Source organism: Accipiter gentilis, chromosome 1 (genome assembly GCF_929443795.1).
Source record: "Accipiter gentilis chromosome 1, bAccGen1.1, whole genome shotgun sequence".
Taxonomy (NCBI): Eukaryota; Metazoa; Chordata; class Aves; order Accipitriformes; family Accipitridae; genus Astur; species Astur gentilis.
In genome coordinates this window covers 52,318,843-52,588,936 of record NC_064880.1, presented here as the reverse complement: position 1 = coordinate 52,588,936, position 270,094 = coordinate 52,318,843, and the positions used below count along the sequence as shown (strand labels likewise).

The window sequence follows — 270,094 nt, the reverse complement described above, 5'->3', positions numbered from 1 at the left end:
CGCCGGGACGGGCGGTGGCTGAGAACGATGCGCCCCGCCGGCTGCCGGCCGTCCTCCGGGGCGGTGAGAGGCAGCGGGGAGGGTCAGCTCCGTGCCGGGTGGCGGGAAGCCCGTGTGGTGACTGTGAGGCGGGAAGGGCGGGCTCCTTCTCTGTGGGGCTGGAGCCCGCCTCGCCGGCCCCGGGTTTCTCTCCAAAGGGCTCGCACCGTTAGCCGTTTTGGGGATTAAAACGTTTTAGCTATAAAGACAGCCGTCAGGAGAACTAGCTTTACTTACTGTTACAAACAAACGCTTCAGAAACAAAACTCAGACCTGCTCGGGTTTTCTTTCTTTCTTTTCCTTTTTTTCCCTTCCTCAAGAGAGATGTCCCGTATTGCTCTCCGCACGGACTGAGCCTCGAAGAGAGGTTAAGTTCTGCGTACCGCAAAATAAGGTGCTTCTGATGTGCAGAAATTTGTCTTGAAGACCTGTCCGTAGGTCTGGAGTTACTGGGGGGCAGCTGTGCGGTGCGTGCTCGTTGAGGCTCTTTGGCCGTAGAAGTGCCTCGCTCCTGTTCGGGTTGGCCCGCTTTTTCAAAGGATGAAACTAAGGTGTCCGACTGGGAGAGAAAAAAAACAAGTTCTCCACATAGAGAAAGCCACAGTCCTCTACAGATCCAGGGCTTCCCACATCGGTTCAGTGTATTGACTTTAGTCAGCAAAGCCCTTCATCAAAGACCTGTAGTACTTCAAATGCTTCGTCGCTTCCATATTATTTTGACACCCTGAGATCAGGCCAGCTGCTTTTTCTCAACTCCACTGTAGAGCTCACAGGAGCTGTCAGGGCAATCTTCCATCTCTGCAGTAAAATGGAACTGTTAGGCAGACAAAACTTCGCGATGTTACCGTTTGGACCACAGTGCCAGCTGTATCTAATATGCCCTTTTTTTGATTAAAAAAAAAAAAAGCTTGACCCAAGAGGTTCAGTCTCTGAATTGCCGTTCATTTTTAGTTACATGCTGCATTTGTTATTTATATGGTTTTGTTTAGCAAATACAACTACTGCTCATGATAAACACATGATTTACAAAACGAAGAATAAAGAACTGTGTCAGCCAGAGAAAGAGATAAGGAAGATGAAATAAGTGCAGTAATACACAAGAGGAAAAAAGAAGCAGCAATAACATTACATTCATGAGCCATGGACTCAAATTAGCTTGGGAAAGAGAGCTGGAAATTATATTAGCTACTCCTGTGAAAGCATCAGGTTAATGTTCAGTAATAGTCATATGAACAAATGAAGCTTTAAAAATTATGAGAAAAAGGAACAGAGAACAGAACTATGATAGACTGCACTTATTTATAATTTCCTTAAAATATTTTTAGTCATCAAGATAGACAATTCTTGACTTGGATTAGAATTAATGCGCAAATATTTAAAACATGTATAGTTTCTAGCTTAGAATGTATAGTTCAGCACCAGTTTAGAAGTGGCTGAACTTCCAATACCCAAAATTGTTTTGATACCTCCAGATTGATTCACAGTTGACTGGTAGCAGCAGACGGTTGCCATTTTCCAAAGACTAATTGCGACGCACTTCTGCCTGAAGTTGTCTTGTTTATCCGCTACATGAATGTGTGCCTAAAATAAATGCTGAACCGAATTCAACCCAACCTGCTGGGACCCACCTTCACATTTTGGCACAGACATTAAAAATTGTACCCACGAGTGAGCTGCCCCTGCAGTTGTTGACAAACAACATATGCGGGTCATGAATTCCCATCTCAGTAAATAAAATGCATTTTCAGCTCACGTTTCATGAATTTTCCGTATAAATACCATTACAGGGATGCTGTTATGGCCCTGCTGTACAGATAACGTGCATTTGAAAAGGTTACATTAGCTGCATAGAACAGGCAGTTCCTCCTGAAGTACTTCCTCAAGTAGTTAAAAGACAAGAAGGACTTTCCTCTTTCTGCTTCCCTTCTAGCAAGAAAGAGGCATTTTACACACTGCCGTCAGATATTTTTGCTTTTTCAGTTAGCACAACTGAACAATAGATAGCAATAACCTTTTCCCTTTGTGTCCATGTTCTGTTCTTTTTCACTGCTTAAACAAAAAAAAAAGAACAAAAAATGCAACATATTTACCCTCGAGGTGGCTCTTAGTCCTAAACTCATCCCATTATTTTATTTCTACAAGCAATGCAATTTTTTTAAAATTATGCCCTGTAGGATTCTGAGGGTTTTTATGTAGTCAAAAAAGCCATTGCACAGAGCCGAATGTGGGTAGAACTAAAGTTTCAACTTACATTAGCTTAGCTTTAAGCCAGAACCACACATCTTTTCAGTACATACTCTGATCTCTTCATCTTGTAAAATATTACAGGTTTTCTAAAGTATTTCAGCTGTAAAAAAAATTATGAGCTCTATTTGACCTATAGGTAACTTACTTTTGATGCAGAAATGAAGGAAACAATGTCTCAAACAAAAGTACTTGTTCAGTAGTTGAATTCTGACTTGCCTTTTTATTTTCTGTGCAAGATAGGGCAATTGAATATGCACACTTGCATACTGGATAGGCCAAAAATACCCAAATTTCTTTTAAACACATATATCAAGAGAAATGTTAGAGCTATATAGGCTTGGGTGCTTTATCACATCCTTGCTTTTGGTTCTGCTTCTCCATAGTGACATTTAACACAAGGAATGCTTGTTCTCACTGTAGCTGCCTACAGCCTGGGACATTTCTGGTGGTCTTTTCGCAAGTTTTTCCTGGTTTGGTTTTTTTTCGTTTTTTTTTTTTTTTTTTTTTTTGCTAATAATATACATCTCTCTGCATTAGTCTTGCATCAAACAGAAGCATCACTTATGGACGGTTATGTCAAGAAATCTCAATGTACATTACTGCAATATGATATGTTATGAGGATGTAATAGTTCTTTGTTTTGTGTGTTGTCACCTTCTAAGTACAAGAAGTAGTAAAAAAAAATGCATGGACAGTATAGAAACAGAGACTCCGGAAGTGGTTAATGGCCTCCGAAAAGGGATGGTGTTGTTCATCAGCCTTGTGGGGTGTTTGAAACCTCAATTAATTGTGCGATGTTAGAAGATAACTAGTATTTTAGGGTGCTAAGGACTTGACTGTAGATACACAAAAATAATCATCAAGATACAAAGTGTATAGAAGAATTGTCTTTGTCTTCTGCAACATGCCAGGTACACACTGCATGAGGGTTAGAAGATGCAATTAGGAAAGTGATGCTAACGAATCTATGCTAACAAGTATTTCCGATGTCACTGATACAGCCATTGTACATTCAGGATTCCTGCCTCGTTAGCAGCAGCAGCAGCAGCCTCATTATAGAGTGTTTTGATCTCATGTTTAAGCAAAGCTTCACTAGAAGGGAGCCTAAAAGTAGCCAGGAGGCTGGCTTAGTAACTTCAGCACAAGGGAAAGTGCCGAGCTTTCCAGGAGATATATGAATGGACTAGGGGAGTCTTTTTAAAGGTTATGAAGTCCTTCTTTCTCCCTATGTCTGAGAACTCCTATTGAAGTGAAAGGAACCTCTGTCCTATTCATTTCAAAGGGGGTTTTGTCAGGAAAAAGAGCTTGATCAAAGTAGCTACTAAGCATGCTTAGTGGCTAATGTTCAGAGTTAAATGTATCAGCTGTTCCAAACCATTTCTATTTCAAATTATTCAAAGGGTTTAGGGGACTGGCAGCCTGCACATTTTCCTCTTTAAGGTCACCAAAACCTGTCAGCCAAAACCTGAAATCTAGTATGGAATAGCTTCTTGGGAGATTTAAAGCTCTGAATGAAAATTATAAAAGTTGAAAATTGAGTTAAAAACTGGAGCCCAACAGCAACAGACACTATACAAAACTAAATAAAAAGGCAGCTATGAAAATAGCCGATTGCCCACATTATAGCAGGAAGGTAGAATGATGAAAAATGCTTGAGCTAGGAAGCAGCAGGAAGCTCCTGATTTAGGAGTTTTATACCAAAAATATCCATGTCAAGAAATACGTTTAAAATGAAAGGAAAGCATGCTTTATGTCTGAAGGTTAACATAGGCATCGGGAGGGGTCATCAGCTCTTTAAGGAACCCAGTGCAGCAGTTTCCTATTGTATAAAATCTTGGATTCTTAGTCAAAAGATAAATCTACTCTTGACTGTGACTGCGCTCTTTTATGACACAATTCAACCAGTAAGTTAACAACAATGCTATTATGAAACCAGATGAATTTGTCTTGGAATTACATTCCACAAACCTGCACATTTATATGACGCGCTACTTCCTTATAGAGCAACTAGTTTGCCCAACAGATACCAATAACTGAGGTTGCAAAAGCTTTCCTTTTAAGAGAGGCCATTCGTAGGCGCTTATAAAGACATTTTTACTTTTGCAGGCTGAAATTTGTTCTTCGCTGATGTAGACATGCATACATGTCTATATTCATCTCTCTCACAGTTAGTATTTAAATTGAGCATATGTAGAACATCAAGTAAAGCCATTAGCCACCTGTACGAGTGCAGCTCAGAAACACAGAAATCTGGGGTTGATTTTTAAAACAGGCAGGATAGAATATAAAGCAAAAATGATGCATTTGAAAACAAAGCAGTGTTCTAAACCAGCAGTACCTTTTCGCCAAAGGGAATTTAGTAATAAGGATATTCATAGCTTAAATATGATACATGAATTCACACTAATCACCGCATCTCAAGTGATGCACCCACTGAAAATCATAAACGTTAAGAAGTCTGCCAAAACCATTTTGAACCTATTTGACATCACTTAATGTTGAAAATGGTCAGCATGGAGGGAATTGGTGGTTCTTTTGGTAGCTGACAGGCAAGACTTGACAGGAGATCCAGTGCAGCATCATCGACATCACACGGTGTCATCTTGCAGACCTTGCAGTGGAAGTGTGAAGTAAGATCACATTAAGGCAGCCAGTTCGTTTACTCACTGGGTGGGTTTGGCAGACTGGCCAGGGGCTTCAAAGCAACAGCTTCTTCTACGTCATTAACTAGATCGTATGCAAGTGGACAGAAGGGGATAATGCCAAATAGTATAAATACCAAACCTTACCTGTACACGAGGAAATCGCAGCATAGATTTTTATTATTTCTCTCAAGACAAACAAATACTCTTTCCTACTGTCTCCCCTTCCCCCTCAACAACAACAAAAAAAAGCCCTTTGCACTAAATAAAACCAGACGATGCTTGGCCTGGCACAGGCTAGTCCCTTCCTGGTCATTCTGAAGAGCGCTGCAGCTTCCACTGCTGCCACATGACTTGTGTAAATGTTGCACGTTCGTTTGTTTTACCACCAGGAAAAAGGTAACTTTACAATGCAGTGACTAGTAAGAAGGAAAAGAATGGTTATGACTAGCACTAGAAAACTAGTCTTAAAATTGGTACATAATAAGGATTGTATTAATACCATTAAGTTTTGGAAAAGAACAGTAGGCCTTAAAAAGAGTGAGATTTACTCAACTGTCATTTAGAAAAATCTAGCAGAGAACATAGTGGAAACCAAGTTTACGAATGTATACAAATTTATCCCAAAGCTTCACACCTCAGGAGGCAAATACAAGATAATTTTTTTTTTAAACAATGTGTTCTGAGGAGCTGAGAGCTCCCCAGCTTGTGTTAAAAAATTAAAAACTAAACGCCATCCTGCCGCTTAACGTAAGAATCATGGAGCATTAAAAACTGTTACAATTTTTATTCAGAGGTCAGAAGCCACAGTGAAGGAATTTCTCTAAAATGGACTCTGTGAAAAACTCTGGCCCAGCAGTAAGAGATGCTCCCTTTCCTCTTCAGAGCTTTATAATTCCAGTGAATTTTAGTGCAAGGTTAGAAGTGGGTCTGCTTTCTAAAAATAAATTTGCAGGGAACTGTAAAAATAAGAAATCAGGAAATACACCAAACAGAACTTTTTATAAATACCCTAACAGCCACAAGCTTACCTAAAAAAAATAATCTTGATAATTGCTGTCTTCTCGATTAGTGGCCCAGATATAACAATTTTTCTTACTGATTAAAAATGGCAGCATTTTCCCTGCCCACCTAGTTCTGGGGCTGATATGATTTGTTTCGGCCTGACCTGGAGTAGCAGTCCTTGCCGGTGCAGGAAGGGCAGATTTAATGGATTAATACAGTGAAAACAGGAACTGTGGTGCAGCTGGCAGCAAAGTGTCTCCCCATGGAAAGATACCTTTGCCGATGCAGCGCGCTTATTTTCCCATCATGGTGGGATGGCTTGAGTGGGAGCCTGACGTTGGGGCTGAACCAAGGGGACCCTGGGTGCTGGGGTGACCGTCTTGTGAATTCAGGTGTGGGCGCAGTTCGAGGCTTCTCGAGGTGTCCGTTTTCCGAGGAGGAAAGATTGTGCTTTTGTTCGACTGTGATGCTAATCAGAGGGAAGTTTCTTATCACTTGTATCGGAGTAGTGTCGTCGTGTGTTCTCTACTTCCCCCATTCTTCTGGAAAAAGGGATTGAAAGCAATCAATCACAGAAAAACAAGTCTGTCAACAACGTTGCTGTGCATCAAGAAACAAAAATATTAGCTTGATTGCAAGAAGAGTCAAAAGGAAAATGAAAGCGTTAAGTCGGCAATGAATAGCGGCGCTACTGTTTGTGGTACACTCTCAGCGCATAAATTCATAATAACGAAAGAAAGTTTTTAGTCTTCTGTTGTAAGTTATGCAATCAACACATAGATTTAAAAATGTATTCAAGATTCAAATTCCTGTACTTCCTTGCCAAAGAGGTTTTTTTTGAGAAAATAGTATAAAAAAAGACACTTTTATTATGCAGACATCAGTCATAGCAAATCTGATACAGTATTTCCTCTTCCAAATTGCTGTTGATCACTATTCATTGAAATATCTTGCTGCGTATACAACCATATCTTGATAAATACACAGACGTTTTAGAAGACCTTCGAGAAAAGGTCTTCGAGAAAAGTCACACATTTATACCAGCTATTGCTTCCTCAGGAACAATGTTGTGAGCTATGCTCAGCTGAGCAATTCATTCTTATTTAAGTGACTAATGGTTCAGCATTGGTCCCTGAGAAGATGGGAGAAATTTGCCTATTAGCACATTCAGCTTCTTCACTCTTGTGCTTTCGGCTCACAGTCAAACTCTTTTTGGAAGGAGGAGCAGGGTGTTTACATTTGGGGCCTCGTACCCAGTGCCTCGTACCCATTGCCAGGTCCTGTCCTGGGAAGTCCCACTTCAGGGATTTGAACTGAAATGATGGGAGAGGTGGGAGCAGACAGGGAGAAGAGAGGAGGAACTAGTTGTATTAAAAAAGGCAAGTGAGCTACCAGTTGTAGATGTTCATGCATATTCAATCAGTCCTTCCCTTGCTGTCACCTCCACATGGTGTATTTAGCCAGTATGAACTGGGAGGACTGGGGTGGGGAGCTGCAGCTGGCCCATGGTTACTACATGCGCCAGTCAGAGTGCTGGGCTGCATTGGCTGCCCAGGGTGCGTGATGGCACAGGGTGGACTGTACGCACCAAGGGCATGGTGCAGGCACGCCGTGTTTTGGGTGCGATGCAGAGCTGAGAAAAGGCCAGTTTGGAGTATGCACCAGCTCGGTGCTGGGAGAAAGCTGGGTAATCGAGAAGAGGGAAGTGCGGTGCCTATACAGCTCCGCGGGCACTCTCACTGTGTGAATAATGCCATTCACGCCTCTGAGAGCTTTTGTTTCACTTTGAATTGATCTTGAGAGGATATTTTCAAATAGCTGAGTCTAACTACATACTCCTCTGAGACTGAACTTGAAGCTGGATGTGTAGAGCCTCCTCCATGTGCCCTGGACTCAGGTTTGGAGTACAGACAGAGCAGTACCTGTTCACAACCTTTCTCTGAACTGCACTAAGAAAAAAAGGAAGAAAAGAGTTATAAGTGGGAACTGAATTGTGGGCGTGGGATAGAGTGGACAGGGTAAGTGGACACTAGTGAAAGTTAGGGAAAGGTAGGTGGTGCCTTCAAGTTTGAGTTTTCACATGTAAGCCTTGGAAGCTTGCAAATGCAAATTATGGGTAACTGAAGGTTGTATTTGTGGAACTACGATGAAGATACGTAGCCAGATAGGAATTGGGAAAGCCAGAGAAAAGATGATTTTGTCATAAATATTTTAAACAAAAATGTCACTCTGTGTAGAGGTGCAGTACAGCTGCCTTCTCCCCAGTGAATCAAATAACCAAGGAGGCTCAGAAATGGCCAGATAGCCACCCAGGGTCTCCTAGGGTGGCTCCTGAGCAGAAGACATCTCAGGGCACTGCGAACACCTAGCTTCCAGCAAGCACAGGGCAGCGGGGAAGAGGCAGGATTTACCGAAGAGCTAGTGCACAGAGGAGCAGAAGCAGCTGAAAACAGCTTGACAGAAGAAAACGGATGAGGTAAACAAACCCCATGGGACAATTTCTAAAGAGCCTGCACAGGCATTTTTAAACTACTAGAAAACCAGTTGCAACTGTTTCACTTTCTATCTAGGTTACCCTGTGGTGAGGCACAGTGAGTCAATGGAAGACAAACTTCTGGCAAGCTTTACTCCTTGCTACTGAGGCTTTGAAAGCTCTAGTAACATTTGTGCAATACGTCCCATGTTTGTTCATAGGAAAATCAGGGAATGTAGCAGGCTTGATGGGAATTTCTAACCCTGAAATCCTGAATAATGCCTATGAGATTAAAAATCAGGACACCAAGTGCTTCTGGCTACTCCAGGTGCCGCAAAAATCTCATATAACACAAAAGAATGACTGGGTTTGGTAATGTTTCTGCAAGTACCTGAATAGTATCACTAGTTAATCATTCTTAGAAACAAAGGAGAAATAAAGGAGTGGAAAATACTGCCATTGTATAAAAAGAAAATTACATAAGAGTTTTAGTATAAATCTTCAATCGAAAAAAATGCCAGTGCAATAGTTATATTTTCAGGGAGCCCAGATTAATTCATTCCCATTTTCCCCCAAGTATTTGGTGGTCGTTTGTTAATGAAGTTCTCTGCACAGTTCTTTCTTGATTGTAAACACACAGATATTTTTGTGACCTTTTCCTGAAGTCACAGGTTAATCCTTTAGAGGAAAATGATCCATAAAGCCAAGGAGTTGTAATCCCAACCTCTCTGGATTATCCAAAATACATTTGTAAGATACCAGGTTTTTTTCCTCTCAGTGAAATTATAATGCAATATGGGCTATGCTTTCTTTGATCAAAAAGAATGACAGATTTAAGTCTTCCTTAAAAGCAAAATATAATGAAGCGAGAGATACCTTCTCCTCTCGCCTTAACTATCAGACAGTAGTCTATTACAGTAACTGCAATAGGAGATATAAAGACAGATTTCTTTGTAGTTTATGTACCTGTTCTTCTGAGATGTCACCCACTCAGGGAACTTGATAAACAGCTCGTACTCAAAATTTAAATATTAATAAATGCACACAAAGTATTGTCTACCACTGACCTATAGCAACCCATAAAGCAAAAGAAAACACTTTCTAATCGATTTCTTGTTATATTCAACACTAAGCCAATAAAACTTTTATATGGTGGTTCTAGCAGGAAAAAGTATCTTACTCTCAAAGCAGAAAAACAAATGCATAGATTTAGGCCAGTAGCAATTTCTTTGTTTAAAGCTTCAGGCTTATTGTGATGTGTAGCCTCCTAAGGTTACGAGAACATTATCAAATTTTTCCTGTGCTGTTTTGCCACTTTCCAGCAAAATATAATACCACATGGCAAAATCAGGAAAAAAAACCACTCGGAAAATGAAACAAAATGGCTGTTCTAAATTGCTGTTAACAAAAGAAGTAGAGAGGGAGCGCTATGTAAGGGGAAGAATAATGCAGAAACAACAGTTTGACACTGAGGATCACCACAGTGCGGGGAGAAGATTTATTCTCAGGTTGTGGTGGTAATTACTGAAATTAATCTATCTGTCAACATATTTGATCTGCACTGCATTGTCCCCATGATCCCAAGAACCAACAGTTGTGGGATGTGTCAGGAAAGTTGTGCTTTACAGGAGTACTTCACAGTAACTCTACAAGCCCTTTCTCCTTGCTCTATGATGGCCTTTCTGGTGGCTCTCTTCTGCTGGAGAAATGAACTGTGGCAGGAAAATTTGTATTTATGAATCTTATAAAAGAGAATATTGAATGGTTGAAGGGGTCAGGTAGCTCAACTCTTCAAGCCATGAGCTATGTCCCAGGAAAAATATTTTAATGTAGAAGCAGGACCAGTGTGTTCCTAGGGATATCTCAGCCCAGCAGCATTAACTTATCACCTGCAAGGCTTAGACATCAACTGCCTATTGTAACTCCCCTTTTCCTATTAGCCAGAAAGCTAAATATTGAATTATAATTAGGTACTCTAAGTCACGACTGACCTCCAGGTGAAAAAGCTGTTGCCAGTGATACTCGTTCAGTGGGGCGGGATGAAATGCAGCTAGTGCCTAGCTTCCAGGAGCTCAAATCGCTGCAATGCTATTTAAGACATAATCCTCTCCTGTGCTGGGTAACCAGGAATAACTGCTGAGCTTCTACATGGACCCACCGATAGCCACGCTAGCTCCTCCATGGTTCCTCTTTTAGAAAAACGAGGCATGGAAAATCCCATTTCTGGTTCAAAATCATCAAGCAGACACCAGGTGGGTCAAAGTGGAGGGTGGTAATAACAAGCTGAAGTTAGTTTGAAAGACTGAGTGTATGTATTTGAGCACAAACTAAGTACAAAAGTGATTCCTCCCCTGTGCTCTGTGCTGTGATACTCTGTCTGGAGAATTTTGACCTACAGGAGCCAAGTCCAAAGGCTTTCCAAGATGGTTGGGAGCTAGAGAACCTAAGGCATGAGGAACATCTGAGAAGACGGGGTTTGCTTTGCGTGGGGAGAGAAGGCTAAGGAGGGATCTGATTGCTGAGCAGAACCAGGCTCTTCTTGGAAGTCCACCGTGAAAGGAAGAGGGAAGAGTTACAAGCGGCAACAAGGGAAAGTGATTAAGCATAAGGGAAAAAAAATCACAGTGAGTTTGGTTAAACACTGATGCAGCGGCACAGAGAAGCTGGGGAATCTTTTCCACTGGACATACTTAAAAACCCACTGAACAAAACTTAGAGCAACTAAAGCTAACTTCCAGCCTGGCCCTGCTTTGAGTAGGGGTCAGAGCCGATGAGCTCCAGAAGTCGCTTCCAATCTCAGTTAGTCTGTGATCCTAAAATGAGTTGCAACACAGAAGGAAAATTAGCTGCTCAGGGTCTCAGAGATTACCTGTGTTTTATGCTGATGAAAGGGAATAGAAAGAATATTTCTATCAAAAAATCCTAACCATGAAACTTGAAAAAATGGGCATATACATCTTGTTTTGAAGACACAATACACATTAGCTTTACACTGAAGGCTGAAGCTTCCTCTCTTTCTCCAGGCCGCTAATCCCTGCAAAATCAAACCCAACCATCTCACAACTGTGATTCTCTAGCAATAAATGACATTCTTTTCAGAAGTAACTAAGGTTGAATTCTCAGTCACACTGATCTCCAGGGACTGGGAACTGAGGCTCCTGATGTGTCAAACAGCTTCTACAATTTTAAAATCTGTTTTAAATGGCTTTGTCTATGATAACTTAGGTGCCTTTTTTGTTCTTCCTTTTCGCATGGGCACAACTAATGTCAAATTGGCAAAAGACGGTCCAGGACCTTAGTGCTGCATTTTTCAGAGGCCCTCAAAGCAGAAATTTATTAACATTAAATCAATCATAAATGTCAGATCAGTTTATAATTTAGACCCTGAGTTTCCTGAATTTCTTGGGGAAAGTGAAAAATGCATTAGAACATGTTTTCACACAGATTTGGTATCAAACTTTGGGATATTTCTGTAAAATCTTAGTTTTACTCCCCAAATATGGATAATATGGATCTCAGCTAAGCTTAAAGAGATTTTTCTTATGATCTGCTTTTAACAAAAGGCTTTCTAGGCCCCATTAGATTTTTAATAGCCAGTATCACATTGGAATAGGTATACATAACAGCATTATCTATTGAAATAGAAATAGAACTATACATAAAAAATCAGACAAGCAAGTAATATTTAATTTTTTTTTTCATTCTTTTAGTTGACAAATTTGAAGCAGGAAGAGAGAAGGATTAATTATTATTTGGTTTTGAAGGATTCTAAAGCTCCGATTTGCCCACCCAGGAGTGCTACATACTAACTGCATGACTGATCAGGAAAACCTACGCTGTCTGTACCTGCAGGTCTGTTTTAGCCGTTCTAAAGAGTAGTGAAAATGGAGCTGAGTTTGACCAAACCCAGGACATTGGTCTTACCCTCTGGTGACACAGTAGTTGCATATAAGTACGATATGTGCAGCACTGCTAAAGCAATGTACCTTCTCCTCAAACAGCCATTAAGGGAGTTTTTACCATTGTTTTAAGGTTTTCCTTTTTTATTTTCTGTCTTTGCTTCAGCAGTATCTATGTTTAATGTACAGTAAGAACCCAGGTTGAAACAGCACTGAAATCAGCAGCAGTACATGCTCAGTTGTCCAGGCTCCTGGCCATCCGGGGGCGGGGGGGGGGTCGTTGTTCGATGAACCCCCTTGTCCCGGAGGAGAATGGGGCTCTCCCAGTCTGGCAGCGAGACTTGTACCAGTTGACTTGTTTACCTTTGAGTTTTTATGTGCTGGTGAGTTTCAGACTCATGAGTTTCACTCTAACTTCAGATATCTGGATGACCAACTGTCCCGGTTTCGGCTGGAATAAAGTTGATTTTCTTCTCAGTAGCTGGTATGGTGCTGTGTTTTGGATTTAGTGTGAGAAGAATGTTGATAACACACTGGTGTTTTCAGTCGCTGAGCAGTACTAAGTCAAGGACTTTTCAGGTTTTCATACTGCCCTGCCAGACAAGAAACCGGGAAGCAACACAGCGATGTCCAAAGGGTTATTCCATACCATACAATGTCATGCCCAGTATATAAAGTGGGGGGAGCTGGCCGGGGAGTACCATGGCTCGGGGATTGGCTGGGTGGTGAGCAATTGTATTGTGCATCACCTGTTTTATATATTCTATTATTAATTATTTTCCCTTACTTTTCTGTCATGTTAAACTGTCTTTATCTCAACCCATGAGTTTTACTTTTTTTCCCCCAATTCTCTCCCCCACCCCACTGGCAGGGGGAGTGAGCCAGCGGCTGCCGGCGCTTAATTGCCGACTGGGGTTAAACCACAACACCAACTCAAAAGATTATTAATAAAACAGTGACCTCATGTCACCTGGGACATATTAAAATATTCTGAATTGGGAAGTTATGGTTCTATATACTCGGCTTTCCTTTCCTGCCGGCACCTCTTTAATAACACCTTTTGTTTTGCTCTGTTACCAGTTGGAAAGGGAACAGATTCTCCATATGACAAGACAACCACAACAAGGAACCATAGGTCTTGCACATCGTTGGGGTTATTAATTTCCTGACGGACAGCTCCTCAGGTCTTCATTCCACTGTGGGCGGAGACTTGGTCATGCTTAACCAGCACTGCGAAAGCTTTTGCATTTCTCCAGCTCAGAATGAGAGTGGAGCCCTCATCTGCTACAGCTTCAGAAGGTTTGATGATATTTTTTCCAATGGATCATGCTGTGGTTTAGCTGTAATCTGCCAGTCTCATTTCTGCATTTATCCTATTCCCATGGACACATCATCATTCAGGATATGCTTTGAATATATTAAATTGAATTTTTTTTCCTCTTTTAACCATACCTTTAATCTGTTAGAAAATACACTCTCAAAGTTCATTTCTACTTTAATGATTCTGCACAAGGCACATAGGAGCTGGAGCCATGGGTGGATGCAACCCAACCCCATTTCCTCTGCTGTGTGATTTATAAATGAACATCACAACCTCAGTTCCTGCCCTTCCTTTCAGTAAAATTTCACAAGTGCTCTGTTCTAAGTATTTTTGGAAATGGTTTCATTTACGTTACTTATTTTGTGTTTAGTTTTTAAATTTTAATTTCAGGTAAATTCCTGTCATCCTCATTCATGGCTGGGCAGAATGGCCCTGTTAATATAAAGAGCCATTTGGTGACAGTTTAAAAGATTCAATGCAAATTTGATGCTGGCATAGGGATAGGAGCAAACAACACAAAAAAATCTTTGAGAAAGGTCAGTTTGCTGTCAGGAGTAACAGAGCAGAGGCTGCGGGGATAACCGAGCGTGCTTCTCTCCCCCAGGTGTGGTTGGTGGCAGGCAGCCAGGCTGGCATCACCGCACCCAGGGTGGGTTTTTGCTCCTTACCTAACACTTCCAAAAGCCAATGTTTAAAGTTAATTTAGAAATAGACTTGATGAAACATGTTTAATTTCAGGTATGTCCAGCAGTCCGTTTAGGTATGCTGCTAACAACACCTGTTTGTATTTTAACCCACAACATTACCTCTGTTTTGCTCCTGAAGTTGGCTTTTGTTGGGTATGGAGGGACTTGCCTGAGAATTGCTCTCTCCTTCCTTTAGCATCGGGCTTTGCAGTCTCACTGCCGCTCTCATGCCTTTGCTCTTGTGCTGCAGCTCAGCGTGACGGCCTGTAGCTTCACTGTGCCGCTAAATAATGTATTTATGTGCAGACTAATGTAACTGGCAAAGAACAGTAAAGAGAAGGATTTGAATTTGCTTAATGCAAAATAGCCTAGAATAGGTCATTTTACTTGCAACTCATGTTTTTCAGCAGTTAGTTGTATTCTAAAAGAAAAGGTCAATGTTCTTATGCCTGACGGTTGTAACTCATTTTATTTCTGTCCAAACGATACAAGCTGAAACGGTGTATTTTGGGGATAAAGACTGGGCCTATATCTTGGACGGAATTTTTTGTTCTCTAGTTTTGCTCTGAGAAATTTTCAATATAAATCTTATATATATATAAAACAGTATAAATCTTACATGCAGACTTTCCAGAATATATTAAAAAAGGATCAGCTTTAAGCAAGTGCTTAATTTAAGCCTGACATGTGATTTGCTAAACAAACTTATGACTAAGGCAACACATAGTTTGTTCAGTAGGACCAAAATTTGTTCCAGTGTGATTCATCAATGAGTAAGAGTGATGCTATCTGTCGTTTTAATCTAAGTGCAGATTTGAATAATGACCTGGATTTTTTGGAAGAGCAGCTAGCTAAGCAAGAAAAGGGGAAAAAAATAAAAATCTGTAAAGAATTCTGTGGTTGATATCACTACCTATTTTCAGCTATATGAGTCAGTGAGCTATCACATGGATTTGCACAGAAATATCAAAGCAAATCCCACTTCAAACCCACACCACTTCCCAATATATACCCTCACTCATCGATTCCAACAAGCCGCGTGAACGTATATTTGTCTGAAATAAAAGCAGAAGAGACCAGAGCTACAGCAATAATTAACTTTCTTAAAACAAAGACTCTAATTTTCTGTGAAACTTCTGCCTAGGCTAATTTACAGCTGAACCGAGAAGAAACATGCAGTCAACAAGTGACATTTGCTGAGCTCAATAAGTGGAGTCTTTACGACATGTGCAGAGATCAAGGGAGGCAAATTGTTTTGCAAAATTGCAAAAAAAATTTTCTAAACTGACAGAGATGGCAACTTGTTCAAATATTCTTTAATAATAATGATTGAAAGAGCTACAGCTGTCATGCAAGGCCTGAAACCCAACATATTTCTTCAATATTATGAGCTTATTGGGATATAAATATGAGATACCTCTGGATACATGAGAGAAACATCATTTGTAGTGGTTCATATTTTGAAACATGAAGCCAATTACTGTGCTAGAAGAAAACATAACTCAATCTGTTACAGAATTTTTCTGCTATATCACATCCTAGTAGAAGATGAAGCTTTGACAGTCTTTCATTTTTTCCAGAATATTCTGCAATGTATTACAAGTTGCTGCCAGATGTAAAGTCCTCTGGAAATTAAAAGAAGAATTTAGGCAATATTTTTAGTGCTATATTCAGAATTGCAACATTTACACACTGGAAGATGAAAAAAAGTATTGTTTTGTATTTTTATTTCTTTTATTGACCAAAAAACCCCCTATGGATTTGTAAGTCCTACCATCTTAGGACATCCTACTTTTCTCCTATAGTTTATGAAACTCTATAACTGAAGATGACTAGGACCTTCCCACTATAAAGAGGATTTAGCTGTGAATTAGCAAGCAAATGAAGAGGAGAAATGGAAGAAGACGCTCAGTCATCTCATTCTTCCTTGCAAGTCTCCGCTTCAAGGAGATGAATTCAGCTTTGGGCTTTTGCTGGGAGCCTCCTCACCAGGGAGCAAGTTTTCTTCAGTGCCAGACTAACCAGAATGGGTGATTAGGAAAACAATCCAACACAATGAGAAACTGCTACTTTAGAGAAAGTGAAGCAGAAAAGCTCCTACTGGTAAAGGGCTGGATGACAGAGCAAGAAGAGGCGGTGATGTGGTAGAGTCAATACCTCCAGTTACATGAGCAATACCAAAAAAAGCAGCTCATTGGCATCTTCTCATTTTCCGATTGTGCTTTTATTTGAACAAGATCACACAACAAAGCAAATGGCCAAGAAAATAAATCGAGTTCGTTTGGCTTTGGTTGAGAAATACCATTGCCAATTACTTTTGGTGTACGGCAGACCTAGTTATCGATCAGGGCTCTGTGCTGTATAAAAGACACCGTTCAGAACAAAAAGACAAAGCCTTCGAAAGATGGGAAATGCGAGTGAGGCAAGTAGATGTGCCATGTTTTTCAGGGGCAAAACTGATGGGACGACGCAGCTTCTTTAAGAACCAGCTGGAGCTGCTGTCTGAAAGACGTGTGCCTACAAATACATTTCCCTCATTACCATGGGCAAATTCACATGCTCAACAAGGGGCACATGCAAGTCAATCACCAGTCCAGCGATTGCCTTAATTAAGGGCATTATGGCACAAACCGTGTGGCACAAGCTCTATATTACGTGCCCTCTTGTGTAGGAATGTTAAATTTTATCTTAAGGGTTTTTTGTATTAATACTTTTCAGTCTGAAATCTAGTGCCGTATACTAATTCTAGTTCTAAAACTAAAGTTGGGCTAATAAAATAAAATCTGGTTAACTGGAAACAACCGACAACCAGCTATATACGTTAGTAGATTCCAATGTGATCACAAGCTCCGAGTATGGCTCAGATGATTTAAAGGTATTTAGGAGAGAAACAGCTACGTACTGACGTTATCCTACAGCACACTGCTGGGGCTGCTTCTCAAATACCAGGTATAACTGATTACCTAATTTGGCAACAAACGGCTGCCAAAATGACCAAGTGATTGGAGAAACTATCATACAGCAAAAGATGCGAGGCGTGCAGCTTGCTCTCTCTAACAGAGTGAAAGCTGAGGAGGGATATGATCGCTGGCTGTAGAGGTATCAGCGATTACATATCCAGAGAGAGAAGCTGAACAACTGCCAGAACAAGAACAAATGGATGAAGATGAGCTTTCAGCAAACATAGGTTGGAAATCAGAAGACGATTGCTGCTGCGGGATGATGTCCCAATCAGAACAATGTGGGGAAAAATACAGTCTGATAGAGCTTAAAAACCGCTAAGGATTATGCAGTGCTCTGCTTGGTAGCACTGGCCTAGGCTTTCCCACAGGCAGAGCCCCTGCACTGCTATTTTGGGGCTAGGGGCTTTGTTTTTAAGCCTAGTTTTTCAGCCTCAAACTAGGTTCTCTGTTTTAGCATTAAACAAATAAATAGACAGTAAGTAATACACACTGTGCTGGGTTGGTAGATTTCTCAGTAAGAAAGTCATGCGTGCAGGTCAAGAAATTATTTTCCTTCAGTGATGCAGAAAACGTGCCAGGTCTCCTCCTGGCACTGGGAACCAGAGCTGCGTGGCAGCTGGGAAAAGCAGGGCAGTGAGACTGAAGGGGGAAATATATTTCCAAATACAGCAGCCTTTGTGGAATGGCGATTCAATTTTCATCGCCCTTTCAAATCCACTAAGCCCTAACACAGCCGTATGAGCAGGTAACTACAGCAAGAGTCCTAGCGAAGGTGGTTGGGAGCAGGAATAAATTCAGCTGAGTTTACCTGGGAGATCAGGCTGAGCTTACAACACACTTCTTAGAAGATGCTCTAGAAAATAATACCGCCCCCCCCCCCCCCCCCCCATTTCTAAATTCTCTGAAAACTTGAAGAGATGCAATTGCTATGGGGCTTAAGTAGGAGTTCATTCAAATTTCAAACAGAAAATGTGCAACTTCAGTTAAAAGCAGCTTTTTCTGAGCATCCCAGACAAGAAAACTTTAGATTCATGGTTATTTACTTGAAAACACTGGGCCCTGATGCCTTTCTGCAGCAGTAACATCAGAGATTTTAAAAGAAACCTTGTTTTCTAACTCACCTTTTTTTCTGAGAAATGTAAACTTCAAGACTTCTTACTTATTCTTTGGTTCCAGAAACAAGCAGAAGAGGATGGAAACTTCTGATGAGGAGACGTGCTTTACCTGGGTTTGGTTTTATTGAAAGACAAAGCTGAAATAAATCTCTTTGATTTAGGAGACCCCTAACTCATGGAAATTCTCAAGAAGAAATCTCATTCCATCTTTTAAGGATCATTAAAAAAACCCCCACAAACAACTCTGTGGGCCTGATAGTTAAAGGCCATATAATTAGTTACAGTTCCGCAACACACGTTATTAGTCACATTTGGGGAAGACGCTGAGTATTACCCATTCAGATTACCTGAACGATCCCCTAACAGCTGGACTCCGGGGGATTCATCCTGACATCTGAAACATGGTGATAAAATCTGGGAACTGGGAACAGCGCAGGGCTGAAGGAAGGGAGCACAGTACCCCGTAGTACTGCAGAGCGACTGAGAGGTAACTTGGCGTTATCGCGTGGATGATTGTGGCTGCTGTTGGACATACACTTTCACTGCCTGTTCTCCTGGAGCCTGCTGTTTTGGGAGCATTGTTTATTATCTTTTCTACGATCCCAGCTTTATAACGAGTACCCCAGCAGAGCTTCATCGCTGCACGCTGTGTAGCCCAAGCCCTCAAGACCCGGCGGTTAAACCCACGCCGTCACACACCCGCATGCCTGCAACAGCCATCAATATTCACATTTCCCCGCGACTGCTCCCACCAAACACACCCCCGAACTGTGAGCGCCTGAATCACAAGGCTCTGTTTACAGCTCCTTTAATTAATATTCATTGATCCCTTTTGGAAAATAAGATCTAAGCATAGGCAGCAGTTCAGGGCAGCAGGATGGCGGGCGACAGCAGAACAGCCTCTGTGCCTGCTCCCTTGCTGGCCTTGCTGCCGCTGTGGGTCAAGAGGTATTTTGGGGAGAAGCACCACTTCCAGCCATCCCCACTGCCCCCTTTTGGTTGTCTCCTTCCTCTTCACCCCCCTTCCCCAGGGTGGGAACGGTCCCTCCTCGGCCTGTCCCAGTTTGTACTTGCACATGCTGCTGAGAAGTCTTCTCCTGGCTTTGAGCGGCTTGCGGAACGGGTACGTTTACTCTTCTAAAAATACTTGGCATCTTCAAGATGTTCATCTCCTAAAAGTTTTAGATCAAAATCGATAAATCTATTACGCTTTCCTTTCATTTGGTAAATAATTGTGTTCATTTTGCTTGCAGGTTCAGCTATCCTTGTGATACACTTCATTCACTCTTGCTGTTTAATCCATTATTTGATTAGATACTTAAGTCACCCTTATCAGACAGTTAATAAGAGGATCACTGTAGATAGTTAATGGCAACATCTTCCTCCGAAAACCAATTAATAGAAATGCAATGTTCATGTCCTTTGGAATTTGGCTCAGTTTAAACCTCTTGCTAACGAAGCACAAGAGATCATGAAAAAATATGCAGAGATGCTTTGAGGTCTGTTAGAAATGGACTTTGCCCATTGTATATTTAGGTATTGCTTAATACAGAATGATCTTTTCAAAAGTGAAAGGCTTTCAGCCTCAGCTCTGGAAGACGAATGCATATTTTTAATCACGCACACTGGTTCACAGCGCTTGACCTTCAACGCGCAGAGATATTTTTACAAGGCTGAGGCCCTGGCCAGGTGACGGGAACGCTCCCATCTCCAGGCGGGATCCCACCTCCAGGTGGGATCTGCTGAACAAAGCCACCCGCGCACCTGAGCTGCTCCACTGGGGGCCTCCCGCCTTTGGGTGGATTCAGGCTAGGTAGAAGGGCGAAATTTTTTATGATGAGGCTGGTGGAACAGGTTCCCCAGAGAGGTTGTGGCTGCCCCATCCCTGGCAGTGTTCCAGGCTAGGTTGGATGGGGCTTTGAGCAACCTGGTCGAGTTGAAGATGTCCCTGCCCATGGCAGGGGGGCTGGAACTAGATGACCTTTAAAGGTCCCTTCCAACCCAAACCATTCTAGGATTCGACGTTTAGGAGGGTGAGCATGCAGGAACAGCAGGGAGAGCTCAGTTTGGGGGATAGCCGTGATAACATCTTGTACGGATTCCGTAATTAATTTTAATTTCCTTAATTAAGTATTTAGTCTTTGGGGAAGGAAGATGAAAAAGTTGCTTCATAAACTGACAATGGGCGATTGTTCTCAGCTTCTTATCCTGGAGGCACGCAGGATAATGAGAGCTATAGAAATACTTGGACAGATTGATTATATGGAGCAGATAGGAGTCCCCCGGCACAGGCTTCTTGTGCATTTGCAGAGTAATGGACCTCCTCGCTCTTCTGCTGTACGTCACCACTCCCCATCTTCGCAAGAAATTAAACTGGCTTTGTCTGAACGCAGCTACTGGGGGACAAAGGTGACAATATCGAAATAAAGAAACACAGAAGAGAGCAGACAAATTGGACTGAATTGCCCGTGTCCTACGTGGGCAAGAGCGATGCAATGCAAAATAAAAATTGGGAGACATTAGCAATTTCTGATTTGAGGGGTGGATTAAACAGATTTCCATCCGGACTGCACTCTCCCCGCGCACGCAGAAGAATTCTTTGTGGAGTGACTCAAAAAGATACCCAGCGTAAGATCACTAAAAGCACCACATCAGGAGGTGGTGCTCTGAAAACGCCAGCCAGTTAAATTTATCTGACTTCTTGGTTCAATATGTGGAAAACTAAAATTTCTCCGCCAAAGGAAATTTTAATTTGAAGACTTACAGCTTGGGTAGCTAATGAAGAGGCTACAGCTTTAACCTCTGCCAGAGGAATCATCCCTTCATCAAACATTAAATCAACAGACAACAGAAGTCGGGGAAATGATGTTATTAAAATTCTAATGTGGAAATTCCCAATACTTTTCCCTAGCATACATAAAAAATAAAACGATATAAATATAAAAGAAATCTAACAGATGTAGCGTCATATGGACTTGCTTAATGGCAACGCTTAGCCTTTCAAAAAAAGATTTACATCTACAGTCACTACTAAAACTTGACATTTGCATTGAATAATTCATAATTTGTTGCCTGCTGTGCTTTGCTGCCTTTCTTATATTCCTAAGTAATATTAGCTCTGCTATTAGTGAAGTAGATCAATTTTAACAAACGCAGATATTTTGTTGTTACTCTGTAAAACATGAATATGTGTTTAGCTAAACCCATGTTAAAATTTTCCCGGCAAGAACTCTTTGCCTATAATAGAAATGCTCTGTACAGATTTAATTCGCACCATTACTGGGCTCTGGCTTAATTCTCCCACAACTATTCCAAGTATTTTAACAAGAATCACATGTAGTTTGGACGTGTGTTTCCATGCCTACATGTGTCTCATTTTAAGACAAACTCATTCCACCTAACTCTTTGTATGGGTGCAAATGAAGTTGCTGTCAGGGCTCTTCCACCAAGCCCTGGAGACCTTCTCCCACCTCCCACCGCTGTCTGACCAGAGGCTAAAAGGAGAGGTATTTTGAAGACACAGCTGGATCCAGCATCTGTACAGAAACTTGTCAAAGTGGGTGCTAAAGCAGGAGTAAATACGCGATTTCTATAAAAGTTATTGCCCCATTGCAGGTTTTAGGGTTGCAAATACCATGCTTGTAGCTTCATAAATCTCCTAAGGTCTTTAAAATCTAATTTTATTTCTAACATTTTCTTTTCTATTTTCATTATTCCGTCACATCCAAGTTATGAACTACAAAGGCTTAGGCAGCATCAGGTTCCTCCAGGCAATTGGGAGACAAGGAAGCGGTAGCTGTGTGGAGCTGCGGGCTCTCCTCCCCTCAGTTGCTTTCCTGCCTTTCTCTCTGGGAGAAGTTTCTTAGTTTATTCATTCAGACTAACGGATCAAATAGCACAACACAGATTCATTTCACTACTATAGCATGTGCTGAAGTGCCTAAAAATTTTATTTTTTCATTAATTTAATCTTTTTCCTCACCAGTGGATAAGCCTGCTTCCCTCACCTGGAGACAGAGCACTGTTCTGCATTGTACCCTGAAGGAGAACCACTTGAAGAACCAATATTCACAGCCTCAAAGCATGGGTATCTAGTAAGCCTTTCAACCTGTTCTGGGTGTTTTGGGGGGACATTTCATTTTTTTTTTAATTTAAACATCTCTTTTCTATTCTACATAGTTTATACTACTTTTAGTTCAACTTCCATTTGAAATATCACATATACGATTAGGCTTTATTATGCAGAAAAAGTTCTTGCAGAGCATGCCAATGCAGCCTTAGGACGGTGAGATGGGAACGTAAAAATCTTACGTTTAGTAACTGGGGTAGGGGAGGATGTCAGTGATGCTCCTTGCTGCTGTATCACTAATTTTGGAGGTTCCTGGCAATCAAGAGAGGATGCCAGTATCTGGCTCATAAGGTACAATAACTTTCCTCATAACTTAAAAACCAAATTAACAGACAGGCTGTGTCCTTGTTTCAGCTGGGATAATTTTCTTTCTAGTAGCTGGTATAGTGTTAAGCTTTGGATTCAGTATGAGAAGAATGTTGATAACACACCGATGTTTCCAGTTGTTGCTGAGCAGTGTTTAGACTAAGTCAAGGATTTTTCAGCTTCTGATGCCCAGCCAGCAAGACGGCTGGAGGGGCACAAGAAGCTGGGAGGGGACACAGCCAGGGCAGCTGACCCCAACCTGCCAATGGAATATTCCATACCATGGGACATTATGCCCAGTATATAAACTGGGGGGAGCTGGCCAGGGGGTGCAGATCACTGCTCAGATTCTAACTGGGCATTGGTCAGCGAGTGGTGAGCAACTGCACTGCGCATCACTTGTTTTGTATATTCCAGTCCTTTTATTATTGTCATTTTATTATTGTTACTATTCTTGTTATTATTTTCTTGCTTTCTGTTCTATCAAGCTGTTCTTATCTCAATCCTCGAGTTTTACTTCATTCTTCCCCCAATTCTCTCCCCCATCCCACTGGGTGGGGGGCAAGTGAGTGAGCGGCTGCGTGGAGCTTAGTTGCTGGCTGGGGTTAAACCGTAACAGGCTGTCATGGCATCATCTGAAATGGCAAAAGCCTCAAATTTCACAACATTAACTTCATTTTTCTGTAAAATAAATTTTTTAATATCTGAAAAATGAAGAGCAGGCTTGAGATGGCTGGCACACAGTTAATTAATTGGGCAATGGAGTAGGCGTGCCACTGGGCTATCTATTTTTGAATACTGCGATGACACCTTTGTGGCCAGAAAATAATTTTGCTGTATTGGGTTGGCTTTTTGAATGTCTTTCTGTACAGACACTGGGAGGAAGAGTTTGTTATTTTGGTTGATAAAACTCTTAAGATGTATGAGACCAAGTTGGGGAACCACAGATTCTCTTTTCGGCCACAATTAAACAAATGAAGGATAGGACAGGATAGAAATAAAAATAGAAATAGAATAGAATAAAATAGAATAAGAAAAAAGTTTTCCCTTATTTTTCAGAGGTAAATCTTCAGTTTTTTCCTCGAAGCAGAGAACAGTTTCCACAATTGAGAACAGATAATGGCAACCTCCAATACCTTTTGTTATTTTTACGACTTTTTCTCTTCCTAGAGAAAAATCAGTGAGAGAAGCAAGAAATTATTTTCCTGGAACTGAAAATGAGTGGTATGTCTACCAGGAGTTAAGAATTGCTTCTCTTTCAAAAAGGCCTAAAATGATTGTGATTTGACGAGATGGAAACTTCTGAAGTAGGATTAAAAGTCTATTCTATAAACCTGTTTTCTGTCTGAAAAGTTGGTGGTTCCTCACACCCCCCCACCTATGTTCACGTGCTATAGGTAAATGCGAAGCAGAAATCAGCTCAATAGAAGTTATGTATATTTTTTGAACCAAAAGCATTTGTTCTTCCGTATTTTTAGGATACTATTCTTTTGGTCTTTTTGCATTGCAATGTTAATGGTTCCTCAGGGCGAGAATGCTTTTTTATCCTTATCTGTCCAGTCTCTCACGCTTGCTGGTTGTAAATAACAGTTAATAGGTATTAACACCATTAGCCAAGCAAAATCATGAACACCCGCAGGAGGACTCACCTGCAGATCTTCTGCACCATCGGACCTGGATGTGGACGTGGCTGTAACAAACTTTATTCTCCCATCCCATGTTGTTTAGCGCTGTTCAAAGCCAGACTCAAACTGGGGCTCAGACCCAGCTTGCTCACTCATTGGTATGGATTCCTGCCTGTGATTCTAAAACGCCGGCTGACATTGCGTGTGCACGGTTGTTCTCTTTGACTCGGGGTACACTACACCCATGCTTGCTTGAGGTTTGTACACAGGAGTATGTGGGGATGCTCTCACTCTGCCTTCTCCACTCCGCCTCATCCATGGTTAGTACATCAAAACCCTTCCCACTTCCCATCTCTTTTCCAAAATAGGAATTTCCAGAAAGAACCATTCTCTCTCTCAAAAATATTTTTTTTCTCTTCTAAATCCTGACCCCTTATCTTCCGTTGGCACGGCACTCAATTACAGACAAATACTTATCTCACAGCAGGTAAAAACCGAGAGATGAAATCTCTCCAGAACCTGCTTTCGCGGGGAATATTTCAAATCAAATCTTGGATATTTTTTTTTTTTTTTTAAAGCAACAACAAAAATGGCTTTTAAGTCTTCACAGCCAATAAATAAATTGTAAAACCTGGCAAAGAGAAACGAACTATGGAGGCCTGACTTCCCGCTGCTTAGCTTTCAAATGCAAAGCAACTATAATGCGTTACCATTGCAGTTTAAATAACAGCAGCTGGCGGGACTTTTTGGGGTACGTATGCTTGGGCAGCATTTATTACAGCAGTATGAAACCAGCCCCTGATGTAACCCCTGTGTCTGTGCAATACTGTAGGAAACACATGAGCGCGGGCTTGCTCTTTGACAGTAAATCGCAGGTCCGGAGACGCCAGCAGCGTGGGCAGAAATGCTTGGCATGGAGGCTGCGGGCTCCCAGGGCTCCGGGGGGTCCCCAGGAAGCCCCCAGGCTCGTGTCCTGGGGGGGTACACAAATTTTTTTTTTTGGTAGGATTGATTTTTTTTTTTTTTCCTTTGGAAGCCTCAAAGTGTTTTTCTAGAGTTGATTCAACACCAGTGTGAACTGTGCTTGCAGTGAATTTGGAACCAAACTATCTGTCGACGCGTTTGGGATTTTGTACATCAGTAACGTGCTTGAACCGCTGGATAAGTGGTATTTTTGGGGGAATCCTGAAACACGAAGGTTGAGTTGCTCAGTTAGAACTGGTAAAAACAGCAGAGAGAGGGAGGAGACCGAGGGCTGTGTTAACGGAGTGGATCTGTTTTGACTTGGATGAGCAGGTCCTGGGTTGTGTGAGCAAAAGCTTCAAGAGCCATCGGCTTCCTCAACTTACCCGTTGGATGTGGCACCCGATGACGTGACCTTCACGGAGGGCACAGCAGGCAAACTAAGGACAGGTAATCGGATTTGCAGTCTTAACTGTGAATTCTCTTGGCTTTTTATGCATTTAAATCAACCTCAATGTTGTTGGTTGCTATTTAATTTGATAGCGGTGCCTGTGGCCCCATTTAGGACCGGGCATCCCATTGTGGCATCTTACAAATACATAGGAAGACAGTCCCTGCCCCGAAGAGAACATCACAGTAACTTTTTTTTCTGGTGATTTAATCATAATATTGACAACTTTATCAAAAATTACAAAACTGATATTAAAAAAATCTCTAATTCTTAGTAAGACTAGAATGGGTTTTTTTAAAAAATAGAAAAGCACTTTTATGCTACGGCTCTTCTGGAATTCTCACATTACAACCCTACATAGCAAAATACAAACTGTAGCTAAGAAAGGTAGCAGTCTTAAGGTAAATCAGTCCACCACGAGCCCTCTAATATCTCTATACCATCAAACTCAGGGACTCCAAAAGGATATCACATTACTTATAAACCTTCTGCAAAGCTGATTTAGGAAATACCTTTAAATTTTAAGTTCTTTTAAACCCCTAAAACCTTAGACTGTGAGGATAATAGACCTGGGACATCAGAGGTGGGTTTTTGGATTTTTTTTTTTTTTTTTTTTTTTTTAAACTAGGTGGATATTACTTTTGCAGCTGATACCAGCCAAACGTTTTCTGTCAGAAGTGAAAATATGAAGAAAATCCATTGAAATAAATGAAAATATTTTTTTATGGTGTTCACAAAATGCACCATAATAGAAAGAGGAATATTTCCTTTAATTTGAATGTCATCTGAATGACTCAACCACATTGTCACCCACTTAGCAAAAGAAAGCATAATAAATAAATAAATAAATAGACAAGAATATGTAACACTTTACATCCTCAAAGAATCACGTAGTTCCCTAATCTACCGAGATACTGATTGATGTCGTGGGCTCGCTTTACTCAGCCAGTTCAGTTTCGTGTGATTGTGCCATATTAATGACAAATAAAGTGTTGTTCCACTTTCCACAATGGAGTATTTTTTTTTTTTTTTCACCTTTTAAATATAGGAATTCTCTCTTAAATTAGAAAGTAGGCAAAAAGTAGTTTTTAAATTTTCATTTTTAAGTCTTCTATTAGAAAAAATATAGATTTATTAAACAAAAAATAATAAGGTAGAAAGAAGGGTTGGGCCTCCATCAAAAAAGTATATTATGCTTTAATGCAAAGAGAAAGAAATGGCTCTATGGGCAAAATTCAAGTATGAGTGACCAGTTTTTTAATCGTAAAGTAGGTGCAACATTTTTTAAAATGTTACAACACTGCATGACCTGTAATGCTCACAATATTTACATTAACTGCTTACATGAAACCATAAAAACTCTAAAAGAGAAAAAAATTGGTATGGACTGAAACAAACTACTCCTAGCACCCACATCAATGCCATTATTAACCAATGAAATCAAGTGCACAAAAATACTTTACATAGTCTACTGATGTAAAGTATACATTGGTGAGAAAGTACAAACCTAATTAGTTAAAATGCCAAAAGAAGGGTCGGTCAATACAAACTCAGTTCTAGGACAGAAAGCAAAGGGAGAAAGAAACTAAATCGAGACAGGCGCTCGCACACGCACACATACACACGCACGCACGGAGTGATGAATTAAAAACCCAGGCGGGTGTGGACAAGACAGCAGGGAAGCGGGCTGGCGTGGAAAATGGACGACATCGACTCTTGAAACGAACACATCGACTCGGAACAGAAAAACGTGAGCTAAGCTACACACCCCACCCCTCCCACTCCCCCCCAAAATTTTTTTTTTTTTTTTTTTTTTTTTTTTTTTTTAAATTAACAAAATCGATCACTTCACACGAGCTTGCATGGAGGACGGTGGCGTTACAGAAAAGACAAATGAACCTACCCCGCGGAAGGAAGGGCTCCTGCCTCCAGGCCCCTGTAGCCAGTGTAGCTATTGCGATCCCTCGGGCTGGGGGGGAAGGAGGGACGAGAGCCGTTTTGCCGGACATGAGAAAGCCCAGGGGCGAGCCCAGAGGTAGTGCTGCGTGCTCTGGCACGCGAGAGCCGAGGCTGGGAAAGCCGCCGGGTCCCGTCGTCCTCGGGGACGGCTGGTCTCGGTCATGTCCTTCGGAGAGAGGAGTTTGGGACTTGGGCAAGGCGGATGGGAAGAGGAGCAAGGACTTGTGATCCTGGCGCCAGGCACCTGGAGAGCGGCGATACCGCCAGCTTCCCAGGATGCTGATCACTGCCAGTCCTTAGCTGGAGAGTGAGATTTGGGAATTCGGGGTGGGGGGCGGAAAAAAGGAGATCTGAGGTAAAGTGGTGGTCCCGGACGAAGAGGGAGGGGTTACGGACTCCAGCCCGGGACCGGGAATGGTGAACGGAGTTATTTCGGGAAGCCTTAAAGACAAAGGACGTCATCGCTTCCATCACCATCACCACCAGCCGTGTTAAAAAGAAAAATGAAATCAAATGGAAATGATGTTGTGCTACACTTCCGTTTGTTAATTTTATAATGGCTCATAGCTTTAGACTTTTAAATCTGTAGTGTATTAATTTTTTCTACATATGTTTCACATTTCTCACTTAATATAACATAAATAATTTGGTTAATAGATTTAACCTGCACATTTCAGCCACATTAATATATATAAGAATCTGTTAATGGTATAAATAATTCTTTTTAAATAAAATAAATCTGATATGTTACATAATACTGATAAAAATTACTGTTGCTAATAGTTTTGAAAGCCACCCTTAATTTTTTTGTTTTAATACTGCGAGATGGATACTGGAATTACTTTTACGAACGCTGCGGAGCATGCCCTTTCATTCTACTGCAAAACCAAACCGTAATCAATACTGATCACATTGTTAAAGCAGGGCCTCTGCCCCCTTTAAAAGTAAACACGATGGTTAATGACGTTAGATAATTTAAGCTAATAAATCTAGGGGTTTTGAGGGGTCGACGTTACGGGGGATATAAACTGTTTAGTTTATCAGGTGGCTATGAATCTTTACCTACAGAAATGGTTGACTAAAATAGTCCATCTACTTTTTTTCCTTTTTAATAAAATCTACAGCATTCTACTTTAAAAGCTAAGTAAATAAAAACGCAACCGATAGTTGCAGCCTTTGAATTATTAATTAGAGCTGTGATCCCACATCCCGTTAGGAATCTGCAAGGTTGCACTCTCCTACAGAGACCTGAAATGGAGTACAGTACTTCCAGGCAAGGTTCATTCCAAACAGACAGTATCAATGAACACTCAGTGGCGTGAAGTGTATGTCATAATTAAGGTATTACATAATCATGCCTTCTCTCTGCTGTTAAATACAAAAACAGCATCTTTTACATTATCATATAAAAGCATTTAGGCTGTATTTTTATTTATCACTTTACACTGGTAGTCTCTTGTATGTGTACTCAATAGAAACCAAAGAATTTTGTACACTATTTTTTGTACAATAAAAGATAAAGTGTGCATTAGGTACGCTTGTACATGACAATATTGTACAATATTTACATTTCAGATATCACCATGAAATTCTGTATTATCTATATACACAATGAAAATTTCTCAGAAACATTTGGACTATTTCTTATAATCACAATTTTAGTATTATAGAAAAAAAATTCAGTAATCATCTGACATTGTTACTGCAACCTTTCAAGATTTCTGATTGGCTTATCCAGCAACCGCTATCCCTCCTAAGCATCAAAAATATTGTACCACTAATCCGCGTAGCACCCTGTGATGGTATCTATCTGTCTTCATATAAATATTGATATAACCACATCTATATCAATACCTACATATAGACTTATGTGCACGTTCATTTTGATAAGTACTGGACCAGTAACAAAGACATTCAATGTTATCTAGAGATCTTCCTCCTCTTGGGTTTTGGAGGCTTCACTTGTCTGTCTCCCTGTGGGATTTGGTGGACCTAAAAATAAGTATATTTACAAGTTAGCAAAGAATATTGGTCAACGCAACCAGCCAGTAATAAATGCGCTACAGGATTGCTTGAGGTGCTGTTACAAAACGCTTCTTATTATTTTGTGTCTACAGGGAAGCCCGAATTAAAGGCGACTTCAAGAACTTCAAGGCAGCAGGGAGAAAAAGGTCGATGCCACGGTCGGTACATCCCGAACCTCTGCTACCGTGGCGAAAGGTACTGGCTACAGTAATTGTGAAACCGCATAATCGGGAACTGCACCCAAAACTGCAGTTACGTCAAATTCTCGGAAACAAACCTTTATAAGTTGTCGTGACAAGAGCAATAAAGTAGGAAGTAGGTGGTGAGAAAATATTGCTAACAGGGAAAAATCAGAGAAGTCAAACGCAGGTCTGCGGTAGCACTATTAAGGAACAAGCTATGTTTAGCAAACTCTGCCTTCATCTAATTATTAAAAGGAAATATTCAATTTCGAGCTAAATGCTAGATTAATTTCGAGCGTGCAACAGCTTTTCATCACCGACTGCTCGGTAAAAAGCACAACATGATGGGAAGAAGGGATGTGGAGGCAGGCGCTGGTGCCTGGCGTGGAATACCACCACCATCTGTCGGTGGAAGCCAGTTGCTGTTCTGGGACGAGCAGTCCGCACCTTCCCAACAGCAGTCAGGCAACGAACCCGCCAGCAGCCTGCTCCGTTACTTCCTTGGGTCCTTCCTGAATTCCTTCAGACCGCTAGCATTTACTACGTATTTATCGGCTCTTACCAGCAGAAAGAATTCTTTGAGCTAATTATCTTGTTTGCACATGCTTTTTGTTTAAAGTGTAACTGAACAGTAGTAGCTGAAAAAAAAATGCAAGTCACTAAAAAGAAAACCGCTGATTCCCTGTAAGTGTTTCTAGGAATCATAATCTTTACAGAAATAAGCCCCGATTACAAATTTTGTGACCAGGTAATTAAAGTATAAATCAAGACTGTGTAATGACATGCAGGCTGGTACCTCAGCTTGTCTGCATTACGAAACAACCAGAACAGCAAATCCAATTACAGCTGTTTCCCCCGAGCCAGTTTGTATCACAGTTAAAATGCATATAGCATACAGTTTTTAGTGTCACTGGATTTATAAATGAAGAAAGGTATCAGCAGAGTGGGCCAGTCCAAACACTGAGTGGCGTAACCAACACGGAAGATGTGTGTGCCAAGCACATACCCCATATTTATTTGTAACAGACCTACAATCACATCCTGCTTTCTTTTTCCTCCCAAAGACAAGAGGAAATCACACGTCGTTTTAAATCAAAACTCAATCTCATTTGATAAAATTCACAAGTTTAAACAAAAGATTCGATTCTGTAATTACTTACGGCAGCCACTAAAAGCTACTGAATAACTAACTTAATATTTCCTGGTGGTTCTGAAATCAGTTCTAAGTCAGCAGTTCTGTATATATTTCCTTTTATAAACTCCAGAAGCTCCCCTGAAGTTTTACTGCTACTTCTAAATACTCATAGGTACAACCATCTGCGGTACGGAGCATTGAATATCAGGAAAAAGACTTATTTTCTGTATTCAAATGTTTTATAATTCTTCATTTGAATATTACCAATGATAAGCTATGGGAGGTTACATGTGCTGTGACAGACTTTTTAAAATTTCTACATGTGCTTCAATGAAATTACAGCCATGTTTTAAATATGAAGATGAGTACATTATATAAACCAAATTTTCTAGTAGAAAGATCCTGGGCTTGCATAATAACAGTGTAATTATTGTAGAAGGAACACTGTTAGATTTGATATTAGGAAGACTCTTTTTCTTTTTTAACGTACCTTTCAAGACAATATCTTTCATTTCATATAAGTAAAACTTTAATCAAAGAGTTTTACGTTCAAAAGAACGATGCTTTTAAATGCAGTTTCAATATCTTGCTACTTCAGCGGGGAAAAAAAAAGAGCCTGATTTTGTGTCACCAGTCAGAGAAAACCCATGGAATATGAGTGGGACTGGAACTGATCCAAATATTATCGGGCTGCATGTGTAAAAGTATGTCCAGGAATCTACCTTTGTGAAAAAAAGAATGCAATTGGCAACACAACTAATATTCTACAACTTTTCCCATTTTTCAGAATGATTAGACATTTGCAAACAGTTTTTAATGCAGGAGAAAAAATGAAAATTCCACATTATTTAAGAAAACAGAAACAAAATTTGTTAGAAAGCAACCCAAAGCAGCACTCCCAGTCTTCAGCTGACACGCATGCAGAAACATAGCAAAAGGAGAAAATTATCGCTAACGTGAAAAGAAACTTACATTCCCAGACATTTTGTCTAGTTCACTCATGGCCTCGTGTATAGCAGCTTCTAAATGGTTATTTAGCTTTCCACTTCTAGGAAGAAAAAACAAATGCCATCAGTAATTCTTAGTAACAGAAAAACAGTTCAAAAAATTAATAATAAACACGTTAACTCGTTGGACATATTCTACTAATTGTAGAGCCTCCCAGGTTGTTATAGCACAGATAGCAAGATCAGACCTATATACAATATTATGCAAACTAAAGGCTTGTGTTGTAATTACCGAAGAAAAATTAAAGCCAGCACTTCAAGGAGCTGTATGGTTAGTTCCAATATCCACAAGACGGATTACATCCATGAATATAAAACAACAGTACTTGACGGTAACGTAGCGTTTTGTGCAATCTGTTTTTTTAAATCGTTAGCAAAGGGCCAGACTCTCAGGAGCACGAGAGGAGTACTCCAGCTACTCTGGACTTTCTTAAAGACTTCAAGCGTTACTAAACCTCTAGAGCCAGCTCGCCTCTGCCTGCTTCCCACTCCGTGTTACATGCTGCACTTACTTTGTAAATGTGGTTACATTTCAGCAGTACTTTTCTGAAGGACTAAATAAGTACACTGCCGTCTTCTGGAAAAATCAGTGTGTGAGCTGCAAAGTCTTCCTCTTACCCAAAGCACAAAGCTCAAAGCTAGATAGCCCTTCTAACTTTCAATAGCCAGAGGAAAATAAGTCATATTAATCCTCTAAAATGTTGCCAGTTTAACCCTGGAATGACAGCACGCCAAGGGCTATGGTAAAGGTAGGGTGAAGACTTTCTTCCTTCAAACCAGAAGTTACCCCAAGTCACTGGGCAGTTCCATACACACTTAATTTTACAGTGACATTTTTGATTTATGTGTATTTCTTCTTTAAAGAAGTTTCCCACTTGAACACCCTGCTCTGCACGACAGGTCATACTTCTGTGGCTCCATGTTCACACTTGAAAAAGAACTTCAAGCTAGCAAGTCGTACGTGAGCACAAGTTACTGTCGTTTGTTGACAGCTTCTTGAGGATCCGTGCTTAAAAGCAGGTACATATACATCTGTTTAGATAGGCTGGTTCGTTCATGACTTCACCTGAATGGGTACATTTCGAAGAGTAATGAACTTGGAGACAAATGGCTGAATATGAGACAAGAGAGAGATCATCCTGGGGATGAGGGACTGTTTTATGAGCATCCATCACAATATCCTCAGGAAGTCAGACAGTTCCGTTATCCCTGCTCTGGAGAGGCAGAAATGAGGGGAGGAGGAAGAGCCGTCTGCATCGTGAGGGAAGATAATGGCAGAGACGGGTAAGAGAACAGCTCATCCCAAGCTGGCACGGACGGTCGGGTCACTAGGACCCTCCCGCACAGAAGGAGACACTTTCTAAAAAAACCCCCTTTCCTTTTAATAGAGCAAGCAAGCTCATCACGTCAGCTGGGACATTCTTCCCCCAGACTTAATGGTTTATGGCAACTAAAAGCATTGGCAAAAGATTGACAAGGAAGGAGCTCAGATGAACGATATGACCGGTGTTGCTCTACAGTAATGCCATCCCCTGGTTCAGCAAAATGATTTTCATACCCATCAGTACAGCTGGGAGACTGAAGACGGGACATCAGAGGGTCTGTTATTCATTACTCAATTAAGATATTCTCTAACACCACTTTGCATCAGTCATCTGAGCTATACCAGGGCACGAATTGCAGAAAAAATTAAAAAAGCTAGAAACCTTACTGACCTGACTGCACAAGAGTGAAGTATAATAGGACTTCATCCACATATGAAGTTGCGCAAGTTTAAGCCTTCGAATGAATTAGTTAAAACAGTGGTAAAGGAGTTTTGTGCAACTAAAATTATGTATCCTGTTGTAGTTTAAATCAACCAAAGAAATGATAAGATAAACTGAAATAAATATTGGCATACAAAGAATGACACGTCCACCTGGGTTTTTGAACGCTTGAGTTAGACTGCTTGCAAAAACAAGTTAAAGTTACGCAACTTGGGCAAGTGAGGGCACCCTTAGATATTATAAACCATGAACAGAATATTGTTCAGTGGCAACGTAACTCTCTATAAAGGTAATATGAATCTATTTGTAAGGCAGATAACTTAATAACTGATAACATTGCTGACTTGCATGTCATCTAGAAGCAGATGTCAGATGTCAAGTTACCTATGTGATGTAAAGTTATTTAATCAACATTGTGCTCTATCAGCAAACCACCCTTATTACAATATCTATGAAATTATTGCTATTAGTCAAAACAGCCACTTGAAAGTATTTAAAATACAAATGATCATTTGAACTGCAGTCTTCAGAGACTGTTATGTTCCTTTTACTATGAAGATGATGATCTGCCCCTGAGCAAATCCAAGTTTCAGAAGTGCCCATCACTGAAATACCTATTTACTGCAGACAAAACACTGCAGCTAAAAACCTGAGAATTTGACATCAGATAAACATATCCATCAGGTCTCTAGTGATGCAAACTAACCCGTAAATATCACAATTTTTGTCAAATTACATTTAAAAGATTCTAGCAACAGTTTGTTCCTCTCATTAAAAAGCAGCACGTCATCTCTTAGAAAACCTCTCATGGCCCCCAGCTTTGGAGAAGGATTTAAATTCCTTCCCTCAGGAAGGGAGGATAACCTTTTCGTCAGAAGCGTTCTTTTAATCCTCCTCCTCCCTACTAGGGCCCATTAAAATTTTACCAAATTGTATCATCAAAATGAAGCCTGAGCATCTTTTGAGTTAAAATTCCCTCCCACAGTGGGCATATTCCCGACTTCACCTGCAACTGCTGCCTCTGGGCAGCTCTTGCAGTGATAACAGGGATGTTCAGGTGCACCCACCGTGCTTGACTCTAATAGTACAGGGCAAGGCTCACACCTAGAGAAGACAGAGACTTCGACCGTGTCAGGACGGAGACTAATCGGAGCTGGAAGTTGGAAAGGTAGTGGAAGAGATGCGTTAGTTCTTCCCTTACTGGAGTCCTGTTCAACTCTGAACGTGGTACACGTTCAACGGGAAGGACAGGACAGACGTAACTCTTCAACTCTAAGAAGCCATTGCTCAAACTTAATTTTGAAATAACTTAGTATGGATGGTAGAGATGGTAATGGTAGGGATGGTAAATGGCACATTCCTGACAAAAGAGAAGCCTGGTGTGGGAAATAACACGCAGAGGAACAGGACACCACAGGAAGAGACACTGGTATTGGGTGATGGCCCTTGGAAGATACTTGGCATGCGGTGGGACCGGAGAACGCTAGTGAACAGAGGAATACAGATCACTACGAAGCTTGGGAAGAACAAAGACTGGATCAGACGAGGGCTCGATAAGGGAAGACTGGGACCTCCAGCAGACAGTCTTCTGGAGACTACAACCAGAGAGGTGCAGAAGCCGTCACGTCATGACCTGCTGGAAGCAATCAGGGACTTGGCTCAAATAAGAACGGAATGGCTGAAATAAGATGGAACGGAGAAAGACCGGGATGGCTCAGCGGTTTGTACTAGAGGGCATCTTCCTACAAGGCCCAGAATAAATATGACAGTTTAGGAGTCACATCGTGCCTCTGAGATATCCTCAAGCAAAACACTTTTCTGGTACAGAAAATGCTTTAGGTCATACTATTAGTTGAAGTTACAAGGCTCGGTGCAACAGAGCTAACACACCTAACTATGCTGATGAAATGTGCTACAATGACAATTTTTTCTGGTGTCTTGTTTAGAAACCTAAGAAACCAAACACACAAAATATTTCCATTTTAAAAACTAATACATATGGTTAGATTATGATTTACAATTCACAAATACTGGATTTAGGGTGCAACTTGAACTGCATCCTAATACATCCCTATTATAATGCAGTTCTTAGCTTTGCAAACATTTTTCATCTTTAATTTAGTTTTAATAATTTTAAGCTATAACATTAATATATATTACTGGAGATTCAGACAAGACTGTGTAGTGAAGGCGACTACAGCTGTAGTCCCATAAGTAACATTTGTTGCCAAAATTGTACAATATACTAGGGCTGAGACACGAACTGTAGGAACATGAATAATAATTTAGGGCGTTAAGGCATCTGAAAGTCATTTTGAGGACCTGGATGCTAACCCTGCTCTGCTAAACACCCTGGACCTATGTGATGCTAGTCGATGCTCTCGCAACATAAATTCATCCTGGGTTTCTTTACCTATGTCTTCTTTAATATAGAAGTCTTCAACTTGATGCCAGTACATGGTATGTGAACTGCTGAGTAGTTACACAGGTAGGAAACAGAAATGGCAGTATTCTACATGTAGCAATTATATCTAATGTTAAATGTTTTAAAAAAATCTGAACCTGTATGTAACAAAATACTACACAGACACACACCAGAAAGAAGACCATAAGGAGATTAGTAACTTTTTTTGGATAAATTTACAACAGCACACAGGAAGAAAAAAGAAGGGTCCATGAAAAAATACCGAACAAAGCTCTGAAATAAGTACGAGTAGAAACACGGAGGAAAAACCTGCAAGGGCTGTAAAGCAACCCTATGAAAGGGGCAACCGGGTGCCCCAGACTGGCTGGGGTGTTTGATGCCTCCTGTCTCCTTTGGGGCAAGCAATGGGGCAGAACCAGAGAGGCGACAAAAAAAGGCCTTTGGATTCAGTGGAATTGCAGACAATCCCTGCAGTCTGCTAAGTATACAAATGCAAATCAGAAGACAGGACTTTTTCTTAAATTGTACTGTTTATTTCAACTTTTAACACCTCTTTAAATTTGCTCCCGGTGTCACCTTACTCGAGTCACGTATTTCGCTTCAGGGACACGAGCAAATAACTGGGGAGTTGCCAAAAGCCCTTCTATGTTCTCACCACACACCCTTAAACTCCAGTAAGATATTTTGAGGATGATCTTGGAAAAAACAACCACCAACATTGTCTCATTGGCATAAAAAATATTTCTCTTAAGTGCCGCGTGACACACAAATAGAAGAGCTTACCCCTTAAAAGGAGTGGAAGACAAATAATTATTTAATTCCTTTAAGCCTACGTTTATTGTACTGCAAGCTGACTTTAAATTCTCACACAGACTCAAAGTAATACATTTTCACTGCAACAGTAAACAAGCAACAGCAACCTAGAACAAATCCAATCGTAGTACAATTTCTACTTTTCCATCCTTTTATAGCTGTCCAGATTTTTTTTTTTCTCCTGAAGTCAACCATTTTCCTCTTTTTGTCTATGCTGATGCTTCATGTCCTAACGCTTACTATTTCACGGTCTTTCTACCCCTGTATATTTGTAAAAAAAAGCTAAAAGGCAAGATGAAACCAAACAGTTCATACATGTCTGACACAGAGCGTAAGGAAAGCTCTGCACTGAGCCCCTTGTCTGGTTAAATACAGCCAGACTTGACAAATTCTGCAATGCTCCTCAGCAATGGGAAATAAACTGAATTTATCTGAATAAACCTGTGCTCTGCCTGCAGCAGCAGCTGCCAGAGGGAGAGGGAAGAGATAAGAAGGGCAGATCTTGTAAAAAGCGTATTTGGTCAGAATAGTTTTGATGTAATAACTTTTTTTGCTGTAAATTAGAAATCCTACACATGAAAGCTCAAACAAGTAGGCTGACATTTTACAAAGGCTACTGTAAATATCAGAAGATGCAATAAAAATGCAGATATCAAAGATCTCGGATGATTATCATAACCAACACAAGGAATTCAGAAAATTAACTCTTCAGTTTGGCCGATCTGCTAAGCTCCCTAAAATGAGAGTCTTAGGAAGCAAAAGAATTTAATTATTCCATTTCACTAGTAAATAAATGAGCATTTACTTACTTTCTGTTCCTTTTTCTGGCTCGGTTGTAAGCTTCTAGACCTTCTGTTAGTGTCTTCAACTTCTCTGGCTCCACCTGAGTGAAGGTATGAACACCAAACCACATTACCCAGACCTGCAATTATTAAACACTGCTTTTACTTTACTGCTAGACATGCATTATTATGGAGCCCAATTTTCACTGCATCCATAAGACACTAACCTTCCCAGCCAACAATAAATTAACGTCTGGCCATATACACCCCCTCATACATATATATATAGAAAATAATTTCTCTAAATGCCCACACCACTAGCAACAGAAATACAGAAAACAAAAACATGACACTCACGAAAACAAAACTAAGAAGGAGAATAATATTTTTAAAACCTTGTTTGTCTTTATATTATTAATACGAACACTGTTGTTGAAGTCTCATAGTCTGTGCTCACATCTTACAAATATATTTTACACCTTTGAGACCACCTAGAATGCATTAAAATACCAAGTTGCCTAGTACACATGATACAATTTTTACAGATGCCATCAACACAGAAGTGTTTCACATCACCTCAAATTTCCGGATAAAGTATTTAAGGCCCCCGTTCAACCATGCTGCTTAATGGCACAGCCAAATAATTCCCATTTCAGAAGAGGAACAGTACGTGCTTAAGTTAAAAGGCTTAAGGCCTTAAAAGGGGGGGTGGGCAGGATGACGAGCTTTATTTATGCATTATGACTCTATGAGTCTTAACGAGAGTTCGCTTTAGCCAGCTGATTTATTGGTCCGGAGAAAGGTCTTTTAAGAATTTTTTTACTTAAGTACATACTTTAGCGATCTGCTGAGTCAGGAATGAATCTGAGCACGTGCTCAACAGGGCTGCTGAGCTGGTTTTTAAAGTGTTTTAACTGGAAATTAAAGTTCTCTTGAAATCAACCAGAATTTTAATTAAGCAATCTGTATATTAACCACTGCACATAATCACTGGCACCACTGCGTAGGTACCAGTTAGTACTAGTGTAAACAATACAAGCAAGAAGAAAATGATTTAAATCATCTATACGATTTTATCATTTGCATTCTCAAAACGTTAGTCCACTTAACTCTGCATATTATTTTGATTTGGCTCAGTCATTTCTGCTTGTAAAAACAAAAATAGGTATTTATAGCACATCCATTTAAAGAAAATGAATGGATTAATACCTTTTTCTTTGTCAGTATGGCTACATTTTGCTTGACTTGTTTTTTAATCTTTGCATAACTTAACAAGAACCTTATATAGCATTTGTTTCATTAAAAAGTACAGCTTGTATTCTGACACAAGGAAAATTAATTCTATAAATACAAATTTATTAAGCACGCCTATATATACAATCCAAAAAAGAAATTTAAATGCAAATTGCCTCTAAACCCAGCCTTTCAATTACGAAATCATTCATATTCACAATGAAACTGATTTTTAGATGTGACAATGTGAAGTTAATGAGTGAGCAAGTTGTCAAAACCTCTAGAAATAAGGCCCAACATAACACACGTTTAGACCAAATTTCACATGCCTTGAACTTACGCATCTGATAATGAAATTGAGGAATTCTGCTGTTTCAGGAACTTACAAGACAAGAGTCATTAATGGTGAAATCTGCACAAGGGGAGGCAAGATTTCTATTTTCATGAAATAGATTCAATTATCCCACAGACTGCAGCACTTCTCCCTTAAAACTGTGTTTACTTTTAATGCAAGACTGCAAATACCTCACATAATTCCTCTCCTAATCAGACTTTGGAAAAATACAAACGCATACATAAGAAATACTATCTATTTAAAACCTGCGGGGCTTTTCTAAGGATAAACATGAGAAGAAAAGGCAAACAACGCTCACGGAATGAACAAACCGGCTTCGAAAGCTTATACTTTACATCTCCTACATTAAACCAGTATTATCGGAGGCATCATTACGCTGTCTGCAATACACCGCAGCTCAAGCCTTCATTTTATAGCGTGTTTGAAAAAGAGCTAAAGAACCACCTTACGTTTTTCAAACTGAACAGAATTAAAAAGCAATAACGTAACCACCTTGATCCCGTACCTTGGACGCTTTACTATGTGACAGAGTTGTCACGAATGCTAAATTGTACATTATCCGTATCCATGATGTATAGGTGTACATAAGGAACAGACTTCGCAAAAGGTTGTATATGCCTGCCGTTAGATTTCTAAGAAAATTCAATGGTAAATATTTTTATGAAGGGCTAACGCCATGTTTGGGTAACACGGGACTTATGTTAAGTAACAAAAAGGAATCAATATGTTCATTATTGGAAGTCTGTGACGGTAGAACAGTAAAAAACGTGCTAGCACTTTTTTGAAGAAGTAGTATCAAACTGCTAACATAACATGGGACTGGAAGCAACTATAACAGATATATTGGAATTAATAATGTCATATGCCTTCATTTACAATAAGCCATTACAACTCTAAGTAATACATACAAATGGGATTTTCAGGACATTGATAAATCACACCTATTATCATCTGTAGGACTATAAAAGCTCAGCTTAAAAACCCTAGTTTAACTGATGGAAAGTCCTATTGAGAACAATACTTGGCCCATAAGAATCGCTATGAAATGTACTAATAACAGGCAACTACTGCACACAGAAACCCTTTGACTTTCATATTGTTGCTCTCAAAGCCTTGTTCTTGTTTAGGTGATTTGACTTGGATAATATTCGAATTAATTACTTAATGAAATACACAGCCTCCGTTTCAGGATGCATGTAGTTTCAGGCTTGCTCCTTTCCTTTTCAGATATTTCTGCTGCTACTGCTGCACTTCCCTTGGGTTCCTCTTTAATTTTCCAACAGCCAAAAAGCCAGTGTTCATTACGAAACGAAGGTGCAATATTCCTCCCTTCTCCTGTTAGGGAAACACCATTCTAGCTGCTCTTCAAACAGAAGCATTATTACATTTAATACCCAAAGTCTTTTAAATGGAAACAAAAATCAAATTATGTATGATATAAAGAACAGAGAATATACAAAGTACCATGAAATCCCAACAGCATAGCAAAACTAATGTTACAATATAGGAGGTTAACATTTGATTATACAAATACTCTAAAAGATGTTTTAAGAAAGCTCCACAGAAAATAGAATTTTCAGAACTGCTGCTAGTCACTCCCACAATGAATCGTAACCTTTCAGGATTTTTTGAAGCGCAGAATTTCTGAAGACCATTTGGTTTTCAAGGCTATTATTGCTTTTTGGTTTTCAAGGTGGTGATTTTTTTTTTTTTCTATTTGGTGTGGTTTCTTTTTTTTTTTTTCCCCCTTTTTCTTCAGACCAGGCTGCCCAACCATCTGAAGAATGTAGCTTTACAACATGTTATAGGAGTGTCTGAACACGTGTACAGATTGCCACTGTGCACGGGAGTTCCCATTTTCAACTAGGAACAGAGCTATTAGACAGCACATGCATATTTTCACTTCTTTCATATTCCCCTGTATCCCACCTTTCAACCTCAACTCCTGACCTTTGCAATGGTCATTCCCTCTGTGCTGCTTCTTGGGGAAAATTAGACATACTTTTTTTTTCTTTACTTTAAAATTATTATTATTAAAGGCCTTCTGATGTGAGAGGTGATCCATTAGATGGGACTTCCTGACGAAGAACTTGAAACAGTCTCTCTTGCTGCCTCCACAAGCGCCTTGACGGTACTGCACGAGCAGCAAGATACACATTTCCACAGATTGCTTCCCTGTTGTTTGGGCTTCAGTATACAATAAAATCTGCGCCACTGAATATAATATTACACAATGCTTATATAATGTACAGAAGAGACGCAAAATTAAAGAAGGCGGGTTTGCACAAAAGCAACTATACATTCTGATGTCCGCAAATTGGGGCGAAAACTTACAAAATTGCTAAGGAATGCAAATGAAAAAAAATTTCACCTCTTTAAAAAAGTTATAAAAAATAAGCTCTTCAAATGTATCAGAACAGTCACATAGATACGGATACACAATTTTAGGAAGTTAATACATAAATGCATACTTGGAACACACGTGCAGTGTAAGAACTGTATTCGTAATTCATATGGGACATTGATATTGTGCACCTCCTAATTTTTCCAGTTTTGTTGAATCTTTTATAGTTTGTGGTCTGTCTCATTTGCCTATACTTTCTAAACTGACTTGTAACTTGGGGATCTAACCTTTATAAGGAATGAGCTCTTAAGCATTCAAATACTGTTACTAAAGCATGTTGATTTCTCTATAAAAGTCTCTTTGAAACCTTTGTGGCTAAGGAGATCAACAGAGAAGCCAGCAGTAAAGGGAGACTACAGTTCTCTTGAGCCAGAGTTGAAACCATTCTGGCCAACCATCACCCCAGTTATTTAGAGCACCAATTCATCACAGACCTGTTGGACTGTAAATGACATTTACACATCAGCCTCAGACAACTCTACCATTAGGAACTGCAGTAAGACCAGCAGTGGTTACACTATGGATACACCAGTTCCAGCTCAAGAAGTACCTAAGCTACAAACCGGTGGGAGTCAGAGGGTGCCGGTGAAGAAGCACTCCCTCCTCACCACGTTCTCGTACTCTCTCCTCTCTTTGGAGAGGGAAAGGAATACTTTCGTCCAACCCACTCTCACCGCTCTTGTGACTGTTGTTGTGCAATGTACTAGGCAGGTATATGGGGGGGGAAAAGACATAAATTTAAGTGGTTTGATTTCTTTGTGTCAGAGGCAAAAACGTTATTTCATTAGATCTTTCTCCTTACATCTCTTTAAAATTTGCATTTTATAGAATGGCACTCAAAATATTTCCCATCTTCCATATATAAATATTTTCATAAGAACTACAAAAATATAAAGTTACAGAAGAGGTGGAGACCAGAATTTGAAATATTTATCATAATAAAATAACCAACAGCTAACCAAATGATTCCTTGATAACTGCATTTTCTGTATATTCCCCAACAAGCATATGGCTTGTTGACAAAAAAAAAAAAAAAAAAAAAAAAAGGATTTTAGTATTGGAGAGCAAATTAGAATGCTTTCCTCACTATTAAAAGATGGTCAAAACCTCTTTTCGAGGTGAAAATGCGCATGCATTTCCTCTTAAAGAGCATACATATAAATCGGCAAGCTTTTACTTATTACAGATTCCTCAATCTGATTAGATCATTCTTCCTTTTTGCAGTTTTCAAGAGTTTTAGATATCTCTATATCAGTTTCTTTGGACGCAGCCAGAAGTTTGACTAAATACACAATGTAAGTTAAACAATTTTTTGTTAACAACATTGTTTTGTGTAGCAAGTGTTTTGTGCACAAATTCGTAAAGCATAATCAGGCCAAAATATAATCTGTTTCATGGCATTTGTAGAAGTTTCTTATTAGGTAACTATGGGAAAACTTCAGTTCTGCAAGCTAAGGTTATGAAAAAAAGCAATTTGTACTACTAAAACAAGAGACAAAGACTAAAATAAAGAATGGACCAAGATATGTTTTGATAAACATTTGTATGGGCATAGGTACATGTGTATATAGATAGATAGATAGATATGTGCATATATATATAAATATACCTTCCCCTCCTCAGCGTTTTGTTGACATGAATTGTGAACTTCTTCTTCTCTTACTAGTTTTCCAGGCCACGAAGTCAGTCCTTTGATTTGGCCCCAGACCAAGTCGCCAACATTAAACGTCCTCGGCCTGTAATGTATCAGCTCGTTTGAAGAAGGGGAATCTGGGTTCCTTAGGTCATCTTCACTACTGATGCTTTTAGCATCTGAAGGGCTAGGCACACACCCGTTAATGCTTTTGGCATTAAAATCTCCATTGTAATGGATATAGTCTTTAACTAACGAACTTTCCAAGCTATTTGAGGAACTTGGAGATTGCTCTTCCAGAATCAGGTCTTGTTTAGAAGTGTTCAGCAACTCCCCAAATCCTCTGTTCTGCTGAGGCCTATTTCCGTTTATGTGTGCACAACGTTCCACAGTGTTCTCCAGTCTTTCCTTAAAACTCATCATAGTTCTTTTGTAATTGTTATACCTGAAATTCTCCTCCAACATTTTATCACTTTGACAGTTTCGCTGTGATAACAGTAACTGATGCTCGCCTTGTAGCAATGGCAGTGTGGAGATGTTATTGGGCCTTTCGTGACAAGGACTACTATGGATATGGGTAGAGTGGTCTAGAAACTCATCACATTTCCATCTATTTATCTCACTGACGGGACTTTGCTCCCCTTCCCACTGTTTTTTGGGTGTGTTACAACTTGCTGATTTGTAATATTCATACCCATCCCCTTCACTCAAATTTTTACCGTGCTCTGAATTCTTCAGTATTCGTGTTCCTCTAGTGTTCCTTATCCTACCTTCATGATCAGAAACGGCAATGTTTCTTCCATGGATTACTGCACTGACAGCACTAGAAAGATTTAATGGGTCACCAATTGAGGCTGTGAAGGCACTCATGGCACTCAAAGCTGGAATGGGACTCATTTGTGTTGTACTGCTAACGGCAGTGGTGATTACTACTTGCATTCCTTTGCTTGCAGCATCTACAACTGCTTTGTAGATAGCGTCCACCGATGTATCACCCTGAGCAGCGACATTGAGGTTATCCTTTGCCTGTTGTCCAAGAGATGGTTCAGTTCTTTGCTGCAAATCACAAGATGTTTCTTGGAAAGGAGGAAGCATAGTGTTGGAGCTCTCAGGACCCGGTGCCATTCCCATTTGAGTGATCATTCTTTTGTTTAGGACAGCAGCATCTTCCTGCATTCTCACCTGGAAGTAGTAGAGAAAAAGATGGGAATTACTATTCTGCCTAAAGTTCCATTTCAACAGACACACTTTGTTGCATTTTAATAAAAAAATCAGGATGGTGGCCAGGGTGACTATTTGTTACAGTACGTGATTTTATTTTGGTTATACATCTGTTATGAAGTTTAATGCTGAACAAGCTAGATGGAAGACAAAAAAGGTATAATTTGGAGGAAAACAACAATGCTGGCTCTTAGACTTTGCCTGGTGGATCAAAGCAGATGCCTTGCGTGAAATGATACAACCGACCACGCACTGCACTTTATCATCTCTTTCAGAGTCTTTTCAGGGATTTCCTCTTCTGATTGAAGTATTGCACCCTCCTTTTTTCTCTCAAGTCCTAAACAACTCCACCAAGGCCAATGTTTCTGTTCTCAACTATTCTCTTTCGTTCCTTCCCAGACCTTAATTTTGCTTCTTTCCTCCCTACCAACTGTTCTTCTGTGCTCCTTGTATGCTTCTCATTCAGTTTCTGGAACGTAGGCCATCACTGTCCTTTTGGAATTGGCTAACGTTTCTGGTTTTTTCCCTTTTGGTTATGCGCTTCTCTTGTGGGATCTCTTTTTACTTCAGTCCCTTGTAAACCATGCCTGCATCCCTTTACACCGCAGCTGTAATGTCAGGCACTGCCACAGTAAACTGTAACCTTCAGATTAAAGTAACTGTGCTTTTTATATTTCTTGTCACATACATAGGCAGCGAAGCTGATGTCAATAATAGTGCTATAACAAAAAAACTGTAAAAAACAGGGGTAAAATATTTCCAAAAGCTCCTTTAGATACTTACAATTACTGTTTATATAACTGAGAATCTGAAGCAAAAAATACTGAGATAAAGCTACCGAAACTCATACAAAACCAAAGAGAGGTAATAGGCAGTTAGAGAACTATGATTTTGCAAAAGCAGTGAAACATCTACACGGAGAAAATGGCACGTCTTCTTCCTTCTTAAAGGGTAAAAGCACTTTCTGGCACTATCTGCATGCTTCCGTCTTCACGCCGTGAATTCTGCAGCAACCGCGGCAATACTGAATAATAATAAATATGTATTTTAACTCTGGTTTTATTACCTATTTTGGTTGCTATGCTTCCTGTCAGTATGTTAGTTTGATAGTTCAACTTGCATTATGAAGAATTGTCTATTTAGGTGGATAGCAGGGAGGTATCATTTTTGCACAGTTTGTCACTGTATATTCATTCTAATACCTGTTTTCTTCAGTCTATACAATTCACATCACAGCCAGCTCTTCCATTCAATTTCAGTGGGAATATAAGAGAACTGGTACCCACGGTCCCCTATAATCATTTATTAAGTTTCTAATTACTGCAAAGTGGTATCAATAGTTATTTCTCACCGCTGAATTGTTAGAGTGGTCTAATCTACGATCGTTTCTGCAGAATGGAAAATAGTTTTGCTCAAAATGAATAGTAATTGTCAGAACATACATAGCATTTTTTTTTCAATATATGCAGCATAACTCTTTCCAAAGAAACTATACCCAATTTCTAAGAAAGAAGGTATAAAATTTCAGTAACAAATGTTACTGATTTGCAAAATCCAAGACCTGCTGAAAGAGGCAAGCAATTGTATATACCATATTGTCTTAATCACTCGGCAAAAAAAACAGACTATGGAGGATGTAATTTTACCTACTGAGAGTTGCACATTTGTTTGAATATTGATTTCATTTTGCTTTCTACCTGGAAATTTTGGAACAGACATGCCATGGGGTTTGGGTTGTTAGCTGGGCCAGGAATTGGGGGCTGGCCTTGAAAGCCCTGCATGTTCTGGTACCCCTGGAGAAGGTGCTGTTGCTGCTGATTTGAAGGAAACATCTGATTGTTGTTTAATAGCGACTGGAGGTGACTCAGCTGATGGTTATTCAAAGCAGTGTTTATAGATGACATGTCACCTGTAATTCAAACACAGGGAAACGTTAAGTCAGTATAGTTTTCAACAGTCAGGAGGAATTTCCTTGACTCCAATTTTAACTGACTGCTAAGCAAATGCCTCTGTAAAACAACACTTTTCCCCGTCAATCTTCTACGGAATGGTCCTCAAGGCATGTGTCTCCTACTCTTTATTCCCGTATTTCTTCAGTATCGCTTCTTTTGCACATCACATCTATCTGGACTCTTTCTAAAGGTTTCTGACATGACTGTCTTTGCCTTTGGAACGGTACACAGCCAAGTATGGCAGAATGAGCTTCTATGATATTTGGTGTCTTGGAATTTTACTCTTAGTTTCCACAGAGTGACTGCTTCAAACAGTACTGGGGGGGGGAGGGGGGGGACGACGGGGAGAGAAAGAAAATAATTTGAAAAAAACAACAAAACTAGTTTTTCATTAACTGACAAAATGACATGAGCTAACTGCAAATGAGCAAAGGCTTTTTGGCTCACAGACATGTCAGCCAACACTAAACATTTTTTTTTTTTTTTTTTTTTTTTTTTTTACGTTCCAGAGAAACAACTGTATTCACATTTTGCATTACATGAAAATCTCACTTTACATGAATGAAAATTATAGTTCTAGTAAAAAACGCTGATGAACCTGACTCTATGAAATAATAAAGCTTAAAAATCCATCCATTTCCTAGGTGGCTTTTTGTTTTTTAATAAAAAGCTCATGTTTTTTCTTAAAATTCGCGTTTGCAGAATCATTGGTTAGTCATACTTTACACGGAAAATGCAAAGCAGAGCTGAGTTCACGATAGCCATTTAGTAGGTAAGTATGAAGTAATAAGTTCAAATACTTATCAGCTCTTTGCCACTACTTAATTCCTCCTCCTATTTATTAGACTATGTAGTCCAAACAACAGAGGAGTACTAACTGTATTACATATTCTTGGTAAAAATCATCAAAAGACCCAGGAGAAAAACCTTATATTTAAGGGCTTTTTAATCACTTGTTTTGGGATGTACATGTTTGTCAAGTGAAATACCCTGGGTTTCTAAACTACAAGCTAAAGTAAAAAAAAAAAACCAACAAACGAGAAATGAGAAAATATAAATACACAATAAAGGGCTCGAAGGGCAACCTTCCTCTTTGAACTTGTGCAAGGACCTACTTCGAGTACTTTACGGATTACTTTACGGGGAGCGTGCTTATGGTTTTGGCACCTTTGATTCATTGGGAAAAATGCACTTGGCCATTTTTCATCTACTGCACAGCTACTCGTACTAACCCTGTGATGCCACATGCACTTGAAATGAAACACCGCATCCCAGAGATGCGCCTGTGCTTTTACTACTTGAAAAATGAAACAAGTCCAATTGCTTACAGAATTTTAAGGTGTATATAGTAGGTCTAGGTGGCATCAGAATTAAGAATGGAGTATAAAATGATTTCCAAAACTAGTATTAAATGTTACTGAATTAAGTTAGATTTGTATTTTAAGTTTCTTACAATAACAGTTATGTTTTCCTCAATAGAAATAAACAAGCTGTAACATACAAAAAGCCTTACAAAAAGAAGTATGATAAAGTGGAGTCTTTAAAAAAAGAAACTAGAATCCGAAACTCCCCCTCCCCAACCCTCTTCCTTTTTTTTTTTTTTTTTTTTTTTTTTCCTTTTATATCTGTGAAGAAATTGAACTTACCAAGCAGACCTGTCCCCAGTAGAGGGTTAAGTAGCTGTGGCACCACAGAGTTATTGTTGAGTTTAGCTGGACCAGATGTATTCCCAGCATTATTAGATATGTTCAGCAATGTTTCTGCCATTGACACCACTGCTGTCCCACCACCCAGGGTTGAGACAGACAGTGCTGCCACTGCTGATGATGTAGTGGTTGTGGTAGTGGTTGCTTGGGAGGAGGTGGCTATGGAAACCTCTGGATGATTAGCGGTGTTGCCCGATGCAGAGTTCAGGACACCTCCCACCAGCTGGGGATTCAAGGCCATTAATGCTGAGGCCCCAGAGACAGCTGGGAGGAGCAGGGGGTTAGAAGTAGTGTCAGTGCCTGAAAAGCTGGGTATGGGGTTGCCCAGGGGGTTGGTTAAAAGGGTCTCCACCCTGTTGCTTTCTGACTGATTGCTTGGCAAATGGTCAGGTGGGGCTGTCATCTGGGTTACTGAGGGTAAAGGGTTATTTTGCTGTTGCAGCAAATCTGAGATGGTCAGATTGAAAGATGGTAGGGGAAGCATGGCAGCTGCTTGGGCTTGGTTCTGAAGGAGGGTTGCTAGAAGCTGAAAATGAACAGGTTGCAATACCTGCCCATCCACGTCACTGGAGAGAAAAGCTAAAGCAGCATTTACATTCGGGTTGAGAAAACCTAAAGGGTTGAGGTTGACCTCAGACTTGCCTTCTCCTGCTGAAGGCTGTAGTATATTTAATAGATTCTGGTTTAGGAGATGTTGCTGATTCACTGGCAAAGAGATAGGTAGAGAATTGAGGAGGTTTTGATTCAAAGAATGTGGAAGATTGTTGTTTGAAGAGCTGTTCGGCGGAAAATGAAGCGAGTGTTCGTGGCCAGCAAAAGGGAAATCGCTCCCAATGGGCAGCTGGCTCGGAAGTGGGTTTCCAGCTGCAGTAGTGACTATAACACCATCTTGAAGCACAGATGTTGTCTTTGTGATGGCCGGTTGGCTGGTGCCAGCTATGGCTATTGATGATGACGGTCCTGAACCCCCTGCAACGCAAAAGAACAAAACTATTAACGGCATACTGCCTGTTGGGAGACTATCATCAAAGTTATAACCTAACTAGATCAATCCGAAACAGTAACGTTTGATACCCGTGCACAGGAAAGAAAATCTTTTGAGCATCCGGTCTTGGAGGTTTTTTTAAATATGAACGTATCTGCCATCAGCTACTTCCGATACTATGTGCTGTGCTACATCTCACTGGAAATTATTTAACCGTACACTTGTATTTCCCTTAAATTTCTTTGAGTGCGGATACTACAGGATTTTTTTTATTACGTATTTTGATCAGCATAAGCCTAAAAGCAACCGTAACTTCATGTAGCTAGTCATGGACCAGTATGAAATTAACTACTAGGAAGAAGGATCAATGGGAGACACGAATGAATTATTTTGGACTCCTGAAGAAAAAATACGATCATGACAATTACATGTCATGATGATGCCTGTGATAAAATCTAATGAGCAAAACATATTATGGTCAATGTAGGTTAGCAGACAAAAAACCCCAACAATGTATAAAGAAAAAAAATGTACATAATTGGGGTGGTCTAGTCATATCCATCACTTGGCTTGAAAAGAAAGACCAACTGGGTAGATTCACTGTGAGGGTGTTACATGGAAAGAGGGAGAGAATAATAAAGTTTATTTGGGTACCTTTATAGCCCTTTACCAAATCTGAAGTATAAAATAAATTATTCATCGTCTTTCACTTAAGGCAGAGTCTTGAACTGACAGTGGTCATACACAAAAAACATATAAGAGGAGACTAGGAGAATTAAAGCAAGCGAAATTGCCGTGAACTATGCCCCTCTACTTTATCCATTGCAATTCACTGGAGAAAATTTGGCTATTAAAATTATCTACTGCATTTATATAAAACTGTATAATTATAAATGTATTTAACTATGGTTTTGATGCAATAAAATAATTTTCCATTCCAACTGCCTGTAAGTATAGCTCACGTGACAGAGATCAGAAGGTATCGATTATGATCCACGTGATTCTACGATTATCAGAAAGTATCACTTATCATTTCTCTAAACAAACACTATCTGAAAAGGGATATGCAACTGCACTGTTAACTGGTAAGAACTCAATCAAATCTTTACATCATTTGTAACTTCAAATACCATTTTTCAAGTACTGTAACGTTATGACAACTCAAAAAGGTACAAAATTAACACAGGACATGAGGCCCTGCATTGAATTCATGAGAAGAAAGATCACACCCTCTCTCCCGGGTGCCATTATCAGTACAGAAATTAAATAATAAATTAACAGAAGATAAAGTAAGAACAAACTGTAATCATAAAGCAGAGGATATCCTATTCTGCTGTGATGAGAAATATGTTAACAAAGCAGTAAAAGCAGTTTCATGACAAGTACATTTCTCTAGGCAGCAGTTTGGAACAAAAAAAACAGATAAGCACTTGAGGAACAAAAAGCTAACCATGCACTGAGAATATATGTCCCACTGGATTTCCACTTATGGTTTTGTGTTTAACATTTCAGATTAGGCAGGAATAGCAAATGCTCTATATCTTGACACCCCCAGGCCTGGAAAATGTCTCATATATACTGAGAAACTGGCACCCACGCCCTCCCCGGCTTTCCAGCTCAGAAATACAGACTTCCAAATTATAGACCCTTCCCAAAAAAGTCAATGAAAAGCTGCTAATCAGACAAGTTGCTCAGAAATTATTCAAAACTAAGATGAAGCTAGTAACAGCAAACCTCTTGGTAGAGATGAATGAAAACCACAGCTTTCTGCCAATGTATCTGTCCTGCTACTCGTTACCTACTTCTGGAGCGAAGCCACCTCTGGCAACGCTTCCAAAATGAAACATAACAGAAAAAAGAAAGATTCTCTCAAGCACATCTTTACACATCCAGGTGTACATGACCTACTGAGATGACATGTTAGAACGATTTTTCATGTGTGTGCACTTTCTTTCCCTTTCAGTATTTTGCTGTTTTTGTAAATAAACCAGTAGTAAAGCATAGTTCATACAAAAGAATGGCATAACATAAAAATCAAATTCAACGTGTATGTTTACTACTTCTTTTTAACACACAACTGTAAACTCTGGCTACTCAAATTCAATTACACAAATCCCAGAGAACCTAAACTAAAATACAACCGCACATCTCCCTTTTTTTACTCATCTCTGAAATATTTTAAACTGCATTTCTAGAAAAGTAACAGAGAAGTCTTTACAACCTTGTGGCTAAAAGCAAATTCTTTTTGTACCACCAGAGAAAAGAAAACACACCCACTTGCAATAGTTTCAAACTCTCATGCCAGGCTTGTAATGGATCAGTATGCTACAGAGGCCACAGTGATACATATTATTAACTATCAGGTACCTGTTCACTCACAAAAAAGGAAATTTATTAACTATCAGGTACCTGTTTGCTCACAAAAAAAGGAAATTTTCAAATTTTTCCATTTTGTTTTGTTTAAATCAGTACCCAGAACTGACATTCCAAGGATTTAAATATTAGGAGAAGTCCCAAAGACCAAACTACAGATGTAAGAAATACCATTACGCCATTCCTATACGGTTTTAACAGAAGAACCAGCTGTACCACTCAAATGACACAAGACGGATGCCTACCGTCCGTAAAAAATACATAGGGCCTCTGAAATAATGTTGGTTGAAAAACTGCTCGCTGAACCAAAACTGTCACTGCACTTTGAGACACACTTAAGGCGAGTGTCTCTAGTTGTAATCTAGTTTAAGGTGGCCAGGTAATACCCAAATATCTTCAGATGGCTATTTCTCCCACTTGTAAATGACCTCCCATATAAAATCTTACTGTCATATAGATCAAACCAGGCTACCGTCAGCTTAGCCTGACCTGCAGGAATAGTCTGATATACTGGACCTTCTAAGGCATGAGTTCGTTTCAGGCAGTATTTTTTTGGAAACTCTTTATTCCCGCAATAGGAGAAAGACAGATATACAAGCTTTTTCCTCGGTAGCTAGGGCAGGCTTCCCTCGCTACTAGAAATCGTATTCAATGTGTTAAGCAGCACTTGGATAGATTTTTTAATTCAGGCATGAGGAAACTATTCTATATATAGAGCTCTCATGAATATAAAACCTAATTTTGGTATTTTCAAGTGGACCTAATCTCCATTTTTAATTTATTTATGATCCTACTTTCCATTCCACACAGGTAAATGACCACATGGAAGAGTATTTGGTGTGAAGCAAATCTCAAACTTGTAAAATTGTTGCTAGGTTTTTGTCAAACACTGCTCTGTTTTCTAACCCCCGTCAAACACTGCTTCTGGAGATCTAACCTGAGAGGTCTAGAGTGCATTCAACACTTGTCCTTTCTCCAGAATAATTAGGCAATTAATTAATTGCTACTAGGGAAAGAAAGGGGAAAAAAAGGGTGGATTCTGAGTAGGAGGAAGGAAATGTGTCCTTATTTCAATCCAGACTTGAGAAGTTTGGGAGTTGAAGAGGCGGTGAGCAGCCAGACTTCAGGGGGAAAAGAAAACACGGGAAAATACACCCCACACCCCCCCACACCCACACCCCCAGCTTCTGTTAAACCTGCCTCACGGAAAGACACGGTAGGAATTGGTGTAGAGAAGTCCTGAATAGGGTAGTAGCCCATACAATATTTACAACTGCATTCTGGGACAAATCCATCTCCAGCAACAGACTGAACTGCCACAATATGATTTCTGGATCTCTTCCAAAATGCCATCTCCAACAAGTCAATATTCCAGATGAAGAAATTCATGCACACCCATTCTCATTAAAATATAGTGCTGCTAAACTTCTTTTGAACGTTTGGCCCCAATCCAAAAGACAAAAAAATCTGAATTATTTTTTTCCCCTTTATAAAACATGGATAATTTCCATAATTGTGATTGATAGCACTGAATAAACAAGGTGCAGAAGGCCATCTTCCTCTGGGAGGACCACGAGAGCCCTCGGAGAGCCCTCTGAACTGTCGTTCCCCAGTTTCAAAACCAAATCTCCAAGAACCAGGACAAACATGAGCAGTCCCGTCTTTTCGACTCACGAGGAGACAAGGTGCAATGAGAAGAAAGCGATGCCTGGCATCGGCAGCGTGAAGCTGTGAAGAGTTCTCTGAACGGCACGGAAAAATGTAACGTGCCTCATCGAAGCAACGCTATCAGCTACGCTGCAAGTACAAGAGAAGAAAAGTCCTAACAAAAGGCGTGTCCTTCCAAATTGGGCAGCAGCACCAAAGCGTAGCAGAGGTGATCTGCAACCGACTCTGGATGTCCTCTGAGGTCTGTCTTTTATTCAGAGTGATATCTAGACCCATACATTGTATTTTCTAGAATTTTCAACGAGGGCAGGATGACTGTGGAAACCAGATGGTGGATGTCAGCTGAAAAAAGAGCCCCACGCAAACAAGTTGTCTTGGCCAGCAGTGCTGTAAGGGAAGCAGGACTGCAATTCCGACCGCTTGGATTTCTTTCAGTCCTGCAGAAGGATGACAGCCAGAAGAAAAGAAGATGCGCCGCAGCACCAAAGAGTTTCGACAGTGTGTTCGCTCACCCAAAACTCCACCACGAAACGGTTCGTTATTACTGTATCCAGGCTCCAAGATGACAGTTAGGAAGCTTTTGATGAGGAACGCGAATGGGAGTTGAAAGCTAAAAGGAAATCACAAGTTTGATTCCAAGTTTCATAAAAACAAGGTACTTTGAATCCTGGAAACCCAAGGTATCGTACGTGTTGGCTCCGTAAACAACAGGCCTTAATAACCAGAAGCTCTTAAGAGTAAAAGGGGAATGAAAAAAAGATGAAGGAGTTAGACTAAAAGCCATAAAAGCCTAAGACAAACACTGGCTTCCAGCTCCTGCAGACAGAAGTGCCTGCCAAAAGTTTCTTTTGCCAGTTGTTGAGAAAAAGGAACCGTCTTTGTAATGCAGCGAGAAGAAGAAATATCCAGAATGCTGAAAAAGTAGATCTATTGTTCTCTTCGAGAGTCAAATAAATGTTTTGGGAGTAAATAAATGGAAATTGAATAGGACATACATTTTTTTAATTACTACTTTGTGGGCCATAGTATTTTATTTATGAGCATTTTTATTTTGTTTTCTTTTGAAAGAAGGTTTATTTTCCTGTGTGGATTTTATCCACGTACCTTTTTTTGAAGTATTGCTTGACAGGTATTCTTGAGCGAATACAATAAAATAATGGGCATTATGAAATCAGTTTGTGTTTGAGAAGCTTCATTCTCCTTGCTCACTTAAAATAAAGAAAATTAGAGCAGAAGATATTTATCATTACTACCTCCGCATTGTGCTACCATGAAAAGACAGGGACACATATGTACGCATATGCTATTGGGATGGCAGGATGTAGTCAGAGGTCTATCTTGTTTTCAGTCCTGGGCTTTAAGCAATATTAAGATTTGAACAATATGAAGACTTGTATGGCAAGCTTCGATGGCTGTCCTCGGAAAGAGAAGTTGGGGTATGAGCTATTGATTTCAAACTAAACAAAAGGAAAGAATCCAAAACTATACATCATTTCTGCAGTGGAAGAAGAATCGTGTCCGCATATAAATACGTAGGAACGGTAATGACTTCACATACTGTGAATAATGCTCAGCTTCCCTAGAAACCAGACAATTCAAACCGAAAGCAAACTATGGTAGCCTTCGTAGATGCTAAAAGTATTTCTATCAAATCAAAGAACATTAACTATATACGCATTTTCCTAAAAAATTGCAGTTAAAGTATACCAAATAGAAAATGATAATGCAAATAAGTTTTACGATGCACTTCTCTGTGAAACTATCCATTATGTACTCTTATATTTCAACAGTCTCAACAGTACATTGCTGCAATTTGTAAAATAAAAATAACTGATAAAACAGGTGTATTAAGTACTTAGGAATCTACAAGTGCAGAACGTGCTCATTAGCCATTAACACCTAAAACATTTTAAGAGTTGAGAACAAATGTTATAGATACCACTTTCTCAATTCTTACTTTTCTGCATATTCAATAAAAATGCAGCTAGCTTTATTTTATATTTGATATTTTCTTTACTGCTTTTTTACTTTAGAACATTTCAAGTTTTTGAAACCCTTGACAGAAACTCACATTTAACTCCTTGGCCACGTAGTGAGCTTCTTGCTAAACCCTCCACCACTTCCAACCTCTCCTAGGGTAAAACTCAGTAGCTCTTGCAGAAGAGAGCTGCACGATCCTTTCAAAAAGGTCCAGCCAGAGTGGAGAGAAGAAAGTTCCACTGCATGCCTTACCCTGAGCTTATGAAGGTGTGAAAGTAGAAAAGATCACTTAGGCATTGTAGTTACTACTCTATCTCAAAAGGTTAGTGCAACTTCTACCGCATAGGGTCACCAATCCGCGCTCGAGGCCTCCAGAAGCTACTGCAATACTAATACAAAATAAGAATTAATATCAACTTAGAGATACGAACACATAGTTTGCATCAGTAGCAATATTGTTAAATTAGTGATTTTAAGAGGCTTAACTTTCACAGAAGTATAATCACTGATGGAAATGATATGACCTCACAATCCTTAAAAATTTGAGACAACACGTTCTTGCTTTAACTACATATTCCATCACTTACCTATAAACTTAGAACCAAGAGCTATACATTTTTATAATTATACTCTCCGTTTTCTTTTTGGAATGGAAAACATTTAAGATATTTATCTGGTATCACATTTATTATAGTGCTTTCAATTCCGAAGAAACCATAATTCAGCAGTTAACCGCAAACTACCGTCAGTTGTTTTCCTTATCGAGATCATGCACTCCCTTGGGACAACAGAGAAATCACGAACAACGGACCAATAAATAAAACATCCTTCTCAGCCCAGCAGAACCAGTTAAAAACATGAACTCCCCTCATATACAATAGTCCGTCCGCACAGAATGTGCTCTTCTGTGAAACAGGTTTAACTGCCTATCCATAATATCACGCTTATCACTGTGGCAGCTGAGCGTATTACTATGACTACCAAAGGCGTAACGCTGCATGATCATATTTTTTTTCTTACTTACAACAAAACAGCTGTAATGTTGGCCCCGTTCTTAACAGTGTTTTTCAAACTCTTGCTTTAACAGATTATTTTGAGGATGAAAATCACTGAGGACCACAGCATGCAGTCTCTGCATCTTCTGAAAAGTGACTTAGTCAAGAATGAGTCTGTCAGAATTCTGGGGGAAGGGCAAAAAGCCCAAAGCAGTTTCTACGACAACAGCAATGCTTAAAATCAGGCTTTTTTTAAAATACCCGACTGAATTTTGGTCTTGGCTCTTCTCTTTGCCCCTGTCTCTTCCGACTTCTGCATTTTACCATCACTGCTGTTTTTAAAATGACTTTTGCAAAACTGTTCTTATGTGCTTAGCTGTTAGTCGAAAGCAGAAGCAGTCTTCTAGTAAAAAACTGTCAAGACAACAGCACACAAATGAAGGAAATCTTTCAGTATTTTCTCAGCGTTGGTACTTGGTCTGACCTCGTCCTGTATCATTCCCCTATTCACAATTGTGGGAGATGCATTGCAGATGAGGTAAAACATTTTATTGCAGATTTGGAAACTAAAAATTCAATAAAAAGCGTTATTTCTTTCAATAGTGCCCACTCCACCCTCTAGCAAGTTTTGGAATTGCCCACTGCTTCTGCTTAAGAATATTTTCAGAAGATGGTGAGAGCTAAATATGTATGGAAAAATCTTCTATATTTAATTGTTTTCCTTCACAATAACATCCTTAATAAAATAAGACTCATCTTTCTGCATTATTTTATTATTATTTTTTTTACAAAGACTCCAACTTTTATTAATAAAAATTCCTAGAAAAACGTATGGCACTTACAACACTAACCAGGTAAGAGTCTGGTTAACTCAAACACTGTGAGTTGCCAGCAAATTCAAATTTTAAGAAACAAAACAACACAAGAAAGAAACAAGTGTGTCTAAGCAAGCGATGTTCTCGGTAAGCGGAGCTCAGCAGAGCTGAACTTTTAAGCTTGGTATCTATGTCGGAGGTAACGCCACTGCGATTCAGGCACTGCGTCCGGCAGCGCCTGAAGGGCCCCAAACAGGTGAGGTCAGAGTATAGCTAATATACATTGATGGTATCAACTTCAAAGACAAGGATGAAGGATGTAGAAGCAACGTTGAGGTCTACCTAACTGCACGCCTTTCCCGAGCGAGCCTCGCACGTGCCCCAGGATGCGGGAGAAGCGGGACGGCATCCCAGCACAACCCTCGACAAGCCAGCGCTCAGTTAATGGTACCATTTCTGGTCTTTGCTCACCAAAACTCAACCAGCATCACATGTCTGATATAGCTATAAATAAATTATTCCTACATTTCCTTTTTTCCACTTCTACTAAAATTAGAAGCTTATTCATTTCAGCTCCCTGAACTAAACAACTGAGTTAATTAAGTAGAGATTCCTAAGTTCTTCCAATTTGCTAGCACTTGCTAACAATAAACATTCGTAAATAGAGGTAATTTGAAAAGACAAATCTATTCCACTTCCCAATTTTTCTTCCACTGTAAACCTCGTGGTAGCAAGTATGTTTACACTGACTGTATAAAAGTCTATCAGGTTAACAAGTTTTACCTAATACGACTGCTGATGCCTACTAAGTCAGTCAGTAATTCCTTTATGTTTGGAGAATGAGAGTGGTTTTGTGCATAAATCATCTATCAAGAGTTAAAAAGAGCAAATAAATGAGAATATTCATTTGAATTGCAGGGTAGGGAGCAGACCTGACCTACCATACCTGTCTCACACCTGGAAACCTTATTCTTCGTGGAGAACATTTTCCCCATTATTCATAGTTCTCATTTGAACAGAAAAATAATCACTTCTTTCTCCCCAAAATAACAAGGGGAAATAGGGTAGAATGTTGAGTTCCAGGTTTAAGTAACAGTGATTCCTTATAATCACAGCCCCCCCCCCCCCCCCCCCCACCGCAAAAAGTCCCTCTGTACATTTATATAAATGCTGAAATCCCAAATCAATAGAACATTTCAATTGGCTTTGTAATTAGAAGAGTAGCTGGTTGGCATCCTGTCTAGGCATTATTTCAGTTTAATAGAAACTTTTCTCAGACACAGCAAGCCCCATGAAGGATGCCAGCCAGATACTCTTCTGAATTTCAAGTCAAGAAGTTCTACTGATTTTATAATTCTATGATGTATAAGAGTAATTTTGGGGAGCAAATCCAGAGACTCACATACTAGAATATGCCACTTTGTACAATGTTTAATATGATATCTTCTAAAATACTCCATCGTCTTTGATGCATAGGAAAGACCGTTTTCAGAGAAGCAAGGGCCTACATTATGTTGATAACTACCACTACATCCAACAGTACATTTAACCTTTTATTCACGTAACACTTTACGCTTTAGGTTCCTCACTTCGTTAAAATACGGACACGACTGCAGCATCATTCCTTTCCATCTAAAGCATTTAGTCACAGCTCTCCCAGCAGTTAAGGGAGAATACTTACCCCAAACTACAAAGAAAAACAGGTTCAGAAATTAAAATCTGAAACAGTACTTTTCATCAGTATTCTTCACCTACATTAAGGACAAATCCTTTAGTTAGACTAAAGGAATCCAATCCTCAGGAGACATAGCTTTGTGCTACAGGCACGGGCAAGAGGAAACTAAACATGACAAATGGCAGAGAACTGGGACCTGTCCCCCTCATGCTGCTGAAGAAGAAAAAAACCCAAAGGCCAGTCTGATTTGAAAATATTTTTTCTCTGAGCTGTAATCTGATTATCAACAAGATAGTTTCTGATTCTGCAGGAAGACAATCCCCGATCGCTCCACTTTTACTAGCTCTAGCCAACTGTCAGTTTGGCAGAAAAAAATCTTTCATGAGTCCTTTAGGTTATATTGGGATGAAATCCTGATAACGAGGCTACATTATAAAGTTTAACACAGATGTATAACTATTCCGAGCAGCGAGCGTGAAAGCAGTGCAGTTCTTCGTGCCACCCGAAGGTCAGTACGGGAGGGCAGCAAGAGGGGAACGGAGCTGAGCCGATGCTAAGGTCAGAGGCGACCACCATCATCATTCAAAATTAGCCTACGCACATGCGGGTTGCGAAAGTTCTTTAAGACTCTTCCTGTTCATATACTCAGCATGTCCTCTGCTAAAGCATTTCAACATTTAGTATTCTCACAAAAAAGAAACCACTCGTTTCTTTGACGCTGAATGTACCAGCTTCCAGCCACTGAAGTTGCTCGCGAATGTCTGCCAACGAGGTAAAAATAATTCAGCCCTCCACCTTTTCAGATAGTGCCCAAGAATAAATACTTGTAGGAGGAGATACTGTTCCCTGGGTACTTCTTTGCAAGAGCAGATTTCAGGGAATTCCCAAGCGCTGGAATACCTTGCATCCAGCTCAACTCCCTGGCATCTGGTCTGCTGACAAGCTGACAGCGCGGGAGGCGAGCCTGACCTCAGGATCTCCTGGAAAACAGCACAGACATCGCCTCTAGGGCTTGCATCCCCAGGTCTGCTCGACAACCACTTTTTGCTGCCCTCCTTTGAAATCGCTGGTATTTCTGTACCGTTCACGAGCAGGGACCACTGCTAGCCAGAACGCCACATCCTAACTCTGGTTTTCTCAACTATACACAGAGTCAGGAACATCCTCAGTTCCACTGCGTATTCCCATTTCTGTGCTTCCAAGGATCCACCAAGCGTCTCTTTTTATGGTTTGTTGGTTTTGGTTTTTTTTTTTTGGTTTTTTTTTTTGGTTTGTTCACCACCCCCACCCCCCCCCCCCCCCATCACTGATCTGACAGTTTGCATTAAGTCTATTAAATCAAAGCCTCCTAAAACCCTTCTTTGAGTCACTGTTTTCCAAGGCAATGTTCCATTCCCAATTATATTACACCGTACTTGGCTACATTAAAGTAAATTCTGTTTGAGTGGGACAGAAGCTCCTCCCTATTTAATTATATTTTACTATTTTCTATTCTGTAAATTTCACCAGTAAAAATTACTGTTCTGCCTCTGTGGAAGGGATATAGCCTTTGTTTGCCAAATCTGCCCTTTACCTGTCACTACTAAACTTATCAACCTAGACTTTCTCGTATTTCTGATGTTCTGATATTTGAGACAACTTATCATCTTGATTTCTATTCATTATGGTTATTATATTAGTTGCCTTGATTTCCCTTATCAGCTGTCTATAGCTTTTACTCCCAAAAGTTTTTCACTTGTTTTCATCAATCCCATCATTTATGCATGTTGCATTCTTAGCAGGATTTGCATGCTGAATGTTCACTCACACACAGATTTTCTATGCTGTGAACTTCTGGACTAATGGCACATGCTAACAGCAATAAAAAAATAAATGAACCAGATTTTACAATAAAATGTATCGCACAGTGATGCAGTCCCATTTTACAAAAAGAACAGACAAATCCAAAGGCTACTTCTGAGAGGCACAGTGGCGTAATGAATAAATCTTAAAGCTTCCAAACTGGATTCTACCTTCAGCTTGTATCAGAAGTCTGAGGGCTTGATTAATGAAGAATACAGCGTCACAGGTTAACAGAAATATTAACACCACTCATCAGAAAAAATGAGTCTAGAACCCCGTCTCCTGGCAGAAAATGGACTCTTTTCAAACAAATAGCCCTAAACAATCTATACAGACCTGCTGCTAGCTCTTCCTGTAAGACAGCTGTTATTAAACAGTGATTGTAACCCAAATACTATATAACTGAGAGACTGAAACTGTTAATAAAGAATTAATTGAACATCAAACTTGTTTTCAAGGGCTCAAACTTGGAAAACCGCAAAAACTTTCTACTGCATATATAGAAATTTTTATTTCTGTATTTATTAATTTTTAATTCCATTACACTCATACTGAAAATTACCTGGAAACTAAAAATATTAGCTGTGGAAGAAGAAACAAAAGCTAGAATAATAAAACTTGGTCCACGTGGTTAAAATATAATTAAAAGCTTAGGCAATAACCTGCTATCTAATTGTGATGATTCTCAGTATTTTTCCTCTCAGGAACTATTTTCTGATTAGTAGCTATTCTGAATGCTGGCACAGAAACAGAAAACAGATTTAGCAATTAAAATACTTCGAAATAAAACAAAAGAAAAAGCCACAAACTCAAATACGAACACAAGAGTTTCCTGAAGACACCTTACTCAGGTAAACCGCTCCTGAAAGCGCGTTCACGCGGCACGTCTGACACTGCTCAGCCCCATCCACCAACACTAACAACTCTCTATACCTCTGTACAGAATAATTCACAATATACCTCTGAGCAGTTTTGTCTACATCACTGAATGCAGACCGGTAACTGACTTTTCTTTTTAAAGGTTATTATTAACGCAAAACACTCAACATTTCACACCTGTTTCGCAGAAAGAACGCCTCCATTCTCCTGCAAATACGACCAAACGTCCCTATCTGGATTTTCACAGGCTATGGATTAGATTTAAATCTTATGCCTGAGCCCCATGCTGCTGCGATGACTCAGGCAGGAGGCTGGATGAAGGTTTATGCACCGTTTTAGGGCCTCGCTCCTGGGAATAATACAAAGATAACAGAATCTGAAATTTCATCTTAAAGAGGAAAACAGGTCTCTAGGCTTCTAGCCATCATGGATATTAATAAAATAATTAAATGCAGGTTGTGTGTATCCTGCAAGCATCAAAATGAAAGAAACAAACCCGTTCAGTAGTGAGGAAGAGAACATATTCAAACCTTTCTAGTCTTTGCCTACACAGAACTACCATTTATCATTTAGATAAGAAAAAAAGTGTCACTTTAAGGCCCCATAATTATATTGCTATAATTCTATCAGCTACCTCCAGGGTATTAGAAATACCATTCTGTAGATATACCACAGCAGAACAGAAGTTTCCAGGTGGGGTTATATACGTATTACTATTCCTATATTGACAAGAACCGAATTGGCTGTTTATGTTGAAACCTTTCTTCATGGGGCTTTGACACACGCACAGATTTTTTTTTTCTTTTCTGTCGCATCTGTCTTCTCGGGCAGAAATTCAGCTTGCCTGAAGACAAGGACTGGGAATAGAAGGAAAGGCCCTGATGAACTAACACATCAACCCGAAGGCAGCCTTCACGGGTGGTCCCAGCTACCACCCCACCAAAGCAGGGCATGGCTATAGCGTAAGACTGGCTCCAAGTGATGGAGCAGGAACACGAAGATCCCGCATGGGGATGAACTTGGATTCTCATTCTTAGAAGCCCACTTTAGTAGTCTTTAAGGAACATTTTATTGATAACTTTTATGTAACGTAAAACTTCTCTTAATCTTGAACCTTTTCAACCCGTACCCCAGACGGGGTGAATTACTACTCAGCTTCTTGACAGTAACTGCTGGCACACGGGCTCTTATCTCACATAACGTTCAGTCTTTTCTGTTCTTGGAGGGCAAGTTAACGTAGTCCGATGCTGCAAAACGTTCACAGCTTTCTTCAGCTGCGTGGACAGTGACAACTCAGAAGAACCCATACATACCAGTGGTCCCTGCTGAACTCAACAGAGGTGGAAACCCAAAGAGTTTCTGCTAAAGGGATTTTGTAGTATGTTTAGTGGGACAGGGAAGCAAGCTTCTAAGGCAAAACCAGACCTTTGCTCTGTTCAGAAGAGAGTACAAAGTCTCAGAAGAGACAGACTGTATCAGGAAATACTCCTTTTTGTCAGCATGACAAGGCAAAACAGCCGCACAAGGATTAATAGCTGCTTGCTTGCAACACCAACCGCTAACATGTCCAAGGAAAAAAAAAAGCCTTTTTTTTCCCCAGGAATGGAAAGAAACCCTTAAAAGTCATCAGACACTGTGACCAGCATGATATCAGAAAATATTTTTATATAAGTCCATTTTTATGTCATTCCATTCTGTGTTTTAAAGAATAAACAGCTCTCTCGGAGGAAGCTCAGGAATACACATCAGGTTCTTTCTTGGGTTAATGAGAGAGACCGCTTGCACGCTTACAGTCACTTCTGTTTGACCTGACATAGTTTAGCTATGTCTGTCTCAAACACACACTTTGAAAGTTAACCAAGCTGAAAGTCTGAAATATCAAACGGAAGGTTTTCTTTCTGCTTAAGAAATTAACACAGTACCATCTTTCAAAACTGCCTACTTTGTTCAACCAGTAGTGGTTAAATGAAATACACATTTTTGAGCTGTCTCCCTTTTATCTTTAAAAAGCATGGAGATAGTAACCGCAGCATACCTGTTTCCTCTCCAAGTCTTCACTGATGCATAAACCAGGAAATCTCTCTGCACTCTTCCAACCGAATATACAGTTTATTCAACCATTTAATTACCAGCTTAGTAAAATTATCATGATAAAGGCAAACACAGACTTGGCATTCCCCCGCGATGTCCCTGAAAAGGGTTATTTTGTACTTTTGTACTCCTAGTAACTGCTCCAATCTCTGATAACACCAACTCTTCAATGCAAGCAGCAAAGAACACATGTATAGCCTGGACATACGCTGCCAGGTTAGCCATAGCATTCTAGGGTTGAAGTAGCAGGGCATGCTGCGAAACACCTCCAATTTATTTGGGCAAGTGACAAAAGCTGAGGTCTGGGTATGTACAGAAGTGCGTGGATTTTATTTATGCAAAGTGTGTGGAAGTTAATAGGAGCAAGAGTTGTCAGGAGGAGGAGGCCAGGATGATTTTGCTCAGGAAAAGGGAGATATATTTTAGTCTACCACTGTTTTTCCTTATTTGTTTTATTTTTGAGTATCTGGGTATCAGCATGAAATAGGCAGACTTTTCATATTGGTAAACTCAAGTTTAAAAAGTAGATACGTAAAAGGAACCCGTTTAAGAATAGTCATCATATATTTCCAAGCAGTCAAACATAGGGGTATCCTTTTAGAAGGAAACGTACCTGCTTCAGGACTTGTTTGATTACAGCTGCTAACAATGCTGTTTGGTATCACTGGAGTGGAGGATGCCTGGATTCTCGACTGAGGTGGGTTCGGATGTAATGAATTTCCTAATGCCATTCCTGACTGACTGAGCATCCCACAGTTCCCGCTAGCCTGCATCTGATTTATTAAACCTGCAAGATGGTTGGTTGTGCCCGGGCTAGTACCGTGGACAAAGTTAGTGTTTGTGTTCTGGCAGTGCACACCTTCCCCTCGCAAGGGTAAACTCTGTGCCAGCGAGTTCTGGAGACTGCCAGAGTTCATACTGGTGTCTGCAAAATGCATCTGGTTACCAGAGCAAGGTAAAGCAGTATTTGAGCTCCCACAACTGGTGGTACTATTGCTGCTCATGTGAGAGCTTTGACAACTCATGGACTGAAGTAGCTGGGACATAGAACTGATGGGAAAAGAGCTTTGACTTTGCTTTCTTATCAAATCAGATCCAGCTTTGGAAACTCCAGAACTGTCCAACTGAGACTGTCTCAGCAAACTCAACACCGTGGTGGTCGGCTGCTTTCTTTTCCTCAGAGGATCTTTTTGCTGAGACATCAATTTATCTCTCAGTGCTGCTCGGCCACTTTGCCCTTCAGTCGTCGGTAGAAGCACATTGGCAGCAGGAGGGAACATGGTATTTAAAGTGCTATGTCCTTCGTTGTTGCCACCGCTGGCAACAGGTCCAGAATTGCTACTGCTGTTATTGTTGTTACCAGCAAGTTTATTTTGATTTGCTAGCTGTGCTTTGGCTGCTGCTGAGAGTAAACTACTTGCTGGAAAAGAGGCAGCATTGTGCTGGTTCAAGATCTGATTTAAAGGCATTCCCAGCAAACCAGGCTGACTCTTCAAGGAACCACTTCCAGCCGATGCAGTAGAAAAAACTGCATTGTTTGGAGGATTTAATACATTACTCATTCCAGCAATTAATGGGTTAGGGATGTCCTTGTATTGATTAAGTCCATCATGCTTGGTGGAAGGGCTAGATGGCATAGATGGTCTCGGTGACCCTATCGTTGACCTTGGGGACCTGGGAGGAACTTTAATACCACTACAGGATGACTGTGGTCCTACTGGAGGCAGCAGGAAGTTTCCATGATCTGACGACGTGGAAGAAGAGCGTGATCTTTGGGGAGAAGCCTCGATCCTTCCGATCCCGGATCCCATCATATGCACCGGGGACGTCACTGGTGAAGGAGAGAGGGAAGTTGAAGCAGAATGCTGAACTCTTTGAACATGACTTCCATGATTCATGTGACCAGGTTTTACAGTTGGCAAAGGAAGATTACTTGGCAAGGGGACGACAGCGGGAGGCATGCTTACATTCATCACGGGTACCTGAGAGTGGACATTTGAATGGAAAGTAGTTGGGTTAATGATAACGGGATTCTGATTCACTGGTTTGCTAGGAATAGGGTCAAGTATGCCAAGTGGATCCTTTTCTGATGTTAATGGCTTTTTCTGAAGAGCACAAGAAGGCGGTGGAGGAGGTGGGGGTGGACCTTGGGGAGGTTTATGGTGAAACATTGCTCGTGGTATTTCCATACCGGTTGAAAAATTACACATGGGTTTTTTCATTACTGGGCTTTTTGTGGTCAAGGTTGGGGAAAGAGGTATATTAGTCCTTCCAGCCATTGCACAGGATGACTGTATGGGAGAACCATGTAGCATTACTGATGGTGGAGATAGAGGTGTCCTGTTCATGTGAATAGGACTAGAGTTGGGTGCTCCATGAAAATTGGGATTGTTCCTTGTGAAAACATCAGGGCTTCCAAGTGGGTCAGTCCTAGGAGAGATTGAGCCATCTCCGTATATCTGTGATCCTGATGAAGCTGGACTGGGCATCCCACCATGACTGCCACGATACGGAGACTTCTGTCCAAGTTCATTACTACCCAATCTCTGCCTAGGATAGACAGAATGAAGTTCTTGTTGCTGGCTTCCAGCCATTTCTTGCACGTAAAGCCTACCCATGGCATTAGATGCCCCTATCATCAACTTGAAAGGAGTCTTACATTCTGGCATCACAGAATTTGTAATTCCTTCATGCGATTTATTCCTCATCGATCTTGGAGTTGCTGCTCGAGTAGGAACTACTGGAGTTGCACCTGGTATTAAAAACACAACAGTTACTGTTTTGAAATCCGGTATCGCACATTTCAGTGCAAAACTACTGTGTGTGAAAATATTCATCAAAGCTAGAAAGCCTTCTGGCTAAACTTTTGCCTCAACAGAATTAATACCGAAATCACCAAGCAGTTGCTAGAATGGTGCGTGCTACCCTACTACACAGTGCAGTTTTATAGACCTTAAATCCGTATCCCATAAAAAGACCGCATAAATATGGACAACATTGAAACTTTTTCCTTCCCTTTGGTCTTTTCCTTCTAACCATCACCTCCAGCGTCCTACTCCTGAATCTCCAGCACCACCGCTTTGGCTACCGCTGGAAGAGCTGGCAGGAGGAGCAGGCTATCACTGTCGCAGGGAAAAGGAGCCTCTGGCACCATCTATTGAGTACCGGAGGAACAAAGCCCAACATGGGCTCAGACTAAATTTCTCCATGCCCTACGGGGAAAAGGGTCCTGCTCCAAATGCTGTCCCTGATCAGGATGAATGGGGAGCTGTGCCATACGACTTTGGCTCAGATTTCTATTCAGCCAAGCACTTAATTGCAGAGACCTAAGAGACCATGGCTGTGCAAGGGAGGGTGCAGCTTCTGTGGCTGCTCTGCATCCCTCGCTGGCACCAAGGGCACCGAGTTCCAGTCCTCTGAGTTCATCTGCTCCTGGGAACTGCTTTGCTGAAAAGGTGAGGACATATCATGTCCTGTATTACTTTACTGGATTAAGGCTTTTCTTACGGCTGCTGCAACAAGCTTTGCTTGGGGTGAAGATGCTAAATTTAAGAACGGGCTTTACCTTATATGTTTGTTTTCAGGATAAAGGCCTTGGGGATATTTGCATATGCAGACATGGGAACCTGTCTACAGTGAAACAATTTCCTGTAAATCCCAGTTTTGAGACTAGACCTTCCTACAAGCACAAGACCACTTTCCTTTTCTTCTCGCTAATATTGGGTTTATTTAAAAAGATTTTTTTTTTTTCAATGTCTTACTTTCAGAATCCCATCACAAGCAGCTCCAATCTGGCGGACTTTCTGCCAGTTTTGCTGCTCTGGGAATTTGTAATTCATCTTGGACCGCCTGGCACGCGGCCTCTGAATATGCAAACTTAAACTCAAATAATGAGCTAAAGATTTCATGTTCAAATGAACTCAGAGGTGCCTTTAAATTCCTCTACTCACAAGAACCCAATTCCCTTCTTTCCTTCAGCCTGGCCATAGGAGACAGATGGCACTGACAATCCTGCCTTCATCCTATTTGCTCAACCAGCTACATCATGACAGAAACAAACATATTACCTTTCCCAAAATACAACCAAAGTCTCATTTAGGGGACAAATCTCAAGACTGAATTGCAAAACGAAGCATGTACGAGAGCCCTCACCTTGAATGCTGGACCTAAGCAAATGGTCAAATGTAAGTGTGCATAAACGAAAAGACATTTCCTTTACAAAAGGAATTTATTGGGAAATTTTCTTCTTTGCTTAGTGCACAAAATTCTTATCAACAGAGAAGGTAAGACCACATAAATGTGACTTGTGTCTTTAATATTTAGCTGGTTTTACCTCCTTCATTTTGCTAAGTTTTTGAAAACAAAAATGTAATTTAAGTACTACTACTACTACAAAAAATTAATAAGGAAAATGCATAGTAATTTGGGAAATTGCACTGTTCAGTTTAAAAAACATAAATTACATTGCAAAAAAATCAATTTAAACAAAGCTTTAAAATCATAAATAGCAATTTGAAAACGGAAGAGCACGTCAGCACTATGAACAGCGCTGGTATCTTAGCACTGCCTACCTATCTGAAATTTATTATTTATTTTTATAGCCTTATAATTTTCCAGTTTGAAGTCGGGTTGCAGAGCGGTTAGCAATCACCCAGCTATTATTACAGCAATGCAGGGATGCAAAAGATCTCTCAGATTATCAAGGGCCATCTCCCAGAAGTTGCACGCATCACAGTAAATAACCATAAACTTACTGAGCTCTGTCTTAACAGTAACTTCACTCCCGTGTCCTAACGATTTGGATTTGTAAGACTGCTTTGAAACCTTTTCTTGTCATTCTTAGATTTTCAGTTTAAGTTTCTATGCAACTTGTGTTTTTGTAGCTGCTTCTTTCAGTCCTAACTCTGTCCTTCAGTAGCTGTATTTTCTGGTGCTGATTCTCCTGATGCCTTTATTGATGGCAATCGTATCTCCTTTCAGCCAGCACTTTGCCAGGTTGAACAAGCTAAAGTCTTCTAGACGACTTTCATAAAACAGGTTTTGCAGTTCACTAAGAGAAAAGCCTCTGCTCTATTTCAGCTTGAGCGCCGCTAGCGAGAACAGGGGCGTGGAAAGGCAGTAAGCATACAACGGCATTTGTACTTCTCTCTCTTTGAGTCACATTGATCTGCACCATGCTGCCATCTGGTACTGCTCACAGGCATCTTTGATCAGCTACTATATCTAGGGCTTCTTTCTCAATAATTTACAGCTAATAGCTTTTTTTCACTAGTCCCCAGGTGAATAACCTTACAATTAACAGAATTTGTTGCTATACCTTTTCTTTCACTCCAGGTCTCAATGATCCCCCAGTTTTTCAACATGTTTTGATCTTCTCTTGTTTCGATAATACCTGTCGACTCCATCCATCAACAAACCACCTCATTTTTTTTTGTTGATATGGATAATTAAAATGCTAATCCAGGTTGGTCCCCCAAAATAATCCTTGAAAAATTACAGTGGAGATCTTCTCTTGCTGTATATTCTGCCTTGCAATACAATTTCCCATTTAGCCAAGTCCTTAGCCACATTCTAATCCCTTTATAATCACTTTATTCTGCTTCCCTAATTTCCCATGTGACAGAATATCAGACATATTACTACAGTTCCAAAAGATGAGAGCTAATGTATTTTCTTTGTCTAGAACAATCTGATATCTTTTCCAAGAAAATCATGCTCTTAGTCTGCGATGACCTGCTTTTTAGACTCATTTTCTATCTACCTACATCTCTCTAATTACTACCTCCATTTCTTCCTTGAATCTGTTTACTATTGCACTCATAGACACATTAGACTTTTGGGGGTGTTTTTGCATAGTAATTATATATATTTAAAATTAGGTAATTAAATGATTCTGCAGGATTTTACTCACTTGTTCCACCACCAGGACTAGTTAGAACTAGTGAAGGATGTGGTGCTTCCATGCTTTTATGAAGTGTAGCCACAGCAATAATTTTCCTTTTATGTATGCATAGTTTGGTGACATCTTCGTCCGCTTTAACATCTTCAGCAGTTCTCTGCTTCACAGCAGCTCCAGGATCAAAATTAAAGACCTAAGAGTAAAAATTCCAACATTTAAAATAAAGATTATAGGCAGCAAACTCACCAAATATACCTAAACCAGAAATTTTACACAGAATTAAATTTGCCTCCGTTCCTCTCAGCTATCTGACTGCTCCTACATTGCCCAAGAGATACCTTTATAGTACATTTCAAAATTATAAATAAAAAGTGAATATATTTATAATAAGCAAACAGAGTCACAGAAGTTGTCATCTAGCAACAGAACTCCAGCACTCCTCAGTATAAAGCATACAGAGAAAAAAAGGAGAAAGGACCACGTATGTTTGAGATTGCCCTGTGATGAAGAAAAGTTTACAATTTGTGCACAGACAATAAAATTGTGAAGCTGATACTGAATCTCTCATGTAAGTCAGTGTCTCGCTCTGATTCTCACATGTTAACACGACGTTGTCGATGGTAGGTTTTCAGTTTAATAGGAGACTGTTCAATCACCATAAAAAACAAGTCAGGTCTTTTCCATGAGGGGAGAAGGCAGAGCTGAGATTGGTTTTGTATTTTATGGTAGATCTTTGGGTGTATACCACTTATGTCATTTTATATATTTGATCTAAACAGAGATTGAGTCACAGCATAGCACATCAGCTGACATACTTAGCTCATGAGGATTATAGCACAGCGATCCAAAATGATGCTTTTCTTTACCTTGGGAAGAACAAGAGGACATTCTAGGCCACACTTGCATGTTCCATCAGTCAGCAAGTAAGTCTTCACCTGCTCCAAGCAGGATAATAAAGACCCACTGGGACTGTAAAGGAACACAAATGATGAATACAAGCTATTTGATAGGTCATGATTTTCTATCTACCATTCTAACAGCTCACATAGAGAGTGTTAAAATAACACAGCTAAGATTTCGTATTTTGTTCCATACTACTTCTTCCTTTTAGTCAAGAACCGAGTTGATACTTACCAAAACCAGCCCCCAAACCCCCATTTTAAAGGAAGATTTTACTATAGAAAAACAAACATAGCAAATGCAGAGAAAAGAAGGAACTGAGATTATTGATATTTACTATTCACATTACAGTCCTGCTTTAAAGTCTTAACTACTGCCCAACTACACTGAGATTATTTTTCTCCCTTCTCTCTCCTATAAAGTGTGACACACAAGCAGAGTGCAGTCCCATGGACCTTCTTCCCATCCACCACATCACTGCAGTTCCATGCAGGCATGACAGTCATCTGTACTTTTTAGACCTGGGACCTAATTTTAAACGAAAACCCTCAAAAGTGTGCTTCAAGAAGTACGAGAAAACCCATACAGAAAAGGGGGAACAGTAACAAAACTGTTGCAGCGGGGTCTCTTAGTTGCATAAACAGTTTGGTTTCATTCAGCTAAAATTTCAACTCTCTCACTGAAAGTGAGAAATATTACACCAAGAAGCCAGTCCAGTGAGTTTCTGATAAACTGCACTCGGGTTTCTCTAACTCCCACCAGAAAAATCATTATCTCCATATCCAAAAATAGGACATTGGAAATTCTGTTACGGCAAAATCACTAATTCATAAAATGAAAAAAGTTCTCATGTCACAAGCTTCTAATTTCCAGGTTGCTCTTTATTACTTAGCCATCTAAACTGTTTATCAGGGAAAGAATACTATAATTTCTGAGGACTGGGTAGAACACTGGTTCTTAATGGCAGCTGTAAACAGGCCTTATTTTAACAAAAAAACCCCAAACAAACTTAAGTGGAATAGTTTGGATCATGAAAACAGTCAAGAGTCAAAATTCCAAACTATGACGAACTTTCGTACTTAAAACCCAATGTATAAAAACTTAATTCTGCACAGGAACTAAGTCACGTATAAAGCAACATCTGCAAGTGACATTTAAAGTTATGCTGACTGTTTAAATAAGTTATTTATCTGCCGGACTTGCCCTGAAATAATTATTTTAGAGAGAACTGCCCATATCGTGCATGTGAAACAGTGACAGCTCTGAGAGTAAGCAAGGTAAAAGAGCAATCTAAAAATAATGGTATGGGTATGAAGTGATAGATAGGTCAGAAAGCCAAACCTTTCCAATCTTAAATTGAAATACCTGGGGAGAATGGGGAAATTACTCTTTATTTTTATTTATTTTAACTTCACCTTTAGACCGGTTAAACCACGGTGCTACCATTATCGCATTTTAACTCAGCGAGTATCATTTGTTCTCTACTTTGGCTCCCCATCTCCAGCGTTGGCTGATCGCTTTGGGCTTTCCCAACCTGTCCTGATCCACAGGAGGGACTGCTCACCCCAGGCGACGACCTGACTTGAAGATGTAACAGCTTCCCACGGGAGAAACTCAGATTGGCATTTGCTCTTCACTATCCCATCTACATGCAAAATCTCTACAGACACTTTCTGTGACTCTTAAAAACTCAGGTTAAATGGCATCCTTGGGAATATGCTCTGGAGTCAGGATGCCATTTTATTTGCACTGGTAAAAAAGGCCCACTGCACAACAAAAGTAAAGCTATACCATCAGAGTTCATTTCCCCCCCCCCCCTATTTCTAGAATAAAGCAATTTCAAATACCCTTCCTTGGCGTGTAGTTTGCCTGGGCACACGTATCCAGTTCAGGCACAAGGAGATACCGGAGCCTGGAAACAACAGACCCCTAAGGCACACATGTACTGCACCGACGATCCGCGGGTGTAAAGGAAGGTCTGGATACTCATGCTTACCAGCAGTGCACAGAGCAGTCCACTGAATCTGTGGCATGTGGGATTCAGCAGCCCTCCTGCACTTATATGCATGGTTATTTGTCCACAAGGAACAACAACATTTAAAAAAGGCCCAATTTTTCAGTTTCTGCCTTACTCTTGGGAAGACTTATGTAACTGCAAAGTATCTTTTCTGTGCACAAATTTCCTCACGCTCCTATACTGCAAAGGATAATCCACAGCTTCCTTTGTACGAAACTACCAGGTTTTTTTTCAGCTCTGAGGTCATCCAGAAGTTTTAGGCCTCCCAAAGAAACAAGAAATAGGAAACTATAAAATATATTAGGATCTGTTACTGACAGTTGTGATGACCATTCACGAACAGTAAGCCGAAGGAGAGATTTAGATCCCGCTTTAAGGCAGCAGTACTGTTTTACTAAGAAAAGCACTGAGACTCAACTCAGTGCTTTTACCAGGTAAAAAACACCTAGTTAATTAACGGATTTAATCCAAAACAACTGCTGACACTTGATGGAATAGCACGCGTGCTTTGTAAGGAAGCACAAATAGAATGAGTCCTATTCAGCTGGGATCATCTATTCTAGTTATATCATGTCAGATCTTAATATATACACTAATTTTCCCTTGGATAGCTTTTGAGTCAATATTGTTTGACCTTTCACTCTCTCAATAAAGGCTGTGCATATTTTCAGGGCAGTTGTTCCCTCAGAAGGGCAGTGCAGCGCTAGAGCAGGTTACCCGGAGAGGTGGTAGAAACTCAGTCCTTGAAGACGCGCAGCTGGTGAAACCAAGGGCTGACCTGACCGAGTGCTGCAGACACTCCACATCAAGCAGGAACTTGGATTATTTGACTTCCATCCTTTCCAACCAACATGCCCTACTCGGTACCTTTCACCAAATAAGAATGTAAGAGCTGTGGACCATACTAAGCGCCTGTCCTTAATCAGAACGGCTTACAGAAGGCAACCAGAAAATTAACCATTGGATTAAAGACGAAAAAAATACATGGGCAAAACTTGGGAAGAGGGAGGAAATAATAAAAGCTTCCCTAAGCTGAAAAAGGCAACTGGTAAACTTGATCAATAGGGTCAAGAAAGTCCCCCTGAACAAAGAGAACATATATATAAAGAAGACAGAAAAGAAAGTAACTGTCAGAATTATACCAACATTTACTAGCTTATAAACATGTAAGACTCATGCTTGAAGAGGCAGCACAAGCTTTGTGGCCTGCTTCTTATAGCTGTGGAAAATGAACTGCAGAAGCAGGTAGGATCATCAGGTATATAAGAATACCAAGGCATTATATGTCCTGATGCCTGGATATAGAGATGATAAGAAAAAAAACCGCAACCCACAACTTTTTCTTTCACATTGATTTTTAACTTAGGCAGAGGCCCAGTAAATTACAGCTGTAATGAGAAAAACAAGGGGAAGGCGATTTATCTTTGACATGCGTATCACTGACATGGATTTTGTTTGATTCTGCTAATTGAGAATATAAACAAGAAATCCTGGAATGCATTTGATCTTTTACGGTAGTTTAGTGTAAAATTGGAGTATGCTTTGACTCATTAAAGGATTTTGTATTGGTAATACATAAAATGTTGTGAAGAAGTGGTTTTTTTAATCACGGAATAGTGGAATAAGATTAAGCAAATAACAGACTGATAATCATTTAGACTTCTATGATGTAAACCTGATGTACCCATATTTTGTTAAAGCTAACTTTGATCTTTTTTCCAATAACATCTAATTTATAGTCTGTTTGTCTGAACACATTCACTTAATAGTAATTTCAATGCATTTCTTTGTGACTGTTACGGGGTGAAGCAAAAAAATCCAATAAGCTAACAAACAAATGAAACACCTAAAACTTTGGATTTAGGCTTGTGTTCCTGTTTTTTCTACGTGAGAAACGTTGGGAATCCATAGAAGTAAATCTTGCCAGAGAACGTCAGTGATACTGAAACACAGACCCTTCCCACGGCATATGAAAACGGATGTTTTCAGCAGCTACTAAGTAGTCACACTGCTTAAATTTCCTTTCAAAAAAGAGTAAGTTAACCACAAAAGTATAATGGAGACCTGGAACGTAAGCCAAGAAAAGACCGAGGGAAGAAGAGCTCCAGAATGTCAGGATAAAGTTGCATGGCACTGCATGAACTGAGCTGAAGGCTTGTTGCTGACGGAAGAAGAAAGTCCCGCTCTACCTTACCTGCCATGAACTGTTTGCGTGCCTGATCGCTACTTTGAATTTTACCAGCAAAGGCTCTTCTAAAAAGCCTGTGCTGGTGCAAGGAAAAGGCAATGCCTATGCATGTGGGAGCAGGCAAAAGACAGCAGAGATTTCTCATCATCTCAGATGTGTCATATAACTAAACCTCTGGTTAGTTTCATTGTAAAAGGTTTGAATAATAAAGATATTAAGGAAGGTTAAATCTGCTACTGCTCAGCCTTAAAATCCATATGACAATAATAAGTAATAAAGAACCATTCATGCCTAAAGCAAAATGTATAGTAAGGATTATCAAATATTCAAGACCAAGCAATATTAGATTTAAGAGTACGTTAAGGGCATGCAAATGGCACAACTGGCATAAGTGGAGTCCACTATTATCAGCAGGAAAAAAATGACCTCATACTTCCATAAGAACAAGCCCTTGAAGTTTTTGAGTACAAAAGCTTAGCTGAGTCACTAATTTACCACACTTTCTGGCAAAACTACAACGACAACAGAACGAGTAACCACCTCAGATAACCTTACCTGATATAGAGCACTCCGCTTTGGTCCACCCGTCGCTGCCAACCAACGGGAACTTGCACTGCTGGTGGCCCTCCATCCGTGTCCCCTCCGTCACACTCCTTTCCACCATTCATTTTTCTGTTTCTGTTTACGAGTCTTCAAAGATATCAACAGTAAGATGATATCCTTTTACTACATGTCATCATGGCCTCCCAAAGAAGGCCATTCAGTACACCTTTCCCCAAACTGTACAAAGTGCATTGGGAGGCTCCAGCTCAGTTTGAAACCAAGTCCTTATAAGTGGCCATTTTTGTTAATGAGTCAGTTTCCCATTATAATCCACATTAAATATGCAATGTTTAACTCCTTATATATTCATAAGGATGAACTATATAGATAAAAATTAGTGCTTCCAACTTGGGAAAATCATAATTCACCAATCCTTTGTTACCTGTCAGAAAGGAGAATGGGGAAAAGGAGAATTTCTAGTTCAACAGCATGGCTCCAAGCTTGATGACTGTCTAAGATAACTTGTATTTTGTGAAAGCTCGTCTCATTTTTATAAATATGAGTCAGATCTAATACCTCCAGGTATTATACCCTTTATATGCCACATTCTTTTTGTTTTCTTTTTATCTTCCATTCATTATCCAAGTTGTCTTCTTGAGTTTCTTTCATGACTCCCTGGCGCCAATAAAACAGCCTGAAAAAAAACAGATACAGAAAACACATGAGCCATTTTCCGAAGTCTTTCAGCCCAGTTCAGTAACTTGGGAACATGTATACAGCTGCATCCATTTAAAGAGCTTAGAATCAAAATTCTAAATGTCAATGGAACCATCAAAATCAGGCTTAGGGTAAATACAATCCTGCTAGCATATTCTATTTATATGCGGATGCAAGAGAGCTGCATCTTAAAAGCTACAAGACTGCGACTGTTATTAAATAGTTAACGTACAGTTTGGGTGAACTAAGGGATGTATCTTTTAACTAAATCGTTTCACATATGCTTCTGTTCAGAATTATCAACAGATGACTAGCTCAATTAATGCCCTTTAAAAATTGTTTATAAAACTGAAAGAATTTAATGGTGAAGGAAGCTGCTTCTAAGGTTGATAATATCCATAAAAATGGAATAACCCTGCATTTAGACTAAATTAAAATAATCACCTTACAAAAAAATTGTGTAACAAAAAGGGAAAAGACAGCATCAATCCACTGATCTCAGAATACCTATGAAACAATTTGAATATCATAAGTAAAAATCCCCCCCCCCCCCCATGATTATACTGTACGAGCAAATCTTCTTGAAAGAAGTTCAGAATGACGTGAACTGTGTTATTCCCTCAAAATCGTCTTTCAAGTTAATGAGGTGAGACTTAGCTCTTGGGACGGTACGTTTTATTAAGGTGAGACAACATGGAATACGTTATTCAAACAGTAAATACATCAGCAAAAACAACAATCCTATAACTCAGATGTAAGACAGCATTGAAGACTATTGTACGAACAATGCTAACAGGTTTTATTTGGAGTTGCGTGTCAATTCTGTCTTATTCCTAATACCAATGTTATGCTAACATTTTAAAACATAGTAAATGTTACTAGAGACCTGACTGATTTTAAAAAGAAAAGGGTTTTTGAGATAGAGATGGAACAAAAAACCATAGGATCCTACAATGTTTCTGCAACAAGAGTACCGACTACACATTACATCTAGATTTAAGAGTAACAACAGCTCCTTCCTTCAAGACCACTAAAGGAAGGCTACAGAGGCATAAGTATAGTCCTCGAAAATATTCCATTAAGTACGCTTACGCAGTACATTCTCTTTAGATGTGCTACTTATAAACGTAAAGTTCAAAATGCTATGTAAAGAAAAAAAATAAGCCGTGGTATTTACAAGAAGGATTTGGACTAGAAAGGAGTTGGCTGGACGTACCACCCCCTTGACTAAGGTGCTGAAATCTAAAGAATAGAGTGCGATTTTCGGAATAAAGAGTATGATTTTCTGCAGGATGAAGCCTTCTAGAATAGCCTGGCACTGTTTCAACCTTCTTATGCTCTGGAGGGCTCCAACAGGACGCAATCCTTGGCCTGCCAAAACCAGGGAAGGGACGGGAGACCATGAAGAGATCCTGGTCGCTGAGAGTGGAGAGGTGACCGAGAACCAGCTAGCGAAGGTTAGAGTGAATGTCACACGAAACACCTTGCCATCTCTCATATAAAACCAATCTATCCTTTAATCTCTAAATCTGGTACACAGAAATAGGATTTGGAGAGCGTTTGGCAACAGTTCAGGACTCTCTCAGGTTTTCAGTTTAGAAGTTTTGGTGTTTGATTGGTTTTATCCTGATTAAGAAGGTAGCAGACGATGTTTCATCAGAACCAAGGCACAATTTACATCCCAGTTTCAGCGTTACTACTGAATGCTGCACTGGCATTTTTATTACAGGTCCCATGTAAAGCTAAAACAGGTAAATAATTCCCCTATTATTTTTAATGAGAATTAACTTTCTGTAACACAGTAAAATCAGAATCAGAAAATACATTTTTAAAATACTGGATGCACACAGTGCCGAGAAGGCTGCTCATCTCTTTGCCCAGTCTTGCTGTGGCTCATGTTGCTATTTAGGGCAATTGCATTGGATCCATTACGAGAAAATAATAGCCATCAATTTCTTTTTTGCACAAGCAGCAAGAGACACTTTGAAGTAACTTTATATTTCTACCGGTTCTGCAATGCTCTGCCTCAGCTAACATCCCTTTCCATCACCACCGTAATACTTATCATCATCTACCCAGATAAACCATTTTTCAGCACTGCACATAGCTTGAAATAGTACTAAAAGAGGCAAAAGAATTCACTTAACTGCTTTGTCTGTGGAAAATATTTAAATATTTTTACTCAGTACAGTGAATTGGAATAAAATGGCTGCTTCAGTCATATAGCTTCAGTCAAAGTTTATTGTTTGTATGACTTTTTCTTGAGAAATACTAGAGACTAAAGAACTGGAAACTAACACAAGGATTTGAGTGACGTAAAAAATAAAAATGAATCCAAGCACAGGTATGATGATCCATTTTCCATTCTTCCCTAGGTACAAAATGACTTCAAAGACCACACTGACCCGAAGCAGAAAACAGTGAATGATACTATTCACATCATCAAAGCTTGACCTTTTGTCTTGTAATTTACTGTACTTATATGCAAGTTGGGGGCTGTGAGGACACACCAACGTGCCTCTGTGCAATGAATTACAGAAAAGAGGGCTAAGGCTCCCTGGAAGCTTCTTAGTACACGGCTAATCAGTGTGTAACTAGCCATGTAGAAGTACACAGCTAATCAGTGTGTAACTAGCCATGTTTTATAGGAAAATGCTCATGGAAGTGAGATTTTTTTTCACTAAACCCCAGCACAGTTTTGTGTGGATTCCCACAAACTGCAGGCAATAAAATACTCAGTACATATTGTAACCGTTGCGCATCTCTATTAGGCACGAATGGCAAAAGTAAGAGGTTGCCATTCACGTTTTGGTACAGAAATCCTTCACTAAACTGCCCATGCAGAGCTGCTATGTGTTATTTTATTTAACTGCGTAACACCATAGAAAAGTTAAGTGTAGAACAGGTCTCTCCAAGAAGAGTTAAACCTCTCAAATCTGGTTCAACAAAGGACACCCTTTGCATTTTCCCAGTAATCGGTTCTCAGCCAAACAAAGAAAACAGAGCTAAGGAAGATAGCAGTCAAAAAGAAGATGACAGTCACTTAAACCAGGCTGGGTCTGGCTCTTTTTCACGCTACTGCTGGTGTAGGCTGGTCTTATAATATGTTTTAAACGATAAGGCAGCCTGGACAAGAAGCTGCAAGTTTAAAGGGACAACTGGTGGGGACAGAGGCACTGATCTATTAGGTTTGGCAAACTGTTTGGTGACTGAAAAAAGACATTTAAATCCCAGTAGGGATCGGCCTGACCGTGAATGCTCTCACACACAGAGCATCCATTTGACTACTCAAACCTCTACATTTATTACCAGTCCAGAATCTTCCAACTCAACTGCAGAAAAATCCCGTCTCTTTTGATGTACCATTTCCCCCTTCTCCATCAAAGTCTTCTATCTGAAGTACTTTGGATTGGGATAGAAAGTATTTGGATTTTGGACCAAATCCAAAGTATTTTGGACACTGGATTCTATCCAAAGGCCTGATTTTCATCAACCCATGTAATAAATACCTCTTCTTTGTAATCTCGTAACAACTCCAGACAACTCATGTTATCTCACCACGAGTAACACAACTTTCCACATCTAAATCAATTACTTCTTTTTTTTGTGCGCCAAGACATGCCGTTTAGATTTGTTTTGCAGTCCAGTTTCATTACAATATGCTTAAAAGTATTTCATTGGGGAACTATGCAAAACGACACTGACTTGTTTCCCCCTTTAGCCCCCTCCAACCCCTCACCCCATGGAAAATGTCTCCTTAATTTTCATGTGCTGAAAGTATGTTTTCAATTTTTAATGCAACTGTCTCACTTTTTGAAATGTTGCATTTTAGGAAGCCTCTGCACACTCAGCTGTTAATGTTTACTTTAAAAATTTTTTAGTCAAGTGGCGAAATGGAAAACTTGGTACAAAGTAAAAAGAAACTTAAATTAGGTACTAATGCCCTGGATTCAGATCTATCACATATGATAGTAATACCAATGTAACATTTATTTTACCAATAAGTGGACATAAAGCCAGTTAAGACAAATTTTGATAGTCTAATATTGCAAGGATACTTTTTCTTACATGAACTTTTAAGTGTGCCTAACAATTCCATGTATCACAAAGGCTACTTCGAGGTCCACAATCAGTGACTGCCTCTCCGATGCACAAACCCAGTGCTTACAAACAGAATGACCAGGTTTGGGGTCTAAAGCTTCACAGACACTTGGAACGTACTCAAAACATTGCTTATAGATACAAATTTCAATCTCATTTCCCAGGCTTTCCTTTCTAGCACAGAAAAACCTACAAAATACATTCAGAAATAGAAATTCCCTCAAATCACTGTCTTGAGGTTTTAGAACTAACAGGAAGTTTTCGCTTCTTAAAAAGTGTTCTTTTCAAACCACGCAGAGTTCAAATGAGTTTTTATTTAGTTATCGCTTGCACATTATTAATCTGTTTAAGTCTATCAAAGCAATTAGTTAGGATACTCCTGCATCATCTAATTAGATACAAATGCCGCATCACTTTTTTGGGAATGCTTTTCCATTTTGCAAAGAAGCATTCTCTTGACTAATTAGATTGGTATTGAATACTTTATGAAGCCCTATTTTTAGGCGAGTGATTCAACAAACAAATGTGCCTGAAGTATAAAGGAAACCTTTCTTCCTTCAATCTTATCTCATTGTATTGGTATCCAGGACTATAATACAGCTGTATACATGATACACTCTGGCCTTTGGTTTGAGAAAGACATCTTCATCTTACTTGTAAACACAGAGTATTAAGAATACATTGCAACAACTAGAAAATTGATCTGCACCGAACGACCTAATTAAAATGATACATTTTAAATTGCCCTAGTGCCGAACGGGTTTATACCAGTCCAACTACCTTTGGTATTGAATTATTCTACACTGTATAAAAGACAGCGTTATAACGTACTATAACAAGGCTTACGCATTCCTAATTTATACTATTTTTGATGCTGTAGAACTTTTTAGGACCAGAAGACTCCAATTTAACCACTCTATAAAAAATGATAGCTGTTTGGATGAATTCACTCATAAAGAGCAAAAAAACTTCAAGGGTCCAGACCGCTGTACCTGTCTCTACACCTGCAGTCAACGACCTTTACCAGTAGCCCACTGGACATGCCCCAGCTCAGCCAGCCCCGCTCGCCTGCACGTGGAGGGACAGAACCCTATAGTATTTGGTTTCCTGCCAGACTAGATGACCAAAGCTGTCAGTTCAGACCTACTGTTTAGGAAAAGATTCTCATACAGAAAGACTGATTTACGTTCCTGGATTCTAGCTGATCATTAAGAGCACAAAATATGAATCTCTTCTCTTGGGGAAATTTGGACCAGCATGCTTCTACTAATCAGAAGTTGTAACCTTGCATCCGATATCCTTCCCACTAATGTTCATAGTGCAGGTAAAAATTGGAGTTCACTGAGGTGCAACATATCCCAAATTTAGGAGATTTAACTGTGTCATTAGAGTCGTCCAAGGCAATGGCTGAACTCAGAAGGAGCACCATTCTTTCAACGTTCTTTACTTAATGTATGTATAGTACCAAACCCCGAAACTTTCTCAAAGTATGACTGCCTTTTAACACATCTATCTGTGTAACTCCCAGAGTTGGAACTGATGTTTTCACTCCCAATGCAAGAATGGAGAAAGTACATGCTTTCAAGAACCTCCTTTGTGTACACATGTGCAAGTATGCATACCCACAGCATCTCTGCAAGGGTTTTGACAAAAAGCAAAACCGAGCTATGCAGCAATCAAAGAAGATGGCAGGAAACAAAAGGATTTTCTTTTTAAGCCTCAGCTCTGTCTACTCAGTAAGAATTTAATAAATACAACGGTCACCCGATAGAGTCCACAGAAGAATACAGAAGAGTCATAATGCTCTTTCAGGCCTTCCACCACATTAATTTTTTTCTTTACAAGGGAAATAGGTCAAAAATGTGTGCATGTGAGACGGGTCTACTTTACTGTCAAAATAATGTAAGCGCTCAGATTTTTTTTTAAATTAAGACTGGTATTTGGTATGCAATTTAAATCAACCAAGTTATTCTGTAGGTAAGAATCATGTCACCCTTATCAAAGCCTTTCTTAGGAAACATTATGAAATAGAATAGCACTAACCTATATGTTAGTAAGAAATGAAGACACATTATTACATCCACTTTGGCACTTTAGGGGAACTCGTATAATGAAACGTGGAACTTGTATAATATATGATGTCCATCTTCAGCAACCCACAAATCTAGGAAAAGCAAACCTGGACTCGATTGTTTTATCTTTATTTTTTTTTAATGGCCAAAAGCCATTCATACATTTACTTTTTAATGGTCTTGTTTCAGTGTGCAGGCATGAAGCTTTAACAATCTTCCACAAACTGGTTATTTTTTTAATTCTCTGAAACAAGACAGCAAGTAAAGTATTCCATAGCACAGGAGAGCTGCAAAGCAAGGTCCCTAGCTGTGGATTTTGAAGGACTAGGTTTCCTACAATATAAAGAGAAATTACACTTGAGGTCTTTTTCTGAACAGCTTTTCTTCAGTTCCTTTTCTTCTTCCTCCATCACGCAGTGGTGATGCGTCACCGGTATGTACCAGTTCTGCAACTGGGAAGGCCACCTTTTCTGGGTCCCCTTTAAGTTTTGTTTGAATAGGAATTTCTGCCTCCTCCAAAACCCATCTTGCCATAAGAAAGTCACAATTCTTAAAGTATTTTGATTTTTTATGTAATACTTTTCCAGAATTTAGTATTTTGGAACAAGTATGAGTAAATCTTAATTCTCTGTGGCTTCAGGTATCCTTCATGGCTATAACACTGAAACTTTTCTACCTCAATTGCCATTCTGCTAGCTCTATAAGAAACATCAAAAGCTCTAGAAGAGTCTATCGGGGAAAGTTACCATGACTCCACATCGAGAAAAAAAGATGACTGCAAAATGTGGAAGAAAAAAGCAATCTGCGCCCACAAGAGTGAGAATTCAGACCTTCCAAACCGACTGCCACAACAGAAGAGGATATTAATAGAGGAAAATCTGCTTTGTCACAGTGGGATCGCTCTTGCTAACATAACACACAGATTCATTAGAAAGTGACCGCTGCAGACATTCACATTTGTCCAAAAAAGTGATAAGGAAGTTATAATTAACATAAACTTAAAACTCTAATAGCAACACACTGATTCTTATGAAATGATTTAGCTCTAAGTATTTTAAAGTTTCAGACCAAAGTTAAAATTACTTCAAAAGGAGATCCAAGCACGCGAATAAACAAATAACAAACTTCTTGTTACAATTCTCATGTTTCAGGCTTCCGAAAATCTGAAATTATTATAGTTTTATCATGGTTTAATAATGAAGATTATATGAATTTCAGGAACTTCTGATACAGAATGTTCTTAAGGTATCTAATAAATAGATGCAGAAAATAAATAGGTAACAACTATTCGTAAGTGTCCAGTTCTACTTGACAGCTTTGCTGTACATTAATGACTTATCGATTGCTAGGGAAATATAAATTTGTGAAAACAAAATATTTTAATGTAACTAATTCAAAACCTGAACATGAAAACTCAATTAGATTTTAGATAAACAGTTAAAAAAGGAAAAAATCAGATTGGTGGAAATACGGTGAAAGGCTCTGAGCTGCTGGCATAACAATTTCCGGATTAGCCCCAGATCTCCATTAACTGTGCCCTGCACTATCAAAAATTAAGCAATAAAAGGTAAAAATGAAAATCATACACCCATATCTTAATGCAGAGGTCTCCATACACTGTATAAACCTCCTTTGTATTAGACACCTGAAGTTCAGGACACAGCAATATTTAAATCATTTGAATAATTCAGACAGAGTTTCTGTGCAAGAGAATGTCAGAAACATAGGAGGATTGCAAATTAAACCTGTAAATTATGCTTTTGTGCCAAAGTAATAAGTCACATGACTATACTATTTTTAGACACACGGTATTTTTTTCTCCAAGTGCTATTTTTTTAAATTGTTTACTAAATTATGTATCCCTACTCAGCAATTTCCCTAATGAAAATACTCTTAAGATATTAAAAAAAAATGATAACATAAAAATCAGCTATTCAGACACCTTAATGCAAACTCTACAGCCTTATCTGCCATAAATATAATAGTGTTTGAGAGCTTAGGCTGCCTCTCTGAAATCTGGTATGCTACAAACCTGTACAACATGATAGATGAATCGCTAGCATTAGTAGATTATTACTTACTGTCTTTCAGTGATACATTAATTGAATTTGTAAGTATTTGGAGAATTTGGCTCCACTGTTTCACTTAAGAAACAGATAGTTCTCTCTGTTTTCTAAAAGAGGACTCAGAAGTTCAAGGATATTTAAAAAAAAAAAAAAGTGGGTGATTTTAATCCTTTTAAATGCTTTCACTCCATGAAAATTATGATAAATATTTCTTTCTTGATATACAAGAGGTCCATTAATTATCATTTTAATCATTTTTAAATGAATCTCTATGAAGATTTGTATACATGACCTTTCCTTCCATAGCTTCTTTTTCTACTTACACTGGTCTGAGTCAGCTGTTTTATGACTATACCGTTCGATTTAAAAATACTTTCTCGCCCTCATATTAAAACATCACATTTGGTTTATTATTTAGAATCTGTGAAATAAGTAATGCAAATATAAAGTACTTTTTAATGTACTAATTAACAGTAAGGCGCAGGACTAAAAAAAAAAACCCCAAACAAAAAAAGCCTGACCTTTTTCCTCATTAAGCATTAGATTGAAGGTGGATATGTTCATCTTGTTCATTCCAAGCTGAAAAATAAAGAATCAGTTGAAACAGAAGGTAAGCAATAGTAAGCAATACAGTCCACTTATGATGTTAAGATCAATATTAAATTATTCTTAATTATTTCTCCATATTTATAAACACTTAATCAGAGAGGTTTTGTAGAATATTATTTTTCCTTTGAAACTCTGAAATAACTGTTTCCACTTCATATTTTGTACACACTTGATTTCCATAAAACATCATGAGCACAGAAAAAAAATCATCTAATATTTAAGAAAATGCTAAAGTACAACTTCTTTTTAAAAAATCTACTCTACTAAAGTTTAATCTGTATTCCGGCAACAAAAATAATAAAGTTCTTGACTGTACATACACGCCACTAGTTTCAAAAAAGATTTTGTGCTTCATGAGCGAAAAGCTTCTTTCCTGTCTGGCTGTCCCATCCCCTTCACTCAGAGATTTACTTTTAAGAAAGCCGAGGTATTTTCGGCCCACTAAAATGAGGAAAGTACCTAAATGTTAGTGTGTGTGTATTTTGGGGTTGACTTTTTATGTAACAATTATCAGACATATTCACACTGACACCTTAATAAGGATAAATTTCATTGTCCAATAAACCGTGAGGACTGCAGTCTGGCTCCTAGAAAACGAAACATTTGTTTTTATGATAATAAAAAGCATTCTATTCTCTACTTCAGTAGAGGGGTTGTGAAACTCTCCTTGGAGGTGTTTTGCCATTCAAACACGACATCGTTGGGTTTAATGTAGAGCAAGATGGTACCTGGTAACGAGGCTCAACTCTGTCCTGCCAGGTATCCATGGCTTTGCTCACTTGATGCACTATAAAACCTGATTTTACTACATGCGCAGTAAAGGTTTGATTCTTTTCAGGAGGAACTAACCAAAAGGGTGAATCACATTCAAGCTTGACAAGTATAAGAGAATTCCACCAGCTCGTCAAAGCAGAGAAAAAAATTAAAACCACGTGTCCCTTTAAGGATGTAGTACATCCAAGAGTTTCAGAACAAAGCTCCAAAAAAGACGAGAACCTAGAAAAAGCACTACTTCATCCCAATCGAAGGACAGTATGTTGTGCCAGGTACTAACTTAAAACTCAAACGGTCCTTTATTCTCTGAAAAGGCTTGAAAAATGTCTCTGGAAATGCAGACAGTAGGGATGTAACACAAACATTTAGCATGTTCTGGCACCATGCTCCAAAAAGTGAGCTATTGGAAAAAATGTAGGCAAAGAACCAATTAGTCAGCTCCTTATCACAACATATTTAAAGCTTGATCAAAAGAAATTCATTTAGTAACACAAATATATTCTGTCACAAAAAACTCCATAAACAAAGCCATTAGTGTCATGAACAAATGCCATAAACTCTTGGCAGAAAAATCTAAGAAATATAAATTCAAGCTACAGACAGGTACGATAGCTTCCCACATTTGTTTTGCACGTATTTATTTCTTATGTTACGCTTCAGCCTACCATCTCAATGGAAATCTGAATTCAAGGAAATCAGTGGCAAACTTCCAAAGGCTGCTGAACCTGAATTTCACTCCATTTTAAATAAGAGCTTTGCAAAGCATTTCAAAGCATTTTATTTAAGAAAAAAGGTCCTTTGGTTCATTTTTTTGTAATGAAAACTGCCACACATAAAGACTTTAAATACCACATACCTCAAACTGTAGTATATTATCAGGAATAGAAAAAGTTTGCAGGGAAACAAAACAAAGCTAATCCCACAATTAAGTTGACGGAATTACAGAAACTGAGGATCTGAAGAAGGATCTCGGGAGAGCAATCTGCTCAGCCCACTGCCAGTGGCGGAAGGTCAAAATTACCAAGATCGTCTTTGAAAGCTGCTTCTTTATGCATTTTTAAAAATTTCCTATCATAGATTTCATGACAGTTATAGGTAAAATATCCCAGTTTTTCATCCATATTTGCAGTCAGGTATGAGGTAAAACAAAAAACCTTGGATTGCTTTCTCTTTACATCTATCATAAATTATCCTTTGTGCAAACTGAACTTGCCTTTTCTTTTTCTTTTAAAAAATCTACAGAGCAACTGCCTCCATTGCTTTTATAAGAACCTCTTATCTTTTTAAAACCTTATGCCCATCCTACAGTGTTCTCTTTCTTCCTAGAATAAACAAACGCAATCCTTTCAGCTGTTCTTTAACAGTCCTGCTTTCTAAATCTGTCACTAGCTTGTTGCTCTGCTTTGCCTTCTTCTGGCTAATATAAATTTTCTTTAAAAGGCAGTGCCCAGTACTGCAAAATATATTGTACCTAAGGTCTCACTGACAGCAAACACATACTGAGTCTTGTGTCACTGGTACTACACACTGTAAAAATTCCCAGTGGTCTAGGAATGAAAATTTGTGTTTTTTTTTTTTTTTTTTTTTTTTTTTTTTGTCCAAGCTCTCCAATTGTCTTCCTCTTACAGAGGGAACATGCAATGGCAACTCGGAAGTTTCTGAAAAAGGTATTATTCTTAATGCACTTTCTCAAGCAAAACACGAGTACAAAAAATAAGAGACATTTTTAAGGACTGAAGAGATCCTTATGGAAGGAGAAGCTCAAGAAGAGAAGGTTTAGGGGAGACCTTTCTGCTGTTATCAGCTAGCTAACATGTGGTTAAAGAGAAGGTGGAGCCAGAGTCTCTTCTGATGCTCATAGTTAAAGACAAGCAGCAGACACATGTGCAACACAGAAAGTTTTGTTAACACATATTAAGAAAATTAAAGCTCTGGGGGGATCTTCTCAATGTGTATGAAGACCTGAAAGAAGGGTGCAACGAAGATGGGGCCAGGCTCTTTTCCAGTGGTGTCCAGTAACAGGACAAGAGGTAACGGGCCCAGATGGAAACACAGGGGGTTCCCTCAGAACATCAAGCAACGCTTTTTTTACTGTGAGGGTGACGGAGCACTGGCACAGGTCACCCAGAATGCTGGTGGAGTCTCCATCCATGGACATATTCAAAAACAGTCTGGACATGATCCTGGGCAACCTGCTGTAGGTGACCTTGCTTGACCAAGGGGGTTGGACAAGATGACCTCCAGAGATCCCTTCCAACCTCGGCCGTTCACTGTGACCTCCAGATATCCCTTCCAACCAGTATCATTCTATGGTTACATGATAATTCTGTCTCATGACATCCCCAGCTACTGGTTTTGTTAACTTCAACAGGAAACATTACACAGTGCTTCATTAGCACAAGTGTACACATCTTTTCATCCGACATAATGGAGAAAAGAATCCCTTCACTTACATGCTCAACAATTCACTTTTCTCACAATCCAGGTTTTCTTACAGACACTTGTCTTAAAACCTGTTCACATCACAGATTCACCAAATTCAACGACAACATGAGAATAACATCCTCCTTGGAATGCCATGAAATCTGAAAGCCTGCTTTCAAGAACTTAGAATATTAAGAATGGAAGCCAGAAAAACAAATATTTCTAAATATAGCCGCAACATTAGGTTCCATAGGTACAATTTACAAATGCAAAGGAAAAAAAAAAAAATCATCAGATCTTCTGAATTTTCATAAAATCCTACTGAAGAAGATTGCTCTTCTGTTAGCCCTCTCTACTGAAAGGGACAGCTCTCTAAAAAACAGAGATTCAAAACGAGTTGTGAACATCAAGTATTCTGTGGGAATACTATACATATCGGTTCAGAGGTGATCAGACAGGATTCTGTATTTTTTCTGGAGAAGAAAGTACTGATAAGAATGAAAATGTACCAATGTGTTTAAAAACCTTACTTTGATGCAACAAATATAGTACAGACACTACGCTGACTCATTAAGTTGTCCAAACAATCTATTGTAGATTAACATAATTTTATTTAAAAATAAAAACATACACATTTCTTCAACTGGGGCACTTCAGATTAGGGATCTCTTTAGTCTTTTCTGGAGGGATTTAAAAAAGCTTTGGAGAAATCTTAAAGCTATGGAATTAGCCTGGTATTTATAGCTCAGTTTCCTAGCGTATTCTTTGAGCTTCCTAGGACGTTCTTTTTCTCCATCTGCTGGTTGTTGACATGGTGTAACCTTATATTTTGATTATGAAAACGTATAAGAATAAGAGCATTTCATTTTACATTTTACTGTAAAGTTCCGGCTTCATCTCAGGGCAAGGCAGCTACACTTTGCTACCACAATATAATCTAGGTCAAGAATGGTGCTGCATATTTTCTGATACAGATAACTGGAGTTCTATTGTTTAATTATGTCAAAATATATTACTACCAATTATGACTAATACTCCATATGAATCACACTGTCACAAAACGGTAATTTTCTTACCATTAAAATACTGTGCTTCATATGCTGTTTCAATACAATCTGTTAAATCTAGGTCAAGAATGCTTTTTTCTTCTTTGTTCTGTTACCAAAAAGGTCCACGTATGGGTGCACTGTCTATCTTGTACAAAGATATGAATTGCTAAATTGTTTACTTTCCTATTCGGCACCATTAAATGTTGAAGGTGTCTGCTGTTCTTCTGTTTAATTTTTTTTAAATATTGGCTCAAATCTTTTGTATTATGCTACTTGAAATACATTTTGTAACAAACTTTACTACCACAGCATAAAGCTAGCAAAATAAAATCAAAAGTTTCTCAGCCTAATAAATGCACTGATTAACTTTTGCATACTTACCTACATTACTCCTCATGGTCTTGCTTCTCGTTACCTTGGGGATCTTTAGGCTTCTTAAAATTCTTGATGCACTTTCAGCTTTGCTTTAGATAGTCTCCTGTTCAGATCTCGAGAAGGGGCTATGTCCATTGAGGCTGGCTCCTTGTCTTACTACACCCCTCATCTGAGGAACTCATGCACCCCACGTTACATCTGTTGAGACAGTCGCATTATTTAAATTAAAGAATGAGCCAAACATTTTTATTTCACTTTTCTTGATTGCTTTGTAAGCCCTTATCCAATTACTTTGTAGTATAAACTGTAATAATATCTGCTTTTAAAGAAGGGTAGGATGGCTCTGACTGGAACTGATGAAAAAAAAGATACCTTTTTACTACGTTACGGTGGTTCACTGTCCAGAAGAGCAAGTAGATTTCTATAAAAATGAGTATATGGATTTTTATGATGGAAGTAGTATGCATACCAAAAAAGGTCACTTCTTCAGTCAACTTGAGTTGTACTGATGCATGCTAAAACCCTTCAACTACAAAGGCAAAAAGTCTAGGCTTTAAAGAGTTACGATACTGCAAACGGCCTCGGTTATGTAAAAGGTTCCACCAGTCGTGTTGATGGGCTCTTAAATTCGTCTTTGCACAGGTACACAGATACTGGTGAACCCCTAGCTAAACCACAACCTGCATTATTCCATAACATCTGCCTGTGAGTGAGCCATTTCCTTCAGAATCACCACCAAAATGTACCTGCAGTCCTCCACCGGCTCAGAGTTAGCGAGGCTTTGATCGTGCCAGTTTCAATTTCTCTGACACTGAAAGGAGTTAACAGTCTTTGCAGGACTTTAAGTCAATTAATTAGTTCTTTTAGAGGTGAAATGGATTGGAGTTCATTAGGTTAAAGGCATATCCAAAAGAGTTAATGTAGGCTTTTAAAACATTATACTTGAAAGCCTGAGGACTCAGTACGGGCACAGTTAGGGATTACAAATACACATTTAACAAATTCAGAATTACTGGGGATTTTGCTTTTTTAAAAAATAAATCTTCAATTAAAATAGATGCAACATAGCCAATCAATGCTTTCTGAATCCTACAGAAAGTCTAATGAATTTGTTCTGATTTACAGATCACGTATCTGGAATCTCTTTTAAAGCCATTTGTCATCATAGTAAAGGTCTCAGTTGTTGTTGTTAAAACCTTCTCCCCTAAGAGAAAACCCAGCGATACAAAATGTGAATGAAAAATTTCAGATAAGCCAAACAAACGGGGTATAAGCACATTAGTTGCATAAAGTACATTGGCTGCAAATACCAAATACAGTATTTACTACAATTATTAAAATATCTTAGTTAAGTTTAGAAGCAAACCCTTTTGCTTTCTTGGTGATGACCTGCTGTTTGGCTTTCATTGACCTTATTAGTACCACTAATTTAACTGAGTTATCAGTTGATCAGAATCTTCCCAATTTATGGGCAAAATTGGGGCACAGCATTTTGTAAAAATGGGCACCAACGAGTCTTGGTTGTTCCAAACGGCATTAACCAAACCACTAGAGCCTTTCAGCAAACAGTTTTTTCATATGCAAGCTACTTAGAAGAAAAATTATTAACTCGCTGAAGTTCTTCCCCAAACAGCATCACTCTGAAAATTACATGCCTATAAAATTATGAATATATGCTTAGATTTTCTTGAAGACTGGGGCACTAGACAGCTTCTGTGTTTAAGCACTATACATTTAATGCTTCTGAACATTACAGGGCTTAGCTGTTCTTAATACTGAATGGTTTTATGTATCTAGAATACTAACAAGGCACATCCAGTCCACAGATATTATTATAATTATTAAAATAAAAAAATAATAAATCATACATAACAACAAAATTAGTATTATTGCTATTAGTAAAGTAAAGCCTCTTCCCCTTAGTTGAAAGAGTTAAACAACTTTGTTGAACAAACAACACTGAGTTTACAAATAGGAGGAGTCGTAAAGCTCTAAATACTGAATATATGTGACTGAAAAAAAATACGGCATTTTAGCAAGTGAAGAATTGGGGTATTCAATGGACAGAGCTGCAGCAGAGGTTACTCACAACAAAATCAGACATACTGTGAAAGGAGAACGACACAAATCTCACAGAGTTTGAGACACTGAACTTTCTCCTGTGAAGCATCCACAAGGTTGGGGTCTGACCAATGGGCCTCAGCCACCAGCTTCAGCTTATCAACAAACTGAATGCCAATGTTTTCTAAATTACTCCAGAAATTCTGAATCTTAAAATCTAACGTATAAATGGCATAACTTAAACATAAGAATTTCTTCTTCAATTGTAGAAATGACAGAATTTTTTCACTTGTTTCTGCTGTATATAAGCTGCATGAAATATTTCAAAGAATGAACATTTTTACATAGGTTATTTATAAAATTATAGATAAATAAGAATCCATGGCTTCACAACATAGCTTATCTTTACAGTAACAAACAAACAGAAAGATGATATAACCTACCATTAAAGAATTTGCATACAAATAAATTTTAGATCATAAGTTCACTATGGATATTACATTCCTCAGATAAAATTATTTATTAATGTTTAAATACATTGAAAGGTATCGATAAGAGACATTTTTGTGAAGAACTTCCCCACAGCATATAATGCTAATCACAGTAAATACTGTAAAACTAATTTACTGGTAACAATTTCAATAGATGGACAGAAGAGCCCCAAACCGAAACGTAAGTCATACTAGGGCTTAAAATAACTAGGTCATGTGGACAGTACTAAGGATTGAAGTAGCATCAGTAAAAGAAGCTTCTAATAAAGGCCTCAAGAAATCTACAGAAACACATTATCAAAATGAATTCAAATAAATAACCTGATTTTTAACATATCTAAATAAAATAGTAACAACAAATGAATGACAAAAATTGTCCATAGTGAGCATACAGAAATGAAAATATATAAGTAAAGATGTAATTACAAGTTTCTGCTGAAAAAATAGACATTGCTTTAATTATGCATATGCCATTTACAAACTCACTAGCATCAAAATATTAGCACCATAGAGACAGATGACCAGCTACAGAACACAGTTTTATGAATACTAAGCATAGCCTACTGGTGATAATCAAAAGGCTCCTATATGGTGAGCCAAGACAGTTTTTGTGGCTAATTCAATAGGCTGTGCATTGCTTTTCCCCTCCTGAAAGTCTTGTTCTCATTCTCCTTTAAACCAGCCCTCCTATCTTTTTTTGCCTATTAGGAGCCACCAGTTTGTGTGATAGAGAATTAAAAATCAGCGCTTGTAAAAAAACTGCAAAGGATTTTATTTTTCAAGTAAAAAAATTGGACACTTAGCATTGAAAAAAGCACTTATACTTCTGAAGTCTGCTATTTCACGTAAGGTGATTGTCACAGACTGTCTTAGCTGTAAGTAAACAGCACTGCATCACACGTGAAAAGAGCAGTTTATCATTCAGAGATAAATACAGGACTTACACAGTGGCTACAATATGTTTATTTTTCAATTGCATATATATCCGTAACAATAAACTTCCCAATGAGCTCTCACCAAGTTGCAGGAATCTAATGGTGAATATATTTCTGGGGAATAGACATCTGTTTTTTTCAGTGCATGTGCTGTCTCATTCTCTTTGTGAGCTTTCTATTTACATAACAAGTCTGTGCTAACAGATTAAAAAAATCCTGTCCCCATCTAATCTCTTAGAGATACATACAATATTCTTACAACTATGGTATTTGATGTATCTAAAATTAAAGATACTCTACTTTTCATAAGAACCAATGAAAAATACCAGAAAACGATCCTCCAGTAACAGAAACAAACTCAGTAACTTTTCAATTGTGTGCTGTCACAAATGAGTAGTGAAAGAGAACGGCAGTCAGCCAGGTCTCTTTCGTCTTCAGGTAGGTCTTAAATATGTTTCTGCTAAACCAATCAACTTGATTATTGGCTGTTCCTCAGGTTATTCTTCCCATTTACCCTGTGGCATAACTGAAAAACACTCCTCCAGAAGAGTCAAATCCAAATCGGAGCCACAGGCTCCATGCTGGAAAACACGGGCAAAGCTTAGAGACCTGTTTACAAGCATCCGGCCTGATTTTGTCCGATTTTATTTTCAACAATTGCTATTTTTATTTTGTTAAGTGGAAAAATCACACAAAATTGTATTTAGTAATTGCATCACCTTCCATAATACTAAACCCACGGTATCATTAATTTCTAGTGGTGGCACTGCTTTACCACCAGAGAAACAACACTGCCTATAACACCAGCCTACTGAAAGCCCACCGTTATTTTCTGACATATCAAATGAACCAGAAGAAACCATTTTAAAATTTGAAATCACTGTGTTTACTATCCATACGTATGTGAGAAGAAGAGAAAGAGTGGCAAAGAGAGAATTCACCTACCTCAAATCAGGAAGACTGGTGGAGGTAATCCACAAGGTTTTGGTGGGTCTCTGAACTTTTGGAAAGAATTAGAGAAGTGCTGTTTGTTCAAGTCTTTATGTTTCTTTGCCTGTTTTGTTGTGATAAAGCCGCTTCTTCCTGCAAGAAAATACACGTTGTATTAAAACAAGATTTGCAGAAAGACAAGTTATCAATACCTGCGTTTCACGTAGACTGCACAGCTTCTCTAACAGACTGCTCCACTACACAAAAACATTCAGAAAAGCAAACATTGAAAAAAACTGGTGAGTTTACCTAGGCACACTCAGTAGTCAGTGAAGAAAGGTAGAGTCCAAAGTGTGATTTAAAATAAATTAATCTGATCCTACATACAGCTGTATTCTGAACTGCCCTCTAGGAGGATCTCTTTCTTCATTGACCACAAACACAAAAATCAGACGAATACCCTAGTGTCCAACAGTTGGGTCCAAATTTGGCTATATCCTCCACTGCTTTACACTCTACAGAACTTAAAGCTACAAAAATAGAGCCCGCACAGCTGGAGAATGGATGAAAGGACTTTTTAATGTGATATTGTTGAGATCTACCATAAAACTTCAGACAAATAAAATTGTAAAAGAAGATGCCCAGTTTTGCTTATTTATATCTAATTTATATACCCCCCCCCATACACACACGCATACACATATATATAAATTAACATAAAAACCCCAATGTAGCTTAGATACCATTGAAAACAGATTTTAGACTTGTAGGCATTTTTTCCCTAAAATGCCTTGTAGATTTTTCACCTAAAACAAACACAGCTACAACTAATTCTGTGACTTGAACGTGTGATGGAGAATCACGAACTCAGCCTAACCAGAGCCTTGTATTTAATTTTATTCATACAACCAGCATAAACAGTGAGCGAAAATATCTTTGCCTGACTACGCTTGGACTAACTACAGGGAATGACAGGATTTTCAGGTTTCCCCAATGCAGACCCAGAACCTTGATCAATCCAGAAGACCTGGCTTAAATCAGGGCTCTGTTAGCTCCTCAGCAGAAAGCCTGAAAACTATGGGGACACCAGGTTTTTTCCGTACTTCTTCATTTTCCTGGGACCCTTCTCGAGGAGGAAAACCCCTACGTGTAGCCCCCCTTACTCAGGTGAGAAGGCACAACTCAACCCTCTGCTAAAAGGCTCCTCCTGCTCCAGGCTGCGGGTCGGCGCCGCTCCCTCTCCTGCGCAGAGGCTAACGCCGGTCCGGTGAATCAGATAAGGGAGCCGATTTGTGTATTTCTGCTGGATTAGTCTTAACCTAGATCGGTTCCCTAATCTCTGTGGCTGGAGGAATGCTCGTGCTGGACTAGACGCTTAGGAAGGAGCGGCACGTGTACAGGAATGAGTAACTCGAAGTGGAAGGAGCAGCAGCAAATTTGGCTCATGCCAGTCCAAAGTGCTTGGGGAAATCCAGTTTTTGTTTGCTCATTTATTTTAGAGTGCCGTAGTATTGAAAATACCTTCTTATCTCCTGTTTTCATCGGAGGGCCACAGTATATTTCATTGTTTAAATAAAAGCAATATTTAGCTGTCTACATATTCAAAATGTACGATCCTAATCCTAAAATTTAACTGTTATGATACCAAGGAGCAGGTAGGCACGTCTAAAAAAATCTGCTTTCAGTACCTGACTAGAGTCATCATAAAGCTGTTGGAAATAATAATCTTGCTTCCTTACTGATTAGAATTCACATCTATTATTCGAATATTTGCCAGACACAGTATCTGGAGAAAATGAAGTTAAAACATAACGGATGACTTAAGAAAACAAGAAGCAAATATCCTACCTTCCAAAACTACCTTTGCATGAACATCTGGCCTTTTCCAAGCATACTGTTCTTTTGTATGACAAGTTGGCCATATTAATAACACTTCAAAAATGCATTTTAACTGCCTAACAACACAATATACCAAGTGAAAAACATTAAAGCTAAACCAAATACAATAACAACAGGCAGGTCTCTCAGAGAAGCTAATTTAAAAATTAGCTATAGCTATAAGGCTAACATACTAACACATTTCTTTTACTAACATGACATATAGCTATAAGGCTAACACACAAACATATTTATTTTATGTATGTGATGTATAGCTATGAGGCTAACATACTAACATTTTTCACAGATTTGGCAACAGTATCATTTGAGTGGATGTAGCTTTGAATGGAGAAAATGTAAGAAGGGATACTATCTATTTTTTTGTCTCCAGTTACAGGGAAAAAAAAAAAAAAAAAAAAGAAATGGAGTTTTAATTTGCAAGAGAAGAAAATCAGAGACATCAATTTAGTCAATAGTCTCAATCCTATAAATACTGCATATCTGATACTTTCATAAAGAAAGTGACAAGTACTAATAATATATCTTACAACCATGAAAAGACTTTTATTTTATAAAAAGCCTCGGTTTTGACAGGAAAGGTGCATGCTACTATTCAGAAACAGCATACATGCAGTCTTCACCCCGCAATTTAAAAACTGAACGAAAACAATCAAATTGACAAATAGATCAGTTTCCGACTTTGAAGAAAATCACTCCCATGTACAACCCTGGGTAATAAAGAGGTAAGCACAGTGCAGGCCCGTGTACCATAGCACTCATCTTACTTAACTGCTGGTTGCTATGGCAAGCATTTGCCTGTATTTTGTACGTTAAACAGTAATATGTTTTCTGCTTCCTTATTCTTGATATTTTGATGAAGTTAATACTCAAGATTTGGACCTGTAAGGTATGCAAACTGAAGGTTCTCTCAAATAATCATGCATTCCAATTTATTTCGGTTTTTGTGAAAACATCTTAGAATTAAAAATTATTCATTAATTTAAAAATTATTTTCATTCATCTGTAACACAGCATTTTAAAAACTTGTGATTTATTTCCATTAGCTAGTTTGCATATCTGTTGCACATGCATTTCTATTTTCTAGCTCACAATGGAAACATAATCTACTTTTCTCCTTCACTGATCTTTAATTTAATATAAAGATAACTGTGAAACTGATGAGAACTGAGATGATAAACAAATAATTTTAGTTCTGTATAATAGCAATTTGTCTTTTCCCCTCCTTTTTTTCCTAAACAAATGTTGTTAGAGGTACAAAAGAACGCATTAGTAAAAAAATTTATTTAGTCATTACTATTGCAAACCAACAAATAACTGAGTTTCTTTCTGTACTTGTCTCTACCTGAAACACAGTGGTATTTCAAAAGGTGCGTAAGAGCCAGCCATCAGTACAAGAGCCATTCGAATGAGGACAAGACAATGTTAATCCATTTTCTTCTTGATTTCTGTGGCCAACATAAAGCCTTAACATACAAAATATAAATACCCCAAAGCGAACACATTTGATAACTCCAACAGCAGAGAGAAACAATTCTCTTGCCACCCCAGGGGTCCCCACCAGACTAACTGCAAGCTCAGCTGTCATCCCCTGAACAAAGATCCATGACAAAACCTGGTAATAGTCACAAACTTAAACAAACAAACAAACAAACCCCCCAAACCCCAAAAAACAAAACAGAAAGGAAAAAAAGTATTTTTCTTTCTATAGGAATGTTGTTTTCCACTATCAGCAAGTGCACAGGCTCTTTTTCTTCCCATACATGAAAATAAAGAATTTGTAGATGGCTTCATTTCTTTGTTCCGTCGTATTTTGACATTGGAAACTAGTGAAGAGAATTTGTCAGCGGGGTCACTAGTCCTGGATTATGACTTTTAACCTCTCCTATACGTCATAATGTATACGACTTGCAGAAACAGAGTCTCAAATGCATATTTACAAATTGCTTAAAAGCCAAAATACACGTTATATGCATTTTATTTACATTAATGTACATTCTTTTTGCACTGCTTGACAGGACACACAAACGTCGCCCTGCAGACAGCTGAACCCACCTTTCCTCCTGCCCCTCCAGCTGCTTGTGTGCTTCCACACTGGGCTGGAACTCGTCTTTCACTGAAAAGGCCTAACTGAACCCACCAGTTATGATTCAGATATAAAAATATTTGTGTTGACAACAAGATTGTAAGCTTTTCTGTTCCTCTAAGAAGACGGTGTGAGCAGCTGAAGCACTGTACAAATACTTGAATAAGTACACCAACAGCATAAGAAGCAGAAGAAACGGATACCTCGACTTCAAGATTAAACTGTTATCCAAAGCCTCAAACTCATTAGGGAAAGAAGAAATTTAATGCGGCAAGCACACCAACAGTTTATACTTTTGCCTCATGATACTTTATCATCACATAATAAAGTGCCTTCTTTTAGACAGGACATTATGCCGTTGTTTAAAATTAAATCCCCCCCGAAAGAAAATAACATCAACTTTTCTAAACTATGTTATTTCTTATTTAAAAATTCTTGGCGCAATTCTCCGTAACTGGCAACACTCATGCAGGCCAAATGCTGCCACGGCGGTTGACGGGAGGAGGACTCAATGACTTGTGTCCAGCACAGACTCTTTGCATCCATTTCCTTCTGGTCCGGACTCAGTCTGCAACCAATGCCGGTGGCAGAGAAATCTGTTTTCTGCTAAATCTGAATATTACCTCATACGTCTGAAGTTCATACGGAAAGGAATCACCCCACCCAGGAACATGAACACTACCACACATAAATGTTTTTTGTGTTGTTATTGCTCAGGTATGAGATAACTGGAAACATTTAAGGAAGCTAAGAGAAAAAAGAAGGAAAAAAAAAAAAAAAAAAAAAGGTTGTTGCTTCACAATCTGCTCATCTCTAAACATGTTAAAGAGGAATTATTTTAAGGAAGGTCAAGGAATAGCTTTCACCACTACTAACTGCAGAGTCAATGGTTTTAACAGGTTGAATTTTACTCTTTGTTTATTTAGCGATGTGACCAACTTCATCACCATTGCACACTGTCTGTATTCTTTGCTTCTATCATCCCTCTACGGCTAGAAGGTGTTAATCTCCTGGTAAAATGATAACCAAAGTCGTCATACGCACAGATTTCATTTCTATTATCTCCACAGCGCCTTACAATGTGTTAAAAATTGTCATGCTACAGAAAGGCCTGGACAGTGTGTACTACAGCAAGTATCCCACCTGAAACTGGAAAGGCTGAGAAAGTTCAAAATAAATCCAGCAGATCTGAGAAGTTGTGGCAGTCCAGGGAAGTTCCCCCTGACTGGAAAAGGGAAAACATGGAGCAGATCCCCTTGGAAACTATGCTAAGGCACACAGAAAAAAAGGAGGTGGTTGGTGACGGCCAACACAGCTTCACTAAGGGGAATTCATCCTGACAAATCTGGTGGCCTTCTACAAGGGGGTTACAGCGCTGGTGGATAAGGGAAGAGCAAATGACATCAACTACCTGGACTTGGGCAAAGCATCTGACACTGTCCTGCACGACATTTTTATCTCTAAATTGGAGAGACATGGATTTGATGGACGGAGCTCTCGGTAAGGAATTGGCTGGATGGTTGCACTCAAAGAGTCGTGGCCAACGGCTTGAAGCCTGAGTGGAGACCAGAGATGAGTGGCGTTCCTTAGGGGTCGGTATTGGGACTGGCGGTTTCACATCTTTGTTGGCGAAATGGACAGTGGGATTGAGGGCACCCTCAGCAAGGTTGACAACGACACCAAGCTGTGTGGTGTGGTCAACACGCTGGAGGGAATGGATGCCATCCAGAGGGACCTCGACAGGCTGGAGAGGTGGGCCCGTGCAAACCTCATGAAGGTCACCAAGGCCAAGTGCAAGGTCCTGCACGTGGGTTGGGGCAATCCCAAGCACAAATACGGGCTGAGCAGAAAATGCATTGAGAGCAGCCCTGGGGAGAAGGACTTGGGGGTATTAGTGGATGAAAAACTGAATGTGACCCAGCAATGTGCACTCATAGCCCAGAAAGCCAACCGTATCCTGGGCTGCATCCAAAGCAGCGTGACCAGCAGGTCGAGGGAGGGGATTCTCCCCCTCTACTCCGCTCTGGTGAGACCCCACCTGCAGTACTGCGTTCAGCTCTGGGGCCCCCAACATAAGAAGGACATGGACCTGCTCGAGCAATTCCAGAGGAGGGCCACGAAGATGATCAGGGGGCTGGAGCACCTCTCCTGTGAGGACAGGCTGAGAGAGTTGGGCTTGTTCAGCCTGGAGAAGAGAAGGCTCTGGGCAGACCTTACAGCAGCCTGCCAGTACCTAAAGGGGGCCTACAGGAAAGCTGGAGAGGGACTTTCTACAAGCACGCGTAGTGACAGGACAAGGGGTAATGGCTTTGAACTGAAAGAGAGTAGATTTAGGTTGGGTGTAAGGAAGAAGTTCTCCGCTGTGAGGGCGGTGAGGCACTGGCACAGGTTGCCCAGAGAGGCTGTGGCTGCCCCATCCCTGGCAGTGTTCAAGGCCAGGCTGGATGGGGCTTTGGGCAACGTGGTCTAGTGGGAGGTGTCCCTGCCCACGGCAGGGGGGTTGCAACTAGAGGATCTTTAAGGTCCTTTTCAACCCAAAGAACTCTATGATCCTATGATAAATTTACTTAGCGAAGGAATTTAATTTTACTACCCAGCACGTACCATGCTGCCGGCTGAAGGCCGCCTCCTTCACCATCGAGGAATATTCATCATTGAGTTTCCTCTAAGTAGTTCTTTCAAACTGACGTTGCTACTAATTAGTACTACTAATTGTCCAATTCATTCATAAAGTATCAGGATGGTACTTTAATAATCCCCTGACACAGGACTCCTAAAGCAGAATTCAGTTTCTGGAATTCTAATTCTATTCTTGCTAAGGTTAATAGATGGTTTCCCACTGAGTTTAATATAATTCACATTGGATCACTACTGAGTCTATATTTATATAAAATGCCCTACTATTTGAATCTGTTTGATCATTTTAAAAATATCCACCTTATTTATTCATAGATAGAGGTCAAAATTCTCTAAAAATTTAACCTAGGATCGAACAATTTTTCGGAAACCTTCGATAGAGGTTATGAAGTCTGTTTTTAAGGTATTTCTAAGTACCATGCTACTAAATCATCAAACATTCCTCTGTTTTTTAGAAATATATAACACCTGCATTAAGGCCAAACAGAGACATGAAATAATATTAAGGTGCCTTAATGACGAACGTACCAAATGTCATTGGGGAAAAAAAAGTACCCATCCTCTTAAAAGGCTAACAAAACTCACTTCTTCATTGCAAGGTTTTCTGAAGCCTTATGAGGTTGTGAAAAGGCCAGAGATGAGAAAAATGCCTCAGACAATAGTTAATATATAAATATATCTAAGACCTCATGATGTCTTACTGGATTTACTCATTTGGAACTTTTACGGTGATCTTGGGCAATTATTGATACATACATCATGTATTGTTCTGGCCACTGCTGCGATTGTAAAAATAATTATCCTCACTGCAGAATTTGACAAAGTGAAATTTTCCCTGAAACCACATTTTGAACACAAATCCATACTGAAATTTAAAAATACTCGTCTCTATATAATATTTTATATAAATACAGAATATGCATAATTATACAATTATGCATATCATATAATTATACAAAATAAAAAAAATCCTAATCCAAGAATCAAATACAAACGTACAGAAAGCTGGCAAGAGGAAACCATAATTTTAATCCGATTACTACTAAAGCAAAATTTTTTTAACTTTTTAACCATAGAAAATTGATTTGACAATAGCCTACAACTACAGCGCACAGCAACATCCTATGGTCAATGAGAAAGCCATTCATAAAAGTGCAAACTCTGGACTGCCCTCCGACAAGCTTCTGCGGAGCAGGTCAGCAGTCAGCACTGCAAGCCTGCCAGAACCCTTTCAGATTCTGGCTCAGAGAATGTCATGCTGGACAGGCCACAAACCCCATGCTCCCGAACATGTAATAAAGGGATGTCTAGAGAACTCATCATGCTTGGTGGGTCCACCTCAGTTCCACTAGTTTGTTTCTGACATAGGAGCAAAGCAAAAATCCTCTTGCATGACTCCCTGCCCACCCCGCTGGCAGAAGCAGCCGTGATGCCTTCAGGGCTTTTGCCGGAAAGCTCGTTCCTGCACTCTCTCACCACCAACTCCTCCCGCTCCTTCACCTTTTCCTCTCCTCACCACGCCTTTCCTCTTGGATCTAATCCCCCACATGTATCAAGCAGACAGCGTGCACTTAGTACAGTCCTGAAAGTCTTCCTCATCTGCTCAAGTCCTCTCCTAACCACGGTAACACACCTCATCCTGACGCCAGCTGAACTCACTTGCTACTCATCCCCTGGATAGGAGTCCCAACTTCTTTAGTATCTCTCTGTGGAGTCTCATCAGGGCAAAACTTGTCTCAGTGTACGTCCTCAGCCCTCACCTAGAGAAGCATAATAAGGAAAACACACACCTTCTTCCAGGGAGGCCGCTGATGACTTTAGAGTTAAGCGGAGAGAGCTGCAGCTGGTGAAGAACATCGCTGATGTGTATGGTCATAGGCTAGTTTAAGCAAGTGACGGATATGGAAGCATTTCTAGTCACATCAGACTTTTTCAGTTAAAAATCTAAAAATAGACAAATACCCAAGCTGGTAGTTTGTGCATGCAAAGCAAGGATGAAGACAGTTCTCCTAATCCACACCTATTCCCTGCTTCTTTCCTGGCACTAAGGAACTGTTCTTCCCAGAAGCAGGCTGGCCCTCAGCAGTCCCACCGCCGTCCCATGGCCAGAAGCACACCCATCTCCCCATCAACATGAAGAACTCCCACCCTAGAGGTAAGATTTCAGCCACGTGAGAGAGTATTTCCAAGCAAACGACCAAGCAATCCACAACAGTCTCACTGGCAGACCTAGCATAGGTCACTGGTCGGATTTCCCGATGTCACAAAAATCAGGATGACCCAACCCAAGCCTGTTTCCTAAAGCAGGATACCATCCGGCTGTATTCAGCAAACTGCGAGGTTGTAAGTACTAATGTAAGAGTTTTAGGGAGGTAGCAGGTAAGGCTGCCTTGGGACTTGGGCGTCCGTGGTGTTTTCTGCCACACCATCCTCACTTTCTGGCAGGCTGTCTCGTTGCAACAGATTGTAATTGGAGAAAAAAATATAAATCAAATTCAGTGGCAATGATTGCAGTATTAGCTACAGCTGACATAGACAAAGCGTTACATTAAACATCTCCTACAGCAAGCTGATCATAAGAATCATCCGATAGCGGTAAGTTAATTAGATTCTGATACTTAGTTCGATACCTAAACAAAGATACTCAAGCACGAACTCAGCATTTGCAATACTGAAAGAGAGTTGGTGTAAAGCTACCAGGAAGGCATTAAGAAGCTTTGCTACACAGTTCTTAATTACTGGGAAAAAAAGAGTAATTCCCAGACCATCACATAAATGGCTACTGATACCTTGGCACTCAAAACCAGCTGTTTGACTGGATTTTAACTTTTTTTCAATTTGCAGATCACTACAAATAAGTTTTCTATCTTCCAATTCCATTTTTTTAATGCAGTACTTTGCAATACAGAATTATGCAGGCTCAAGAATAATGAATGGACAGAGGCATGTAACTGGTTTACTGGTCTGGTTTGCACACTTTATTATGCAAAACAGAAGTGATAATTTTTACTTGATAAAATACCGTGTTGTTTTTACTCTGAGAAATTCACCAACAAGAAGGAACAAGGCAGATTCCCAAGCTAAAAATTAAAGGTGCCAATGTATGACAAAGTGTCATGTCACCTAGTCAAACTGCAAATGAAAAGCCAGAAAAAACATCATGTCGTTAAAAACTTATAATAATTTTTCAGAAAAAAACTTAATACACAGCATCGTAAATTTACTATCCCTTTGGTTTACTGAGATAACCAAATAGCTTCTGGGGGAAGATGATGAAAACAGAACTAGAAAGAATTGCCTCAGCACACACCGCCCCCCCCCAAAACCACACTCCTCCTCCTCCTCAACATTTCCACAAACGTAGATACAATTTTTTATTACCAAGGGCAATAAGAAAAGCTTCCATAGGTATGTTGGTGATAAAAGGAAGATGAGGGAAAACGTGGGCCCTCTCTGGAAGAAAATGGGAGACCTGTTTACCTGGGATACGGAAAAGGCTGAGAAACTCTAATGACTTTTTTGCCTCAGTCTTCACTGGCAAGTGCTCCAGCCACACCATCCAAGATGCAGAAGGTAAAGGAAGGGACTGGGAGAACGAAGAACTGCCCACTTAGGAGAAGATCAGGTTTGACACCATCTAAAGAGCCTGAAGATGCACAAGTCCATTGGACCTGATGAGATGCATCCACAGGTCCTGAGGGAACTGATGGAGGAAGTGGCTAAGTCACCATCCGTATTTGAGAAGTCATGGCAGTCCAGGGAAGGTCCCACTGACTGGAAAAGGGAAAACATAAAACTCATTTTTAAAAAGGGGAAAAAAGAAGAGCCGGGCAACTACAGGCCAGTCAGTCCTACCTCTGTGCCTGGCAAGATCATGGAGCAGATCCTCCTGCAAACTATGCTAAAGCACGTGGAAAATAAGAAGGTGGTTGGTGACAGCCAACACGGCTTCACTAAGGGCAAATTGTGCCTGACAAAATTGGTGGCCTTCTACGATGGGGTTACAGCACCGGTGGACAAGGGAAGAACAAATGACATCATCTACCTGGACTTGTGCAAAGCATTTGACACTGTCCTGCACGACATCCTTGTCTCTAAATTGGAGAGACATGGATTTGATGGATGGAGCACTCGGAGGATAAGGAACTGGCTGGATGGTTGCACTCAAAGAGTTGTGGCCAACGGCTTGATGTCCGAGTGGAGACCAGAGACGAGTGGCGAAGGTGTCCCTGCCCATGGCGGGGGGGGGGTTGGAACTAGATGAGCTATAAGGTCCCTTCTAACCCAAACTATTCTAGGATTCTTTGATCACATGTCTGCTCTACAAGTATTAGACACAAAAAAGAGGACACAGGAAAAAAAAAAAAAAAGCATTTGAAGTTGTCAAAGTGTTCGGCAGTAAATCAACACTAGGAGTAGGTAAGAACCAGATTTTTGAAATTAAATTAAGAAATTTATCTTGAAGTGTTAAAGACAAAAAGCTATTGCAACAACAAGAAACCCTTTAAAAAAAATAATCACAGATTTAAATTTTTTCTCTAAATTTGTTATATTCCAAAATCTACAATGAATTCAAAATATAAATTGCATTAGGTTTCTTGCTTCTAAAATATTTTTTGGGAAGCAATTCAATGAATGGCTGTATTAATATAGAGATCAAGAAAAGTGTTTCATACGTTAGAGCACCTAACAAATGAATTTTGCCAGCTTCATCTTAGCCAACTTTTCACATCAGCGGAGCACACAGGAAAAGGAGCCAAGAACAAGCCTTTCAGTAATAGTGAACAGATAACTCTGTTACACCTAAATTTGTTTTTTTATTACAAGTTTTTATGTGAAATTTTCTCTACCACTAAAAAACCCACCCCTTCAAGCCAAAGAAACTTCTAATATACAGTGCAAAAGACTTAAATTAAGGCCTCCAGTCATTAACAAGATGTTAAACAATTTTAATTGCTTTGCAAGCAATCTTAATTTAATAATTAAAAAAAAAAAGTTTAATAGCAGCAGAGCCTTAGAATTTTGTATGGATCTAAGAACACTGAATTACACAGCGTCAACTGGTCTAATTTAATGACTGGATTTTTTTCCTTCTTCACAGAACCACAAGCTAAGCGTCCCAGTTCCTTCATGCATGTTTTTACACTATCTGGATTTAGGTTTAATGTAAGAGAAAGTTTCTGACCCCTGAAGCTTGTTTCCTCTTCTGTACTTGTAAACGTCTCTAATTCTAAGTTATGACGGCTGGTAGGAAGGGGTTAACGGGAGCTTCCAGATGACAGAATTCACTTCCCAAAGAGAGTACCGAGACAACCGTTCAAGGAGAAAAACTTTAAATTCCTACTGAATTACGCTAGATTGAAATTGATGGGACAATCAGATCCCCTGGCAGCTACTAATCTGGTAGATAAAAAGATTTCTATTCAAACCAAGTGCTGAGATACTAACGGTGAGCTGAAGCCTAAGGATCAAAGCACATCTTCATCTTAATGCAAACTTGCTTTAAATTTGACAGCTGGAAGAGTACACTTCCCAAGTTTTTTGGAAGCAGTGCTCCGTGGCCTTGGTCTGACACGTAATAAGCCAGACATGCCAGGTCCAGCTATTTGGACTGCCTGATCTGCCAACCGCCTGCACCTAAAGTGGGGAGCGGAGTGGCGAGACAGCAGAGCACGGCAGATGGAACTGAAGCCACCTATAGGGACCTATAGGCTGTCTCCCTCATCAGGAAACCAGAAACTACAGGTGTCTGGGCACATACTTCATGTAGAAACTTCTTCCTTACCTTACAACACACGTAAGCCGACGCTCCGTGAGACAGCCTCCCCTGTATTTCACTATTTTTGAGCTCTTAACTACTCCAAACGGATTCAAACCAAGCAGGTGCATGCCTGACAAAGTAACTGAATGGTTGCGCTGCCTTCAAAAAGCACTCATGGCTGAAAGTAATTGCATACACAAAGAATTTGATTAGATTTTAAAAATGTCTTACGTGGGATGGCAGTACGTAGCTATGTCAGTGGAGATATTTTCAGTCAGCTTTTTTGAACTTTTGAATGTGGAAACTCGCGGCAAACACACCTAACCAAAAGTTGGGACCTAAAATAACCATGTAAAATTCTCCTTTCAGCCTCACTTTGGATTAGCACTTGAGGAACTTCACCTGAGGAACTAAAGACCTGCAGTCTTATCTTAGCATAAGAAGATGTCAACAAAACACAGTCATACATGAAGACACAAAAATAAGCTATTATATAAAATGGCTATGTGCACTAGTGCATTAGGAAATACCTATTTTAGCTGCTGCTCAATTTCAGAGAACAGACGGAAATATTTAAAGTTTGGGCAACAAGAATTATTTCTTAATAATATCAAGATAGCCTGAAAAACAGATAAGAATGCCTCTAATTCTCTGTGAACCGAGATCTGTGCCTAATGTGGCTAGTTTAACACCCCAATCATTAGTGATAAGATTTTAAAACAGTCAAAAGAGCTTTCTGCTCTATGGCATCATCCAAAGTTTCTAGTAGCCTCATAATATATTAGCTGGGGAAAATGTCAGTATACTCTTCTTGACATTTTGCACTAGCAGGTACAAGTAACAGTGTTCAAGTCTTTCCTCAACTCCAGTAGCTACAACCTTTTTGAGCGTTATGTTCTTGAATATTTCTAGTAACACGTACCACATCGAAAGTTTTGATGCTAGGGAAAGTGACTCACCTTACACACAAAACAAGAGTTTCAGAAGCAATTTAGAAAGGAAGCCTGATGTACTTTCAAAAAGCCAACACAAGCACTATTAAAATTAACCGCCAAATGTTTTGTTATAAAGTGAAATGCCCAACCAAGCCACAATACAGAATATGAACATTACTAAAAAAGTCGTAATGCTGTAAAAGTTCACGTATGCCATAGTTAGCTGTTACTAAGTGGAATGACTGCACTAGTAATTTTTAAGTAGGGGTCCAAATAGTCAACACAAACCAGATACAGTCTGCTGAATTATTTATTTTTTTAACTATAAACATGTCCTCTGCTAAACTACCAAAATTAAGAATCTACTCATGCAGCTAGATCCTCATCTTGCGTACCAGGCTTCGCTACAAAGCAGCATAAGTTTACTCAGGGTAAGAATTTATCCTAAAACATACACAAAACCGTAGTAAATGGAAACAGTCAAATCATTTGTCTGTAGCTACTGTAGGTCAGCCCAACTAAGCACGCTATGTTAAATACTGTAGCGTAAAATAAGTTTGTGATTCAGCACATAAGTTTGTAATTCAAGTATTTTAGGCAGCAGATAAAAATGAGCAGTTTAAAACAAGGTTTTTCTTTAAATAGACTTTTGGTTTATTCTTCCAAAGAAATATTAAATACCGAACATACGAATTCACCTGCACAGAAATAACACTGTACCCTAGAATTCCTCATATTATCATCAAGAACTATTGTTATACTCACATACCAAAATATTTTATATCAGTATTTCTTCCCACTCGATGTAACCAAGTCATTTTTCGGCAGAGTTAATTTGACAGCACAGAGCCTAACTAAACTTCCTGCTTTTTTAATTTTATTCGTTGTCTTAGTCCATATACAAATCCCACAGCAAGCTCTAAATTCGTTGCAACTGCACACTGAATCGTAGCCTGGGCCCTTGCAACACCAGTCTCAAAGCTGAAAATACAAAATTTATGTACAAGTATTAAAGAGCACAAGTCTGTTGATGCAGTCAGATTTCACCTTGGTCTTCTAAATTCTTCTCAGCTGAACCCCACAGACCTGAACTTTACCAACTACAGACTATTTAGCATCTCTGTTTTAATTTTGCTGATATGTTTGATAGAAATGCATTTTTGCAGCACGCTCTCCAGATGCCACTTATCAGTAGAGAAGACTAACACATAAAACCAATAAAAAGGAATAGAAGCAGATTTTAATGTCTGCTTTCAAAGTTTTGTGCAATCAGCAATAGAAGACAACTTGGAGACTGCCATATGTGCAACTAGGTGTTCTCATACCAAGAAGTACATCTAACTCACCTTCAGAGCAAACATTTTCTCTGCCCAAAATGACTACAGACACAGGCAGGGACTGTCACCCTATAAAGACAGTTTGAGATATGGGAGTTTCGAGAAGCTAAGGTAAACTAAAAAGCTAAAGAGGTAGAATTTTTTCATTTTTTTTTTTTTTTTCCTTTCCCACTGTTAAAGAGTAGCACTTTTAAAAAACCTAGTCCATGAAGCTTTTTGGAACTATAGCAAGATAATTTAACACATTATGCTACTATGTAGTTGAGGTCACACATACTGATATTCACGTTTTGCATTAATTTTGAATATCTTTAGCATTATGTTATTTGACATTCATGGAATCATCTTGGGTTAAGCCAAATGGCAATATATTGCATCGGGTTGTATTTTCGTAACTGCAACACTGAGAGCTTAGCAAGGAATTCAGGACTTCAGGTATTTTGTATTATTGCAACGGCACTATATATTTACATACAATAACTATTATATCAACAGAAAAGTTATTCACTAATTTACAGGCATAACACTTAAGCACAACTATCAACTCTGAAACCCATCAATTAGATTTTTTTCCTTCTTCTTTTTAGCTGGCACTAGCACAAGAAGTTCTGGCATAGACTGTTTTCAGTTTGCACACATTTAAAATCAGTGTTGACTTCCTGGGACAGCTGATTTAAAATTGCCATGTTCCCTTTTACTGAGCAAGATTTACAAGAGAGCCATAAAGACTTCTTGTACTATTAACTGTTTGATTTCCAGCACCCTAGAGCAAGGCTAATTTTCTCTTTCCACTATATACTAAAGTGACTTTCTCAAATCAAGGAAAAATGTAACAGGAGTTCCTAGAAGTGGTGTGCCTCCTCTCCTCTCTAACCCACATACACCATAAGCACAGATACCCCAGGATTTCCCCACGGCAAAGCACAATGTTTCTTTCTGGGGGCTGGCTGGACAGCCGTCTATCTGCTTCCTGAACTAGAAAGTACGCAAGATTTCAAAACTTTTTTCACTTTCCCAAGCACCCCAGTCTGGCAGCTCAGACCACTGCTCAGGTCCGAGCCTTTACAGCCACCAGCACCCTGGGGCGAAGCAGAAGCACTACGAGAGCTCCCCAGCGAAGTGGTGGAGTCACCATCCCTGGAGGGATTGAAAAGATGGATAGATGTGGTACTTTGGGACATGATTTAGTGGTGGACTTGGCAGTGTTAGGTTTATGGTTGGACTCAGTGATCTTAAAAGTCTTTTCCAACCTAAACAATTCTATGATTCTATGAGGTACTGATCAAATTTATGGCTGAGACCAAATGATCTGCACCCTTGCCCAACCAAAAATCTAGCCAAAGAACAGTGATTTAAGAATACTGCTCATAGAACATTATGAGAGAGAGAACGAAAGAGAGGAAAGGAAAGAAAGAAAAAAGGAAGGAAAGAAAGGAAAGAAAGAAAGAGAAGCATGTGAACCTATGAGAAAGAACTGTGAGTACTGTAAAAAGATACGCACATATTTTGGATACGAGAGGGACAAGCTTTTTGTCCTGTTAAACCACAGATGCCTGCTGCACCCAAGATCATCTCTGCAGACAAATCCCGATCTTGAGATTGAACTATAAGCACAGGATACAAAGACTCGCCCCACTCTCCCAGTCCCTAAAAAGACATCTCTCCTTCACGGCTCTCCCTGAGGATGGACAGTATTTCCCAGCAGTTTCATACACCTCAGAGCACACAGAAAGCCAAGGGACTACATTGAGGACAAACTATCTGCTCTTTGCATGCCTGTGCAACTTCAGATACTTGATGCTGTTTAGCAGAGGGGTTTTTTTGTTTTCTAATTATCAACTTATACATTCTCTGAATTTCCTTTTTTTGTTTTATCAAGTAGCTGTTATATTTTCGGATTTAATAAAGTGCCAGGGATATAACACAACTCTGAGCTTAGTTTTTGTTTTTCAGAAGGTACAGAAAGGAACAGGCATCCAATTTATTTTTGGTATCATTTTGTTTAACAGCAATGCTAAACATATTCTTCCATTTTTTGCGTAAAATGTGATACTGCTGTTCAGGTGCATGCTAACAGTTACCAGATAGCTTTCTGGAATGTTAATTTTATTTCAACAGAAACATTTGAAGCGTAAATAGTTTACAAAATGAGAAAGCAGGATGAAATTATGAAAGCAACTAGAACTGACAGCGTATGATGCTAAGGTAAAATATTTTTTAAGTGCCTGAGTAATACATCAGATTTCTCTACCTCCTTAGTAAGTGCTCATTCCATCTCCTCCTGCTCTCCCTGCTGCCAGCCCCATCTCCCTTAGCGCAGGAAACAATTCTTCAAACTGTGGAAGACGAGCTGAAAGTCTATTACTTCTAACTTAGTCATCGGTAATTACCTTGCTTTAGCATCACATATATTATACAAAACTCACCATGTGCTGTTACTACTGGGCAGGTATCACTGAGTCTGGCAGCCCAGGTGTGATGCTTCCTCCTGCCTCTCCGATTGTCCCATGCATGACCTACGGATACCCAACTCTTGAGGTACCCTACCTTTACCAGGGTGAAGTTATTAGCTTATTAAGCTTCTTTTGAAAGCATTCTTTGGAATGCTGTAAATCCTGGTATTTTTTTTAAACACCTAACAAGTGTTTAAAAGTTTTCCCAAGCACAAGTTTTCCCAAACTGATTTAGTCACGTTTTATCTTCTCCTGGATCCACACTGATATATTGCACAATGGAAACACGCAGTTTCTGTCAAAAGCCTCGGCATAATCTGGGACTTGAAGCATCGAGAACTGCTGCCCACACCATATAAGCGTCCATCATAAAAGCACTAGCTGTTGATGTCCTACTATCAGATGCTATATACGCCACCACTCTAGTGAAACATCCAAACAGTACTTCACACAGAATGGAAACCTCCTCCTGGTGAGTCATCAGGATTTTTTTTTTTTTTTTTTTTTTGGCACCAAAACCGATCAGAGTAAGTTAACAGACACGCAGGAAAGCTCTCCTCCTGCATCCCAAATCTCTAAAGCCGTTTTTGGACTCATGCGCATGAACCACTGAAACAACAACAGATGAAAAGACAGCTTGATTCCTGAAAAAGGACTGGCCAAAGGCCTTAAATCTTGTACTTCTGTCAAAATACATCCAAAGATATCATATGTTAAATCTATTGAAAGCTGACTGTTAAAAACTTAAATCAACCTAATTAGGTAGACAGCTAGCCCTACCATTCCTTATTACGGAGTTATGAAATGACAAAGGTAAAAAGCATACAGGCTCTAGAGATCACCAACATTTGCATTTGAAACTACACCAAGATCATGTATCTGAGGGTGAGGTGAGTGAATATTAGATAAAATGCAAGTTCTTCTAGTGTTCAAAGACTGCCTTGAAGGTGTAGCACGTTTTTAGCTATTTTAGCATATTTTCTTTAGAAGCACAGATTATTAGGTTTGGGTTTTTATTGTACTCTTTTGCTTCCAATTCTTGAAAGTATTAAGTCAGCGTTCTCTGCTTTGAGCTTCCAGAAATACTTCTGTATTTTGTTTTACTGTCAAGCCTTGAACTGCAGTGGACAAGGACAAGCTCAGGGTATGCTGCCTCCATAGGGGCGACTGCTCAGGAGGGAGCAGTGCATGAAGCCAGGCAAGTGAAACCTATCTGAAAACGTGCACCTGAAGTACCCAGGGGCAAAGGATTGTCTGTGCAGTCTTTAAAGATCCCACGTCGGCAACTGCATGGTCAGACACCAATTTCTGGAGAGCTCTTCTTCAGCAGACACAGAAGAGGGAACTCTGAGGAGCACACAACGAACACATTCAACATAGACTGGGACAAATCCGGATGTGTCAGAGGTTACCCCGCCATTTATATTTGTTGGCCAAACCCTGAATCTAGGAATTTCTTGAACTTAAATCACCAAATTGCAGAAAAAACTACAAAAAAAAAAAAATTCCATGTTTAATTTCTCTAGAAAAATCTTCACAGGAGAACCTCTTTAGAAACATTTTCAATACTCCTGCGAAATCTTTTATTTTTTTTCCTTTTATTAGAGCAAAAGAATCAAGGAAATGAAGAACAGAGATGGCTTCAGCATTCAGACAGTGTTGCTTAATGTTGTCAATGAACAGTTTTTAGATGGGACAAAATACTAGATCAGTTCAAGGATAGATAAGAAAAAAATTGAACTGATACGAAATCTCTAGCCTAGAGCTCATATTACAAAATGTGCTGCAAAAACACCTAAATGTGTCAAATCCAGAAGAAGGGCCAGGTGTTTCAAATGAGATGCCCATCCAGAATGTAGCAACGAAACACACTCCAATCAATACAGCGCTGCACTTTGTGAACGTACCTGAAATGTTTTTTCAGTTCTGCCATCAATTTCCACAGAGCCAGGACCTAACTCAGACTTCAGTAATTGCATATGAACAATGACTGTATCCTCAAGTCTGCGTGCTTTAAAATTGCCTTTTAATCAATGCTAAATAACCATATTTAGTTCAATGCTAAAACATATAGTTCAATCCTAGACTCATGTTTTATAAACTTCTATTTCCACCTAAACAAGTAATTTACTGTTGTGTCTGTCCAGTAGATACTTTGTACACTATGGTTTGTTCCCCTGCACCCCGCCTTTCCAGTGAAAACATCCCATTATCATAAATATTATATTAACTTGAATCTAAGCTAAAACTTACTCTAAGGAACACAGTGCTGCTATTCCAACACCTAAGGAAGAACCTATAGCCCCTGAAACCTCTCCTTGCCTCCCTTCCCTTCAGCCCACTTGCCAGCAAGTTCAGTTCCCAGGCTGAAGGGCTAAACTGGTTTTAGCTTCTTATATACTTAGTTCTGGATTTAGGAATTGATCATGGAGGAGTAAGTCAGACCCTTCTTTCCTTCCAGTCAAAAATGTAATCCCCCTGACCCAAACCCAGAAGTCACTTACGGCTTTAGCTGCTCCACCAGCAGAGCTCCATAATGTGAAAGGACAGATCGTGCCGGTCACAGAGCACTGAGGGATTCTGCAGAAAGTCAGTACCTGGAGTTTAGGCGCTAAATATACAGCAGTGTAATTTTTCCATATCACAGAATTTTGTGTTTAACTATATATTTGGGGCAGCACTAGCCTTAATAAATGTTTCAGCCTCCAAAAAATCTCTAAATTCTATTTAACATCCACCACATTGTTTTTATCAGCAATTTAGGGGGTAAAGCAATAAGGCATGTCAGTAGTATAGCTGCAAACTTAGTATGCTATGTATCAATTTTATGCTAGAGAGCCATAGCAAAAGTATGCTAGGCTGTGTTTCTTAGCATGCTGTATGGCAGATCATCTTCACATAAATGGCCTTCACAAACTTTTCCCAATTGGCGTAACTTTTTCTTTTTGCAAATAGTGCAAGAAAATGCTAAAGCATGCGTAGAGCCAAGGGAGATGAAGAATATACCACACTATAAGCAACAAAATTATGAAAGATTTAGTACATATAAACAAACAGAAAATATTAAGTCCTTCCAGATGAAAGGTAGAACAGTATTAATTCTATATAAAATGCAATTTCTTACTATTATAGGTAATTAAATATGGAAACAGTTTTCTAGGTGAAATGGTGAGCTCACTATCACTTCCAGGCTTTGAAACAAGATCAGGTAGCTTTCAAATAGGCGAGTTTTAATCCAGGTTCTGTGAAAAGTGATAGCCTGCATGCTGAATGAAGCCAGAAAACAGGCACTGTGGTCTCTTCTGACCTTTGGGTTTTTAAATTGCCTTACTCTCCCTTAGATGCCTAGAAAAAAGAAAAAAAAAAAAGATCCTTCTTGGGCAGGAAAGTAAAACAAGCAGAGTAGATGTATAGGTGGAGGACACAACTAAAGAATCCATGTTCAACTGAAGGCACCACCACTCCCAGCTTTGCTCAAAGATATGCTTTTACAACAAGTATTTCTAGTTTGAAAGCATTTTATCATTGATCAGCTGCACTTCACTCTTTTGCAAAAATACTTAAACATAACTTTGTGCATTAAGCATGTGTTCAGAGTCTGCTTCACCAGGGAAACAGGTGGCAGCTATGCGAAATGCAGCTTGTCCCTCCTCGCCCCGCATCCCAAACAAGCACCATCTGATGCGGTGTGTGGTCTGCAGCTCTGGACCTCGCCGCTTCAGTCTCCTCAGCTTGTTCCCTGCCTCCTCTCCCTGCAGCTGGGCTGGTGCATTTGTAATTATAAACCATCTTTTACTGTCTCAGATGGAATTTTAGCTTTGCATTCCTATAGCCCGAATCAAAAGTATTCATACAGAATGCGTAATTTTAGATGTTTATGTGGGACAATCGTGATAATCTAATCCGAGAGCATCGAACCTCATTCGGAAACATCTGTGTCAAACCAGTGCCTTGTCCTCTCACATGAAAGAGAGGATTTCAGAACATCGTATCTTACAGCTGAATGACAGAGTCCCCCCCAGTTGTTACAGTGGACATTTAACCTCAGTAGAACTGGGAATGACAAGCTTTTTGGGAAACGTACCAGGTGATCATGCTAAAGCAGTGATCCATTTTGCTAACAAGAACCTAGAAAGATCTTTCTTACGTCCTAGGAGGGCAAGAAAGCCACCATTTCTCAAGGTATTTTGTGTTGCCAAAACAAAACGTCAATATTCTGCTCATGCTATGAAGACAAGGCTCTTCTTTTTTTAAGAAAATGGACTAAGTAAAAACAGGCGTGTTTAGGATGGTACTCCCACCATCTGAAACACGTAGGCAAAAAGTGAATTTGTTGTGTCATTTGAAATAGCGTACCTGTTTTTAGAGATTTGAAATGTACTTCAAATTGTAGATCATCAACAAAACCCGATTTAAGAAAAATAATGAAAATCATTGGTTTTATGTATGTACTACTACTTCATAATAATTTCCACTGAAAAGATATTAGAAAGAAGTCTTTTAAGTACAAAGTAAACAGACAAAACCAACTGAACTATAGAAACACATTTGGTAGTAACCACTCAATTTTATACCATCATGCTGAGGAAGGTGCCTGGCTCAGTTTTTACTCTTCTCAATCTTTGACACTGTAAACCAGCTGGTTTTTACAGGATTTCAGATATGCAGATAAGGTATCAGGGCTAGCCACAGTCTTAATATTATTCATGACAGATGGCAAAATCAGCTAAATATTAGTAATGTGGCATTTTTTAAGTAATATCATCTAAATCAGCAAATTGATAACTTGCTACACGGGAAGACACATGTTTTGCAGTTTCAAAATATGAATGAATTTGCAGTGTGCTTGAAAATGCCCCTTTACGGGAACAGCAGTGCTTTTCTCTAGCATCACTGGTTCCAAATAATTGTTTTCCAAAGATCACAACCAATTTTAATAAGTATTAACCTGATCAAGGCATATGCATAGATTTCTCTTGATGTAACAGTTAAAGACAGTTTACTAAGATTTTTACATTTTAAATGGTATTATAAGAGTTAGAATGATATTTGAGTAAAATGATCTACCGATCAATCTTCCATACAGCCAAAATAATATACTAGTATAATCTAAGTTAATGTTGAATTCATCATGTTTTTCAGCTAGCAGCAGTTACCTAATCTTCTGCAAGTCAACGGAAACACTATCATTAAACTTTAATCAGATAAAGTTTTCTAACTTTCTACAGCTGTGAAATTTCATACTACACAGAAGGTACTCAATAACTTTACCAAGATTGCTTGAATATGAATATTTGGGGTTTGTAAGTCCATAGAGAGGCCAAAAGTTGGCATGCAATTAACGACCAAGCGCTCCCTTTTACTTTCCACCCCCCCACCCCCCCAAAAAAAAACCCCAAGACATTTATTCTGTGTTGTTCTTATCTAATTACAGAGATGTTGTATGGGAACATACAGTGGTTTTATCCACTTTGGAAGACATCTCCCATCTACAGAACACAAAAGCCAAGGACTTGGACTAAAGCCTGTTGAATTTCCTTTCAGACTATGTAATACCCTTTCTTCCTTCAAGTGATGAAATTGTGTTAAAAAACCATCTGAAGCATATGTCATGGGTTTATATTTAATTCTATACTATGAGAATACAATATAAATGGAAAGCTACTACATGAGAACTTCATTCAACACAATGAGTATCTTCCAGTCAGAACACCTACATGTCAGACTATTCCAGGCTGCCATTATGCCTACTGTCAACTGTTCATTTGCCTACAGAATCTATCCTATGAAAATGTCACTCGCTGTCACTCAAATACTTAAACTATGCTTGAGATAAAAAGAAAATTAAAGCAAAAAGATATATACCTGAACCAATATAAATGTCTACAGTAGGAAATGTATGAAACTTCCAAGCAAGAATTAGTAGCATAAGCAAAAAAAAAAAAAAAGTGTTAGAATTATCTAGGTGAGGTTAAATTATATACATTGTAATACATGTAATATAAATTACACAGTTTTTGTTCTTCTGCTTTTACTGATGGTGCACCTCTGGCCAGGTTTCCTTCTCCATTTCCCGTTTCCTTTGTCAGAACGGCAATTAAGTGAGAATTCTGTCATGAAGCTACCTTCTCATAAACTATGATCAAATCATACATAAAATTCAACAATGAACATTTCCATTTATGCATCAACAGTATAAAAATAATAACAGCTTGTTTTCTAACATCTAAACAACACGCATTTCAAATATATTACAGTTACTTTGGAAAAGTCACGCTGGGATCTATGTCCTACATAGTTTTGGTTCCTGTATTAAGGACTCAACAGATGGATGAAGCTGATGAAAAAAGATGAGGTATTTTAACTTTTCATGATAGCTTCCAAATGGAAAGTTTAGTTCACCTATCTTTTTCCTAAGTTTAAGTATTTTTGCCCCCCCCCCCCTCTCATATTGGTACCTATAAGCTTTCACACACTACGGATAAAACCCAAAAGAAATTTAATGAATCCTTTGAAGTGATGTAATCGTAGTTTGGGAGACTAAGTTAAAGCCAACTGTGGCAATTACTGAACCATCTTGGTGAAAATCTTGGCTCATTAATATTTTTCAGGAATGTGGTAAAAAATAAAAATAAACATTCTGTTTTCAGCTCTGGAATATCACCACAGGTTTTCAGAGGAAGAGTGGCTTTTTTCTTCAGAAACTTTGTGTGAGCTTGAATTTAAAAGCATCACTGGTTTTAACTCAAAAGTGTTTCACTGAACTGGGATCCTTCTAGGAGAAGAGACCAAGATGTTTGAGATTTACTGAGCTGGATCAGCAGAAACTAACTGGGGTACCGTCTCCCTTCAGTAGAGATATGCCAACAGAGACCAGTTAAGAACCTGAAAAATGATGATGCCTTGTTTAAAGATAAACCAACAAAAGCAAGAATTAGTTTAATTTCAAAGCTCTTATTTCCCACTGTAGGAAAGCTGTTGTGGCTATACTTAGAATATATAAACTGCAGCTCCTGGTGGTACAAGGCCAGATCGGCTGGGGATAAATGCTGATGACCCAAGCTGAACATGCCGACTTCAAACCAGGGCTGTATGCAAAGCCGTGGGAGTGCTAAGAGTTCATCCCTTCCCACCAGTCCCTTTAGAGAACCAAACTCTTGCTTAAGTGGAACCAACTGCAAACAGCTCAACACAGAGCCAAAAGAAAAGCTCCTGCGCCCTCTCCCTGCACATTATAATGAGGACAGAAATGAGGACCCAGGCCAACGTGGCCAGGGTGGGGACACCTGTATCTGGGACCAGCACCCACTGGTCAGAATCGCCAGTGCCAGTTACTCAAACCAACCACTGGCTGATGAAACACAGCACAGACATCTCTCTTTTTTTTGCATTTTCACTTTCCAATAGATTTTCATCATGATAGTGGGCCCCCAAGGATGTGAATTTATAGTAAGGGGAAAATAAAACAAAATTAAATAGCAAAACGGGAAAAAAATCCCCACCTCCACAACCTTTCAGACCACCTTCATGTAAAGAAAAACAATGGTTTCTTAGGTTTTCGTTAACAGCTAGATTTTAAATTTGCTACCCTTGAGCTTCTTTGCAGAGCACTGTTTTTTCAGAAGGAATTATGAAAACAAAAATCAAAGATCTGAATTTGGTTTTGTGTTACAACAGAAAAGAATAAACCAATTTATCTTAGATACTACATTCTTCCTTTCAATATTTTGTGTAATTAAAAAATAATGACACAAACTCTATCATCTGTTATTTTAAATCCATAGCTCTAAGGAAAGACAAAGATGATGTGGTTTTTACTTCACAGAAATTTCTCGATGTATTACAGGAAAACATAAGGACAGATATTTGTAAAACTTTCTAACATCACGGACTGAAATAATAAAAAAACCCAAAACTTTCTGGAGATATCCAGGTTACTGTGGTTGTATGAAGCCAACCCTTAGGCAACTAATTCAGAAGCTGCGTGCGTGGATGTCTAGCTTCGCTAAGGAAAATTATATATTAAAGAGATGAATTTTAACAGTTTTGATGTGATGTTACTAACTTTAAGGAGAGAGATGCACTGCAGTGTCAGAAATTTTTGCATTACTTAAATATTTAACTTTGAAATTACAATTAAACCACTGAGCTTGATTAATTTGGTCACAATAAAAAAGTGTTGGGACTATTTACTTTTGTTCAGGGTGCCTGCTGTTCCAATTTTTCAAAATGGAAAGCCCTTGTATTTTCCAATATCTATTTACAGTATCTGCTTCCAGAAAAGGCTCAAAACAGCAGCCCATATTTTATTTGAAAATTGTTTCAGAAGGACCAGCTAGAAAAGAAATGGGGACCATTGAAAATAAATTTCTTGCTCTGGTGAAATGTGAAAAACATGGTAGAAGAGGTACAAAATTTCCACCTAAGGCAGAGAATGACCTATCAAATCTACCATATCTGAAATATACTCTAAAATTTGGCTCTAAAATGGACCTAAAAGTAGTCATATTGTGGAGCAATATTATAGGAATATCTTTTTTTTTTTTCCAAAATCCTTCAAATACTTCCTGTAAAGTAACTTTCAAATTAAGTAGGTTTCCCTTTATTAAATGTAAGAAGGTAGAATTAGTTTACATCTTGTATTAGTGAAAGTAACTTGGAATTTCACAAACCCCCAACCTTTTCATATTAAAAGATGAGACAGAAAATTGACTGTCCTCAGAAAAACATCAGGGCTTCAGAAAAGACAATTGGGCTCCTTGGTTTAATGACAATTCAGGAAAAATTGTCCATCAATCTGGACTGCAGACTGCTTTAGGGAGAAAAATGATGCAACACGACGCTGCTCCTTCTCTGTCTTAGAATAACTACAATCAAAACATTAGTAACGACACAGTTCTAAGACAAACTATTTAGAGAAGAACTGTGTATGCAGCGCCAAGTCATACGTTATATACTTCAGTATAATTAAACAGCCTTATAAATCCTGAAGTTTGGATAGTGAGAGGCCCAATTTTGTGCTGCGATATATCATGAGTCCCAGAATTAAGCAGTTCAGAAAGTTCTCGGCGACTACATGGCTTGCAGTTGGAGATGGCACAGGGGACTAAACAAGTCTATCATTTTATCACACAATATAAAAATACTATCTAGCTACTAGAATTTTCCATGTACTGTTTAAAAAGACAAAGTACAAGAAACAGATGTAAACCTCACTTATCCTCCTTAAGTCTGCATAACCAGTTTTCTGTTTTATTCATGCAATATTTCTCCGATATATTTTTGCACCCTTCTAAGTGACTAACAAGACAAAATATTATGAGGACTTGTAATGTATTGTTCTGGTTTCTTTCACATGCTGAAATAAATAATACAAATCAAGAAGCGCCATCTCAGTTTACGGATAAGGAAACTCCACAGTGTTCATGCTAAAAGTGCTATATGCGTATTAAAAATAACTGTAAATTCCAAACTGGTTTCCAACACACAATTTAAAGCTTTTTGAAACATACCGTTTTGGAAATGCAAAATTTCCATGTATATACGCACTACAGCAAGGATGCCATTTGGCAGACGGCTGATCTTTGCATTACGGTTGTGTGTAACCTTCTTAGCACAGCAGAGGCAGACTTAGCTCCTCCGTAGCCCTTCACAGACACGCTGAAGTAGCTACGGGGCTGTTGTACTGAAGTTGACTTGCATCAGCTGACTCAGAACATGGGTAGAAAGATGTGCAACCTTCAAGACCCATCTGTGCAGACTCACCCTGAGAAAAACAGGAGCAAATCTGGAGCCAGAAGAGAACAATAATTCTGGAAAGCAAGTGAAATGAGGGAAGACTGGTACCGTGTGAGAATGGATAATGAACTTGAAATAGAAACTGGCTAACATTAGAACTACTTGGATGAGGGAGAATGAAAACAGAGATGCAGGACACGAGACATACAAGGAACTAGGATACAAGTAAGAAAAGCTGAATGGGAAACTAAGAACCAAGAAGAATGAAATCATGACTTCAAAAAAAGATGCCTAGGCCAACAATCCTTTCAATTCCCGTGCTTTTCATGGAGGATCGCTGCTCTTGCTTTTCTGGCTTGAAAGAATCTTCATAGAGGGAGCACTCCAGTTCTGCTACTACTGTAAAAGTATACAAACCCCAGCAGTCCATCAAAAGAGCTGGCAAGGGAAACTCCTGGAACTGAAAATGTTTCTGCAAAATAAGCTGGGCTTCAGAGATTGCATTTTGCCAGAAAGTCTTAGAGAAAACTTGTTGCTAAAAGGTACAGTAAAGCATAAAGGCAAATTCCTAATTCTATCCGCAGAGTGACATTTGAAAATTATATAGTACAGAAGATCTGGAACCACACACCGAACAATTAAAAATACTAGATAGCTCCATACTGATTAAATGCCATCTATTTATTGCAAAGATTTCCTTCTATGGAGAAAAATAGCATGCTATCGTATAATTAAAGACTGCATCATAATGTACAAGGTACAAGTGGGTGAACCAAGGTCACTAAGGTTTGAAGTATTAGACTGCAAGCACAGTAATGCGTATTAAATACAAAAAGCCCCTGCATTTAAAAATAGATCAAATGGAATAGAAACAGTGTCTCCACATACCTATACAGCTGTGAACATTTTATTATCGGCAGACAAAGGAATACAAAATAAAAGCTAAGATGCTGAGAATGAGAGCTAAGTGTTTTTTTGGATTTCGTAGAAGCATTCTGAGGTTTATCCACATGTACGTATGAAAACTTTAAGGAAATAACCAGTAAAACATTAACTTTACAGAAAGAAATATTTTCCCTGTCCCAGTTTTTCATATACAAAAAAATGTTTCTTCTTAACCCAAATGCAAACTTTGATAATTATTCCCCCAAAACGTTTGGTTTTCCTTTACCAAACGTTTCAGGTCCCCATTTTAGAACAAAACCGTACGTAAAGGTCTATCCTTGAAGGAAACAGTAACAACAAAACAAACACAAAAATTTAACCTCAACATGGCAGAGGTAGAAATTACCTCTCTCAGCTGAGTAGTGTTTATCTTTTAAATGAAAAAGGTCTTCCATTCTGGGGGTCAAAAAAAAAAAAAAAAAAAAAAAAGGAAAAAAAAGAAGAAAAAAGATGAGAACTGCCTTCATTTTTTTCTTAATTTGTGCTTTGCTCTAATAAACAGCTACTGGTTGTTTCCTTATTTTAGGTCATGTAAGTCAGTTATGCATGCTGTACTTTTTAACTCTTTCCCACCTGCTGTTCTCTTGCAGCATCACCTGGGAGCTGAGAAAATCTAGAATGATGCAAAACCCAATGGAACCAGGGCTGCGTTAGCCAGCGTCCACTGCATATGGTGATACGCATGAGTAACATAACACTTTAGTGCCCTTGCAGTTAAACTTGGGCTGAAAAAAACCTCAAGAAAGTAAAAAGGGAGTTTCATTCTGACTTACATAAAAAGAAACTGAAGGGGCAGTAAACCAGAAATGCATTGCAAACACTACGTAAATGAGGTACTCCATTTTGGTAACACAGAAGTGAGACAGATCTCCGACCCTGTGTGTCCCAGCCTGGATGCTCCATCAGGCTGGTTCTGGGCTAAGTATGAGGTTCCAAGAATTTTCTATTCACGCTGCTTGAAAAATCAGTTACAAAGATCTGCAAAATGAGCCCTTTCCCAGCACATCAAGGCTGCCCAGACATGCCTAAAGGAAGCAAATTAGTTACAAACAGGGAACAAACTTTGTACTAAGTAGATCAGTTTTCACTGTGTTGCATCACATGGTGTTGCGCTTCAGGTGAAAAGACTGTCAATAGGGCCACGGCATCCTAACACAGCAAGCCTTATTCTTCAAATAAACAGCTAAGGAGAGCTATCCAAAGTTCAGATTTGAGAACTAAGTAGCTTATTCGTGAACGTATCCATCCTCTTATTCAACAGCATTTTACATGCTTCATTTTCACAAGTCTCAGATGAAGTTGCTGTATTCAGAAGTTCAAAAATGAAGCTGTACCCTCATTTTGGACCTATCTACTAAAACAAAGCAAAGCAAATATGAAAGTTTCTAGTGAATTAAAGTGCCCCATTAGGAGTTCAATTATATTCTGAAATTATGTCTTAATTGGTTTGCTCATAGATGAGCTGTACAGCTAACCAAAAATCTACTGCCATATAATCATCACTAAATTTCAGATATTGCCACACATTAAATTAACAGCAGATAATGAGTGGGAAAATTAGCTCTATTTCCATAACAGAAAAAATTCTTCCCATATTACCTAGAGTGTTTTATATACTTAGTTTCAAAACAGAAAAAATAATACACAAACAAAACTCTCCCAAATATCTAACATTTATTTTGATCAAAAGCCCACACATTCAAAATATATAACACAAGCGGAGTGCATATCAGATTTGTGTCTCTAATACTTAATTAAAAAGAAGTCACATTTCTAAACTTCTGTAGAAATCTTCAAGAGACTGACCACTATTTTACTTTGCGTGTTGCTGGCTGTTTATTTCTTTTCCACATAACTTTTGTCTTTTTGGGTAGCAATCCCCATGCCCAACTACTCTTCAGATTTTAACATATAAGGTATTCCTGGTTCTCATCAGTATCACGCACGGATATTGCAAATGATCTGTAGTTCGAAAAACTTGTGAGAAAGGAAGAATAAGGAATAGCATTAATTGCAGAAAAAAAGGACCCAAGGACTCATATTCTTGTAACTAAAAGAAGGAAAAGAAACCAAGCTCCTTCCACATAGCTTATTTTTCACATTAGTAGGATAAATAAACTTACTAAAAAAAGTTAAAACTTCTGGTAGTGTAGTCAGGCTCCTGAACTTCAGCTGCTGTTCAATTTTGGTTATTTTTGAGGTCAAAAACGATCTAACTTATTGCTTATATACAAATGCATAATATAGATTATTTTATTTACCTTTGCTGTCTGAAGGAAACAGATTTCAAAGATCTTGTCTGTAAATGATATATTCTTCAATATTTATGCCTCCAATGACCACCATCGTCAATAAGGATCTGAAGAAAAACACCACAAAGCAGTACGTAAGCCAGGTTAGTTGCAACTAGACTGAGGATTTTTAAAAAAATTATTTATTTACTGAGAAGGCACAAAGTAAAATTGTGCATTTCATACAATACATGAATTTATTAGCTGCTGTTAAAAACAAAGAGAAGCACCAGAGCCATTACATGGGAAGGCATTTATCTACTTGAGGCATATAAATATACTAATGCAGAATAATTGTTACGACTAAATACCTCAAACTTGGGAAATTCACTGTCATCATACCAAAATAACAACAGCAGTAATCATCCCAAGAATTAAAGATTAGAAAAGACAAATAAAATTACAAATTAGTATTGAAATGCGTTATATTCTAAGCACTAATAGATTATGAAAAGTTAAACTACCTCCCTAAACTTTGAAAAGTCAACTTAAAGGTAACTTTAAAACAATGTCCCTAAAAATGCCAGTTATGTTTAAAAAAACCCACATAAATTTCAACAGTACAACTATACAGTATAATTTCTTAGTGCTGTTTTCATATTTCAATAGTGTAATTATGAAAAGATGAATTTTTTAAAAAAATTACTATGCTTATGGTAAGGTCAGCATCAAATGCACTAGTCTATGCATGTACTTTCTTTGGAATCAACTTGTACTAAAACGCCAAATAGCTACAATATTTTTTTTTTCAGGTCTCAACTTCTTTCATTGGAAAACAAACCACTTGTCTACGATAACCACGATAAAATTTCCACAGAGTAGTTGAGGTTGCCTGGGACCTCTGGAGACGATTTGGCCCACCCCACCTGATCAAGCAGGGCCACCCAGAGCTGGTGGCCCAGGACCGTGGCCAGTTGGACTCTAAACATCTCCACGCCTGGAGACTCCACAGCCTCTCTGGGCAGCCCGGTCCAGCGGTCAACCACCCGCGCAGTAAAAAGGTGTCTCCTGATGTCCAGAACGTCCTGATATTCTCTGCTCTGCAGAACATTTCCTTAATGAAGGCACCTCAAAGCATAGCTGTGTAACACAAGACAAAGTTTGATAACGGGCTTAAGTCAGTATAACCAACCCTTATGTACATGCTCGATGGGATATACAAAATTAAGCCCCGCCGGTACCCATATAACCTAACATATGTTGCAATACTTTTTAAATCTTTCAGTCCTCATTTAGCAACAGATGCAATTAACCAGAAGACTAATCAAGTCAAACAGCTTCCGTCTTGTAAACAATTTTCCCCTCGGTTTAGACTTTCTCGGATTACGGAGGAATCCACCTCTGAGCAAAGGAAAACCTTTTGCTGCCTCTTGACAGTGTACAACCACAGCAGCAATCCAACTTGGGTTAATACAAGCAACTAATTTGTCTTGAATGTACATTTTTTTTAGAACATGATTTATCTATTTACTCATTTATTTACTTGCAGGCCTGGGACATCCAATTGCCAGCAGTCAGGACACATGGGAAAGGTGATCAGATCACCAGATTACTTAGCAGGCTTTGTGGACAATTAATTGCTGCTTAAATAATAGTTAAATGCCTGTAATACCAAAAACACTAAAGTTGCTGCAGTTTGCCTATATCAATGCAAAAAGTTATTTCATCTCAGTTTTATGATAAAGCTGAATCGTCTACGTTTCTTTCTTCTGAAATCAATCCAAAGCCCCCCGACGTCCATCATCTGAGAATAAACGCCTTTCAAATCAACTTCTTCCACAAAACAGCAAGTTATTGAATACTTAAATGGATATTCTCTGCTCTTTCTAGTGCTTCCAAAAATTTAGAATCCTTGTAGAGACAGAAGATAACTGTCAGATCAGTCTCGGAAATAAAATTGCATAGGCTATACCATGATTATGCTAACTCTCCTTTTCTAATGAAAAATCTGAAAAAGAAATTGGACGTACACTGTGCCTTGATGCTTGCCAAACAGAGTTGATGGATTGGTATGGGGAAAAAATTCCAGATACAAAATGACCCTATTAAAGTATTAAAAAGCTGCTGTGTACGCACCGAAAGTGACGCTGCCCCAGCGGACTGCCACTGCATTTTCAGATATGGTTCAAGACAGGGTTGAGGGGCAGGAGAGTAATGGAAAAAAGTTTCCAATAATCTAACGAAATACCTTGAAGTGCCCAGAAGCAGTCTGTGAAAGAAACAGGCGAACAACAAGTTCTGCTGATAAGCTGCTCCGAGTCACTAAACAACCCGATCTAAGATACCAAATGTTGCCGCATTAAGGTATGCCGTGCGAACATTAAACCCAAAACAATTACTTTTAATTCAACAGGTCTGCATCTTGTGCAGTCATGACCTAGGCTTCTTTTGTTCGCTATGCTTGGCTTTGGCTGTACTTGACTTGTTTTGTACGCCAAACCAATAAAGTCAGAAGAGCAAACTGGTAACGGAAGCCAAAGCAAAATCCATCAACAGATTTGTTGAATAAGTTCAGCATGGAAGATACTTATCAGTGGTTACAAACCAGAAAGCACACCTGCTGACAGGGAGATCTTCAAATTGAAGATGCACTGAAAACTGGAGGAAAAAATGGGGTTTTTTTAAGGGAGAACACATAATACAGAGCAACTACGGGGAAATGAATGCAACATTTCATTGTGCCATTTTAAACAATTATTCTTCAAAGTGTTTCAGAGTCTGTGACTTGTTTTCCCCAAAGCGACTTTCTGCACGTAATTTGATATTGAGGCTTTCTATCAATTGCCCTTCAAACTTAGCACTCAATTTTCTTAAGAAGTTGAATCATACCCAAAAGTCCCCAGATTTTTTAAGTGCCACTGAAAAAATATTTTTTTTTGCCTGACAAGTAAATCATTCTCACTTTGCCTTTTGTGTTAATAGATGGTATTTTCTTTTTTTGTCGGCACTGAACTGCACAACCGAAATCCAGATATTTAAACTTTGTTCCCATTGCAGATGTTATTGCTGATCAAATTTAATAATCTTTCTCTCACACATAACAACTGCAGTAACTGTGAGGGTATCATTAATTTTGTTCTCAAAATCTTTAAGCCTTCTCGAAGGAGTTTGAGCATCACATCACAGGGAAAAAGTTTTTGTGTTAAACCACGTGTTTCAGGGGAATCTTCTAAACCTCTTGGGACCTGTTTGTTTTGCTGAACGGCACCCAAGCACTTTGTCATTTTTCCTTCGTATGATTTTAAGATCATCATCCTAACAGCCAGAAGGAGTCACTATGATCTCATCTTCAATTAATGTGAATTTATCAACGAAATTAAAACATTTTCTTTCTAATAACACTTTATCTTATTTACAATATCTGATACCGTTATGTCATTTGACACTGACACAAAAGACACAGTTACAGAGCACTAGAAATAAAGGGACAGTCATGAAGGGACTCAAAACAGACATTTTCTGTCTTAAAGAAAATCTATATTCCCCCCCCCCCCCCCCTTTTTTATAAAATTCTCTAGCACCTTGTTTTGAATGTTGTTCCTCTAAATATCCTAGAGTATGAAGAGTTGGTTCTACAAGATTCTGCATCCTAGTCTGGTGCCAACCCACAAAACATATGTCTCTGCTCAAATGTAAGAATCTGTTTTGATTTTTTTTTTTTTTTTTTTATTTCTTCCTGGACTGGGGACAAAACATTTATTTAGATACAACTCAACATTCAGTATCTTCTGAGATACAAAACTTTCTAAATCCCAAATATATTTTTGTTAATTTATTCCTAAACAGCAACTTTGAAGAAGCTAAACTGTCTGAACACATGACAATAATCATTTAAAGTAAATGCTCAAAAATCATTGGGGAAAACCAATAAATTTGGTTTAGACACTATTTTTTATGCACGTGGGTGCTACTAAGACTTAAAACCATCAGATTTATTTTTAACCTAAATATTTTATTGCATAGCTATGCAAAAACATCAATATGTTTTTCTAATGTCATTAGCCTTCCATTTGTTCCCCCTGTAAATAGCTCTTCTACTCTATTTTTGTATTATTTGGGATAAGGTAGATTTTCCACTATTATTGGCACAAAGTATTGTTCAAACATTTTACAAAAATAACTCGAATGCAGAAAATGATACAGCATAGACCACCCTGACCCCATGACCGCATTTCTTTAGATGAGTCTCTGGGCCGGTCCAGAGCTCCGATGGCGAAACCTCGCTTGTCCGCGAGTCGTGGTAACTGTCCACATCCACCCCACACAGGGGGGTTGCTTTTAATTAGAATATCACAAATGCAAACAAAAGGCACTCTAACCTCAGGAATTAAATATTTGCATTAGTTTCAGCAAATAAGGTTCTTGAAAGAGCCAGCTTCTGCACAGGCATAAATCAAAAGTAACTTTGATGAAGTTACATGTGTTACTTCAAATCACATGGGTGAAAAACATGCCCCAGCTTCATATAGATGTTTAGGTATTAGAAGAAATCCATTAGCTTGGACAGGTGCAAAATCTCAGACCACCTTCTTTTAGATAAGGGAATATATGTGAGAGGCACTAGCACAGAAATACTACAAAGCCTTTGCAATCTCCATCAGTCATTTGCCTCTGGGAGGTATGTTTTTCTTAGTTGTGAGAAAAAAACCCTTACAGTCGCATGAAGATTATTTCACACCAAGATAAATGTACCCAGAAAACGTGAGAAATTTTAGTACACATAATAGAATATCTGCATACAGCTACACAAGGGTAACTGTAAGTCTTTTCTAGATGTTTTTTTAGTGACAGATGTAAAGGACTAGTTAATTTGGAAAAGACGAAGAGATCTTTGTTTTCCAGCTTTCTAATTTAACGCCCACAAACACACATGTACGTCACATACTGGTGATCACACCTGATCTGCATATTGGAAGAGGAAGAAAGCAACAGGAATAAGCACTGCACAAAACACACCGCGATCCTTAACAAGGTTACATCCTCCTCCGATTTTAGAATCCACAAGATGATTCAACTCACTTGCAAAGGCTACCACTGGAAAAGAATTAGGAGGAAAAAGCACATGGTTTTTTTTTTGGTTCCACAATAATGCAGAAAAGGCAGCCTGAATATTTTTTAAAATTTATAGTTTTAAGCAAGAAATAAACAAACCAGGTCTGCCTTGTTTTTGTCAGACGAGGAAGCAAGAACTAATGAGATCACATGACAGAGGACTGCTCCAATATTGTTCTAAGAAAAATTTTCATCTTGCTTTTAACTGTTATTTACCATTTTATTGACACCAATATAACGGAATTTTCTAATTAGCATTAGAAAAAAAAGACGACATTTTAGCTAAAAGTATGAAAGCCTCACTAATTTTATCACCAGTAAGCTGGTAAAGGCCAGTCTTTGCAGTTTTCAAGCATTCTCCAGCAGCACTTGGGCCCGCGTCATTAACGAAACTTCCCCGTCATTGCACCGAGCAAAGCGGGACTTGGCAACGCAGCGCACTGCAGTCCTCAGGGCAAAACGCTGTGGTGTGGGACTGCTTCAATTTGGGCATTGTTTCTGTAACAGATACTTGCTTATATATATCTATTTTCTGCAATGTTTAAGTCTAAACCGTATGTGCATACATATAAATATTAAATTTTTAAGCATATACAAAATACAAATATGTATTTTCTCTATATACATAGAGAACTGATACTTTATTTTTTTAATATAGTCAAAATCCCAGTACTATTAAAAGTTCTGACAAACAAACCAATATTTCTGGAACAAAAAGCCATCCCTCAATGAGACACAAACTACATGATAAAGAGATCCCATTTCTCTTCCAGACATGAATATCTACATTTCCTTCCTTTCTAGGTTACTTCTAAATACTTATTTAGCAGCTAATCTCTCTTTAAAGCTGAGCACTGTAACTTCTTCTACAATTAGCAAAAGCAAAATTCTCCATGGAGATTGTCTAACGTGCAACCACCTTCTGTAGCATCATAGGACTTTAGGCTGTACATCTTGGGAAACTAAAACTATACTTGAGCCTACATAATGGGTAGAACAAACCAAAAGAGAAAAAACAAAACAAACACATAAAACCCCCCCCTAAACCTCCCCCCAAATCCCCTATCAACCAAACAACTAGGGAAGCGTGCTGCCCTACTTCAGTCCCCACCGCGCATTATACTCTGCCACATCATTCACTAACACGCGAATCCAGCATCGACCCTTTTCTTTCTTATTCTCACCTCTTTGATACTACCTTAATAGTAGAGCACGCCCTTAAAGCTAGAACGCTTTACGTGAGTACAGAAGTTATGACTCATTCAACTGAGTATGCAGAAGCTTTTGCATCAATTTATTTCACATCTCAGCTGGTCTTTGAGTCAGGCTGCCCGACCAGTATCTATACCATCCGCAGACATAGGAAAATGAAGAACGTTGGGTTTAAACTCTTAGTTTATCAGAGAGAAAACACAAACCAGGAAACTCTGAGTGCTTCCATGGGAACAGGAGGAGGACTGGGAGCAGACCAAAGTGAAGCCAGAGTGGGAACCAAGAGTTACTATGGACACCAACAGGAAGAGCCTTGCCTTGCTATGAGTTAGCCAGAAATTAAGATGAAAGATGGGAAAAATCCCTCATTCATGTAAGTTAAACACGGGAAAAGTGAGGGGAAGTAAGCCCCGTCCTGCCCTAAGAAAATTATTGTCCATAACAAACTAGGTCATAGAAGTGAGTAACATTTACTAAATATATGCTTTCTTTGTAGTTATCCAACCACTGTCAAAGTAATGAGATTTACTCACATTTCACTCAAGTACTCTTTTGAATTTTGACTAATTAAAATAACCACTAAATAACCAGTCACAAATACCTCACCTTTCACTGAAGATGACACATCAGCAAAACTGAAAAATCTCTCCAAAAAAGGATGGTTTTGACCTTTTTTGAATTTCCATATACAAAATAAAATACTTTGCATCTATACTGCCATTCATCCAAACATCTAGTGTACCTAAAAACATACTCTCAAATGTAATTCATTTCCTAAGTCATGTGAAGATGACAAGAGTTCTTACTTTTCTAAAAGAAAACTGTGGCAGAGCGATTTTTAGTGACCTCCTCAAATTCTTGGTATGTTGGTGACACAGTTGGAAACAAAATTTCTGTCGACTGTAATCTTGTGGTTACAACACTGCAAAGATAGTTGAAATTCTTTTGAATATGTGAAAAGGCGTAGATCGGGAAAAATGAATCAAAGGATTAGGAATACTACCTGTTTGCTTATTTTTGGATTGAAAAAATAAAACAGAAAAATATTGCTTTATAACTGTATCACCATGCTTTACAACACGTTGTTCTTCCTCTGCTGTTCAGATGATTCCAAAAATATTCACCTCCGATTTGTGGCACTTGCTATCACCCTAACAGCATTTTAGAGCTCCAGGGCAGTCTGTATCTATAACAAATCTGCAGAGAACTGATGTCATAGTAATAATTTTTCTAAACATAGAACTAAAGAATGAAGGAACTGCATTATAGAACTATAGATATAAAGCTTTAGTTTCTGAATGGCTAATTCCTACCCATACTTGAATTTAAAACCTGCAAAGATGTTATGAGTTGGACTAAAGTTCTATTTTTGGTTGATTTTAAGAAAACTGCTTACTGACATTTACTATTATAACATAATTAGCGTTCTTGTGCTTTCAAACACTGAATACCAGAAATCATGACACTGAATCAAAAACTGAAAAGAGGACATTACACAGCAGATAAAACACTGACATCTCTTCAGAGACTTTCTTTTAAAACAGGAAAAAAAGGCAGCACTGAGCCTCAGTTGTTTGAAGAAATATTCTTCTCCTCCAAAATTAAATTAGAAATATTTAGAAGCACAAAACGCTGTAAATTTAAGAATGTATGAATTTGTGATGATTACACAGCAAAAGAAAAAAACGCACCTCCTCAGATATATCTCTTGTTTTGTTTTCTGATTTCTTTAAAGAACAGAAAAGGCAATCAAATGCAACAGAAAAACTGTATTAATCGGCTGATCTTGTGGCAGTTTCCATTCAATGTTATTTTTCCATTCATTTAGCTACAACAGAATTATTCAGCACAAACTGCATAGTTTTATACCACGTTTCAAATACCAACAGGCAGAATGCTACTGCTTTGTGGAAAACTGGTTCCAAAAGAGGAGGAACACAGGGACATCACTAGAGCCCCTGTTACCTGTTCAGCAGTTATATCTTAATATCGGGTACCAGGTTAGCCAGATGTCCGATAGCACCAATTATTCGTGGCACTCGGTAGGGCAGTAGTCCTTTTTTACCTCTGACCAGACTCTCAAAACAGTTCAATATCCTATTGTGCCAGATGACTTTCCCACCTGACGGGAAAAAAAAAAACCACAACCCAAAACACTAACAAAACCCCACAAACATGAGAAGAGGCGGATGGGGTCACGGGGCTACAAGAAATCGGATGGCAAACGCTGCTGGACCGGAGTGCGGGTGTCTGTGCGTGTACAGAGCTCCTGATGCGTGGCAGGGGATACGGAACAGGGCAGTGCTAAAACCTGAAACATCATTTCAGGTAGAAGAGGTAAAATGAAAACTCCTGTGGAATTGCTGGATCTCCAAGTGTAATAGATGCATTCATAGCAGTATGAAAGGGTGAGGTGTTCTGCCTGGTTATGGGTACTACCGTGGCTGGGGGCTTCCCGCGTGTCTGCGCGACTCTGTGTTCTCCTGCTCATTGTAATTTACCTAACTTCTATTAATGTCTAAGCCATAAATCTTGGTGAAATTGTAAGTAAAATTAAATGGATATTTCCATGAATTCCTAAGTATCTTATTTATGTTTAAGGAAGGGAACCAGAAAGAAGGTCTAGGAATAGTGTTTCTCTGAATTCTTAGAAACATAGTTAGTAGGTTTCAGGGGCCTTTTCTGCATTTTAATTTCAATATTCAACTGCTAATAGCTGTTTATAATTTCCCAGAACAAGAAGTGTTTTTTGTCTGTATTTTAACATCTGCAGTCTTACAAAGGAGTTCTCTTTTGACGGAACTCCTAGAAACAAATTAATTCACAAGTGCCCCCAAATCCCACAAGATTTAACAGAGGAATATTTCTTTAGCACTGCATGTTCACCATCAAACTGAAATCTAGTGTAACTTTTCATATGAGGTTAAAATGTTTTCAATGCATGTATCTGAATACATAAGCCTACCACCCATTTTTTTCAGGCTTTACATTCACATATACCTATTACTCTACCTGCTTTCCCTTCGTCCTGATGTCTGGAAAAGAGCAGGACAGAAGGGCCACCCACCTCCTGAAACAAATACACAACCGGCTGCTGCCAGGGATACCAAAGAGGAGGCACCACAGGTTCTGACAATGGGAAAAAACAAACATGAAAGGTAAGGAAAAGCAGATGAAAGCTGGGGACATGCCCTAAATACCAACATGTCTCATTGTCTGAGTGTTGCTTTGAAAAAGACCCCTAGAACACAGGAAAGATTTTTCTAAAGACAAAGAATAGTTATCAGAAGCATGAATTAAACAGGAAATAACAAAAGACAACAATTCGCTAATTGGCCAGGTAAGCCAGTATATGCTTGTTTAAGCTCAAAGTACGAGTCATATTTACTATTTTTTCTTTTTTCCTCCATTAACGTGATTTGTAGCACTGCCATATTTATAATGCTTTTAAAAGAAGATGGTATACAAGTAAGAAATTCTGATTGATTACTATCAGGAACAATGAGTATAATCTTCCAAAACTTCATTTCTTCCTTTTGCCAAACTTAGATCAGCTGCTATTTAGCTGATGATTTAGGAGCATCCACAAAAGGCATCAGGAGCAATTTCGTTACGCAAGTCTAATTTAATAAAAAATACCTTGCGAGATGATTGTATTACTAACAGAACTGAATTTATCTCCCTTTTTAACTATGTGTGTGCAGCACATACAGATCAGTCCTGTGGAACCTGCAAATCACTCCAAGAAACTTCAGAATACTCCTCAAATGTAATAATGCAATTTTTTTTAAATAGCAAATTTATTTGAAGTTATGCCTGTATTCCTTCCTTGGTTAAATAAAAGATAAAATCCTATTTCCTCCCAGTTCACTGTGCTGCCTTCTTGAAAAGCAGACTTTCTAGGCACATTAAAAAAAAAAAAAAAAAAAAAAAGAAAGAAGAAAAGCCTTAGGAGTTTTTTGTCCTTTTTTATTTTTTTTAAATTTTTTTAAATAAGGAAAATCATAATTCTGGATGGACTTCATAATTTTTTCTACCTCATTTCCCCTCCAATATATTTGCCTGCCAGATTAACAACACTGTTTCTGTGTGACAAATCTACTGTGCCATTTAATCAGCTTAGTTCCATTGTAATTTTGTGCTATTAACAAAGTGGACTTAGGCATCAGAGAGGGAGTACTTGTTTCTGTACGGCTCTGAAATCCTGTATCCAACCTTCAGACGTTCAGTGATACCAAGCTTCTCTAGGCTACCTGTGCTTGCCATGGCTCAGGAAGCCAACCTGACTCATGCTGCCAGGCACCCCTGTTAAGACACATTTCGTTTAAGAGCTGAGCGCTCTTTATTTTTCTGCAGAGAGAAGATCATCTGCTATTAAAGGCCTTGGTGATGTAGGTAACTTCTTCTGAATGGCCTTTCTAGCTCCAAAGATGCATCTAATGCAGCTTGAAAAATTCTGGCTTTAGCCTGCCATTCCTTCTGGTATTTCTGCCTTTATCAGTTTTGTCTCCATCATTACTCTTTCCATCTTATCTTTACTAAAAAGAAAATCTTTCAGGGAAACTGCCTTATTCCTCCCAGGGGTTTGAGAAGCACCTCTCTGCCGTTAGCGGTACCACTATCACATGATGACATCTCCACAACAGGCGCATGGACAATTAAGTCAGAAGCAGATAAAAGCACTATTCCCTTCCTACTTGGTTGAAATGAGGTTTGGAAATTTTTGTTAAGAAAATGACCTTGTTAATTTTTGAAGACATCTCCCAGGAGAACCATAATCATCGCATCCCTGTTTCACAGTCGTCAGGAGGAATTACAAGGATTGTGTTGCTTAACTTCCTTAGTATCCAGACATATCAGGTATGCAGTTTGTCTCTTCGCAGTCTAACAGCAGAAACGGTATTCGTAGTAAATGCTGTTTTATGGAAGTAATTGATAAGACAGGTTGCTCTCTAAGAAAGGGAAAGATGGAGTGTCTGCATTTCAATAAGACCCTCTTGGGGCAGCAAGGAGGCATTTGAGCCCAAGGAAAAGTTGTGTTTTAAATCTTAAGGAGAGATTTAACTATTTTTGTTACATTGGACAAAATATCACATAACACCTCTTCTTTAAATATGGAGCAAATACATAAGAGGTCTGGAGCCAGGCTAGTCTCCAGTTTCACCCAGGCGACACTTCATTACCAGGTTGGAAGTGATGACTGTCAGATTTCAGAATTCAGCTGGAACTCTGCTCAAATTCAGAGAAGAGCAGAAAGTAAAGGAAAAACACCCAAGTTTACTGTTATATTATCGAAAATGAGAATAAGGTGATGTCGATAGCTCTAATAATTTCAAACAATTTTAGAAACAACTTTCATCTTCAGCTACAGCACTTACAAGTTTCTTAGTAGCACTGCATATTTTAACAGATTTCTTAATCAGTTTCTAATGGCTATTTGGGATATGTAGAAGACTGGAAATATATATGTGGGAAAAAGAAAAATCCAAGGGCACTTTTGCCTGTGTGTCTTCTCTAGTACCAAGCCTGTTACAGATTCACTGCTTGGTCCTCAGCTGCGTGTTTCCCACCTGGCTCTTACAGCGCTTCTAACACCCCAATGTGCCAAGACAAATATTTGCAGAGCCACGCTGAAAACCAGAGCACTGAAATTATTGGGGCTTACAGCAAACAACAAACAACTAAAACAAACAAAAAAATCCAGAGAAACAAAAATTGAACCTGTTGGAGGAAATTTTGCAGAATCCAGCTAACCACCTTCCCCCCCCGCCAATAAAAACACACAAAAAATTGTTTTATCTGCACCATTTCATTAGCCCAGATACACCACCACAAGCGCTTCCACTGGTGCAAGTACAAAAGGGGAGAAAACCTTCATGTGGAGAAGGAATAACTGGCCAAGAGGAAGTGGGCAGAAATTTCTCCAACCAGCTTGGCTGCTGGAGAAAACTGCAAAGAATCCTTTCTACGGCAGTGTTGCTAATGCCAGCCTAAGTCACCAGTTTAAAATACCAAAGCAATTCTGATCTGCGAGAACTTTATGACACTGGAGATAATACTAGAAGTTTTTTAAGGAAAGACATTAAAAGCTTTCAAAAGCTTAGCTAACAGAATCCATTTAATGATATTGTTAAAAATTGTCATCTATTTCACCCATTGAAAATTTTAAATTCAGGATTTTGGTTTGTTATTTCTTCATCTCCCGTTGGTGGTTAACAGACCACAAATACATAACCCCTTCTTGCTCTTTTAGAATGATTCTAATCTCAAATTAAATAGTACAAATTACTAGTAGAATTGCCATCTAGGTCCTACTGACAGGAAATAAAGTGGCAGAATTCGTATGCATTTAAAAAAGAAAGCAAAAAACTCCTATAAAATCTTAATAACTTCTTCCTATCTTCTTCCCTTCATCGCTACCCACTTCAGCCCAAACAGTTTTTATTCTCACTTTTTTCAGCTGATCTAAAACTAAATCCTGAACTACCCAGATCTCTCCCTTCCTACAAAGTCCCACTGAAGTTAGTGAAGTGCACAGTCCTACTACCATCGACTCATTTACAAGATCAGAACCTTGTACTGCGAGATCCCAATGGCAAAGACTGCGCCTTCGGCTCTGTAAAGCTGTGCAGCGTTCAGGCATCATCACAGCAGCTCCCAAGGATGCAGAGATTCACATTCATGCCTCAAAAATTTAATACATTCTTTTATATACCCATATGAGATTATTTTACATTGAGTGGTTAAGCTGAAGGAAAGAAACGGGGAAAAAAAGAAAAAGCAAAAAAGGGCCTTTGTCCTGGAACAGTTTTTTCTTTGCTTTCTTTGGAAGAGTCATCTAAAAAACCACTACTGTTGCAGAATGCTCTTTCATGACATTTAGCCTTAATCTTCTCTTTCTTCATTTCACTGCTTTATTTCTAGCTATAAGCCCCTACGCTAGCCTGAATATTTCCTTTTTATCTTTAGTTGTTTACAATTTTAGATATACGTAGGCTGTTAAGTCTTGTCTTGCCTGTTCTCTTCTCTTAGTCTTTCTATAACATTACTTCCTTAAGAGACCAGACAAAGGCACATTCAGGTGTCTTCGATAAATAAGGCAAACCACCATTTTAGCCCAGAAGTAGTAATACTAAATCATCTGGCTGGAATCCCTTGGAGTGAGTGTCCACACAGACATGGCTATAAGTCATGCAACCAGTTACATCCTTTTCAGTGGATTGCACTGAGGCCCTAAAATTTGATATTTGTGTCTAGCTCTCACACGCCATGATGTATGGGCCTTTGGTACTAAAATTCAAAGAAACCAGGTATTTCCTGAAATCCACTGGTTTTGGTAACCTATGCACAGCAAATATACGCAAACATGAAAATATACACAAAATAGTATCATCAAACCAAAAAAAACAAACCAAAACCCTATTCACAGAAATGCTAAACATTTTTGCTGTGCAAAGTAAATACATAATGATACGGTTTCATATGAAATCAACCTAGAAAAATATCTGCCTGTTCATAGATAATCCTGGCCATTTGAACAGTGTTATGGCAATAAACCCAACGTTTTGGATCGAGAAAAAATAATTAGCACAAAGTAAGTGTAACTTTATGATCTATCAGGTGTTGATACCAAATTTCTGCATTTTCACGTTCGACTGCTGAAGGAAGAGATCCTAATTTTTCTGCATTTTATCTGTTTCTGCCCTACACCTCACCCTTCCCCTAGCAGTAGCACAACAGCTAACTGCACCAGGAGCTGACCCTTAAAACTAACATGGTTTCTTGCTGCACTAATTATGATTTGAATTAACTTCTTGATGTAATTCACCATACAAACATTAGTGCTGGCAAAAGGCAGGCCGTGACAACACGGTAACAGCAATGACCTTCTGTGGGTAGTTTATCATAAGCAGGGCACAAGAAGGTAACTATGGAGAGAGAAGGCCAAATGGAGCTCTGCAGAACAGAGGTGGAGGCCCGTAAATAGTGGAGTCATCACGATCACAAGGCAGAGCTGCCCATAGTAAATTTATGTTGACCTTGGGCAGTACACCTGGCCTTTAACCTCATGTTTCACTCATTCCACAGAAAACCTACACTTAACTACAGGTTAGAATCACAGAACACGCCGGTTGGAAAGGACCTCTGGAGGTCTCCAGTCCAACCAAGATGCGGATGCTCAGGCCATTGATAGATCCAAGTTTCACATTACTCTGAAGACATAGATTCTACGACCTCTCCAGTGACCAAGCACGTTCATGGGGATGTAATTTTCCTTACATCTAGCTGGAATCTCCTTTTTTCCAACTGGAGTCCATTGCCCCTCACTGTGCCCCTCCAGGAGAAGCCTGCCTCTACCTTCCCCATACCCTCCAACCAGGCAGAAATGCGCTTTTATAATTCCCACTCCCTGGATGACAACCAACTCTGACTGAGTACCAGTAAACCCACAAGTCTATCTCCTATTCACCTTACAGATAGAAAATGGGCCCCATTTACTGTAGAAATGAAGCATAAACATGCAGAAAGACCGTACATGAGGTGAACAGGGAAAGTTTAATAAATCTCCTTAAATCCAATCAACAGCTCCATTTAGATATTTCAACTGCTCCTTCCACTATTCAGTGCAATTACACCTTAGCATGCAAATAATTTTCAGTTGCTACTGCCAGCTCAGCAGGGGAAGATTTAAATCTGGATTTTCTTGTACCATAACTTTTCATTTCTTGGTTGTCAAGGTCTGAGATATTCTGAATTCTGTGTACTGTAAGAGCAAGAGATACTGCCAACAAATCTCAATACCTCAGCAAGTTTTTCTTTTTTCTTCTGAAACATAAGGAAATATTTTTGAAAGTAAGTTGGGTCCTTTTAGGCAGCTGAGGTTACAATGTCAGTTTGTTGTTGAGTCACTGCTGTTAGCAAAAGGTACAGAAGCTATGGATTCCTTAGGTTTTCTACTACTTACTGTAAATAATGTTATAATTTAATCAGCTTAATAATCTTTGGTTTTCATATGCTTAGAAGGTGAAGTTGCTTCCTTTTTAGGGAGAGGAAAAAAAACAACCCCAAAACCTACAGAAGTGCATGTGTTCCCAAATCTTGGCTGCTTTACAGCAGAGTACAGCAACACAAAACAGTATTTTTTTTTTTTCTCTCCATCTCCACTCACCCTGTAACCACAAAACACCACAAGCACATGATCCTGCCGCCGCCACCTTGACTTCCTCCGTATTATGAGGCTCTTGCAAGGTATTATACTTAGCTGGCCTCTAGTCATCACCATCCAGCTGGACACCGGACCTGGTTTGGGTACCTCTCTCCCTTTTAAAGGGCATCTGGCCTGACAGTCTCATTCAAACACCTTTGGATGGACTGCCATTCAAATCCAGCTTATTTTATGTTGAAGTTTAGGCAATGCTCCCAGAGTCCCTCACTTCATTTGAGGTAAGTCTATGCTACTTCTGAAAAGGGACATTTTGCTCTTCCACAAACCCACTCATTCATTCCCACTACCTCCCCCTGCTAGCACTGGCATTTATGGGGCCATGCAATGAACCACGGCAAGCCAGGCTGAGCACCTGATCTAACCAAATCCTGCTTTGGAGGAGCGAGGACATAGGTAAGAGATGAGCTTCTGCTCATTTTCTGGTTATACAAATGTTAGTACTAATGCAAAAGGAAGCAATAGGGACACAGGCAGCTGGCTCTCATGCCCTATTTGTTCCTCCCCCGTAGTGAAGCCTCCCAACTTTGTTGGTCAGGACTGCCTTTCCAAAGTCATTTACACAAATACTTAAAATCAGCGTTAAGGCTGTCCTTAAATTCCCGTGTTAACTTCATGCTACCTTGACAGTTTCCCTTTCCGCAATACTAACAGTCATTTATTTTTAAAAGCCTTGACGAAGTGGATAATTCTTGTAGTATTTTCTACATTCTACAGTTTAACTATAGTTTCTGATATAAAATTGTATCACTAAGTTTCACTGAAATACTTTACAAGAATGTCACCACTCTTAGCTGAATGGGAAATCCCCATAGAGAATTACATAGTCTAAAATAGCTCCAAGATGTAAATCTCCCATTTGTCTCCCTGGGTGCTCTCATCTGCCTCCTTCTACGCCACCAGCAGGCACTGAACCCGCTCTCGGTTCTCTGAATGCCTCTCCCCAGCTTCTTCACCAACACTTCCCATCAGGTATTTCCTGAATGTCTCAGGGATATTGACTTATTTTCCCAGAACACACGGTCACTCTAGCAGGATCTTATGCAGAGGTGTGCATGACGGCGTGAGGCAAGAGAAGTCAGAGGCAGCCACAAGCACAGAGCTTCCCAGACCGTGCCTCCTCTACGAAGGCATTTCTTACACTCTTGTCTGTATACTAAAAACCTCCTGTGTGAGCTAACGAATATAAAGAGGAAGATGTTCCTATACTCTTAAAAACAATATACGGAGCGATCAGAGCATCCCTAATGCTGCCATAAGAGGTTATGGAGGACAGAAGTATAAATGCCTTCAAAAAGGAAATAGTAGTTATGGACTACAGATCCATTAGTAACTATTAAAAACACACGGTGCGAGTCCAAGCTTCGCTTCTAGATGCCTGATGGTATCTGAGGTTCTGATAATCAATGAAGTATATCTCTATACATCCACTTTTGCTAAGCCCCTGTTGTCACAGACGGGACACAGGCAGGGCTACAGATGGGCCACAGACCTGACCCTGCACAGCTCTCCTGCAGAGAGTAACAGACCTCTTCAGACCACAGGACAACCCCAGGAAAACAAGGAGAAACGTAGGCTGCTGCCTCTTCTCCTCCGCACAAATCCGAGTTCAGACACAAAGGCCGACAATGTGAGACTGAGATTTTTTTGTTTATATTAAAAACTGGAAGCCTTATTAATGTCAATTTTTTCATGACTTTTCTTCCTAGTCTCCTCCCTCTTCTTCAAGCTTTGCTTTTCTGCCACTGCAGCCCCAAATCAACCTCTTATCTCTGACCACAGTTGTTTGGGCTCCTGAAATTTCCTCCTCCACTCATCCCCCAAATTAAATCACATTCATATTCACCTGTGTATTCTCTCTATTAACACGAGTTCTCCTCCTCATCCTTTACTTTCTGATTTTACATCAATAACAATCTCATAAACTAAAAATACGACTACCTCCTCTTAGTCTGGTAACAGTTCCTCACATTAGGAACCGCTTGGCCTAATGCACTTTCAGTTCTCATGTCCAATGTGATTATATCTTCTGACTTTCATCTTCTCTACGCTTAATCAGTTGCGCCACAGGTGGAAAAGCTGAAGTATGCTCCATCACTACTCTTGCATGTCAGTGTAGTACATACATTATTTATTTTCTTCCACAAAATTGTGGGCAAGCTTGCAATCACATAGGCACTGAGTTCTCACAGAAAGTATGAACAAGTAACTGCAAAAGAACAAACAAAAGAACATGACACACTCAGCCCACTGCAGGGATAAAGCCTGAATACGGCCGGTACAGACAGTTCAAGTCAGTACGATTGCCCGTCTGCCTGCAAAACCTTCAGCCAAATTTTCCTTTACATGTTTATTTTAATCTCCTAGGCAAAGTGGTTGGCAAATATTGCTCAGAAGAATAAAACTCTTTCACTGGTAATTTCAACATTGCTTAGTTAAAGGTCCATACAATAGCTGGCAGAAATTCTGCAAAGCTGAGACTGATAAATGATGAAAGAAAGCCTTGACCCCAGCTATAAAAAAAGGACAGAAAATACTCTAAAAAAAAAAAAAAAAAAAAAAAAAAAGTTCCAGAAACAGTCGGGTATTTTTAAAGTTTTAATAGGCAGAAGCTTAACTCACAAATTATCCGCGCTTCCTGATAGAACAAATTTGGAGACAATAAGCCCAAGAATGTCATAGCACTTTGAAGATTCTGCTCCACCTTAAGATTTTACAGCCATAGTTCAATACCAGCCTTCCCCCGTAAAGCTGACTAAATCCCAGAGGAACGAACATGACATAGAATAATAGAACTTTAAATTAAAATTTTACAATTACATATATGTGTAAAGTGTAAAAATATTCAACACAAGTAAAACATTTGCATGTCAGAATCATTCTTGTGTAAAGCACAACAGAGTTACTACTTCATCACTTAAAGCAGGTTTCATTCATCTCAGGGTGGAATCACAAACTTCAACCTCAAACTGAGTAGTCTGACTACCAAATTTTAAAATCTCAACTATTTCCTCAGTTAAACTCTAACAGTTTTTAGGGAAGCAAAAAAAGAACACAGAGAAAAGTAGGCACAAAGTTCAGATCCCACAGGTACTATCTTAAAGTTGGTTAATACTTCCAGGATCCCTCTTTTAGCGATATCTGACAATTTGGTTAAGAAGTGACAAACTACTGCTGCATTTGGGAAAAGAACCTCCATTTTCATGACTGTTTAAAATCAATGTAAATAGTAATTACTAAGGCAAGCTCTGGTGTAAACGTAGAGTCCACAAAATATAAAAAAGCCGAAGAAAGGATTTGTTACAACTTTTAGGGTAATTATGTGGACTAATAATTGCATTAATTAGTATTTTGAGTGATAACACATCTTAGAGTTGTTTAAAATATGTAAATATGCACATTGTAAATTTGTGCTTGAACTTGTAAATAAGAATGCAGATTAATGGAAATAAAGACAAAATATATTTATTAATATTATCAGGTATATCAAAGAATAGGTAAAAAATGTAACTGAAGAGTTGAAAAAATTGTAAAGAGAGTATGCTCAATGTCAAGGCCTTGAACATAAAGTGAGTGTAGCATATTGGGTAAATGAGGGGAAAAAAGTTACAAATAAGCAACATAAAGATTATCTAGTAGCGATACTGAATTGAAAGCGTAGAAGCACAAATGACTAACAAGTCTAGGTAGAGTAACTATTTATTATATTTGTAAAAGCTTCAGAGACTACAGGCAGATGCTATATAGGCATCAGATATCTTAAAAATGGGCTTTTCAATGTGAAGAAGCTGTAGCACCGAAATGAACAAAGCAGTTTCATAAAAGGCTGCAAGAACATGCATGGCAGGAAAGACGACATCAGGAAAAAGGCAAACATTCCCCAAACTAAAATCACAGAGCAGTCATTCATCAACTGCTAAAAAAAGCTGCTGAAACCTTAGAAATGGAATTGTTCTTCAGAAGAGTCTGCTAAGAAAATTTCAAAACATGAGCTCCAGGCACAAACCCCCATGGGAAAAAAAATCACACATGAAGAATCCTAAGTTTCTTTTAGGACAACTTCAAGAGATGACAATGTTCAACTTCCGTTGCATTTCCACTACTGTTGTTTTTCAAAAGGAGTTAAATCCTTGAAGTAACAGTCCATGAAAATTACATCAGAAGAATCTAAAAAATATGCGGCAAACCCTTTTACCATCTGCTGCTGACCCCAGAACGGCACACGGGATGGCAGAACTGCTGTCTGGCGGGCAAGGATTTAGACCGGCAACAATGACCTAACTTGTGCAACTTGGAGATCCTTTCACTTAGAAACCCTCCTGTGACACCAAATGAATACTAGTAACTATAATTCCACCTTGAACTACAGTTTCCACTACTTCGAGATCACACAGACAGATCAGTCACCGCAAACTGTCAAGAGGAGCAGAACATTACTTTCATAGTATTTGAATAAATTATAGCTTCAGCTAGGCTAAGAAGGCTGGAAGGTTCACAACAGCACATCTGAAGCAGTTCTGCATGAAGGGAAAACAGATATATCTGGGCAACAGTGTGTGAACCTATAGCAAGGAGACTGGAGAATTTTCATTCATCAACATTTCCTATTACTCAGTACCGTAATAGTTTTGTGTAAGAGAAAGCAATCTGAGAACTTCTGAACTAAGTAGTCAAAGAGCCCATAGTTGTGTCAAAAAATCTGAAACTTTTCACAAAAAAAACCAAGACTACTAGCAGCTGTAATCAGCAACTACTCCTTATTTGCAGAAGATTTTATAAGAAGGTCTGAAGGATCTCCTATCAGCCAGCAATCTCACGCTCAGCATCATTTACACGTGGAAGGAAGTATATAGAGAGCTCATCACTCTGAGAAGGCAAGTTTATAGAGAATGCAGATGGAGTGACTCCTTGTACTTTATTTAAATGCAATCTCTCACACTTGCAAATGTCAGAATATACTAATTTATATTAGCATATTCATAACCTAATACCCAAAATATCATAATATAGAGAATTATCTTTTTTCCTAAAGCTTATTAATCTAAAAATGCTTTGGTTGTACAAGAATTCTTGACTTTAGTCAATGAAAAATTCAATGAATTAGCAAATATATTTCTTCTAAGTAAATATTTGAAATTTGTTAATCAATTTGTGATTGGCAAAATATTATTTCCATTCTGCAGGAAAACAACTTTGCTTTCAAAAGCTACTTAGAAACTGTACAAGTTTTCACAATGCTAGCCCAGGTACACTCTCTTCTACATTAATACACCTTCAATCCCGTGAACACAATATTCTGTTTAACTCTCAAATGTTCAGTCTTGAATCCAAAAAAAGGCTGTCAAAGGGTTGGTTTGGGGTTTTTGGTTTTGTTCCGTTTAGTTTGTGTTTATTTTTTTAATGTATGAACAAAGTCATCTGACCATATTTAGATACCTCGAATACCTTTTGTTAGATTGCTCCCATATTCTCTAACATTGCTACTTTTCAGATATCATCATATGTGAGAAATTAAGGGCATAGTTATCACAAACACGAAAGAAACACTGATTCATATCTATAAAAATGGAAATGACGTTTACACAGATGCATCATATACCATTTATTTTGATATTAAACCACAATTAAAATCATTCAATTCTGTGAGGCAGAACAGCCTTCACATAAAAATCTGAAGGCTCAAATTTTATTTTATCCAGAAAAGGATGAAGCTCCTAGAGAACTAAAAATATCCCACCATAATACTATGGGTCAAAACTCAATCACTGCCCAAGACTCCCCTCCCCTCAAATTAATGCAGTTTTTTATGAGGCAATGGAAGACACGAGCGGTTCTGCCTTGTATATGGCTGGATGCAGCCCTATGATTTTAATTACAGATTTTTCTTTTATCATTGAATGTTTTAATTACTTTTAACAGAGAGTTAAGCAGGAGAACTGCGGTGATATCTGTAGGCTAAATCTCTCTTGGCCTGCTGAGTGCTGACTGGGCTTTCTGCCCTGAGCTGGGATGGATACTCATTATATAAAGGTATATCTTAACAGGTTTGATTAAATCATCAATGAGTTCTGGAAAATGCCCCATTTTAATTTGTCCAAGCATACTGAGGAGAAGCTGGAAGGAAAATGCAGTCTTCAGACAATGCGGGATAAGAAAAGGCCGTTGGCCGCAAACCTTTTTTGCTGCTGTCTCTGCAGCTGACCACGGGCAACTCAGCTGCCAGAGCTATATAACATCACCTTCCCGAACAATGATCCTGTACTCCACGTTTGGCAAACAGAAGATAAAAACTCAACAACACACATCGCTGCGACTTGTGTTCTGCAACTAACCACCATATCATCATGCGTATTGGTGGTATCTCTACATTTACCGTGGGGAAAATTGACAATGAAAAACAATCTGAATACCAACGGGTTCTGTTTTGTTTCTATCTCCCTTTAACTTTTATTTTATTCTATCCTATTAGCTGGATATTTAATTAATAGAAAGAACTCAAACAACGTTTTCTATTTTGTCCCCTCCAGGCCATGGTTTCAGACTTGAGGAGGACGATTTCAGATACCTGAAACAAGAGATGCCTTTAATTGGTATTCCATGGTACTGGTCTTTCAATTGCTGCCTGAATGAAGACTCTGATTTTTTTTTTTTTTAAGGAATGTTGACTTACACGTGTATCTTTTAATTCAAGAAACAAATATGCTTTCTAAATTCTGAGGGCTGTTCAATTCTGAGGCTACTCAGTCTAAATAGTATGGGAAGTTGAAATAGGATCCTAAGTTCCCAAATCCCTTTTATATCTGCCCAATTAAAACTGCACAGAAAGCTGAATGCTCTCAAAATGGAAGAGAAAAAAGTGCTATTTTTAATGATGCAGTAAGTAAAACTACAAAAATAACTAAATGTTTGGGCTGTACACTCAACTGAGTAAAATCTCCTACGATATATTTGCACCTGTAATAGTTTTGTTTCTTAAACCAGAAAAAAAGTTCCTTTTTCTCAATTCAACTAGACTGAATATAAACTCATAGAAGAGAACTTCAGTATATTCAGACTTTCTTTCTTTTTTTTTTTTTTTTTTTAAACCCACCAGTATTCCGTAATGTTATAATATACTATGATAAGGGAGACATCTTAAGACAAAGTCCTGAGCGCTGCATTCAAGAAACAAGTTTGGGTGCAGGAAAAGCCCAAGTTCGGTATCCCAGCTGTGATAACATTTCCTTCTCATCTTTAAGCATATCACAACTGCTCAGGGTGGGATTCAGCTTAAACGTAAGCATCCAACGCCATCTCCGCTTTGCCTGGCACACAAAGACCAATCTAAGACCGTGCAGAGCGGCAACTGGAGGCCAAGGAGGAGACCGACATCAAAAAGCACTACCTGCTTACAATCAGGCACCCGCGTTCACCTTTCAATTCTGTATCCCATTACCAAAACAAATGTCTTTTTTCTTTGTACTCGACAGTAATTTTGAAAAGAAAAGCTAACATTTCATATGTGGACATTAGAAATTCAAAGTGGTTGGCAAGAGCTAAATCTTCTAAAGTATAGTATTAAAATATGTTTCAATGGACATTTTCCTCTATATTCTCAAACACAAAGATGCCTGGGCAGGTCACTCGCTTTTAGGGCTCAGTCATGTTTTTGATAACGTCACTTTACGTTGGTTTTAGTGGAAACTCGATTCTGCATTTAATCCTTAACTTCTAATAATCTGCTAGATAAGATGTATACAAAACATCTATATAAACCATATGGTCCTGTGAAAACGTGGAACTGAACCGAATGAAATGCAAGCTCTTGCCTTTTCTGAACACATCTGTTGCTGTGGCTTCTGACAGGATAGCACCAAAAGGGCTCCCACATAAGCAGGACATAAGGCAGGAAGCATTTTGCACATGCTGTGCTAGGCTGCAATTAGCAGATTCAGAGGCCACCTGTCACGGGGCCGAGCGGCACACAATTCCGGGGGACAGGCTGGGGGAAGCAAGCCGAGTTTTCGGTAGATGGGAGGCATGCCCCGTTTCCTTTGCTGACAGCAGTGAAATATCGCCTTCCTTCTCTCAGTTCTTCCCAGCGTACCCATTTACAGAGGTCTCTGCTACCAGATTACCGGTCCTCTTAACATACGTGACGGGGCACTGCTGCATGCTAACATTTAGACAATTTATTATTTGCAAAGTTACCCAGAGCCGGAGGACAAATCTGAACTGTTCGTCTCGCAGCAAGGTACTGCACATATGACTGAACCTTGCCTGCCTTTAATCTAAAAAAAAAACCCCAACAAATCATGTTGGGACTTCTCTAATTACATAATCAAACACAAAATTTTTACTGTGACATTTTCGGTATTTGCAATGATGAACTTCTGCAATACACACAGAATATGACAGAAAATCATTATGCAAGTTCAGAAGTTATAAGCTCCTACCCTTTTTGGCACATTTTAGCTTCGATAGCAGTCAATTTTTCCTTCATTATAAATGAGAAAAGTAAAGATATCATGAAAAGGCCACTTAAAAGCAAAACAAAGGAATGCAAATTTATACTGGAGTTACACAACTGCCAAGAATTCTCAGAGCCTGTTAATCTTCTGTTTATTACTTGTATGTTCTCCTCTTTGCCTCACCAGTGCATATGCAACACTGAAAACTTTGAAAAGTGTATTTTAAAAGCTGACTTTGAATACTGTGAGCATGAGTCAGACATAATTTACATGGCTGAAATTTCACTAAATAACTTTGAAATTATACCACCATAAACCTTGTCAGGAATACTTGTTTTCAGCTTCTTCATGTATTCAGTTACTGTAAGCCTGAGCCCTCTACTAACATGAATAAATTTAACATTATCTGAAGAGTGACGCAAGGCTACCATCAGTCACTTTTTAAAGCACAGATGCAGAAGAGTGCGATCAATACAACAGCACATAGGAAGTAAGTGACAGGGCTGAGAATACGGCTCAGCCATTTGCGCCCCGGACCTTTCACCACACAGACCATATGCTCCCCCGGCATCCCAATGTGTCTTTAACTACCAGACAACCTTTTCCCACACTAATTTTGTTTAGCCAGACTGCTCCAAACACACCTCCTTTTTTCAATTAGCCACACAAACATGAGAAAGTGGTCACAGACCCCTGATGTCTGTTAATGACATGCTGAAGAAAAGGGCTGAAAGCTCAAAACCCAGCTCTTCCTTCTGGAAGATCCAGTCAAGCCTGTGGGTTGCAGCAATGCCAGGGGAGGTTTAGATTGGATATCAGGAAAAATTTCTTCACCAAAAGAGTTGTCAAGCATTGGAACAGGCTGCCCCGGCAAGTGGTTGAGTCACCATCCCTGGAGGTATTTAAAAGATGTGTAGATGCGGCACTTAGGGACACGGTTTAGTGGTGGACTTGGCAGAGTTAGGTTTACAGTTGGACTTGATGATCTTAAAGGTCTTTTCCAACCTAAATTACTCTGATTCTGTGATTCTAACATTGAGGAAAATGTTCAGAAGGAATTTGCATCATTATCTCTCACATTAACTCTTCTGAGGCTCCAACATCACGGAACACCGTTCCTCTTGCACGCTGCCCTCTCTCCTTGTGCCCGCTGGCGTGCTCTTGCCCACTGGGACATCAGAAAGGGCCACCAAAAAAAGCTGTTCACAGCCTGAGAAACGCTCCCGTTGCTGCAGATCAAACAGCAGTGGCTTTCAAGAAGAACCAGAGAGAAAGAACTTCTGTCCCTCTCCAAAGGCCAACTGAAGGCTCCACTATTCCTAGGAAAGTCATGGAGATGTGGCAGGTGTGCCTCTAGGTGAGGCACAGACACCATACATCCAGATGATAAATTTGTTTGGTTGGTTTTTTAAAGTTATTCTCATGACAACATAAGCATGTATAATACTTACATGTACAGAAGAGGAAACCCGAATAATAAAAGATATTTGCAAAAGATGAATTGACTCTGAAGACTTGAAGAAAGGGCAGAAAACTTTTTTCTTTTTAAAGAACAGATGTGTTTTATTATCTACCGTAAGGTAACAATTAGTACCGCTCTCGGAGGCAGGCAGACAAACCTGTGGAGATTAAAGTTCTTCATCTGACAACCGTTCACTCTTCTCACAAATTCAAAGTCCATTCAAAAAATTACCAATTGCCTATCCGGTGAAAAAGTAAAAACCCATGCATTTGGGTTGGGGTTTTCTTTTTGACGATCTGCATTGACCAACGTATATTCTGAGACTGTTGATTTCATATTTTCATCTTTTTGGCTAAGTTGTACTTGTTTGTGTACAAGCTTACTTTTACTCAGTAAAGATCAATATTTAAAACATGTTAATATAAAACCCAGCAGTTTGATTCAGTATCCTAAGCACCAAAAAATTAGTATTCATTAAAGCATTAATTTCCAGAGATGTTAAGTAATCTTACTTTGAGAGTAATTTTTTTATTTTTTTTTTTTCCCCAAACCATGTTGATATCTGGTATTATTTAGACAGCACCGTGACAACCATGCAAAATGTATTCTGCTTCGAAATTCTTCTCCTTAGATTTAGAGCCCATTGAATAAAAGAAAAAAAGTCTCCTGAATGGTCCTTCCTTACTCTATTTGTAGCACAAAAATGACCATGAGCAGCAGAAGTTAGCCTTATGTTTTTTTTGTTCTTAATTCCTCTCATTAATACAGTGATGTGCATAATTACAGTATGCATACTTGCCTAACGTCTTCCTTTAAAATGGTGTTGAGTGCAGGTTCACTGTTCTACTTAAAGACTGGCAACAAAAATTCACCCTCACCATTATTAGACCCATTCCTGTTTGTCCTTTTAGCTCTGACAAGGCAGTTTTCACATGCTAAGTTCACCATTTCATCCACGAATGCAACATATGATAAACCCACAAACCAGCATGGTATAATTCTGCTACCTCCTAAATGCATTTCAAAATTCCCACTAAATTAATCTACAAGTTCCCGTTTCTTTCTTCTGCTGATGTCCTCTTCCCAGTACACACAAATCACTAAACAAAAGAGTATGAATCTCTTACATGACTGTGGCATAGATGGAGGCTTGCTACTGCTAATAAAGTTGGAAATGCTTATCTAAGCCACACGCTCATATTCTTGCCACTTTATCTTCTAGTTAGGGTCTATGCAATGTCAACTAACAGCTTACAAAGACAGTAGCCTGGTTATACTCCCTGTCCATATCAGTATTAGAACATCAACAGAAAGTTTTAAGAGAGCTCAGAACATTTGCCCCCTCTCTTCAGTATTTTATTTCTCACTGCATGCAGTCAACATTCATTCCTTCAGTCATGTAACTAATCCCAAAGTGAAAATAGGTATATGACAATCACTTAAATATCTTCTTAAACTGGTATCTTTATAAACAGTTGTTACATACACACACACACACCAAAAAAAGGTTTAATTGCTGAACAGCGAAGGATGATTGTACAGTGGCTAGACATGGGTGATAAATCCTGCTCTTCAAAGATTAAATTAGATACAAACAACGCCAAGAAGACACACTTAACCATAGTACCTCCTAAAATCTCTTTTATTAGACTATAATTCAGGACAGAAATAACAACATAATCTAGTGTTCAGAGACTACAGCAGGAACAGATTTCTAATCCCAACTCCGACACTGACTTGAGCAAGTTATTTAATCTCTCTCAGCTGCCACTTGCCAAGTGACGTATTTTTTTCTTTCACTGTTTAAGTCACTATGAAGATGCAGCAACAGATCGGGCTTTGAAATCGTTAAAACAACCCCAACCAAACTACAAAAGATAAAGAACAAATAAGGTGCTCTGAAGGTATCATAAAATAAAATAATTACAGCAAAGGGTAACAACCTAAGCATATCAGGATGGAACTGGAAGAAAATCCATAAAACCGACTTTAATCACTGTTGCTATCTTGTAATTGTGTTTAAAAATAAAAATACAAAAAAAGAACAAAGTGAGCATGTTTGGCTCTCACAGCTACACTAGGGACAAACCTTTATCTGTATTTTTTCAGGTAACAAAGAGAAACCTATTATAAATGATGAAAAACATGGACGCTGCTTCTCATTTCAGCCAAAGATACAGCAGAGAACACAAAAGATCTAAAGAGTTAAGTGTGAGAAATACTTACAAGCAAGGTATTATGGTCAACACTAGCAACTAATACCTTATCTGTTCCAGTCAAGCACTGGAGCAAGCTCCCCAGGGAAGTGGTCATAGCCCCAAGTCTGTCGGTGTTCAAGAAGTGTTTGGGTAATGCTCTTGGATACATGGTTTAACTTTTGGGTTGCCCTCTGTGGAGTCAGGAGTTGGACTCGATCCTCATGGGTCCCTTCCAACTCAGGATATTCTACAATTCTATCATCTATCTTAAAAGCAGTAGCAAAAATCATGAAATCTAGAAGAGTAAAGGCATTAGTAGCTGAGGAAATGAAGCTGCTATTCCTACTCATAGATAGTCCAAACAATATAAAATTGAGACTTTTGTCTTAATTTTCATGTTGCCTGCAGTACCTTGAAGAAAAAAAAACAAACCCAAAACTGTTACAATTTTTTTTATGCTGCTGCTTTTCCATTCAGTGAGGTTTGAAGCAGAAGCAATGGTTCTATTTGTATTCCTAGAAGCTTTACATTGCATTGGCTCACATTTTAAAGGTTATCTTTAAAGCCAAAATATTTCAAAATTGATCATTTCAAGCCAATAGGTACCCCTTCATGGATGGGGCTTATGCTCACAAGAAGTTCCACTGTCTGAAAACAGGGAATAAGCAAGTACTGATTTTGAGCTTCTGCTCATAGAGCTTCTACTCACTTGCCCCTGCTTTCCTCCCATTTTTTGCTTTTGCATGTAAAAGACAGCCCTGGCATCCCAGAATAAGTTGGCCAGTATGATTTTTGTCATATAAAGTATCATTTACATAATGTTTAATTAAACACGTGACTACTGAAAAGAATTCAGATTTCCCCATTCCAATATTCTACACAATTATTCCTCTACTGGCACATCTAGATAATTTATGAAAACTTACAGTCGATTTATTCCATGTGACACTGGTAAACAAATTAATGTAGAATGTAATTGCCTTTGTCTCTTCAGCATAGAATTGCCTTTTAGTGATATTTATCTGAAATTATGATCTACAAAGAAAATAAATTGTAATTGGGCTTATAAAATTGATCATATTTACAAGTTGACAACTGTCACAATTATTAATCTGTATTTTACTTCTCAGGGAAGAAGAATACTTGATCAAATATTTCTGCAAAGAAGGCTGGTTTTATGCTGTCTCATGTTTCCTGCAGTATTGTATTTGCATACATTTTTCTATATTTATTTATTTATTTATTGCATTTGTATAAACTACTCTTCTTCTTTCTTGCAAAGCATAACAGAAACCCTTTTTTAAGCAACGTTTTTCCTAGTGAAATACAAAATAATCAAATCTTTGTAACACCTGATCCATAGCTAACATTGAAAAACAAACAAAAAAACTGAAGTAAAAAAACCCACCTTAATCATTATTACATAATGCATATTGCCTCAGCAGTATTAGTACAAATCATTAAAAAATCCTAAATACAAATATTAGTGTACAAAACAATAACCCATCTGGCTAGCATTATCTAAAACAAAGTTTGGATTGTGGTAAATTGAAAAATTACGACAACATGAACTATGCATTCCTGAAAGACCTATACATTTTCAGAAGTCCTATCTGTTTAAAACATATCTTACAGCTATACTGAATTCCATAGAAAAAAAAACCCTATACAGGTATAAAACACCTCTGTTCGGACATTTCCTCTGCGAAGCAGATTTAGCGGGGAGGAGGGGTTGGGGGGTGGGGGTGGGGGAAGTATTTCTGTATTTTAAACTGAAGCTACAAATAACGAATGAATGCCCCAAACAAGACAGTTATGTTTTAGGTTATGATTTTTACCCAAAGGTCTTCCCTTCCTATTTGCTTATTTTGAGATTTACAGCAATAGAAATGCATTTGAAACTGGAAGTGAAAGTTTATTTTCTTTAAGGAAAAAAACCCAAACGTGCAGACTGGAGGATGGGAAAGGAAGTAGGCAAAAAAAAAAAAGGATGTCTGGATATTCGCCACTGTGAATATGAATGGACTTCAGTACAACTTATGGTTTTTTGCCTAAAAATGTTTATTTCTTTTTAGGACATAATTACCATAGTCTAGAATTACTGTGGGTTATATACGTGGGCATAAAAAATGCATTCTTAGGCTTGGGATTTGTACCCAGAGTCTTCAGGTAAGTCCATGCAGGGATAGAACAATCCTGGCCATATAAAACAGGACAGCTCAGGCTTTTAGCCAAATTTACCTATGCTAAGATAATGTCATAATTGACATCTCGTAATTAAATATTTTATGGACATACGCACTCATGCTAATTTTCCAGTTTCCTAAACCCAGGAAAGCGCTATTTCTTCTACTTGCTAAACTCAGGAAGAATCACAGCAATAAATTTCTAGTGTTCTCAAAGCAGCAAAAATCCTTTTTCTCTGATCTAATGCTCTGGATTTGCATTTAGTCTCCCTTCTTTGGGGTGGGGTGGGGAAGGAGAAGAGGGAGGACTCGCTGGGTTAGAGGAAATCAAACTTCAGGTATGCCTACACTGCTTAACACAAGGGTGTAACTGCAGACAGACAGACATGACCTAGTTTTAATCTCACCAGCTTGGGTACAAATAGCAATGAAAAAGGCAGCAGCAAAAGCGCCCGTGAGAGTAGCTAGAGCATGTTGAAGCCTGTTCTGCTGCAGGTTTACTGCTTTTTGTACCCAAGCTAGTTCAAGTATGCCTAAATATGCTACAGTCACACCTCCGAGGCCCACAACTGAAAACCTGTTGCCGCCTCTTCTCCCAATAGCCAGATGATCACTAAAGAAATCGAGACCCCACAGAAACATAGCAGAGGTGGACTTCTGGCAAACACACAACAAGGCAAGGTACATTTCCAAGCTGGCCTGCTTCTTAGAAAGTCACTTGAGCGCTCGGCTGAAAACAGGAGATCTGTCTCCTAAAGGCTCGTGTCAGAGCTCTTCTCTTCCTATTTTGAGACTCTCCATGAACTAGCAAGAGCACTGACAAAAGCAGAAACTAACTGGCAGCTTTTTTATTTTCTTCTTCTCTCCCATCCCCAGCAATGATCCCATGCACGAAACGTGTAATTGCTATCTCCTCCTGATGAACTGTTTACTGATTAACATTAAAGAATGCCAAGATGCTTAAGCCCCTTCCTTAAAGTATTAGTACAACGTTGAAGTTTCTGGGCCAGGAAAGTCAAGCAACTAAGAGCAGGAAAGATAACAGGGAAGGAAGAAGCCCTCTTCTCCCTTTAAAGTTGCGTAAGCTTATATAGGGAAAATTAAAATTAATGAAATGCCAACTTCGCTGTTTCTGAAGACCTTATTTGTTGTTTGGGACAAAGCTCTCCCCGTTTCCTTGTTCTGTCACCTTAATACTACCGTGGAAAAAAACCCACAAATGGGCTGATGTGCTGTTACACCAAAGCCTTAAGAATTGTGTCTGTCTGGGGCATCTCTCTCAGGTTACAACGACAGCCAGAAGAAATTTCACATGGGCCAAATCTGAGATAACAGTTGTGTGACAGATTGACAGGAAACTGCCATGTTAACAAGCTGACAATATCCAGACATGGGGAACAAGCCTGTTTTCAAGTAAATGCTTCATAATAAAAACAGCACCTATCCTTGTCCACACAGACTGAAGAAGTACTTGCAGTAGCAGTACACGAGAGCGAGGACGCAGGATTCCAGTAACGACGGCAGTATTCGAGTATTCTAAAAAGACAGCTCTAGTTAAGTAAATGATCCAGAGGAATTTTCATAAGGTATTTAATAAAACCCAGAAGGTGGATCAATGAGGATTACTTCATTAACACATCTGAACTCTTCCTCCAAAAGGAAAATAAACAAACTACCAAACAGTAAAATCCCTCCAACTTTATTCCTTAGAGACAAGAGAAACCTGCTTAGGTATACTTCATCTCAGTGTTAGCTGTATTTACAAAAAGTCTGTATTCAGTCATTCATCCAGTGGCATGTGTTTCCAGCTTAATAAGGGACCACAGCACGATACCAAGTAACTACTTTTTACTTTTTTAATTAGAAGTACGGCTACATTAAGACACCAGGTGATAAAAGCAGCCACCACACCTTTAGTTTCAGTATGGTTCCGGCACAAAACTTCTCTGGGTTTACAAACTCATCTTCCAGATACGTTTGCAATGACTGTTTCCTTTCCACATTGTTGGGTCTTTATGACAAATTCGTGTTTGTGTGTTACAGAGTACTGAACACACGACTGGTAACCAAAAAGTCTTGTCAGGATCTACATGTATCTTGTCAGGCAGTTATATTACTTCATGACTCAAGGTGCTCCCAGGTGAAGTTATTTACCGACCCCAACACTGTGCCATGTTTGCATCTGGGCTTTGCTGGGGAAAGGGAGGGAGGGGGCTCAGGTGGCTGTTATCACAGCCCTGTGACACCTGTACAGGTAAAGGCAAGAAGAAAAGGTAATGCAGACAGGATACCGTGCAGCACCTGTAATGTATCCGTGTTCCTCGTTAAAACCAGAGCACAGCCCACTGGCATGTTTTCTGTAATGTTAGGGTTCACCAAGATGCACGTGAAGAGGTCTTTTCAAACACCTTAGGCAAGCCTGATGGACACGGAAAGCTAAGCCTTCTTTAACTATGAATTTACAGCCATCACAAGTCAGAAGAACCCACTTCATCATCCTCTATCGGGAACATCAAAAACTTCTAAGAGGTAGGTGAACTTCAGACACAATGTCTTGCAGAGTCTCTTAAAGAGAATAACATAAATGTGTGTCCTGGGCAATAAACACTAGTGTAGGCTGGAGAACTTCCATCCTGCTTTCTCAGTAGTTTGCAGTTCAAGTTCTAAAGTCAGGCATTCATTCTCTGCAGTTTCCTAGAACAGGCAACAGCAACTTTCTAACTCTTATAATCTCTACACAACTATTTTGCTGTCTCTGAACAGTACCACCACCAGTAGGAATTTTTTAAACTGTGGGTGGGTACCCAGCCATCATTTTGTACATGCATCCCGATTTAAGACAAACTTTCCCCTCTAGTATTTCTTTTGCAGTAAAAGGGTTGTTTCTAAAAGGAAAAATTCCAAATTGAGACAACCTACTTTAATTCCAGAAAAACTTCTTGCACTGTACAGAAAAAAGGCAGATATGAGTAATCCACTGTCTGTAAATATCCACACATAAAAAAAAAGAAAACGTGATACTATCACTCATCTCCTCCATGACCGGGACAATACAGACACTGTCCGGCTTGATGCCTGAAGCCCAGGAGGTGTTCGGGTGACCTCGTAAGGTCAGTTATCCTGGATACACGCTAACACAGCATGTTCTTCTAGGTCCAGAGGCAGCCTGGGGCATCTTCCTTGCACCCTGCTGAGTGGCAAGACATGCCAAAAGTTTTGGCTGTCTTCTGGAAAAAAAAGGCTGAGGATGTCCAGGAATACAGGGCAGCTACAAGGAGAAGTACCAAGGAGGTACCCGCAGTGCCTGGTTTGAGACACATGGATGACAACACGGAGACTGCTTTTCCTAAGAGCCGACGGATGGAGAAAGGCTGCTTCACAGAGGAGACAGCTCCTAACCTAGCTGCTCATCAACTACTAAACCCAAGTTTATCAAGTGAGGTTTCATTCCAAACTCACTGCTAACAAAGCAGGCTCTAAAGGAGGGCAGTTCAGAAAAAGCACAAATTATTTATGAGTATGGATACTATGACTTTTGCAGAACACAATTATACCATGAAGTATTCCTAAAGGATACCTTGAAATGCTAGACAGAGATAATTCAGCCACATCCACATTCCCTTCTACCCAATGTCCAAAACCAGCTGCAAAATTTCAGAAGTTTTTAGAAGCAGATTTTCTGGGGGAAGGGAGAAGGTACTATCTGTCCAAAATCCTGCTCACCGATGAACCTAAACTTACACAGCAAAGTGGCATATCGATCTCTGCTTTTGTACACTAAGGTTTAATGCAACGTTTTACATCAGTTTTTTGAACAATTTATGAGAAAAAACAAAAAAGGGACATTTATCCTAAACTGATGGATTCATCACTGTATCACTACACTTCTGTATTTACTATACTGCATGTTACATTATGAAGCAGCAAAACAGCCCCAGAAGACAACATGCCAAGAGCAGAGGGCATGCATACCAAACAGTGTCACAGTTTGCTGCAGGAACAACTTTCAAGCATCAGGAGCTTCCTTGCAAGCAATCGCTCACCTTCACAGCAAGAGTCAGCTCAAATTACTGCAACAGCGAGCAGCTAACAGTTACTTCACTTGAGTTACGATACTCAGGTTAGCCCCAGTAAGCATAAACTTAGAGCCAAAACTGGAGCTCAGAGTAGTTTGATTGGCAGCTGACGAATTTTGCTAATTAATGTAAATCGTGCTAACTTGATACATCGCTTGTGGTTGAGTTCCCTTTTAGAATATGCCAATAGTTTTACTCACAGACATGTTTTGCCTAGACTTCATATCATCAATAGGTAAAATAAAATCATGTACAAACATGTGGTTTGGATTAACGATTTTTGCACAACTGTGTGTGTATGTGTGTAATTTGATATGTTGAAGTATTCCTATAATTCCTACAACGGCCAAGACGTTCCAGCTTTCCTATCTGCTCATTATTCCTCTAATTTTCTAATGCTGAAACCTAGCACTGCTTAAATGCGCCTTTTCACCATTTTGCATGATCTGTATGAATCAGCTGAACTCCAGTTGTCTATTGTACAGCCAACCATTGAGAATAACATGTCCGAGAGCTATTAAGAGTAAAGATGAGTCTATGACTTTGGGAGAAACATGAGAAATATGTATTTGTTTACTTAAAACATGAACACAAGTACAGGCTGATCATACTGCTGTACAACACTAGAAATATTTCCAGAGACTGAAGAGCCTCTTCTGTGGGGAAATGACAAGCCTAGATATTCTTCCTTTTCCCATATCTACTACAGGGAGTTTGAAAGGTTCCTCCTTGATTTCTAAATATAGACCTCATGATAAGATTCTGCATGATAGGTTTATGAACAGGAGCAGTATGATTTCAGACTGGAATAGCAAAACAAAACACAGAACAAGTCACAGTACTCCTCTGAGTCCTCTTTAAGGTCACCACCCGTGGGGACACAAACCAAGAATCTGAGTCAGTGAGCCTAGAGAACAATCAGAAGAGAAGCCGCCAGAGCTGCAACTGAGTAAGTGGTAGTTGTAATCTTTATTACGATGGGGTAAAATAGGGGAGGTGACTTCCAGCTTTTAAACTGTAACTTTACAGTTATGAGGGATCATGTAAGTAAAAAGTTAGATGTCCTGAATTGCAAAGGGATTAGTAACACTATTTTCCTGATTGTCTCTGTAGCAACTAAGATGGACTCAAAGCAAGGGCAAATAACAAATACATAACTATCAGTTGATTTAGGAAGTTTGCATTTATTAAAAAACCCTAGAAAACAAAACCCAAAAATACCCAACCCCCAAACTAGATTTACAGGTCTAGCAAGTATTACTGCATATTTCTGTAAACTTCCACGCTCCTTGTAACTCTATCACACTGGTAACTTAATAGTGCTATATAGTTATTAGCATCAGAGGAGCGTCTCAGTCTGAATACGTCCAGCCGCTGACTTAAGCGAAGAAGGACCCTGGAGCCATCTGTGTTTGGTCTCCTCACCCTGGGCAGCCTCCCCGGGCTTGGGGAGCTTCAGCAGGGACAATGACTTCTGCTGGCAAATCTCCAAGTCCTAGTTTGGCATCCTGCTAACCTTAACTTTTGCTCATTTCTGTCAGATTCAGTGAAATTCCTGAGCAGAGTAGTTTACTAACCCTTTGTAATCCCCAATAAACAGTTCAATCATTAACAGCATTAACAACCTGTGTACCACACAACAAATCATTTATGACCCCCCTTTTCATCTTCCCTCACTGGTTGTGGCTTTTCACCTTTTCTGCTTCTGTTAGTGTCTTAGTGCAGTTGAACTCTTTGTTCATTTATTCCTTCTGCTGGGGGTAGGGAAGAATCAGAGTATTTTTCAGTTAGGAGATCAAAAGCATCCTTTTGGTCTCCTCAAGATTGGTATTTTAGAAATTTGGTATGTTCTCCCTTCCGTATTTATTCTGGCTTTATAATCCAAAGTGGTCAGAGGACAAATGTTCTTTCACAAGATGCTCCCAAACCCCTAAGGCAAAAATTTAAGGTATCACTTCCTTAAAAATAGAAGCTAAGGTCTAAATTGGTAGATTATATCATTGATCTGGGCCCTTTATCTGTGCTAGAAGAGCTGTAGAATATATAAATCTAGTGGAAGGCTCAGTGCAGAAGTTGTCACTATTCCGGACTCCTTGTAGCATTTCTTCAAGGGCACCAATCTTACACCCATTTTTGTTTTACTACACTGTTCTAACTATGAACTTATCAGTGGACAAGAAAACGGAATACTTTTCTGGGTACTTTTGGTAAGTTTAATGCTTTTGTTATATTTCAACTGGCTTTTTGGAAAATATAATGTCATTTTAAGTTTTGGAAGAAGAATCAGGGAAGTGCACCCAAACTTCTCATGTCATTATTAAAAGGTCTAAGGGTTTGTAATACCAGCACATAAAAAAATAAACCGAAGGCTATATGAGGGAACAGCACATTCCCCTTATCACCACACTGGATTTTCACCTTATAGATCTTCACGCAAGACAAAGATACTAACAGAAAACAGCCTTCCTTGCTCACCTGGACCTATCCTATCCTCGGACAGTTGCACCCGTTTGAAATGTGCCTGTGTACAGCAGCATCTTCTGTCCACTTCAGATTAAAACAATTACACATACACTTTCTGTGGTGCAGAGCACAGCATGACACAGCAACACAGATCACCCTGGCTTAACAGCATTCAAATGGCGGGTTTTTATCTTCAAGTCTGAAGTGCGCATCATCCTGTAACTGCGAGGTTTGTAATTAAAGCATGGCCATACCAGGAACTCTGTGGTAGTCACTGAAGTGTAAAATGGGCAAGATCTTCTGAAACAACACTGGAACATTCCTCTTAAAAATCACATTGTTCAGAAACATGTGAATAGGCCTACCTTTATTTACCTAAATAAAGCAATGGTAGGTCTTCCCAGCTGTGTGAAGTTGTACACTTTGCCAATGCAATCTTGTTATATTTGTTACTGGAAGAGAGTTAATATGGCTAGGACCTGCGTTACCAGACAGTAATCTTCACAAGTGAAATTTCACAAACAGATATGAACACGATTAACCCAGGGAAGACCATCCTCTCCAAAACCAGCTATCACTCAAGATACATTTGTTCTACTCATCATTTGTCAGTAAAGTGCTCTATAAACTGTATATTCAATGTGACATATTTAATGACCGTCTCCATGACTGCAGAAATGACAAGTTCCCAAAACTTGTCTGATTCTCAAACTACTGCAGCCCGGATAATGTTCACCTGCTTTCAGGCTGTTGTTGTATTTCTCATCTCCCTGGTTAGACAAAGGACAAGCGGCATACTCTCAGAAAAGTTCCACATATTACAGACTTTCTTTCTAAAAGTTCTCCAGCATTCGCATCCATATGATTTCATCTTGTTTCAACTGCCTTGCAACAGAAGCCAGCTACAGAAACTACAGAGCTCTCCAGCCTGCTGTAACAACTCCCCTCTGAGAGGAGTCAGTGCCTCCTACAAGTCAGAAGGGGTTGCTGGAAAGCTGTCTGTAATTCTCTCAAAATCTCTGGTTGTAACCTGCTGAAACAACACTTCAGCCCCAAGCAGGTGCAGCCCATCCCACAGTGGCAGAATCAGGGTTTGGCACTGGCTGGAAAAAGGCCGAAGTGACGAACATAATTGAATAAGCTGTACCTTAGCTTAAAAAAGGTGATGGCAAACACTCGTGCAAAAGGGCTTAAGGAGGACAAACATAATCTTTCACAGTGTAATAACTCACGGGCTTGCTTCTGAAGTTACAACTTCAGAAAGTTAGCAACAATACAGCACAGCTGCAAGATACAGCTATACACGTCTGGGTTACAGACAGCACTGCTTAAGTATTGGGCTCTGCAAGCCGGCTCCATATGTGTTCATACTTGTGTCTTCGCATAGGCATATTCTGTAACATTACTATATGCTGACACCGACCCTCATTATCAGAGAGGGTCAGTATCAGCAAAGGCCCTAGCCAGGCCAATCCCATGCACCTAAAATAACAAACAATTTTCTGTGAGAATGGCATCCGAGTACAGGATTATGCTCACGATACGTGCAAGCCTAACACAAGTTTCAACTGGCAAGGACATGACTGATCTTACAGACTTGATAGCTTCAGCACAGCTTACCTGGCTCCACCTGCTCCGCTCTTCAATATGTACACACCCCACTTTCTCTCGTGTACGTTCCAGAAGCATTACCAATTCACAGGGTTGGGAGGACAGCTAATATTTTTTATTTTTTTTTTTAACGTTGATGTCCTTTTGACAAATTCACTGCTGGAGACAAACTAAAATCCAGCTAAGAAGTCTCAGTGGGGTGCAGAACAGAATACCAGTGCCGCAGGTGGAGTGATACACATGCCTAAATACCCAACTCACCTGCCACAGAGAACTGAGCTGACAGATTATGACAGGAACCCTTTGGCCAAATGACCCCTAACTAATTCTATTAATACTGCCCATGCCCTCAACACAGCAGCCAGTTCCAACTAAAATGTACACGGATGCGGAGAGCAGTATAGGGAGGAAAAACTCCCCCCAAAATCAAACAGGTGTGTGAAGTGTTAAATTGCTCCAATTTATCTGTCGCATTGCTATCATTTCTCCTTAATGATAAATTCATGCAAAAAAAAAAAGCGCCAAAAGCCTATTAAAATGTCTATTTCAAGACACTAGCATTCACTTTTTAATCTGTGTGCTCAAAACTCTCTCTCTCGCACTATAGCTCAAGAACTGCAGAGCAAGAAGACATCTTAAAGCAAAACCAGTTCTGAAACAGGCTAATATCTCAAATTTCCTTCATGCTGGTAGTTCAGTGTTCCCTTCACATCCTGTCCTTCGTTACCTGCTGTTGGCTGAAGATAATCTCTTCCAGGCTTCTCAAATGCTGACACAGGAACCTCTGTGAGCACACTGAACTACTTCCTTTTCTCCTTGAAAAGATTTAATAACCTACAACTTTCTTCTGTGCCCTACTTGTAGTCTATCGTTTTCTTCCTTCTTGCATCAAATCTGCTAAAATAAAATTTTATAGAGTGTCAATTCAACAAAGGAAAAACTATAAAGTTTGTTCTGACAGCTCCCTTTCTCAAAAAATTTAATCAAAAAAGAAAGGAAAAAAATCCTTTGCCCTTGAAAAGATGAATTGAATAGCCTTAGGTATTCTATAGCTGTATTTATGAAAAAGTTTTTGGACACTAAACACACAAGTCTCTACAGAAATGGGGAAAGTGTTTTGCCCAAGTCATAAACTTCTTTTTCCACTGCACAGAGAAAAATATGCTACACTTCACTACCAGACATAAGCTCACCTCTCAGAGAGGTACAAGTCCCATCCGTCTCAAAGGGAAGCAATGCCTATGAGACAGTTCCATCAAATGAAGTAGCCTCAAAAAAAGCCACATACATACACACACAAATGTATGCTATTCAAATTTAGAAGAGCAATTATCTTCTCTACAGAAACAGAGTGTTCTGTCCAGACATTATTTTGAAGTTTTCTTACTAAAAATGTGTTATTAACATTTAATATTATAATGGTAGCACCAAATCACAGTACATAATATTAAAAAGAAAACAAAAATACCCCTAAAATTTCAAGATGATAGAATGCATGACTGTTACTTTTCTGTGTAGAAAAAGCATTTTACTTTAAAATAAAGTAAAAAGCAAAAGTCATGGTAAACATCATGTAAAAGTATTGTAAAGCTCCCTGGTTATAAATGAAAATGTGGCCAGCACTCTTAAACATTTAACATCTCCATATATTTCCCATTTAATACTTCATACTGGAATGTTTCAGACATTTATTATTTTCCTCACTTTTATCCAAAACAATTAAGTTTGATTTTAATTTTTTTTTTTATTTTATAATAGTGAGAAAAACATCTAACAAGAAACATTATCAGTGATCAATCCAGTTGCTGAGCATATATTTATATTTCACGCAGAACACGCATTTTCACTTTGTTAGATTCCCCCCCCAACCTGTCTGAAGTAAAATAGTCAACTGACCTGTGTATTACTATATAAAAATCTAAATAAAAAACTGAATCCTCTCAAGTCTGGTTTTCTAACTTAAAGCAAATATTTATTAACATATTTTTCATCAAATGCTGAATCATGGGGAGAATGCGTAAGTTACTCATTCCTAGTTTGCAGATAATTTTATTGCAGCTGATTGAACAAATACCTTTTTCTTGTTTTTGGCAGAACTGTATCAGAATATGTATTTAAAACGATGTTGTACAGCTGTTGTAGTTTAGAGAAAAATTAACATTTAAGTACTTTGGGACAGGTTTGGGGTTTGGTATTTTTGGGGTTTTTTTTGGTGGTTTGTTTTTTTTTTTTTAAGTCTTGAACAGGAAAAAAGGAATGAAAAAAGTAAATTCGTTTCTTGTAAGTGCAAAGATCTTCTCTTGTAGGCAAGCTAAGAAGCTAACATAGAATGGTATCAGCAATTCGAATTTAAACTGTCCGATAGAAATTAAATTTAGAAATCAAGTTTCTCTCATTACAAGAAGTCTCTTCTACTGTTCATCCTAAATTACCACTTTTCTTTTTTTTATTCTTTATTGAACTATGTAAAATCATCCCCCTGTATTAGGTCCAAAATAATTTTCACGGAAGTCAATGAAAAAAAAATCCCTCATTATAACTATTATTCTATATTACAGTAATACCAGGGCTCCAGTTATGATTGACAAATACACAGAAAAAACACTGTCCAGAAAAGGCACATAAAACAATTTTGTCAGACACTGAATTCAAAGGGATTAGAGAATAATTCTTAAAATGCAGACTGTTTAATGCTTACAAAATCAACACATCTGGTTCCTACTTTTGCTCAGGCTCCTCAAAAAATTTTGTTCCTATTTCTGTTGATACATTTAAGCACTCAAAATACACAGAAACCAATGTTATTCAAGAGATACTCCTCTTCTCACTAAGGTATAACTGAATTTACTTCCTATGGCATAAGCCATACTTCAGACCATTATCGCAAATGAGAAAATGCTAAATCATATTAAAGCTCCTGTTCAATAAAAAAAAACTTTTCTGGCTGTATTCAATGGAAGAATGTTTGTCCCTGTAAGATGTAAGTCTAGAAATATTTATCCGAAAAGGAAGATGCAAGCAATTTAAAAAACAATTTTCATATTTCTATTAATTGTTAAAACATATGCTTCTGGTTTTGTGGAATAAATTGATAGCCTTAAAACTCTGAAGATAAGAGTTAAAACAAAGTTAAATTCTCTACCAGAATGCATTTGCTGAAGTGTAAAGCTAACAAATGCTAAAATTTTTGGCAACACTTCTGCATTTCTGAATCATTAGGTAGTCAAACTATTTTTTGATTTTGCTTGCATGACGTTGGATTAGAATAATCCATATAAATCAGTAGTTTCTCCTCACTAGAAATATTGTGTTTACTTCTGGTCATCTGATGTCAAAAGGATGCATAAAAAAATAGGGAGGTTCAGAAATAAATAACGAAAAAGACTTGCATGTACAGCAGTGGATTAGAATTGTTTACTCTAGAGACGAGTAAGAAAGAATATAGACAAAGTAAACAAAATAATGGCAAGCCAGAGAAGGCATGCTGAGCATTTCAGTCACCCTTTTCAGAATATAACGATGGGATGCTTTTCCTAATGAAAACTTAAACATGTAGGTCTTTGACAAAGAGAGCTGTTTATGCTACGGGAACAGCAGAATTCTCTGATGCTTTTCTCAACCAAGACGTGGAGTTTGCAGCCACAAGACAGAACTGAAGTAGGACAAAGAAGAAAAAGCCGAACTCAAGTCATGTATTTAGTTGCCTAGAGACTTCAACTCATGGAAACCTAAACATCTAGGCCAAAGACCTCAAAGATATTTAAGCATTTCTTTTCTACTGATACCAGTTATCATTTGAAAACAGTGGTGCTTGGTGTCCAAATATGCCTGACGATCTAGACCATAACAACTTTAAGCTCTTCCAAGTCGAGGCAGCAACAGCGACAGTATTACGAAATTATTTATATGCCCGACAGTAGTTGGATGCCTATTTCCCTTTTCAAAATCATCCCGAGACTCTGTTGTATGTAAGGACTGTCATTAAGCAGCACTTTCCAGTTGATACTGCGTGTGAAAACGTAAGCTGTGGGGCTTCATGCTTGTGTCTTCGGTAAGGCTATCAGTGTGGTTTGTTTTTTTTTTTTTTTTTTTTTTTTTTTCTTCCTTAAACAGTCACTATCTCCCCTTCCCATCATGTCCTTTACCAGATCTCCTCCAAATACTTTATGCACAGCCACATAGCCCCTGTTTCCCCAAGTGCCTCCCAATTTTCATTATGGCCCTGACCACCTCTGCACCGCCCCCCCCAGCCCTCTGCTCTTCTCCAAACGCTTCCTTTGCCTCCATCCACTGCCCTCCCCACCGCATCCCCCTTCTCTCCCCGTGACCACCAACCCCTCTCCCCAAAGTCTGCTACTTCCTAACGTCTCACTGCTTGCTTCCTTCCTACTCCCACACCACAAGGCCTCTACAGAAGCTTTCGGTTATAATCCTCCTTTCTCTTACAGGGATAAAAACACTATCTTCCCTTAAAATAAATGTAGTTAAGGTTGAATACCACAGTGAATAGCAGGAAGACTTATCCACAGGCAGCACCTTGCAGCTTCAGGGAACCTGCCTCTCCGGTGAAACAGGCTTCACCATCCTTTGTTTGCACAAAAATAAAAAATATTTCTACCTAGTGATGCATTCTCTGAAGTTTCCAGTTTATTTGTGGCATTCCAAACTCACTGCACTACTGACACTCAGAAAAACGCCACCAAGTCGAGCATCAAACATTACTTATTAGGCCAACTAACAGTCAGTAAGTTCTTAGGTATTTCTGTTAGGGCAAAATAAAGTATGTGAGTAAAGCAAAAATAAACAACAGGAGAGTCTATGCAAATTGAGAACAGAACAATTATGAATGACACCGGACAGGCTTAATGCAGAGATTAAAAAAAGTGGTAATTATTTGCATATTTTTTAGGAACATACAGATTGATATAACTTAATCCTAAAATACTACCTGTCGGTGGAGTCCTCTCGTACACATGCTAACTGACTTTTTTCAGACCCTACAATAGGACATTAAATAGAAGTCTCTATAAAGAGCTTACTTTCAAGACAACAATAACTGGAGATGCTTTAAGATATCTTCATTTTAAGGTTCACCAGTCATCAGCAATAAGTTTACATTTACCACCACTATACTGAACGTTTGCATATATTACATATGAGTTTTGACTACTATCTACCAAAACAGAAACTAAGAAGTATTTCACTTTTTCTGTAACAGAAGCTCAGAAACATTCTAGACATACAGATACCATAAACAAATTCGAGTGCACACAAAGTATTATGATTATTTGCAATAATTAGCAAAAGCTGAACATTAACACTTTTTAAACTGTTTTGCTAAATGCAATAATATAAAAAATGAGAATAATATACTTCCAACAGTTCCATTATGGGATAAGTGTGTCTCAGGCTTTTGTATCAAGCCCATAACTTCAAAAAAACCTGAATAAATTTGGTTTTATTCAGCATAGATCAATATTTGGAGAAAGTCAATCAACTGTTTTCAAATAAAAGAAAAAAACATAAACAACTGGTTCTACAAAGTTTATATATTTTTTTTCTCTGACAAAACAACAGTTACTGCTCTGATAATTATTATTTAAGAAAAACAATGTAGTTCCTACACTGCGGAACACCTTTACTGGCACAAAGTATTCATAAATTGCTTTTACATAGAAAAGACTTAAAAATTATTATCTTTTAATTTTCTGTTTATTCTTTCGTTCTAGGGATATGCTTATTAAATTCTACCTCACCATGCATCTGCAAATTCTTAGTAGAACTCTTACATCAGACAATGACTTGAGTTATAAAAAATGATTAAGACTGATGCATAACTGTGAAGTTTTTAAGAAAAGAAGCATGGGGAAAAGACCAGCAAAAAACCACAAGCACAGGAAGAAAGCTAAATATGTAAGGTGACCCACTAGGACTCCACATACCAGCTGATTAAAAAGCTGCCTAACAACCAGCTTTTGGGATCATTACATGGTTAGAACTGCTCATTCCCCAATACCTCTGTGAAGTTAGAACTCATGAAAAATTCAGGTTTAGGGTTTGATCCCGCACCCAAGGAAGTTAATAAATATTTTAGCACTGACATCAGTGCAAACAGAATAGACCCTTTATTTTTTTTTCCTTAGCGTAAAGATTTTATATATGTATTTTTAATAACAAAATAGCAAGAGTACAAATACTTTATCGATAATTTCAAAAAATTAAAATCACCTTACACAGCAATATTGTAATACACCAACTACATGCCTAATACAAACTGTATTAATCAAAGAAAAATAACTTGGCCAAAGTGTGATACAAAAGCTACAACAAAGACAAGAGTAACGCAACTTTCAGAAAAACATCAACACTATCACAGTGAGCACTGCAACTTTATAGCTAGTACGCTCTGCACAGATGGACAAGTAATTTTTAGAAATGAATCACACTGCAAATGATTTTACTAATTTTAAAACAGAGGTGAGGAACCAATAGCCTACAGGCCAGATACGGTTTGCTGCTTCGGTTCAGATGGCCTACAGACACATACGTGCTTTATTACTTTATAACACCAAGGCAGACTTCAAGAAAAACCATGTGTGTTTTAAAAGGCTCCAACAATTCACATATTTTTAAATACATAATCCTTAAACCCAAACATCAGCCTTAAGTTTAAAGTTTTAAATGAAATCTATGTTATTAGTTTGCCTTTTTTTTTTTTTTTAACACACAAATTCTTGAGTTATTGTCCACTAAACATAGCTTATTCTTGCTACCCTGAGAAGTTGAGGCTTCACAGCCCTCAACATTTACATTATCTCAGTAGAGAAAAGTCAACGGTACTTTGAGTTTGGACAACAGCCTATGCAATGCTTGTGGTAGAAGAATTTTGATACCTGCTTCAATACAGAGGAACATACTCCACAGCCCTTATTTAGGGCAAAACTTCCACTGAAATCAAAGTTTTGCCTCAGAAAGATACAGTCCCAAATATAGATCTCTGTCTTTCATAGACAGCTTCTTTCAAAATGCAAAACATTTTTCAATCTGAAAGTGTACACAGCATTCTAAGTATGAAAAGAGCAAGTGAAAAAAATTTATTGAGAAAGAGAAATCATAGGCCACCACTCTACTTTCATCCTTTCTGCAATTCTTTGCAGCTGCCATGAACATATTGATATTTAGTAAACTGAAGGCTGCAGCTTTAATTGAAGTTTGACTGCTATAAACAGTTAGCTGCCTGGCTCTGGCCCGCACTCTAATACCATCAGCAGAACAGAGATGGGAAGCATAAACAAACCTTTTAACTAGATTACAGTTTCTAAAACGGCCAAGAATCCCTTCGGCAAGAACTCCTGTGTGACAGAATGTTAAAGCAGGAAAAATATTTTGAAAGAGTACTTTAACAAAGCCTAACCTTTCCTAAGATAGTATGAATGGGAGTCTTCTGAGGAAAATGACTTTAAGTTCTCAAAGGGGGCTATCCTTGAGAAACACGGTCTGATCCTTCAAGAAAAAAAATTTAAAACCCAGAAAACTTTAAAACAAATGGTTGCAAACCAGAACGGTATTTTCCAAAGACTTTTTCTCTTCAGACTTCAAAATGCATCAAGAAAAGTTACTGAACTTTGAAATACCAGCAGAGCTTATAATATTGTTTCACATTTCAAGAAGCCATGCTCAAGAACATCATAACAAAACCACGTTGCATCACCAATTTATACCAATATGTCTACCTCTTAAATCTGATCCCTCTCATAATTTGCTTTAGCTGAGCTTCTTCCCCATAAAGATTACGAGGGGACAGTGTATCCCCCCCCCCTTCTGCCCCCAAGCCCATAAAAGACAAAAGGAAGTTCTGTTCTAAAAAATCAGCTTGCTAGAGATTTCTGACTACTTTGTTTCTTTAACCAATGATCTCGTTCGTCCACTTTTGCAGTGTTTTCTTACAAAAATATCAGATAGTCAAAAATTCTTCTCCTCATCTAGGGCTCGGATAAGAAGATCCAGCGAAAACTTTTTTTGTGCTTGTCTTCTACATACGTAGAAAATAAATAAAATTTACTTCCTTAAGTTGACGGTGTGCTTATATAAAAAAATTAAAGATGTATAAATCTTCATTGCATCAGTCTTAAAAGCAAAAAAATAAATACATTTAAAATACATGTAATTTAAAAGTAGATTAGGTGCAAACACAGTCAACATATAAAGCCAGTGCCAGCTGCTTGTTATTGTCAATGCTACAGCTTGAGTCCTACCAAAACACATGACATTTGTACTCATTCTAGTGGGGTTAATCATATATATGCATGTATATACACACGCACACATGTATGTATAAATATGCATGCATGAGTCTATATATTATATAAAAATATACATGAGGTATACAGGTAAAAGCTTAAAGGATGAATATAAAAATGTGAAAAACATTTGTTTTTTGTCAAGGGTTTAGTCTGTCACAACAGATAATCCTAAACAATGTGGTGGCAATGATCTACCAGAGCTTAAAAATAAAGTCTAAACTTGGCAAATTGAAATTTAATTTACGTGTTTTTGAAACATTAGGCAGTACGAATGGAAAAATTAGACTATCTATATTTGTGATACGTAGGCCTAGCTTCTATTTGGCCGACTTTTACTTTTCTCCTAACTTAGACTGCATTTGTTTCCTTTGGCAGCGGGGTACAAGGCAACATTATTGCAAGCCTCTCTTTATCTAAATGTTGAGAATATCACCATTTGATCCAACAGGATTTGTTGTGCAAACAATTGACAACTGTTCTTGTTCCCTCACTTGGGAATTTTTCTTAGCGAGGCCACACTACTGATGCTGCAAACCAAGGGCCCTAATATTTAAGATGCTATTTACATTTCAGATTACTCCTCCTTCAGTAAGTCACCAAAATAATTTTGGATTTAACGGCACTGAAAAGGTAGACTAAGCAAAAAAACTATGAGTATATATATACATATTTTAATCCTGGGCTTCAATTTTACCTCATATAGGAATCATGTAATTCACATCTTGCTTCTACAGGTCTTAGTTACCAGATAATGTGACAAGAATTTTTAAAATACTGCTTTCTTACTTTATTTTAAAATATTTCCTGTAGAAGATATAAATAAATAAAAACAGCACACTGAAGAATTTAACCAGAGTAATAAATGAAATCCTTTATTCTTTCTTTGATAAAAGAAAGTTATCAGAAACCTCAAAAAGAATTTCCAGACATTTTACCATTTCATTTTTAAGTAAATTTAAAGCTACTGAAACGGAGGATTTAAAAAAAAAAAAAAACACAAAAAAACCATCAAAACAAAACACAAAAACAACAGACCCCAAACAAACTACAAAGTGGCAACTGTATCTTGGGCATCTCCAGCCCTCCTTATTGCCCTCTACAATGTTTCTCAGCTCCAACCCAAGGAACCAACACTCAAATCCACTCTCCACGATTTGTCCCTTAGTCATTCCCACGGGAAGGACAGGAGGTAGTGGAGATTTTTGTGATGGGAACACCTGTCAAGCTGCAGATAAACTGAGATGATCAACTCATTTCACAAAGGTCTATGAATAGCCATCTCACGGTAATGACTGATTCCTGCTGCCATGTGCCAGATCAAAACAACAACTTAGAGGTAAAAGGCTCAAAATGCAGATCTTTGGAGCCACGCAGTCACTTTAATTTTAAGTACTGTGTTAAGATAGTATTTTTTACACTTCTTCCATATACTTCTTTGTATATACACATGTGCACTTGTGTATGTAGCTAAACACGTATGCATACATACTCATACACTTCATAACATTGCAGTCTAAGTGGTTTTGACAAATTTTACCCCGATTTAAAAATAGTGCAAAGCCTGAACTCCTTTCTAGACGATTCATCACAAAAATAGGTATCGCTATAATAAAGAACTTGGAATTTGAAGAGAGGAAAGGAGTCAGCACTTCTTAATTTCTTAACTGCTGCTTTTTATTAGCATCCCACTTGGTTTAACTCTAGCTACATAGCTTTCAGGATGCTTTAATTGTTATCTGTCTCCAATGCTTTTCCAAAATTTTATTCCTAATACAGCCTTTGGTTCCTGCGCAGTCCTATTTCAAACCAATCGAGCAGTATTATTCCACCTAATAGTTCCAAAAATAATTACAAAGAATAGCCAGTGAAAGCCTGTGGCCTCAAACATTCAAATAACTCTGAAAAAGAATAAGCAGGTCCTTAATGACATAAGAGCATTCAAAAATGTATCCTGTATCTCTTTACTGTTAAAATCAATGGTAACTCTGACACCCACTTCCACAGGGACAAAACAGAAACCAACACAGGGTCCTTAAAAAAACCACAACCAAACAAACAAAACCAAGCTCCCAAACAACTGAAGAAGCCCAAAAGAAGAAACCGAACTCCCCACTTTCCAAAAGTTTTAACAGTATTTTTGGAAAGGAAGCTCAGCCACTTTCAAAATTTGTGTCCCGAGCCATTAACAGATGAGATTCTCCTCCTGCAAGCTGCTTTGTGCATGTGGTCTCTTAAGCCCATAGAAAGACACACTGACATTAGTGGGGCTCCAGATGGGCACGAGGGGCCACCCACCTGGTCCACTGCTTTCCAGAAGGAACATCCACAATAAGCACTCACTGCTGCTGCTTCAGAAACTAATTTTGTAGTTATGGACTGTATTCAAGTTACTGATCTTCCACACACAAGGAATTGCCACGAATAACAGTGTGTGTGTGGGGGGGGGCTTAAAAAAAATATAAAAATATCTACTGACAAACCAAATTAAATAACCCAGCTGAAAACCAAGGAATTCCATTTTTGAGTGGACTGTTACTTATGCCAAGATCTTCAGTGCTTTTTAACAAGGAGAAAGACTGATTCCTCCAGAGCCAAAGAAGAATGAAAGGACTGCAAGCAAAGAGAAGTTAAATTATTGAAAGTATTGCATCATAAAGATTCTCTTCAAACATCCGCCTACCTAGTCTAAATAGAAACTAACACATTCATCTACAAAGAAAGGTTAGAAAGCAAACTCCAAGGAAAGACTGTTCAAGACAAATATAAGTCTGGCCTGAACAGCAAGCATCTTTATGTCTAGCACAGCCTACATTTTGCCATGGTAGGCTCCTTGCTAATTCAAAACAATCTCTCTGACCTAGAGTCTGGGAAGCCACCAGCCTGGAATACAGGAAAATAATTCCCAATTTTGGCTCAAAAACCCAAACAAAACAAAACCATATTGCCCTTTAGTTGATAACACAGACTTCCTTAACACAGGTTGAGTCAATTCTTTCAGTTCTTAGAAGGCTGTTGCGACAGCAGCCAAAAGCCCCAAACCAGCCTGAAGACCCCTTTGTGCGAGGTGCCGCAGAAATGCAGGAATTGCCTCCGACACAACTCGGAATCCCAGCCCCACTAGCTGCTGGCTCCTCAATAGGGACCTTCCCTACCCAATCCCCCCAAATCAGCGATTGTCTTTCCAGCACAGACTTGGCTGCAGGAGCTGGAGGCCTATGGAAATGAAGGTTTTATTAGTAATTTTATCACTAGGATTTAAAGTAAGAGAAGACCCCGCATTATTCTGCCCAGCTTTAGAATTCTGTGAGGGTATTTTACCGAGCAATCGTATCAAATCACATCATACCTATTTTTAACACTAAAACACAAAGAAATTAAACTGCTAAATCCCCATAATAAATAACACATCCCATTGGCTGTAGGCCGTGAAAGTTGCAGGCAGATCTGCAGCTCTACATACATTGGGAGCATAATCCTGTAGACGCTATAGGTTTCCACGTACAGATGAAAGCAGATCAATGGTATCTCAGGTTGAGAAAGGAAGCATTGTCATGAAAAAAACAAAACAAAACAAAACCAACAACAACAAAAAAAGAAAACTGTGTCCTTTACTCCTGGACAGTCTTTTCCTGTCCAACTCTTGCCTGTAGTAAACTAACTAAAATGAGAGTCACACACTGAAAGAACGGGTTTTTATATGCGTATCTGCCCATTTTGGCTATGCTTATTGCGCATTTTTCACGTGTTTAAAACCAAAGTAATCTTGTTTTCACAAGCTAGCAGAAAACTAGTGGCAAACTATTAGCAAGAACTACAGTTATGGCTGCTACCTTCCATTCTTCTTCACAATATTGTCAAGTATCGGTCCAACTATATTTTTCTCTCATTCTTTCCACCCCATCAAATTACGGCTTTCTCAAACTCTTTCCAGTTTGATCACAAAATTGCTGCTTTGCACAAGACATGTATGTACCAATTAGAAATGGGAGATACCAAAGCATTTCAGGAGAGCCCTTTCTTGTGGGTATCCTTCCAGTGTGAGGCAGAGATGACACACGCTCTCTGCTGACCACCATTTAACCGTGATGCCCCACTGAAATACATACTCATGGCCTACTTCACGGTTCAGCATGCTCCACAGTACTTAATAAACTGAGCACTCAAACCGTCTTTTTAAAATTACGGAGGACATAATTAAGCTCCAGAAATAAGCAGACAACAGCAATTTTAATATAAACATCCTACTTGTGCAGAGGACTCTTATTTCAACTTGGCATTAATGCCCAAACTCTTACTTCTGGATTCTTGCAAGTCTCGAGAAGGCTTCTTCCGATATTTCCTTGAGCTAGGCATTTAGTTTGCCCCCTTACGTTTTAATCCATTTCAGACATTTTGACACAGAACTTTCCTTTTAATCAGTAGACAAAAAACCCACATATGGTCAGATCAGCCTACCAGTGGTACCTGACCTAACAAACCGTAAGCGTGGATGGAGACATTTGGCCTTCCCAGCAGAAGGCCATGGAAAAACAGATCACGACATATATAATTGAACAAACCATTGACCAAATATAGCCAGCCACCAGCGATAACCACGTACTGCTATCAAACGCGCAACACCGATTCCGATCTCGCAAACATTGACGTTCCTCGGGAGTCCAGTTCTTGGACTATCCCTGGAAGTTAAGCTCACGAGTAGGGTCTTTGTACGACCGGGGCCTTAACGACCCCGGGGCTTTAATAACTCAAAGAACGGCCTGAAACCACTGCAGAGAGCCCAACCGGGGGCGGGGGGGGGTCACAAATCCCGAGGGCTCCCCAGCACCCTGCCGTTATTTCGGCCACCGAATTTCCCCGCTGCGGCCAGAAAATAAATAAATTAAAAAAAAAAACAAAACAACAAAAACCCACAACACTTTTGAGACGAGCACCCACCGGAGCCACCCCGAACTTTCCTCACAACACCGTGCCTTCAGCAGAGAGCCCCCCCCCGAAGCCGACATTAACCCCCCAAACCCGGTGCTGGGAGCAGGTGGTGGTGGGGGGGGGGGGTCGGTAAGAAGCAACAACCCCCCCCCCCCCCCCCCCTCCCCAGATCGACGGGGAAAGAAACGCGGCATCACCCGCGCCCCGGCGACAACAAAGCTCCGGCAGGACCGTACCGGGGGGTGTGTGTGGTGAGGGGGTGGGGGATCCCCCCCCCCCCCGTTGCTGTGAGGGGGCAGAAAGTGACAGGCGGGCACCCGGCGCCCCCTCCCCACCGCCCGCGGCCCAGCGCGGCCAAGCACCGGGCCACCCCCCCGCCGTCTTCCCGCTCCCTCCCCTGAGGTAAACAAGCGGGCGGCCCCTCCGCCACCAGCCACCACCGACCGCTCCCCCCCCCCAACCCCCCCCGCCGCCGCCACCACCACCACCACCACCACCGCCGTCGCCGCCGCCCCACACTCACCTCAGCGGTCCCCCCCCCGGTCGCCCGTCCGTCCCCGGAGCGGCGCTAGGCGGAGACGCACACAAAGGGTAATAAAGGGGGAGGAGGGGGAGCGCGGGGGCTGCCCAACTGCCTGCCGCTCCCCCGCCGAGGTGCCTCCCGCCGGGGCCGCCTCTCCCCGACGATCGACGACGAGGAGGAGCCGTGGGGAGCTTGGAAAGGGGGGGGGGGGGGGGACGGGGACGGGAGACACGGAGGAAGAAACTCCCCGGGCTCCTCCGGCCGGGCTGGGGGGGGGGGCAGGGAGGGAGGGAAGGGGGGGTAGGGGAGGGAAGGGGGGGGGGGGGGGGGAAGAAAGTCGGGGCGCCTCTACCGGCCCCCCCCTTACCCCCACGCAGCTACCGAGGGGAAGGAGCGGCCTGTCCCTTTAACGGTATAAATAACGGGCCCCCCCGCGCCCCCCCCCCCGCGCTCCTCCTCATCATCAGCTGCCGCTGCTTTGCTGCTGCTGCTGCTGCTCCGGCTGCTGGGGGCTCCGGCGCTGCCGGGGAGGAAGAGGGGAGGCAGGCCACTGCGCATGCGCCCCGGGGGAGCTCGGGAGGCCGCGGGGTGGAGGGGAGAGGAGGAGGAGGAGGTGGAGGTGGTGGTGGTGGTGGGGGGGGGGGGGTTAGAAGGGAGAGGGAGAGGAGGGAGGGACGTGCCTTCCCACAGGGCCGCGCGCGCACCCGGAAGGAGATCCGGCGGCGGGGCGGAAGGAAGTGGTGGGGAGAGGCCGGGGCGGAAGTGAGGGGGCGTGCTGGGGGGGGGGGGGGGGGGAGCAAGGGAAGGGAAATGAAAGGAAGCGGAGTGGGGGGGGGGGGGGAAGGGAAGGAAGAAGCGAAGCCGGTGGTCACGTGAGGGGGGCGGCGCGGGCGCTGCCGGGAGCGCGGCAGCTGGGCGGCGTGCGCGAGAGCGGCCGTTAGTGCCGCCGCCGCCTCAGGTGAGGTGCAGGGTGGCGGGAAGGAGCGATGCGGCGTCCTCCGCCCAGGGGTTTGGTTTGTGTGAGGGGAAAAATGGTTGCCGTTGGCTTGCTGCTGTATAGGCCGGTGTCTCCGGGCCGTCCGCCCCACCGGGAGGTGGCTGGAGGCCGTTTCTGCGCGTCGCATCGGCGCGGGGGGGGGAGGGGGAGGTGGGAGAGACGCCCCCCCCACACATACCCCGGGGGAGCTCGGGGAGGCCGGGGGCATTTTTCGGTTGGAAGCGGCACTCGATGGCTGAGGTGCTTCGGTATAACTTGGCCAGCCGCGGATAGAAACCGCTCCTCGTCCGGTAGTCTTGTTGCTTTTGTGCTCCCGTTTAATTGATCTAACGGCTTCGGTTCAGCTTCCCTAGCGTTGTGTTCCCGTGCTTCGCACTGCTCTGGGTCTGGGCCCACAGCGACTGCTTCGTTTCTCTCTCTCTCTATGTATATATATATTTTTAGTAGCCGGTCTCGTTCTTTGCAGGCATAGCTACTGTGCCAGGGGACTGAACAATGCGGGCCTTGCAACCGAAGGAGCGAGACTGGGAGAAGAGGGGAACAGCTGTGCTAAAATAAGCGTAAATGGTTGCGGAGCAAATCTGGGAAACTTTCTGTTGACACAAAGAGGGAGAACTGTTTTTTACTCGTGCTGCTTATCTGTGGTTATTGTTATAAGCTGCAGCAGTATAAACACAGACAGCTAACTGTTCCTATAAAAACTCAGTTGTCGTGACTTAACGTGTTACCGTGCTCCTGTAGCTTGTTCCAGCTGTGGAAGCATAAATACATTGTTCCAAACTCTTCAGCGCAATTAAAATGAACAAATTAGGCTTGGTGGTTGGTCAGAGGAGAAGGTGTACAAATCCCACTTGTTAGTACAACTCAGTTGAAGGCTATCGATTCGGTTGTTTGCAATAATGTGTCTGAAGTGTAAGTGTGCTGGCTGTGATGCTCCTGGTTCTGTGCGAGGTCAGCTTGTGTGCAGCTGTGCTGTCTTCATGGAACTTGGAATGTCATTTGCAGACTCGTCAATGTCATCGTTGCCGTTACGAACTTGCTAGAAGAGCTTGGAAGAAAACTTGAAGAAAAACTTTCGTATCAGTTGCATTAGGTACTGTTTGCATTGTGTTGAAAAGCAGCCTAAAGCAAATGCTGTTCAGAAGTTGTATGTAAACGTGGATTTTATCTAATCAGAAATGAACTAAAACTGCTTCAGTTGTCTGGGGTTTTTTTTGTACTAGTAAGGTGAACCAATACATCTTCATCAGTTAAGAAACAATGCTTGTTACAACTTAAGCTCTTATGAATGAGCAACTGCCTTGTGTCTAAATTTAGTTTATTAACATCTTAAGTACAGTTTCTGACTAACAATTATTTGGGAAACAAGGTAATTTAGTATAACACTTGTATTCTCTTTCCTATTTAAAGGTGAAAAGTTCTGCGATGAGTAAACGCAAGACAAAGGAGAGCAGTGGAGCAAATGGAGAATGTATTTCGCAGGTTAGTAGCATCTTTATTAACTTTGTTTTTAAGTTACGGAACTTTCCCATTCTCTGCCATCCATGTCATTCTATAGTTTTTTACTAGACCAGGTAAAAGAGCATGCACAGATACTTGATGTAATTTCTAGGGCTGTAAGTGGTTTTTGTTCTGTTTGTGTTCGGTATTTCTTCCAGCTTATCTCCTGATGATTGCTTGCTTCAAGTGTTATGGCAATGATCTACTTTTTGGAGTCTTAATAAAAATGGTAAAGGGTGGTCTTTTGCTTTTACAGCTGTTTGTGGCACTAGATTTGCATAAATCTCAGATTCTTTATCTTCCAGTTTGTAGGGTGAATCAGAACCTAGGTGACTTTTTTAACAGCCTAGATTAGGCAGGGCAGCAGCTGCCGAATCAGTTTTCAGTTTGTCTGGAGTTTTTTTTAAGCTTTCTTCTTCTGTTTTCTCAAAGTGGCTACTTAAAACCTGTGATGCTTTTTGTAGCCAATTACCTCTGGTTCAGTGATTTCTTATACTTTAATATCTTTCCCTCATTTACCTATAAAATTCCTTTATAGGAGGAAAACCTTTTCCCTTGTGGATGGACAATGCTGACTGTTCATTAAAACAGAATAAATCTAGAAATTAAATCAGTAAGACTTTAGTAGAACAACGAGAGTACTGAAAAATCAGGTATATGAGCACAGCTCAGACCAAAAAAGGATTCCTTTCATAAAGTGGAATTGTTAGGAAAATAGATTTTCTTATTGATTTTCTATCCATTATTTGGATTTGCTGAGGAGTACTACACAAAGGTGTGTCCACATGTATTATTTTTAAACCAAATGCCTAGAGCTGATGGTGATAATTCTGTCATAAATTATAAATTAGCTAAGCGTTAGAAGAAGATGTATGTTTGAGATACTAAAAGCCTGTTAGTAACGTACCTCAGAACAGTGCCCGATCGGCTAAAACGGGTGTGAATGAGTAACTGCTACCTAAGATGAGAGAAACGCAAATCCTTCATGGTACAGTATTGTCTCCATATATGTTTACCTGGGATAGAATGCTGCACTTATTTTCATTTCATTATTTCTTAGGATTCAGCGGAAATGAAAAAGGACTCAGTTAAGAGGTGCAACTGAAGAATGTAGAGAAAAAAAACATGTGGGGGGAAGATGAGCCAACTCTGATTAAGAGAATGGAAAACCAATGGTACAGATGTGCATAATAATCATGTAGTTAGTTTTTAGGTCAGATGGCCATTCACTTAGACTGAAAGGCAAGGTGATTTTAAAGGAAAATCACTTCATTAATAGTTCGCGATTTAATCTCTGAAATTCTTTGACAATGAGCACTCAAATTGGACACCAAGCATTACGAAAGGATGGAGCGTGCAGGTATTTTAGGATAGTTTAAATGAGGGCTGGGGATAAGTAGGTAGTATAGAGTCCTGTAAATTTTTAAAAGATGGGATTGTCCTATCTGCGTGCTGTTAGTCAAGTGGTAGGAAGAATTCTGTTATGATGCTGAAGGTTGGCTGTTTGGGAATTGAAAATACAATTTTAAGTAACAGTTCTTAATGTGGAAAACGAAAGTTGGTGCAGATGTATAGCTAAAGATACCCCAAGGAGAACACCCAAACTAATAGTTAAAATAACTGTATTCACTGTGCAGTTTGAAGGACTTCAGAAGTTGATCTAAAAAGCAAGCTGGATTGACTTCGTTCCATCCTTTGTAAGCCATATATTAGCTTCAGTTCCGTACTACTTCCTGTCCTTCCAAACTGAACTGCATCTTCACAGGAACTGTAAACTTGATACTTTCTAATGTTTGAAGGCTGTAGGCTGCAATGTTGTTGCCAGTGGTGCAAAAAGTGTATTCACTGAGGATTCGGGGGAATAAGCAAGTGGGTTGTTTTTTATTTAAGTCACCTGGTAAATGTTTTCTTGCCTGTATTACACAGTAAGTTAGAACTATGAATTAGATGAACTACTGACCTAATTTTGGTGACAAGTATAACATTCCTTTGGGGGGGTGAAGGAAAGAAACTCTAGCAGAAGGGACCAAAGACCCTTGCTATCGTTGATTGCTATCATTGAATTGAATTTTCCCTTTTCTGCTACAATGAGTCTGTTAAATATTCTGTCTACTGCAACTTCTTTCTTACTTTGAAGACCCAATATCATTGATGACAACTAAAGCTTACGTGTTACAGAGTAGTTGTGACACCACAGAAACGTGCATATTTTACTGCAGTCGTTACATTATTGGTACGTTCTGGTGTTTGAAGCACCAAGCATTCTTCCTGTCTTGTGTTATATCCGTAGGTGCAAAAAATTTTACGTGAAAGATTCTGTCACGATTGTGCTACTGGAAAACTGTTTGGGATTGAACATCAGTCCAGGTAAGTGAGCAGATTCAAATGCTAAGTAATTTCTACTTTAACCACAGTAGTAAAATAATCAGGTGAAGTCAGAGTTTTCCACTACCTCTGCTTTTCTAAATTATACAGGATTAAATGACTTGCAGCACAATGCTTCTAAAAATTGTTTTGCCTCAGTTTAAGAATTTTTATACAACCATTCTGTCAGGCTCTGAGTTTTGGACTTCTTGTCCTTGTTTCAAATCTGTAATTCCCAAAACGCTTTTTTTTGAGCCTGAAAGATACTTTAAGTGCATATTCTAAGGCTATGTTTAATGACCTGACCAAGCAAAATGTTAAATTTTCGTGTTGCGAATTTTTATTTTTACTTCAGATTTTTCTCCTGTTTATTGGTAACTGTGGTAAAAGTAGATCTTAAACCTTGGGCACCGACATCGTCTTTCTTTAAGTAAAGAGCCATATTTAAAACAACCTACTTCTTGGGGTCATCCAATGCAGAGATTAGAGTTAGGAAGAAGGGACCTATTGTGACAATAATATACTATTCTAATACTAATCCTTTTACAGATGTAGGTCAAATTCTGAAAATAACAAATGTGTATCTGAAGAACTTGTTTTAAACAATCCATTTTTATGCGAGTTGAATCGCCTGATGTGAACGTTAGTTTCCTTTCCCTTATGGGAAGGAAAATACCATTTCTGTTGTTCAAGGGTGGTGTGATATACATGCAGAGCTCACAGACGTCTTTATTGTTGTGAGAAAATGTATTTCTGTGATGTTAGTATTCTACAAAACAAGCCTCCCCTCTTTATATTGGAATTCTGAAAAACAGTTTACAGACTGCCTTCTACTTAATATGCCACTGGTGATGAATTATGCTGGAGAGAAAACACAATGAACTTCTCAGCTCTTAGTTTTTCTTTCCCAAGATGTATCGGGGCTCTTGGCTGTAGTTAGTTCTTGGATAGTGAATAAAACCACATGCGTTTGCTACAGCTGTTCCATGATGACTCTATCACTTCCTTACAAGCGATTACATGATGTTAATATTCTAAGCAAAAAAAAAAAAGGCATATTAAATGTATGCATTTGTAAACATTTGGGAATTGGAAGTGTCAGTAGTTGTTACAAGTACTTTAAATGTGGTACTAGGTAATAACTCTAGCTGAAGGTAATTTATAGTTGCTCTTTTTTCCTTCTTTTGGGTGGGAATAGAATGTGAAATTGAAATTCAGTATTGCTGTTAGCATTCACAAGCTTTGAATGCCTAAATTTAGCATATATTCAGTTTGATGAAGATTGTCAAAATTAATATATTCCACTAAATCATTAATTTTTCCTGGTGTCAAGATTTCCTTCAATGTTTGCCAGTCTTCCTTTTTTGTGAGCTATAGTGGTATCACAGAAAGCAATCTTGTTTCCTTTTTAAAAAAAAATTAAAAAAAATTATTCAAGTCTGTCCTTTCATGGTGGAGAATTGTAGAACTTCATAGATTAGTAATACGCCTGACTTCTGCATGTTTTACTATTTTAAAATATTTTGAGAGCTGATGACTCGGCCTTTTGTACTTTATTGTATTACATTTTGCATGCCCTGAGTGTTGGCTCTTAGAGCAAGTTGAAATGTATTAAGTTTTCTCTTATGTCCTAAATATTCTCTGAATTTTCCATGATTTCAGTGGATGTTGCCTGGTTTGAAGTTGTTTACCTATTGCTGTTGTCAACACAGGCATCTGCTGGAACTGCTGAAACGAACTACAGTGCATGGAGAAAGTAATTCTGCCCTCATTATTGGACCCCGAGGATCAGGAAAGACTGCGGTATAAACATGTATTAAAAGTTGATACAGGGTTAAATTAAGCATGAGGTAGATGACCTTGCTGAAGTCCTGGGAGCTTTTGGAGCTAAATTTTAATCTCTGCCTCTTTTTAAAGAGAGAATTGCTAATTGTTTACACAATTTCAAAACATTCTAGGACTTCTTGTGAGCTAATTCTCTAGGACTTTTTGTGAGCTAATTCTGTTGAATAACAATATGAAGAAACTGATTTCCTAACAATCTTCTGGAATTTTTCAAATGCTGAGTTCCTAGTGATTTTGTAAAATAGAATAGCTTCATGTGCAGCTGACAAAAACACAAAAAACACACACACAAAAAATTGTGACCTCAATTCCTAGGAGGCAGAGTATTGTATGGTAGTTATAATTTACAAGTGTAGGTTTTGTATTTTAAAAGCCCTCTTTTTAGTTGAGGCATGTGAACAAATGGCATCTAACTTAAGTGTTATATACTTTAATATTATGCAAACACTTAAGTCTTTTATGTTTACATGACTATATAATGTGATAAATAGGTTTATTGTTACTGCACAAAGTATTCAAGATAGAAAAATTACTTTGGAAGTCTTCCCAAGTGCTAATGCAAGTGGCCTTCAAGCTTTTAAATACAGTGGAATAGAAATAAATTAATAGATTGTAAACATATCCATGATACAGCTGACACCAATCATTCTGCCAGTTTTTTGGATAGCTTGCTTGTTCTGCATTTCAAAACCAGTCAGTATTGTTACTTTCTTCTGTTACCCATGATGCTTCAGAGGAAGGGTAATTGTCAAAATACTACGGAGTGGTGGTGGGGAAAGAGTTGATAAACCAGTGGCAAATAAGGTTTCTTCCACCTATGTACTTCCCGCTGGGCTTGAACTGAAGTTTATTTTTCCTTTTAGACTTACGGATTTGTAAAGTAAGCAATGAGCACTCTCATAGTGCAGAAAATAGTTTTTAGATTTTCCTGTCTTTTCAATGTAGACTTTCAAGGTCCAGTTGAGACTGTTGGATAAGGGGCTAGCCGCTAGCCAGAATGGATGGCATCTGCTTATTGGGCGTAAACTTGAGAAACCAAGGGAATAAGCTTTTTTTGTTCCAGGTTTCCATATAGTAAATGTTGGCAGCTGTAGTAGGAGTCCAACTGTATCTGCTTCTAAACACAGTATCAATAGAAGAGTCTAGATGAGCTCTATACTACAAACAAATTGGAGTAGATGTGAAAGTTTTTAAAAAATCCGCAACAGAACAATCCCTCAAATACCACGTGCCCCCCAATCACCAAAACTCAAACTATGTTTATTATTTAAAGTTTAAATTTTCTTCCAAACCTTTTACTTAAGGATAGTGAAGATGAAAATTCATCATCCTTCCTGCCAGAATATAAGTAAGCAAATTACGCATGAAAAATGAATGATTTTCTTATTCTATATCAAGTGAAAGATGTTTAGTTTTCAAAAAAGACTTCTGGAGACAAGAAAATTGTGTCTATATATGTATGTATACATACACATAAATGGGATCTGCGCAATCTCAGCTGATGAAACAAAAGCAAAGAAGTAGCAAGTGAATGAAAAGTTAACATTTCGACTACTTGTACGTATTTTAATACAAGTTCCTTATTATTTTTACTGAGAACAAGTTCTTGATGGACTGTGGATTTTGGGCCCCTAAGTTTTATAAGCAATTTAATGTGCAACTTCATTTTCTCTCATGCTTCCCAACTTCAAGAAGAAAAGAATAAGCATAGTGTCTTTAAAGATTTAAGGCAAATAGTTTTGTTTACAACATCTAACGAAGCCAAATACTCTACTAACATAAGAGACAAATTCTGTCACATCTCAAAACTCGTAAAGGTTTTTTCATTAAGGCAGAAGCCCTAGATATTACTCCAAAAAATGAGTGACTAAAATATTAGAGTTATTTTTATATTTCCTTCCCTACTAATTCAGCAGAATGAACAAATGTAATTGGTACAGTCATGATAGTGAATGTGAAGTTGTCATTTTAGTGTTTTAGTCTTGAAAATACTCAGAAACATTGTTACCTAATGAAACTGCACGTACTGTTTCCTATCTTATAATATCCATTTGTACATTTTTCTTACTGTTAATACTTTAATCTTGTAAAGAAATTATGTATCTTTTTCCTAGTTATTAAATCATGTCTTAAAAGAGCTCACAGAAATGAAACAAGTTAGAGAGAACCTCTTGGAAGTTCATCTGAATGGCAAGTAATGCAGCATAATTCAAATGTTATGTTATATTCAGTTGTTATATATTGTATGTACCGAACAAAAATTTTGGTTTCAGCAGTTGTAATCTAGCCTTGGTTACAGACACATTTGTCTGTGAGCTCCAAAATGCCTTCCTATCTTTGTATCTCTCTATATAAAGAGAACTTTTGTGCTTTTAATGACTTTTCAAAATGTTAAAAATCAGTTCAATTTTGGCTGAATTCAGTAACCTCTTATTACATATGGAAAATGTCCAGTGTTAATTTGTAAAAAGGCATAGCTTTATAAGGCTGGAAATGGAGAGAAGCTTCTGGATAAGTTTCTAGTGGTTGTAGATGTGGCCTCGTGGAATGAAGAAGTGTCAGTTCTTGATGAAAAAATCATTTTCTTTCAGGGCTTCTGCAAACCAACGATAAAGTGGCCCTGAAGGAGATCACTAGACAGTTGCACCTGGAAAATGTGGTTGGGGATAAAGTTTTTGTAAGTATTGACTTTATTATACTCTTTGCTTATCTCCCTCAAAAATCCTTGCCTAGAAAACTGGCTTTATAGAATACAGCTTGTTGAGACTGAATGGGCTCTGAGAATTTATTAGCAAAATTGCAATGAGCCGACTCAGTCTTCTGAAAGCTTTCTCTTTTAAAATATTTAATAATTGATGGCAGTAGTGAACTGTGGCAGCATTCACCTGTGAAGACCCTGGTTTACAAACACTTAAAGCATGCCAACAAATAATCACGTTCTACACAAGTGCTGAACGTTACATTTTGCTGGTTGAGCAACATTAATGCATCCTGATACTTTTTCAAAAAAACATCGACTTTGACTTAGAGAAGGAGGAAGAATGGAAAGGTGCTCTCAACATTTACTTCAAGCCTCAGAATGAAACAAACATTAAGCATTCAGAAGAGACTTTGTTCAGAGGTGTAGAGCATTTTGGAAATACCAGCTTGAACATTTCAAGACAAAGAGTAAGCAAGTTAACCAGTCAAAAAGCAGTATCTTTAGTATATTTGCAGCCTTTTGTAGTTCATAGGGAAATCTATCCAGGCTTCCTAAAGCTCTCATTTTGCATCTGATTTCTATTAGAATATTTGCTTCTATCAACCTTTTCCCAAAGATAAGAAACTCATTTCTATTAGTAGTAAAGTCAGTAATAAAGAGAATAACTGAAGTGCTTCAGATTAAATTTCACTCATCTACGTGTGAAATAACTTGGGCTGGTGATCTGGGCTTCCCTGGTTGTTGCCTGTGTTGTGGTTTAAGCCCAGTCAGCAAGTAAGCACCACACAGCCGCTCACTCACTTCCCCCTACCCAGTGGGATGGGGGAGAGAATTCAGGGAAGAAGAAAGTAAAACTCGTGGGTTGAGATAAGAACAGTGTGATAGAACAGAAAGGAAGAAAAGAATAATGAGAAGAATAACAATAATAAAGTGATAATAGTAATAAAAGAATCGGAATATACAAAACAAGTGATGCACAATGCAGTTGCTCACCACTCACCAATCCATGCCTGGATAGTTCCTGAGCAGTGATCCCCCTGGCCAACTCCACCCAATTTATATACTGGGCATGAGATCACGTGGTATGGAATGTCCTTTTCTCCAGTCTGGGTCAGCTGCCCTGGCCGTGTCCCCTCCCAACTTCTTGTGCCCTTCCAGCCTTCTTGCTGGCTGGGTGTGGGAAGCTGAAAAATTTTTGACTTAGTCTAAGCACTGCTCAGCAACAACTGAAAGCATCAGTGTGTTACCAACGTTCTTCTCATACATAACACTATACCAGCTACTAGAAAGAAAATTAACTCCATCCCAGCTGAAACCAGGACAGGCTGTTGAGTGTTCTTCAGAGGCCATCTTCTGGTACGACAGAAGGTCCTTCTGAGCATCATCTCCTCCTTTGCTCTCAGACACGGCCTTTGAGATTGGCAGAGTTCACACTGTTGAGAGTCATGTGTAATACTGATCCATGTGGCTAAAGCAGAATTATGAGAGGTGAGAAAGGTGAGATCTCAATAGATGAGGTTTATTTTCATCAGCTGCATTTGGAAAGCTGAAGAGCTAAGATGTTACTGCTTTAGTTAAGAGAAACTGGAGAACTAGGTTGGTGTGGAATACAAGATGAAGTGTAGGTTTTAGTTATTAGGCTTTATTATTTTTTGGAAATGCTTCTTAGGCTGGGCTTTGGTTCCTTACTTATCGCAAATGAATTTAGATACAGAGAATGGAAAACCTTTCTGGTGGTAAGCTAAAATTTTCCCAAATACAGTTGCAGTAATGGAAGGAAATAGCAAGTATTTAATTTTAGCCTAGCTGTTTGAATGAATTGTCTTGTCAACAAAGAACTAGAACAACCTTTCAAGGTCCACAGTTCCACTACCAAAAATGCTGGAGGCAAAACTGGACATTAAGATGTTTAATTCCCCTATAATTTTCCCCATTAAGTTATTGTGGAGTACTACTTTAAACTCTTAGCCATCTAATCCCTTTGTTTGCACACGGGCACGGAAACGTACTGGTTTGCACAAATGTCCTTACTTCTCTTGATAGAAACTTTTTCTTTCTTAGCTTCTGCAACTCGCATTCAAAGAGTAAATTTGCTTTTCTGCTTTCTTTGATAGGGCTTGTGGTCTTCAGTTATTTCCCATCTCACAACTTGTGTGCTTGAGAGTGTGTAAATGTGTGTGTAACTGAAGCAGGATGGTCATAGCAAGTCATTGTTTTCTGCCATGAATGTTTGATGCTTTCATCTAATGAGGTTGGAAATTAAAAAACTGCATACTGATCATTCTCAGTGGAACACGTTAGGTGGCAGTTTTTGCATGTGTGTAGATGGAAAATGAGTATGCAGTAGCTATTTAAGGAAAGATAAAGCTACTTGTTAATTTAGCGTATGGTAGACATTCTTCTGATAACTAATTTTTGCCTGTCTGAGGCAGTTAGTTTGGGGTTTTCAGACTGGAAAGAAGTGGATCAATGTGGACTTAACTATCAGTTTTCCTATCCTGAAGAGGTTATGATTATGCAACATGAAGTAACGCTGTAAATTTTTGAATAGGCACTGCTTTTGAAAGCAGGGGCTTAGAAGGAAACGTCCTTCATTACATACCTGAACTTGATGTAGTTACACAATTCTGAGGATTACATTGAAAATCTATTGTGAAACTTTTTTCTTTTCTGTGTAGGGCAGTTTTGCTGAAAATCTTGCGTTCCTTCTTGAAGCTTTAAGGAAAGGTAAACACTAGTAGCCCCTGTTCTGATACAGTGTGTGTGTCACTTGACTGAAAAGGTAGCGTATACATGTTTTTTCATCTACTTGTACAAGTGGTATGAAGAAATCTAGCCCAAGAATGTCATGCTTACAAAATAATGTGAAAATTATGTAATACTAAACAAACCTATACCTAACATATCTTGATGCCATAAAGGCTTGCATGTGATGGTCAGCTATGAAGGAAAGATTGTTTTATCCAGATTGAAGCTATTAAAAATGTTTTTTTAAAAATTTGCCATAGAAGTCTGTCTGTCCTTGCAACCAGAAATGATGCTTGGCAGAATACTACAAAACTTTACCAATGTTTCAGTGTGTTTCTCTTTTTACTGTTGTAGCAGTACATATGTGGAAGGAGGGCTTAGTGAAAAGCTAAAAGAAAATATGTAAATTGTTAAAACTGGAATTTGTGAAAGCTGTAGAGATGGAAGTCTGATGATTATCTTACCATACTAACTTTCAAAATTGCTTTCTCAGGAGATCGAACTAGCAGTTGTCCAGTCTTGTTTATACTGGATGAATTTGACTTGTTTGTTCATCACAAGAATCAGACACTGCTCTATAACCTCTTTGATATATCCCAGTCAGCACAGACTCCAGTAACAGTTATTGGACTCACTTGTAGACAGGTAAGAAATTGTGCTTTCTCAAAGTTTTTAGCTGTTTTAAAGAGACTTTTGTCTTAGGTGGAAGGTTTTCTCCTCTCCTGGAACCTTACTTAATTTACTAAGAGTCTTTTCTCAATTATCCATTTTTCTGACGTTTGAATTGGGAAGGGGGATAAAAAATAATAATTTGTGCTGAGAGCAAACTTAGATGAACAAAAAACTGCAAAGCCTTAAGTATTACTGCTAGAGGAGCAGGTTTAACATTCTTAAGGAGACACAATGCTATTGTCCTCTGTTACTGTAGAAGGGCCATATTATCCATGTGGCTGTTTTCTATTATACTGTCATTGACTCTTTGGAACAGTCACTCTTCGGCGTTTCAGTTTCTCCATCAGCAGTTGGTAACAACAGACTTGTATTAACCTACAGCGTTTACATCATTGTTCTGAGGACAAGGAAATTTTTTTTAAGCAAACGCATCACTAGGTCACTTTTGCTGTAATAGCATATTCAAAATGGGTTTAAGATCCATGTTAAACTTGCTGTGATTTTTACAGTGACATTGTAAGGAACTGTGGACAGATTAGGTGTATACTGTGAAAAAATTACTTTGTAACACTATGGAAGCTGATACTTTATAAAAATTATACTGTTTATTCAGAAAAACTGGATTGGTAGTGAAGATAGCCAGGGTATGACAAGAAGAAGAATAATTAAAATCTTTCATTTATGCCTGAATCTGGGGTTGATTAGGTTTAGGTGATATTTAGCTGGGCAAATTTCTGAAGTTAGTAAAATAGTTGATAGATGATTTAATCAAATACAATTTTTTCTTTGGCTTCATTACTGCCCTGAGTCTAGTATCCTCACCACTCATTATTTAGAACCCTGTATTGCTCTGCTTTTGAATGTAATTAAGGGAGAGTCTTCAGAGCCTGTACCATGGTTTTGGTGATAGTTGTTGCTTCTGAGGGGTTTTTTGTTTTGTTTTTTTGTTGTTGTTGTTTTTTTTAAATTACTGGTCCCTGTTGCATGTGACTTCTAAATCAAATGGGGTCTTTCTGTTACGCACTGTTGTCTCTCTATTTACTCGTACTGCTCTCTTTTTGGTGCAGAATTTTAGTATTCTTAAAGCCTTTTTTAGTGCAAGTAAACCAACACACAACAAATGTTTAAAAGCCAAAAAGGCCTACCCAGAATTCCTAGAAACTGGGAGTGTAATCATTGTGTCCCAGTATAAGGTAGGGGAATAGTACCGTGTTTCTCTAAACGTATGAGTCCCACAGCTTGTTTCTGATGCCAGTCTATTGCTATGTGTTCTGAGAAAAAGAAGCTTTTCTCTATTACCTTCAACCAACAACCTGATGGCAGACTTGCTTAGTTCTGTGTGACAATCTTAAAAGATAAATATTGGCTCTTAAGTTTTGTTGTTTTTTTTAAGCGGGATTCTTCCAGTCTGACAAAAGGCATGTGAACTGACAGCTGCCAACCTACATATCTACTAAATAGAGAACTTGTCTAGAGCAGTGATAGGCTGAAACATCTTGAATGCAGACTTAAGTAACTGAAATATTTACATAATCTATGGAGAAATTTTGCCAGGTCTCCTAGCAACTAATTATCCTGTATGACGTAGTGCATCACATGACTTGGGTAAATGGCTAGTTGTTAGGCATTTCAAGGCACATCAATTATAATAATTAGCAAAGGTCTTGTTAGAACATTTTGAGCCTAAGAATTGAATAATTTAATATTTTTTTTCAACACGATTTACTTTGTTTTCTCTTGGTAGTTTTTACTGTAGCATAGAATGCACTAAATGCATCTGCTTTTTTTAATTATTTTTTTTTACTTTTTTTTAACAAGGATATCCTGGAGCTCTTGGAGAAGAGAGTAAAATCAAGGTTCTCTCACCGACAGATATATTTGACAAATTCCTTTGATTTTAAACAATACATTAGGATATTCAAGGAACAGCTTTCTCTTCCTGCTGGATTTCCTGATGAGTCTTTTGCACAAAAATGGAATAAAAACGTTCAGGTATTCGAAGTTCTTCATAGTTGGTGTTCTAGTAAAACTTCTAAAGTAAGACCAGTTTATAAATGTAAAGCCTTTACCTAAGATTAGTATTTCCTTTCGCTATCTGAGTTCAATATGGAATAAATTGAATTGTGATAGAGAATCTTCGCTTATTGAAGTCTGGAGATAAAATTAGAAGTGTCACCAAAAAAGACCAGAAAGTTACGGTTAGACTTGAAGAAATTGTATTGTCAAGCGTAAGCTGAGCTCTTCCTGAAAGTTACCTGACTGGTATTTTGTCAGGTTAGTATGAAATGATTTGGTGAGATGATGAAAATATCACTTAAATTCTTTTTTAGCATCTCTCGGAGGATAAAACTGTGCAAGACATGCTGCAGAACCTTTTCCACCACACTAAAGATCTGCGCTCACTTCATTTGCTGTTGGTATGTATTTGGATATGCATAAAATATCTTCTTGATTTACAATAATCGGTAAACAACGCTTGTATTTTTCAAGCCAGTTATCTGAGCTTTACTTGAAACGTCTTTTTATTCAGCGAGTTTTTGACAGTCCTGGCTTCTTGCATGCTTTATCAATCCATGCTTCACTAATGAATTTGAGTAGTTCCAATTTCTGTAGCAGTTATGTTGTGAGGGTGTACTGTTTAATTGAAGTGATGGTGGGGTTTTCGTATTTAAAATAACTTTTGCCAAGTCTTTCCATTTATAAAGCAAAACTGTTGGTGAAATACTTTCAAAGTATTTCTACCTTTCTGATATTCTTTTTGGTTGCTGGTAAGTCTTGAAAACTGCTTGTACCGCAATACCTTTTCTACCTTTAAGTCTGCTGTTGTAGCCAAATATTCCTCCATTCCTTCTCTTTTGCTAAATCTGTCACTATCTAATAAACCTGCTTCTCTTCATCAATATTCATCTTCTTCAAATGTCAATAAATTTTGGTGCCTTTTTTTTTTTTTTAAACTATGGTCTCTTACTGTATTCTTGCATCACTTGAGCACTCTCTACTTTGTCTTTCTCCTGATGCTGTTAGGGTTTGTCTGTGTTCCTGGCCTGTTTACTGAGCTACTCTTGAATTACTGTCAGTGTAGGTATATGCACTTTTGACATAAAAGCAGACGGTGCTGCATTTGGAGTAACTGTCACATTGAGCTAAACTATTTGTTGTTTTTATCCCTCTTCCCACTCCTTCCTCCTAAACCGTTATTGCAGTGATGCTCCTGAGCACAGATTACTTGCATTTATGGACTAGTTGCTCCTGGATACCTCTTCAGTAAGAGCGTTCCCATGTGTCTACAATCTTGTTATTCACACAGAGGAAATGCTTTTGAAATGCTTTTTTCTATCACTTCCAGTTTCTTCTTATGCAGAGTATCAGATAAAATCACTTTATGAACTGTAGGATTAGGCACCACTTTGTTTTCCAGAGCTGGTTTCATATGTGGAACAATTCATTTAGCCCAGATGCTGTCTGGAATTCCTCTCCTAGTGTAAGGCTAGTCCAGGAAATGTGATCTTAATCTTTTAAATGTTGAGGTGCTGGGAGCCTGAGGCTACTAACCCTTAGCAATACTGAGAGGGAAGTTAATTCTGATCTTCCCAATGACCATGTTATCTGGCGTCAAGGGCCTGAGGAAGCTTTCAGAATTTTACTTGGTAGCTTCAACCTTTCCCAGTTATCTTGGAGAGAAGACAGGCCTCATGGTGTGGAGAAAAATTAGACTGCTGCCTTCCTGTTAACTCTGAGAGAAGACTTCTGTATTCAGTAAGTAGGAGGTAATGCTGACAGTGAACTTCCCCCTATCACGACAAATGAGCTGAAGCTTAACACGTGGTCAGGTTCTCTTGGAGGGTCTCTTATTTTTTTTAATCTGCCTCCCTCACTTCTGTTTTTTAATGTCGTTAATATGGATGCAATAACATTCATTACAGATGATAAGTAACACTTATTTAACCATCTTAAAATATCTGTGTGCTGCTGTCAGTGTGAAAAGCCCACTAAACATACCTGCTTATCTTGTGTTGTGCAAGTATTCAGATTTTAACCTTCAGCTCTGTGGTGGGCTGTTCTTGGACTCTTTAGTGCTGACAGCTTTTCCCAACACTGGGTTTATAGCCACTGTGAGAACTAGATCACGGACTTCCTGCTCTAGTTCTGAAACACGGAGCTTGATCAGAGTCGGGTTTTTTTGGGGTTTTTTTTTGTAGTCCTCTGTTTACTTGAGTTAGTTACAAGATTGCAGATAATTTCTAGTTTAGGGGCACCCAATTCTTCCTGTGGCTTGAATGAATGCCAGAAAAAGAGCTGATGGCTATCTGAATAGCCTCCCTTTGTGCTCCAGGGTGTGTCAGAGTTGAGGCTGAAGTTCCTGATTGTTTTTTTCAGCATTTTCTGAATTCTTCGGTTAAGAGGGGCTTTTTCACTCTGAAGTCATCTTGCTTATAAAAGTATATAATACAGATTCTAGTACTTCTGTAATTCTTCTGTATTAGCTGAAGTGTGGGTTAATTGCCCTGCAGGATGAATTTTTCTTTACTTCTGAAAATCTCTAGGAGTCTGCCATTTGAGCTGGTGAGAGAAGCTTTGTGATGGGCAGTGTGGTGGTGGTGAAGGTTGCAGCTACTCTTGCTAATGACCTGCTTTTCTGTAGCAAGGGCTTGTTCTCAATGACCAGCTGTTTTCAAATAACATGTAGTGCTCCCCATCACTCTGCATTGTCAGATACTTAAAGCTCTAAAGAGCAAGTGAAGGGCACTGTAGTGTGCCCACTGCTGTATAACAGCTTGTGGATGATACTAGCTTGGGAAGAGTGGTGTCAGAAGAAGTCAGTTAACTATGTATTTGTTAACTTATATTTGTTCAGAACTCACTTTCTGTGACAGGTAGTTGAAGATGGTTAAGATTCAAATTGCAACTAGGTGAGACTGCAGCAAATGCTCTGAAGGGGTTACTTGTATTCTGTAAACCAAGGTGCCTTCAGATGCCTTCTTAGTACTTTCAGTGACAGGAGTATGCTGTAGCTCTGTGTACAAAGGTACGTTTAAAATAGTTGTAAGTCATTCTTACAGCAATCACTGAAGTATGCTAAACCATTGAAATTAATATAAACAAGTTAATGAGTGTTTACCTCCTCTAGTGAGGAGGCTTTAAAGTTTTAAGCCTGGAAAACCTTCCTGGCAAAATGTAGTTGTAGCTACCAGCTATTTACAAGGTTTTCAGTGTGAGCCTCCTGTGTGTGTAGGGCTTTATTCATTAATGTTTCCAGTAGGTGACTCCAGGGGAAATGTGTTCTTCTGCATTCCATCTCCAAGTAGAAAGTATGTCTGGTAATTAGTAATTAAATGAAAAATGTCTTCTATTTTATTTTTAGATGCTCGCTGTAAGTAACGTTAATGTGCATCACCCGCTTATCACTGCATCAGATGTTCATGAGGCAAGCAAGCAGTCTAGAATGGACTCAAAAGCAAATATTGTACATGGTAAAGCTCAGCTGTTTCCCCAAAATGTTCCTTAGGAGTATGGAATGTGTCAAGTCCCTCCCTGAAATTCTCCTGATGTGTGAGAGATTGTACAGGGCAGTGTCCCCTGTCGGTATGGGCTGCATGGGGAATACCTCCGCCTGTGGAGTCTGCTCTCTGCTGTTTTGTGTGGAGGTAACGATGCCACATAAACCAGAAATGGAGTTACACGATAGTGGATATAAATCCTACTACGTGGGGAGCTCGGGCAGTGCACTGCTACGATGCAGGCTAACAGCTGTCAGTACCAGACAGCCTGTGTGGTGCTGCAGTGCTAGCCAGGGAAAGCACTGGTAGCCTGGGCAAAGGAACCAGCCTGGGCAGCATTTTTGTCCTGTTTAAGTGACGGAGGAAGATGCTGATGTCTTCCTGCCAGAGCTGGGAACTGGAGGATACTGAGGACACTTTGGCTGGGAGCTGTCGCAACAAACACTCCGAGAATTGCAATAGTCTCTGCTTGGATATGTACAAGATGGGAGTATGTAGTTGAATTCTGTGCTCTCAGAACTACAGTGGTGTGCGCTTGCCTGCCTTTAACTGAGCTTCTGCTAGTGTGTTTCCGTGTGCTGCTGCTGCCTTTGCGAGGTCTGGGGGTTCTCCCTTTCCAAACCTCGATAGATGGTGTGTACTGAGTGCTACGCTTAAGTTTGCTCTGATAAGCATTTTGGAACCTGTGCAGACAGTGAGAAGAAATAAATGTCTCCTGGTGATGATAGTAAGCCTAAATATAGTTACAGGAGGGATTGCTTCCCTGATCGGGAAAAGTTAACTTAGCCCATTGCTTCTCTATGGCTCCCAAATTTTACAGGCTTTAGTTTGGCTCGGCCCTGTGATTCTCAGTCTCCTTAGTACTGTGGAGCTAATTTGTCACTTCTTTAGCTTTGAAGAGTAAATAACCTCTTCAAACTCTCATTTCATGACTTGCTATATAGTAGCAGGGAGATCGTCTTGGTGCTGCTAAAAATTCTGTGTCATGCTGTCCAATCTGCAATGATGTTTTTTTCCTTAAATTTCTTGCTTTTTGATGGAAGCAGCCCATTTCTTAACACTCTTGCTTCAAATATCTGGAAAAATGAATGTTCTCTTATCTATCTTCTCCAATTCTGGATTTTTTTTTTTTACATTATGAAGATACATAACACAAATAGGTGAGGCCTACAGTGTATAGAAATAGCAGAATAAAAATAGTATGTGAACTGCTTGTGTTCCTGATATGCTTAAGAGAAATATTTAGAGTTCTTGTCTTTCCCTCTAGGTTTGTCTGTCCTGGAAATCTGCCTAATTATAGCTATGAAACACTTAAATGATGTTTATGAAGGAGAACCATTTAACTTCCAGATGGTTTACAACGGTGAGAGAAATGCAGGAACTTTACAAAAAGTAAATGATTTACTTTCCCCTAACTAACTTTTTTTTTCTATTACTGATACAGAATTCCAGAAGTTCATACAAAGGAAGGCGCATTGTATGTACAACTTTGAAAAGCCAGTTGTCATGAAGGTAAGCCTGAAATGTAGGGTTTTGTTGGTTTTTTCTTTAATTTATTTTTTTGTAGATTATTTAGATGTTGGGTTTTTTCCTAGTGCACAGATTGGAGTAGTCACATGCAGCCCTAAACCATGACGGGGTGCTTCAGGGCAGTGAGAACCCCCCACTCTCAGAGCAGGCAGCTGGGGCAGTGGTTTTGGGCAGTGCCTGGCCACCGCTCGCCTTCCCGAGGCTGGGGAGCTCAAGCCCATCCTGAGCTGCTCAATAGTTACGCTTGGAAGAGTTTAGCACCAGGGCAAGGACTCTCTTTCAAGTGAGCTGAACTGATGTAGGACTGGCGTTCAGCAAGAACGACTGTATCGGAAACGGCTTCCAAAGGAGAGGTTTGTGTATGTGCGTAGCTATTGTCAGGTTGCTCAGCCCCTTCTGCTGTTTAGAAGTGATGTCTCCAAAATTTAAATTAATCGTACCACATCAAACCCCTGTTTTCCCTACTCCAAGCCCCAGTAGCTCTGGCTGGTACACGGAATCAATTTGTAGCCTAATAGGGCTGGTTTTGCCTCAACCAACTACCGCCTGAAGTGCAAACTGAGAAAGGCGTTTTGGTCCCTGCGGGCCTTCTGGGCTGTCACTCCGTGAAGGTCTCTTTGCCAGGCTCTGCTCAGGGACCTGGTCACAGGGCATGATCCTGCTGCACCGCAGCTGTCAGAGCGCTGGTCACACAGGGGCTGTGTTTTCAGTCCCTAAACTTCACCCAAGGACCCGCAGTGTTCAGTGGTCAAAGCTGTCTTCCCGTCTTGCAACTTTTAGGTGGAGCAGCCTTGGTTTCTGATCCAACATTATTCATGAATGACACTTAAACTGGATATCATGTAATGCTTGTCTGTGCACTTGTAACTGACTATTCCAGTTGTTTGCTGGAATAACAAAAGTAATTTCCAGTCAGTGACGCGTACACCGGATTTCAAATACTATTTCTTTAAGAAGAAAAGTGAATTCTGTTTCAGCTGGTACAGCTGATGTGCTTTGCTACCTGTGCAAGAGGGCGTAAGGTAAAACAGAGCTGGCACTTAATGTCTGTCTGTCTGGCATCGCACATCACAGGTTTGTCAAACCAGCGCCTTAAGAATGAGCAGTACACCCCCAAATGATGTTATCTTCCATTTCCTCATATTTTTTTTCCTTCTTTCTTAGGCATTTGAACACCTGCTACAACTGGAATTAGTAAGACCAATAGAAAGACCATCTGTACGTGCTCAGAGAGAGTACCTCTTAATGAAACTGCTTTTGGACAACAACCAAATCATGGATGCTTTACAAGTGTATCCAAACTGCCCGACGGATGTTAAACAGTGGGCAACCTCATCACTCAGTTGGCTGTGAGCTCTCTGGAACTTGTGGTATCACCTTCTAGATCCAAGCTTTTGGAGTTAGTGGTAACTCCAGAAGATGTAATGTTTACCTTACCCCCAGCAGGGTCTTCAGATGAATAAATGTTTGGAAGAAGCTTGCTTTGCTAATGGATTTGGGATTTTGTTTTTTTAAGGAGAATGTGTGTATAGTGATGTTACCTTCTAATGGCTAAATTTGGCTTAACTTAAAAGCTGAGGCAGTTCAGCTCAGCCCAGCGCTAACTCATTTGCGCATATAATTTCCGCTTTGCAGAAATCAAAGCTCTTTGGTGTGTCTCAATCTTGTATTACAAGTACCTTAGATACTGGCCACCACTAACAGCGGTGGGTCTCATGCTGTGAATGCTGAAGCACAGATCCACCTCTAATGCAGTTTAAAGCTCACTGAGTGTATTTTTTTTTCCTCAGATTTGACTTGATGTAGAAAATTGGTTTTGGAGCGTTTCTAGTGACAGATGTATATGAATGATGTATAATGCTATATATGTACTTCCAAGGTGCAGTATGAGAAGGATGCTCTTTCCCAGGTGAGAATTATCCCTGGTTTGGTAATCGCCCCAGGAACGAAGTGCTGTGTATGGCCGAGTCGCTGGAAGCGCCTGATGCTGCTTAGGATGGTGGCTGTAAGTAGCAAGGGACAGGCCCAGCTCTAACCCTCCTGTTAGGTTTCAGAAAGGATGACGTGGCAGGGCTGACGGTTTGCTCTGTCCTGAGTAAAGAGTAAGTGAGCTTGCTCTTACCTTACAGCCTGTATGATGTGATGTGCTTTTTTAGCAGCCCAGTGGCTTCAGTCTGTCAAAAAGCAGAAGACATTTCAGTGATGTTTGTTCATGCTTGGGACTTCTTCCTTCTGGGTTCACGCAAAACCCTTCTTTTCAGTCAAAGGGTTACTGATTTTGCTCTTTGCTGCTTCATAAAGAGATTGTCTGGGCACCTGCACACACTGAAGAGCAGAGCAGTGCTCTGAAAAGAAGCAAAATCAGTAACAGGATGGTGCTAACTTCATGATCTAGGTCCTGTCAGCAATGGCTTAGACAATCTGCACCATGCTATCAGAATGGAACACTTGCAAACTGTAAATGAAAAAGTTGTTGCAAGGTTTCGGCATCAGGCTCTGCACACCGCTGGGGCCTGTTACACCAGTTTTAGCACTGTGGCACAGACTGGAGTGGGAAGAGGGGGTGCAGCGTGCAGAACAACTGTGAGGTCGCTGGAGCCTTTTGCTGAACTGGTGTGTCCTCCCAGGAGCAGTTCTGCAGCAGGGAGTCCGCCTGGGTGCTCGCCTCCAAAACCCTCCTCAGGGCACTGCTGGTTAAAAAAGGAGGGGAGGGTGACAGGGAGAAGAGAGTTCTCCATCAGAAATGCTGGAGGTGACGCACTTTGCTTCCCCACTGCATTGAGGCTGCCCTGTCTTTCTGTTCTCTTGGGGTTTTTTCGGCCACAAAACTTACCCTGCAGCTTGAGACTCGCTGCATCTGCAGGAACAGTCACACATCTCCTCACCCTGAGTGTTACAGTGCGAAAAGAGACATATGCAAGTTTAGTAGTCACATTTTTTATTTTAACTTTTGGGGGGAACGGGGGAGAAAGAGTATACATTTTTATTTGTACAATATTTAACAATCACTTTATTGAGGGCGAGGGGGGGTTGGTTTGTTTCTAGTACTTGCAGAAAAACAGCAAGTACCCTCTGACAGTAGTACAACAACCTGTGCCCAAAACACTGACAAATACAAAGAGTAAAGTTAAAATAATTGCTTACCAAAATCTTGAGAGGTAACGAATAGTATATGGACTGAAACAGCATTAAAAAATTAAAATAAAAAAAAAAAAAAGTACTGCTGGTTGAGTATCTGAGGTAAATGACGTTCCATCAAGGATGCTACTTGAATCATTTTGCCCATGAACATATATTGCAGCTTTCTGCATTTTGTACCAAGTGTTCCTAATAAAAGTAAACGTATTAAAAAAGGTTAAAAAAAAAAAGAAGCTGGAAAAAGAGCAAACCGGTAACCCTATTTATTCTGTCGAATGCTAATAGGAACAGGAAAAGTCTTATTACTGCCTGGTTACAATTCAGTTAGCACACTGAAAGTTGGTATTTGAAAACTACACCGGCTTTTTAAAATCTCACGCAGAAGGTACGAAGCGGTGGGTTTCACTCCTCCGGGGTAGTTTCTGACCCCCTGCCACCGACAGCCCTAGTTCAACAACTCCGAGGCACGGTCTCCACTCAGCAACACGACAGTGCACATGGTCGCCCAGGACACGATACAGAAACTTCTCGCCCTCTAACAATGTAAGGTGGGGGGTAAACCTCAGGCTAGGCCAAGAGCGAGCGAGCCCGTTTTCCACTGCCCCCGCCGATCTGCCGACATCTTTTTAGACGACTTGGCCGAAAGTGAAGAGGAAGGGTGAGGGAGAGGCTGTTCCCGACCCCCTGGAGCCCCTGCCCGCGCGCCACATTGCTACAGGGACAACGCTCGCTGCCTGCTGGTAAATAATGCCAAAACAGTTCCCCTAGCGCCGATCTTACCAAATCCTGCCCTCGCTTACACTTGCAAAGTGCTGCCGGCTCAGGCATCTGCTCAACTTGCACGTTTAATGCTCTAGAAGCAAAACAAAAATACACATCAAAATGCCCTGCGAGAACAGTTGTACCAGAGCAGCTCAGGGGATGTTACTTTTACCAATTAAAAAGCATTTTATACTATGAACATCCTTTTCACAGTGACACTAAATTATGCTGTTAAGAATCAGGAAACTCAGAGTAGTCTAATATTTAAACAGTCAAGGACATCCAAAGGCAGTTTTAAAACACGAAGATAAGTTATCTCAGATTTCCTGATGTGAAGCTTAGCCAGTGCCCCTGCGCCGTCCACAACCTGACAACTGTGAGCGACCCACAAGAACCCGCAGCAGCTGAAGTTTAAAGGACAACACGCAGGTGATGCGCGCCTTACAACCAATTCTGCATCAGAGCTTGATTAACAGATTATGAAAACATCTGTGTTTACTCCATTTTTGCTTGGAAAGGGGTTAAAAGTCATTGGGAGCACAGAGGTCTTCAGCGATGTACAAATAGATTCTTACTTGTTCAGAACTCGGGGGCTACCTTCATGTCCTGCTGTGTGCATAAAGCCCCGTCCCTGCATCAAAAACGGAAGGAAAAATACAAGCATCAACCGAAGAAGCGGCTAGAACCCAGATTTCTTTCTTTTTACAGCCAACCTGAACGCCACCACGCTGCACCCCACGACGACGTGTTAGAGCGGGGTTCTTCTGGCTACCTGGACCCTTGGGCACGCAGCAGGTGACGAACGGCCGCCCAGGTGGTCACTGTGCCGCTGCACCTTCCCCTCCCTGCCAAGAGCACGCTGACCTAGGTCTTGTTTAGCTGAAATGCCTCCTATTGTTCCCAGAGGTGAAGTTCCTGTACGGGTAAAACCCAGAGTAGCTCGTGGCTGTACAGATCAATTTTTAAGATAACGTTCAGAGTCAGCTCCTAACTGCAACACTAAAAGCTTCTTTCGAAAGACACTGAATGCACGGTGTAAAAACAAAACGACAGAATACGCAGCGTACTACTAGCTAGTGTCAGTTCTGTACTCTAGAGGTTTATAAAATCTATTTTACTTGGAAGTTTGTGTAAAGGATCAAATAAATGCAGTGAAACAGTACTTCTGCGAAGCACTTTGGCACCTATTGACCAGTCACTTGAAATATAAGGCATGACTTCCTAAACTCAAAAAGAATGTTGGAGTTGTGAAAGCTATTTCAAATGTTTTCCTCATTTTTTTGTCAGTCTGTGCTATGGACATTGGTATTCGTTACCTCTAAATAGTCATTGCGTATTTTAAGTTGTAAGCGTAACTGACTTATCCCTGAAATTTGTAAGCATTTATAATCTGAAATCTGTGGCTAGAATTTTCGTATGATTCTAGGAGAAACCTATGTATCACGGACATTACGTAGTACTCCGATAAGATGGCACCAAGCTTTACGTAGAGTGAAGTTGCAAATCTCAAAGCAGAGAGTAAGGAATTCGGGGTAACTGAGCTTCCTGAGGTGATCCTGAAACAGTGATACAGAACCCACTGCATACTGTTTAGTGAAACAGAACACACGCTAGGCAGACCTTTTCACAAACATAAATAGGAAAAAGACTTTTTAAAAAAAAGAACAAGAATTCAGAGCTTTCCAGTGTCATAGCTCACAGAAAATTACAAAAAGTCATGCTTAAGTTTTCAAATATTCCTCAGACACAGCAAACCTAAATAGTATTCCGTTAAATAAATGTATGAGAGATTCTGGGAAATGGAGGAAAGAGAAAAGCTTTAAACTAAAAGAGGAAGGGAAATTTTGTTTCAATAAACAGCACTTTTTTTTCTTTATACACAACAAGCTAGTACAAGAAAAGGCTAAAAACACTGCTTTAGGAATGGCCATTTACTGTTGGCATGAAGCATAGCTTACCCTTTTTTAAATAACACAGTGAATTTGAAATACATCATTTACAAAACATGGATCAATTTATTATTCAAATTTTGTTAGTGTTGTCAATCTCATAATTTAGCAGAGGTGGAACTGAGGTATACCTTGTTGAGGGAGGTTAAGTAATACTTGGAAGCCTCTTTGCTATATCCCACTCGATTACTTTTGTTTATGTACACTGAACAGCAGCACACTAAACATTCACAAGCTGTGTCATATTGGCATTACAATAGTCATTTTTATAAACAACAGCAAATGCAATAAAAACAAGTTACCCTTTTTTTAAATCTGAAATGAAATGTTTGATTTAAAAAAAATAACAGTAGTTCATTTAAGGAATTAGTCTCTTCTGACAGGTATTAAGAAATCTGATGTCAGTTTTTAAAACGCTTGATTAGCCGGTACAGGTCCATATTCTTCATTTAAGTTCCTTAACAGCACGTTACCCTTTCTCAGTCCCACGTCCTTCAGGTGTAAGGAGGGAATGCAAAAAGTCTCGTGGATCCGCGTTCAGAGGAGGAAGGGGGAAATAAAGGAAAAACACCTCTTGATGATGTTCCAGAGAGACTTACCATTCTTTTCACGCAGAAAACAGTAATGACGTAAGCAGTCCCCTTAGCTTTAGCAGCTCCAGTGAAGAGTCCTGGCGGTCAGTCACGTGACCAGTGCAACTATCATAGACTGGATTCTTTGGGAGGAAAGTCAACATTTGTCACCATCGTGACCACCGTCACGATGTCCTCTGTTGTTATAATGTTAGTTAGTTTTTGCATCTGAATAATCCGCTCTTCTACGCAACCCGCTGACAACCTGGCTTCCGCGTCGTGATCCCAGCACTCCTCTATCGTTTCACAAAGCATCGCCATTCCCTGCGAGCAAACAAAGCGATGGAAGAAATTGCGGCATACACAGTCAGCAGCAAGTTTTGCCGAGGCGAGGTCACCTACCAAGTCTAATAGAAAATTGCATTTTAAGGTACACCTGCCAGATTTTAACCCTTCTGGCAAACAGATTTGTTTTGAAGCCTAGCGTGTCATACGGGGCCTTACGTCCTATTTGATTAACAACAGCGAGCGAACCCTTTTCACCGTACAATGTTGTAGTCTGCTGGTAAAGTCGAGTCATCGTGGTATTTTAAAAGATGTCGCGCTAGAAGAGGTTAAGTTCTTCAGCGATCAAATTAAACTTCAGTGAAACATCAAACAGTACAAAAAGGGATTTCTATCTGACAGCAGTTAACTTTTCTCCAAAGTAACACTGGGCTAATACAGCAATACGCTAATTACAAGGAGCAGATGGTGACACACACTCGGTTTTCTTGCAGACAGAGAGCGTCATCTATTGTTTCTAACAACCCATTTTTCAAAAAACAAAACAAACGAAAAAAAAACCCAAACAAAACCCGTGCTAGCAGTAAGCAGTGGCGTGACTGCAAGTCTCTAGCCGTAAACCAGATCAGGAAAGCGTGCTGCTAGTCTTCCTGAACTGATCCCAGAAATTTCTCATACGACACGCTTACCCCTATGTCATTACGTTCAGTTTGTAGCATTCCTGGAGTAAACGAAGACTATTGTTTCTTAAGTATATTTTTAACATGCATTCAGAAGTAACTCTCAAGAATCTCTTCTTTCACCAAAAAAGTGAAAAAAACCCCAAAAACTGCTCACTTTCAAATCACTCGAGACAGAGTATTTTAAGATTAAGGACATAGTAGTTCACAGTCCATTTAATTCTTACTAGAATTATTAAATTCTCCCTAAAAGACAGTATTATGAACACAACACAGGATTAACAAAATTTGAAATTCAAATCGTGACAGAACTTTGAAGAACTAGGTTGCATAACTACTTACAGAATGTTTTTGCCAACACTCTCTTAAAACGGGCCTCTTCTTTTTATGAACTACGACTTCCTGCATGTCTTCAAGGGAGGGATGCTGGCCAATTTCTTCTTCAAATGGCAACATGTACTCATCTACTGGGCCTAGAGATTGAAAAAAAAAAAAAGGTTAAACCACTGATTTTGCTTTAAAAAAAGAGGTGGTGGTGGCGGGGAAATAAGGCTGGTATCTTAGGAATGTAGTCTGCAATCAGAATCTTAGGGAGCAGTTTACTTTCTGTTGCCATTAAAAGCTCATCCTGTGACAGGCTAGCAGCAAGCAGTGACTCACATTTTAACGAGGCAGCAGTGGCATTTTGCAGAGCCGCAAGCCTTTGCTCTCCCGCGCCTGGCAGCCAGGCGCAGCTCCCGGCCCAGCTCCCTTTGCCGCTGAAAGCTTCGAGACACAAGGGCGGAGGGAGGCTCTCGCATCCACGGCTTCTCCCCCGCCGCCTCCGACAAATCGTGGCTTTGGTGAGAGAAATCCTCCTCCTCCTCCTCCCAAATTTGCCATCTCTCTTTCGGTATCCGATTACCAAGCAGGCGCCCGATAGCCACCCGTAAATGTTTTTAATACCGCGTATGCTACAAGAGACGAGCCTGCCGTGTGTTTCTTCCTCCGGTCCACCCAGCCCAGAACAAAAGCACTTATGTTAAAGGCTAAGCGTGATATTCATCCTTAACAGAATCAGAAGGACAAGCTTTATATGCTGAACTATCGACTATATAATGATATGTTATTGTAATAGATATTTTGTGCTCTCAGATCAAAAGTCTGAAAAAAGGAGGAAGGGGATGACAGAAGACCGGAACAGCGTGGTGCGGACGAGGCCGATGAGACTTAGCGAAACAGACCAGGTACCTTCTGGAAGAAAAACAACCAAAAAAAACCCAAACCAACCCCAAAATCCCACCAAACATTTGCAGAGAGAAAAACAGCGGCCCTGACTGCAGAGCTACACAAAGCCGTGATTCAGAAAGGCTCCTTCCCTTCACTGATGTCTCCTTTACTTTCTGGAATAATAACCACACATGCCAGAGAGACCTACGACACACTTCTAGTAAGATTTAGGTACGTATGTTTTACAGTACGCCGAGGCATGAAAAATCAATACAGCATGTGGGGCTGCCTCAGAGACTTGTGCAAGATTCTGTCGATCCTGTTAGTAAACAGCTTAACATTTTTAAAAGGGTAAAGTCTCCCTAGCGGCTTCTACTCGGCGAGGAACCTCTGAAGCAGAAAAGCACTGCTTGGAGCAGAAGAGCGCCGTGTGGCCACGCGCTGATCTGCTGAGATCTCCAATACACCCGGGCTTTTTATACGGGTACCTGTCAGCTGCACCAGGCTCTCGTAGGAGAGCTTTATGACAAACAGCATCACCAGCCCAAGTGAGACCATCGTATTTACTTGGTTGAATTTAACTGCTTTAAGGACTGCCCTAAAAGTGCAACTTTCCCACCAAACATCTTGGACCCTTGTCTTTTGACTTGGTTTTGATTAATGCAGGCTTATTTTGGGCACCCAAAAAAATCTCTATTTACTAAATTTAAAGAATACTATTCATACTTGAAACAGGGTATCTTACTTCTTTTCTTGATAGCTTAAAAATTGGATCCAACAGTCTGCTTCATGAGAAAAGCAACTGTGAGGGACCCGTAGCTAACAAAGTATCAGCTGCAGATTTCTCAGACGTTACTGTATTTTCAATCTCCAAGCTATTAACAATTAATTAGAAGTTCTGACATCTATATGAGCTGAACTAATGTTACATTAGCGGCCACAAAGAGCGGGTAGGGAAGCACTGAACCTCCATGGCACAGTCTTGCTCTGGCACCTGTGGTTAAACCAGAAACGGAGACTTTTCTATGTCTCACGGCAGACAACGGACTTCCTGGTGCACTGAAGAGCAGCTCACCACGATTCAGGAAGGGCCAAGGCGGTATCCTGCATATGCTTATGAGCAGTTAGAAAATCATTAACTGCATCAGGGCTCTTTGTAATAAAATACCTATGAAAATGCTTCATGTCTTTTAGCCTTGTATTCCTTTACTATATTGGGAACAGATCTCCGACACGAATAACCATCTACGCAGATCTTCCACAGGCAGCACTAAAAGACAGGTCATTGTCCAGATGCTCGGGTGTACAGCAGGAGACATCTATTTCTCAGCAGGCGTTGGTGGGATTTCTTTGTTATCAAGGTTAATCTAACCTGAGCTTTTGTTTATGAAAAGAAGCAGTACTTTAAGATAAATTGGTTGGCACCGAGACTGTCAGACTGAACTCGGAATAAATCAAACGTATTAGGTTAGGAGTTCCAGAGAAATTCTCTCTCTTCCTTACCATGACCGGCAGAAGAAACGCAACAGGTGTCTGTGTATCAGAAAATTCTTACCTGGGATGCCAAATACTGAAGAGACTAAGTTATAAAGTGACTGCATGATGCTGCTGTTTCATTCATTTCCCCACAAGACTACCACCCTTTTAAAATTTTCTTACGTACATATAAACTACCTTCCAATTTCTTGCTTTAAATACACTTCTCACAAATTACATTAAATATTTCCATTGATCAAATATGTTATATGCTTACCATCCGAGGCAGTACAGCGCGATGCCAATTCCCAGAGGACTAATCCCATGGCATACATATCTATTCTCAAAAACGCATCCCTTTGGAAGTTTATAGCACCTTCTAGTACCTCAGGAGCCATATACCTTCGTGTACCAACCTTGAAAGACAGGAAAGCATACAATTTGTACACTAAGAATCAACACGACCACAACTACCGCTCTAGCTGGTGCCAATCACAATAATACTGTAGACCAGTACTATTTTTTGTCAAAGATTAAGAATAGCCATGGTTATCCTTGCTTAGGACTGTATCTTGGAAGTTTCTTGTATTCTTATATCCAATAATAGGGAAGAGGAATTAGAAGCAATTATATAGACTGGGCCCTATAAAGGATACTTGCCAAGCAGGAAAATCTTAATATATTTTAAAGTAACACATTTGCATAACAAATCACCGTCATTCTTTATTTTATCTAGTTGAAGACGTCCCTGCTCATTGCTGGGGGGCTGGACTAGATGACCTTCAAAGGTCCCTTCCAACCCAAACTATTCTATGATTCTACGGTTCTCTTCCAGATTACAGTAAGGCCACTCTTCTTATTTCTTCACATCATAAGGGTGTGAAACGTGCTTATGTTTCTCCCCATGACAGGAGTAGTAATAAAAATACCAAAGGAAGACTAGCTACCAAAGTGCAATTTATACTGGGAAAGTTAAATGAAATCGCTTGCACAAAACTGGCTATGAAATAAAAACTTTGGGGGTAGCCATTATTTTGACCACAGTCAATGATGAAACTATATCATCCGAATAAATCAGAACTTCTATGGTGTCCGAATAAGATCTACTCCGCTATTTAAACCTTCATGGGAATAGCTATGTTTCTCTTAAGCAGTGTTACTGAGGTTTTATAATCTTATTGTAAGGATTTTATTTTTGTTGCTCAACCATAAACTGTGAAGTTCTGCCTAAAATTAAATATATTTAGTTTTCCAGAAACTGTAATGCTCTAAGCTCAAGCTTGTTATTTTAAAAGTACATGGTACTAAAACAGTTCCCTGTTGCATGACAAGCGCTCGATTAGTACTGTTGTCATTTCAGGAAAGTGACTGTTGCTAGGTCAGAAAGGTAGAAACTGGCTGCCAGCATCATTCCTCCATTTCTGAACAGTACCTCAGACCAATTAATAAAATATAGCAAACCTACTCTTTCATGTCCAAATCCTCCAGTAAGAATGAAAATAAGGGGGGGAGAGAGGCCATGTAATAAGATGGGGGGAGGCTATGATCTGTAATCTAAAGAATTCTTTCATTTTTAGCCTGTGAGAAGAAAGCACAAATTGCCACACTCCTTGAATGCCTAAACTATTGACTTCCACTCACATGCAGTTAACAGTTGTATCATTTATGTAAATAGATTGGTATTTACCTGTCCATGTGTATCCCCTGCAGACTTTCCAGCCTCAAACTTTAAAGCTAGGCCGAAATCAGCAATACAAGCTGTGAGATTATTTTTCAGCAGCACATTCTTGCTTTTGATGTCCCTTTCAAGTTAAGGAAAAAAATTAGAGATCTAGAACATGAAATACCATATAGAGTTCTAAGGAAAAAGTAATATAATAATAAAAAAAAAGACCATTATAATATGAAAGGCAAGAAAATTATAAAGCAGCAGTCCATTTAAACAACAAAAGAATCATAATGAAACCTAGAAGTACACTTGCACACCTTTATTCTTATAGAAATAGATGAGACAGCAATTAGAACTGTCATTCTATGCTTAGTTTTAAAACACATACAGATTTATAAGTGTCTATGTTACAGAACAGAATAAAAATGCAGTTACTGTATACTTCAATTACAGCTACATTTTGTTTGTTTAAATAATAGGAAACAAAACACGCTGAAAAACGAATCTTGATTGTTTCTAACAAGGAGATACATGATTTCCTGCAGAAACAAAAGATAATGGACTCAATCCAAGGACTCCCATCTGTCCTGTGTGTACCTCTCCCCTCCCCCATTTTACCATCAGTCAAGCAGTTTTGCTCATGAAATTCCAAATTCTGCAGAACCTCTATTTCTCTTACTCTATATGCCTTTCATTTTGGTTTCCACTATCATTTCAGCTCCCTACTTCTATTAATAGCTTTCTATACTTAGCTCATTTTAAAAAAAAAAAAAAACAACCAAAGAAACAAAACAGCAATTACACTCAACAATAGGCGTAACGCCACTTACAGTAAATGTTTCTGTCTGAGGGCATTCAATATTACTTAAAGTTATATGCATAAGTGTCTAAGTTGTTTCAAATAGCTATAATGCCAATTATTTCATATACTGCAGAGAGTACTTAAATAATTAACTGTATAAAAAAGAATCATTTATGACATTAATCACAATCACCACACCAAGTTCTATAAAGCATTAGCTAGATTTTTGCTTAGGCTGAGCAGATTTTTCTTACGAGGCTCTCAATAATTCTGGAAGGAAGACATAGAGTAAGTATTTGAATACTTCCTATTTATCCACGTTTCATATCCTTTAGCTCAAAGTTAAATACTAACAGGCACCTGAAAATATTTTAAATATACTATACCTATGTGAGATGGCAGGTTTATGTCCATCTTTTAGCCCTGGTATATCCTCGTGAAGATAAGCCAAGCCTCTAGCCATAGTTTGAGCGATGTGACATAGCTCATTCCAAGAAACCACGTTAGCCTTGAGAAAGTCTGTTAATGAACCCTGCACAGCAAAAAAGAAAACCAATTACAAGATCAATTTCATTCTCACCTGATCATAAAGAAAACTTCTAGATGGCCTCCATCATTAAAGAACACAATATGCCTGTCTGCCTTTCTCTGTTTTCGATAGACCAGGTAATTACACACACATACACAAACAACTGCTAGTTTAAACAACAAAAATTACCCTTTGCATCATCTCTAGTCCTTGAATAGAATCAAGATGCATCTACGCATCACCTCAACAAGCAGAAAGCGCAATGAACAAGTTCAGTGACACAACTGACAACGAACTGCACTTAACTGTCAGTGTCAGAAACGAGAGCCGGATTGAGATATTTAAATTCTTTATAAAGACAACCCTGCTCTTACAAGCGTGATTTATAATGTTCCAGGCACAGGAAATTACAAGTTAGATTCACCTTCAAGAATCTGGGAAACTCTGTATGACCATTCTGTAGGACCCTTAATGGAGCGTCTGTCTTTTCTTATGGACCAACAACCACAAACTCCAGTTTCACAACATAGTTTGAGTGAAATACACACTCTGAGTAAATATAATAAGATAAAGTAAAAATCATTCAACATAAAGCTCTTCAAACTCACTTCTATAGCCCACTCTATACACACATTTTCACGGATTTACATATTATCCAGTTTGTGAGATGGCAGTGTCACATGTTGCAGTGTGAAAAGCCAATACAAAGGGAAAAATGAACAGAGGGCTGTCAAAGTGTACAGGCTACACGTTAAAAATTACATAGAAAATTCATATTTTCCATCAGTCATCTCAGATGCCATCTTTCCTACAGTAACAAGATTTTTAAAACTCTTAGACAAAAGAAACAAACAAAAAAATGGCAATAACCTTTCAGAAAGGCAAATTAGTTTGATATTATCTACTTGATCGTGAAGATCTGTCAAAAATTTCAAATAACTGGATAGTTTTAGTCTTCTAAATTATTAAAGCAGAGGCGTAAGTGGGACAAAAATGCCAGAATGAAGAATGTAACATTCAATACTAGAAATATGATCTATGACCTAGCCTTAATGCATTAGCATGTCCATATTATACAGATTTATATTTTCTCCAATCTGCTACAGGTAACATCTTCCTAATACCTCTTTGCCTGCGCCAGTGCTAAATTTAAGTTTGGGTTGTTGTTTGGTTTTGGGTTTTTTTCCCCCCCTCTTGGTACTTGTATCTCTGTGACAGTTACATGCATTTTAAAAAAAAAAAAAAAATCTAAGTGGATAAAACAGAACAGTGAACATATGCTCAACTACATATATTTATGTTTCTTATTCTGGTTATCACAATACAAGTGATATGTATTACTTCATTCTTATAGACTCAAATCAACTAACAAAAGTAAAACAAAAATAAAACACCACGATCTCTGCAAGATGGAGTTTGTTTAATTTAGGCAGGTTTAGATGGGGGATATTCAAAAATACATATTCTAAAAAGCAAAAAAGTAGAACGAATTTTTGTTTGTTTTCTAAAACAACTCCTCCATTAAGTAAAGACTGATGACAACTTTCTCAGCTGGCTGAAAGTAAATTTAAATAAATTCATATCCAATGAAAAGAGACAAGTTAAGATTAAGCGAAAACTATTTTGAATTTATTTCTTAACTGTCTCAAGTTCACATCTGTGACAAATTTCTAAGGCTGTTCTTCCTCTGTCATAACCATAAAAAAAAGAAACTACATTGAGAACTAAACATACCTTTTCATGAAACGCTGTAATTAACCAGAGATCGACATCAATGCTAGTGCCTCGTTTCTCTGCACCAATGAACTGCAAGATATTGTCATGCTTCATTCCAGGTAAACTGTAAATTTCATATTCATTCTGCCATGACTGTTTGTCCTTTAAACAGAAGAACACATCAAACCAAGTTAATTCCATAATAACGAGAATAAGAGATACTTTACCTGAGAGAAGTTTCCTCCTACAAACTACCGTGCTTTTGTAAATGATCTGTCAAAATCACTAAAACCACTCCACCCCCCCCCCCCCCCCCCCAAAACAGGATTTACTACCTAAAGGAAAGAAAGTATAGTTGTATGCTATTAACATTGAGGCTTACTATTTAAAAATTACAAATGTTTAGACTAATACCAATATTTGTGCTACAAACTACTGACCTAACATTCACAAAAATATGAACAACTGTCTTTCTTCACATGTATTATTTCACTGTATTCACATATAGTGGAAAATTGTCTGAAAAACTTAAATTTGTTGTAAACAAACATCAACTGTTGAAAACAACCTCAGCTATCACAGATACGAACCATGGAAACACAGAAAGCTGTAGATTAGGATTGGAGTCTACATAATGCAAATCATTACAATTGCTTTAGTCTTAAGAGCATGGTTCAATTTTTGTATTTCCGGAATCTACAAGAACCCCATAAAGAATCAGAAATAGGTTTTTGTTAATTAAAAATAATGAACAGTGTCAGATTTAATTTAAGTTGTGCTGATGGCTGAAAGCAGCATGAACACATGCTATTTCTCCTAGAAGAATAAGAACCTGCAAATGTATTTATTCAGCAAGTCACCACTTGGTTAATCAGCAGAACGCACAAGCACATTTCTTCACCTCAAGTAGCAGTGGGTGTTTTTAATTAATGTAAAATCTATCCAGTATTATTGTGTATAATCACTTTGTATTCTTTAACTAGACTGGATCTTAAAATTATGAGCACAATCTATTCTAAAACGTGGCTTTCAGAGGGTACTTGCTGGGAAATAAATACTATTCCACTTAATTGAGGCACGTTTAATTGGAACAATCGCCTTATAGGTTTGCATTTCAGGACATTTCTTCTAAGTACAATTTAATTTGAAAAATCTTGATCGAGACGTGAGAGAGCTGCTTAAAACTATTCACACCGAATATGTATTTTTATGACTAGAAACACATTATTGAAACATAAACTCTGTGAAATTTATGTTTGCTGCATTAAAATACTTATTTTAATTCAGTAAAACTCCACCTGCACATTTTTCAGCTCCAGACATTTCTATCTAGATTTACAGTATACACTGAAAATTCTCTAAAATAAAAGCCTCTTATTGTGACTAGAAAAGCTGGTTTAACACTACAATTATTACAAGCTACGCAGGACACTAAGAACTTCTGCTTACCTGAATAGGGAATATTTTGACCGCAACATACTCATTTAGCAGTTGAGCTTTCCATACACAACCAAATCTTCCCCTAGCTTTAATCTCTAGTAACTGCAATGGCTTCAAACCCATCAACGGTGAAGGTGGTGGTGGTCCAGGATCCTGAAATCAGGTTAAAATCATTAATTAATTTTGCTATTATATGAGCTATCTATGATGACGGCACTAGAAATAAAGACTTGTAAACTGGAAAAGACTTGTATCACGTACCCAACCCCCCTTGCAACAAATTCCCCCAAACAAACCAGAAACAAAACAGCAACCCTTCTCCGCAGGAAAGAAATGAGACTGTAAAACATGCTCAGAATTAATGCGCAAGCGACAGCATAACAACAGTTACGGTATAAATCTGCCTAACCAGGTGTAAAAGCACAGCAGAAATTAAGGACTAAAGATAATCAAGCTTTACTTGTTACTTTTTTTTTAAGAGAGAGAACTAAAATCAGCACCTTTGATATGTTTATTGGGGTTTTTCTGTTTGACGCAGGTGTGACCCGTTTAATCGTTTAGTTCAACAGCCTGGTGACTTGACTCTACACAGCCACAAAGTCCGTCCATCTCCATGGGACTGACGCTGCATCCCCTCAGCCGGGAAGCAGAAGATACCTACGTCAGCGGTGTGGTTGGGGGCAGCGGTGCGGAGCCGAAGTGAATCCCCTCACCCTCACCACGTACCGGTTCGGTTCCCACAAGCCACTGAGCCGGTACCAGCACACCGATACTTCAACAACTCCACTGCTTACTGTGCACGTAAGGTTGCAAACCAGTACGTAGGCACGCCATGCCGCTACAAGGTTTTCCGGTATGTAACTACCATTTTTTTTCATTCAGAAACCACCAAACCACATGCACAGTGCAGACATTTGGGACAGGAAACCAAACGTCACCATCTCCGCAGTCAGCCACCCCAGACGCACGAATGGCGGTGCGAGGAACCACAGCACCGATGCTTCAACCTACTGATCCACTTCTACTGCTCCCAACGTTTGCTAACGTGGACAGCCAATATGTTACTGAAATGCAAGTACTTGGCTGTAGCCCAGACACAGAACTGGAATTAAATTTAAGATTATATTAAATTAAATTTTTCTTGTCGTATCTTACTGTATTTGTACTTCACTGAGGGGCCAGCCCAACAATTCCTTTTCAAATAAGCACAAGCTGGGAAGTACAATTGCATGTTTGATAGAGCTTCCATACAGCTATCCGTATAATCACCAATCTTACTAGAGATTTGAACAATCTCCCTTTCTGGGGAAGAAAGTGTGACAGCTTATTGAGTATCTTGGGTGTTATAGTTTATATATCCCTTACACATTCTGTATCATCCACATCATCTGAACATAACAAGCAGATTTTCAACTTTACTGCCAAACATGTGCTTCTTTCTGGGCTGTCCTTCCTCTCCAGCCTACCACGTTAGATTAGCTTGTACCTATGTAAGCTTCTTCCCTACCATGAACAAATGCATCAGACCCATTTCCATATGCCTCTGCATCAAAGAATATCACCCTATGCACAGAACCGGAGAAACATGATCTCTTCTATCTGATCCCTGTTTTCTGCAGGAAAATAAGTCAAGTTCTGGTCTGTAGCGGTCACTAAGCAGAATTACCAATACTGTCACCACGAGATACAGCTCCACCTTCCTTCCACACAGACCCGTATCAGTTTAAACCACAACTAGTTCCTCAGTCCAAATCACTACAGAGAACGGCAAATGTCCATCCACACCAGCAGTGACAGCGTGGGGGCAGGCTGCGAGACCACAGATGGGAAGAGGGTGAACGGCTACTTGCCACGCAGGTCTGCGGAGACCACAAAATCGTACCACAAGTCTCAACATCACATATGAAAGAAACAAACGTGCAAATGAAAATTAGGTATCACTTTTAAATTATATCCGTGCTGCAGAATACAACGAAAAACCCCTTAAGTTTACTATTCAAGAAACCCTCCAAAACATGGCTTCTGCTTTTTTTTCCAGTCACAGCTGTAATGCTGTTTTAAAGAGACAGAATGAAAAACACTGGAGTAGCTGCTTCTACAAAACAAATGAGAGTACTCAATAGTTAAGTATTTGAGCACTTCGGTTAGCAACATAGAAGTCTTGTGCATGTTAAAGACATTTTCTGAACAACTGTGGGTTTAAGTATACTTTACTATTATTGCGAGAATGGATACAAGCGCTTCTGCATCCAACGCAAAGTTTTAATAGTTCAAGCACAGGAACACATACCCATTCCCTTATTTCTTATTAAGCAACAAATACATCCTTCAAAAAGAACAAGTATCATAGAGAGACAGATTTATAGCAGTTGAAAGAAACTGTAACCTAATTCCACAAATTAACAACTGCAAAAAAATTATTCAAATTAGAGACACATTATAATACTATCCTCAAAGAAGTACGAAATCCTTTCGCAAATATGACAGCAACAGATGCTTAAAGTTATTAAATCAAAATTGCTGGGTTTAAACTGGACAAACAACAATACAGGAAATGAAGTTTAAGAGTTAAGTTTTCCCTCCTGTGCTGCCTTTCATTCAATGCCAAAGCCCTTTATGAATATTCCAGGCACCAGGGAAATCACTGTCCTCAATTTGTAATAGTTAAGTTACAAACAAAACTAGAAAAAAGATGCCCAAATTCTCTCATAAAAGCCTGCTTTAACTTGTAAAAAAACCTCTGTTATTTTTAAGAATCCTGAGCACTGTGTAGCATCTGGGGATTTACAATCAGTTAATTCAACAATTTTTTAAAGTTTTGAAACTGACGACTTGCCTAAATTAAGAGAATGATTTCTGGGAAGTAAACCCAAATCTTGCTTTGCTTTAGCAGCTTAGAAGAACTCCCCTTCCTTTCCATACCTTCCACCCAGAAAATCTGCTGGTATTTTAAAGCACGCTATGTAAATTTTTTCTCAACCGTCAAGCAAAATCTTCTCAAAGATTTGATGAAAAAAATTACAGCATCTATCACATGAGAGAAAGCAGTAACTCCTCAGTGAAAAGTGGTCAGCGAAAACTGGTGCTTCTTACTTTCACATTAGGCTACGATACTTTTCATATACCTGAATTTCGTATTACCTAGAAAATCCTGGCATTTCAAAACATTCTCCCACTGCCTTATATAGCAACCTCCTGTGGTTCCCTGCACACTTCCCTTTCGTGTTGAAGCATTTCTATGAAGTCAAAACTTCCGGCGTGCTTATGAAGAAGCAACACACCCACACACACAAATCAAAACAAATCCTGACTTAAAATGGAAAGTATAATTGCCTTCTGTTAATGTAACTAAAAAGAATAGTTTTCCATTTTTTTTTCTTATTTTTTTCCAAACAATTTTGTTAAAAACAACAGACATTTACTCTAAAACTGCAGGTACTATTTTTATACAGAACCATTCCTTGACAATGTTTTCAACTTGCTCTACTTCTAAGCAAAAATGTTTAACATGCCACAGGCATAATTATTTTTGTATGGCTTTTTAAAATCATCTCTGTGGCGCCAAGGATGATGATATAATGTGAGTAAAGATATAATGTGGATATATTAGTCTAACAGCTTGCCACAGCTGTCAAAAAATAAGGGCCCGGTTTCCCATTCCCAAGCTTTCCCTGTCCCTTTCCTTGGGCTGATTCTGGTGCTTGTTTGACCGCACAGCAAATCAAGGCAATACACTAGATTGCCAGAAAGCCTTTATTTATTTATTTATTTTAAAAATCAGGTTCGTTTTCTGATAGTTTAGCAAATTGAATCAGTTTGCAACAAGGTCCCGGTTGACACAAAAAGCACTGCAAGGCAGAGGGGAAGCAGGGCACTCTTTTTTTGGGAGCAGCGAGCCACTGGCCCGTGTTAACTTCATCCCAAGTGTTCCGCCATCTCAAAGACACTCTCTGTCCTAACCCCGGGGCAATTAGCAGAGCCAGCAGGAACACTCCTGCTGCACAATGATCTACTGCCAGATAAAACGCAGAAGCAGCTACATTGGCAGAAAGTACTTGAACTGGCTGGGTCATACGATGCGTAATGCTCAAGACAACTAGGCTTTACTCTTCCCATAGCTCAAAGCCACTGATCATTAAACCCCTAATTTTGGGTTCTATGGTGATCTCAAAACGATGGACATCTTGTTATGGTGTACACTGTAAGGTTTTTTAAATCTCAAACAGGGCTTTTTGGTTCTGATTTTTATAGCTGGGAGTTGCAGTCAGCTGTCAGGTAGTGCATATTAGTCATACCGGAAAAAGAACAGAAGGAAAAATATTCATTGACGAATGGTAACTTCCAGAAATAGGCTTCCCTAAGTGTCTTCAAGAATGGTTCTCAAGATCCAAGAGAAGGTTAACAAACACAGAACTACAGATCTATCAAAAATATGACCAACTGAATGGATTGTTTAAAGACCTGCCCCAACACAGTCTGTCAGCACTTGAGTTTATCTCCAGTCATGTCTCTCATATGGCAACTGAACCAGGAGATTCATCGTGTACAACAAAGGGAAAAAAGACCAATTATCCAAACGGGATTGTACGTAGATGCATTTACCCTTCCTGACTCCAAAATATAAACAAATTCTCAAACTTCCAGAGCACATGCAAGTTTTCTTTGTTAAATGGTGCAGTATTTCCCCTTGGTTACATTTATTCTACGGATAATATTGTGAATATGGTTGTCAAGTTCTCATTGAAAGAGCCTTACGACGATCGTGGTTGTTTCCTCCCTTTCTAGTTTGGGACTGGCTCATTTTCAACCAGATCATCTGTAAAGTTAGGATCCAAGTACAGTAAAAGGAGTCGGAATTCTTAAATTTTGTAATTATTCTAAAATTGACTCTATGATTTGTATCAAACTACGTTTCTTTTAAACAGTGACAATTTTTCCTCTTCTTCAGCCCACAAAATCCTCTATTTTACCATACATTGCAGACATATTCCCCAAAGTAATATAAACAAAGTATTTCCTTGTAGACAGGATACTTCTTCCCTAACTGAAATTACAGCATTTGAAGCAAAACAGTAATACAAATAGAAGGAACTCTGATAACTCTTTACAGACGCAAGATATTCAGGAAAATATTTAAATAGCACCATTATATTTTCTTCTAAATTACATTTACAAGACATGTCAGTTATTAATTAGAGACCTATAGAGACAATGAAAATTGAGCATTCATGTTACAATGCAAACCTTGACTTTTTCCATATTCAATTTAAAAACCTAGCAATAATAACCAAGTTTCTGAATTAACATTTTTCAGTTACTTGTAGTTTCACGTGCAGTATCAGTAATTTAATAAAAGTAAAAGTAACTTCTGGCCAGTGAAAAAGCCAAAGTAGAGACTTAACAGTGACGGAATTTTTTTCTTCAGGCAATCTATTTCTCCAAGCTCCTGAATGACACAAAAAAACACCACATCACCCGGAATCACAACATGAAGACCACACACCTTAAACGGTTATCAGCAGTTTACCGGTGGGAGATGACAACAGGTACCCAAAGCCCGGATAGACGTGGGCAGGACATGTTATTTACTTCCAGGGCAACCCACCAGAGCGAGACTGGCAGTCCCTGCAGGCTGGACTGCTCCCACAGCCCAAAACTCAGCTCACCAGCAAATGCTGTACTGGCAGAGCCCTTACCACTGCTCATACAACGCGGCACTAGGGTAGAAGTGACAGAAACCAGCTAGTCTGTAGTTGAAGAACCACAAACTGATTACACCTGGTGTATTTCATTATCAGTCCCTGCAGACATTTAACTCAAAAGCCTGAGAAGCTGTAGTGAATTTAAAACAAACAAACAAAACTATCAACAGCAGCTAAATTTGTATTTTTAAACTTTGCATGCTTACAAATTTCTTGTCCAAAATACTGAAAAAAAAGTAATTCATACGAAAACAACTTCTTACATGTCCACAGAAAGTTCCATAACCATGAACAAACATCAATGCATCTTACCTCAATCATTATATGAAAGGCGTGCTTGTAGAGAGGGGAAAGAACACAGGCAAAAGAAATTACTATTTATACCAAGAATGGGATGAAAAAAACAGCTTATAAGAAAAGAGACAAAATCAATTGTTTGTGAAGTAACAACAAAAATATTCATGGAGATAGCAATACTTTCTTGTACTAATAACAGATCATTTAAAATAAAATAAAAAAAAAATCCATCATTGATATGTCAGCAAAGAAAAATGGGCAAAAAAAAGATTATTATACAGACCATCACCTGAATTGATCTTATTATTGAAACCCGAATTGTCCATTGTAGGTGTATAAACAGTCATGTTACTACAAAACAGTTTATAAACACATGCAGAAAATTAAACATACAAACACAAGTTATGCTCGCAACTGTACAGTAGAGGGCAGCGTTGTATTTTTTAAAATTTGCTGCAATTAGTAGCTAGCTGTGGAAAATGAAAACTTTTTAATGTCTAAGTTACAGCTAAACCTTATAAAAAAAGAGGTCATCATATATTAGGTCTATATTCCTAAATTTAATCAATAAATCTGGCATGCTAGAAGTGTAACTAGAACAAGTGAACTTGAAAACACTATATCCAGCATATATAAAGGGAAATTACAATACTAACGATTCTTTCAAACAAGTCACATGAGTTTACAGCCTGTGGAATGAAATCCATTATTAAAATCTAAGTCCCAGAGCAATGTTACCGAAACTTAAAAACACATTTTAATGAATCACGCTTGTTTCTGCTACTTTCATCTCTTCTTATTGAACAATCTTATCGCCCCTCAAGCAGAGAAGCGCCGAAACACCTTCCTTCCTCCTCCTGTACTTTTGCCTCAACCATTTTCTTTGTCCTTTATAATTTGATCAGATAGATGTTGCAAGAGCATGCAATTCAAACACTTGAAGTATTCACCTGCCACGTAACAGCAATCATCCTTTTCTTCACCCTTTGTCTTCACATTCTTAGGATGCTACAGAGCATACAGCCAACAAGAGGCTTTTCTCTGCGCTCGAGAACTGCCTAGCACACACTTCGTATTATCTAAATAATTAATAATAGCAGGACTGAAGTATTTCTTGAAGGCTAGATTAGTTGGGAGTCAGATTTATAAACACCGTAATAGAGCTTGCTGCCACTGACAGAGCACTAAAGAACACTGGAGCCCAACAGGATCACTCCTCCTCTCGCCGCCGGTCAGCAGACCACTGGAGATGAGGGTAATACCCACACCAAGAGTCTGAAGCAGATTCTTGGAGGACCTGTACAGCCTGCAAATATTTTGGGGCACTTCAGAAGGGGAAAAAACCCCACCCCTATACGAAACAAAAAACCCAAACCCTTAAAGTGGTTTTCAGAGCAGCCGATCATCTTTGCCTTCAAATCTCTGTGAAGCTGGTGGTTCCAGTAGAATGGCAGCTATTCCATGTATACTGAGAAAAACTTAAAAGTAAGATTCTGCAGTACAAATGACAAAAACCACGAGCACAGTTGCTTAAAGAAGTTCCTCCTTCAAGCCCCCCATATTCCTTGGCCAGAAACAGCAGCCAAGCAAAATAAAAGTATTACTCAATCTGTGAATTTGATAGGGAACGGCTACTGAAGAGAGTAATATATCATCTCTGTGTACTCATATTTCTCCTAACTCAAGTAGTCAAAGAACAAACAATAACTGCTAAAAAAAAAAAGCATTGCTTATATGAAATAGTTATTCAGCAAACGTCTTCCCTATGGCTGTAAAAAAAATTTATTAGTCCTTTTTTTCAGGCCTATTTGCTATTAAAATTCTCCAGCTCCTGAAAATTATGTAAATTCCTCAGAAATAAGGAAAAAGATATATGAATCCAACCTTTTTGCTCTTACCATAATGAGAAACCGCAAACATGAAACTGAGAAATAAAGAGTCCTCTCCCAAGCCTCTCACTGCTTTCTTAAGGGGATCAACTTCCCCCAAACACTAATAAATTAGACACGCATGAAAATTTTCAGAGAGAGATTTATGCACATCATAGACCTTCTAATTTTAAAATCATTGTCCTTCCCTTCAGACTACAGACCACCACCTCAGACTTTTCATTAGAAATGCAAGTATCACCAGTTTAAGCAGTATCAGGCTATTATAGAAATGCAAATACGTGTTTTATTATGTCAAGAATTAACACAACTGTTATAAATAAAAACTGGGACCAATTACCCCCCTCCCCCCCAAATAGCTATCATCTATACAAATACACGTAAACACACTAACTTCCTATTTATACTTCCTGAAAACTATTTCTAAAGGTTATCAGGGATTAGGGAAGCGATTGCAATATTTGTAACCAATTAGACCAAGAAAACCCAATCAGTGTGGTCTTTTCCAAAATCTGGGCTATCCACAACCATATTCTAAACTTCAAACGTCACAAAAATCTTTATAAACACGGTGTTAAAATAAATGCAAATTATTGTGTTATAAAATCATTGCACTGATTCCTTCATCTGTTCCTAACTAGTGCCCTCAATATGACATCTGTATTCACCCACAGTCCCTCAACCTCTTTGGAGAATGTAAGGTAAAATTAATTACTTTTTTTTATACCTTAGGAAATGTGTAATTCTCATCCATTTAGTGATATAAAAGATTAGCTGAAAGATGTCAATCTAAAGCATTCAGGACAGCACATCTGAGGATATGCAGCAAACCAGACTTTATTATGGAAAACTATTAAAAAGCTCCTGAAGGTAGAGTACCCAATTGCAGACTTCAGAGATTAGTATTTCAGCCTTCCTATGATTGTTCCAAAGCACTCTCTAAGACTATAATCTAAATGTGTTCTTGATAATATAAATTATTTTGAATATTACTGTTTACAATGAATGAACAACAGAGAAAAATTCTTCAAGGTAAATTAAATACAGTGCTGTAAAAGCCTTCAGTGTCTTGTCAGTTGTGAAAAGTGTATATGCCCAGTCAACAATTACAAGAACACAACACAAAGTACTGCCTACATCCAGTCTTATCAGACACATGCACATCTTCTTGCACCAGCCTCTCGGACCCACTCTGTAGAAGCCTACTCCTAAAATTAAACCTCCTTTTTAATAAGCCAGGAATAAGGTACAGCATTGAAAGTGTAGTTTGTAAGACAGCGCTCTGTTTGAATCAACGCAAAAGCACAAAGGAACTTCAAGTTCGCTATACAAATACATTTGAGGCTTTTTAAAATTTTAATTGTACTTTAATTATAAAGTTGCCTTTAGGCTGCCATTCAGGAGAAGGTACCATAAGTCTGGATTTGTATTTCTCTTAACTCTTGAAGATTTAAAATACATCTGCATTTATAGCTTATTTAAATGAAGATAGCTCATTCTGAAAGCAAGTTGAGAATTCAGGAAAGTACTTTTGTAAAATTTTTTTCTAAAAGCTATCAAGATTTCGAACCAAAGTTCTAGATGTCTGGTTGTATACTGAGCATTGAAAAAGCATGCATCACTACGTACTTGGTTTCCAATTATTTGTCATACAAATTCTTCCCTCTGTTAAAGATCTTAAGGAACTACTTGTATTGTAATAGCCCATGAATTCTAACCCCCCCCCCCCCCCCAAAAAAAAACCCAAATCAAAAAACCCACAGTTACAAGCTGTTTACCTACTACACATTAAGGACTCCTTATCTATAATAACTTTCCTACTGCATTCTCACAGTATCCCAATATTTGTGTTTGGTTTGGTTTTTGTTTTTTTTCCTTTATACAACCATATCCTGGTTGTGTCTCACAGTTCCACAATCAAAGGATAGCACCACATTTTTCTCCTATGTCATTCCAGCTATTGATTGGAATCAATTCTAAAAGAAATTCTTACTAGTTCTGAAGATATGAAATGCAGTATTAGAGAATGTGAAATCATGCACACATCTAGCAGTCCAAGTCTTGAGATCATTCAGCTATTCTTTTTTAATACCAACATTGCCACTCATTGTATGTTAATCATTCATTAACCACTGATATGTACCTTTTTCCTAGCTAGCCACAAGCTCAAACTCAAGTCTATTTTTTTTTTTATTCTTCCTCTTTCTGAGCTCCAGCTTTTCTTTGTTGATCTCTTTTCCCACTTCATATAAGCACCTAGCTTCTCCTCCATATATTTTTCAAGTAGCTATTAATCTTCCTATGTTTGGAATAACTCCTTGTAAAAACACCTCTCCCTTTCTTATTCTTCATTTTTCAAGTGTTATAAATCTTTCTATTAAAATACCTATGACAACAAGAAAAAAACATGTGGCTGGAAGATAAAAACTGGAAAAAATCTGAACACTTGATTTAATTTCTTCATTCTTCTTCAGCAGCAAACTGTGATTTTCCTAGTGTGGCAGAGGGATAAATGTTATCCCAGAAATTTTAAGTGCACCAGGTAGATTATTTGATATGCTAAAAGTTAATTTAGAGAATAAAAACAATAAATGAAAATCTTTTTGAATGCCAACAATAAAAAGTTTCCCCGTTACTAATTACTTTTATGGTTTTTTTGAAAACAAACCATTAAAGTTACACACACACACTCACCAAACTCCTTGGCACAGGTCTAGTGGCCTAGACCAGATGTCTGAGGTTAAAAATTGCAGCAAAGAGCAGCGCTTGCTTTGTTACATGTTCTTTTCCTATTAGTTTCCAACACAGAATTTGTTTTTCCACTGCTACACATGCAGTCGGACCTGCAGTCAGTATTTGAGAATGTGTCTTGCATCTGCCACTGCTAGGAATTCTTCTCCATCATTATTCACCTCACATTATGTGATACTGGTTTCAATTCTAATTTCTTACAGCTGAAACTGAAATATAAAACCATGATATAGCTACAAAGTTCTATTCATACTTGGGTATCTTCAGGAAAAGATACACTGAAGAAAGACTACCATGGTATGGTAGTGAAGGCAGCCATACCAAAATTGCCATCCACCAAATTCACAGAGGTTTGTGGGGTTTTTTTTATGATCAAAACCCCCTTTTGAGACCAGAGCTGTAAGATCAATATCTCTTTATATTTGATAAATATGTTTCAATTATTCTTAATTCTTGGTTCACATAGAACGTGACTTTGAAGACTAGGGACATTTTCCATGTATATAGGACCAGTGAGATTCATCCTTATGGGCCAAACTTCGCTCCCCCAATGAAGCACATAAAAGATTATTGTGCTCAATATAGGAAATACTGGGTGAAAAGCTTAAATGAAGTCATATATTGGAGGTTAAAAGCAGAAGATGTAGTTGTATTTTTCAACCATGTAATCTTCCTCTCTGAGGAGGGAAAGAAATGGTAATTCCTAGCAACTAGGCTTGCTTTTATGGACACTATAATAGACAGATCCGTCCATTCTGAGTTTTTAAATTTCTGGTCACACCACACAGGTCTAGATCAGGGCTTTCTTGTGCTTAGTGATTAAAAACACTTTGACCCAAGTAATGTCAAACGTTTCAGAAGAAAGCACAAAAATAGGTTATAAAGACATTAAGTGACTCTGTAAAGCTTTTTTCCAACACTCTCAACATATGACTCTTATTTTAAAAACAACACAAAACAAGAAAAGCAACTCTGTGATCCAGTAAGATATTCATAACTTGGGCACTCAACAAAAAGTACAAGAGGTTAATCTCTCCTTGCACAGTATGGATATAAAATGTTGGGAGCCACAGATGCGTGAACTGATAAACAAAAGTGTTACTTGTGTCAGTTATGCTATAAAATAGGTTATGGTCCTATCTATCAGATGACAGAGTGGTAACACCACAGTTGTAATTAGCATTGACTGACAACTCTGGCCCAAGCTCAAGAGATGTTAAAAAAAAAAAAGGCACATCAACTCCTTGCCATCCGCTTTCACATTTCTACCAGGAATATTTGTAGGACGCTGTGGGGAAATCTGAACTACACCTAATTTGACAGTGAAAGCCTTTGCCTGCAAAGGTTGTAGCATTTTGTTTTCACTGTACCTGGTGCTCATGAGTGAAAATTAAATGGGTGAGAGTAACTCTATATCAAAATACACAGATTCAAATATCTAAAATACTAATCGAGTTTTTGGTAAATTTGGTCAGACATATGAATATGTGTTTGCTGCATGATTATATAAAATATAAATAAGAATATGAAATCGTTCTTTCAAACAGTTCTACATATACACATACGTATTTAGCAAACTCACATGTGTTAACAACTCATTTAAGAATTTAAATAGTGACAGATTTTATAAAATTTGACAGCTTTAACTAGATAGCACCCCACACAATAAAGCGAGGCATACAGTTAACAGCACAAACAAGAGACAAAGAAGTCTGTAAGCCAAGACTAATGAGAGCAGCAGCTCGCTCTGCCACGGCTGTCCCGGACACGCGCCTCGGGACCCGCCGCGCACTTCTGACTCGGGGAACCGGCAAGGAGCATCTCAGCAGTTACCTATTCTAGTAACCCCCTTGATCTCTCTACCCAAATACCTGAAAGAAAGCAGGCACGAAACGCATAAGGAGCAAACAAAATTATCTACTGCTCTCCAATCTTAAGCCAAACATATAAACTAATTCTGCTGCATGAAATTTTAAAATAATTATCTGTACATTCAAAGGGAATTTAAAGTTAAGTTAATCCACATAGCTCTGAACTGAGCTCAGTTTGGGTAGGAACTGCCTGCCCAATGCCTGCATGTACCGTGAAGCAATTTTACTTTCAAAAGGAAATGAAGTTGTCTGCATTTTCTCAGATGCTTGTCCTTTATATTTCACCACAGGTTCAAAAAATTCTTCTAGCATGTATCTTGCTTTTTTTGAAATATTCCAAACAATTTCTTTCCCTTTTGCTCTCTGATTTATTTAATTTTTTTTAACTTACCCTTTCTTCTCCTAATTCTTCCAAAATTTCTTATTCTTTGGTCTTTCCTCCTTTTTATCTTTTGCTTATTCCTCATCTATCCTTTCATTTTTACTGCAAGAAATATTAGTACCAGGGTGTTCTGCACAGAAGTACTCCCATCACCTTCCAGAAATAAAATGAGATAACCTTTATTTGTCTCCATACTGAGAAATCCCCGTTTTCTAGTGAGTATCTGGTATACATCTGATCTATCCATTCTACCATTTGCTACAGAAATACTTAGAAAAGAATCCATTTGCCTACAAACTCTACTCATGCCCTAATTATTAAATATAATATTAATATTTAATATATTAATTGCATAAATATTTAAATGTTTGTTTCATGGTTATAAAATTACTAATACTTTTCCCTCTCTTCCTGCTTCCTCCACCCTGTTCAAATCAGCTCTAATCAAATTTAAAAGTGGGAAACACTGCTCTGCTGCCTATGGGAGAATATTTATACATTCTATTTCCATAGTAATTTTATTTAGTTTTTCAGGCAGAAGTAGCTTTTCCTGACTTTCCACATCAAACCTTAATGCCTATTCACCACAAGATAAGAAAATGCTAACCATAACTAGCTCAAGCACCAACATATACTTATCCCAACAGATACAATCTGAGCATTAACAAAACAGGTTATTACTGTATTTATTAAAAAATTTATGACATGTCCACTCCTGTACCAAACAATCCATGCAAGAAAAGAACCACAATAAAAAGGAGGAAGAATATAAAAATTCAAGTTCTTGATATCTCGCATATATTTAACATTTGCTTGCTTTTCTATCACTTTATCCGTTACTTAATTTCTTTAAGTCTAGAAAGGAAGTCACATGCTGAAATTATTCACACAAGTAGCAGTCATGATTTGATCTTACAGTGAAGACGACTAGGTTGATGTAAAGTCCCAAATACATAAAAATTGAGATGGATGAAATAATTATGCTAACAGATTGCATGAAGTTTGAGGATCTGTAATACTTTATGCAAGGACAAGAAACATACTTTTTTCCTCTAAATTATGTTCTTTTCATTTGGCAAGAACATATGCCCACTGCCTCCCCCCAAACTTTTCTTATCTATTACTACGGAATGGAAACCAAAACAATTTTATTTATCAACCACAGGCAATACTGTTTCCTGGAACACGCTGATGTCAAGCAGTAGCACTGAAAATATCACAGAAGCCGACAGTACAGAGCAAATACATGTAAATCTTTTTTACATGCAGTCCTACCAAAAATAGCAAGTGTTTTACATTTTATTTAATCATAGCATCATCGTATCATCGTTGTACGAGAGGCAATGTATTCTGAGTGGTCACTGCACTGAGCTAGGAAGCTTAAGTTCAATTCCTCCTGTAAAAGCCCAAGTGTAGCGGGACCCTGGGCAAGTCGTTTCTCTCTCCGTTTCTACTACCACATTTTGTTCACCCTTCCTACTTCAGTCTGAAGAATTTGACATCTTAACTCTTTTCATAAAGGCCTTCCAATCTCAATTAAATCTCTAGACATAACTGAAGGAAAAGGAATTCTAGTATTAGTATTAATTATACCTACAGAATCAGCTGGAGCCTGACAAGAGCAGGAGCTATGTACATGCAGCCAAAAAAGGTTTGTTTTGATGCAACACAGCCAGCTTACATTTCAAGTCTGGAGACCACAATCTCATAATATTTTCTAAGTAAAATGCAAACATAGCTAAAACTGAAACATTTTAAGACAAAACACAAAAATACATAAACAAGGAAGAGGAAAAAGATAAGGCCATGAGCTGAGCTAAGCCCTGGAACTACGCTTCAACTGAAGATTTATTTTCTTTACGTTCCCTTTAACTGATACCTGTATGCCAGTTCCACACTTTTTACAAAATAGCTAAGCGTCTACTAGTTACTATTTTCTATTCACTGAAAATTGTCATTATGAATTAGCATGTCTCCTTCATTTTTGTTTTAAGGTAAGCATTACATAAAGCTCAACGGTAAGTACCTGAGCGCAGCTGTACACAGCTTTCAGACAAGTAGTCCTTTTAGCTACCTGGGAGTACAACAAAAACTTCCCACAGCTGTCCAGCAGTACTGCATCTTTGCCATCTGAAGTTGTGTATTTTGTTTTTCTCCTCCCAAACAAACAGATGTGTAAAAACATTAAGTAGTTGCTCATACATCCAAAGACCAATCAATTAAAGGAGACAAGGTTATTTAAGTAAAGCTTAATTTTCTGCTTTTGTGGCTAGCAAGCATTAGCACCTCTAAACAAGGAAGGTAACAGAAGACTTTCAGCCACGTGACAGGTGCAGACCCTTTTCTCTTCTCTCCGCTTCAGAAAATTATTATACCATTCACAAGAAAAACAAAATCATAATGCAGCAACTTACTTGGGTTGGAACAAGTACTGGAGGATACGCTAGCTTGTGATGTCTGTACATCCAAAATGAAAAGAGCACAATAACTGCAATTCCCATTATAGGCACCAATGAATAAAGCAAGGTATTGAACAGAGGTGGCTTAGGTGTAACAGGGTTGGAAGTTGCTGGGGAAAAAAAACCAACAAAACAAACACACAGGTTTTAAGAAACAAAAATCATCCAGTGCTTGAAATGTCTAGCATCCCAATTTTCCAAAATTCTTGCAATCAGCACAACAGGCTAATAATACTTGATTAAATAGTGTACTTTAATATAAACAGACACATATTTAAAAAGCAGCATTTTGGAAAGCACAGAAATAACTTAGATCCCCAGATTTACACATCAGCACATCTAACTTTTTTGTGCTTCTAAGCTCCACCTATCTGCAGCACGTAAGAGGTGTCTGTATTTTAAAAAGAATGGAAGAATGCCATCACCTAATGAATGAAAAAAAAAAAAATCAATACAGAGGTTTAGCCTTTGGAATGTACAAAGTAAGATGTCATTAATAAGTAGAATAGGCCAGAAACTATCTGCCAACATTTCTATGCACTGTTGATGTGCTGAAAGTAAAAGCTTTCTAGCTAAAGAGCCCCTGATAGGACCTCCAGAAGGGCTCCACAGAAGCACTGCCTCTGAGGCAACTGGTAAAGGGGCAGTCACAGACCCCTGGGGCAAAAGAGGTTTCATGAGAGTAAAAAGGAACGTCAATTATTGCCTTAGCAGTATCATGACAAATATGACAAGACTATCTCTTGGGTCAGCAAAGGCTATTTTCATCTCAGAAAATGTTATTTAATTTCATAAACAACTTCCTCTGGCTATTTAGTACACAAGACATTTGCTGTTTTCAGTTCAGTTATTAACATCATTCAGTTTTCCAACAATGATTACATTCTTGACTCAAAGAAGATATGCAACAATAATCTTTTTTTTTTTTTTTTTTAAAAACAATTATTTGTTAAGTCTGGCTATCTGATTTTCTTTGTAACCTGGAAGGAAATTCTTCCCCCCTTTTTAAAGGTTACTATGTCAATTTACAGAGAAACTCAAAGGTCCAATTAGTTCAAAGAAATAGTGAGAGCATCGTTTCAAGAAGAAGAGCATTCATAGGCTGGTACATGCATATAAGGACGATATGGCTTTTAGCCCAATAATTTATAGACACTTACAGAAGCTTAACTATACAATTAAGGTAAGATTTGACAGTAACTTCTGTATCTTAAAACAGCCAATTATTTCATATTATCCTTCCTTCTCACCCTTAGAAAAGAGCTGAAGTACCTTTTATCAATTTAAATTACTTCTAGTATAGAGACCTTTCAAAATTGAAGAAATGAACTGGCAATTTTCTAGGCTCTTTATGTGAATGCACACAGCACTCTATCATCCAGGAATCAGAAACCTTCTGGCAGGAAAAACTGACCACAACATTTTGAAAAGTCTTATCTGCTGAACATGCACAATACGAAATCTTTCTCAACTCTACTAAGCAGTTCCTCCATAAATGCGTTAGTCTAACTTACGTTGCGTGACCTCCATTTCTGGAAAATAGAAAAAGCGTTCATTACACATGTTGCCTTCACAACAACAGAAAAACACTTCAGGGCTGTCTTTCTTCTCTATGCAATCATTTCTGTAAAAGATAATAATAATAAAAAACCCTTATTAATCTGAAGCTGAGGGGCTTTTCTGTTCAAGAGAAAACATATGCTCACATTTAAAGTTTCAAGTGAAATTCATGAAATCATTCAGGATAACATACTACCCAAATAGGAGTTAAATCTGAAGAAACAAATCAAAATTTTGTTATTTTATATTGCAATGAAATATCATTAAAACTGAATCAGCACATTTTTGCTATTTTTCAGACAAAGTTCAAGAAAATCACCAATAGAATACTGAAGAACAGTTCACAATCTCGGTTTGAACAGGACAAACCAATGATCAAATGGCTAGCATTTAACCATAAACTCACATTACAGGGTTGCATGGGTTGGAGATAAGTGGGAAGGAGAATTTCTGATTTTTTTTTTATTTTTAGAAAAAAAGATAAAAGTTCTCCAATTTCCCCTGCCTACATTATGCTCAGGGACAAGGCTTATTTCACTCAGTGAAATAACTGCAGGAAAGGAGTTCTATTAACAAGCAAGCTGAAACTCTTCAAGTTGGGAAAGAAAAACAGGCATCATGCAGGAGACAACTTGACAGAAGAAAAAGAAGAATTTGAAAATCCTGCCGAAATAGTTGAGGATTTTAAATACAGCTGAAGATTGTCAAAAGAGTTTTGGGTTCATCTGCAAAAATGAGGGTTATTTTATAGAACAAGCTATTACAACTACACTGTACTGTAACTTCCGTAAAACATGTATTCCTTGATGTTCTTAATCTGCTGTTGTTTGGAGTTCACCATACTGTAACTCCCTGTTTGGTAAACACTCTTCACTCCCAGAGATAAGGTTTTGTTTAACGGCTATTTCAGACAAACACAGCAGCATGCATTCTTATGACAAGTTACAGTTAATGAGGTCTCAGAGCCAGACAAATTTTTACACAGTTTTCAACTACTTCCTTACCATCCTTCCTACATTTTATTTCTTCTTTTAATTTCTTTTCTTTGCTCAAGGGAGAATTCAGTATCAATTTTTTTTAGACTGTTCAAAGACACATGTGGAACTAGAGGGATAACAATGCTATAGAACCTAACTCCATTTCCAAATTGAAAAATTCTATTTCCATCCTAAAAGTTTAACATTTAGCAGAAATAAAATTAGTTCAGAACACCCCCACTGTGTAAACACCCCCACTTCTTCTGCAAAGCTACAACTAAATGGATTAAAAAAAAAGTACTTTCCCCTCCTAAGTGACTTACAGTTACTAGATACTAGTAGGAACAAATAAGAGTTCTTTAAAATTGTCCTTTGCCTTCCAGCATAGCTGAATTTTAATCATGCTGTGCAAGCAAGCTTGCAGATGCTTTGCCACTTCTCTGAGAAACAGATAAATCAGAGCTACCATTCGGCTTAGCTTTAAACTGTCATTAAAGTAGAAAACATCCTAGTGTGTCGGGGAAACTTTATTTCATAGAAATGACTATAATGGTTTCTTCTACTCATTCAACATTTAAGAAACACAAAAAGAAATTTTTCTAAAATATTACTAAAAATAATTTCTAAATATATTTCAGTGAAGATCTATTATGCTTTTATTTTCTTAAGTCTCTCCCTTTCCAAACAATAACTGTTTTGGTCAAATAAAACTTAATGCAGTACTTCAAAGAACTAGAATACCATTTCTTAAGAGAGTCATGACCTTTATTCAGCCAATATCTAACAACCCCCAAGTCCTGCTGTTACTGCTCACCGGTACTTGCTAGACCATCTGTTATAAAAAAAATGACTGAAATTTTAGAATATTCGATGTCACTTAGAGCTGCCACTGAAGTGAGCTTTTTAACAAATCAGCAAAATACTTCCATGTTTAAGTAAAGAGCAGACACAAAGTGCTGCCTTTCATTCTCCGAAGACCTTGAAAAAGTGAACTATAAAATTTTGCATTCTGGTTTCACTAACTATATTTGCATTGCTTGGCAATAATAAATCTTTAGAAAGTATTTTATTAATGGCCTAAAAAAAGAATAAATTAAACACCGGGTTTTTAGTATATAGCAAATAAATAAAAGAAGGTAAAACATGCTATTCTGCAAACAAGACAAAGTACTTCAATGAAGTCGGGTCACTAAATACAGGTAAGTAAGCAAAAAAGAAAAAAGCGTGTGTGTGTGTGTGTGTGTGTGTGTCTAAAACCAAGATAACTATTCATAGGGCACTGTATTATGATTTTTCTCAAGTACTGTTTGCAAAGGGGAGGATGGATAAATTACGGACAGGCAAAATAGTTTAAGATTACAAATACATTTAAGAGTTGTAGAAAAACTCACTTACCTGTCATAACAATTGATGTCATCTAGCCAGCACCCTTGCTTCACAATTTCAATTGATCCAGAAATATTCTTCCATGTAGCAAAACAATGTCGTCTTTTATCTTTATCACCATAACAAGGTTCAATACCACTGCGATTTGTTTTATCTTTTTCCCAATTAGCGTTGTAGTAGATACACTCTTGTGTTTCTGATCTGCCAAGTATGGCACCTTTAAGGAATGAAAAGTAAATCACAATTAAACAGCATTCTGAAGGATGAAACACATGAACAGTCAAAACCAGGATGTACTAAAATATCATACACCATTTGTACCAATATGCCCTCTCCCCTCCTTTTTTTTAATAAAGAAAACATTTGAAGTTCACAAGCATTCCAAGTAAGTGTTGAAACATAAAACAAAGATCTTCTGTTAAGTCAAAAAGTGACTTGGATTGCTTATCAAGACTTGAAGCAATAAAGAACAAGTTATGACAATGCTTTCCCTGAATAGCAATAGCAGAGAAAATGTAAAATACTGAACAGTAAAGATTTAGTCATAATATCAACCAAAGAAGAAGTTTTAGCTAGCAGAATTTACCAAAAGGCATTTTTGCCTCTTGTTACACATGCAAAAAAAAAACCAGTTAGTACGTCTTAAAAACCTAAGCCGAACTAACAAATTCAGTTTTAAATCAACATTTTTTTCCCCCCTAGCTTTCATCTGCGATGCAGCTTCTTAACACAAAGCACTGAAGTATAAGACACGCTGTGCTAAAATAGTATCTTTTATGTCATTCTGATTTGCCAAGTGAGCAACCAGAATTGAGACCAATAGGTGTGAGGCAACAGTCCCTAATCTCCAAGGACAGCGCTGGTTTTTTGCTGTGTGGTCCCACCCAGTCAATCAGCTGCAACATAAAAGACATTAGATCTTTATCATAACTCAATAACAAAGCGCTTCCACTCTCGGAAGGCCCAGGGCCACATCTCCCCTTCCCACAGCGCGCACCCAACATACGCAGTGGGATCAACCACGATGGCCGACCTGCACACTTCAGGCAATAAAAGCCAAGTGGTGTTTGGAGCCCAAAGCACTGATGCAGTCTCTATTAAACATGCTGGTGAAACCAGAAAAGACTAGCTAACCTATCCTGGCATCACGTGATTTTTATTCTTTTGTCATCCCAGTATTCTTAGAAATAAAAGTTTCTGACCTTTCGAATTTGTCTTTTAAACTACAAGTGCAATTGATTCATCAATGCCTACCGAGAACCTACAGCAAAACCCAGCAAATATTAACAGACTGAAGCACCTCAAAGTGGAGCTAACTCCATAGTTTTAATGCGACATGAAGCACCCATCTGGTTTCTGCAAAGGTAAAGAAGTGTTAGAATGCAAAACTGGTAACTAAATACTGGAAGGGAGTAATAACTGGCTTTTACTTCTGTTTTTATCTTGTCAAATAACGCCAATAGCACGTCATTAATCTTCATTATTTAACATGTATTGAAAACATGGAGAAAAAGAGAAGGAGATGAAAGAGCTAGAGAGTCAGAGAACTCGCTTCAAAATTGAGGAAGGGTCAGGAGGATGACAAAGCACATTTACTTCACTTGTGGACCCATGTGATATTTTCAAGACAGACAGTTATATTACACATCATGCTGAAGATCAGGTTTAAACAGAAAAGGTCTTCCATAGCAGTCAGTTTCATACATATTTATTTGTATCACTCATTACCTTCTTTATTCACATAGATTCACAATAATTTTGATACACCAGCTATTGCTTTGTAGCCATACCCATACTTCTCATTCTCCTACACAAGGGTATAACAAGCAGAACAGCTCTAATCCAACTTGTTTTGTGGGATGAAATCTTCGTCACCCACACGCTCTACCCAACAGCGCTACGAGGCGGGGATTGGGGTGACTGGTACACTGGTAGGGGCTTCCACCACATAACACCTCCTCAAAACACACACAACTGACAGCAAGGCAATTTTTCCTCAGTAAACAGAGACCTGATGTACGGGGGCCAAAAAAGTTGCACCTCTCAGGGTGATGAGAATTATTTCAAACTGAAAAATGCTGCAGCCCTCTTGAAGCGCAGCACAGGATGTCAGAGTCGAGCGCAGTGCTGACCATACTGGGCATCCCACATTACCACCTTCAGAAACTTTTGACTTTGACGCATTCCCAAAAATAGGCAGAGGATGCTGCTTATGCTTTTTGGGAAAGAGCCTGGATGTTCAATGGGAGAAATGCACTAGCCAGCTGGTAACACTGCGAGATGCAGCATGTTAACTATTATATTCTTTGTGCTGCAATGGCCTGACCTTTACAACTCCCAGCTATGGCAAGAAACAGATGAGGCAACAGATTGAACAATTTGGTTCTGTCAGTGCAATAAAGCAGAAGTCCTGGATTTCTCTCATACGTGCCATTCCTTTTCTTCTGCTGCCAAGCCTAGCTTTGAAGGACCACAGACAAGCCGAATCTGTTGAAATTCTGAAACTACAGTAAAATTAACTTTGCACAAATTTTCTCCTTATACATGTCTTCTCTATAGTCACGTTTTCTTACTCATTAATGCTCTTGAACAGTTCAACCTACCCGACTGGCCAGCAATCACACTGTTGGTTTAGTGACTCTGGAGCATCTAACCATAACACCTTCTCTAGGGGCTGAGCAGCCATTTGCAATAGGTCTGGCCAGACTAAACTGATGTGTGGACATACCAGGACAATCTTGGCTTAATCTTTCAAAGTAGAAAAGCGGGAACATGGTGGAAGCAAGGGAAGAAGAGAAGGAGAACCACACAAAGAAGGCAGCCCTGAGCCCACAGCACAAAAGAAGCATCTGCTTATAACCAGCTCTGCCACCTCCTCCACAGGAATCAAAGTCTTAGAGGAGAAGGGCAGCTGGCATTTATAACAAGAGCAAATTTATCTGCGTCCCAATTTAGGCATAGTATGTCTATAATGAAACTCCTATAACCATTTTGAGTGCTGACAAATTGTTTTCACATGAAATTGTCAGGTCCTCAGGAATCTCAAAAGGCAAAATGCTGCTGTTGAAAGAAGCCATGAGCAAAGCACCAGCAGTATCCTATGGACTGAACTTGAAGTCTGAAAGCTTCTGAGAGGAAAACACACCAAAAAAGCAAAGAATATTCAAGTATGTAATAGTTTAGTTTCGGCATGTTAAGACAGATCACATTTAATACATGCTGTTATCATATTGCAGTTAGTGTGCTGCTGTATCACTATACATTTGTGTTCATCCACAACAGCTGCAGTAAGGAAAGAAAACCAACATTTGCTAGTGAACTTCTGAACTGCTGTTAATACCAGGATAGACTGTAATTGTTAGCACCATAGAAAGCAACTTTATTAGAGTGCACATGTGCAGGCTGGAAAACCTCACCTTAGGAGGAATTTGAAGGACTGGCTACCATTTTTTTCAAGCAGAAAGACTATATGAATGCCTGAAAAAAAAAATCCAGCCAGTTTTTTTTTTAATTTAAAGAGGGGGCAAACAATGAGATCTATGCATAGCTAATAAGAAGGACTATACTAACATAGCCCTAATTTAGAAGGGGATTTCCAGAAAGATACTGGATGAAATACAAATTCTCTATTACGGATACCACTACATTACACCCAGCGGGAAAAGAGAGAGATACACTCTGCGACTTTATCATCTAGCTTTATTTATAAACCTGAAACTGAGCAACACAACCGTATTGGTCTGTAATGTAGGAAAGGTTTCATGACATTTTTAATAAAAAGTCTGAAACATGATCATCTCCCTCATTTCCTAAGAAGACTTCAAAACAGACACATCCTCCCCCCTCACCCTGCGTCCTACTCCCATCCCTAAATACTGCTCTTGCAGCATATTTGGTTGGGATACCACGTAAAGACACAAAGGCTTCCAATCAAAGGGAAGATGAATCTGCAATTCCTTGCTGGTTTATGAAATCTAGCAAAATTTTTAAGCTGAAGTCATGAAAACTGGTGAAAAGGCTACAAAGATTAGTTTGATGGCACTGGGATCTACAACATCAGCATAGAAAAAAAACAAACCAAAACAAAACCCCAAGTCTTCTGAAAGCCAGTCTACTTACGGAGATTGCTCTGATGGGTACTCCCAATATGGCCCTAACATATCCTTAACTAGAAGGGACCTAAAAACAAAATTTTGAACTTATTTCTGCATGTCTTCCAGCACTAGACATAACTGCAGACTTCTTTTCCATCTAATATATTTCTGAGATGGAAACAGCAACACTGAAGTATGGAAAGAGTAATCAGACCTGTATTTCATGGTTGCACAACCTACCCAGGCAAGTCCATTACACTACACTTGAACTTGACTCTATTATAAGCACTAATGACAGTATCGGTAAGGATTTATATGCAGGAATACTCATGTAATAGAAAAGGACAGAAAAGGACTTTTTTTTTTTTTTTTTTGCTGTTCCCTAGAAAACTTAGTATATAAGAGAATGAAAGGGCAAAGTTTAGTCTGGCAGCTAGCTATACTTACAGTAGAAAGGCTACTGCAATTGTATGATGTTTGAGATTAATTTGACCTCATTCTGAGCACCAAGATCCACAAACATATAAGGAATGGAGTATATACACCAATACATACCAAAATATACTTTGTTGACCTTTAGACCAGCATTAGTCCTATTATCACAATTCTCAATGCTCGCAGGTCAAACAAGGACTGTACTTCATATAAACTGAGCCAAAGTACATTCATTAAATCCAAACACAACAGCAATTAACTTAAGCAATACAAGAATCATGAAAAAGATAAACAAGACAGTGAAGTACCAAGTCACCTGTTATCCCACTGCCTTATACAGAAGATGCATATCTTTTCAGACTATAGTTTCTCATTACCATTCTCCTTTTCAGCACGTTCCACTAAGTCTGCATTGTAGTTAATCAAAAAGTCATTGGGGAGGGAGGAACTGAGAAATGCCACCAAAGTGCTGCACCTCTGCGCAGAAGTCTGCAAGACTTACTTTTAAGAGGCTAAAAGGTTAATCTTAAAAATTTAAAGATTGACTTGATGTTCTAAAAGGCTTGGGTTTTTTACTAATATTTAAAAAAAAAAAAAAAATAAATTGAGTTTGCAACTCAACATGTGTCCTACAGTAAACTTGAAAGTTTTAGTGTAGCTTTTTGTATAACAATAGCTATATTAAAACTTCAATTCTCCAGGATTATAGTATGATCAGCGGGGGGGGGGGGGTGCGGGTGGGGGGGGGTGGGGAGTATGAGGAAATCTATAGTTGCTTAGATATCTCATCATACACTTTGAAAATTTTTCAACTTTTTTGTAGTTCACACCTTGCCAAAATGGAAAACTTGTATGGATGAGCCTGCCATGGAAGTGTTAAATTCCCTAGTCGAGACTAACACTTCTGAAAAAAGAGCTTTCCGGAGGAAGAATCCAGTCTTGAAAAACTGAAGAATGATCTACCTAATGGCACTATGCTAAGTCTTAAGAGCCTAGGTTCCTAAATATAGTGGAAACTATGAGGATAATGTCACCTACAAACAAGAAATATAACTGAGAAAGAGGTGGTTAAAAAAAAAGAAAAAAAAAGAAGAATAATAGTATCAATCCACTACTATACTGTTAAAAACTCCTTGAAACCCCTTTTTTGCTAGATGGACAGCAACAAGAAAACACTTTTCTACTAGAAATATGTCTTCAGGTTTTGCACATAAGAATATGGAAGATAATTTTTTAAAAAGTCAGCTGCTATAACCACTTAATGTTGTTATTTTATATATATATGTGTATCTATATATCTTGGGTTTACTTAAAAAAAACTATAGAGTGTGAATACAGATTCTACTCAGTGTAGAGAATATATCGAACCATTCATCTGCTTTTGAAGTTAGGCAACACAAAAACCATTAGGTATCAATCCTGGATCCATGAGAGCTTCTAAAACAGAATCAGGTAATACATATATTTTACTTTGGAAACAAATGATCAGACAGCACGCATGGTATTTGATCTCTCTTTTTGTCAGAGATCCAAAGGCTGGGGCTCTGGCAATGGAAGGTGGAGTTGGACTATTCATTAGCTTTTTTCTGACACTCAGAAGGCAGTGCACAATGCATCAGCCTTTCTGAGATGAGCTATGGAGTTAATACATAGTTGCAGAACTCTGTACACAGCTTGAGTAGATCACCATTTCTCTCCAGGCTGCAAGCAATGGTCCAAAACACTCTCACATTTTTAATCTCATCAGCACTTCATTTTTTACAGTTAAGTTCCACGTAATGCTTAAAGGCACTGCAATATTGTAGTTCTAGTAAGAGAAATTTGGTAGACTTAGCTATCATGCAACTTTTACAATTTTTTCAACAGAAATACCACTTCAGACTACAAAATACTATCCAAACATGACCCGCAACACAAAATTAGATACAATCAAATGAAAGAACTAGGACTTTGGAAGCTGTAGAAGACATGCCCTTTGAATATAAAATTAGATACAATCAAATGAAAGAATTAGGACTTTGGAATCTGTAGAAGAGATGCCCTTTGAATATCCAAGTTGGAAGAAACTCTCTACCTGCGAATCCCTATGCAAAAGCGGCCACTTGACCTTTCGAAGTTCAAGCTTCAGTAATTAGCCACTTTAAAGAAACCTGTGCATCTATAAAACTGTGAACTCATTCTGATGACTCCTCCAGAAGAGTATTTGACACTATTAAACTTTTTATTCATTTAAAGAAAGAGCTATAGTATTCAGAGACCTGAGATTTTAGAAATCGTGGTGGCAGAACTAATGGAATGCAACTTTAAAGGATAAGGCCACAACAATTCAAGGAAAAGGATGCAAGTAAAGATGAGGAATCTCTCAGTTTGATTGTTAGTTTGAGAGACTCCACAGTACCATCCAAAGTAACATCTCCATCTGAGTGATTAAGGAAAATGGGATTAAGGGGGCAATTGTGATACGTGGAGTGCTCAGGATGAGGCCACTGCAGGAGGGGTAACAGCAGCATCTGAATCTTGCTGAACTCTTGCTCAAGGAAAAAAAGAAGATGAAATTACTTTTGCAATATGTGTTCCTCTCCGCAGTCCCTCCAAGCAGTTTGTCCTATTGTTAGAAGAAATTAATGCTGCTATAATAGAATTTTGTAGAGAACTTCCATTTTCTGCCTTGTACTGAATATATTTAAGACTAGATTTAAGGAAGTGGGAAAAAAAACCCAGACCTCTGGTGTCCAAGTTTTCCAAAATCATCTCAGAGCAAAGCACATGGCAGAATATGGAGAAAAGGGGTCAGGCGACATCTATGTTCTTTAGGTAGAAATTAAGGTGCCAGTAATGGCATAACTGGTATCAATAACATCAGCTGGCTACCTCTGAAATAAAGATTGTCATCCTCTGGGAATCTCTAGAAATTTCAAGTTAAGATAAGTGCTATTTTTCACACTTCCTGACTTCAAGAGAACACACTAAAACACAGGCTGATGTTTTCAAGTTCAAACATGCCATTCCTGTCACTGCAAGGTGTGAGCAGCACAAAACGGAAAACCTTTCTTATTTACTGTCTGATGATTTTGTAGAGGAAAAAAGCTTGAAAGATTCTGTAAATTGTTTGGTTTTTTGAAGCACAGCCTTGGGATGACACTCGCCTCATACATGCTGGTAGCTTTTATAGACATTACTGGTGCAATGTGTCCCCGTCCCCAACACAACAGAGAAGGTATTACGAGGTGGTAAAAATCTACCACAAGTAACACAGGGCTCAATACTCACCAGAAAAGTTTAAATTCTACAAGATTCAGAGGTTCAAAAAAATCAGACCAGGCCAAACAGGCACTAGGACTAGAAATACACCCAGCTTCCATTTTGGATTACCCTCCTCTCCCCATCACAAAACCCCAAACGCAAAGGAAAAAAAAAAATCAATCCCTATAGAAAATAATCACAGTAGCTGACCTCAAAGAAAAAGCCATTTCAAGTCAGCCAAGATTTAAAAGGAAGAGAGAAAAAGGGACATGGCACAGATGAACGGGACAGTGCTTGCCTTAACAGGTCCCTTCCCACCACTCCTCCCAAGAAAACTGGCCCTCAATACTGTATGCAGGTTTGAATGTATAAACAAAATTCAAATAAGAACTCCATTCAGGAAAACTGGGGTTCTGCTGTACCCTGACTATCTAGGTGGTATCATCTACAACCGTCTCTGGATGAAGCTCAGGTAAGGCAGCTGCTCATGAAGTAGCTAGGGATGCTTTCCCATTGCGCACATGCAAGTAACTCCATTTCCACAGTCTTAGAATGCTGTTACTATACTAAAAAAGTACGGCACTTCACCAGTAGCCATGCTCCCAGACTAAGCCTAAATAAACTACCTAAGGATATAAAAACTAGATTAGGAAGATATGAATCGTTTTGAAGGATGACTATCATGCTGGTGGTGGCAACTAGCAGAATTTCTATTTTGAGGCCTGACAGCAAGTTTCCCAGCAATGATCTCAGATACCTGTCATAGCTGTTCATCTGATTTGAGAGTCCCAAAGCAAGTGGAATCCTGCAGTACTTTGCTGCCAGGGCACGTGCTGCAGCACACCAGATATGGGAAGTCTCAGTGTAGGCTCCTTTCGTTGCAAGGGCCTGCACACCCATTCAAAGCTTCTACGCAAGCATTCATCTAATATAGAGAGCAGCTCAAGAGATAATATTTGGCTTTTCTTCATACCCTTCTCTATCATGTTAGATTTTCCAAAGATAAAATAGGGGCCACAGAGAATTCCAACTACGAAAAAAAAAAGTTTTACCTTCAGATAAATGCTATCTTGACAGCTTAGAGATACAAGTGAACTTCCTCCCTCTGTATAGACCGCATCGAACAATCTAAATTCTCCACATACACTGACCAGCAGATCCAGACAAGCTACAGCTGCCCTTGTCCAGATGGTAGCTAAACAGTATGAAAGACAGGTTCCAGATTTGTGTAAATAGAGAGAGGGATTACCTTGGACATGCAGGCAAACAAAACAGAATGGTGGGGAAAAGGCAGGACCCAGTATTGAAAAATTCAAGCCTTTAAAGGTTCACCCATTCAACTGAGCTGGAAACCCATCTTTACTCTTCCCTTATTTTACCTCTCCAACACATTCATGGAGAATCATCAAGTTCAGCTTCAGTCTTGATGCCACAGTCAATGAACCGGGAGCTTTTTTGTATTTTCATTTTCATTCCCTTTCTCATTTCACTACCTCATCACAACAGTAGGCCTTTCCAAGTTCATCTTTCTTACACAGGTTGGCCAGAACTACATTCAGTACTTAAGACGGTTCCAAAGACTTGTCTGGTATCAATATTTTTTTTTGTTTGCTAGGAAATACTCCTTCAGAAGCATTTTAGTATCGGATGCATCACAGCCAAATCACATTAGTAGCTCATGGTAACTCTTATAATGCAAGACCACAGTTTGAAATACATCTTTAAGTTGTAGCGCAATCAAAAAAGCAGGCTCTGCTGTACAGCCTCACAAACAGCTGAACTGGCACAAACAAGTAGAAGTAATTCCTTCCTTCAGCCACTAAACTTAAATAAATGTCAGACTGCAGCATTACACACCTGAGTAAATACCTATCATCATAAAAATGCTAATGTTTTTGACTGCTGAGCCCTCTTCCTAAAGCAAAAAAATCTGCATAACCTCAAACTTCGTTGTATCCATTTAATTCTATTTCCACTGTTCAGTCCTATTTATGTAGAACTCCAAACCTTTTCTACATTGAAAGAATTTTAAAATTTGTGTCTTTATGTTCTGAAATCAGTATTGATTATATCAAAAAAATCCAGAACTGCCTCTCTACCTCTAGCTAAACTGGCTGTCACTTGAAATGGATTTTCTATTTGTGTCCTCTCAGGTTGCCACATTTTGCTCACTGTATCAGCCTGTAATCTGAAGATTATGTTAAAAATCCCATTGACATAGCTTGAAACAACCCTATTTCTATGGACGACTGTTGATGTGGCAAGCACACACTTTCCTTGCTTTCAAGCTCCTAAATCAACTCTTAGTCTCAAGCTCCAAACACAACAACACGGGCAGTTCCAGCTACACACCACCTCAGCTGCAGCTCAATTCTGTCAACCACAATACTCCTCTTTAACAAAGATACTCTGGGTACTGACTGAAGGACGGAAGACAGGAGTACAAAGATATTTTTTGTTTTGTCTGAAGTACCTAATTCTGGAATTACTTCTAGAGAAGACCAGGGGAACGTTTTCACCATATGTAATGCTCATAATTTAAATATTTTTCCTACCTTTAACCCCCATCATCACCTTCCTATGCTCTGAAGATAATACATCAAAGTGGGCTTTCCGTCAGGAAGTGAGAACTGACAGAATTTCACTAGAAATCATTATTATGCCAGTTTTTATGTAGAAAAAAATCTGATATAAGTGACTGGTAAGCTATCAAAAACTTCAGGTATTTAAGATTCACAAGATGAAAAAAGCAATGGAACAACAAAGCAATTTCCTAACGGACCTCACCATTAGACTATACTTCTGCTCCATTTTTTCTAATCTTTATGGATTCTCATGAAGAAGATTTTGCTGTCCACTGGTCATTTTTTAAATATTATTACTAATTTTATCCAGAAGAATGAGATCAGCAACTAGAAGAACAAATCCAAAAAGGAAGTATTTAAAAAACCAAAAGAAGGTTATTGAAGTCAGGATACTACATACTAAAACTTAACTCGTATTATATTTGTTGTCAGAGCTTTAAGAATAACTGACTGGAAAAGGGAGCAATTTGAAAGTATGTTTGTAAAACTCTTACCAGTGTTCTAGAGCATAACTCTGTAGTAGTGACTTAAAGAATATGCTACATATTGGACAACCAGCACATTTATTGTCATTAGAACAGTTAAATGCAGCAACTGCTGCAACAGCTGCCTTAAATAAATCAGCACTGATCTAACATGAGAATCAGATCAATACAAAAGTAATCCAAGATAGTGGCTTTTATATCTCTTACCTGCCTACAAGCACTTACAAATAGTCTATGTTTTCATGTTCAGTGTTCTTCTTAAGGAAAAAAAAAAAAAGCCTCTTCTAAGGCTTTCTGATGTTCAATACGAAGCAAGGCAAACAGACATTTGAAAATACCATCAGAGCTCAATGATACACAAGCTGACTCCAAATAAATACTATAACAGTTTCTTGTGTACAAAAAGGTAACTATGTACATGCTTCTAAAGTTTGGCCCTGATAAAGTGCAAAAGAAATATTAATCTCTCCAGAAAGTCTTTTCAAAAGAAATTCCGAAGTGGATAAAAATTGCTGTTATTCTTCCACCAGAAAAATGCTTCTGAATTGCTGTAACTCAACCTATACACTGGAAAATTTAGAAGAACAGTATGGAATCACCCCTCTTTTCCCTTATTAGAGTGAATATCAGTTCAATTCTAGTAATCTGTAAATCATCTCCTTATTCCCTAAAATGCACAGATAAAAATATTTGGAAGATTATGACCTACCAACATCAAGTAATTTAGAAAAAATCCAACTAAGGAAAAAGAGACCAAAATATTCTTATTTGTGGTTATATATGAATAACAAAAATTTGATGTCAATCTACAATGTCTCATGTAGAAAGTAAAAAATAACCTTTTAGAAACACAAGATTATTGCTGGAATTATCTCTAAGTATGAAGACACCGAAGGCATGTTTTAAAGCCTTTAAACATCTAAACATTTAATAACCAATATATCAAATTAAATTCTCCTTTAAGAACCACGCACATATGCTTAGCAAAACTGAAGTCAACAGGACCATGCTTCAGTGTACGTTTGTTATGAAAAGTATTCAAAGCCACACTAAAAACTTATTGCTACTGGAAATTTTTTTTTTTTTTTTTTTTTTGAGCAAATCACATCTGATAACACAATGAAGCTCAATTTAGGTACTACATACCTTGATGTTATAGGCCATGTCTGACAAAGTACAATAATCCCAAACTATTTAAAGAAGTTTATTGCATGCAAATCAATGAAAAAGTTGACTTGAAGTGTTCAATTAAGCCACTTTTGCTTCATTTAACTTTTCAAGAAAGCCTTAAAAATCCATTTGTTACAAAATGTTGTGTAAAATTTTTACTGTTAACTTTTCAATATGCTAATTCAAATTATTAAGATAATTTACTCAAATTTTATTAAGAAATTACTTTCAGGAAGCCTAGATCTATTTAAGAGCGCCCTACACATTTCTCAACTACAGAAGTATTTACATTTAGAATGGCAACTCTGGTTCAGCCAGTACATCAATTATGTACTGGGTAAAACTTTTAAAACAGGGGGAATCCAGATTTGCTGTGTGATACTTGTATTAAAATATTTTATTTTAATTAATTTTCCCCTGATCGCTGTGTCACCATTCAGGTAAGATGACAGATCTCCATAACAACAACCATGCTCTAATATAAAAATATTAAATTTTGTTACAGAATTTAAATAAATAAATACATCATGCATCATTGCCAAGACACAACGAAACCAAAACACTTTTAGCAATGTATAGTTAAGGATCAGAAACAAAATTTGGTAACGGCAAAGTACAGAGCAAGGCACAAATCGCTGCCTCCTATAATGGCTTCACAGGTGTTTTATAACAGCTAAGTATTATTTAACTTATTATCCAGTCACTTCTCCATCCGTTTTGCATACTTGGTGAGGACATGGAGCCATGTTCCCAAAGTTGGATTTAAGACACCACTGTGGTCTAGAAGCTACAAACAATTTGTAAACAACTCTAACCAACACACTTACATAAAGCACTCTGTGGCAGCAACAACAAAAGTTATAGTAGAAAATAAACCCATCTACTTTCATATTTAATGGAACTACCCAAAATATTTTACTGACTGACGATCACATAGTTCATTAGCATTAAAGGATTCTCTTCACTTAAAACTTCCCCATAAAATACAAAGTCCTCAAATCAGTCCTATGCAATCTTCAACTGATAAATAAGCAAATAAACAGAAAATTTGATTATTCCAAATCTTAAAAGAAAAAAAATAAATAAATCATTCTCGTAACATCATTCTCATTGTACTTGGTGCACACAAGTAAGGAACTGATCATCTCCCAAACCAGTGAAAGATTTAATACCAAAACAAACACACACACTCCTTTCGGAACTTTTGCTCTGCCATATAGCAAGCAGGCATATACCAATCCCCAATAAGTTTTATTCTATTCAGGTACTCTGTGTGTCACTGCTGTGTTTGACATTTTTTCATAGCTTGAAGCAATCCGGTTCAATCACCCTGAGTTGTGAGGGTGGTGGTCAGGAAGAAAAATCTTGGTTTAGTAGAATGAAACAGATATTAATAGATCACTAATATCAGACCTGACAGAAATACAGATGAATGCGGCAAGAAGATCAAAGAAGCCACCACCTACCTTTAGACATATATCCAACAGGAGGAGAAAAAACAGAGAAATTTTAACCTGATTCACTCCCTATGAATTTAATTAACATTTTTAATAACATTTGCTGTATCTGAAAAAAGCCAAATGATAGTTTTAAGGCTTTCAAGATACAAAATACTGACTTTTGCTACTTACTGAACATATCCAAATGTGTGATTTTTAAAGTACTCGAAGAAGATAGTTAGTATCTTTCTATATAAACATATATACATGCAAAAAAACCAGTTAAGATACTTTCTGGCATTCAAGAAAGGAAGATGATAAATGTAATACAACCAGTTTTAATCAACATCAAAGCTGTAGGAGAATGCAGACAGACAGTCTAGACTGCTTTACTTCTGAAAGCCTAAGCATATAAAGCAACATCTGCAAAGAACATTAATCACATTTAGTCTACAATCTTATCACCTCCTAAGCAAGCAGAAACAACTTTTACTTAAAAAAATCACATGCTTCTATACGACAAGCATTTTTAATTATCTTTAAATTAGATATTTATCACTGATTACAAAGCTATTATATTGACTTTTAGATACGCTAAAGTAATTTTAAATGCACTTGCGTAGTTACCTGGATAAAGGATTTAGGGACGTACAGGACAGAATAAAGTATTGGTAAAGAAACCTACGGAACAACAGCAGAATAATTTTTTGCATTGCTGTTATAAAATGGGAATTGTCTAAATATTGGACCGTCCAGTTGGACTAGATGATCATTGCAGGTCCCTTCCAACTGAAATATTCTATTCTAATTATTGAATTAAATTCTGATTTGAACTTCTGCACTTAAGACTACAACTCAGCAGGCAGCAAGTATAAAATATTTTCTCCACACAGTTTTCTTAAACTAACTTTATTTATATTCCCAAATCATTTCCCAATCAGCTTCATTTTGGGTTTATTTTTCTTACTACAAAAAGATTTATCTTGCTCCTACATTTTTAAGGGGAATTAAAAATTGGAGAAGTGGTGCATATATACATATAGAATATTTATGTGATTTAATACATATCCCTTAATACAAAAATAATCTATTTCTTGTATACATTTATTTATTCTGCTTATATTCTGGCCCATTCTCACTTACGATTTTGTATACTCACTAGCAGTCATTTAATTTCTTTTATTAAAAGTGTCCAGCATTAAAGTTTTCCCTTCTGCCAAAATTTTCACATGATCTACCCTTCAACAAGAGCCTGGGTGGGAGAGAAATACCCACAAAAAAAATCCATCATCTTATAAACCTTAGGCAAGAGCTGTGAAAATTTACAACATTTTAAACCCAAAGGAACAAAGAACTGCAACCAGTAACTCCTGCATCAAGCTCACAACTTTTTAAACAACCCCATATCCACAGAAATCTAATGAAATGCAGCAGCCAAATCAAAATTTGACTCTTATTCAAAATTTAAGTGTTAAATTTCTCAGTCAAAAATGGACACTGTATGTAATCTCACCTTCATCAGGATTCACTGAAAATACTGATTTTTAATATTTATAATTTGTAATACCTTTAAGGTCAGAAATCCCTTCTCGTTGTAAATAATTGCCAGTCCTCATGCTGTTTCTTAAACTAAATTATTTGAGATTTCTTAGGCCCTCAGTAACACAAGATTATTGTAGACAAAAAGATTATTCTTGAAGGTCTTCTTTCTGAACCCTTCCCAATTTGTCGGCTTCACTTTTAAAGTCAAAGCTTCAAAATAGACATTTTCACCAATGCCATAGTAATATTACCTCACACTAAAGTGCTCAACATTTCATTGAAGTGAATATGGCAAGCACCTGTGTTTTATTCTTCTTGCATATGCAGAAAAGCTGTAGCATTCTAAAGCTCTGCAGTATTTCTGTAGTGCTGTAGTTCATTTGCCTCTGATCTATTTAAAGAATTACCTATCTTTAGTCCTACTGACAACAGGGTGGTGTGTTGGGTTTTTTTAATGCTAACTTTAACCTCCTAAAAAATGCAGTTTAACAAAGAGATAGTCTACACACCTTTTGAGACTCCTAGACCTGTGGAAAACAGAGTGGTCTGAGAAATATCCTAATACACTATGGTTTAAGTTCATTGCTTCCTCAGGAAGCGAAGACAAAAGAGTTAGCAGGAGAGTTCTGCAAAGCTGCCAGAGCAGCAGGCTGGTGGCAAAAAGCATCAAACAAACCAGATTAGACTGGCATATGCAATGAGTGTACAATAATATAAAGCATGGTGGTTTTTTTGTTATTTAACTGGGCCACCTCGTAGCCTGACCACAGCTATCTATTTTCTGGCCAATTGTTCAATTTGCTTATCTGATGTATTCCACCACAATATTATAAGTTTTAAAAGAATTGTAACTATTTAGGTAGAGAAGACAATTTTAAATTACTACATGATCTTACAGCACTTTTCTCAGAGCTTGGCTATTTATCTTCAAAAACATGGGATTGGGTTTGGCTGCAAAAGTTTTTACTGTGTTTAATTTTAATTAGGTAAACTTGATAGAATAAGTAAAGCTAGACAGACTACTTTTGGTCTGTACCTAGCAAATAAAATTTAGTTTCAATCATACTGCAGCCATATAAACGTCAATTTTTATTATCTGGTCGTTTTGCTTTTTTCATGTCAGAATGAATATATGGCTATGCCATTAATACATATCCCCAGAAACCTCAAGAACATTTTAAGCTTTGAAAGTTTCTGAGAAGGAGAAGCTCACCCTTTTAGAATGCAACTGCGTGGTGATTTATTTATGTAAAGTATTTACCAACTCGAGCACATGTGGTAGTGATTCTACCCAACAACCCATCACCACTACCAACCAGCCAGCCTATACAACTTAAAGAGACATTTGCTTCCTTGGCTATATCACTTCAAGGCTGTCATTCTGGCTTCTTCCCCCAGACCTATGTGACCTCTTTGCTGTTCCCTTCAGAAGACAAGCTTTGCTGTCTGGAAACTCTCTTAACAGTCTACAGACACCTAACACTGAGTACATGCCCCTTCCATCTAAGGAGCACGACAGGAAGGAACTACGGTTCACTACAAGAATCTCAGAGATGCACATTTTGTATTACACGTTCACCTAGCAAAGCTAGCCTCACTGACACGTAAGAATCACTATTCTGCTTTTTTTGTGGAATAAGGAATTAACCACATAGCCTAAAAGAAATAACACTGGGGCTATGTAAAGACAACTCACGTTTTGAGACTTCTCATCAAGCTATTAGTGGAAAAAGAAGTCCAGAAGTCCACGGATGAATCAGGGATTTATGGGATATAAGAAAACAACAACAAACAAAAGCTTTCCCATAAAAGTACTGCACTTGCTACTAGAAGTTAATTTGTCTTCTAAATTTAGGTAACAATTAAGAAAATGACATCTATTGACCTGAAATCCTGAAGGCACGTTAGGATATGATTTTGACCTCATTCTTCTTATTCAAGAACACAGTGAAAGCCAGAACATGAACATTGTTACTACATTAAAAAGCCTCTCCACGCTTTGACAAAATAACAGTCTTAAATTTGATGATTAAAACTCCCAAGTTCCATGCTAACAGAAGTCTCAAGCAGGATTCACTAAACGTGTTTTCCACACATACTCCCCTGCCCAGAGGCAATGGTACCACTCTCCTCCCCATCGAAGGTAAGAAGACAAAGAAGATTGTAGGTATACTCCACTTGTTTATTTCTGTGAGCACCTACCAGACAGAGTATGGGGTAAGGCATCTTCAACCACACTCCTAAGAAATCACCAGAATATCAGACACTTTCAGTAGGAGAGGAAAAAGACAAATTTTCAGTTATGCTGCGCTAAAGATTACAAAAAAAGTTATATTTATGCCTATTAATGTCATTCTCTAGTAAGCACAAATTCACCAGGACTTGCCAATCTATACCTTAAGCCATGATAAAAGTTGAATAGTTGCTTACAATAATGCCAGTTTCTCACGGGATTCCTTAGAAATAGCATTCCACCCAATGCACATGGAGGCAGGTAAGAGACAAAGAAGTATCTCTTCATGACTGCATCAGGGGCTAATAATACTAAGTAATTATCCTGAGTTTCTGGTTTCACAGCATTTTGGAAAGTAAGACTAGCCTAGGCTACCTTGTGTCAACTAAGGCCTTGAGAAAGCTGGCAACGGAACTCCTTGAATATCCACCTCAACAGCTTCACATAATACAAAGGATGAAGAAACTTTTCAGACCGTCAATGATGTAGGTGAAGTAACAAGAAATCCAGAATTTTTAACCAAAACTTATAACTGCCTGATTCTTAAGACCAGGGAAACGTAATTTATACTTGAGTACAAGTCACAGGCTGTATTATTATACATAAACTAGTTTTGATCTATTTCACGCAAGTAACATTGATGATAAAGCAGCAGCAGAAGCAGAGGATTCAACACATCAAAGCAACTTGAAAAGAACCCAGCATACTTACTTTGGATTAGCCCATATCATTTGCAATCTCTTCACTGCCACTATGACGGAAGTCACCCAGAATAAGCAAGTTTAAAGCAGGCAGCATGTTATATTGAATATGCTGACACTTGCATGCTTCAAATATGCAGAGTGTGAAGAGAATTCAGACATTAACCCTGCCCAGGATCAATATGGCAAAACTCACAGAGGCAGATTAACTACCCAGCACTTTCTACAAACCTACCACCACAGACTTAACTGTTCAGAACCTGCCTTACTTGCACCCTCTGAAAGAATACTCTTTCAAGACTATGCATGAGAAACAGCTACAGAAGCACAACTACGCGTGAGCTACAATTTAGCTTTTCAAAAACATATGGTAAATGGAAGCAAAGTGAACTTTGCACAAGATTGTAACCGCTGATTCAACTCCCTGCCTTCTGCCACACAGTTGCTGGGTCCAGTACAAGGCAGGCTGTGGAAACCTGACTCAGGGAGGGGAAGGACCACTCCCTGTTCAGCAGAAGTCAATAGTTACACAAGATCAGCTGTGAAGTGAAAGGGAATCTCAAGTGCAAGGAGTACTTCTTCAATGTTGCCCTCTCAAAGACATATACATGCCAAAATTCCAAAGCGCAAGTACTGGGGCTGGAACTCTTCTCTTGTTTGCAAGGCATGAGAAGACAAATGTGTATGAACAGTAGTTATCATTCATGAACCCCTGTAAAGCATTTTGGTATTAAGGTGCCAGCTCAGTGTAAAACACACAGGAAAAAACAGCAGGTTTGCCTAATTTTCATCAGAAATACTCTTTTGAGGAGAATATTTCAAAACCATCAGACAACATTAACTGTAGGTTTAACTAAAGGCTTTTGGCAGGAGTATTCAGCAATCAGGAATTATTTGATCTGGACGTTCCATCCAGACCAAGTTTAAGCACCTCTGAACAAACTATCCTCCCTGAATTTGTCCATCTGTGAGATAATTTTTTACTTCTACATGTTCTGAAACAGTGAGTTCTACAGTTTAATTACCCATCATTAGTAAATGTACTTTTTCTGTTTAAAGTACCTTCATCAATCACTTCACTGGATTTGATGTGAAGCAGCTGGCCAGCAGGCTGAACAGGAAGAAAAGACAAGTTATCAAGGTACTCAGCCCCAAAAGCATCCCTAAATGCATTTCTGTAGTTATCAGACCAAGGTAGTATGTTGGCATGGATTGAGATGGAAAAATTACTGCTAAGTACTTGTATCTAGGGTATTAACTTCAAATTCACAACCTGATTTAAAAGAGAATGATGCTTAAAAAGCTGAATCTTCCATTCTGATGCTTGGAATTCTTAGGACACTTCTAAAACAACAGAAAACAACTAAGCAGATTTCAAGTTGTTTGTATTTAGTTTAGATTAAGTTACATATGCACTCATATGTAACTTTCTATCCCTAGTTACTGAAAAAAGAAAAAAATCAACATCCAAAAGAACGTGTTTCTGATAGTAAAATAAATCCTCTTCTGGTATTCAGGTAATGGACAGAACGATGATGCGTTTCTAGTGCTGTATTTTCTTTAAAATAGCCAGCAATCCCCATTACACTGATATTCACTTTCTCAAGAGAACTTCCAAAGTTGTATTTGGAGTATCTTACACAGAAAGGGAAGTCATAAACCAAAGTTTAAGGGCTTCTACTGCCAGATGTTGTCTTTGATGGAGAAGCGCTTCTGCTCAGGCAGAAACAGGTGTTTATCTGGTCACAAGTGAGGAATTAATTCAGCAATAAAAATCTCCTGGCAGTCCAGAAGAACAAAGATTCACGATTGAAAAAAAAAGTTATGGGAGAATTCTTGTCTTGCCTGTTCAAGGTGTTACTTTTGCAGTAGTCAATGAGTATTTAAATGAGTACACAAAAAGCTGTTATCACCAAGATTGACAGGAGAATAGCCTTTTCAAATGAGAAGAAAAATTGTTTGGTGTCCCCCCGCCCCAGGACAATGATTACCTACAGGCAGTCAACACAGCCAACAGGTATTTGTAAGTCGGTGGCCAAACAGTAACAATGACTCAACTCTTCTCTGTAGCACTTTTAGGAGTGGTTTATTCTGTCCTACAAGGAGCAGCAAGACTGGTGTTTTACAGACAATACAGGGAATCCTAGGCTTTTCTGAGCTACCTTCCTTATAACAAAAGCCTTCTTGAAAAATAAACTGAACAAGAGACTGACACCTACCTGCACCTTTGATATAGGTAACAGTAATGTTCTACAGTTAAGGTGGATGTAACATTCCAACTGCCTTTATTTTTTCTCTTATATTGTTTATTTGACTGTACTATCACTTATGCAGAGGTACCAAGATTGGTAATGCCATGAACGTAGGTACCCAAGTCCCCTGTACATTCAGTGGAGAAATACGGGGCTCCTAACCATAGAGTGGAGAGTTGCCCTAGCCAAATCAGTAGGGAACCCAGCACACAAACAGAAGTTCCTGCCCACATAAGTTAAATTGCTAGACTTGATGCCTCCATCCAGCCCATCCTTCCCAGGCTTGAGGCCATCCACTTAGATCACCAGTATTTATTTTTTTTTGAAGGAATGCACATCCTAGAGAAGAGCTCACTCTCCAGTAGAAGGCAGCTACTGGAAATTCCACATAAAAGCTCTTTGTGTAAAAGCTCAGCAGTTTGGAAGAGGGGGCCCAGGCTTCAATTACCTTGTCAGCCTCAGAGCCCTTAGATTCCACAATGGGCTGAAGATCATCTGACCAGGGAATTTTACAGTCACTCAATTCCATTTGCCTCAGCCTTTCTGTGGCTGCAATTCTATGGCAGCCCACATCAATCCCACAGGGGCTCTGCCTCCTTTCTTGTACAAATAAGCTGTTCCAATGTGCCAAGCTGGCTGAAGACTAGTCTAACAAAGAGGTAATGCACTTTCTGCGTGTAATGTTCTGAATCTGCTTGGAAAAAGATATGAAGAGTGTGAGAGCCAGGTCTCACTAGCACCTTATCTCTCTGCTTCCACTGCCATTATCTCATTCTTCCTCCAGAACTTAAGAGAATTCTCCATAAGACATTTTAGTTCCCAGAATTCCAGACAACTACTCCAGCAACAAATAAACACTTTTTAGGGACTAGGGGGTGAGGTAGAGATTTGGTTGAGTTGAATAGAAAGGTGTGCTGGCAAAGGTAAATAAGAAAGGAACATTATGCTCCCAGGAGAAGAATGAACAGCCTCACTAGAGGGAAGGTGGAAATCGGAAAAAAAACCCCAGTGTACATTTAGGCCTCCACTTTCTGGTGGCAGTAAGTCATTGCATTAACCTAGATGCCCTCATCAGACGCCATCACCTCAGGGAAGAAAGGGTTTAAAAATTCTGATTTGTTTAAGCATAAAGCAACTTGAACTTCATAGTTAACTGGAAGCAGCCAAAGGAACAGGATGCTGGAAGTAGCAGCCTGGGCCTTGGAACATTAGCTTCTTTCCCTTCCTAAAAGGGAGGCAGGTTTTGGGCTGAGCTGGAGGGCGCAGCCATAGCTGGAAAGAAATAGAAAGATGACAGGTTTCATCTAAGACCTAAGGTGAGATTTTGCCATGCTTTTGAAACCGATCTGGACTTCTAGTCATGTTTTATTCAGAATTTCAGAATACAGCTACTGGAGACTAATGTATCTCTCACTTTTGCTGCCCATGCTTGGATTTTAATACAGAAGTCCTCATGCAGAGTTTCACAGAAGATTAAAGACAACATGATGTCTGAACAAAGCCTAAGAAAAGCCTGAGGCTTACTTCACAGTAGAGTGTAACAAAAGGCTGATGAGTTTAGGTAGGTGCCCCAAAGACTTGGTTATCAGCTGAACTGTAAGTACCACAATCTCATCCTGACTTGTCAGAGCCACACCTTTTCTTTCAGGAAGTGTGCCCTGCTGTCTGGAAGATTTCCCTGGTTTATGGCTGTTGTCAATTCAATGACTGTTCACAACTGCTCTGCACTCCTGACTGCCCGGGCTCCACCAGCCTGCTCATCTGGCTTAGAGACATTCACATTTGTAAAGGTCACAACACGACAAGCTCCTGACAAGCAGCCTGGTTCTTACATGCTCCCCAGGCAACTGGAAGACACTCACAAGACTGAGTCCTCTCAGACTGGGGAGATGGAGATCCTGGACTCAATTGCTGCGTGGCTGTTCAGCTGATAACGTGAAAATCACCAGATCAGCTGTTTCCTGTAAACCTGATTATTGATGCTGTGTTTAGTGTTTTGAATTCAGCACACTATCAAATAAGGGTCATTATTTTAAGGACCTCGCCTACATTCTTCCCCCATCTTTTCTAGATCCTTGAGTGCTGTCCATTCTCTGCTTGGATCAGAATTTTTCCAGAGTTTTTGTATGAAGTTTTATGCCTACCTGCTCAGAATAAGTTTCCAGGACAACTTGTGGTTAAAATTTGAGTACCACAAATTAGACTCTACAAAGATTATGTTGCAAATAGTCTTTCCAAATTCTTTTCTTAAACTTGGCATGTAATTGGATTTTACAGCCCATTGTATCAGTTTGAACCTCCTACTTAATTCCCACCTCACTGTTACCAGTGAACCTGGGAGACAGAAGTGAATTTTATCACCTATTTCTCTGAATCTGGTTCCACAGATGCAGGTTCCAGCTCTACCAGTTTGTAACATGCTTCCCAATTAAGTATGGGAACTTTGCCTTCTGCGACCTGTGAAATATCCTTAAGTGCAATGGAAGAGGGTGCCACTTAAGTGAATGATGACAATGAAAACTTTTCACCACTAGATTCCTGCTATTTCTCACATACAAGCCTCATACCTCCATACAAAACCCCCAGTAGTTCTGTACCACTGAAATGGAGGATGAGCAAAGGTGCTGCCTAGAGCAACGCCGCAACAGGCAGCGGCCTGCTGTTCTGCCTGGAAATGTTTAATCTAGGCCCCCTAGAGAATCATGTGACATGGAGATATTTGAAAAATCTAGAGAAGAGAAAAAAAATCCTGTGACAACAGACATGCACACTGAGATCCTCAGAACAACTCTGAAAAAGAGAAGCAAGTTCTTTTTAAAGATGGAGGTTGTTGATAATTAGTCATTTTTCCTTTCTTACCCAATATGTATACGAAACAGCTCTATTCGCCAACTCTGATGTGTCATTCTCCCTTGATAATTCATTTCCTAGGTCAATTCATGCAGACTCACTGCCAGCCCTTATTCCACCCATCTCTTTCCTTGCTCCTACCATCTTTTAACCCAACTCTTGTCCTCATTTGATACTGCTTACAGAAAGCTACTTGCTGTTTTTACAAGTCACTTTTGCTGGTTCAGCAAATTGAATCAGCCCAGCACAAAGTCAGATAGCCACAAGGGCTGGTGTATGAGAAAGTTGAACCTACAACAAAGTTTAACTTCACCGTGAAGTGGGTACGTGCATGAGGAAGAAGATACAGAGAAGAGGAATTGTCAGTCTCCCAGTTCTTCAAGCATTTTCTTAAATACCCTACATAAATCAAAGCTGACAGTACTACAAGACACCAACTCTGAAAGGACTCTACATTGTAATATTTTTCATTACTTATAATTTATAAAGTCTTCTTCACACTATGTCAAATACAGAAGCTAGCTTAAAGCTAGAAATGTAATCTAAAAGTGCCATATAATAGATATTTTAAGTAATGACACTTCAAAGATGCCCGAGGAAAGGAAAGACTTCTTACCATACCTAACTTTCTACCACACAGAGAACCAGGGACATATCCACAGAAGGAAACCCCTCTGGTTTTGATTACAGAAGGACAAGCCGCCCTGAATAGCTACATTAAGAGATACCGGCTGTCACCTTTAACAATAGGTAGAACCAACATAACCCCTTTGAACAAGTAGAAGCTAATTAGCTGTTTTTTGAAGCCGGCTGAACTACTGGAAGAACAATTAAAAAGCATGCACTTTGTTGGCTTACTTCTAAAACATTATTTCGTTACTGAACCTCTGTTTCACAATGACTTTTTCTGCTTGAATATCCTGTCTAATGATACCGTCAACCAACCAAAATCTGACACATGCTAGTCACTCAACTTGTTCATTATCCGCAGCAAGGATTTTGCAGTTTATTAGTAACGTTCCAAGAGTTCCTATCAACTGGTGAATGTGTCAGTCCACACTCGAATAATGGATTTCTCCAACAAGTATTAGGCTGCAAACAAGCTTCTCTCTTCGAAAAATGTTAAGACTGACGTTGGCTAGAAGGAAGACAGTGGGGAGAAGAATGCAGATGGTCAGTGGAAGCTCCCCGAGAACACAATTTGTCAGCATGTAAATATCCCAAAAGTCTATCAAAACCAAATTCAAACACACATTTTTACTCTTACATATGAAGAAATAGGAACTTGTCATTTACCTCTTCTCTCACATACTGAAGTCTGCTAGCACTCAGCTGGTAAGAATTTAACTGCCTGAGTTGACGTGCTATACATTACTTGTTGAAAGAAGCTTCACACTTTGACCAATGTGATTATGCTGAAGTAAAAAAAATGCCAATAGGTTTTCTCTACAGATACCATTCCTCCTCTTCATTTTGAATGAAAGGGCTTCCAACACCAAAGTATTTCTAATAATGGTGAGAGAAAAACCTCTGAGATTACTAAATTTCAGAAGAAATATTTTGGCACCAACTAAAAAGCTCATCCAAGTCTATCAGGCACCATTCCCCTTCCAAAATTCTAAGATAAGATGTTTCACCAAATTCTAAAAGTTACTTATCCTTGATTACATAAAATCCAAGGATTATTCCATTTCTTTTCTCACACATCATTAGAGTAATATCAATACCATCACTTTTGGTACATATTCTCATCACTCTTTAGACTCAAGATTTAAAAAAAAAAAAAGATTAAAAAAACCAACCAAAACAACCAACACCCAAACACCAAAAATTGCATTTGTTTTACAGCTGAATCCTCCTGACAGGTCATTAGAAGGTGGTTATCGTTAGGATATGCCACAGATGATTCTCCTTCCAATCATACTTCTTCCTAATTTGAAAGGTCAGTATGTTAAGGGATGCTAGAAAGAACAAAAGTTTCTGCCCTCACACAGTCTGGCAGGACACAACAGGGTAAGGGATAGGACAAAATTTCTCCCTTCCTCAAACATAACCTCCAGAGCACCTGTTGCCATAGATCCAAAGAGCATTCAAATGTATTTTCTGAATCACTTCAGCTATCTTATAAAAAAAAAAGTAAAATTTGTTTTTAAAAGTAATACTTTACAATTACATGTCATTTGGGGGAGACACAAGGGGGATTTAAGTTCAACTTGTTTAAAGTACTGTTCCCTCATTTAGAGGGGACAAAAGCCAACCAAAATGACTTCTGCTTTATTTGCCATCCATCAGAAGGTTTTTAAGCCATGGAAAAGTATAGCTCACACTGGAGCATCAAGATTTTTTCATCAGGGATCCACTCCATTTCCACTGGAATAAAAAGTGGGACCTCAGCACTCTTGGCTTCTTTGAAAGCCTCTGACCTAATAGGATGTGATTCAGTATTTTTTCAAGTGAACAGAAACAGAAGACTTTCACCAAACTGTCAAGTGTTGGGTTTTTTTTCCATAGGGGGGTTTTCCAGAGTGTTGTTAAGTCACTCCTCACCACTGAGTTTAGGGCTGTTGTTTTATTTAGGGAGGGGAGAATGTATTTGGGGGCAGGAATGGGAGCAAAACCATCTTATGGTTTTAAATAGCCTTCTCACAGATTATTCATGGTTCCATATCTTGCTCTTAGTACATATATGGCACATACAAACTAAATAAGACCTCACCACTGATTTGCATCATTCTAAACGGGTGAGATTAGGTGAGGCTTAATTTATTGGGGTCTGTCCTCTCCCATTATGTGCCACAATCTGAAGTTAAATAAAATGTAATCAAACCATAACATTTTTAAAAGCCATTTAAGACAACCTTTTTGACAGGCTTTGTGTTAAATTTAATGTAATATAACTATCCCTAGGGATAACTTGCAAAACAGACCCTTTCCAAAATTAAAGGCCAGGGAACTAAAATGAAAATATTTAACCAGTGATCTTCTCTACGCTACTTTTAAAGTAGCATTATAAACAAATGATGAAAAATAGATCTAATCTATCTTAAAAAGTACAGTAATTCAAACAATTGTGGGCAATTTAAGAATTTTTGCAACTTTCACAGACTAAATGTTTTTCAACCCTGAAACATGGAAATAAAGAAAACTCTTCCATCATGTAACTGCTATGAGCTAAAGAGAACTATCTGTACCCTCTACTGACAAACACTACCAAAAATTTCTAAAATTAACAGTTACTTACTGCGAAGTTTAATTTTGTCTCATACACTTAACACTAACTGAACAACAAAATTAAACCACTTTCCTGTTCATGTGGGTCTTCCCCAAAATTCCTAGAAGCAAAGTTTTTCATGTTAGAAGGCTTGATAAAACAATTAGTTGTGTTTAAAAATAGCTTTTAAAAACAGATTTAATTTCAACTTACGTGTTGATACTGAAATCCAAGTTTTCAAAATACAGCTGAGAGAATAAAGATCACTATGATCATTTCGGCAGTATTTAAAGACTAGAGATTAGCGTTATCTAGATGAGATAAGAACTCTGAACCTGAAAAAATAAGGTCATGCCATTACAGCTTCAGTTACCAAAAAAACCCCCTCCGAATCACAAGTTTGTAAGCCACCAAAAGGAAGGAAGCTGCTGAAACGAAGTTTAAATCAGCTATGCGAGCTAGCAAATAAAGCTCGAGATACAGCCAGCATGTGATTGGAATAGAACCGCTCATGTAAGAAACATGTCCATAGCAGGACACAAAGTATCACAAGCAGAGCCCCCAAGGGCTTGCCCTCTGACCCATCTCGTTTTAGACCTTTATCGATGGCTGGAGGATGTGGTGTAAGGCAGGTCAGTGAGTTTACAGACAATGCCAGAGGCTGGGGTGCTCAATGGCAGGGATGTCACTCAGGAGGACCTAGACAGACTAGAGGGGTGGGCCAACAGGGACCTCATGAAATTCAACAACGACAAACATGATGTCCTGCTCCTTGGAACAGAGCACCCTCGGCATCAGTACAAGCGGCAACTGTCAGACTAGGTAGCAGTTCTGCTGAAAAGAACCTGGGGGTCTGGTAGACAATACACTGCTTTGAGCATGATGCTGGAGAAGATTGTCTGATGACCCAAATGAATCTACACTGCTATGACTTTAAAAGGTGATTTCAAGTAAGAAACTACCATTCCTATTCAGAGCCATTATTATGAAGTGACATTAAAAAACAGGTAGATTGCAAGATTACAGTAACGACCAACTGCACTGTTCCTGCATCAAAACTTTCAATACTCATCTAAAATAGAAGTGATCTTTAAACACAAAGCAGGCATTTTTAATTCAAATCATGTATCTACACTGCAGATCACAACTGGTCCAGGGACTCTTCACTGTCCCCTGGCTACATGTCATAGACTGAGCACATCCATTCCATATAGCACTTGACCATGGACCTCCTCCTCATGGCTCCATGTGATGTTCTTCCGGCCCCAAAGCAGGTTAGGCATTGGTTTGTTGTTTAGGTTTGTTTGGTTTTGTTGTTTGTGTTTTGGTTTTTGGTGTTTGTTGTTGGTTTGTTTTTTTTGGCAAGAAGGACAGGTTTTCAGTTTGAACACCCAAAATAATGCAAAAGCTAAGCTGTAACCCAGTGTAAATTATAATATTTTCACAGCATACTGACAATATATACTTATATACTCCACACTCTCAGATATGAGATGAGGGCACAGTGAAGTGCTGAAGCTGCAGGAATTCTGGTACAGTCTTGACTGCGCTGCCTCCTGGCACTGGCCCCCTGCCTGCACTATCCCTCAAATCGTGCTTGCCCTGTCGTCTCATTAGACACCAGTTGGCACAAGCTGAAACAGTATCAGGGCTGCACTAGTAGTTAAGCAGTATTTGTGTTCACCCTGCAGCCTCGTTTCACTAAGAAGTTAGAAACAGTCAAAAGAGAGAAGCCACAGACAATTTCTAAAACATTCTTCAGATCTACAGTCAATCATATTAAAAAAAAATAAAAATCACCAAGTTGCCTTACCCTTTTCCATTGTTTCCAGAACAAAAAAATGCATGACAACTCACCCTCATAAAAAGTTTAGTATCTTTCAGAAAATACAGAAACAGTAACCTAAACATTTTTGACCACTTACTTCCTTCTCCATTTCTAAAAAGGATGGATGTACCATCCAATTTAAAAAGTCTATCTGGCACAAGAAACTCTGCAACTTCAGTTATAAAAACTAACTCTTTTCTGATGAAATGACAGTACATTGAATGCATTCCATTTAGGAATGGAAGACAAAGAGTTAAAGCCATAGAAAAGCAACAAAATTCTGAGCAATATAGATTCTTATTCCCAGTTTTAAAAATAATTGTACAGGCACTTTCTGAAAACAAGCCTTTTGATGAAATTAGATCTCTTAAGTAACCTTTCAGGTACTAACTTTAACTGGGTCAATGTTAAGAATTAAAACAGTAAAACTTAACTGATTTGCTGTCACCATTATAGAGACAGTGGAGTCTTTCCAACTGTGAGAACAGTCTCGGTTAGGCGCACAACAAAACTAGATTAGACAGCCATACCTACTGTTTGTAAATGCAAAATAAACATTCATTTTCAATTTCAGCTTAGTTGATGACTATCTCAAAGCTCAGCAAACAAAAGAATTTGAGAAATATTCTTGTTTTTCATTGTAGCTAAGATTTAGCATTTATAAAACACTGATTCTTCTCGAGTATCTTTCCTTTCAGTCAGTTCAGTTCACTAACTATAGGGAATGTTCCCCTCATGTAATTAAAGAGTTATAAAAGCAAAAAAAAAAGTATTTTGGCATTTCTTACATGCCCATCAGAGTTAAGAGTATATAGGGGTTCGCTTTTAATTACATTCTGGTTTCAGCATTTTGAATTGAATTACCACCTAATTACAGCTTCATGTAAATCCTTAAAAATAGAAATTAAACCTTAACAAAATAAAGAATCTCAAAAGGTGGTATCTAGCCTTTTAAATTACTTCAACAACACGTACCCTCCTTGCCAACTAAAAGTACTCAACATCACATGAAGGCCAAGTCAATGTAGTTTAAGAGTTACTAACAAGCCTTCTCAGTGAATAACTCAAGAATAACACTGAAATTAATTACAATTTTGGACTGACTCTCAGTGCTGATTGAAACAGATTATCTTGCACCAATTTAAGGAGAAATACCAGTAGAATACAATACCAGTACTTATACAAGGCAAGTTTTTAGAATTCAGCAATATTTAATTTGCCTTAAAAAAAAAAAAAAAAAAAAAAAAAAAAAATCAATGAAATGTTGAGTTGGCAATACACACAAGCATTCCTGTTCTTCCACTGCTACATTGTAAAGTCACCAAGATTTTAGGTTACACAGCCATCACTTGGACTTTTGTTGGCATCAATACAATTTTAAGTATGTCACTTGCTCATTTGCTCCATAACAAAGCTTCTGCCTGAAAGCAACAGCAGCACAGTTCATTAGGAGAATCATCACAAAGAAAGTTCCAAAGACAGAGAGGTAAAGGCTACCACCATCCTGCTCATCCTTCTTCGACTGAAAGTCAAATCCTGAAAATGGGATTAATTTGGGAGAACTGCGCAACAGAAGTTAAGAAAGAAAAGATAAAAACAGAAGGTAAGTTCTTTCACTGAACTGTATCTAAAGCAATTCAGGATTTTGTGACAACACCTAACCAGAGGTTGGTACAAATAAGTCCTTCACGCCTTTAATACCCAGCCTCAGTAGATCCCATCCTAACAACAATACTACTGCTACCTCCAGCTGCTTCTGGCTACAAGAACAGGTAGTCTTCCCACAAACGCTTCCCTCATTTCCAAGTGTTTTTCAAATACCTCTAACCACATAACCAAAGATTTATGCCTCCAGTTAGTAAGCGAATTGTGTGTTTTTCTTCTTCCTAGACAGACTGCTTGCTTCCAGTTACAGCTTTAACTAGGAAATTCAGAAGAAAACTATGAATGTTGACCTTTCATCAAGGCTTACTTTACCGTGAAACTATTACAGTAATTACTGCAGTGGATAAACCCTTCTCTGCTCTCTTTCCACCAAGAATTGAAGTATTTAATGCATCTAATGTACATTTGGGATTCTTAGCCACAAAGATAGACAATGTAAACAATATGGCAGTACATATTCATTTTCTGTGGGATTAAGCCTAAATATGCTCTGCTGTTTGGCACTGTAGTCACAAAGCATTTTGAAGAAAAAACCTCCACCACCACACAGACAGTGTAGGGGAGAGAAGATAAGAGATGCCACATAAAGTCACTGGCATCCAATAACACTTCAATTTCCATATGGAAATAACAGGAAATAAGATGTGCTGAATTTTAAGCACCAAGGCAACAAAAACACATTAAGATTTCATCACACAAGAACTTGGCTGTAAAATTCGTAATTTTCTTGATCTTTTTAAAGAGTTCTCATTTTCAGGAACATCAGATAGCTAACAGACCATGTATTCTACCAACCAGCTAAAGCAGACATTTGCATTAATCTGCTTTCTGTTAATTAAGTGGCGGAAATGCATCTCCCCTTTACCAAGAAATCTCTTCCACAATCAGATTCCTTGTCAACCTCTATCTTCTTACAGCCCATGTTATAATGGCTATTCTCCAGATGATTTCCCAAGGTTAAGTACCCAGGACTTGCTGTATCTTGGCCCCGAATCATATAGGTCTCCAAAAGACTACTTTTGCATATTGTGTCCACCACATCTGTCTGTGAATAAAGAAAATGTTACTGCTATCTTTTAAGAGATCCAGACACTATACATACAAACTCCGTAACGATGATATGAAATAGAACTGTATTCCAATTTCAAAGACAAATACGCTATGGGAATTGGAAGAGAAGGTAGAATCAGTAAGAATGAAAAACACTGGAGTTACTGTTATCTTTTTCCCGTACCTAAAAGTAATGATATGACAACAATGAACCTCTCTAGTTGAATGGGGAGGTGTAGGGGGGTGGGAATTTGCCTATCCTCATTTGCAAATCATCTGAGCCCATCACCTAAGAGCTTTCACCCCAAAATTCCAGAAGGGGGGGCTGAGGGGGGGAGGAGAAAAAAGACATGGCATTCAAATACACTCCATTAAAACCAGCTGAAAACTATTATTCATGATAGCTGTAATTACCTTCTTGCACCCCCATATAGCAGAAAACAGCTTTCCCCACACACAGAACACCTCCCCCCCGCCAACTTACATAGCATCCAGCATTTGAAGACAAACTTATTTAAGCTTACTCTGAGAAAAGACATGTGTCTGAAGGGTAGACATGCAAATAAACCTATGACAGCAGCATCTCTCCAGAAACATTTGTCAAGCAGAGCTCTCCTAGAACTACACTTATATGTTCCAATACTGCACTAGCACAAGTACAGGTTTTATCATAACCCAGAAGATTTAGGGTTTGTAACTTTTGTTAAGTATTAACAGATTACATAGAATTAGTAACAGAATTTTGATCTGCAATCACAGTTACAACATCAACCTGGAGCCATGAAACTTTGTAAACTACATAACATTTACATCTATGTAAATGTATCTATGCTTGAAAACAGTATTAAGTAGGTTTACAAGTACTGCTCTCAACAGCAACATCAAGAGTGCTGGGGTATTGCCCAATAACACCACACATAATACAAAAAAGTGTACGCTCGCATAAAAAAAAAAAAAAAAAAGAACCTTGAGCAGGATTTTACTTTAAATGCAGTACTAAGTCTGAAGTATTTTATTGCTCTGCCTGTGCAATAAAGCAATTAGAGCTCAACCACAATCATGGACAGCTTGTGGAGAACATACCAGCAGAGACAATTTCACAAACAATACTCCTAAACCTTTGGCAGGATTTTCAAGTGCTACCAAATTAATAGTGAAAGGACAGTCAAAAAAACATTACACTAGCAAAATTAAAAGAAAAAAGTCTCACTTCCCACCCCTCAATTCCTTCAGAACACCTAACCATTCAGCTTCTGAAGTTGCAGCAGTACCTTGGGCTTTACTGTTCTATCTAGATTTTTTGGGGGGCTGTGGGGAATAAATTTTAAAAAATCATTTCCCCTGATAGTAATTGGTGTGAGACAGAAGAAGAATAAATTAAAAACTCAAAGAATAGAATGTTCCCCATGCAATGAAAATGCTACTTCAACTACAAACGTATCTTTGACACGCCATTTCCTTTAGCAAAATTACTCAAGACCTTCTGAGTGGCTTGAGAATGAATGACCTAGCATTAGGGGGGGAAAGAAGAGAGAGAGAGAGAGGACCAATACTTTCTGATGTGCTTCCTTCTGCTTGGGTGATTTTTAGCATGAATTGAGCTTGGGTGAGTTTTAACAAGTGTGAGTTTTGTCCCCTGTAAGAGACTTAAAGCTGCAGAACTACTTTGGTAACAGACTGCCCAGGTACGAAAGGCAGAGCAGGTAGGTCAGAAGAGAAGTAGTGATTATTTGGGAGACATGGAGTCTAAGAGCAACAAAAGGAACCATGAGATGTTAAAACCCACAACAGAAGATTTTGGTTAAAGACAATCCACTACTTCCAACATCTCCCCAATTTTCAGCTGTGTAGAGCATATATCCTGAAACATCACAGGAAATTATGGAAGTACACATTCTCTGTTCCTGAAATTTCGTAAAGTATAACTCAGAATCACGAAAACCAGAGGACACAGAAACATACTTCCTCGGGGGAAGGGGAGAACATAGATAGCATCTAAATAGAAACGTTCCTGATGAACAACCTGCATAATTTACTATTTTTCTTTTTTAAGCTCACCTACAATCTTGCCTTACCTACAGGAGAGACACAGGAAGCATATCATTTGTAAGTATTTTATTATTACTTCAGGATCTTCTGTTCTTTATTAAATCAAAAATACACACAGGTTTTTATATAAAAAGTATATTAGAGGGCATATGGAAAACCTTGACCCAGGCACTTTGTTTTCATGTTTAGTTAATACACATTCACCTCATCCTCTTGAATTAGTACAAATGGGTGCAAACCTACACCCACTTTTATCCAAGCATCTACAAATATTTTAAAGCCTAATAATATAACACAGATGCTCTTTTTCAAACATCTTAGTCAGAAAGGGGAAATATTTTCACTCCCTTAGCAAAGATTATTAGATTAACTGGTAATTCCTATCCATCTGAAGTACATTTACAGGATACCATACAGCAGTTGAAAGATAGTAAAATAAAATGCCTTCAACCTAAAGACCATTTCCACACCCACCATGTAGAAAAAACCCACAACATTTTCACCTGTTTAAAGAACACTAGTATTAATTGGTTATGTAAACAACTGCAGAACGCAGTTGCATATAAAAATAAATTAATACAGAAAACCAACACCCCCCACCACCACTGGACACATACGCTCAAGAGTAGCTGGAGACTGCATACCGGAGAAAGACAAACCAGACATCTTCACAACTGAACTCTAGGATTTCTTCAACCACTGCCAATATTCTTAAGTATACAGCCTGAGCAGACTTCTTTCAGACTATAGACTGGAAAAGAAACTACTTCTTCTGAGAATGATGTTAGAATCAATTCATCAGGTATGATTTTAAATCAAAACAAGTCACAGTTAAGAAACAGTACTTATCAAAATGCCCGTACTTCATGCTAAAAGCTTACATAATAGTAAAATTTTCATAATAAAAACATAAGCTTACTGTTGAATTTACTTATTACTAGACCTACACCAGGGCTGCAGATACTCTAAAATTTTAGGCGAGTAGAAAATAGTTTAATAATTGTTAAATACCAGAACACGTAATGTGTAATGCTGGAATAACAACCAAAACAATGTCATTAACATGAGAAGCAGTCCGAATTGCAACCAGTTTCCTGCTCATTTAGCAAAGATTAATTCCATCTTCACAGGCAAGAGAAACATCCATTTCACCTTACCAAGAACAACCTGAGCAAGAAATGCTAAAGAAAGGACAGCTTCTGTTGCTTAACCGTTCTTTGTAATAAGTAGGATAGGTAATGTCAACAAGATCACTATTCTGTGCTCTAGGCAAAAGGATCTTAATAGAAGGACATGGAAGGGAGAGACAGACACCAAGAGCAGATGGCACAAAGTCTTTCAGAAACTGGGAGTGGGGAGACGGGGGGGGGGGTTGAAATCCCTACAGAAAATTTTCCCAAGTTAAGAGGAATGTTCCTCGAGTAACTTAAAAATAAGGTATTAGGAAAAGGTGAAAGACAAGCCTTCTACTGCAAGACAAAACTGTCAGAAGAAATCGTGTTTTGTTTCAAGAGAGGAATAAATGGTATAGCCTAATGAAAAAAAAAAAAACCAAACCCAAACAAACCTCTGTCTGTCCTTAACCTGCTCTGTTATTTATCTGGTTAAAACAGAAAGGATTTTTTTTGGTTTATTTCTGGCAGTGCTTGCCATTTCACAGCACATTTAGCACACACGGAATTGATCAATACCGCTACAGACATAAGACTAGACTATCCATTTACTAACCACAAGAAAACGTCCTGTTCAGCAAAATCCTGTACATTATAACACTGAAATTTTAAAAGGCATTGTTATACAGATCTCATTACTCCCTTACACCGGTTACACCGAAAAGCTGAGCACTTGTCTGCTAGCTTTCAGACTGATGAACAAGTACACCCTTGCACACCGTGCAAGAACGCTAAAAAGCACATCTAAACCTACACAGAGGACCACAAACACATTCAAAGTGTAAGCAAAAAGTGCCAGGCTTGCCGTGTAAGCTAATATTAGATCCGTTACACAATTCACAACAGTTTTTTTGTGAAACTGACGGAGCTTCAAGGAGAAGTGTACCAACAGTTCCCCCAACCACTGGTTGCTACCATAACAATTTTCCTCCTAAAGAAGCGTGGGGAAGTCCTCACACCCCGCTGGCTCCTCACGACTCAGAGCTGGCGTTGGAAACTCAACCTCTGCTGTTTTAAAGAGAAAAGTAGTAGCTTTTTTTTTTTTTGCACTACAAGACAGTGACGTATGGAGTAGCAAAATACAAAATTGTTTAGAAACTGAAAGTCTGCCTTTTCAGCCTAATTCTGTGTACACATCTATACATGCACACACCCCTCACTATCATTAAAGGACGAGCTAATGCTTTCTGAGCTGTACCGATTCTAGACTAATGAAGCATTAATGAAGGTTACCATTCACCAGTGAATGGTCCGGAATAAGAGTTCTAATTGAAGTTAAGAGTATTTCAGCTGGTTTATTCTTATTTAAAAAAAAAACCCATGAAACACTAACAATTGCATTGCCAGATTACTGTATGTGACACTAGGTGGTTATGTCTCCACATTTGTTCCACACAATTGGTCTGAAATCCAAGCGCTGCACGCGTTTGAAGTGCTCATGTTAGAACGCTTTTAAGAATAATCATGAAAACAGCTTCTGCCTTTACAGTCACTGCCACCCCCAAACATTTATCATCTGAAAAAAGAAAATATTTCTCCTCATTCATATCAGTCAACAAGGTTACCTCCAGCTTTCAAGGGCTGACCCCAAAGCCTTAACGTTTAAAGCGACAAAGCCAAGAACATTCACTTACCTGAAGAACAAGAGATAAGAAAAACAGCGAACGCCAACTTAGTAGCAGCTCCCATTTTCCAATGCTGTTAAAACATTTAAGTGACTTTAAGTATCCAGTTTCCTGGGTCCTGCAAGCTGGAAAATCTCCCTTCTTGCTGAACCGTTATAAAGCAATCTATAGCAACATTTCTGCAGCAGATAGTGTTCATAAAACAGTAAAATCAGATCTGTTTAGACACTGACGATCTCCCTCCGGCTCTTTCTAGCGAGAATCCGGGTTGAGGGATGGATATATTTAGAACCGTGTTTCAAAACACACGTGTCATTTGGCTTCTGTACAAATGGTGGCAAAATTTAATTCATAAAAGTATGCTACGAATCCACTTAAAAAAAAAAAAAGTCAGCAATTAAGCTGCTGGACACGACGAAGTCTCTGAGCACACTCCAAATCTTTTCGACATGAAGCTCCGTGAAGCATCCCTCGTAGGTGCAGAGTGTCGGGGAGTCGTATCGAAATCAGCAAACACGGTGTTTTCGTCCTGGCTCCCCTCATACAACATGTAGTGTTTGGGAGAAAAGTAGCTCCATTTCAGTTTCAAACCTCAAAAGCCTCCGGGTGAAGGGAGGAAGCTTTGTCAGTTTCTTGATGAAAACTACCTTAAAAATAGCAAGCCACCAGCTACACGTGGGCAACGCTTCGGTTTTCTGTAATAATGCTGAGGGATTCAGCGTAACCCAGAAGAGGAAAAGGGGAGAAACAACAGTTTGGTAACAAACAAACCTTCGGGCTTCCCGAAAAGTGGCAAATCTCTAGTCCTGGCGCCAGTCAGCGAGAGCCGCACACCTCCCCTCCTCTTCCCGGTCCTTCTCCCGGTCCGTGCGACACCAGCACTCCCGAATCCGAGCAAGATTTCAAATTCTTCTAAGAGATTTCCATCCCCTCCCCCCCCCCCCCCCGCAAGAGGCTATATTTGGTATTTAAACACAGAAGAGCGACTGGAAGGGGGGGGGGGGTGGGAAAAAAATGAAAAAAAAAATGAAAAATGCAGTATCCAGCCGTTGGGGAGGAGGGTGATATATTCTTTGTGGCAAATCCTTCCTTCCTTGACTGCCGTGCTTCTAGGAGAATTCGGCTTCTTTGGAAGCGAGGAGGCGAGCGAGACTGCGGGCAGAGGAGGGGGATGCAGCGGCTGCCTTCCCCGCCGGCTTCTTCCTCCCGTGCAGCAGCAGCAGCAGCAGCAGCAGCAGGCGGCTTGTGACTCTTCTGCCTGATGCACGCTCCTCTCCAACTCCTCACGGACACATCTCTTCCTCGCCGCACCTCCGCCCGCCCCGCTGCTGTTCAAACGGAGAGCCGAGACGGTCCCGTCCTCCCCCCCCCACCCACCCCCCGATCCAGCTCTTGCCTTTTTTTTTTTTTCTCCTCTTTTTTCTTTTTCTTTTTTTTTTTCCTTTTAGGAGAAAGGAATAAGAAATAGCAGGGGTGGAAAGGAAAAGCCTGCTGGACTCCTCCCGCCTTCTCCGCCTGCCTCCCACACAGCGCACCAGGCGAGCCCCGGCCAGAGGGTGGAGGGGGGAGGAATCCCCTCGTCACCCTCGCCCCTAACTCTGACCCCGGCTCACTCCCGGCCCCGAGGAAGCCGCTGCCGAACCCGACTCTCTCGTCTCCCGGGCGGCGGAGGCAGCGCGGCTGAGACCAACTTTGTCCCTCCAGGAGTGCAGTTTAGGGGTTGGCGAGGAGAAAAGGCCGAGCCCGGGGGTTTTCTCTGGGCGGCGGCGGCGGCGGGAGCCGTCTCTAGAGTCCCCCGAGTCCAGCCGGCAGCTCGGAACAGCCCTCCGTACCCTGCTGCTGCTGCTGCTCCCCTGTGGTAATTTCATATCTACCCATTCACTTGTGTGGCGTGGAGAACGGACCCAAGATGGCGGCGCCCGGCCGATTGTTTTTGTTTCCTCTCCTCCTCCTCCCCCCCCCCCCCCCCCCCCCCCCCCACCTCTCCCCTCCTTTCCCACAATCACGGCAGCCCGTCGCGCGACGCCGGGCGGCCGCGCGCCGCCCCGGATTGACAGCCGCCCTGCCCACTCACGACCCAGCGGCCTCCGCCTAGGCCCCGCCTACCCTCTCTAACCCCCACCCCTTCTCTCCCTTCCCCTCCCTTCCCCTCCCTCCCTCCTCCAGCGGGGCGGAGCGCGGCGCGCGCTCTCCTCCGCCCCCTACCTGCCCGCGCGCAACCTTCCCCCCCCCCCCTCCCCCTTCCGCGGGCGCGGCCCTCGCGCGCCTTCTCCTCAGCGTTTCCCGCCCGTTGCTGCCCCCCCCTCCCCACCCCCCCCCACCCCCGGTCCCCGGTCGTGTCCTGCCCGTTTTACAGAGCGAAGGTCGGTGGGGGCTGGTTTCTGTCGCCTCTCCCCTCGGTATGGTAGTGGGGGGGACGGGGTGTGTGGGGTGGGGGGAGAGCGGGAGGCGGACTGACTGACTGACTGACCCCCGCCCTGAGGGGGGGCCCGCCGTGCCGGCCGGCAGGTGTGAGGGACGGGCCTGGCTACGCCGCCCGCCGGCACCTGCTCGGCGCCGGAGGAGGAGAGCTGGCGCCTCCCGGTCCCACACCCCCCCGTCATCCCCTCCGTTATGATTAATTCACATTTGCGGGGCTCGTTTGTGGCGTTGGGGAGCTTTTCTCCAGCCCTTTTGAGGTGACGGAGCGCCGTAAGAAAAAAACAAACACAACAACCCCAAAACCAACCAAACTACCACAAGAAATCCTGTGAGACCTGGTGTAAAGCTGTTGAGTTGCTACCAGTGATGTCAAACGCTGTTTTCCCGGCCCTCTGCCTCGCTTCTCCCAGCCAGAAGTGCCACCGCCACTGACCGGGAGCCCTGGTGGGAGACGGGGCGTGTGGTGGTCCCCATGGCGGGCATGCTCCTCGGGCTCCTCGCTGCTGCCACAACATCCAGAGTGTGTTTTATAGCCTCGCTTTCGGACGCTGTCACGCCAAGGTACTACGTTAATAGGTGGTTTGTACCTACACATATGGTATCGCGTGCAATTAATTGCGTTTGCGCTGGCCACCCTGAAGAACAGGGTGCTCTGCTCGTATGGTGGCTTCGCTTCCTGCCTCTGGCAGCTTGCTTAGCCTCCCTCCGAATCACAACAAACTTCTGTTTCCTATCATTGTTTGTCCTTTGGCTGCCGCAGACCAGCGGCTTGCAGCATTTATTTGTCGTGAGATAGCCTTTAGAAGTTCCCGAGACGGGCACAACGCTGCATTGTCTTACGTGCTGTGCGAGAGCAGAATAAATGGTCCATGCTCCAGAACGTGGGTATAAAGCAGCATGTGAGCTCGGTTTAGAATAGAGGAGGGAGAGAGCAGGAAGGATGAATAATTTCCAGTGTTCTCACCTTTTAGGGAAGACGCGTATATTGGTGGTACTTTGCGTCCCTCT

The 270,094-nt window shown here is 39.1% G+C and overlaps 3 protein-coding genes across 20 annotated transcripts; 1 reads left to right on the top strand and 2 right to left on the bottom strand.

Annotated features, from left to right (window-relative positions):
* Nucleotides 1–27,653: 27,653 nt before the first annotated feature.
* Nucleotides 27,654–175,777, bottom strand: MBD5 (methyl-CpG binding domain protein 5). 12 transcript variants are annotated; one of them, XM_049815157.1, is made up of 16 exons: nt 175,681–175,777; nt 123,966–124,063; nt 120,534–120,787; nt 93,932–94,069; nt 89,506–89,697; nt 84,790–84,847; nt 75,325–76,006; nt 70,531–70,633; nt 69,677–69,857; nt 64,379–66,517; nt 48,403–49,431; nt 46,502–46,713; nt 43,560–44,765; nt 37,986–38,098; nt 32,138–32,213; nt 27,654–29,815 (listed from the first exon to the last, which is right to left on the bottom strand). In XM_049815157.1, the coding sequence occupies exons 7-16, from the start codon at nt 75,435–75,437 to the stop codon at nt 29,744–29,746; spliced, it is 5,244 nt and encodes a 1,747-aa protein (XP_049671114.1). In that variant the 5' UTR covers nt 75,438–76,006; nt 84,790–84,847; nt 89,506–89,697; nt 93,932–94,069; nt 120,534–120,787; nt 123,966–124,063; nt 175,681–175,777; the 3' UTR covers nt 27,654–29,743. The 12 variants fall into 12 exon arrangements, with proteins under 12 accessions (XP_049671114.1, XP_049671093.1, XP_049671122.1 ...); XM_049815136.1 differs by lacking the exon at nt 120,534–120,787 and having other exon boundaries at nt 75,325–75,459; nt 75,755–76,006; XM_049815165.1 differs by lacking the exon at nt 120,534–120,787 and having other exon boundaries at nt 75,325–75,459; nt 75,889–76,006.
* Nucleotides 175,681–198,358, top strand: ORC4 (origin recognition complex subunit 4). Of its 6 annotated transcripts, none has more exons than XM_049815354.1 (15): nt 175,681–175,748; nt 177,683–177,770; nt 178,088–178,159; nt 180,468–180,544; nt 182,254–182,344; nt 184,501–184,576; nt 184,978–185,063; nt 187,766–187,814; nt 188,329–188,480; nt 190,326–190,499; nt 190,838–190,924; nt 193,870–193,978; nt 195,273–195,368; nt 195,450–195,517; nt 196,700–198,358. In XM_049815354.1, exons 3-15 carry the CDS (start codon nt 178,103–178,105, stop codon nt 196,886–196,888), a joined length of 1,311 nt encoding a protein of 436 aa, XP_049671311.1. In that variant the 5' UTR covers nt 175,681–175,748; nt 177,683–177,770; nt 178,088–178,102; the 3' UTR covers nt 196,889–198,358. The 6 variants fall into 6 exon arrangements, with proteins under 6 accessions (XP_049671311.1, XP_049671303.1, XP_049671330.1 ...); XM_049815346.1 differs by lacking the exon at nt 175,681–175,748 and adding an exon at nt 176,001–176,092; XM_049815338.1 differs by lacking the exon at nt 175,681–175,748 and adding an exon at nt 176,588–176,638 and having other exon boundaries at nt 177,144–177,770.
* Nucleotides 198,359–198,456: 98 nt separating this feature from the next.
* Nucleotides 198,457–268,597, bottom strand: ACVR2A (activin A receptor type 2A). Of its 2 annotated transcripts, XM_049815309.1 has the most exons (12): nt 266,675–268,597; nt 231,046–231,253; nt 228,628–228,737; nt 227,069–227,223; nt 217,777–217,800; nt 211,772–211,915; nt 210,341–210,484; nt 208,464–208,609; nt 207,294–207,408; nt 205,884–206,022; nt 203,264–203,394; nt 198,457–202,280 (listed from the first exon to the last, which is right to left on the bottom strand). In XM_049815309.1, exons 1-12 carry the CDS (start codon nt 266,727–266,729, stop codon nt 202,086–202,088), a joined length of 1,566 nt encoding a protein of 521 aa, XP_049671266.1. In that variant the 5' UTR covers nt 266,730–268,597; the 3' UTR covers nt 198,457–202,085. The 2 variants fall into 2 exon arrangements, with proteins under 2 accessions (XP_049671266.1, XP_049671273.1); XM_049815316.1 differs by lacking the exon at nt 217,777–217,800.
* Nucleotides 268,598–270,094: the final 1,497 nt, after the last annotated feature.

What these genes read in the sequence shown, in the direction of transcription:
- MBD5 (XM_049815157.1), bottom strand. Translation starts at nt 75,437, where the DNA reads ATGAATGGTGGAAAGGAGTGTGACGGAGGGGACACGGATGGAGGGCCA. An exon ending in TAGTCCTGGTGGTGGAACAA is followed by an intron (nt 66,518 to 69,676) that starts GTGAGTAAAATC and finishes TTTTAATACCAG; the next exon opens with GTGCAACTCCAGTAGTTCCT. An exon ending in TCAAACAAGTCCTGAAGCAG is followed by an intron (nt 49,432 to 64,378) that starts GTACGTTTCCTT and finishes TTTGCGTTGCAG; the next exon opens with GGGGTTCAGGACCGTCATCA.
- ORC4 (XM_049815354.1), top strand. Translation starts at nt 178,103, where the DNA reads ATGAGTAAACGCAAGACAAAGGAGAGCAGTGGAGCAAATGGAGAATGT. An exon ending in GGGATTGAACATCAGTCCAG is followed by an intron (nt 180,545 to 182,253) that starts GTAAGTGAGCAG and finishes TTGTCAACACAG; the next exon opens with GCATCTGCTGGAACTGCTGA. An exon ending in TTGGACTCACTTGTAGACAG is followed by an intron (nt 188,481 to 190,325) that starts GTAAGAAATTGT and finishes TTTTTTAACAAG; the next exon opens with GATATCCTGGAGCTCTTGGA.
- ACVR2A (XM_049815309.1), bottom strand. Translation starts at nt 266,729, where the DNA reads ATGGGAGCTGCTACTAAGTTGGCGTTCGCTGTTTTTCTTATCTCTTGT. An exon ending in CAGTACTTGTTCCAACCCAA is followed by an intron (nt 217,801 to 227,068) that starts GTAAGTTGCTGC and finishes CCTCTCTACAAG; the next exon opens with CACGCCTTTCATATAATGAT. An exon ending in AAACCTGCCATCTCACATAG is followed by an intron (nt 207,409 to 208,463) that starts GTATAGTATATT and finishes TTAACTTGAAAG; the next exon opens with GGACATCAAAAGCAAGAATG.